The sequence below is a fragment of the Heterodontus francisci genome, chromosome 1 (genome assembly GCF_036365525.1).
Source record: "Heterodontus francisci isolate sHetFra1 chromosome 1, sHetFra1.hap1, whole genome shotgun sequence".
In the NCBI taxonomy this organism is placed as follows: Eukaryota; Metazoa; Chordata; class Chondrichthyes; order Heterodontiformes; family Heterodontidae; genus Heterodontus; species Heterodontus francisci.
The window spans coordinates 130,348,306-130,636,663 of NC_090371.1; the positions used below are offsets into that span (position 1 = coordinate 130,348,306).

At 44.1% G+C, this 288,358-nt stretch overlaps 1 protein-coding gene across 2 annotated transcripts; it reads left to right on the forward strand.

The window, feature by feature from the left end:
- Nucleotides 1-15,372: 15,372 nt before the first annotated feature.
- Nucleotides 15,373-194,602, forward strand: gabrg1 (gamma-aminobutyric acid type A receptor subunit gamma1). 2 transcript variants are annotated; one of them, XM_068058601.1, is made up of 9 exons: nt 15,373-15,479; nt 115,805-115,953; nt 127,797-127,864; nt 146,732-146,952; nt 156,228-156,310; nt 162,510-162,647; nt 174,191-174,343; nt 178,287-178,492; nt 194,327-194,602. In XM_068058601.1, the coding sequence occupies exons 1-9, from the start codon at nt 15,373-15,375 to the stop codon at nt 194,600-194,602; spliced, it is 1,401 nt and encodes a 466-aa protein (XP_067914702.1). The 2 variants fall into 2 exon arrangements, with proteins under 2 accessions (XP_067914702.1, XP_067914772.1); XM_068058671.1 differs by lacking the exons at nt 15,373-15,479; nt 115,805-115,953; nt 127,797-127,864 and having other exon boundaries at nt 146,825-146,952; nt 178,287-178,489.
- The last annotated feature ends 93,756 nt before the right edge of the window (nt 194,603-288,358 follow it).

Below are 288,358 nucleotides of genomic sequence, written 5' to 3' on the forward strand. Positions count from 1 at the left end.
AAAGGGGGAAAAATGCAGTGATTGATTGATCCCAGTTTGATTGTATTAATCTGTCCACTGATCTGTGTTCACTGTGCTTGATTGCTTAAGCCTATGAGTGGAGCTTAAAATTTGAAAATGAAACCTAAAAAGACTGAGATTGTTCTGAGAAGACATCTACTGAGATCTTGTAAGAGCTGAGATACTTTCAAGTGTTGTAAATAAACCTGTTGGTGATGTAATACAAGTGTAATATCTACATTTCTTTGAGATAAATCAGATACCCATAACATGTCCAGCAACCCAGCATAAACATAACATGGTGTTTTGGCACAAATGCACCACAACACCCAAAAATACTGTAATGGCTGCAATGGCCTCTCCTAGCCTTTCTAAGCCTTCCTGAGCCTGCGGTTTGATCAAAATTCCCTGACACTATCTAAAATGACAGACTGCCCTCTTTTGCTACCAATCCTGTGGTCTCTTTATTCACACTTACTACTTGAATATTGCCTGGAGCTGCATCTCATGGAGCCATATTTTCAGCCTCTGTTGAACTTACAAATTGTTACTGCAGTTTTGAAATAAACTGGAAGCTCTCCAATTTTTGAGTGTTCTAATAGAACTCAACATGCTGCTGTGCTGCTGTGCTGCTGCACTCAATTTTCAATAAGACTGTGGACCTGAGATTCAAGTCTGAAGAGTTCAACGTCCCGATGTTGCAGAGTTGTTGCAGATTCTCGACATGAATGCAAAACCTTCAGACTGCACTAGCTGCCACGATATTATAGACGGTGTGCTTAAAATTCAAAAATCTTCAGAAACCACAAGCTGCCACCATATTGTGTTTCCTTTTCTTACTACTGAACACAATCTCATCATCCACTCAAATGAGATTGGTAAACTCAAAGGTGGGTTCTTTATTCATGAAAATTACGCAGCACATCTACAATCTTGCAGAGCTCTTAACAACATGTCCTACTTGTATGATTACACACTGCAGACTGCCTATCATGTGATACCTTACATCATTTCCTATCTAGTGATGTACAAAGATCAGAGCCACAACTACTTAAAGGTGCACCACAACAGTGATCATGAAATTTGTAAAGCTTGACCGTGAATTCATTATTCGTTATCCTGTAAGTTCCTCACCCTCAAGAAACTTTACAACTCCCTTTTAGGTAGACAGATCTTGATTCAGCCAGCCCTTTGAGTGAAAACAAATCTCCTAATTTCCTCTCCAGATCTATTTCCAATGATTTTAAATCTATTACCTCTAGGTATTGACCCACTTGCAAAAGGTAATAATTTTCAACTATCAACTCTATCAAAACCTTTCATTATCTTGAAAACCTCTCTTAGGTCACTTCTTAACCTTTTCTGTTCCAAGAAGAGCAGTCCTAAGCTTTCCAACCTCTCCTCATAACTGAAGTCCTTCATTCCTGGTAACATCGTGTCAAACCTCCTCTGTACCCTTTCTAAGGCCTTTACATCTATCCTGAAGTGTGGTGTCCATAATGTGGAGCACAGTGTGATCAGGGAAAAGAGTTCTTCATTTAACAGAGTGCTAAATTCAGGAATTTAGTGCAAGTGTGAATTCAAAGCAGAGTGGGAAGGAGGTTTTACTTTTTATTCTTTTTGTTTTACCTCTAGTAGCTGCTGTTCTTCTTTTGTCTCCCACATTACATCAGTGACTACATTTCAAAAAGTACTTTATCGGCTGTAAAGCACTTTGAGACATCTGTTAGTTGTGAAAAGTGCCATATAAATACAAGTCTGTCTTTCTTTTCCAAGCTAGGAGACTATAACTTGTTATTACTTTATGAAATTAACAACAGTGAACTAATCATATAAATAAATAAGGTTAGACAGACATGGCAGGGCTGGTGGTGTGCCCTAACTGCAACATGTGGGAGTTTGCAGAAAGTATTGCATTCCAGACAACAATATCTGCCATAATTTGAGCAGTTTGAGCAACTTCGGCTCAGAGTTGTTAAGCTGGACTCTCAGTTGTAGACATTGTGGAGCATCAAGGAGGGGGAGAGTTACCTGGACACTTTGTTCCAGGAGGCAGTCAGACCTCTTAAATTAAATAGAACTTTAGAGTTGGTCAATGGTCAGGGACATGACATGACTGCGATGGATGTAGTGATGGAAGAGCCTCAGCCCTTGGATTTGACCAGCAGATAAGAGGTGCTACCAGTGGTGATGAAAACAAGGACTGCAGGGTGGATGGGCAAACTGACCATAGCACCATGGTGCAGGGTGCCATTAAGGATTTTTTTATTCATTCATGGCTAGGCCAGCATTTATTGCCCATCCCTAATTGCTCTAGAGAGGTGGTGGTGAGCTGCCTTGTGGAATTACTGCAATCCTTGCGAAGTATGTACTGTGAGGGAGTTCCAGGATTTTGACCAAGCTACAGTGAAAGAACGGCACTATAGTTCCAAGTCAGGATGATGTGTGACTTGGAGGGGAACTTGCAGGTGGTGGTGTTCCCATGCATCTACTGCCCTTGTCCTTCTAGGTGGTAGAGGTCACAGATTTGGAAGGTGCTGTCGAAGGAGCCTTGATGAGTTGCTGCAGTGCGTCTTGTAGATGCTGCCACTGTGCAACCATGGTAAAGGGGGTGAATGTTGAAGGTGGTAGATGGGGTGCCAATCAATGGGCTGCTTTGTCCTGGACAGTGTTGAGCTTCTTGAGTGTTGTTAGAGCTCCACCCATCCAGGCAAGTGGAGAGTATTCCATCACACTCCTGACTTGTGCCTTGTAGAAGGTGGACAGGTATTGGGGAGCCAGGAGGTGAGTTACTCCCCACAGAATTCCCAGCCTCTGACCTGCTCTTGTAGCCGCAGAGTTAATAATCTCTGGATTGTTACCTGAGCCATGCACCAATTAGCATAGGGATAAGCAGATTAGGGAATTAAATGCGTGGCTCAAATAGTGGTGTGGGAAGAAAGGTCTTCAATTCACAGGGCACTGGCACCACTACTGGAGAAAAAGGGAGCTGTTCCGTTTGGATGGACTGCTGCTAAACTGGGCTGAAATCAGTGTCTTGGCAAATCCTATAACTAGGGCTGTGGATGGGGGCTTTAAACTGAAAGATAGGGTTGGCGGGTGTTAAACTCCAGAAAGCTTGTTATGGAAGGATAATGCTGGAGCCTATCTTTACTCAGTTTCACATTTATTGTGCAGAGTAAAAGGATTACAAACATGTAGCTCCTCACTCAGACCGTTCACCAGTGTCTGTTTATAAATGCTCAAGTAAGACAGGACAGTGGTGCAGTGGTTAGCACCGCAGCCTCACAGCTCTAGCGACCCAGGTTCAGTTCTGGGTACTGCCTGCGTAGAGTTTGTAAGTTCTCCCTGTGACCGCATGGGTTTCTGCCGGGTGCTCCGGTTTCCTCCCACAGCCAAAGACTTGCAGGTTGATAGGTAAATTGCCCGTACTGTAGGTAGGTGCTGGGAGAATGGTTGGGATGTGGTCGGGAATATGGGATTAATGTAGGATTAGTATAAATGGGTGGTTGTTGGTCAGCACAGACTCAGTGGGCTGAATGGCCTGTTTCAGTGCCATATCTCTAAATAAATAAAAAGACCCCAATTAACACCCTCTACCTGCATAAAATCAAACAATTGATACACAATTAACAGACTAATGTTGAGGGGGATGGGGTGGTAGGGCTCAGGTGAAGAGTGATTTAGAAATCAAAAGTCAAAGCAATAAAGTGGTGTAGTGATGTAGGTAAAAACAAGTAGAATGGCATAGAAAGGCACAGAGACTTAATGGTAATAGTACATCAGCAAATAAGGTCCATGCAAAAGAATAGGAGTAAAAAATAAAATTAAAGCCTCTTTACCTGAATGTACAAAGCATTCACAATAAGATAATTGAACTAACGGGATAAATTGTTTGGATCTAATTGCCATTAAAGAGACATGGTTACAAAGTGACCAAGGTAGGGAAATAATTATTTCAGAGTGCACAGCATTTCAAAAAGACAGACAGAATGGAAAAGGTAGAGGAGAAGCCCTGACAGTGAAGGATAATATAAGAACTGTAGTGAGAATGTATCTTGAGTCAAAGATCAGGAGGGAAAATCAGTCTGGGTGGAGGTTACACTGGTGGGAGTAGTTTATAGGCCCTCTCACAGTAGCTATGCTATTGGACAGAGTATTATGCAAGAAATAATTGGAGCTTGTAAGAAAGGGACTGGAATAATTTGGGGGGACTTTAATCTTCTTGTAGACTGGACAAAACAAATCGGCAAGGGTAGTTTGCAAGATGAATTTGCAGAATACTTTCGTGATAGTTTCCTGGAACAATCTTTTATGGAACCAACTAGAGACAAAGCTGTTTTAGATCTAGTATTGCACAATGCATCAGGTTTCTTCTGGGAAAGAACGATCATAATACAATTGAATTCCATGTTAAGTTTGAAAGTGACATACTCTAGTCCCAAACAAGAATCTTGAACTTAAACAAAGCTAATTACAAAGGTATGAGGGGAGAGCTGGCTGAGGTTGATTGCATCAAAAGACTAAAATGTATGGCAGTAAATAAACAGTGGGAAACATTTTAAGAAACAATTCAAAATGTTCAACAAAAATACATTCCAGTAAGAAACAAAAACTCAGCAAAAAAGATCCATCTGCGGCTTACTGGGGAAGTTAAAGGTAGTATTAGATTAAAAGAAAAGGTTTATAATGTTGCAAAGAATAGTAGTAAGCCTGAAGATTGGGACTGTTTTGGAAACCAGCAAAGGGTTACCAAAAAGTTGACAAAAAGGTAAAAATAGAATGAGAGTAAAGAAGCCATGAATATAAAAACAGATTAGAGCTTTTACAAGTATATAGAAAGGAGCGTACCTAAAATACATTAAAATAAAAGCAAAATACTGCAGATGCTGGAAATCTGAAATAAAAACAGAAAGTGCTGGAAACACTCAGCAGGTCAGGCAGCATCTGTAGGGAAAGAAACAGAGTTAATGTTTCAGTTCTGTGACCTTTCATCAGAACTGGCAAAGGATAGAAAAGAATTAGGTTTTAAGCAAGTGAAGGGGTGGGGGTGGGGGTGGTTGGTGGGAAAGAGAACAAAAGGGAAGGCCTCAAACACTTCCAGGTGAAGCAGTAGTTTACTTGTACTTCCTTCAATTTAGTATACTGTATTCACTGCTCACAATATGGTTGCCTCTATATTGGGGAGACCAAACACAGATTGGGTGACCACGTTGCCGAACACCTCCGCTCAGTCCGAAAGCTTGACCCCAAGCTTCCGGTCGCTTGCCATTTCAATACTCCCCCCTGCTCTCATGCCTACATTTCTGTCCTTGCCTGCTGCAGTGTTCCAGTGAATATCAACACAAGCTCAACGAGCAGCACCTGATCTTCGATTAGGCACCCTATAGCCTTGCGGACTAAACATTGAGTTCAATAATTTCAGAGCATGACTGGCCTTTTTTTAATATTTTATTTTATTTTTTAACCATATGCCTGTTTTTCATGTAGACACTGCTGCTCATTATTCTGCTATTAACACTCTCTCTGACTAATGCTTTGTCTTTCACCAGAAGAATAAAAACGCTCTTTGCCTTTGTCCCAGGACAGCTTTGTTATTTAATCTCTCCCACTCTCTGCCCTAACACACACCATCCCTTTTTTCTCTTCCCCGTCAATCCGCACCCCTGCCCCCCACCCCCTTCACTTGCTTCAAACCTAGTTCTTTTCTAGCCTTTGCTAGTTCTGATGAAATGTCACAGACCTGAAACGTTAACTCTGCTTCTCTCTGCACAGATGCTGCCTGACGTGTCGAGTATTTCCAGCACTTTCTGTTTTTATTTTAGCTAAAATACACATTGGTCCCTTAGAGGCAGAGACAGAAGAAATTATCATGGTAAGTGAAGAAATTGCAAAGATGTTGAACAAACATTTTGTGTCTGGTCTTCGCAGTAGAAGACACAATTTATATATCAGAAACAGAGAGTAACCAAGGGGCTAATAAGAGTGAGGAACTTAAGGTAATTAATTTCGGCAGTGAAAAAGTATTTGAGGATCTTAATGGACTGAAAACCTACTAGTTTCCAGGACATGATGGCCTACATCCTAGGATTCTAAAAGAGGTATCTTCTGAGAGTGGATGCAGTGGTTATAATTTTCCAAAGTTCCTTTGACTCTAGAATGGATAGGAAGTTAGCAAATGTAACACCTCTATTCTAGAAAGGATGGAGAGAGAAAACAGGGAACTACAGGCCAGTTAGTCTGATATCAGTCATCAGGAAAATGTTGGAATCTATTATTGAGGAAGTCTTAACAATGCACTTAGAAAATCAGAGTATGATCAGACAAAGCCAAAATGATTTTACGAAAGGAAAATCATGTTTGACAAATTTATTTCACTTTTTTTCAGGATGGAACTAGTAGGGTATATAAAGGGAAACCAGTAGATGTAATACACTTAAATTTTCAAAAGGCATTTGATAAGGTGCTACACAAAGAACTAATATACAAGATAAGGGTACGTGGAGTTCGGGTAATATATTAGCATGGATAGGGGATTGATCAACAGGCAGGAAGCAGACAGTGGGGTTAAATGGGGCATTTTCAAGTTGGCAGGCTGTGACCAGTGAACTAAGCAAGGATCAGTGCTGGGGCTTCAGCAAACTTCCAAACTATATTAATGACATAGACAATGAGACTGAGAGTAATGCATCTAAGTTTGCTCACAATACAACTCTGGTGAGAATGTAAGCTGTGAAGAGGACACAAAGAGGCTGCAAAGAGATATAGACAACTCAAGTGAATGGATAACAAGGGGACAGATGGAATATAAATGTGGGAAAGTGTGTGGTTATTCACTTTGGTAGTAAGAATAGAGAAGCAGAATATTTTTAAAAGGCACAAAACTTCTAAATCTTGATGTTCAGAGGGATTGGGGTGTACTTGTACAAGGAACAGAGAAAGTTAGCATGCTGGTAGAGCAAATAATTAGGAAGGCAAATGGCACATTGGCCTTTATTGCAAGGGGAATGGAGTACAAGAATGAGGACGTCGTGCTACAAAATTATACAGTGCTTTGGTGAAAGCACACCTGGAGTACTGTATGCAGTTTTGGTCACCATGGCTGGAATTTTACGCCCCCCAAAGAGTGGGCTGGTGGCAGTGGGTGGGGGCGTAAAATGGAGTGGGATATTCACGGGAGCCTTCCCGACCATCTCCTGCCTCCGCCGCCATTTTACGCAGGGCAGTGGCGGCAGGAAACAGCCTGCCCGCCACAGGCCAATCAAGGCCCTTAAGTGGAAAGTTAAGGGTCACTTAAGAGCTTTCGCCCACCGCCACAGAGATTTTACTCTTGGCTGGTTGGGCAGCCCAGGCCTGAGAAAAGCCGCCTGACAAAAGCAGGCGGCTTTCTGATGGCCTAGTGGGGGGTCTGGGCTACCCTCCTGATTGGGCACCCTGTGCCTGACAGAGGGCCACCCCCAATGCCCTAACCACCCCCAACGCCCATCACGCCCCTCACCACCACCCCTCCCCAGTCGACCCCCCCCCCCCCCGCCTTGCCGGGGCCCAACCGATCACCCCCGGCGAGGCCCCAGAAACCCACATTCTATTCAGGGCCATACTTCCTCTTCCTGCTGAAGCTGGGTTGCAATTCCAGCAGTGGCCACTGCTCCAGGTGATGCTGCTGGGTCTAAGAGCTGATTGGCTGGCAGCTCCATTAGGTGGGACTTCCTGCCTCAATGATGTTGAAGTCCTGCCTAAGCCCAATTAAGTGCCTGGGAACCGTAAAATCTGGACTGCATCCCTAGGCCCGGCAGGGGCAGGATTGCCATCGACTTTACGGTCGGTGGACGGCCCTCGTCCACCAAGAGAAAAATTCCGGTCCATATTTTAGACATGGATTGGAATCAGTACAGTGAAGGTTCACTTAATTCGTTTCTAGGATGATAGGGTTGTCCTATGATGACAGGGTGAGCAAATTGGGCCTATACTCTCTGAAGTTTAGAAGAATGAGCAGTGATCTCATTGAAACATACAAGATTCTGAAGGTGCTTGACAGGGTAGACACTGAGAGGTTGTCTTCCCTGGCAGAGGAATCTAGAACTGAGGAATCTAGGGGGGCACAGTCTCGGGTAAGGTGGCGATCATTTAGTACTGAGATGAGGAGAAATTTCTTCACTCAAAGGGTTATAAATCTTAGGAATTCTCTATCACAGAGGGTTGTGGATGCTCCGTTGTTGAATATATTTAAGGCTGAGATAGACAGATTTTTGTTCTCTCAGAGAATCAAGGGATATGGGGACTGGACAGAAAGCGGAATTGAGGCACAAGATCGGCCATGATCGTACTGAATGTGGAGCAGGCTCGATGGCATATGGTCTACTCCTGTTCCTATTTCTTATGGTCTTCTGTGTTTACTTGTTCAGCTGAGACCTAACCAGTGATTTCCAAATTTTAGCTTTACATTGGCTCCTGATCCTAAATGTCACAAATATAGAGATCTCATGTTTACATACCTTCATGTCTTTGACCCTCCTTATCTCTGTCCTACAGCACCTCTCCCACTGTACTGCTGCATCCATGTACTGCTGCTGTTGATGGTCTATTGCCAAAGACTTAAATTCCTTTCTTCAATGACAGGAAACAAGGTATCCCTCCTTTTCTCTACTTTCTGCAGCAATTGTTCCACTGCCTCATCACCAAGATATTTGTGCCCAGCACTCCTGACTGACAAGGTAAATGATTACAAAATCTTTCTCCTTGGCACTTTCACTTTCAAAAGCACATGCCAGCAGAAATACCTTCTCAAATGCACTCCAAGATATTTGGCTTTGATTCGCAGACTTTCAAAACTTTCAAGTTACTGTGTTTCCTCCACAAACTTTCCCAAAGACTCTTTCAGGCTTAAAGCAATGCTGCCGTTTTCAGTAACCTTCTTACCATGCACAACTGGAGGCTTCAGCACCTCCACAGTGAATACTATTATATTATAATTAGCTCCGACAGCAAAATGGTGCGGTGCTATTTCAGTGCATTGTTCACATTTACTGCTCAGCACTATGGGGCGCAGGGAAATTGGCCCCAATATTCTAATGCAGCCTAAACAATCATTTGTATAGATTTAGTGTTGCCTATTTGCTTTTGCATTCTATGCCCCACTAATAAAACATTGGGTCCCATATGTCTTTTCCTATAGTTTTATCAACTTATTCTCCTACTTCTAAAGATGTGTCTCTGAATTGCTAACACTCTATGCTCGGCTATATGTTTAAAGTTTTACCAATGAATGTATATGTCATCTGATTATTGGATCATCTCCAACAATGTTTCACATCACATTTTTTTGCCTTAAAATTCATTTGTAGGTGGCACAGTGGTGCAATGGTTAGCACCGCAGCCTCACAGCTCCAGCAACCCGGGTTCAGTTCTGGGTACTGCCTGTGCGGAGCTTGCAAGTTCTCTCTGTGTCTGCGTGGGTTTCTGCCGGGTGCTCCGGTTTCCTCCTACAGCCAAAGACTTGCAGGTTGATAGGTAAATTGGCCATTGTAGATTGCCCCTAGCGTAAGTAGGAGAATGGTGGGGATGTGGTAGAGAATATGGGATTAATGTAGGATTAGTATAAATGGGTGGTTGTTGGTTGGCACAGACTCAGTGGGTCGAAGGGCCTGTTTCAGTGCTGTTTCTCTAAATAAAATAAAATCTAACATCTATTTACTCAAACTATTTATCCATATCCTCTTGAAGTTGTTTACAATTCTCTTCACAGTCACAATCCTCTATTTTTGCATAGTTTGATATTGTGCCCTTAATAATCAGTTCACTTTATTTATATATATTCAGAAGAGCAAAACACTTGATACTACCATTTATATCCCTCCAAAAAAATCCATTAACCACTATTCTGATCTTTCTCCAACTTCCTATCCATGAATTTACAATCAACTTAATACCATATTCCTCAATTTGATTAACCAGCTCCTAAGCAATACTTGATCAAATATCTTTTCAAAATTCATGCACACACTAATCAAGGAATTTGCTTTATCAATACCTAGGAACATACATAGGAAATAGGAGCAGGACTAAGCCTCCGGCCCCTTGAGCCTGCTCCACTATTCAATCAGATCATGGCTGATCTTCTACCTCAACACCATTTTCCTGCATTATCCCCATGTCCCTTGATCTCTTTAATATCTAGAAATCTATCAATCTCTGTCTTGAACCTACTCAATGACTGAGCCTCCACAGCCCTCTAGGGTAAGAATTCCAAATATTCACCATCCTCTGAGTGAAGAAATTCCTCCTCATCTCAGTCCTAAATGGCCTACCTCTCAGTCTGAGACTGTGTCCCCTGGTTCTAGGCCACCCCACCCACCAGGGCAAATATCCTTCCTGCGTCAACCCTGTCGAACTCTGTAAGAACTTTATATGTTTGAACGAGATCACCTCTCGTTCTTCTAAATTCGAGAGAATACGGGGCCAGTCTCCTCAATCTCTCCTCATAGGACAATGCCACCATTCCAGGAATCAGTCTCGTGAATCTTCATTGCACTCCCTCTATGGAAAACATACCCTTCATTAGGTAAGGAGACCAAAACTGTACCCAATACTCCAAGTGCAGTCTCACCAAGGTTCTATATGATTGCAGCAAGACTTCTTTACTTCTGCGCTCAAATCCTCTTGAAATAAAGGCCAACATACCATTTGCCTTCTTAATTGCTTGCTGCACCTGCATGTTAACTTTCAGTGACTCATGAACAAGGACACCAAGGTCCCTTTAGATATTAACATTTCTGAATCTCTCACCAATTAAGAAATATTCTGAATTTCTGTTTTTCCTACCAAAGTGGATAACCGTGCACTTTTCCGCATTTTGTTCCATCTGTCATATTCTTGTCCACTCACTTAGCCTGTCTAACTTCCATTGAAGCCTCTTTACATCCTCCTTGCAACATACATTCCTACCTAGTATTGTCTCATTAGCAAACTTGGAAATATTACATTTGGTTGCCACATCCAAATCATCAATATAGATTGTGAATAGCTGGGGCCCTATCACTGATCCTTGCAGTATTCTACTAGTCACAACCTGCCGCCCTGAGAATGGCCCATTTATTACTACTCTCCTTTTTCTGTCTGTTAATCAGTTCTCAATCCATGCCATTATATTACCCTGAATCCCATCTGCTCTAATTTTGCTTACTAACCTCTTGTATGAGATCTTATCAAAAGCCTTCTGAAAATCCAAATACATCACATCACCGGTATCCCCTTATCTATTTTGCTAGTTACATCCTCAAAAACTCTAACAGGGAAATCATGTTTGACAAACCTTTCACAAATCCATGTTGACTCTGCCCAATCCTACCATTATTTTCTAAGTGTCCAGCTATCATATCTTTTATAATAAATTCTAGCATTTTCCTACGACTGATGTCAGACTAACAGGTCTGTAGTTCCCCACTTACTCTCTCCCTCTTTTCTTAAATAATGGAGTTTCATTTTTTACCTTCCAATCTTCTAGAACCGTTTCAGAATCTATACAATTTTGGAAGATGAACACCAATGCATCCATTATCTCTACAGCCACCCCTTTCAACACTCTGTGATGTAGATCATCAGGTCCAGAGGATTTATCAACTTTCTGTCCCATTAATTTCTACAGTACTACTTTTTTGTGAATACAAATTTCTTTCAGTTCCTTATTTTCACTCGTCCCTTGGTTCTTTAGTATTTCTGAGAGGTTTTTTGTAACTTCCTCCAAGAAGATATTTGTTTAATTTCACTGCCATTTCCTTATTTCCCATTATAAATTCCCCTATCTCTAACTGTAATGGGCCCACATTTGCCTTTGCTAATCTTTTCCTTTTTACATACCCATAGAAGCTTTTACAATCTGTTTTTATGTTTCTTGCCAGTTTACTTTCATATTCTATTTTCTCTTTCTTTACCAATTTCTTGGTCCTCCTTTGCTGAATCCTAAAATGCTCCCAATCCTCAGGCTTACTCTATTTCTGGCAACTTTAAAAGCCTTTTCCTTTGATCAATCTTTAACTTCTCTTGTTAGCCATGGTTGGATCACATTTCCACTTGGGTTTTTGTAACTCAAAGGAATGTAAATTTGTTGTAAACCATGTATTAATTTTTTAAATGCTAGGCATTGCCCATCTACCATCATATATTTTAATGTAATTTCCCAATCTACCACATCCAATTTGCTGCTCTTTTCTTCGTAGTTTCCTCTGTTTAGATTTAAGACCCTAATTGCCCTTTCTCTTTGCACAATACTAGATCTAAAACTGTCATTCTCTAGTTGGTTCCTCAACATACTGTTCTAGAAAACCATCTTATATACATTCCAGCAACTTCTTCTCCTCCGCATTAGTACTAATTAGGTTTACCTAGTCTATATGTAGATTGAAGTCCCCCATGATTACTGTATTATCCATGTTACATGAAACTCTAATTTCCTGATTTATATTGTGCCCTACATTAGGCTGGATTTTCTTAGCTCACCGCTGATCTCGACAGTGAGCGTCAAAAATGGCGGCTCGCCCGCTTGGGCCATACGCCAAAGAGCCGCCATGATCTCAAGCGGGCAGCTCATTAAGTGGCCGAAGTGGGCTGCTCCCCCTCCCTGATCATGTGGAGGGGGGGCTGTCCGTCCCCGGCTATGGCATCAGCTGCCTGTGCGCAGTCACTGATGCCATTTTTAAAGGGCTGTCAGCCCTACTGGCTGAAATATTTAAAGATAGATAGAATAAAATAAAATGAATACATTTATTTCTCCCCTCTCACATCCCCCAATAACAATTAAATTAATTATTTGCCTTTTCTCCCCCAAAACACTTACCTTCCCCCCACCATACTGTACAAAGTTTAAACTACAACCCTTCCCACCATCCCCTACACCCATCACATTTATTTGACCCTGTCCCCACCTCTCGCACTGAGAAATGTACCTCCTCCCCCCTCCCCACCAGTGTTGCGCCTCATTTCCCCAGACAGAAATCCAAAGGTGCGAGAGTGCTAGCCGCCGGGCTGAAAATTGAGGCGGGCCATCAAGAGGTGATATAAGTATATTTAAATTAATTAATTTAATTGATTTGAATATGAAGGTGTGGTCCCATTGCCCACCGATGGGGAGGCCGCCACAGTGCCTCGCCGCCACCAAGAGGATCAGGCCGGGCCCTGCTGGTGTCAAGGTCCGTGACGGGCCTCATCCAGGGCCATCTTCAGGCAACCCCCCGCCACGGATCATGACGTCAATGGATCCTTATAATCCAGTCCATTACTACTACTGTTTGGTGGCCATTAACCAATTCCTACCAAAGTTTGCTGCCCCTTGCTGTTAGATAGCTTTACCCAAACTGATTTTGCATCTTGATCTTTCGATCTAAGCTCCTCTGTCACGAATGTACTAATTTCATCCTTTATTAACAGCACTACCGCACCTCCTTTTCTTTTTTGCCAATCCGTCCTAACTGTCGAATACCCTTGAACATTCAGTTTCCAGTCTTGGTCACCCTGCAGCAACTTCTCCTTAATGGCAATTACATCATACTGTTTACTTCCATTTACCTTGTTGTGAATGCTGTGTGCATTCAGATAGAGTGCTTTCAATTCTGTCTTTTTATTATTTTCACAACTTCCAGCCTTATCTGCTGGCACACTCTGAGGTTTGTACACTCTCCCTTCCTGTCACACTCTGATTATTATTGCTCTTATTGCTGCCTTGCTTTCTTGCTTTCTGCTCTCTCTTTAAATTATCACATCTTCTCTCACTTGATCCCTCACCCCCACAATTTAGTTTAAAGCCCTCTCTACTGCCTTAGTTATACCACTCGCCAGAACACTGGTCCCAGCATGATTCAGGTGAAGGCCATCCTGACGGTATAGCTCCCACTATTCCCAGTACTGGTGCCAGTGCCGCATGAATCGAGACCCATTTCTCCCATGCCAATCATTACATTATTATACAGCACATTATTTTCTTAAAGAACCCTATTAAGTTTGTCAGACGTGATCCTGCTTTTACAAAACTATGTTGCCTCTTCCTAAATAACTCACGACTTTCAAAGTGATTAGTAATTTGATTCCATAATCTAGAAACTTGCCTGCCACAGGTGTTAGCCCATCCTAGCATCAGAAGAGTGTGTTATGAAGAATAAAAGAAAATACTGCAGATGCTGGAAATATGAAATAAAAACTGAAAGTGTTGGAAATACTCAGCAGGTCAGGCAGCATCTGTGGAGAGCGAAACAGAGTTAACGTTTCAGCTCTGTGACCTTTCATCAGAACTGGCGAAGGTTAGAAAAGAATTAGGTTTTAAGCAAGTGAAGAGAGGGCAGGAGAGATAGACATTCGCTGAGGAAGGAGATATTAGCTGTGAAAACGGGTTTTGGTAGACACCTTATCAAACACCAGGAGGGAAATAGAAAGCAATGAAGGTGAACGGACACAGGCTCAAACTCGTAAACAACAAATTTAAGACTGCATCAGGAAGTTCTTCACATAAAATGTGATCAACGTATGGACTGGACATCCAGGTGTAATGGAGATGAAAACACAGGTATCATTGAAGAAACGTTTGGATGCAGTTCTGGAGTAACAAAGGGTCTTTCCGGAAAGATGAATTAATATGAGTTGTCTGACCTTCCTCATCCCCATCTATCCTGTAAAGTAGCTTGAAGATACAGGGCAGTACTCGATTTCCAGCCAAAATCTAACATATAGCAAGCCAAGGTAATTGCCAGTGGACATGCCATGGTCTATGTGCATTAACAGTATATTGGTCTTCTTTCTTCCTCAAATAACATATGTGGCCAATGTAGTTATGCATGTGTGCTGATCAAATATGGTATTTGTGACCCCTGTTCTAATTCAATGACTTGAAGCTTGTTTCAGTCCAGTTCTGCCACATAAATCTATGCTGGAGACCATTACATTACAGACATTTTAGAATGTTATCACAAAAGTCACTTAAAAAATTTGACTCCTTTAAGGGATACATGCACATATATATATAATATTTTAAAATTTTAACAAAGCAATTTTGAAGCATGCTAAATAAAGGCTAAAAGGTAAGAATTACATCTTTAGATTCTTTAGATAAGAATTTCAGATAGCATTTTGCTAGTATTGTGCCTTTAATAGAAACACAACACATCTTCAGTGCAATTGATTGTGAATCACAACTGATCTTGGAAGTCCCACCCCACTCTGCTCTGATTTGTAGGAAGGCTCATTGCGATAATTTATAGAAGGGCTCTACAACCTCTGTGGTTGCTTTCACTGTCTATTAGCATTTGTCTGTACAGTTCCGGTTGCAGGCTGGTTTGGATTGTTCTACAGCAGCAGAGTCAGGGTTTTTCCACCAATACTGTGTCTGCGATGGGTTCAGAGAAACATTATTTTTCCACCTTTTTCCTTTATGCGTCTTCTTCTTTTTGCTTCAAATTATACCTCTCTGCCTTGGTGGTGTGTGTTTTGAGAGCCTGGTAAGTGCTTAGTCAAAGATGTATTGCAATTGCGCTTGACAAAGGGAGCTTGCCTTTTTTTGCTTAGTACACTGCTTGCACATCAATTGAATCTTGTAAATGCATGCAGCAGTGTCCTTGAAAGCTGTTTCAGGATAATTGCTGTAACATATACAATATTACATTTATATTTAGCCTCAACATGCAAATTTATTTAAAACTGCATTGGTCGTCTATTCTGCAATGTTTATATTCATTTAAATTCTCAAAATATGGTGCTAAAATACTCCGTACATCATGTTGTAATACATAATAATGCAATAACTGTGGATTGTCATCTATCAATTACTGTAACATATGTTTTAACTTTTACCCATCTAATGGATGAATACTACCATTATTTGATAAATTTTGATCATGATAAACAGATGCCATTTAATACTGTTACTTAATACTGCGCTGTGTATTTTAAATTTAAACAGGATTATTGAATTGTTTTTGAAATTAACTATTAATAATTTATCAGAATAGCAATTTTGTGGATTTTTTTTCCATTGCTGTGGTTGATGCAGGTGTTTAAAGTTTGCTCCACTGGATGACATGTACTCTATGGTTACAAATAATATTTGCATGGTACTGTGTTAAGATGTAGCTTCAGGAGTGTCTTACATTTTAAATCACTGGAATTATAGTTTGTCATTTAGTCTGGTCAAGAAAATGTCAAAACAGTAGTGAAACAGTCGTGATCTCAAAATATTATTCACTTTGAATCATTTACCGAGGTATTGTCCATTGTTGGTGTATGTCACTCGATGCCTCACCTCTGTTGAAGTGAGCAACCATCCTGAAAGTTCATTTATTGAAATTAATATACATTTATATATTTAAATGTCTTGTTTATAGCTTGCATTCACCACACAGCATACATTATATTTCAAACTCTCACACTTTATTGTTACAATTACAAAACATTTCCTTAAAAAATATAAAAAGCCAGTAAGTTCATGTCAAGTTTTTCTGACTTGGAGCCAGAAACTTTCGAAGAGCTACAATTATCCTCTAATTGACCACAGGAGTTTACTAGTAGTTGCAATTACTGGCATTTCCCTATTTATACCACCTCTCCGCATGAACTACTTAAAATTGACCTATTTATACCAGACATTTCACAACCTCGACATGCTTTTGATCCCAAGCTGAGCTTCCATGCTCATATCCTTTCCATCACAAAGACTGCCTATTTTCACCTTTGTAACATCACTCGGCTCCCATCCTACCTCCGCCTATCTACTGCTGAGACCCTCATCCATGCCTTTGTCACGTCCAGACTTGACTATTCTGATGCACCCTTGGCCGACCTCCCATTCGTCACACTCTGTAAACTTCAGCTCATCTAAAACTCTACTTGCTGTATCCTATCCTGCACCAAGTCCCAATCGGTGCTCAGCTGCACTGGCTCTGGGCCCCTCAAAATCTAAAATTTAAAATTCTCATCCTTGTGTTTAACTCCCTTCATGACCTCATCCCTCCCTATTTCTACAACCTCTTTCACCCCTAGATCACCCCAAACTTTCCACTATTCCGACTCTAGCCGCTTGTGCATATTAATTCCCTTAACTTTACCTTTGGAAGTCGAGTCTTCAGCTGATTAGGGAATTCCCTCCTTTAACTCCTCTACCTCTGAAGCTTCCTTGCCTCCTTTAAGATACTCTTGAAAACCTGCCTCTTTGACCAAACTTTGGTCACTCCTCCTAATGTCTCCTGCATTGGTCCAGTGTCCATATTCTGATTACAATTCGGTGAAGCACCTTGGGGCATTTTTCAACATTAAAGACACTATATAAATGCAAGCAGTTATAAATGGAGAGGCCTGGTTATACACAGGCTGCTCTATCTTAGCAGCTAAACATAACAAAGTTGCAGACTGAAGGAGACAGAAATTCAACTTGCACAGAAAACAGGAGCAAAATGGGTATAGTGGCCAATACGTGTGTCCGATGATGTCGGCAAGAGACATGAGCCAAATTAGGGCTCATGCCTCTTTGATTGTGATTGGTAGGTTACCAGGACTACTCTCATTGTTTGTTTATTGGCAGCTCATTGATTGGTGGGATGGAAATTGCATGACACTGTTGCTATTTAAAGGAGGTGCACTTTGACTCTTTTGAATCATAGCTCTAGTCATTTCTGGAAAGTGAGGATGAGAGCTCGGAGAAGTTCTCCCAGCAGCTGCAGGTCTTTTCACTCTGACTTGCTACTCTTCCTCCTTGTGATCGTCCAGACACAATACTTTCAATGCAGTTAAATAACTCTCTACAATATTTGAACTCAGCTAGAACAGCCAATACAGCCAGAAATAGGCGTAAAAGTCTATAAGCAGTTTAAAATCATTAGCCAGAAACTTGCCTGAATGCAGCTGAAGATTCCTTTAAATAACACTGGTATAGCCTCTATCCTGACTGTTCCCTTCAAAAACTTTTGTGGGAGGTTTTATGAGTGAACAAATACAATGCTCCTCAAGTACAATTTGGCAGAAGGGTCCTTAATCAGCTTCAGGACCCTAATTTACAAATGCTTTTTAGAGCCTTTCTGCTATCAGGCGGACTGTCTGGATGACCTAAACATCTCCAAAGCCAATATGGCATCCAGTGTGATTCTAGTGTAGTTTGGGTGCAGCAGATCAGAACACAAAGTTCAAATTTACACTGGAAACAGGCAGCCGTGAGTTGAATTTCTACACCACACCGCTGCCCGATTACTTAATGAAGCACCACAGGAAATTCATTAGTATTGACGAAGAAAATTGTTTTACACAATGAAGGTGCAGATATTCCTCAGCGCTTTCATAGCATTAGTACTAGGGTTGACTGGTATAGATGAAGAAGGCTATTTGCCTGAAACGTAATCATTCATCTATTAAAGAATCCATAGTAACCCCTCCTCAACTAGAACAGCGAAATGTTTCTTAAATGATTGCAAAGCTTTTGCCTCTCCTAGTCTATCCAGAAATGCATTTTGCATATTGATCATTCTTTGTGCGAAGAACTTCCAGGTTAAGTAAATGCAGGGTATGAATAGCTTCTGGCATATTGAGACCATGGTGCTGAACAGGGAAATAATTTTCTAAAAACAAGGCACTCAGATATATGTCAAAATAGCAAAAGTTTGTACTCTTGCTACTCAATGTAGGTGAGATCACTTTGTATGGATATGGAAACTGCATCTAATAGAAAATAACATGCAATCTCCTGCAATCCCAATGTGAGACCAGCAGAAGCCTTGGTGAAATGGTGTAAATGGCCACAAAACAGATGTTTTCAATGATTCTCTGATGTTTACACCGAAACTATGGCAAGAGACTTGGAGAACATCATGGAATTGAAGGGCCAATGTGTTCAAGAGCATTCTAAGCTTAAGAGAAATCAGTTCAGCTATACCAAGGAACTTTGATAGTGAGTAAAACTAGTGAAATTGCATATCTTCACATCCGTTGGGCTATCAGCCTTTTTTTATTCGTTCATGGGATGTGGACGTCACTGGCTATTCCCGCATTTATTGCCCATCCATAATTGCCCTTGAGAAGGTGGTGGTGAGCTGCCTTCTTGAACTGCTGCAGTCCATGTGGGGTAGGTACGCCCACAGTGCTGTTAGGAAGGGAGCTCCAGGATTTGGACCCAGCGACAGTTAAGGAACAGCGATATAGTTCCAAGTCAGGACGGTGTGTGGCTTGGAGGGGAACTTGCAGGTGGTGGTGTTCTCATGCATTTGCTGCCCTTGTCCTTCGAGGTGGTAAAGGTTGCGGGTTTGGAAGGTGCTGCAGAAGAAGTTGATTTTTGTTGAGATGACAGACATGTTCCCCACTAGACTATGAAATATTACATAGATGGACACAATGATATGGGGGGAATTTTATCCTCTTCCCCCGTAGTGGGTTTGGAGATGGGGTGAGCATAAAATCAGGTGGGATGCTGGCGGGGAGATGGGAACTCCGCCACCTTCCCGCCTCAACCAAAATTAAGTATGGGGCGGAAGGCCTGTGAACGGCCTTCCCACCCTGCTACCAATTGAGACCCTTAACTGGGCAATTAATGCCCAATTAAGAGCCCCATCCCGCTGCCGCTGCAATTATCCATGCGGCGGACGGCCCTGTCGCCGCACAGGAAGCATAGCACGAAAAACCATGTGGGCTGCTTCCCAGCTCCGAGGGTGGAGGCGACCCTTGTTGAAAGGCACTTGGTGCCTTACCGAAGGACGTGGCATCGGGAAGTGGGGGGAGCCCTCTGAGAGCCACCTCCATGCCCTTGCTACTGAACCCCTGCAACTCCCTTCCCTGCAACCAGCACCCTGCGTGACCTCTCCTGCCCAGACCTACCTGTGACCTGGGTCCAGCGCCACCCTTGGAACTCAATAGGGTGCTCCACTGGCAGCAGCCACCGCCTTCGAGGTGGCGCTGCTCAGTTGAAGAGCTGCTCGCCTCTGATTGAGACATAGAGGGGGCAGGCGTTCTGTCCCTGGCAACGGCATCTGGTGCCATCTCGCAGGCGCCAGTGCCATTTTTAAAGGGCTTCAAGCCATTCAGGTCAATTTAAATGTTTAAACGTACAGAAAAAAAACTTTGTCAGTTTCAATACCCTCTCCCCACCAATGAGTAACCAATCTATAAATAACCCTCTCTCCCTCAAAAAATTAAAATATCGATCCCGACCTCTTCCCCACCCACCCCCCAAACATTCTCCACTTTAACCTTGAACTGCTTCCCACCATCTCATCCACCAATTGCGTTAGCTCTTGCCATTCCCCCCTCCGACCCTGAAAATTTCACTCCTACCCCCTCCCCACCTGTGTTCCATCTCGGATTTCCGAACGGAGATCCGAAGGCAGGGGACTTCTGGCAACTGGCTGGAAGATCGGAGTGGGATGGCCGGCGGGACCAGGTAAGTGATTACTCCTTTCTTAACATAAATTAACATATTTTAATTGGGTACCTGTCGCCGAGTAGAGTGAGGCCGCCCAGAGGCCTTGCTGCCGCTGGTAATATGGCGGGCCTCTCCCAGAGGTATTTTTCAGGCCCCCCTGCATGACCGCCAATGTCGGCGGGCTGGTAAAATCCAGTCCATAGAGTACAAAAGCTGGGAAGTTATGCTGAACCTTTATAAAGCTATGGTTAGGCCCCAACTAGAGGATTAGGAAGAATGTGAGAGTCCTTTAGAGAGTGCAGATGAGATTTACTAGAAAGGTTCTAGATTTTAGTTGCAAGGTTAGGTTGGAAAGGTTGGAGCTTTTCTCCCTGGAGCAATGTAGATTGAGGGGAGCTTTGATAAAGGTGGACAAGATTATGACAGGCTTAGATAAGTTTGACAAGGAAAACCTGTTCCCATTAACTGATGGTACAAGGACTAAGGGACACAGATTGAGGGTTTTGGGCAAGAGATGCAGGGGGAATGTGAGAAAGAACTTTTTTTATCCAGCGAGAGGTAATTACCTGGAACTCGCTGCACACTAGGGTGGTGAAAGTGGAGACAAACAATGATTTCAAAATGAAATTGGATGGGCACTTGAAGGAAATAAAATTGCCAGGCTAGGGGGGTTGAGCAGAGGACTGGGGAAGACTAGATTGCTCCGCAGAGAGCCAGCATGGACTCAATGGGCTGAATGACCTCCTGTGCCATAAATGTCTCTATGACTCTATAATTTGGTATTCAACAAATTGATTTAAAACTGATCTAATTGACTAATTTCAAGTTCAGAATTCAATCTATTGTTAAAGGGTAAATCATATGATTATCAATACAATGTGATGTTTATACAAGTTGTTTGACCAGACAAGATATAACACAGCAACATAATAATGATTGTGTTGAATGTTATGTAATCCACCCGTAGAAATATTAAGGTAAGATTTCCACTATTGGTGCATTGTGGTGCTCCTCACTACAGTGGGAAGGAGAAAGTACTTACATTTCTTCAGCCTTGGGCAATTTACAAGGCCTGAGGGCACCTCAGGTCCAATTCCCAGCTGGGGCTTGTGCGTGAACATTGGGTAGGAAACAGGAGCACAGCTGCAGGCCTCAAGGCCCTCTGACTGCTGCAGAGGAGAGGGAGGGGAAGAAAATTTTTTATACTTGGCCACAGAATCTCCACCCTATCCCGGGGACCTCTTCAAACATTCCTTCCCTACGTTGGTTCACTCAATGATTGTTATTATGAGGCGGAAGGCTGGGAATGATCACTTCTCTTCATTAAACTATGAACACTGGGCCTGTTACCTTTGTTACCTCTAGACGTGACTATTCCAATGCAGCCCTGGCTGGAATCCCACTTTCTACGCCCAGGTCTTAACTTGTGCCAAGTTCCATTCACCCATCACCTTTGTTCTTGCTGACCTACATTGGCTCCTGGTCAAGCAATTTTCAAATTCTTATCCTGGTTTTCAAATCCCTCCATGGCCTTGCCTCTCCCTATCTTTATGATCTCCTCCAGCCCCACAACCCTCCGAGGTACCTGTGCTCATCTAATTCTGGCCTCTTGTGCATCCCCAATTTCTTCAGTTGCCTAGTTCCTAAGCTCTGGAATTCCCTCACTACAACTCTCTGCCTCTCTAGCTTGCTTTCTTCCTCTAAGACACTTCTTAAAACCTACCTCTTTGGCTAAGCTTTCGGTCATCTGACCTAATATTTCCTGATGTGGCTTGGTGTCATATTTTGTTTTATAATGCTCCTGTGAAGTGCCTTGGGATGTTTTATTACGTTAAAGTCACTATATAAATATAAGTTGTTGTTGTACTTACTACAGGTGCAGGTCCATTGGCATGTTCTTAGAAGCCTGGGCAATGCAGTAGGAACAAAGTTCTGAGGTAATGAATTGCTGCTACTAATTCCTATTCACTCCCTCTGGGGAATGATAAGTCCCTATGCACACCTTCCGGGAGCCAAGCGGAGTGGAGCGGACCTGCGGGGAGAATCACCAACCGAGGAGAGGATAAATAGAGGTCGAGGAATGCGGCCTGGTTACTTACAACTCAGGAGCCGTGCGAAGTGGAACGGACCTGCGGGGAGAATCACCGACCAAGAAGAGGATAAATAGAGGCCGAGGATTGCAGCCTGGTTACTTACCTCCCGGGAGCCGAGCAGAGTGGAACGGACCTGCGGGGAGAATCACCGACGAGGAGAGGATAAACACAGACACAGTCCAGGCGCGCCGGAGTGTTTGAAAAAAACATCAACTGTGACATCACAGGAAAGCTGCAAGGGAATGCTGTTAGGGAATAGCTCTAAATAGCTGTCTTAGTAACTAAGGTAAGAAAGGTCGACAGTTTATTTTCATATATAATAAGTAGTGTTTATTAGGGAGTTCTGTAGTAACGAGGACAAGGGAAGAACGGTCCGAGAGTAATTTATATTGTTTGATATTAAGCATCTTCCAAAAGGTTTAATTTAAAGTGTTGAGTCATGGCAGGAGAGCTCAAAGCTGTGGTGTGCTCCTAGTGCTCTATGTAGGAAGCCGGGAACAATTCCAGTGCCTGGGACCAGCATCTGTGCAGCAAGTGTCTCCAGCTGCAGCTCCTGGAAGCCCGGGTTTCAGAGCTGGCGCGGCAGCGGGGGACACTGTGGAGCATCCGCGAGTCGGAGAGTATCGTGGATAGCACGTATAGAGAGGTGGTCACACCGCAGGCTCAGACTCCACAGGCAGGTAGGAAATGGGTGACCAGGCAGAGCAAGAGGACGAGGCAGGCAGTGCAGGAAACTCCTGTGGCTATTCCCCTGCAAAACAGATATACTGCTTTGGATACTGTTGGGGGCAATGGCCTCTCAGGGGAAAGCAGCAACAGCCCAATTCGTTGCACCACAGTTGACTCTGATGCACAGGGGAGGAGTAAAAAGTGTGGGAATGCAATAGTTATAAGGGATTCAATTGTAAGGGGAAGAGATGGCCATTTCAGTGAACGCAAATGAGACTCCAGGATGGTATGTTGCACCCCTGGTGCTAGGATCAAGGATGTCTCAGAGCAGTTACAGGACATTCTGAAGGGGGAGGGTGAACAGCCAGTGGTCGTGGTACACAACGGTACAAACGACATAGGTAAAAAAAGGATGAGGTCCTTAAAGCAGAATATAGGGAGCGAGGAAGTAAGTTGAAAAGTAGGACCTCAAAGGTAGTGATTTCAGGATTACTACCAGTGCTAGTCAGAGTAGAAATAGCAGGATATATCGGATGAATACGTAGCTGAAGAGATGGTGTGAGGGGGAGGGTTTTAGATTCCTGGGACATTGGGACCGGTTCTGGGGGAGGTGGGACCAGTACAAACTGGACGGGCGACACCTGGGCAGGACTGCGACTGTTATGCTAGGTGGAGTATTTGCTAGAGTGGTTGGGGAGGGTTTAAACTAAAATGGCAGGGGGATGGGAACCTTTGCAAGGAGTTAGAGGAGGGGGGAATCAAAGACAAGAACAAAAGATAGTAAGGGGAATAAGAAAAATGATAGGCAGAGAAATCAAGTGCCAGAATCAAACAGGGCCACAGTGAAAAATAATGGGAAGGAGACAAGTAATGTTAAAAAGACAAACCTTAAGGCTTTGTGCCTTAATGCGTGCAGCATTTGCAATAAAGTGGATGAGTTAATCGTGCAAATCGATGCAAACGGGTATGATATAGTTGGGATTACAGAGACATGGCTGCAGGGTGACCAGGGATGGAAAATGAACATCCAGGGGTTTTCAGAATTTAGGAAGGACAGACAAAAAGTAAAAGGCGGTGAAGTTGCATTGCTGGTTAAAGAGGAAATCAAAGCAACAGTGAGGAAGGATACTAGCTCTGACGATGTGGAATCTGTATGGTTGAGCTGAGAAACACGAAGGGACAAAAAACATTAGTGGGGGTTGTATATAGACCCCCAAACTGTAGTGGTGATGTTGGAAATGGCATTAAACAGGAAATTATAGATGCATGCGATAAAGGAACATCTGTAATTATGGGTGACTTTAATCTGCATAGAGATTGAGCGAATCAAATTAGTCACAAAACCGTAGAGGAGGAATTCTTAGAGTGTATACAGGATGGTTTTCTGGACCAATACGTTGAGGATCCAACTAGAGAACAGGCCATCCTAGACTGGGTATTGTGTAATGAGAGAGGAATAATTGACAATCTAGTGGTGCGAGACCCCTTGGGGAGGAGCGATGATAATATGACAGAATTCTTCATCAAGATGGAGAGTGATATAGTTGGTTCTGAGACTAGGGTCCTGAATCTTAGTAAAGGAAACTACGAAGGTATGAGGCGCGAGTTGGCTATGATGGATTGGGAAACGTTACTTAAAGGAATGACAGTGGATAGGCAATGGCAAACATTCAAAGAGCGCATGGATGAACTGCAACAATTGTTTATTCCTGTGGAAAGAGAAGCAGAGTTAACGTTTCGGGTCAGTGACCCGAAACGTTAACTCTGCTTCTCTTTCCACAGATGCTGCCAGACCTGCTGAGTGATTCCAGCATTTCTTGTTTTTGTTTCAGATTTCCAGCATCCGCAGTATTTTGCTTTTATATAATTGTTTATTCCTGTCTGGCCCAAAAGAAAAACGGGAAAGGTAGCCAAACCACGGCTTACAAGGGAAATTAGAGATAGCATTAGATCCAAGGAAGAGGCAGACAAATTTGCCAGAAAAAACAACAGACCTGATGATTGGGAGCAGTTTAGAATTCAGCAAAGGAGGACCAAGGGATTGATTAAGAAGGGGAAAATAGAGTACGAGAGCAAGTTTGCGGGGAACATAAAAACTGACTGTAAAATTTTCCATAGGTATGTGAAGAGAAAAAGATTGGTGAAGACAAATGTAGGTCCCTCACAGTCAGAAACAGGGGAATTTATTATGGGGAACTAAGAAATGGCTGACCAACTAAATGCATACTTTGGTTCTGTCTTCACAAAGGAGGACACAAATATCATACCAGAAATATTGGGGAACACAGGGTTCAGTGAGAGAGATGAACTGAAGGAAATCAGTATGAGTAGAGAAATGGTGTTGGGGAAATTGATGGGATTGAAGGCCAATAAATCCCCAGGGGCTGATAATCTACATCCCAGAGTAGTTAAGGAAGTGGCCCTAGAAATAGTAGATGCATTGGTGGTCATTGTTCAGACTTCTATAGACTCTGGAACAGTTCCAACAGATGGGAGGGTAGCTAATACAACCCCACTATTTAAAAAGGGAGGTAGAGAGAAAACAGGGAATTATAGACCAGTCTGCCTGCATCAGTAGTGGGGAAAATTCTAGAGTCCATTATCAAAGATCTTATAGCAGAGCACTTCGAGAACAGTGGTAGAATTGGACAGAGTCAGCATGGATTTACGAAAGGGAAATAATGCTTGACAAATCTACGAGAATTCTTCGAGGATGTAACTAGTAGAGTTGATGAGGGGGAGCCAGTGGATGTGGTTTATTTGGGCTTTCGACAAAGTCCCAAATAAGAGATTAGCATGTAAAATTAAAGCGCATGGGATTGGGGGTAGTGTATTGCGATGGATAGAAGATTGGTTGGCAGACAGGAAACAAAGAGTAGGAATAAACAGGTCTTTTTCCGAATGGCAGGCAGTGACTAGTGGGGTACCACAGGGATTGGTGCTAGGATCCCAGCTATTCACAATATATATTAATGATTTAGATGAGGGAACTAAATACTATATCTCCAAATTTGCAGATGACACAAAACTGGGTGGGAGGGTGAGTTGTGAGGAGGATGCAGAGAGGCTCCAGGGCGATTTGGACAAGTTGAGTGAGTGGGCTAATGCATGGCAGATTCAGTGTAATGTGGATAAATGTGAGGTTATCCACATTGGTAGCAAAAACAGGAAGGCAGATTGTTATCTGAACGGCTGTAAACTGAGAGGGGAATACGCAACGAAATGTGGGTGTTCTCGTACACCAGTCGCTGAAGGTAAGCATGTAGGTGCAACAGGCGGTAAAAAAGGCAAATGGTATGTTGGCCTTCATAGCGAGAGGATTCGAGTACAGGAGCAGGGATGTCTTGCTGCAATTATACTGAGCCTTGGTGAGGCCACACCTGGAATATTGTGTGCAGTTTTGCTCTCCTTATCTGAGGAAGGATGTTCTTGCTATAGAGGGTGTGCAGCGAAGGTTTACCAGTCTGATTCCTGGGATGGCGGAACTGACGTATGAGAAGAGATTGAGTCGGTTAGGATTATATTCGCTGGAGTTCAGAAGAGTGAGGGGCATCTCATAGAAACCTATAAAATTCTAACAGGACTTGACAGGGTAGGTGCAGGAAGGATGTTCCCAATGGTGGGGGAGTCCAGAACCAGGAGTCATAGTCTAAGGATATGGGGTAAACCTTTCAGGACTGAAATGAGGAGAAATTTCTTCACCCAGAGAGTGGTGAGCCTGTGGAATTCGCTACCACAGAAAGCAGTTGAGGCCAAAACATTGTATGTTTTCAAGAAGGAGTCAGATGTAGCTCTTGGGGCAAAAGGGATCAAAGGATATGGAGGGAAAGCGGGAACAGGTTACTGAGTTGGATCATCAGCCATGATCATAATGAATGGAGGAGCAGGCGCGAAGGGCCAAATGGCCTACTCCTGCTCCTATTTTCTATGTTTCTATGAAGATGGAAATCTACCTTATTTTAATACACTATTAATCGTGAGATATCCTAATACCCTTAAAATTACTAAAGTAAGGTACATACAGAAATCTGAACAGTTTGGCATAGGCCAAGCATGCACTGGTTGATAATTTCACAGATCAGGGGTGGGGAAAAGCAGAAAGCTACTTGGACATGTGTTCTACAGTGTCCCCATCATTTTCTGAAAGACATTTCCATGGGTAAGCTCTGTCACTCCATGTAGACAAATATTAATTATGTGCTAATGAGGGAAACCCAGCCTCTTTCTTGTTTCATAAGAACATCGGAAATAGGAGCAGGTGTCGGCCATTCAGCCCTCGAGCCTGCTCCGCCATTTAATAAGATCATGGTTGATCTGACTGCGGCCTCATCTCCACTTTCCTGCCTGACCCCTATAACCCTTGATTCCCTTGTAAATTGAAAATCTGTCTAACTCAGCCTTGAATATTTTCAATGACCCAGCCTCCACTGCACTCTGGAGGAGAAACTTCCAAAGATTAACAACCCTCTGAGAGAAGAAATTCCTTCTCATCTCTATCTTAAAAGGAAGAACCCTTATTTTGAAACTGAGCCCCTAAGTTCTATATTCCCCCATGAGACATCAGGTAAGACAGGTTTTTATTGGTGTAATAGGTTCATAATTACTGCTGAACAGCCTCACTGGCCCTGAAAAACTAATTTTATATTTGTGAATGCCACATTTCTTCGATGATATCCCACATTTTTTTTAAAGTTTGTTTATGATGTGTTTCTGTTTCTAGTTTAAATTCATGTGAATGCCAAATCGTTTATTTTGCCCTCTATAAAATTTTGTTAAAAGTGAAGGATAACTAGTTCTTTTTACTTCCTGGTTTGTTGTCTGTGTGAATACTTCAATATGATTGGTTGCTTAGCCTGCTTCATCGCATGACTGTTGCTGGATGCCTGGAGATCCCCTTGACTTGGTGCAGAGTCAAAATACTGTTGAGAAAGGGGAAATCTATGTCACAGGGATTGTTCGATCTTTGTGGACAGTTTCCTTCGAGGTCAGCAGCGAGCGCCACCACTTCACTACTGACAGTGAAATTCCTGCCATTGCTTGTATTTTCAACAGCAGACTGAAAGGAGCCTGAGGCATGAAAATTAAGAGCCACATTCACCTTAACAGCAACAGGAAATGCTGTCCTTGCCCTGCTCTGAAGTTGCAGTTATGTCTGCAGCTTTTGGCAGTCTTCAGTCACAGCCACTTTTGTGAAGCAAGGACGTTTCATGCACTGTTCCTTGCTTAAGTTGAGGTCTAAGAAAATTGTTCCTTGTGAAGACCCTCGGTGGATATGACCTCCTGCTGAGAGTGATTGTCCACCATCCTCTCCCCCACCCCCTTCTCTAGCAGTTTGTCCTGCTCTGCATGTCATCTCTACATTCCGCCAGTCATGTTCAATTCCCAGAGCAGGCCCTATCAGGCCACCCATGTCTAGAAGCAACTTGTTTTAGCACAAGCTGTTAAATGAACAAAAAACTACTTTAGCACCAGACAGATATTTGCCCTGTAGGCAAGTATAGGAAAGCTGAAAAAAAATTACAATTGCACCAGCAGCCAGAATCAATAATCCAGCAACGGACCTGCATATAGTTCAATATCCCTTTAAACAGCATGGAAGGTCCTACATGCTATTTAACATTGTGTTCAGTTGTGTGAGGTTAAGGCTGGGTTCAGGTTAGATTGTGCAGTTTAAAAATGGCAGCTCTGCTGTTAAATCAGCATTACACACTGATTGACATCATGTGTCTGCTCTGTATGCGGCTGGTGGTTGTTAGGAGCATTCACAAACCTTTAATACGATGGTGTCTGCCACATTTCATAGCAGAAGTATGCGCATGCATCACAGACCCCATTTTTGACCATTGGCTGGATTTAAAAATGGATGCTGCATAGCCCAATTTAGCATCCAGAGAGTTGTAAGGGGAAAGGTGGGCCTATTAAAGACAGGTGAGATTATAAATGGAAATACAGGAAATTGAAAACTTGTTAAATGAATACTTTATATTCATTTTCATTGTCAAGGGACAGTACAAAATACCAGTGCTAGAAGGAACCCTGAAAATAAGTCAAGGGGTAGGAACTTATTGAATCTGATATCAGTGTAAAAATGCTATGGAGAAATAAATGGGCTTAAGTTGGACAAATCTCCACAGAGAGGTATTAAAAGAAATGTGAAGAAATTGCAGATGTGTTCGCTACAATTTTTCAAAGCTCTCTAGAGTTGGGAATTGCATTGTTGGATTGGAAAATTGCAAATGTCATTATTTAACAAGGGGTGCATGGAGCTTCCAGGGACTCAATTTTACCCCCAAGGCAGGAATGTGACCATCCCCACCAATAACAACCTGCATTTATTTGGTGCCCTTAATGTAGCAAAATGTCCCAAGATCCTTAAAGAGCTTTAACAATAAAAACATTTTTCACACTGAGCCACAGAGGAGATATCAGGACTGATGACTAATAGCTTAGCCAAAGAGGTAGGTTTTCAGGAGCATCTTGAAGGAGGAGAAAGATACAGAGAGGTGTAGCGGTTTGGGGAAGGAATTCCAGAGCTTAGGGCCTAGGCACGGGCTGTCAATGGTGGAGCGATTAAAATTGGGGATGTTCAAGATGCCAGAATTAGAGGAGCGCAGAGATTTCAAAGGGTTGTAGGGCTGGAGGGGATTACAGAGAAATGGAGAGATTTGAAAACAAGATGAGAATTTTAAAATCAAGACATTGTTGGACCAGTAGCCAGTATAGGTCAGCGAGCACAAGGGTGAAAGGTGAATAAGTCTTTCAAGTTAAGATACAGCAGTAGAGTTTTAGATGAGCACAAGTTGATGTAGGGTGGTAGATAGGAAGCTGGCCAGGAGAACATTAGAATAGTCAAGTCTAGAGTTAAGAAAAGCATGGATGATGATCTGAGGCCAGCTCAGAGTCGGGCAATGTTACGGAGGTAGAAATAGGCAGTCTTGGTGATGGAATGAATACATGGTTGGAAGCTTATCAACACCAAGTTTGCTTGTCTGGGAGTGGTAGCAACAAACATACATACAAAAAAGACAGACAGATAAAGACCAACTCATCCATTTCATATAGTTGTGATGCTTCATGCATCATGATACAGACACTCCCAACCCATACCCTCCCAGATATAATCTCCTAGGCAAGACAAAGAACCAAGGTCAATTTGGGAAAACAAACTCTGGAAAACTCCTCTTCAACACCTTTAGGCAATCAAAGCGAATCCAGGAGATCACATTGACCCTGATTTATATTCTAGGGTACCTACCTCTTGTACAAGGTGATCTCTGCACCAGCCTGAAGTGGGTCCAACTGTCTTTACTGAATACAATGAATCAACATTTACAGTAGGATCCAGCAACCTGTCCCACAAGTCTACTATTCTCTGGGAAAAGAAGAACCTCATGACATCCAACCTAGTCCTACCCTTACATAACTTGTAAGCTTGATCCCTAGTCTTCCTTAACCTATTCAGTTAAAATAATTTCTCCACATAAACACAAACTAGTCCTTTCATAATTTTATAAGTTTCCCTCGATCAAAGCTTCCTTGATTCTCCACTTTTCTAAAGTCTACAGACCCAACTCTTTGAGCCTATCTGGGTAACTAAGGTATTTGAAACTAGGTATTAATCTTATGATTCGCCTGTGTCTCCTGTGTTTCAGAGCCTCAACATCCCCCATCATATGAGGAATGCAAAGATGTTAAACCTCTTAATACTTCCTCTCTCACTATGCTAATTTCATCTAATATTTCACACTCCTGCTCCCTGATTGCAATGTCTGTATCGTTCCTCACTTTTGTGAAAACAGATGCAAAGTATTCATTAAGAACCATGCCAACATATTCCGTCCCCACACTGTTGCAACCAAGGCGGGTGGAGTGCACTGTCTTTTTTAGTTCCACTTCTCCACAGGTCACAACATACATTTAAATGTTTACCCGGTTACTAACACAGCCAATCATATACTTTATTTTTTATTCCAGAATAAAATACACCAACCAGATTTTTTAATAAACAACAAAATTATCAGTTTATTATGAAACAAGACTTAACCAGTAATAAAGCAAAGCATTAACACAGGTTGAAATATGAAAGTTCTCTTTTTAAATTCCCCAATTACACTCTCACACACGCACACGCTGGAAAAAATACAGAAATTCTCACTGTAGAGGTCTGTAACAAAAAAAGGCAAAGAAAACCTACTTTGGCCAAATACTTGCTAATTCTTGACGAAAGAAAGAGAAGATATGGAAGAATGTCGGTTGTCCTCTTTTTTTAGTCTGGCGTCCGGGTATATGGAGATGCGTCACTGGGATCGTTTCAGAAGCAGTCCATTATGGAGATGTCAAGAATTATTCTCGTAGGCTTTCTACGAGAAATGTGGTATCAGGATTTTCTGCCAGCGCACACTTGAATCACAAGATTTTTTTTTCAGCTTCTCAGGAGCTATGCAGCACCAGGGATTTTAGCTCTGCCACACAGGATCTTTGCAGGATTTCTTCAAAGAGGTAGAGAAAGAGGTGAGCTGGGTGGTTTATTTTTCCTTGGCAGGAAAGACACCAACTGTCTTCAAACAGTTCACACCCAACTAAACTGAAAACAATGTCCAAATTCCAAACAGAGATTTGACCTCCTGAATCTTGACACATGGCTTTTCTGTAACCATTTTTCTCCAGGTCACCAAGGGTTGTTATTTACTGAGCCCAAAGTAATTGACTTCCAGTGTAGGTGGTTATTCAAACAACATCTCAAGTGTCCTTTCGGTGAACTTAATAAAAAAAACACATTCATGGAATCGTTTCAGTTTTAACACAAATCCTCAAAAAATAAAATATTTTTTAAAATGGAAGCACTTTCGTAACAACTCACAGGTTACCCTTACGGTCCCTAATAGGCCCTATTCTTTCTTTAGTTATCCTCTTGCTCTTTATGTATTTATAAACAATCTTTGGGTGGTCCTTGATTTCACTTGCCAATATTTTTTTCATGCCCTCTCTTAGCTTTCCTAATTTCCTTTTTGGTTTCATCCCTACACTTTTTATACTCCTCTAGGGTGTCTGCAGTACTGAGCACTTGGTATCTGTCATAAGCTTCCTTTTCCCTCTTTATCCTCTCCATTAAGTCCCTTGGCATCTAGGGGGCTCTGAATTTGTTAGTCCCAAACATTTTCATTAAGGGAACATACTTTCTTGGAACTTCACTATCTCTTCCTTGAAGCCTTCCAGTGATCTGACACTGATTTACCTTCAAGTAGTTGTTTCATATGAACATATGAATTAGGAGCTGGAGTAGACCATTCGGCCCCTTTGTGCCTGCTATGCCATTCAATAAGATCATGGCTGATCTGATTGTGGCCTCAACTCAACTTTCCTGCTTACCCCCAATACCCTTGTTAGTCAAGAATTTATCTACCTCTGCCTTAAAAATATTTAATGACCCCGCCTCCACCACTCTCTGGGGAAGAGAGTTCCAAAGACTCATAACCCTCTGAGAGAAATAATTTCTCCTCATCTCGGTCTTAAATAGGAGACCCCTTATTTTTAAACTGTGTCCCCTAGTCCTAGTCTCTCCCACAAGGGGAAACATCCTTTCAGCAACCACCCTGTCAAGTCCCCTCAGGATCTTATATGTTTTAATAAGATCACCTCTCATTCTTCTAAACTCCAATAGATACAGACCCAACCTGTTCAACCTTTCCTCATAAGATAACCACGCCATACCTGGTATCAGTCGCGTGAACCTTCTCTGCACTGCCTCTAAAGCATTTGTATCCTTTCTCAAATAAGGAGACTGAAACTGTACACAGTACTCCAGATGTGGTCTCACCAATACCATATACAACTGTAGCAAAACATCCCTACTTTTATATTCAATTCCCCTTGCAATAAATGACAACATTCCATTTGCCTTCCTAATTACTTGCTGTATCTGCATACCAACCTTTTGTGATTTATGTACCAGGACACCCTGATCCCTCTGTACCTCAGAGTTCTGCAATCTCTCTCCATTTAAATAATATGCTGCTTCACTATTCTTCCTGCCAAAGTGGATAACTTCACTTTTTTCCACATTATACTCCATTTGCTAAATTTTTGCCAACTCACTTAACTTATCTATATCCCTTTGCAGACTCACTATGTCCTCTTCACAACTTACTTTCCTACCTATCTTTGTGTCATCAGCAAATTTAGCAACCATACATTCGGTCCCTTCATCCATGCCATTGATATAGATTGTAAAAAGTTGAGACCCCAGCACAGATCTTGTGGTACTCCACTAGTTACAGCTTGCCAACCCGAAAAATACCCATTTATCCCTACCCTCTGCTTCCTGTTAGCTAACCAGTCCTTTATCCATGCTAATATGTCACCCCCTATACCATGAGCTCTTATTTTGCTTAGTAACCTTTGATATGGTACCTCGCCAAATGCCTTTCAGATATCCAAGTACACCACATCCACAGGTTCCCCCTTTATCCATGTTTCCAGTCCACTTAAGCTGAAACAAATCTCAGCTTAGTAAAATTAGCTTTCGCCCAATTGAGAACTTTTATTCCCGGTCTATCTTTGTCCTTTTCCATAACTACCTTAAATCTAACAGAATTATGATCACTTCCACCAAAGTACACCCCAACTAATATCTTCCACTTTGCAGCTTCATTCCCTAAAACTAAGTCCAGAACCGCCGCCCTCTCTTGTTAGGCTTGCTATATGCTGGCTAAAACAGTTCTCCTGAATGCATTTTAAGAATTCTGCTTCCTCTGTACCTTTCACACTAATTCTATCCTTGTTAATATCAGGGTAGTTGAAATTCCCCACTTTTACAGCACAATTGTTTTTGCACTTCTCAGAAATTTGCCTGCATACTTGCTGTTCTAGCTCCCGGTAACTGTTCAGGGATCTATAGTACACTCCTAGTAATGCGATTGCCCCTTTTTTTGTCCTCAGTTCAATCCATATGGCCTCATTTGATGATCTTTCTCCCATATCATCCCTCCTCACACCTATATTCTTTCATCAATATTGTGACCACCCTCCTTTTTTTTATAAAAGCAAAATACTGCAGATGCTGGAAATCTGAAACAAAAGCAAAAAGTGCTTAAAATACTCAGCAGGTCTGGCAGCATCTGTGGAGAGAGAAGCAAGGTTAACAGTTCAGATCTGTAACCTTACATCAGAACTCCACAGATATAGGAGGGAAGAGACTGGACCAGTGGAGCAAAGATAGAGTCAAGATAGAAAGAAATATGTTCAGTGGGGCAGGAATGGGCTGAAACCCCTCTCTATCTATCTCATCTGAAAAACTTGTAACCAGGAATGTTGAGCTACCATTCCTGCCCTTCTTTCAGCCATGTCTCGATAATAGCTATAATATCATACTCCCACATGTGAATTTGTGCTCTCAGCTCATCTTCCTTATTCCCTGGACTTCCTGCATTGAAGTACATGCCAGTTAGCCTGCAAAACTCCCTTGCTGTCTATTTTCTAGCCTTTGCTTCAGCTACCTTCTAAACACGCTTACTAATTTTCTGCCTTCCATTTTCAATTTTTCTTCTCTTCCTTCTGTATCCATTCTTAGATTCCCATGCCTCTGCCGAGCTGGTTTAAACCCTTCCCAACAGCACTAGCAACGCCCCGTGAGGATATTGGTCCTGATCTTGTTGAGTTGCAACCCATCCAGCTTGTACAGGTTCCACCTCCCCCAGAAATGGTCCCAATGCCTCAGGAATCTAAAGCCATCCCTCCAACCACATATTCATCAGGTCAATCTTTCTAGTTCTGTACTCACGAGCATGTGGCACTGTGAATAATCTGGAAATTAGGACCTTTGCTTTTCAATCTCTCTCCTAGCTCCCTCAAGTCTGCCTTCAGGAACTCATCCCTCTTTCTGCCTGTGTCTTTTGTGCCAATATGGACCATGACCACTGTCTGTTCACCCTCCTTCTTCAGAATGTCCTGCAGCCATTCATTGACATCCGTGTCCCTGGCACTAGGGAGATAACATACCATCCTGGCCAAAGAAGCGCCTGTCTGTTTCCCTCATTATCAAATCCCGACTGCTATTGCTCTTCCAATCTTCCTCCTCCCATCTCCTGCCCTGTTCTGCTGAGCCACCCATGGTGCCATGGACTTGGCTCTGCCTCAACACTCCAGAGGAACCACCACTCTCACCCATATTCAAAACTGAATACCAATTGGAGAGTGAGGTGCACTCATAGGATGCCTGCCATGCCTGCCTGGTCCTCCTTGTTCTTTTGGCAGCCACACATTCCCTCCCTGCCCGCACATTTTTAAGTTGCGCGGTGGCCACTTCCAGAAACATGCTAACCACGAAGCTCTCAGGCTTGTGAATGCCCTGTACTGACTCCACCTGGCACTCAAGCTCCAAAACCCAGAGCTCGAGTTGCTGTAGCTGGTGACACTTCCTGCATATGAGAAGCATTCAGGATTTTCCACATGGCACAGGATGTGCAATCAATAATGCTGAGATTCCCTGCTATGCCTTTCCCTTTTAGACTATTATTTGGAAATGCTTACCAGCTACTCACCAATGGGCTCCTTCCCTGGTTGGGACATCACTATAGCTGTTGCTTTTGTTGTCAGAGATTTCACTGGAGACTCCTTCTCCTGCTTTAAACTCCTTGGTCGCTGTGGTCAGTCTCCATCCAGGTCCGATGCCACCATTGCTGCCAGTGATTCTCTCTGCTGACCTAAATAATGCTTCTGGACTTCAGTTCTCATGTCTCATTGTCTCCTGTTCCCTCACTCAGACTGCTCTTTGTTTTATAAAAGACTAGAACAGCACCTCTTCCCTCACTGTGCTGAATTCCCTGAGTTAAATACTCTGTCAAAGCAGTACTTTGTCAAACTGGACTACTTGCTACTTGGAATCTTTGGAATTCTCTACCCCAGAGGGCTGTGGAGCTCAGTTGTTAGTATATACAAGACCGAGATCGACAAAGTTTTGGATCTCAGCGAATCAAAGGATATGGGAATAGGGCAGGAAAGTGGAATTGAGGTAGAAAATCAGCCATGATCTTGCTGAATGGTGGAGCAGGCTTAAGGGGCTGTATGGCCTACTCCTGCCCCTATTTCACATATTCTTAGAAAGGCTGTACTTGGATCAGTATTGTAGTATTTGACACACATGCAATCTGTTAGGATCATCTTTCCAGTCTAAATATCAGCATATATATCACTTGCTTGTGTAAAACTGATTCCAGAATTAGGGAATTGATGTTAATTCTGGAAAGTTCATATCCAAAATGTTCATAAAAAGATTGGGATAAAATTTGGCTTCCTATAGATATAGGTAAAGGAAATATGGAAGTAGACCAAGAGGAAAGGCACAGGCACAGGAGGCAGAATGAAAATTGGAGCAAAATGGCTCAGTCCTGAGGGGAAAAATTCTACTTGCATCTTAATAATTAATACTCATAACAGGTGATGCAGAAGGATTGGCCCATTTGAAGAAACAGCACAACATGATCCTGATGACAAGGAAACAGGGCATAAAAATTACCAATCTATCAGAGGTTAGACATTTATATGAGAAGGCTTGAGTCACATCCAACTGAAAAGATCTGAATTGATTGATGACAATGAATTAGTTTCCCAAGACCCAAAGTGATGTTCCCTACCAAGGAAGAAACCCAAACAGATATGGTTGTCTTGCCCTAAGTACTGAGAACAATACAATTCAAGCTGTCCAGTTACAAATAGCAGGAGAAGGTGTTGAGGAAAAGGACCAAGAATTTAATCAAGCTGAATGCAAGGCAGGAGAAAAGGAAGGTGTAATCATACTCTGCAGTTGTGGATTAGATTAAAGGAATTGTTTAAGTTTATATTCGAAACTGAGGAGCAATGTGAAGATCTGCAGCAGCTGTTATATGATTTATGTGACTATTTTTGAAGTAAAATGAATGAGTTCACTGTATTATGTAACTGCCCTTTTGAGATACGATGGTCTTAGTTTTCTTTTGATCATGTAATTGATGCTTACAGCAGAATTACCCGACAAAAATAAATGTGTTTATTGTGCTTGATAGTAGGCATTGCTTTCTTAAAAAAAATCTCTTCATGGTTTCCTCATTGTGAAAACATTTCATAATGGAAAGTGGAATTCATAGAATCATAGAATAATTACAGCACAGAAGGAGACCATTTCGCCCATCATGTTTATACTGACTCTGTGCAAGAGCAACTCACCTAAGTCCCATTTCCCCACCTTTTCCCCATAGGCCTGCAATTTTTGTTCTCTTCAGATAATTATCCAATTCCCTTTTGAAAGCTATGGTTGAATCTGCCTCCACCACATTCTCAGGCAGTGCATTCCAGATCCTAACCATTTACTGCGTAAAAAAGATTTTCCTCATGTCGCCGTTGGTTCTTTTGACAATCACCTTAAATTGGTGTCCTCTGGTCCTTGATCCTTCTGCCAATTGGAACAGTTTCTCCCTATCTATTCTATCCAGACCCCTGATGATTTTGAACACCTCTATCAAATCTTCTCTCAACCTTCTCTAAGGAGAACAGCCCCAGCTTCTCCAATCTTTCCTCGTAACTGAAGTCCCTCAACCCTGGAGCCATTCTTGTAAATATTTTCTGCACCCTCTAAAGCCTTCACATCCTTCCTAAAGTGTGGTAACCAGAATTGGGTACAATAATAAAAGCAAAATACTGCGGATGCTGGAAATCTGAAACAAAAACAAGAAATGCTGGATTCACTCAGCAGGTCTGGCAGCATCTGTGGAAAGAGAAGCAGAGTTAACGTTTCGGGTCAGTGACCCTTCTTCGGAACCGGGTTCTTGGGTACAATACTCCAGTTGAGGCCAAACCAGAGTTTTATAAAGGTTCACTATAACTTCCTTGCTTTTGTACTCTATGCCTCTATTTATAAAGCCCAGGATCCCATATGCCTTATTAATCCCCTTCTCAACCTGCCCTGCCACCTTATCCCTCTGCGATATATGCTTCTGTGGGAAACCATTTCCTCCATTAGGTTTCAGGACCAATGTAGTTGAACTGGATCTTTGAAAATGTAACCCCCTTGTCTGATTCCTATAAGTGATTACAGGTGCTGTCATGTGACCACTTTTCATGTTAGACAAAATGGTTTCTGCTTTGCAGCAGCACAAAAAATGACTAGGCACAACATTTCTGTAGCTAGCATTGCAAGCATTACTTGGCTAGCTGCGGCTTTGCGTTGGCCCAATTGTTCCAATACTGACTGCGGATCTTCTGGGGTGGGTCTAATTTGAATGCAGTTGCTGGGCAGCGGACAAGATTTCTACACATATGGAGGGAGCCTGTCAAACAGCTTTCAAAAACCTCTGCTCCTGGAGGACTGTGACACCTGCAGCCACTGAAAAGAACCCAGCTGGCAACTGGGAGTAAAAAAAGCATGTGGTCGCCAGTCAACTGAGTTATAACACCACTACATCAAATTGAATTTAATAAATGGCCAGAGATACTGTTGGACCACTCGAGGCACTTTATTTGTTTGTAGAGTTATTCCAAATGCTTCAAGAAAGTATGTTATCAATGTTTTGGGCTGAGGGTATTGCTTTCATGCATGCCAACACACCTGAGCAAAGCTCTCTCGCAGCTCTGAAAATTCAGTTTGGAGTCGGGGGAATATGGTCAACATAGTTGCTGGTTGAAATCAATTCTGGCTGGAAACCTAAAAGGCAAAAGGGGTATGGTAACATCTTGGTTATATTAATGAACTAATAATCAAGAGATAAGAGTTCAAATCCCACTGGAATATCGGAACATGAGTAGAACATTTAGTCCTTCAAGCCTGTTGGGGAATTTAAATCCTGTTAATTAAATAAATCTACAATGAAAAGCCAGTATCAGTAATGGTGACCATGAAACTTACTGGATTATCATTTAAAAAAATGAATGCCCTTTAGGGAAGGAAATCTGCTGTCTTTACATGATCTGGCCTATATATGACTCCAGACTAACAGCTATGTGACTGATTCCTAACTGCCCTCTGAAATAACTTAGTAAGCCACTCGGTTGTATAAAGCTGCGACACAAAACTATAATAAGAATATGAACTGCAGTTCACGACCACTTTCTCAAGGGCAATTAGGGATGGGCAATATATGTTGGTTTTCCCAGTGATGCCCACATCCCATGAGTGAATAAACAAAAAAGAAAGGCAACTCTGCTAAAAGAGCTTTGTATCAGCTGTGCCTCAGTTGGTAGCACTCTTGCCTCTGAGGCAGAAGGTTATAGGGTCAAGTCCTACTAATGAAATTTGAGCAAAAAATCTTGGCTGACACTCCAGTGCAATGTTGGGGGAATGCTGCATTGTTAGAGGTGCTGTATTTTGCATGAGATGCAAAACCAAGCTCCTGCCTGCCCTCTCAGGTGGACATAAAAGATCTCATGATATTATTTTGAAGACGAGCAGGGGAGTTTTCTCTGGTGTCCTGGCTATGCTTATCCCTCAACTGACATCACTAAAACAGACTGTTTAGTCATTATCACATTGATCTTTGTGGGATTTTGCTATGCGCAAATTGGCTGTCATATTTTCTACAATACAACAGTGACTACACTTCAAGTAGTATTTCATTGGTTGTCAAGCACTTTGAAATATCCTAAGGTCATGAAAAGTAGTATATAAATACAAGTCTTTCTTTCTTAAGAGCAGGAGAATTCTCTTGAGGTCCCCGACAGCATTTATCCCTCAATCAACACCATCAAATTCAAATTGTCTGGTCACTTATCCAGTTGCAGTTTGTGGGATCTTGCTATGCACAAATTGACTGATTTCCCCTACATTACACCAGTGCCAATACTTCAAAGTACTTCATTTGTTGTGAAGCATTTTGAGATGTCTTGAGGACATGAAAGATGTTATATAAATGCTAGTTTGTTTTTTTATTTGCTTGGTACTGCCTTGATTATATAATGCACTCATCCAGTCTGTTAAATTTTCTGTGCCTGCCTGTTTTTCTGGATGCTGATTAATTGCCCAACACTGATTCATTGAGATACTACAGCTTTTTTTTAATGAAAAAGAAATTCCCTTAAGTTTGTATTTTTAAAGAAGTGTTGCTTTCGGATGTCGAGTATTTACTGTTGCCAATACTAATGAATGAATGCTTCATGCATTTGTGTGACATTCTCTTGTTTATTATTTGTAAACAGCATTGTCCCATTTACATTAAATGGATTAACACCCCAACTAAACTGTTGGTAAAGAAATGTCATATAGTCTGTTCACATTTGTCCATTAATCTCATCATACTCCATCATAACTTGTAGCTTAGAGTCAGGCTGCAAAGCTTCCCGACTGCAATGTCCTGTTTATATCTGAATGGGGTCTGATTTTAACTTTTGGGCGACTGTCCAGTTGAACTTGCTGGCAGCTTGTTTGGCCCAGCCATGAAAAGTTGGGACCTCCTTTAGTGGAACCAGCGAGTTGCTTGCTGCAAACAGGCATTTGATGCACCTCACCAGATTCAGGCTGGCGCAATACTGGATAGCTCAGAGGTTGCCCAGCTGATAGCAAAGTAAAGCTGAGGGAGGCAAAGGTATCATAATATTGGTTGAGGTGGGGTGATGGTGGGGGGAGCCTGGAGTGGAAATAGCCTAGATTATTTTTGTGAGGTCCACTTCTGCTGCTCTTAGCCTCACAAAAACAATAATAACACTTGCCTTTTGGGAGCTTCTCCGGCTCTATCAGTGAAATTGGTCAAAGTATGCACTGTGCATGATTCAACCAGTACAATCCTAAAATACCTATCAAGGTCCCATGGATATGTCATAGCATGCCAATTTACATTTAAGATATGAACCACCTGAAACAGGTAGACATTTTGGCTCACCAATGGTAAAGTCCTGGAAAAGAGTGTCGGCATTAACGAGGCTGCAAGTTTATTGATCTGATTTTGAGATTGGTACTATTAAAGTTGAATCCGGCATGTTAAAATCTAACCCAATAGGTCATCGTTACACTAATGAGTAAATCTGTAGTGAGAGTATCCTACTTGCAGGATGGTAAGCATATACAAATAAAAGCTGTACTCCAATTCTGAGAATTTTGATTTAAGCATAAAGGTTAAGTACAGTCTAGGGAATTGTCTATAACCCTAAATGTAATAAAGTCATAAAGTTCCAGCCACTGACACATGGCCAGCAATCTCCTCAGAGCTCTCCATCTCTCTGTCACCATAATGTTGCTAGAAGTGCAGTAAAATTCCATGGTGACTGAGAAAATTCCTGGTCCATGAATACCCAAAATCTAATGTCCTCAGCCATGTCAGTTAGCAGAACATCATAATGCCAGAGAGGTAGACGTTCTATTTAATGGGCAGGATTTTTAGCTCCCGCCGGGGCCGGGAACGGAGGCGGGCGGAAGCTAAAAAGAGTCCCGCCGCCTGGCCTGCTGGATCCCTGCTCCATCCCACCTCTGGGACATTTTTGCAGAGGTGGGATGGTGGAGGGGTGGAGGGTGGGCAGCAGGGCTACCCACCTGCACGCAGCAGATAGTCAACACAGATCATTAAGGAACACTTAAGGCCAATTAAAAGGAGGCCGATTAGGATTCTCCAGTCAGCCTTTAGGTTCCCGCAGGTGGCGAGGGCCAGTGTAGGTGCCTGGAGGCAGCCTCTGGGCAGCAGACTGGGATGGTGGGGGGGGGGGGGGCAGGGGGCAGCCCTCCAAGCAGACCTAGAGGCCCTCCCTGCCAGCCTGGGTGCTACAACAGCCACAGGTCACCGTGTTCAGATATTCCCTCTCCCACTTTGCTCAGAAGTAGTAACATGTGCTGTGGATAAAGGGGAACCAGTGGATGTACTGTACTTAGATTTCCAGAAGGCATTTGATAAGGTGTCACATCAAAAGTTATTGTGGAAAATAAAAGCTCATGGTGTAGGAGGTACCATATTGGCATGGATAGACGATTGGCTAACTAACAGAGTAGGCATAAATGGGTCATTTTATGGTTGGCAAGATGTCAGGAGTGGTGTGCCACAAGGGTCAGTGCTGGGGCCTCGATTTTTTACTATTTATATAAATGACTTGGACAAAGGGACCGAAGGAATGGTTGCTAAATTTGCTGGTGACACAAAGATAGGTAGGAAAGTAAGTTGTGAAGTGAACATAAGGAGGCTACAAAGGGATATAGATAGGTTAAGTGAGTGGACAAAGATTTGACAAATAGAGTATAATGTGGAAAAATGTGAAATTGTCCATTTTGGCAGGAAGAATAAAAAAGCATATTATCTAAATGATGAGAGATTGCAGAGCTCTGAGGTACAGGGGGATCTGGGTGTCCTAGTGCATGAATCGCAAAAGGTTAATATGCAGGTTCAGCAAGTAATTAGGAAAACTAACAGAATGCTATCGTTTATTGCGAGGGGAATTGAATACAGGTGTAGGGAGTTTATGCTTCAGCTATACAGAGCATTGGTGAGACCACATCTGGAGTACTGTTTACAGTATTAGTCTCCTCATTTAAGGAAGGATGTAAATGCATTGGAAACAGTTCAGAGAATGTTTACTAGACTAATACCTAGAATGGCCATGTTGTCTTACGAGGAAAGGTTAGGCAGGCTAGGCTTGTATCTGCTGGAGTTTAGAAGAGTAAAGGGCGACTTGATCGAAGCATATAAGACCCCTTAGGGTCTTGACAGGGTGGATGTGGAAAGGATGTTTCCCCTTGTGGGAGAATCTCGACTAGGGATCACTGTTCACAAATAAGGGGTCGCCCATTTAAGACAGAGATGAGGAGACATTTTTTTCTCACAGAAGTTTGAGAGTCTTTGGAACTCTCTTCTTCAAAAGGCACTGGAAGCAGAGTCTTTAAATATTTTTAAGGCAGAGGCAGATAGATTCTTGATTAGCAAGGAGGTGAAAGGTTATTGGGAGTAGGCAGGAAAGTGAATTTGAGATTACAATCAGATCAACCATGATCTTATTGAATGGCAGAACAGGCTCGAGGGGCTGAGTGGCTTACTCCAGCTCCTAATTCACATGTTCACAGTGGTGGCCTGGCTCCAAAAGCAATTTTAAATTTAAAAAAAGTTGGGGAGATGGCGCCTCCATCTTGAAGCACCCTCTCCCTTACATACCTTCCATTGCAGGCTGCTGTTCATTCTGGAAGGCTTCGGATTGGCCCTCTAGCTTCAAGAGCCTGCCCACCATCCTTATCTGGACAGTGAATCTGCCCTAATATAAAAACAAGAAATGCTGGAACCACTCAGCAGGTCTGGCAGCATCTGTGAAAAGAGAAGCAGAGTTAACGTTTCGTGCGAATCTGCCCAATGTCCATTAATTGTCCACCCTGGGGAAAATCACAAAGCGTCTCTGACCTAGGATTTTTATGGTGGTGCCCCCTTAATTGGAATGGAGACAGGCTCCCTTTCCAATTAAGGGCAGTGGGTGGGCTCTCGAAGCTGGAAGGCCTTTCAGAGGCCTTCCAGCTTGAGAGGAGCAGGAAGCTGCAGTAAAGGGTAAGTAACTGAAAGGGTGCTTCAACATGGAAGAGCCCTCTCACCAACCTCGAAAAGAAAAATCAAATAAAAACCAGAAAAAGCAGCCAGGCCATCACTGTGTGTTTGTGTGTGAGGTGGGGGGGGGGGGGGGGCAGGTGGTGGGAGGGACTCCTCTCTACAGAGCAGCCTTTGGAGGCACCTACACACAGGCAGGCAAGGAGGATCTGTAGGCCTGCCCAGAGTGCTGGCACCCCTGGCCTGCCTCTGGGTACTGTCTTCAAAACAGTTTAACTGCCCCACGACACATCAGGAAACTGGAGGCCAAATGGAAAATCACAGTTGGCCTCCTGTCAGTGCCCTTAACAAGGCTCTCAATGAGCCTAATCAGCTGCCCGCCCCATCCGCCTCATTTCCCAACTTTGGCTGGGCATGAAATTTCTGCTCTTCATGTTGCAACATTCAAAGTGAAAAACAATATTTCCAGGATGTTTTTAATCAATACCAAACAAATTCTCAATGTCACTCAGCTACAGGAGTGTAATCAGTCAGTATTATTTCAGTTCTGATGAAAGGTCACTGATCTGAAACGTTAATTCTGCTTCTCTCCCTACAGATGCTGCCAGACCTACTGAGTATTTCCAGCATTTCATGTTTTTATTTCAGATTTCCAGCATCGGCAGTATTTTGCTTTTATTAGAGCATTATTTCATGCTAGTTTCAGATCTACTGACACTTTAATGGTGCTCATGCATAAGAGGTTCCTATAACACTGTTTTTTCACCTCTGATGGACAATTTCTTATTAATGTTTCAAAATTATTCTCATTCCCAGGAGATAACACTATGGCTAAAGCGTTTTGTACATTCACATAGCATAGTGCACTAAAATCCAATCTAAAGTGTGAAACTACCGTATGGTTTTCTCCAGGATGGAACAGAGAAATTATCTGGTGCACGAGTACAGATGAATGCAGGATGAGGTACAGTGTGAAGAAACAGGGGTCACAAAAATGTGCTCAATCGATGGATGATTTTTTTTTAATCGACTGGCTGGAAACCTGAATATAAAACCAGTGGAGATGAATGACTCAAACCATGCAAGCTTTGAGCTCTGTCTGCTGACTGCCTACTTACTTAAGCCTGAAGAATGAACTAGAGAGAGAACTTTCAGGGAAAAAAAAAGACAGAAACCTCCTTCAGCGACATAGTTTAGAGATCTCCCTGGAAGGAATTCAGACACATTATTGGTTCCCGGAGAACCACTGAATCAGCGTCCACCTCTTCAAACCGGAAGTCTCAGGACTACCGAATTCAACCTGAAGCCAGTTGAGTCACTAACCTCCACAGACTATGTACCCCTTTTATTTATCTGGACACTAATTGGACCAATCTATCCTTTCCCACTCTGTAACCTATTTGTGTTGTTATGGTCAAGTGAGGAGGGGTCGAAGAGCTTCCCTCTTTTCACTCTCCTTGTTTGACCACAACAGGTTGAATTATTGCTTAAAGTGACTGTACTAGCCAATTCAGTCAGTGTTTGATTGGTTCTTGTTATAATCATAGCAGGTAAGTAATCGGACAGGTTTTCTTGAGTTAACAAAGAAAGAGGTCAACTTTATTATACCTAAACTGAACTAATAAAAATAAACAATGCACCAACTTTCATTCATAAACATACTCTGGAGGTTTACACACACACACACACAAATAGGTTACAGTGCAGGGAAAGGTAGATTGGTTGAGTTAGAGTCGATAAAAAAGGTATACAGTCTGTGGCATTTGGTGATTTGGCTTCTAGCTGAATTCGGTGGTCCTGAGGCCTTTAGTTTAAAGAGGTAGATGATCGGTTCAAAAACAAGAAATGCTGGATTCACTCAGCAGGTCTGGCAGCATCTGTGGAAAGAGAAGCAGAGTTAACGTTTCGGGTCAGTGACCTTTCTTCGGAACTGACAAATATTAGAAAAGTCACAGATTATAAACAAGTGAGGTGGGGGTTGGGCAAGAGATAACAAAGGAGAAGGTGCAGATTGGACCAGGCCACATAGCTGACCAAAAGGTCACGGAGCAAAGGCAAACAATATGTTAATGGTGTGTTGAAAGACAAAGCATTAGTACAGATTAGGTGTGAATATACTGAATATTGAACATCAGCAAGTGCAAACCTGAAGAAAAACAACCTGAAAAAAACAGTGGGTAAACAAACTGAACAAACTCAGATGAAATGAAATAAATGCAAAAAAAAGATTGTAAAAAATGTAAAAAGGAATGCAAAAAAAAAAAAAGAAAAAATAACTAAAAATGACTAAAAATGAAAGTGAAGTGGGGGGCTGTCATGCTCTGAAATTATTGAACTCAATGTTCAGTCCGGCAGGCTGTAGTGTGCCTAATCGGTAGATGAGATGCTGTTCCTCGAGCTTGCGTTGATGTTCACTGGAACACTGCAGCAATCCCAGGACAGAGATGTGAGCATGAGAGCAGGGGGGAGTGTTGAAATGGCAAGCAACCGGAAGCTCAGGGTCCTGCTTGCGGACTGAGCGGAGATGTTCCGCAAAGCGGTCACCCAGTCTGCGCTTGGTCTCCCCAATGTAGAGGAGACCACACTGTGAGCAGCGAATACAGTATACTACATTGAAAGAAGTACAAGTAAATCGCTGCTTCACCTGAAAGGAGTGTTTGGGGTCTGGGATAGTGAGGAGAGAGGAGGTAAATGGGCAGGTATTACACCTCCTGCGATTGCAAGGGAAGGTGCCCTGGGACGGGGACGAGGTGGTGGGGGTAATGGAGGAGTGGACCAGGGTGTCGCGGAGGGAACGATCCCTTCGGAATGCTGACAGGGGAAGGGAGGGGAAGATGCGACTGGTAGTGGCATCACGCTGGAGGTGGCGAAAATGGCAGAGGATGATCCTTTGGATATGGAGGCTGGTGGGGTGAAAAGTGATCGGTTCGGTGGGTCTCTTGCAGACAGTGATGGAGATGATTTCCTCCAATGGGGTTTCTGATTGTAGCTGGAGAATGCAAAGGTGGTCAGACAACAGGCAGTATTTGAAAGCTTTTAATCTGGAATGGAAAGACAGAGAGAAAGAGACCCCCACTTGAGTCTGCATGTGTCAGAGTCCAGTTGCTTTTCCTCTGCTGCCGAGAAGTCACAAGCTTAAAACCACAGATGGGGAGGGGCTTGTCACATGACATTCACTCAGTCATTCAAAACATAGCAGTTAGCAGTATTTCTGCTTGCTGAGAGAAGTAGTTGCTTTAAACTTCCTGGGTCTTGGTTCTTGGTTCTTGCTGGGATATGAGCAGACATTTTGTCTCCCTCCTCAAGCCTTTGCAGTGCAGGATACAGTGTTACAAATTAGGTGATCATCCTAAACTGCCAGCAAAGTCATATTTTTTAAATGCGCATTTAAAAAATTAAAAAAAAATACAAATTCAAATCTCCTGTGAGTGGAGTAAAGAAAATTATCATTCAACAAAGAACATTGGCGTAACAGTATGTATGTGTGTGTGAAAGTTGGTGTATTTTAATATTTTAGTTAAATTGATTTAAGTACAATAAAGTTAACCTTGTCCTTTGTTAAACTTCAGAAAACCTGTTCGACTGGCTGTTTTTGTAATCAAGGTGCATAAAGAAATTAAACACATTGAATTGGCAAGTGTATCCACTTAAAAAGGAAAAAACCTGTTGTGGTCAAAAAAGGAGAAGGAAAAGAGGGGAGCCCTTCAAGATCTCCTCACCTGATTGTAACAGAGGGCTAAATTTAGTGAGGCCATTTGAAGCAGAAATGGAAGCATTGGGGGACGAAGAATTGTGTCGGACGCATCCGCCTGGAAATCCAACCTTGTGACATCGGTTCTGGGTTTAGTCAGTGGTGGGAATAAACCAGGGCGGCATTGAACAAAGAACAAAGAACAGTACAACACAGGAACAGGCCATTCGGCCCTCCAAGCCTGCGCCGATCTTGATGCCTGCCTAAACTAACACCTTCTGCACTTCCAGGGACTGTATCCCTCTATTCCCATCCTATTCATGTATTTGTCAAGATGCCTCTTAAATGTCATTATCGTACCTGCTTCCACCATCTCCCCCAGCAGCAAGTTCCAGGCACTCACCACCCTCTGTGTAAAGAACTTGCCTCGCACATCCCCTCTAAACTATGCGCCTCTCACCTTAAACCTATGTCACCTAGTAACTGACTCTTCCACCCTGGGAAAAAGCTTCTGACTATCCACTCTGTCCATGCCACTCATAACGTGGTAAACCTCCATCATGTCACCCCTCCGCCTCCATCGTTCCAGTGAAAACAATCCGAGTTTATCCAACCTCTCCTCATAGCTAATGCCCTCCAGACCAGGCAACATCCTGGTAAACCTCTTCTGTACCCTCTCCAAAGCCTCCACGTCCTTCTGGTATTGTGGCGACCAGAATTGCACGCAATATTCTAAGTGTGGCCTAACTAAGGTTCTGTACAGTTGCAGCATGACTTGCCTATTTTTATACTCTGGGCCCCGACCGATGAACGTAAGCATGCCGTTTGCCTTCTTGACTACCTTACCCACCTGCATTGCCACTTTCAGTGACCTGTGGACCTGTATGCCCAGATCTCTCTGCCTGTCAATACTCCTAAGGGTTCTGCCATTTACTGTATACTTCCCACCTGCATTAGATCTTCCAAAATGCATTACCTCACATTTGTCCGGATTAAACTCCATCTGCCATTTCTCCGCCCAATTCTCCAACCGATGTATATCCTGCTGTATCCTCTGACAATCCTCATCAATATCCGCAACTCTGCCAACCTTTGTGCCGTCCGCAAACTTACTAATCAGACCAGCTAATTTTTCCTCCAAATCATTTATATATACACTACAAAGAGCAAAGGTCCCAGCACTGATCCCTGCGGAACACCACTAGTAACATCCCTCCATTCAGAAAAGCACCCTTCCACTGCTACCCTCTGTCTTCTATAACAGAGCCAGTTCTGTATCCATCTTGCCAGCTCACCGCTGATCCCGTGTGACTTCACCTTTTGTACCAGTCTGCCATGAGGGACCTGGTCAAAGGCTTTATTGAAATCCATATAGATAACATCCACTGCCCTTCCTTCATCAATCATCTTTGTCACTTCCTCAAAAAACAATCAAATTAGAGAGACATGACCTCCCCTTCACAAAACCATGCTGCCTCTCACTAATAGGTTCATTTGTTTCCAAATGGGAGTAAATCCTGTCCCGAAGAATCCTCTCATAATTTCCCTACCACTGATGTAAGGCTCACCGGCCGATAATTTCCTGGATTATCCTTGCTACCCTTCTTAAACAAAGGAACAACATTGGCTCCAGTCCTCTGGGACCTCACCTGTAGCCAATGAGGATGCAAAGATTTCTGTCAAGGCCCCAGCACTTTCTTCCCTTGCCTCCCTTAGTATTCTGGGGTAGATCCAATCAGGCCCTGGGGACTTACCACCCTTAATGCTTTGCAAGACACCCAACACCTCCTCCTTTTTGATAATGAGATGACTGAGACTATCTACACTCCTTTCCCTAGGCTCATCCACCAAGTCCTTCTCTTTGGTGAATACTGATGCAGAGTACTCATTTAGTACCTCGCCCATTCCCTCTGGCTCCACACAGATTCCCTTCTGTCCTTGAGCAGGCCAACCCTTTCCCTATTTACCCTCTTGCTCTTTATATATGTATAAAAAGCTTTGGGATTATCCTTAATCCTGTTTGCCAATGACTTTTCATGACCCCTTTTAGCCCTCCTGACTCCTTGCTTAAGTTCCTTCCTACTGTCTTTATATTCCTCAAGGGATTTGTCTGTTCCTAGCCTTCCAGCCCTTATGAATGCCTCCTTTTTCTTTGACTCGGCTCACAATATCCCACATTATCCAAGGTTCCCGAAACTTGCCAAACTTATCCTTGTTCCTCACAGGAACATGCTGGTCCTGAATTCTAATCAACTGACCTTTGAAAGACTCCCACATGTCAGATGTTGATTTACCCTCAAACAGCTGCCCCCCCCCCCCCAATCTAAATTCTTCAGTTCCTGCCCAATATTGTTATAATTAGCCTTCCCCCAATTTAGCACCTTCACCCGAGGTCCACTCTTATCCTTATCCAAAAGTACCTTAAAACTTATGGAATTATGGTCACTGCTCCCGAAATGCTCCCTTACTGAAACTTCAACTACCTGGCCGGGCTCATTCCCCAATACCAGGTCCAGTACAACCCCATCCCTAGTTGGACTATCTACATATTGTTTCAAGAAGCCATCTTGGATGCTCCTTACAAATTCTGCCCCATCCAAGCCCCTAGCACTAAGTGAGTCCCAGCCAATATAGGGGAAGTTAAAATCACCCACCACTACAACACTGTTACCTTTACATCTTTCCAAAATCTATTTACATATCTGCTCCTCTACCTCCCGCTGGTTGTCGGGAGGCCTGTAGAAAACCCCCAACATCGTGACTGCACCCTTCCTATTCCTGAGCTCCAACCATATTGCCTTGCTGCACGACCCCTCCGAGGTGTCCTCCCGCAGTACAGCTCTGATATTCTCCTTAACAAGTAATGCAACTCCCCCACCCCTTTTACATCCCCCTCTATCCCGCCTGAAGCTTCTAAATCCTGAAACATTTAGCTGCCAATCCTGTCCTTCCCTCAACCAAGTCTCTAATAGCAACAACATCATAGTTCCAAGTACTAATCCAAGCTCCAGGTTCATCTGCCTTACCTGTTATACTTCTCGCATTGAAACAAATGCACTTCTGACCACCAGTCCCGCTGTGCTCGCAACATCTCCCTGCCTGCTCTTCCTCTTAGTCTTACTGGCCTTATTTACTAGTTCCCCCTCATTTATTCCACTTGTTGTCCTACTGCTCTGGTTCCCACCCCCCTGCCACACTAGTTTAAACCCTCCCGTGTGACGCTAGCAAACCTCGCAGCCAGGATATTTATGCCCCTCCAGTTTAGATGCAACCCGTCCTCCTTGTACAGGTCCCATCTGTCCCTGAAGAGATCCCAATGGTCCAGATATCTGAAATCCTCCCTTCTACACCAGCTGGTCAGCCACGTGTTTAGCGGCACTATCTTCCTATTTCTAGCCTCACTGGCACATTGGCACAGGGTGTAATCCAGAGATTACAACCCTAGAGGTTGTGTCTTTTAACTTTTTACCTAACTCCCTAAACTTCCCCTGCAGGACCTCATCACTCTTGCTGCCTATGTCGTTGGTACCGACGTGTACCACAATGTCTGGCTGTTCACCCTCCCCCTTCAGAATGCCCCATCCGTTCAGAGACATCCTTGATCCTGGCACCAGGGAGGCAACATACCATCCTGGAGTCTCTTTCACATCCACAGAATCGCTGATCTGTGCCCCTGACTATAGAGTCCCCTATAACTATTGCTCTTCTGCGCTTTGTCCCTCCCTGCTGAACAGTGCCAGCCATGGTGCCACTGCTCTGGCTGCTGCTGTTTTCCCCCATATAGGCCACCCCCCCCCCCCAACAGTATCCAAAACGGTATACTTGTTAGAGAGGGAGATAGCCACAGGGGATTCCTGCATTGACTGGCTGCCCCTTCTAGCAGTCACCCAACTATCTGCCTGCACCTTGGGTGTAACCACTTCTCTAAAATAAGAGCAAAATACTGCGGATGCTGGAAATCTGAAACAAAAACAAGAAATGCTGGAATCACTCAGCAGGTCTGGCAGCATCTGTGGAAAGAGAAGCAGAGTTAACGTTTCGGGTCAGTGACCCTTCTTCGGAACTGACAAATATTAGAAAAGTCACAGATTATAAACAAGTGAGGTGGGGGTGGGGCAAGAGATAAGAAAGGAGAAGGTGCAGATTGTCTTCTAAAACTCCTGTCTATGACACTCTCTGCCACCTGCATGCTCCTGAGTGCATCCAGTTGCCACTCCAACTGATCCATGCGGTCTGTGAGGAGCTGCAGCTGGGTACACTTCCTGCAGATGTGGTCATCCAGAACGCTGGAAGCGTCAGAACTCCCACATCTCACAGGTGAAGCACTTCACCCCTCTAACTGACATTTCTAGCACTAATTAATAAATTAATTTAAGATAAATAAATACTTATTAAATCCTTACTAAATTGTTATAACTATATGGTCCCTAGTGCTAGATTCCTACTATAAATATTAAATGCTGACTGAATACAGTAATCGCCTGCCTCTGGTTTAGTTACTCTACTTACTAATTAGTTAATTAGCGATTTAATCAATTTTTAATCAATGTTTTATTTTCAAACTCAGTAAAAAAAAAATTCCCTACCAGCCAATCAGGTCACAGCTTTCCTGTGAAGTCACTTTCCGTTTTTTTTTTACCAGAGGCAAGTTTTTTTATACTTGCTGGTCCGGAACTCTGCCCTCCAAGTCTTCTCCAAGTCAGCTGTGCTCTTTGGAAGCTCTGGGCTCCCCTCACTGAGGACAGGTAGGAAATGAAAGGACACAAAAACAAGAAATGCTGGAATCACTCAGCAGGTCTGGCAGCATCTGTGGAAAGAGAAGCAGAGTTAACGTTTCGGGTCAGTGACCCTTCTTCGGAACTGACAAAGATTAGAAAAGTCACAGATTATAAACAAGTGAGGTGGGGGTTGGGCAAGAGATAACAAAGGAGAAGGTGCAGATTGGACCAGGCCACATAGTTGACCCAAAGGTCACGGAGCAAAGGCAAACAGTATGTTAATGGTGTGTTGAAAGACAAAGCATTAGTACAGATTAGGTGTGAATATACTGAATATTGAACAGCAGCAAGTGCAAACCTGAAGAAAAACAACCTGAAAAAAACAGTGGGTAAGCAAACTGAACAAACTAAGATGAAATGAAATAAATGCAAAAAAAAGATTGTAAAAAATGTAAAAAGGAATGCAAAAAAAAAGAAAAAATAACTAAAAATGACTAAAAATGAAAGTAAAGTGGGGGGCTGTCATGCTCTGAAATTATTGAACTCAATGTTCAGTCCAGCAGGCTGTAGTGTGCCTAATCGGTAGATGAGATGCTGTTCCTCGAGCTTGCGTTGATGTTCACTGGAACACTGCAGCAATCCCAGGACAGAGATGTGAGCATGGGAGCAGGGGGGAGTGTTGAAATGGCAAGCAACCGGAAGCTCAGGGTCCTGCTTGCGGACTGAGCGGAGATGTTCCGCAAAGCGGTCACCCAGTCTGCGCTTGGTCTCCCCAATGTAGAGGAGACCACACTGAGCAGCGAATACAGTATACTACATTGAAAGAAGTACAAGTAAATCGCTGCTTCACCTGAAAGGAGTGTTTGGGGCCTGGGATAGTGAGGAGAGAGGAGGTAAATGGGCAGGTATTACACCTCCTGCGATTGCAAGGGAAGGTGCCCTGGGACGGGGACGAGGTGGTGGGGGTAATGGAGGAGTGGACCAGGGTGTCGCGGAGGGAACGATCCCTTCGGAATGCTGACAGGGGAAGGGAGGGGAAGATGCGACTGGTAGTGGCATCACGCTGGAGGTGGCGAAAATGGCGGAGGATGATCCTTTGGATATGGAGGCTGGTGGGATGAAAAGTGAGGACAAGGGGAACCCTGTCACGGTTCTGGGAGGGAGGGGAAGGGGTGAGGGTAGAGGTGCGGGGAATGGGTCGGACACGGTTGAGGGCCCTGTCAACCACAGTGGGGGGAAATCCTTGGTTGAGGAAAAAGGAGGTCATATCAGAAGCACCGTCATGGAAGGTAGCATCATCAGAGCAGATGCGTCGGAGACGGAGAAACTGGGAGAATGGAATAGAGTCCTTACAGGAGGTAGGGTGTGAAGAAGTGTAGTCGAGGTAGCTGTGGGAGTCAGTGGGCTTATAATGGATATTGGTAGACAACCTATCCCCAGAGATGGAGACAGAGAAGTCGAGGAAGGGAAGGGAAGTGTCAGAGATGGACCATGTAAAGGTGAGAGAAGGGTGGAAATTGGAAGCAAAGTTGATAAAGTTTTCTAGTTCGGGGCAGGAGCAGGAAACGGCACCGATACAGTCATCAATGTACCAGAAAAAGGGTTGGGGGAGGGGGCCTGAGTGGGACTGGAACAAAGAATGCTCGACATATCCCACAAAAAGACAGGCATAACTAGGACCCATGCGGGTACCCATAGCAACACCTTTTACTTGAAGGAAATGCATGGAGTTGAAGGAGAAGTTGTTCAATGTGAGAACAAGTTCAGCCAGGCGGAGGAGGGTGTTGGTAGATGGGGACTGGTTGGGCCTCTGTTCCAGGAAGAAGCGGAGAGCCCTCAAACCATCCTGGTGGGGGATGGAGGTGCAGAGCGATTGGACGTCCATAGTGAAGAGGAGGCGGTTGGGACCAGGAAACTGGAAATTGTCAAAATGACATAGGGCGTCAGAAGAGTCACGGATGTAGGTGGGAAGAGACTGGACCAGTGGAGAAAAGATAGAGTCTAGATAGGAAGAAATAAGTTCAGTGGGGCAGGAGCAGGCTGACACAATGGGTCTGCCGGGACAGTCCCGTTTGTGGATTTTGGGAAGGAGGTAGAAGCGGGCTGTCCGGGGTTGTGGGACTATGAGGTTGGAAGCTGTAGAGGGAAGATCTCCAGAGGAGATGAGGTCAGTGACAGTCCTTTGGACGGTGGCTTGATGTTCGGTGGTGGGGTCATGGTCCAGAGGGAGGTAGGAAGAGGTGTCTGTGAGTTGGCATTGAGCTTCTGCAAGGTAGAGGTCGGTACGCCATACAACAACAGCACCACCCTTGTCTGCAGGTTTGATGACCATGTCGGGGTTAGACCTGAGAGAACGGAGTGCCTCAAGTTCAGAGGGGGACAGGTTAGAGTGAGTGAGGGGGGCAGAGAAATTGAGACGACCAATATCTCGCCGACAGTTTTCAATGAAGAGATCAAGAGCGGGTAAGAGGCCAGGGGGAGGGGTCCAGGTAGAGGGAGAATGCTGGAGGCGGGTGAATGGGTCTGCTGGTCGGGGGGAGGACTCCTGGTCGAAGAAGTGAGCCCGAAGGCGGAGGCGACAGAAGAAGAGCTCAACGTCATGCCGAGCGCGAAATTCATTGAGGTGGGGGCGTAAGGGGATAAAACTGAGACCTTTGCTGAGTACAGAACGCTCAGCATCAGAGAGGGGGAGGTCAGAGGGTATAGTGAATACACGGCAAGGGGTCAGATCAGAAGGGGTGGGGTCAGAGGGAAGTGAAGCGGAAGGAGGATCTGGAGGGGCATTAGTCCCCATCAGCTGCTGGAGCTTGCGTTCCTTAACACTTGAAAGGAAGAAAAAAAGTTTTTTGTTAATGCGTCGGATGAGACGTAAGATGAGATGAAACTGCGGAGTAGAACAGATTTGAGATAAGGTGAGACAGTGCTGCTGGAGAGAGAGGTCCAGTGTGTGCATATGGCGGCGCATAGCACTGAGTGTGGGTCTCAGGATGCGGCGAGAGTAGCAGTCCGAGGAACGTTGTATTTCTCGGAGATACCTGTGATCCTGGGTGTTTTCAAAGCACGATGTGTGAAACTGCAGTTGGAATCCACGTGGAATCAGTCGGAGCCGGAGACAGTCACTGAGGAAGGAGATGTGGCTGTGAAAACGTGTTTTGGTAGATACCTCATCAAACACCAGGAGGGAAATAGAAAGCAATGAAGGTGAACAAGGTAAAAGAGACAAACGAAAATCCCGTCGGAGAGAAGAGCAGAACTTCTTCAAGGTAGACATTCCTGGAAGAGAAGTGGCAGTGAATTAAACACTAAAATAAAAGCAAAATACTGCGGATGCTGAAAATCTGACACAAAAACAAGAAATGCTGCCTCCGTCTGGACCATGACCCCACCACCGAACATCAAGAAATGCACCTTCTCCTTTGTTATCTCTTGCCCAACCCCCACCTCACTTGTTTATAATCTGTGACTTTTCTAATATTTGTCAGTTCCGAAGAAGGGTCACTGACCCGAAACGTTAACTCTGCTTCTCTTTCCACAGATGCTGCCAGACCTGCTGAGTGATTCCAGCATTTCTTGTTTTTGTGTCAGATTTCCAGCATCCGCAGTATTTTGCTTTTATTTTAGGAAATGAAAGGAGTTCCTCACTCCCTCCTTTCCAAGCTTCCTCACTTACCAAACTTCCTCACTTACCAAACTTCCACTGTAGCACTCTATTGCAATCCAAGTCAACACTCCAATGCAAATAACGTCAGCACTGTAAGATGGCTCACTTTTATACTGACTCACTCTAGCCCCCTGAAAACTGGTTTAAACCAATTCTCTAATTAACAAGGTGCAGCTGCAAGCAGAGCCTGAGTGAACCCTGTTTAAAGCTGGTCTAAAACTCACCTTCCCCAACCCTAACAGCAACTGTTAAGTTGATCTGCTAAATAAAAGACAAATTAAATTTAAGATAAAATTAACCCTTAATTATCCTCACTTACCAAACCTCCACTGGAGCACTCTATTGCAACCCAAGTCAGCACTCCAGTGCCGCCCAGATGCGATGGGAATGCAATTTAAATTGTAGAATAGTTAGTTTTAAAAATGTGAACAAGATTCAATGGAGGGCTTTGAATGCTGGGCATCCCTCAAGTGCTTTCATATCCCCGGCCGCTAAAAGCTGGCACCACCGAGGCTCACTTGAACCTCCCTGCTGACCAGAGAAGGATGAGGACCTGGAGAAGACTCCAGATGTCTTATCCTTCTCTCGCCATGCCACTGCTGCGTTGAGCTCATGGCCAAGGCAATGGTGTTCAGGTTTGCGCACATTTGTGGGATCTGGCTCTCTATGAGGGTCGCCAACCTCTCGATGGAGGAAGCCATGTGCTCACACATCTGAGACAGAGCAGAACTCATGACATGGATGGACTCCTCCAATGTCCACTCACGGCTGCTCATTGCCTCTGGCATCTCCACCAGATGTTGCCTTACCTCTCTCTACACCTCCAGTGTGCCCTGTGCTGTCGACACCAGAGGCTCATCATGAGCCTGGGGGTCAGAATATGCCTGGCCACCCACAGTCCTCTGACTGTCAGAGGCCTCAGCTGTCTCAGCCTCAGTCAGCTGCTTGGGCACATGTGCGGTGCTCTCACCAGCTTGCAACCCTGGTTCTGCAGCCGAGCAGAAACCCACTGAGGTGAAAGGTGCAGGAGAGTCATGTGACAGTGCATATTCTGCCTCCTGGTCTTCCTCAGAGGTGAAATTAGGTCCCCCTTTTGCTAGAGTCTCCGGCGAATGACGACCTCCATTAGAGATACACAAACATGTGCGGGTTAGGTTGTGCAGATCTCGTCATGCCAACCATGCATGATGTGAGTCTCAAGATGTGTGCTGAATGTTGATTGAAGACAATCCTCATTCTCTTGTGCAGAGACTCCAGTCTCACCATTCGCTTTTGAGCGGCCATCCTGGTCCCCGCTAGTTCAAGTGCCTTCTCAGCTGTGGAGAGAGTTCTGATGTCTGGAATGCCTCTGCAAGTCTGCGATGTCTCCCTCCTGTTGTGAGCCCCCTTGTCCTGCACGTGGAAAGAGGGAGATAGTCTGACCTTGCAGAGAGATTTTTTTTATTTATTCATGGGATGTGAACGTCACTGGCTAGGCCAGCATTTATTGTCCATCCCTAATTGCCCTTGAGAAGGTGGTGGTGAGCTGCCATCTTGAACAGCTGCAGTCCATGAGAGGTAGGTACACCCACAGTGCTGTTAGGAAGGTAGTTCCAGGATTTTGACCCAGCGACAGTGAAGGAACGGCGATATAGTTCCAAGTCAGGATGTTGTGTGACTTGGAGAAGGACATGACAGTTCTGCTGGTTGCAGCCTTTCGTCCCCGACTGGGGTATCCTATGTAGCTCATCCTCCCGTTCGCTCTCAGGGGAGTTAATGGGGGTGAGTTGTGAAAGAAAGTGGCCTGTGGCCGATATGCAGCCGTAGATCAGTCAGAATGAGGTGATGCTTAACCCCCTTTGCCAGCGCCTTTGTGGTGCCTCCCTCCCCATGTCTTGCTTCCTCCTGCATAGCCACATGCAATCTCTAAAAAGGAGAGGTAAGGAGCAGTCATCTTGGCAGAATGAAGGAGCTCGTTGACCCTCTTGTGGCACAGGACCGATGCTCAGGGGATGACCCCATGGCTGACTACCTCCTCTGCGATCTCCATCCAGGCTTGCTTAGTCAAGCAGGGAGGACCTCTTCTTGCCATTGCTGGGGAATAGGACCTGCCGCCTTTTCCTTGCAGCTTGGATGATAATTTCGAGGGAGGCATCGCTAAACCATGCAGCCACCCTGTGTCTTGCCTCTGTCATCCTGTGCATCCTTCTCTGGGCAGTGGTGGGGGGGGGCAGTGGTGGGGGGGTCCAGGATTTACTCCAACAACAGTTTCAGCAGAGAGCACAATAAATGGTTCTAACTCAGCAATGTAAGCAGGGCTGACAGGGTTTTAAATATGGTGCTAGCACCTACTCCGGAGTCATCTGATGCTATATTCAGCGCCTTGAATCCCATCCCAATTGCATAATTGACTGGGCCCCCCATGCCTCCATTATGATAATTGGCCACCCACCACATAATTGTGGTGGGCTGGCCATACACATGACTAGCCGGGATGGTGTCCACTTCAGGGTCCGTCGATGGGACCCACGACAGGCTCACTAAATTCAGCCCAGAGTGTACAGTAAAGAAAACAAACTAGTCCTGTTGGATGGGCAAAAATTATAAATATCCAATCAGCAAAAAAAATGTATGTACAATTGTCGTATTTATTTTAAAAGTTGTACCAGCTTACATTTAAGTCTGTGCAATACAGGTATTTTACTAAGAAAGCTATAATTAAGTGGAGCCTATAAAGTTTGTTTGGGAATTTTTTGTTCGTAGAATTAAGATTTTGTTCATTTTACCTTGAAGGACAGAACCACTTTATAGTGAAAAATCAGACTATGAACCTTGGCTTGCACTGCAAATAGGCCAGAAACAGATCGTCACCACCTCCACATACTATTGCAGCTAGGCAGTGGATGAATTTCCTTTTAGTGTTAGTAATTCCAAAATAATAATTTATCAAGTATTCTACACTATTCACTTTGAGGAGTGTGTTTATATCAAGAACAGCTAATTGTCGAGAGATTCCATTCCAATGCTGCAACCAAAAATTGGTGGTAGGCACAGAAGATTCAGCCTGTTGACTCTGTGCATGCTGAATGCCAAGATGTCCAATATGATGGGTAGGATACAGGCCTGAAGTGTGCCTCCTGCCATATTGGGAAAGGTTCCAGCAACTCCAATAGGTGGCCTATTGCCTGTTTCAGGCCCCCTTTCTGAAATTGGGCTGCCAGGCTGCTACATTTAGCATAATCATGCCTACATGTGGCCTAACTATGTCCTTAAATGTATTTTAAAACTACTTCGCAAAATATGGAGCCCAAGATGATTGCTGGCCCAACTTGGCACCCCCGCCCACCCCGATCATCTCCTTCCCTATTGCCCCCTTTTGAGTGCTGCCTCAATCAATCCACCAACTTCCTAGGAACTACGTGAGGGCCACTTCCGGGGAGGATATTAGTCATAAGAACTTAAGAAATAGGAGCAGGAGTAGTCCATTTGGCTCCTTGAGCCATTCATTAAGATCATGGCTGATCTGATTGTGGCCTTGACTCTACTTTCCTGCCTGCCCCCCATAACCCTTTACTCCCTTGTAGATCAAAAATCTGTCTAGCTCAGCCTTGAATATATTCAATGACCCAGCATCCACTCCTCTTTGGGATAGAGAATTCCAGAGATTAACGACCCTCTGAGAAGAAGAAATTCCTCTTCATCTCTGTCTTACATTTTGAAACTGTTCTCCTTAGTTCTAGATTATATATTTCAATAAGATCACCTCTCATTCTTCTAAACTCCAATGAGCATAGGCCAACCTGCTCAACCTTTCCTCATAAAGGTGGGGCGGCACAGTGGCGCAGTGGTTAGCACCACAGCTCCAGCGACCCGGGTTCAGTTCTGGGTACTGCCTGTACGGAGTTTGCAAGTTCTCCCTGTGACCGCGTGGGTTTTCGCCGGGTGCTCCGTTTTCCTCCCACAGCCAAAGATTTGCAGGTTGATAGGTAAATTGGCCATTATAAATTGCCCTTAGTATAGGTAGGTGGTAGGGGAATATAGGGAAGGTGGGGATGTGGTAGGAATATGGGATTAGTGTAGGATTAGTATAAATGGGTGGTTGATGGTCGGCACAGACTCGGTGGGCCGAAGGGCCTGTTTCAGTGCTGTATCTCTAAATAAATAAAAATAAAAGACAAACCCTTCATCCCAGGGATCAACCTAGTGAACCTTCTTTGAACTTCCGCCAATGCAAGTATATCACTCCTTAAATAAGGAGACCAAAACAGTATGCAGTACTCTAAGTGTGGTTTCACCAATGCCCTGTACAGTTGTAGCAAGACTTCCCTACTTTTAAACTCCATCCCCCTTGCAATAAAGACCAACATTTCATTTGCCTGACGAATTACTTGCTGCACCTGCATGCTAACTTTGTGATTTCTATATGAGGACACACAGATCCCTCTGGACTGTAGCGATCTGTAGTCTCTCTCCATTTAAATAATATTCTGCTTTTCTATTCTTCCTGCCATTTTCCCACATTATATTCCATCTGCCAAATTTTTGTCTACCCACTTAACCTATCTATATCCCTTTGCAGACTCTTGGTGTCCTCCTCACAACTTGCTTTCCTACCTATCCTTGTATCATTAGCAAATTTGGCTGCAATACACTCGGACCCTTCATCCAAGTCATTAATATAGATTGTCAACAGTTGAGGCTTCAGCACTGATCCCTGTGGCACCCCACTATTTATTGTGTGCTAACCTGAAAATGACCCAATTATTCCAAACTCTGTTTCCAGTTAGTTAGCCAAACTTCTATCCATGCTAATATATTACCCACAACACCATGAGCTCTTATCTTGTGCAGTAACCTGATATGTGACACCTTATTGAATGCCTTCTGGAAATCCAAATACACTACATCTACTGCTTCCCCTTTATCCACCCAGCTTATTATACCCTCAAAGAACTCTAATAAATTTGTCAAACACTATTTCCCTTTCATGAAACCATATTGCCTCTGCTTGATTGTATCATGATTTTCTGAATGTCCTGCTACTACTTCCTTAATAATAGATTCCAACATTTTCCCAATGACAGATGTTAGGCTAACTGGCCTACAGTTTCCCGCTTTCTGTCTCCCTCCTTTCTTAAATCGTAATGTTCATTTTACGGTTTTCAATCTTCTAGCCTACCACTAATCTTCACCACATTGTAAGCCTTTTCTTTCAATTTGATACCAACCTTAACTTCCTTAGTTAGCCACGGATGATGCATCCTTCTCATAGAGTCTTTCTTTCTCAATGGTATACATCTTTGTTGAGAGTTATGAAATATCTCCTTAAATGTCAGCCACTGCTTATCTACCATGTTCCCTTTTAACCAATTTTCCCAATACACAGCAGCCATCTCTGTCTTCATATCTATGTAATTGCCTTTATTTAAGTTTAAGACACTAATTTCAGACACAGGTTTCTATTCCTCAAACATGATGAAATTATATCATGTTATGCTCACTCTTGCCTAGAGGATCCTTGACTATGAGATCATTAATTAATCGTGGGCTGAATTTTACAGATCCCCCCCAATGCAGGATTGTGGCTGGGGGGGGGGGGGGCAAAAAATGCCCCTGGGAGAGACCCGCCATGGACCTCGACGCCAGGAAGGCTCTCCCCATATTGCCGGTGGCAGTGAGGCCTCGTGGCAGCCCCCCCGCTGCAAGGCAATGGGAGCCCAATTTCAATGTTAATTAATGTAAGTACGTGAATTAATGACCATTGCACTCCTGCTGTCCAGTCCGGAGTGATATTGGTGCTGGTGTCCGGCACTCCCAGGCCTTCGGATCACCATTCAGGGATCCGAGGCGGAACACTGGTGGGGAGGGGGGAGCAGGTACGATTTCCAGTGCAGGGGGGGTGGGGGAAGTGGGGTCAAACTCATCTGATTGGTGCAGGGGATGGTGGGAAGGATTACAGTGCACAGTTTATAAACTTATGGGTGGGGAGAAGGTCAGGTGGGCAAGGGAAGTGTATTGGGGGGAGAGAGCATGTAATGCATTGCATGGTTATTTGGGGGGTGGGTGGGAGAGAGACAAATTAAACATTTTTAAAATTGTTTGTAACCTCTTTCTTTAAATATTTAAGTTAAATGGAAGGACTCAAAGCCTGTTACAAATGACGTCAGCACCTGCACAAAGGCTGCTGAAGCCATTGCCAGGAGTGGAAAGCCCACCCCCTCCATATCATCGGGGTGAGCTGTCTGCCCTGGCTATTTAAATAAGCCGCCGCGCTGAATATCGTGGCGGCTCTGCGACATGCGGTCTGCATGGGCAGACCGCCACTGTTCACATCTACCGCCGATTACGGTGGTGGCACCCTAAATTTCAGCCGTTGTCTTGTTGCAGATTACCAGGTCTAAAATCCCTTGTTCCCTGGTTGGTTGCCAAATGTATTGTTCTAAGAAACTGTCCCGAATATACTATGGACTCATCCTCCAGGCTACCTTTGCCAATTTGATTTGTACAATCGATATGAAGATTAAAAACTTTGACGATTTTTGCAGTACCTTTCTTACAAGCCCCCATTATTTCTTGATTTATACTCTGTCCTGCAGAATTGTTCCTGTTAAGTGGCCTATAAATTATTCCCACCAGTGACTTCTTTCTCCTGCTATTTATCTCCACCCAAAATGATTTTACATCTTGATCTTCCGAGCCAAGTTCACTTCTCACTACCGTACTGATATCAACCTTTATTAACAAGCTACCTCACCTTTTTCTTTCTTCCTACTCTCCCAAAATGTCAAATACTCTTGAATATTTAGTTCCCAGCCTTGGATACTTTGCAACCACGTCTCTGCAATGACTATCATATCAAACTTATTTATTTCTATTTGTGCTATTAATTCACCCATCTTGTTATGAATGCTGTGTACATTCAGATAAAAAGCCTTTAATTCTGTTTTTTTACCATTTCTCCCTACTCTGACCTTATTTGTTAATGCACTTTTACGCTCTGTCCCTTACTGTCACACTCTGGTTATCATTTTCCGTATCGCTACCCTCCACTATTTCCTTGTCCATTGTTGTTACCTTTCTAAATTTTCTCCTCACGTGAACCCTCCCCCCAACTATTTACTTTCAAGTCCTCTCTCCAACCCTATTTATACGATTCACCTGGACACTGATCTCAGCAAGGTTCAAGTGAAGCCAGTTCCAATGGTACAACCCCCTCTTTCCCCAGTAATATTGTAAGTGCCCCATGAATTGAAACCCATTTCTCCCACACCAATCTTCGAGCCATGCATTCAAGTCTCTGACCTTATTCCAATTTGCTTGGGCTCAGGAAGTAATCCAGATATTATTACCTTTGTGGTTCTGCTTTTTTATTTAGCCCCTTGCTGCTCATACTCCCTTCGTAGAATCTCTTTTTTGGTGTTACCTATGTCGTTGGGACCCTGTGGACCATGACAATTGGATCCTTACCCTCCCACTCCAAGCTCCTCTCCAGCCCTGAGGAGATGCCCTTAACCCTGGCACTGGGCAGACAACACAACCTTTGGGACTCAAGCTCTCGGCTTCAGAGAACAGTATCTATCTCCCTGACTATACTTTCCCTTACAACTCCAACATTCCATTTTACTCCCCCCATTTGAATGGCTCCCTGTATTACAGTGTTGTGGTCAGTTTTCTCATCCTCCCTGCAGCCCCTGCTCTTGTCCACACAGGCTGCAAGAACTTCGTACCTGTTGGACAAGTGCAAGGGCTGAGGGTCCTGCATTGCTACATTCTGGATCCCCATGCCTTCCTCATTCAGAGTCACACCCTCCTGTCCCTGACCACGGATCAAATCTGAAGTACTAATCTATGGGTTGTGACTGCCTCCCAGAACAAAGTGTCCAGGTAACTTTCTCCTTCCCTGATGCATCGCAGCATCTGAAGATCAGACTCCAGCTCATCAACTCTGAGCCGAAGTTCCTCAAGCTGCAGACATTTACTACAGATGTGGTTGCTGTGGATCACGCTGGTGTTCACCTATAGCTACAGCTGCAACACATCACCTGCCCCACCATATTTCTTGTATTTTGTTTAATAAATTCGGGTTTCAAATTTAGAAATATCAATCAGTGATAATTTGTAGTGACATGAAGTGGTTTAACTACTTAAGCTACAAATTTAATACAGTACTTACTTGCTGGATTTTATTCTGGTCACAGGGCTCCCAGTGGAGGGCCGGAAGATGGGGGTGCCGGGGGTGTGGGGTGGTGGATACCCCATCTCAGCCCTCCATCGGATCCCCGTTGCTATCTCGCAGTGGGCAACCAAATAACTGCTTGCTGTCGTGGATGCCGTCCCCTGAAGGGACGAGCTCCCCTTTCCAGAGCTGCCAGCCAAACAGAAGGCTGGCTAGTCGGCAGTACTGGCAGCACCACTGGGAGCAGTGGCCAGTGCCAGTACTGCAGAAGCCTGTCGTATCGAAGAAGGAGGAGACCCCGGAGCGGTTAAGTGGGTTTGGAGTCACCGGGGCCATTCAGGCAGGCCCCAGTGACAGGGTGGGTGGGTAGTTGGTGAGGATAGGGTGGTTCTTTCTGGGTGGGTGGCCATCGCTGCCAGAGAGGTCGTCCAGGGGCCCTAGATTGCCCCTGAAGAGGGACATCCTCTGACCCTGCTCTGTGGTCACCATGCTTTACCTGGCGGATTCTCCATGCAATGGCGGGCCCCTCTACCCCCAATAAAATTGAAGTAGAGGTGGGAAGCAGCCCTTAAGTGGGCATTAATTGGCCACTTAAGAGCCTCAAATGGCCTAGGGCAAGAAGGCTGTCCTCGGCCTTCTCCACACCAGACAAAATAGCAGGGGACCCGGGCAATGCCAGCAACGGTGCCTCCTACCATTTTGTTTGCCCCCCCCCCCCCACCTGCCTGCCCCTCTCCAAGGGCAGAACAAAATCTTGCCCTAAATCTCCCTGGTACAAGTTCAAACTAGTGCTCCTGTTTAGAGAAAATTTTAAAAACCTTAAAACTCACTCATCAATCACCTATCTTCTTATCTAATTAATGCCTCTGGACTTCAGCTCTTAGTTCTTGCTGTCGCTCGCTCCCTCTCTTGGACCACTCATTGTTCTGTAGAAGACTAGAACAGCACCTTTTCCCACATTGCGCTGGATACCCGCACTCACCAAATTCTTGACTTAAGCACTCTATTGAAGCAGGATTCCGTCAAACCGGGCTTCGTGCTACTTACTCCAGCTGTGACCTCTTGGAAAGCAAGCTGGTTTGGATGCCAGATTGCCATCTGCAGCTTGAGATGAGGTGTGAGGTGCAATTTTGAACAGTGTTAGGGCTTCACCTATTTCAGGTCTGAAAATGGACAAATAAATTTTCATCTCAGTCAGGAAGGTTCACTTGACAAAATTCAACTCTTTGTGCTTTTTTCTAAAAAACACATTTTTAGGCACTTTACTGTATTTTTAATGATTGCATTATGTAATAATGTTATTTCCAAGAGAAAACAAACCTATTTGACAGGGTCCAATGAACAATATAGGCTAAAAATGACTGGGTGATAATTACAAGTGAACACTTTAAGGCCAATTTTCCAAATCTATGGCAAACGGGAAAAGCTACCCATCAGTAGGAGCATGGAAGAATAGAAATATGGAAAATTCACAGCACAGAAGGATGTCATTTGCCTTATTGTCTTTGCCAGCCAAAAAAGAACTCTCCAACCAAATCCCACTTTCCAACTCTTGGTCAGTAGTCCTGTCAGTTACTGCACTTCAAATGCATATCCAAATGTTTTTAAATGCTGTGAGGGTTTCTGCCTCTACCACACTTACAGGCAGTGAGTTTCCAGACCCCCACCACATTCTGGGTAAAAAAGTCTTCTCAAATCCCCTCTAATCCTTCTGCCAATTACTTTAAGTCTCTGCCTGTTGATTATTGACATCTCTGCAGTGGGAAATAGGTCCTTCCCATCCACTCTATGGAAACTGCTCATAATTTTGTACAACTCAATTAAATCTTACATGTCAGCCATGGCTCAGTTGATAGCACTCATGTTTTTAACTCAGGAAAGTCTTGGGTTCAAGACCATTCCAAGACTTAAGCATAAAAAACAAGGCGAAATGTAATGTTCAATGGGTTGATTAATCTGTGTTTGATTGTGTTTGTCTGTTCACCATACTTAATTGCTTTGAGTTGATGAAACTGATGCTAGATAGTTCTACCAAATACATGTGTTCTGAGAGACATTGTACTGAAATCTTGTAAGTGCTAAGATATTTTAAAGTACTGTAAATAAACTAGTGTCATCTCTGCATTGCTCTGAGATAAATCTGATATATAAAATATCCAGCAAATCAGCATACATAACACTGAACATTCCAGTGCAGTACTGAGGGAGGACAGCACTGTCATTTGGATGAAATATTAAACTAAGGCCCTGTGTGCCCTCTTAGGTGGATGTAAAAGATCCCATGGCTCTTTTTGAAGAAGAGCAGGGGAGTTATCTCTGGTGCCCTGGCCAATATTCATCCCTAAAATCCCTAAATCAAAATCACAAAAACAGATTATCTGGACATTATCACATTCCAGGGAGTTTGCTGTGCACAAATTGGCTATCGCGTTTCCTACATCACAAGTGTACCTACATTTTAAAAGTACTTAATTGGCTGTAAAATGCTTTGAAATGTCCGATGGTCATGAAAGACACTATTTTAAATGCAAGTCTTTTTTTATTTCTTTTTCCCTTCAGCCTCCTCTGTTGCAAAGAAAACAATCCCAGCCTATTTAAACTAAAACTAGAAAATGCTGGAAATACTCAGTAGTTCTGGTAGCATCTGTGGAAAGAGAAACAGAGTTAATGGATGAAATTTTGAGGGGCTGTTTGAGATGAGAATGGAGGCAGTGGGAGGGGTTTATAAAGTAGGGATGGAAGAGGTCAGACTGGAAGTCCGTCGTTATGACGTCCCTTCTGGATTTTACTGTCGGCGGCCAACGTGGAAGGCGGTCTTTGCACATCCATACAGTGAGAAGGCAAATAAGATATTTAAGAGCCCAATGAACAGCAATTTTATTCACTGGGTCCAATTTAACTAATGACGCACAGGAACCACAGGGCTTTGGGACCTTGCCTGCTTAAAGGAGGTGACAAGGAGGTGGGAACCGATTGTTGTTGCCTTCACTGGAAAGCCATTTGGTGAGGCATCATTGCTTGGCATGGAGGAGGGAAGGCATCAGGAATCACTGTCAGGAGTGGGGGCCAAGGTACCAGCTCTGTGGTGGAGCCACACCAGGGTGCCATCAAGGCAGTGACACTGCATCAGAGGTGGCAAGTGACAGAAAGTGTTCGAGGGGGGGTGCTGTGCCATTTGTAATGAAGGCCTTGCACTAAGGGAAAAGCAACTTGTCATGGGCCTCATTCACTCTGGCTTTGAGGTCCCCATTGAGCACCACAGCAGCCTGGGTGCCCACAGAAGGGCCAGTCTTGGGAATAGGAGGCTGCAAAAGGATGCAGAGAGGCACATCAACCACCTACTGTGCCCAGAAGAAGCTATACTCCAGAGAGCATGTACCGGTCGAGGTTCAACTACCTGCAGATCTCCGAGCAGCAGTGTCTCTGAAGATTTCACCTCTCGAGGGAGGCCATCTCTGAGCTATGCATCATGATGCAGGATGAGCTGAGCCCCGTGGGACTTAGTAGGCATCCGTTGCCAGTGTCGCTGAAGGTCATAGTGGCACTGAACATCTACACCACTGGATCATTCTAGGGATCCACTGGAGATATGTGTGCAGTCTGCAGCCTATTGGTGCATCAAGTAAGTTGTCAATGCCTTGTTCAGGAGGGTCAGTGACTATGTGCGCTTTTGCACGAATCCAAACAGTCAGGATGAGAGAACTATAGAACTTTGGGGCCATTGCTAGAATTCTTCAGGTACAGGGTGCCATCAACTGCATGTATGTGATTTTCAAGGCATAGCAGACCAGCCAGCAGCCTTCATCAACAGGATGAAGCCACGGGTCAACCCAAGCGACTATCGAGCAGCCCATTGGGCTTCTGAAATTGCGATTCAGGTACCTAGATCGATCCAGTGGAGCCCTTCAGTATGCCCTGGCGAGGGCCTCATGAATCGTGGTGGTTTGCTGTTCAAACTGCACAACCTGGTGCTACACAGGGAGGAGGCGTTGACCAGTGAGGATATCGTGGAATGTGATACCTCCTCCGATGATGAGGATGTGGAGGAGAATGCTGCCCAGGCAGTGCCAGGTGAAGGGCCCCAGGTACAGCAGGAAAAGTACCATGACATAAGTGCCACGGAGACACGAGATGCTCTTATACATTCACAATTATTTTGAGCATTACCACCATCTGGAACCACAGCAAGAAAGCCTTACCTTTAAGCAGCCCTGTTGTTGCCTCCTTACTTCTGCATTGCAGCACCCAGGTGCACATCACACAGTGGCAAGGTTGAAGCTTTGAGCACTCGGGGCTGGATCCCTCACTTCTAGCCCCTTGGGTGAAAGGATTTAAGTGAAGTCCCAAAGGGCATCAACAATAGGAAGGAGATGTAGTGAGAGAACTTCATTTCTTTATGCTGTGTAACACCAAATGCAACCCCATCCATCGGAAATGTACATTCACTGTAAACTCCGAAGTGCATCGATGCGCTCTTCTAAAATCTTTTCCAGGTGCTCCCCCTGCACTGCCAGCTGAGGTGGAGGCAGGCTGTTGATCATGCTGCCCCCTGGCTTGGAATGACCTTGGCGGCCGTCCTCTGGCTGCTGAGACCTGGAGGGATCTGGCACACTGAGGGCCTCCTGCACAGGTGCAGGGACCCCTCTGTTGTCAGTGATGGTGGAGTTGCTGGTGTCGCTGGCAGAAGGGCTTTGGAGCCACTGTTCACACCAGGAGCACCCTGAGAGGAGCCCCCAGATGCTGCAGCCAGTTTATAACCCCCGTTATAAGGCACACTTGTACCTCGCTGCTGACCTGAGAGAGACATGGGCCTGGTGGAAACTGCTGATGCCTCATTCCCCTCTTGCCTTGTCACCACTGCATGGAGCTCATGGACAAAGCGATGAAATGCAGGTCTGCATGCATCTCCGGCAGCCACTGATTGGTCAGCTGGATCTGGCTCTCTGAGAGTCGCCAATCTCTCAATAGAGGAAGCCAGACATGCACCCCGTCAGACTGTGCAGCACCCAAGGCCTGGATGGACTCCTCCATCATCCGCGCTTGGATACACAAAGCCTCTGGCATCTCTGCCAGGTGTTGCCTTATATCTCGCTGCAGCTGCAGCATTTCACGTGTTGCCGGTGACACAAGAGGCACATCATCAGCCTGGGGCTCAGCATGGGCCTGGCCTCCCACTCTCCTCCGACTGTCAATGGCCTCAGCTGTCACAGCCTCGTCAGCTGCTCGCGCATGTCTGTGATGTGCTTACCAGGTTGTGTGCCAGAATCTAACTACGACCAGATACCCACCGACGTATCTGTCGGTATCTGTACTGGTGGAGGGTGTGAGGGAATGATGTGGTGGTACCTCCTTTGAGGCTCCCTCCACCTCCTCAGAGGTGGCTGCTGTCCCCCAGTCTCTCCAGCTTTTTGTTCTTGTTGCTCATCTTGACCTGCATGAATAAACAGACATTGAAGGGTTAGAATCTGCCCATTGTGACATTCCATCCACCCCGTATTGTGCAGCTCCATTGATACAGTGGTAAACAGATAAGTAGGTGTCTCATTTGTAGCAGATGTTCACTCACTCTCTTGGGTAGGTGCCCCGTCTCGCCATCAGTTATGGAGCAGCCGTGATTCTGCCCTGCCAGTTCCATGGCCTCCTCCTCCATTGGGCTTAAGACATGGAGATAAGACACTCCACCACCAGTCTAGCATGCTCTTTCCAATTGTGGGCTGTCTTCTTCTGGAGACACAATGCTGAACAAAGTTCCTGTCCCAGCGAGGACAAGCCCAAGACCGCTGATGCTGATAGTCTAGTATCCATGATGGGGGTCACAAATATGCCTCCTGCATGTGGCCCCTCTCAAGGGACTGTGTGTGGTTCAACAATGACTGACGTGCATCTCTCACTTAGATGCAGCCAAGCCTCAGGCAACATGTCCTGCAGCCCTTCCCCAATGCACATGACTGTGTGGTCACTCCCTTTCCACCAAACACTCCTCTGCCACATGCAATATACAGAGCATCCAAAGTGTTTGGAGTTCTCACCTTAGCAGCCTGGATAAAGTCATTGACCCCTTCCCGCACTGGTTCCATGTCCGGGGAGTGACTCCACGGCTGCTGACCTCTTCCACGATCTCTATCAGACTTGCTTGGTAGGGTAGGCAGGTCTCCTCCTCCCATCCCTGGGGAAGAGGACCTCCTGCCCTTCCCTTGCAGCCTGGAGGAGAACCTGAAGGGAGGCATCGCTAAACTGTGGGGCCACCCGGTGTCTTTCAGCCATTGTTGCTGCAGGCTTGAGTTCAGCTCTGTGCCTATCAGGCGGCAGATTCACCAGAATGGGTCCTGCAGCAACAGGCAGGAGTGAATGCAGGGCTTTAAATATGGCGCCAGCACCTGCCCTTGCATCAGAAGACAATGTCATCAGCACCTTGTTCTCTGACTCTGGCATTTGAGTGCACAGGTTTCATGCCTCCCCTTCCTTTATTGGCCAGTTGCTGCATGATCGTGGTTGCCCAGCTGCATTTTGCTCGCGTGGTGATGTCACCTGCTTCCAGTGCTGCTGCTGAGTGCTGCACCGTTAGTTTAAAATTCAGACCAACATTTCAGGCTGCTAACCTTTCATGAAGGGGCAAGTGGCACCTTGTCAGAGGTGACAAGTCATGGGGAGGAGTCAGGGGTGCTGTTGGCAGTGAAGGTCTTGTACTCAGGGAAAGGCCACCTATCGTGGGCCTCATTCATCCAGGTTTAGGGGAACCTGTTGAAGTGGAGGTGCAGCAGAGCAGGAGGGAGGTCCAGGCACCCACCGGCAGCGGCACCGCAATGACCTGTGAGGCCACAACAGGGTCAGCATCAGCCTCCAGACAGTGGAGAAGGGCACAAAGGGGAAAGCCAGCAGTCTCCCCCATGCAGAAGAAGCTATCCTCCAGAGAGGGGTTACTGGACAAGGCTCAACTGCATAAAGATGTCCAAGAGGCAGTGCCAACGAAGACTCCGCCTCTGCAGGGAAGCCATCAGTGACCTCTGCATTATGATGCAGGACGAGCTGTGCCCCAGGGGACTTGGTGGAAATCCAATGCCATTGGCACTGAATGTCACTCTGGCACTGAGCCTCTACACCTCTGGATCATTCTAGGGATCTACTGGAGACATATGTGGGATCTCTCAGTCAGCGGCCCATCAGTGCATCAAGGAGGTCACTAATGCCCTTTTCAGGAGGGCCGTTGACTATGTGCGCTTCTCAAGTTGAGAGGTCCATCGGACTTGGGGCCATCACTGGATTCCCCTAGGTGCAGGATGTCATCGACTGCGCACATGTGGCTATCAAGGCTCCTGAACACCAGCCAGAGCTTTCATCATTAGGAAGGGTTTCCAATCCCTCAATGTACAACTGGTCTGCAATCACTGTAAACAGATCCTGCAGGTTTGTGCACGCTTCTGGGAAGTTGTCTCAAAGCTTACATTTTGAGGCAGTCTCAGGTGCCAGTGCTTTTCTGGCCACCCACGTACCTTAAGGGATGGATCCTTGGCGAAAAGGGTTAGCCATTAAAGACATGGCTACTGGCACCTGTGAGGAACCCAAATACAGATGCCGAGGAGAGATACAACTCCTGCCACGGGTCAACGGATGCAACCGTAGAGCTGAAGATGAGATTCAGGACCCTAGATCAGTCCGGTGGAGCCCTTCAGTATGTCCCGGTGAGGGTTTCACGTAGCATGCTGGTCTGCTGTGCACTGCATAACCTGGTGCGACAGAGAGCTGAGGCAATAAATGAACAATAAGGATAGCGAGGAGCGCAATGCCTCCTCAAATGATGAGGATGTGGAAGAGGAAGCTGCCCAAGCATCACCAGATAAAAGACCCCAGGGACAACAGGAGAGATGCCATGGGATATGTGCAAGGGAGGCTCGCGATGCTCTTATATACTCACGTTTCCTTATTGCCAGTTTTAGGTTGAGCAATAAAGACTCATCTTTAAACAGCCCTGTTGGCACCTTCCTTCCTTTCTTCCTTCAGGAATATTTGCTTAGCGCCCAGGTGTGCAGAGCTCAGCTGGCAAGGCTCTGGACTTGATCCCTCACCTCAAGCTCCTTGACAGAGCTGAAATGAAGTTTCGAAGCCCATAAATAAGAGATAGATCTTGTGCAATAGAAAACATTGTTTATTGTCCGTGACACCAAATACTACCCTTTCTATTTACATTATATATTCACCCGTGAATCCCCCATGCTTCTAGGTGCTCCTCTTTATTCTTTTGGGTGAACTCCTACAAGATGCTCCCTCTGTGCTGTCAGCTAAAGTGGAGGCAGGCTTGCTGCCCCTTGGCTAGGGATGAACTTGGTGGTCGTCCTCTCAATGCATGAGGCCTGGTGGCCCCGGTAAGTTGAGGACCTCCTGCACAGAAGCAGTACCACCCTCTGTCGGCAGGGAAGGAGGAGGATCTGGCGACACTGGCAGAGGGGCAGAGAAACTATTGCCTGCACCAGGAGCATCCTGGGAGAAACTCTCAGCTGTGGGGGACAGCTGCTCCTCCTCCCTTGTAAGGCTGTGTAAGTCTGCCTGCCTACTGACCTGAGAGGGTAGTGGATCTGCTGCTGACTCCAAGTCCCCTGAACAGATGTTCAGTTTGGGTTCTTCCAGGGGCACTCAACTCCAGACCTCATTACAGTCTTGGTCCAAACATGGACAAAAGAGCCGAACTCAAGAGGTGAGGTGAGAATGACTGCCTTTGACTAAAGGCCCGTTACCCGACCTGAACCCGACGGGACCCAACGACATGTGTCGGGTCAGGGTCAGGTCACACTTCCGGGTTCGGCATTCGGCACGGGTCGGATCAGGCTGGGGCGGACACGTTCTATCACAACCTCAGGTAAGTGGCTCCAATGTTAATGTAATTTTGGGACTAGAAAGGTGGTTTTGTTGCAGGTATTTTAAGCTTGTGCAGATCAGCAATAAAGTCAAAAACGAAAGTAGGTTAACTGATGGTCGGGTCAGGCGCAGGAAAAAATGGAAGCACTCGGGCCGGGTCAGGCTCAGGGTCAGATGTGGTTCTGTCGGGCTCAGATCAGCTTTCATTTGCAGACCCGAGCCGGCCTTTCTCCTTGACATCCAGGCAGCGTTTGACTGAGTTTGGCATCAAGGAGCCCTAGCAAAACTGGAGTCAATGGGAATCAGGGGGAAATCTCTCCACTGGTTGGAGTCATACCTCGCGCAAAGGAAGATGGTTGTGGTTGTTGGAGGTCAATCATCTCAGTCCCAGGACATCACTGCAGGAATTCCTCAGGGTAGTGTCCTAGGTCTAACCATCTTCAGCTGCGTCATCAATGACCTTCCCTTCATATAAGGTCAGAATGGGGATGTTCACTGATGATTACACAATGTTTAGCACCATTCGTGATTCCTTGGATACTGAAGCAGTCTGTGTCCAGCTGCAGCAAGACCTGGACACTATTCAGCCTTGGCTGAAGTTACATTTGCACCACACAAGTGCCAGGCAATGACCATTTCCAACAAGAGAGAATCTAACCATCTCCCTTGACATTCAATGGCATTACCTTTGTTGAATCCCCCACTGTCAATATCCTGGGGATCATCATTGACCAGAAACTGAACTGGACCAGTCATATAAGTACTGTGGCTACAAGAGCAGGTCAGAGGCTTGGAATTCTGTGGTGTGTAACTCACCTCCTGTCTCCCCAAAGCCTGTCCACCATCTACAAGGCAGGACTGTGATGGAAAACTCTCCACTTGCCTGTTGAGCGCAGTTCCAACAACACAAGAATCTCTATACCATCCAGGGCAAAGCAGTCAGCTTGTTTTAAACCCCGCCTTCAACATTCACTCCCTCCACCACCGATGCACGTGGCAGCAGTGTGTACCACCTACAAGTTGCACTGCAGCAACTCACCAAGGCTTCTTCAGTAGCACCTTTCAAACCCGTGAACTCTACCACATAGAAGGACAAGGGCAGCAGATGCATGGGAACACCACCACCTGCAAGTTCCCCTCCAAGCCACACACCATCCTGACATGGAACTATATCGTCGATCCTTCACTGCCGCTGGGTCAAAATCCTGGAACTCCCTTCCTAACAGCACTATGGGTGTACCTACACCACATGGACTGCAGCGGTTCATGAAGGCGGCTCACCACTACCTTCTTAAGGGCAATTAGGGATGGGCAATAAATGCTAGTTTAACCAGTGACGCCCACATCCGGTGAAAGAATTTTTTTTTAAATATCCAGAAGAAGGCATTTTAGTTTAATTCTAAGTAGTTCAATTAATGCAGATTGTTAATTTATTGTGTTTGAATGAAGCACAGCACTGAGCAGTACAATTTAGATCACATAAAATGAAAGGGGGTTAATATGATCAGATCATGAAAGTTCAAGCTGTGGAGGATTCAACATTTGCTCCACATCTTCCTGTAGTACAGCCAGATGAGAAGTAACATTTTCATGTACCTCATCCCACTTCTTGTGACTTGCTCAATGGATGAAATTTCTATTTGAGCTCTGGAACAAATGTGATCTGGGGCAAAATAAATCAGTTGGAAACAGAATAATGCAACAACCATGTCTGTAAAGGCCCCAAGTGGTTGGGAAATGGCCTTAATAAAAGTGACATTGGTATGATCCCATTGGCTGAAATGTAAAGTCAATTCGATTTGAAATTATGCTTTGTAAGTTGTCTGATGTAGGAAAAATACTGAAACAAACAAATAAAGGTGACATGAAATGTTGTGAATCAAATGTTGTGAATATTGAGTGACCTTTCATGTAGTTGCAGCTGTATTCTGGTGTTTTCAGAAAGGTTTTTTTAGAAAAGTTCCTTGCAGGGTACCTGGATTTCCTTTTTTCTTTGGCACATATAATGGAGTCCCAGCTTGTCACAGTGCGTCTGCCTGTGGATTTCAGTCAAAATTTGCTGACTACTGACTGTTCAAAGCTAAAGGCTGGATCATACTCTATATCATAGTAAAATATATACTTCCAGATGCTGCTTATTGGTTATTCTGGAATTTTTCCCGAATTATTGACAGATTTGCAATCTGATATTCAAGGCCAATCATTTAAATTTCAGTGAAGCCCAGTTAAATGAAGAATCCATTCACCAACAAAACCTATTCATTTCAGCGGTTTATTCCACTAAGCACTTTTCCAATTTTTCTTTTACTTTTTCCCAATGGTTCTGTTGTTTTGTGGCATCATTCTGATGCAACAGCTTACTCCAGAGTGAAATGCAACATTTGATGAATTGAGGAGCCTGTTGAGATCAGTGAATGAGGGAGTCAGGGAGACTTCATAGAATCATAGAATATTACAGCACAGAAGGAGGCCATTCAGCCCGTTGTATTTGTGCTGACTCTCTGCAAGAGCAACTCATAGTCCCACTCCCCAGCCTTTTCCCCATAGCCCTGCAATTTTCTTTCTCTTTCGCTAATTATCAAGTTCTCTTTTGAAGGCCTCGATTGAATCTACCTCCACCACACTGTCAGCCAGTGCATTCCAGATCCTACCTACTCACTGTGTAAGAAAGTTTTTCCTCATCTCTCTAGTGCTTGTTTTGCCAATCAACTTAAATTGGTGTTCTCTGGTTCTCGACCCTTTTGCCAATGGGAACAGTTTGCCTCATTAAAATCTCTATTAAAATCTCCTCTCAATATTCTCTTCTTTAAGGAGAACAGCCCAAGCTTCTCCAATCTATTCACGTAACTTAAATTCCTCATCCCTGGAATCATTCTCGTGAATCTTTTCTGAACCTTCTGTAATGCTTTAACATCCTTCCTAAAGTGTGATGCCAGAATTGGACACAGTACTCCAGTTGAGGCCAAACCAGTATTTTGTTCATGTTCATCATAACTTCCTTGCTTTTGTACTCTATGTCCCTATTTATAAAGCCCAGGATCCAGTATGCTGCATTAACCACTTTCTGAGCCTGTCCTGCTACCTTCAATGATTTTGTGCATACATATCACCAGTTGCCTCTACTCCTGCATCACCTTTAGAATTGTATCCTTTATTTTACATTGCCTCTCCTCGTTCTTCCTACCAAAATGAATCACTTCACACTACTCTGCATTAAATTTCATCTGCCACTTGGCTGCCCATTCCACCAGCATGTCTACGTACCCTTGAAGTTTATCACTATCCTCATCACAGTTCACGATACTTCCAAGTTTTGTGTCATTCACAAATTTTGAAATTGTGCCCCGAACACCCAAATCTAGATCATTAATATATATCAAGAAAAGTGGTGTTCCTAACACTGACATAAAAACAAAATACTGCGGATGCTGGAAATCTGAAATAAAAACAAGAAATGCTGGAAATACTCAGCAGGTCTGGCAGCATCTGTGGACAGAGAAGCAGAGTTAACGTTATCTCTTGCCCCACCCCTGCTTTACTTGCCTGTAACCTTTCACATTTCTAATATTTGCCAGTTCTGAAGAAGGGTCACTGACCTGAAACGTTAACTCTGCTTCTCTCTTCACAGATGCTGCCAGACCTGCTGAGTATTTCCAGCATTTCTTGTTTTTATTCCTAACACTGACTCCCGGGGGACGCCACTATCAAAACTCAATCAAATCAGTTCAACCAAATTTGCCCTGAATAAATCCATGCTGGTTTTCCTTAACTAGTGCACATTTGTCCAAGTGACTATTAATTTTATCCTGAATTACAGTTTCTAAAAGCTTTACCACTACCGTGGTTAAACTAAAAGCTTTCCCACCACCGAGGATCTAGTCACATGCTGGTGGGAATTCACAGCTGACTGAAGAGCATTGAGTTGAGGAGAAAAGGATGAATGCTGAGTCATCATCAACGGCAGATATATCGTAATTTTAATTCTCCCTGCTGGGTGGCCAGACAGTTAAAACCCATTGGGAGACTCGTTGATGTCCCACCCTTTTCTCACAATCTTCAGTTTTAATCTGATCTGCTGAGCAGGTGGCAAGAATCCCTGTCAGAAACTGGCAGTTTTGCTCTTTAAGTATGCAAGTAAGACTCTAGTGCTATCATTGAGGCCTGACTGTAATTTTAACCACTGGCCTAAGCGGGGAAGCCATTATAGCTTTCTTACCAGGTGAAGATAGAGGAGAGAAGAGTTGGAAGAAGAGAAAAGTAGAAGTCTAAAGATGTTAATTTTCTAGTTTCTGCTCTTTTTAGTCTCACAAGGAAAGTTTGTTCCGTCAGTCCACGGCATTGTCTTCTTGCTGCCCAATACTCTGCTCCCGGCAGTTTCAGGCAGGCAACTGACTGGGTGCATGTAGATGAGACTCAGGTGTTAAATTGGCTCGGCCTCACAATGCCAAGGTCAGAGATTTGTTCCTTGCCTTTGCTCCCGCCCACCTGATTCGCGCCCACCCGAGTTAAAGTCAGGGCTATACAGTGACTATCGATTTTTGGATCACCAACATGAGTTCTGCCATTTTTACGTTGTTGATCCTCTACTTTGATAGTTGTGCACTTTCACTGTGCTAACTGAATGGATGTAGAAATGAGATTTGGAATAGAGACGTACATAAGCTACATAGTACAAGATTGGAATAAACTGCCAGCTTCTACTTGAATACTGGGGATAATTCTAATCTAACTTGCTCAGTGGAAAACCAACAGGACCAGATTGGGCACCTGTTTTGTGCTCTGCCCAATTTTACTTTCCATTCTACCTTAGGAAGCATCCTGCCTGCTTCATGCTGGCTCATGGCCCATTTACTGACTGGTAGCAGGGAGGACATGGAATGGGAATGGGTCACTAAGCCATTTTCCAGTCACTAGCTGCCCCATTCCTGCTGGGTGGAGTGACTTAAAATCAGTCCCAATGTAACGAAAGCTTGTAGAATATGAGCATTAACAAGCCAGATCACACGCTCCATGGAATTTCTGACAAATTGATTAGAAGTCAAGTGAAGCAGTCTGTTGCTTACTTTTTAAATAACTACTTGATGAATACTGATTACATTTTTAGAGTTTGTTCTTATACTAGTGTGTATTTTATTTTGCAAGTCACAATGTACCATGACAAATCCAGAAATATAGGTGTTGGTATCCTTTGTTGGCATTTCTTCCCAATTAAATCTCCTGATTTCTTTTTGGTACACTGTTTAGTGTTATTGCACCTTCTTTTGCACAGTTCCCAGGTTCTCTGAAACATCAGGATTGCAGCTAAAATATGACAGTCATTTCTCTGACCAGATGCACCCTTTCTTTTTCTCTGCAGTGTTTTTAGATGCAGAGGATTCTCAACAGCCAGCAATCCCACTTCCTTACATTTCAGCCACTTCCCACTGCCTGTCTCTTTGATTTTCATATCTTCATTTCTGATGCACATGTCTGCACACCTAGGGGTAGCCTTTGAAGTGTTGGTGCAGTCTGATCAATCATTCTTGGGGGCAAAAAAAGCAAATATTGACTTTGCCAAAATGTGAGCTGATTCACAATTAGCACCAGTTAGAAAAACCGAGGTCCAGTTATGTTATCAAAGTAATTGTAATTTTTTTTCCTTTATTTATCATTTATAAAAGTCTGTTTCTATTTAGGGAGTAGCATTTAAATTGCAACAGTGAGTAAGTAGTATTAATACATAAATGGGGAGATCAATTTTCAGCTACTCTGCCACTGTTCCCCTCCGCAGCCTTACTGTTCCTTGGTGACGGTCGCCTGAAATCTCACTTCTTCATGCTGCTGGTTAACATTTTCTGCTGGGTTTGGGCTGAAGACAATAGCAACAACAACTTGTATTTTTATAGCGCCTTTAACATACGAAAATATCCCAAGCAACTTCACAGGAGCATTATAAAATGAAATTTGACACTGTGCTGCCTAAGGAGATAATAAGGGCAGATGATCAGAAGCTTGTTCAAAGAGGTAGGTTTTAAGGAGCATCTTAAAGGAGAAAAGGGAGGTGGAGAGGTTTAGGGAGGGAATACCACAGTCTAGGACCTGGCAGAGGACAGATGTCAGAGGTAGTTTCTTTACTCAGAGAGTAGTAGGGGCGTGGAACGCCCTGCCTGCAACAGTAGTAGACTCGCCAACTTTAAGGGCATTTAAGTGGTCATTGGATAGACATATGGATGAAAAAGGAATAGTGTAGGTCAGATGGTTTCACAGGTCGGCGCAACATTGAGGGCCGAAGGACCTGTACTGCGCTGTAATGTTCTACGAAGGCACAGCCACCATTAGTGGAGACTGAAGAGGCCTATGCAGATGAGGTCGAAGAGTTAAACCCTCACATGCCTTAAAATAAAAGCAAAATACTGCGGATGCTGGAAATCTGAAATAAAAACGAGAAATGCTGGAAATACTCAGCAGGTCCGGCAGCATCTGTGGAGTGAGAAGCAGAGTCAGTTCTGAAGAAGGGTCACTGACCTGAAATGTTAACTCTGCTTCTCTCTCTCCACAGATGCTGCCAGACCTGCTGAGTATTTCCAGCATTTCTTGCTTTTACCTCGCATGCCTTATGCTGTTTGTCATCTGCTTCAGCCCCCACCCGCATGACTACTGCTCGCAGATAAAGTCAGCCATGAAATGTAGAGTACGAATGGAACATTGGCAGCTAAATACCTCAGTAGTAATCTTCACAATTAGCAAAGCTCTGAATCAGTGAATTATTGGATGACACAAATTAAAGTGCTGAAATGATTGGCAGTGGAAATGATTCATGTTTTCCTTTGGATGTAAAGATAATTGGGGAAGCCCAGCTTTAACTGGAGAATTCAATCAATATGTAATCTAGGCTAGGTGTTCTCAATCATTTTGCTTCTGAAGACCTCCCCCCCTCCCATATTATAAAAATTCCATGGACACAACACAACACAAGTATTTTATCTGTATATAAATGAGATACACAATTAAACAGTTTTTATCCTTTTTGTTTTAATTATTTTTTAAATAATTAATAAAATGATGAACTTTTAGAAAACTCTGGTTTGGCCACAATTTGAGTATTGTGTCCATTTCTGGGTACCACACCTTAGGAAGGATATGAAGGCTTGAGAGAGGGTGCAGAAAAGATTTATGAGAATGGTTCTGGGGATGAGAGACTTCATATGTGGATAGATTGGAGAACTGGGGTTGTTCTCCTTAGAGAAGAGAAGATTGAGAGGAGATTTTATAGATGTGCTTAAAATCATGAGGGGTCTGGACAGAGTAGAGTAAGTAACTGTTTCCATTGGCAGAAGAGTTGAGAACCAGAGGACATCAATTTAAGGTGATTGGCAAGAGACCCCAAGGAGACATGAGGAAAACTTTTTTTATGCAGCGAGTGGTTAGGATCTGGAATGAACTGCCTGAGAGGATGGTGGAGGCAAATTCAATCGTGGCTTTCAAAAGGGAATTGGATAAGTACTTGAAGGGAAAAAATTGCAGAGCTATGGGAACAGGGTGTGGAAGTGGAACAAGCTGGATTGTTCTCGCAGAGAGCCAGCATGGATGCGATCTGCCGAATGGTTACAGTGCAGAAGGTGGCCATTCTATGATTCTATGTGAAACTTGTTGTTCGATCTGAGCAACAATTCTGTCAGGATATGGGGGTATAAAATTTAAAATTTATCGATATCTTGCTATGATTTTTTCTCCTGTTTGTAATTTATCTTGCTCCTGCTGATTTACTTTTATTTTGTTGAGGTAGGTAGTGTGTTTATGAGCTTGGTAGTTTATTACGAGAGTTAGTTAACTGTGGCTGAGGTTGATAGAGTTCTGCTGAAGGTAATAGACTATCATTAAGGTTAGTGAACTATCACTGGGGTTGAACTTAATAGATTACTAATTTAGTAATTGTGCACTGGCTCTTTACTACCAGTATGAAGTTGGAAAATAACTCCTAGTATTTCAGCCACATAAATTGGCTAGAAATTCTTCCATATGTAAGATACTGTCATGCAATCAGCAGCACTCAAGACTGCCTGCTGCCCAGGAAAAGAACAAGAAAGAAACACTTTCTCATCTATCCTCCAAGTAGGAATTGATTTAACCTGATTGGCTTCTGCTTAGTTTTACATCATGACATCGTAGATAGGTGGTGCTGTATCCTCCAACTCCTGTGTCTTATAAAGTCTCAAAACCTGCACCATTGGACCAGTTAGCTTTACTGGAGCCAAAAAGTTGCTTGTCTGCTCAATCCCACATCTCTGAAAGGATTATTTTCAACCTCGCTGCCTGGGTGATAATCTGGTGGAGTAACCATGCAGCGGGCTGCTTTCTGGTTCCGGGGTGGTGGGGGAGGGTGCGAGGGTCGGGGGTGGGGGGGGTGGTGGTGGTGGTGGGTGGTGCAGTAGTCCCTCGTTAAAAGGCACTTAGTGCCTTAATAAGGGACCAGGCATTGGGAAGGAAGGGCACACTGACAGCCACGGCCCTGCCCTTGCTAGTGACCCCACCGTGGCCTGTGTTTTGAACAATAATACAGCAGGTTCTACAATGGGCTTCAATGGGTTACCTCCAAGACGGTAAAGTTCAAAATGACCCCAGTAGTTTGTCAGGCTGTGATTTGATCCTGAAAATGAGGGTCTTGACTTTGGGCAAAAGTGAAACCGAGAACCCCATGTTGTTTCCTCTCCGGAAAGCCCACTGAATCTAGTGCTGATCAGGCATTTAAGTGAACAGCGGCAAGCATTTCACAGTATCAAGGACCCCATCACCAGACAGGCCACCTTTGGAGAGCTGCTGGCCCATCAGAGGGTGTTGACTGCTGGAGCAGCACCTACCAGAGGCCCAGGAGTGGCGCTGGACCCAAGCCACAGGTAGATGAGGGTAGAAGGGGTCTCACGGGTGGGGATCAAGGGGAAGGTAAGTGTAGGGGGGTCGCTAACAAGGGCAGGGGCGTGGCTGTCAGTGTGCCCCTCCTTCCCAATGCCGGGTCCCTTATTAAGGCACTAAGTGCCTTTTAACGAGGGACTACCCACCCACCCAACCCTCACCACCCCCCCCCCCCACCACCCTCCCTGGAGCTGGAAAGCAGCCCGCTGCATGGATAATTGCAGTGGCAGCAGAATGAGGCCCTTAATTGGGTTTAATTGCCCAGCTAAGGGCCTCAATTGGCAATAGGGCCAGAAGGTTGCTCACAGGCCTTCTCACCCCAGACTAAATTTTGACGGAGGCGGGATGGAGGCGGAGCCACAATCCCACCCGATTTTATGCTCGCCCTGCCTCCAAACCTGGAGCGGGGGAGAGCATAAAAGTCCCACCTCAGTCTCAGTTTTTGGATCAAGATGAACCAGCAACAATTGGTAACATTTTTATGTGTGTGCTAAGCACATTGGATCATGTGGCTGGTTGGTTGATGGAGCACTTGGCCGACCACCGGCAGAGTCCAAGACTCTCTTGATCAGTTCACAGTTACTCAACCTCAAAATCTGCTGTGTGATTCGAATGTTATTCATGGAGCAGCCTGACAGAATCAATGATCAGTGTATGCAGTTTACTCTCAGGGTGGATTGATTAAATTCATTGTTAAGTAGAGTAGGCTGAACAGGAAGGAGAGCTTTTATCAGATGATAGACATTCCTAGGGTGCAAGCATTTCACGTGGCACTTCTGTTGGCCTCAGAATATCTTGCATTTGCACATACTTTCTGTAAACCTTTCCATTATGAATTCTTATATCCATATTTAGAATGGAAACTGCTGATGTAAATTTGCCCCACTTTAATTACACCATCCTGTCACTGGAGGTACTGCAGCACCTCCTCTGGGAGCGTGTAACTGTAAACTCAAACACACCTCCCTGACTCCTATTGAGCTGTAACTTAAACGGGTAGCAGATACTTGGCTGATCTGGGTTCCTTTCCAAATTAACAAACCGCTTTATACCTTCTCTGAGCCTTAGAATTTCAGGCTCCTGATTTCATCTCCAATTGATGCACTTTGCATATCATCTTGCTGCATATTCTTAGCTTTAAAAATAGGAAGAGACAAACACTAAATACATAGATAAAAAGAGATATAAAATAAAAGCCCTTCATTTATAGCTTTCACAGAATGACAGACTGGAGGTTGTGTAATTTAATCACCAAAGCATTGATAATAAGAATGGAGTTTGGCTCTTAGTGGCTGTCATGTTATCGCTATATGGCATAAATGCCCGTAGTGTCTAAAAATCATTATAAAATCCTTTGACTCAAATTGTCGTTTGCCCTTATTGACAAAACTGACTTTATTCCCGACCCGGGAAAGGGTTTCTAACCCTTTCCCACCATCCCCACATCCAATTAAAATTGTCTTCCCTGCTCCCCCACCCCTCCCCCTTAAAATTTTATTCCTCCCCCTTCCCCATAAGGCTCTCGCCTCGGAACTCCATATGGAGTTCACGGAAGGAATTAACGGCGGATGTAAAATTGGTGTGGGATGGCTGCTGCCTGCCGGTAAGTTAATTTAAGTATCATTAAGGTTCATTTTAATATGCAGATGAAGGGCCCGCTGCCAGGCAGGTGGGCGGGTGGGCGGGCGGTGGGGGGTGGTGGGTGGCTGCACTGAGGTCTCCCCGCCGCTGGTAATATGCGGCGGGCCCTTCTCGATGTCGTGGGTCGAGGCGGGCCTCTTCCCACAGAATTTTACTGGCCCCCGCGCTGTGACCCATGGCGTCAAGGGGCTGATATAATTCAGTCCATAAACACTGACAAGAAGGCACGGTCTCTAGGTGTCCCATTTTCATACTTATTGTCGCTATCTCTGTCAACTTCAGGGACTGGCTTAAGAAAGCTGGTGATAACCCAAAGTCTGCCAGGAGCCCAGGCCACAGGCAGGAAAACAGGTTGGGATCACATCACTATCACTACTTCAACAAGAGGAGGAGAATTTGGCCCATGATGTCTAATAAAGGGGGGACCTCCCCACCCCTACCACCACTCGGCATGAATGGTACAGGTGCAGGATTGAGTTGGTAGGTGGGGTTTAGCACTGCTTTCTGCCCCCTCATCTTAACGTGCCTGAATTGAAGCACAGATAGGCCACCAGCACCAATGGGGGCCGAATTTTAATGGCAAAGTTGATGCTTCAACTACTGGCCAAATTAAGGCCTGCACAGTTTCGAGCTCACGAGCAAAAGCTGGTGACAGTTAGGATCCTGTCCACAGCAGGCGTCCTCCTCCTGGCCCCACAAGGATAGCTTGGGTCTCCCCTGCTCTGGGCTTCCTTCCTGACAACAAACATTCCTGATTGACCCCCTACCTCTCAATTCCTTGCTAAACTTTCTGGAGCTATTCCAGTAAGTCGCCAGTGGTGGCCTGACATCCCCGCGAATTTGACTGCTGCCCATCGGCAGTGACGTCATTCCCGCCAGCTTCGGACGGGAGTCAGTATTGGAGCATGGGAATGAGGTCGAGGCCACTCCTGGGGCTGAAATTTGGCCACAGAAGCGGGAAACAGGGGCCGGGCTTGTTCTTGAGTGAGAACTGCCTTCGGGGGGGAAAATGATTAAAGTTCAGATTTTCAAGTGGGTAAGCCCTTAATTGGCATGGAGTTGGGTTTCCTGTCCAATTAAGGGCGGCAGACGGTCTTTCAAAGTTGGCGGGCCAATCGGAGGCCTTCTAGCTTCAGCTGCAGTACAAAGTAAGTAACTGGGAGGATGCCTCAACAAGAAGGTGCCCGCTCAGCCACTTTGTAAAATCATTTATAATAAAACAGATACAGCAGCCAGGTCACCACTATGGTCAGGGAGGGGGAACCCCTCTAAAGGGTGGTCTTTGGCTGTGCTCCCAATAAAGCATGCAGGGAGAGCCTGTAGTCCTGCCAGGAGCGCTGGCACCATGGCCTGCTGCTGGGTGCCCACCTGCAGGCAGTTGGTTTGCCACCTATCACATCGAGATTTTCCAGTTGGCCTCTGAAACTTACCTTTTAACAAAATTGTTAACAAGTCTAGTTGCCTGTCCACCTTGTCGGGGCAGGCGGCCTTCCTGGAATCCAAACTTGCCTCCCCCAAAATATCTGGCCCTGGGAATGGTGCCCTGCAACTGACACGCCGCTGACACCCGTATTTTCGGGGTCCTCCCACCTCCGTTCCCATCTTGGGGGGCCCTGAAAATTCAGCCCCTGTGGAGGGTGGACAGATCACTGTGTGATTTGGCCAATACCTACCTTGAGTTAAAATCTGGCCTAGAATTTCTATTAGTAAACAATTGGCAGTACTCAAGATGCACGCTAGCATGTGGATGCTTGCTATTTGCAAGTAAACCATTATACTTTGCCCTGATCCTACATACTGAGCAAGCTCAGTGGCAGGGGTACAGAGCTCCCACAGGTTTTCAGCCCCCTTATATGTTATATCAGAGATTCGTGGAAATCTTTGCAGTTTATTTCATTTTGTAGTTTTTCAGCTTTAAAACCAACATAGCACATAATACTAGCAGTTAAAAAAAAACTTTTGTAAATGGGCGGCACAGTGGCGCAGTGGTTAGCACCGCAGCCTCACAGCTCCAGCGACTCGGGTCCAATTCTGGGTACTGCCTATGTGGAGTTTGCAAGTTCTCCCTGTATCTGCGTGGGTTTCCTCCGGGTGCTCCGGTTTCCTCCCACAGCCAAAAGACTTGCAGGTTGATAGGTGAATTGGCCATTATAAATTGCCACTAGTATAGGTAGGTGATAGGGGAATATAGGGACAGGTGAAGATGTGGTCGGAATATGGGATTAATGTAGGATTTGTATAAATGGGTGGTTAATGGTCAGCACAGACTCGGTGGGCCGAAGGGCCTGTTTCAGTGCTGTATCTCTAAATCTAAAAAAAAATCTATAAAATATTAAACTAATTTACTAAACAAACAATATTACATAAACCTGATTGATAGGTGCAGTTCCTTAGTACTACAAGCAGAAGATCTGCTCTGCAGATATTATGTTTTTATTTAAAATTTCCTCTGATTATTGCATGTATCTCAATTTATTTTCACCATTATTCCAAAAGCAATAACATAATGCCTGGTGTCGTAAATCAACAGACTCTGATACACAGTGACTGCAGTACAGTCAAGACACTCAGTACTGATAGTGTGATATGCCTATGAGGACATTACACCGAAGATCCATCATAAAATTGTAGTGATAATCGTTTGAAACAATCAAACACTGCTGGATTGCTATTACACAATAGGCTTGCAACAAGCTTGTTTTCAATATGTGTAATTACTACACTGAACGAACAAAAATTTATAACCATAATGGTTCTTTATGTTATTGGTTGTTTAGAGCTGCATACAACTAAAAATCTGTTCAATTAGTCTTTGGTGCACTGGATGAGTGCAATAGCCGGGGTCAGACCATTTCTCCTTCCTCCTATTCTTTATCGTCTGAAGCGTTCAGTTTCATCTCCAAACCCTTCTGGCTGCATTGATTTCCCTCTTCCACTGGCTGCATTGTGCAGAACACAGCAGATGCAAATGATCTTTGATACTTCCTCAGGGCTATAGAGTAGGATTCCACATGATCTGTCCAGACATTGGAAGAGTTGCTTCAACATCCTGATGGTATGTTCCACAAGAGATCGGATGGAACTTCACTGTATTTTCTTTCAGCCTCAGTGTTGGGATGCTAGACAGGTGTGGGTAGCCAATTCCATCCTCTAACAGCCCTTTTGTTTGCTCCTTCAAAGAGCTGCATTACTGTCAATTCTTGAAAAGTGGAAGCATTGCAGTCCCATGCATTATTTGGTTAAGGTGATCTTAAACTATCTGCATGTTGATCAAATTAAATCCGTATTGATTCATACATGCTACAGTGTTGTTGTTTGGTACCCTGCACTCTTGGGAGCCCAGTCAGCTAGTAGAAGGGCTGAGCCCTCCTTTCTATGTGGAAAATGACAAATGCGTTGCCTCTGGCAAAGAAAGTGGCAGTGATCAGTTTGGTATATGGACGACTGATTAATGTGATTAAATGTCACCAATGGTGGCTTAGAATGATTTGTTAGTATAAAAGTTAAATGTAGTGGTAGCTTTAATGGCGACAGGGAGAGCTGTCCCTTTGCTAGATTCCAGCTGAAAGCCTTGCTCCAGTAGGTGAAACATCGGGGAAACCCCTACCAACTGAATTATAGATCATGTAGGCAGTTTTTTTTCCAATATGTCCAGTTATTTACATCTGAATTTTGTGATATAATTCCAGGCTGTCTGCTGTAGCAGTGTAGCTTCCCAGAGCTTCCCAGAGCTTCCCAGAGCTTTTGTTTCGGAGGACCGGGGACTGCTGGGTAGGGGAAAACTATTTATTTGGGCAGTTTTAAAATCTTTGTCTTTTGCGAGGAGCAGCCTTGATAGAACGGGGTGCGGAGCGGACTTTCAGCTGAGCGGTCAATTTCAGTAAGTTACAAGTTAATCCCTTTTTTGTTTCGGAGGACCGGGGACTGCTGGGTAGGGGAAAACTATTTATTTGGGCAGTGGCAGTACCCGAGACACTACACGTGTAGTGTCTCCCACCCACCCTCCTCCTCTAACCAAAAAAAAAGGACTCTAGGGTGTTGATAAGGTAAGCTTTTTATTTAAAACTTCAGTCCGTCGGATTGCTAAGCGAACAAGTTTTGACTTTTTTTTTCGTTTGGTTTTTCAGTAGATTTATTGGGAATCTAGAATAGTGGGAATGGAGGTAAAGGCAGTTGTATGTTCCTCCTGCAGAATGTGGGAGGTAGGGGTCGCCAAGAGTGTCCCTGCTGACTGCATCTGCGGGAAGTGCACCCAACTCCAGCTCCTCGCAGACCGCGTTAGGGAACTGGAGCTGGAGCTGGATGAACTTCGGATCATTCGGGAGGCGGAGGGGATTATTGACAGGAGTTATAGGGAGGCAGTCACACCTCAGGTAAAAGAAGTAGGTAGATGGGTTACCGTCAGGGGAAGGAAAGGGAACCAGCAGGCAGTGCAGGGATCCCCTGTGGCCGTTTCCCTCAACAACAGGTATACCGTTTTGGATACTGTTGGGGGGGACGACTTACCAGGGGTAAGCAATGGGGTGCAGGTCTCTGGCACAGAGTCTGTCCCTGTTGCTCAGAAGGGAAAAGGGAAGAGGAGCAGAGCATTAGTCATTGGGGACTCCATAGTTAGGGGAACAGATAGGAGGTTCTGTGGGAACGAGAGAGACTCACGGTTGGTGTGTTGCCTCCCAGGTGCCAGGGTACGTGATGTCTCCGATCGTGTTTTTGGGATCCTTAAGGGGGAGGAGGAGCACCCCCAAGTCGTGGTCCACATAGGCACCAACGACATAGGTAGGAAGAGAGATGGGGATTTAAGGCAGAAATTCAGGGAGCTAGGGTGGAAGCTTAGAGCGAGAACAACCAGAGTTGTTATCTCTGGGTTGTTGCCTGTGCCACGTGCTAGCGAAGAGAGGAATAGGGAGAGAGAGGAGTTGAACACGTGGCTGCAGGGATGGTGTAGGAGGGAGGGTTTTGGTTTCCTGGATAATTGGGGCTCTTTCTGGGGTAGGTGGGACCTCTACAAACAGGATGGTCTTCACCTGAACCAGAGGGGTACCAATATCCTGGGGGGGAGATTTGTTAGTGCTCTTCGGGGGGGTTTAAACTAAATCAGCAGGGGAATGGGAACCTAAATTGTAGTTCCAGTGTACAGGCTGTTGAGAGTAGTGAGGTAGGGGATAAGGTTACAGGGACGCAAGAGGGCACTGGCAAGCAAGAACTTGGTTTAAAGTGTGTCTACTTCAACGCCAGGAGCATCCGGAATAAGGTGGGTGAGCTTGCAGCATGGATTGGTACCTGGGATCCTGATGTTGTGGCCATTTCGGAGACATGGGTAGAGCAGGGGCAGGAATGGATGTTGCAGGTTCCGGGATTTAGATGTTTCAGAAAGAACAGAGAAGAGGGTAAAAGAGGGGGGGGTGTGGCATTGTTAATCAAGGAAAGTATTACAGCGGCAGAAAGGACGTTTGAGGACTCGTCTACTGAGGTAGTATGGGCCGAGGTTAGAAACAGGAGAGGAGAGGTCACCCTGTTGGGAGTTTTCTATAGACCTCCGAATAGTTCCAGAGATGTAGAGGAAAGGATAGCGAAGATGATTCTCGACAGGAGCGAGAGTAACAGGGTAGTGGTTATGGGGGACTTTAACTTTCCAAATATTGACTGGAAATACTATAGTTCGAGTACTTTAGATGGGTCTGTTTTTGTCCAGTGTGTGCAGGAGGGTTTTCTGACACAGTATGTGGACAGGCCAACCAGGGGCGATGCCACATTGGATTTGGTACTGGGTAATGAACCCGGCCAGGTGTTTGATTTAGATGTAGGTGAGCACTTTGGCGATAGTGATCACAATTCGGTTAGGTTTACCTTAGCGATGGGCAGGGACAGGTATATACCGCAGGGCAAGAATTATAGCTGGGGGAAAGGAAATTATGACGCGATTAGGCAAGATTTAGGATGTGTAGGATGGGGAAGGAAACTGAAGGGGATGGGCACAAACGAAATGTGGAGCTTATTCAAGGAGCAGCTAATGCGTGTCCTTGATAAGTATGTACCTGTCAGGCAGGGAGGAAGTTGTCGAGCAAGGGAGCCGTGGTTTACTCAAGAAGTTGAAGCGCTTGTCAAGAGGAAGAGGGCGGCTTATGTTAGGATGAGACGTGAAGGCTCAGTTAGGGCGCTTGAGAGTTACAAGCTAGCCAGGAAGGATCTAAAGGGAGGGCTAAGAAGAGCAAGGAGAGGACACGAGAAGTCATTGGCGGATAGGATCAAAGAAAACCCTAAGGCTTTCTATAGGTATATCAGGAATAAACGAATGATAAGAGTTAGAACAGGGCCAATCAAGGATAGTAGTGGGAAGTTGTGTGCGGAATCAGAGGAGATAGGGGAAGCGTTAAATGAATATTTTTCATCAGTATTTACAGTAGAGAAAGAAAATGTTGCCGAGGAGATTACTGAGATACAGCCTACTAGGCTAGATGGGATTGAGATTCACAAGGAGGAGGTGTTAGCAATTTTGGAAAGAGTGAAAATAGATAAGTCCCCTGGGCCAGATGGGATTTATCCTAGGATTCTCTGGGAAGCCAGGGAGGAGATTGCAGAGCCGTTGTTGTTGATCTTTAAGTCGTCATTGTCGACAGGAGTAGTGCCGGAGGACTGGAGGATAGCAAATGTTGTCCCCTTGTTCAAGAAGGGGAGTAGAGACAGCCCTGGTAATTATAGACCTGTGAGCCTTACTTCGGTTGTGGGTAAAATGTTGGAAAAGGTTATAAGAGACAGGATTTATAATCATCTTGAAAAGAATAAGTTCATTTGCGATAGTCAGCACGGTTTTGTGAAAGGTAGGTCGTGCCTCACAAACCTTATTGAGTTTTTCGAGAAGGTGACCAAACAGGTGGATGAGGGTAAAGCCGTGGATGTGGTGTATATGGATTTCAGTAAGGCGTTTGATAAGGTTCCCCACGGTAGGCTATTGCAGAAAATACGCAAGTATGGGGTTGAAGGTGATTTAGAGCTTTGGATCAGAAATTGGCTAGCTGAAAGAAGACAGAGGGTGGTGGTTGATGGCAAATGTTCATCCTGGAGTTTAGTTACTAGTGGTGTACCGCAAGGTTCTGTTTTGGGGCCACTGCTGTTTGTCATTTTTATAAACGACCTGGATGAGGGTGTAGAAGGGTGGGTTAGTAAATTTGCGGATGACACGAAGGTCGGTGGAGTTGTGGATAGTGTCGAAGGGTGTTGTAGGGTACAGAGGGACATAGATAGGCTGCAGAGCTGGGCTGAGAGATGGCAAATGGAGTTTAATGCGGAGAAGTGTGAGGTGATTCACTTTGGAAGGAGTAACAGCAATGCAGAGTACTGGGCTAATGGGAAGATTCTTGGTAGTGTAGATGAGCAGAGAGATCTTGGTATCCAGGTACATAAATCCCTGAAAGTTGCTACCCAGGTTAATAGGGCTGTTAAGAAGGCATATGGTGTGTTAGCCTTTATTAGTAGGGGGATCGAGTTTCAGAGCCACGGGGTCATGATGCAGCTGTACAAAACTCTGGTGCGGCCGCACCTGGAGTATTGCGTGCAGTTCTGGTCACCGCATTATAGGAAGGATGTCGAAGCTTTGGAAAGGGTGCAGAGGAGATTTACTAGGATGTTGCCTGGTATGGAAGGAAGGTCTTACGAGGAAAGGCTGAGGGACTTGGGGTTGTTTTCGTTAGAGAGAAGGAGGAGGAGAGGTGACTTAATAGAGACATACAAGATAATCAGAGGGTTAGATAGGGTGGATAGTGAGAGTCTTTTTCCTCGGATGAGGATGGCAAACACGAGGGGACATAGCTTTAAGTTGAGGGGTGAAAGATATAGGACAGATGTCAGAGGTAGTTTCTTTACGCAGAGAGTAGTAGGGGCGTGGAACGCCCTGCCTGCAACAGTAGTAGACTCGCCAACTTTAAGGGCATTTAAGTGGTCATTGGATAGACATATGGATGTAAATGGAATAGTGTAGGTCAGATGATCGGCGCAACATCGAGGGCCGAAGGGCCTGTACTGCGCTGTAATATTCTAATTCTAAAAAAATTCTAATTCTAATTCCTCCCTCCACTGTTATTTTTCTTCCTCCAAATCCAGGATAGCTTTTGGCATGCCTACTGAAATACTCATGTTCAATATTGCTTGTAGCTTCAGGGGTGACTACTGTTGACATCTAGGAAATGTGCACCAAAAGAGTGATGAATTGAAAGAAAACAGCAAATATTGGGGGTAGGGGGTGGGGGGAACAAAAGTTCTGAGGAACAAGATTCAGTTTATTATTAACAATGTAACAACATTCAGAATGATAGACTCACTAGAATGGCAGCCTAGCTTTAAGTGCAAGTTCTGATGAAAGGTCATAGACCTGAAATGTTGGGCTGGATTTTGTTCTGGAGGCAGGGCTCCAAGCACCGGACTGAAAAGGCGGGGATTCCTCACCTCTACATTTTTTCAGACACCCCCTCCCCCCACCCCCCCAGAGCGATCCTTCAGTCTTTTTGAATCAAAATTTCAGGAGGCGGGATCCCTGTCCCTTTAAAAACTTTGAAGGGATGGGGATTCTACTTCCAAGAGCTGCTGGCCAATCAGAGGACTGGTAGCTTATCAATAGCGGCAGCGCCACCGGGAATGGTGGCCACTGTCGGTACTGCAGAGGCCTCGGACCCAGGCCCAGTGGAGGAACCCCGGAACAGAGGTAGGTAAGGTGGGATTACCGGGGCCAGTCCAGAAGACCCCTACGATAAGGGTTGGGGGTGTGGTCGTGCAGTCCAGGGCAAGGGGGGGGTCCCAGTGGGGGTCCATTGTGGACCACAAATTGCCCATGAAGGAGGGACCCACCCCCCTCAAGCCTGCAGGGAGGGAGCTTCATTTTACAAGGCATCCTCCACTCTCGGCAAAGCCCCCTCCGCCGCTGGTAAGATCCCAACGAAGGTGGGAAGAGGCCCTTAATTGGTCATTATTAGGCCACTTAATGGCCTCAATTGGCCTCTGAGCAGCAAGCCCATCATCTGCCTATCCCGTCCCTGGGAAGATCGCTGGGCGATGGGGAGGTGACGGGCCCTCTGCCCCATCACAGGCCCCACTACCCGTCGCGATACATCATGCACAGCCCCCCTGCCTCTGATCCTGTCTCAGGAGGCCGCACAAAATCCTGGCCATTAACTCTGTTTCTTGCTCCACAGTTGCTGCCAGACATGCTGAAAATTTCCAGCACTTTCCGTTTTTATTTCAGATTTCCAGCATCCACAGTATTTTGCTTTTCTTGACGTGCAAGGCCATGAAATTCTGTCACTAATTTTCTGCTCTCCTGCTGTACAGTGGTGCAGTGGTTAGCACCGTAGCCTCACAGCTCCAGCGACCTAGGTTCGATTCTGGGTCCTGCCTGTGCGGAGTTTGTAAGTTCTCCCTGTGACTGCATGGGTTTCTGCCGGCTGTTTCGGTTTCCTCCCACAGCCAAAGACTTGCAGGTTGATAGATAAATGGGCTATTGTAAATTGCCCCTAGTGTAGGTAGGTGGTAGGGGAATTGAGGGGATGTGGTACGAATATGGGATTAATGTAGGATTAGTATAAATGGGTGGTTGATGGTTGGCACAAACTCGGTGGGCCGAAGGGCCTGTTTCAGTGCTGTATCTCTAAATAAAAACAAAATAAATAGTGGAACCCATGGTGAAATGGTGTAAGCAGCAGAAAATGACCATTCTGCTGGTTTCCTACCAAAGTTTAGGCAGGGGATGAGGAGTCCAAAATAACAGTGCCTGCTGAACAGAGGTGCTCAATGAATCAAAAGCAGACCCAAATCTGCAGTGAATCTAATTTGTGCCCTATGCACAGTCAATAGAATAAAATTTCTAATGTGTACTGAGACCATCTCATGTACATACTACTGGCTCAAAATTTGAAAGTTATTTTTCTCCACCCAAACAGTCATTCAGTGCCAAATGTGCTGATGCCCAAAATCCCAATTCTGCAGGCTAAGCTCAGTGCTGGCAAAGGCCTATCCTGAAATGCACCAGCACGCAAATTTTTTATAATTTTGCTTTGACAAGATAATTTGGCAATTAATAAAAGGAAGCAACAGATGACTGGAAACAGTAGCCACCATAATTGCATACCTTTGCGAAAAGACAATTGTGGATGTTGTAGGCTGCAGGACATTAGTGGGTATAGTTGATAAAGAGACAAGTGTGAAGCTGCCATCTACTTGTTATTGTTTTCAGAAGCACCTTTATAATATATATGTAACATATATACGTGTACGTGCAGCAACTGTTAACTTCACCATAGCCCACACAGTAACTGTGACATACCTCAGCAAACGGCACATAGTCCCATAGATAACATGGCACTTTCAGGCCAGATTCAGGGTAGCCAGCTCCCTGAATCACCATCAACTTGCACATGTCGGGCGTGAGAAGTGTGTCTCGTGTGTGCTTTCCCTGCTCACAAACCTCAGGAAGTGATTCTGCATTAGTACATTGTACTGTTCTGGTCCTCTTATTAGAAAAACATCCAAGCACTGGACAGGGTGCAGTGAAGAGCAACTAAATTGATTAAAAGGATATGAAAATGGAAACAAACCCTCGACTATTCTTAGTAAATTCACAGGCCGCAAAATGTAGCTGTGTAGTGCTGGTAGTTTTGAGGCTACGCGTGCTGGTTTAGTGGAAAAATGTCATCTTGGTGAGGGTGTTTGTGCAGGTGTTACACGTGTGTGCCGGAGTTACACGTGTGTGCTGGAAGTATGCAAAGTGGACAGATCGTGACGTCAGACTAGGTCTAATGCTGATTTGACACCAGACCTGCCATTTCGGGCCTACCACTCTAATTAATGCCCTCTCTTAAACATTCACAGATGAACGTGCATTCAGCAGCATGAAGGTCCCCCCCCCCACCAACCACCAGCTCTGTTTAAAGACATCATCATCCAACCTGCAGGATAGTTGCTTATTATTTTCTACTCGCTCTGCTTGAATTTGTGTAAGGGTTGGGTGTTGGAGGAGTTCCTTAAAGTTGGTGAAGACTGCAGGGAATGGTGCTGCACACGGGGAAGGTGTTGATTGCCATTGCAAGACCTCTGGGCACACTATTTGCTGCCAGTCATGGGTGCCATAGCAACCGTCCTGGATGGTCTGCAGAATCAGAGGGAGATTGAGCAGAGGCAGCAAGGAAGAAGAGAAGCAACTCACGGAGGGAGAAGAAGAGGAAGAAGGGCTCTCAGAAGGAAGCCTTATCCACTTGGGTCTTCCGGGAGTACTTTTCCCGCCTCCACCAGAGCAAGGAGAAGTGTGTTTGGCGTCTGCAATTCACCAAGGAGATGCTCACAGAACTGTGCCACCGCTTGGAATCAAACCTGAAGCCTCAGAACAGGGAAAGGATGGCGCTGCCGGTAGTGTTGAAGGTGACTGTGGCCCTCAACTTCTATATGTCGGGATCCATTTCAGCCTGAAAGAGGTAACATAGCTAACATCTTAGTTCGCCATCCATTGCTGCATCTGAGGTGGTGTCCCATGAGAGTGGCAGAGCCTCTTTGTGCCAGGAGAGGGAACTTTATTGTCTTGTCTCTTAACAGAGAGAAGCAGGATGAGCGTGCATGTGGTTTTTCCAGGATAGCAGGTTTCCCCTTGGTGCAGGATGCCATCAACTGCATGTGGGAACCACATCTCAATGCTGAGATGTACTGAAACTACAAAGGTTATCACTCACTGTGAAGTTTCTGTGCAACCATGTTCAGCACATCATGCTGGCGAATGCTCGCTATCCTGGAAGCATATAATTGGTCAAAGATGGGTGCTGGATTAGAAGATTGGACAGAATATAAAAAACAGCAAAGAATGATGAAAAGATTGAAATGGAGGGAAAATTTGAGTGAGAGAAAGCTAACTAGAAATATAAAAACAGATAGCAAGAGTGTCTATAAATATTTAAAAAAGAGTTAATAAAGTGAGCGTTGGTCCTATAGAAAGTGAGTCTGGGGAATTAATAAGGGAAAATAAGGAGATAGCAGCTGAACTGAACAGGTATTTTGCATCAGTCTTCACTATAGAGGACACAAGTAACATCCCAGAAATAGCTATAAATCAGGAAATGGAAGGGAGGGAGGAACTCAAGAAAATTACAATCACCAGGAAGTGGTGCGGAGCAAATTGTTGGAGCTGCGGGCTGACAAGTCCCAGGGTCTGGATGGACTTCGTCCAAGGGTCCTAAAAGAAGTGGCTAGTGAGATGGTTGTTGCATTGGTTTGAATTTTCCAAAATTCCCTGGATTAGGGGAAGGTTTCATTAGATTGGAAAATAGCGAATAGGAAACAGAAAGCAGGAAACTGCAGGCCAGTTAGCTTAACATCTGTCTTAGGGAAAATGTTAGAAGCTATTATTAAAGATGTTAAAGCAGGGCACTTAGAATAATTCAAGATAATCAGGCAGAGTCGACGTAGTTTTGTGAAAGGGAAATCATGTTTATCCAATTTATTGGAGTTCTTTGAAAAAGTAACATGTGCAGTGGATGTACTGTACTTAGATTTCCAAATGGTACCACATCAAAGTTATGAGGATCATAGGAACATAGCAGGAGTAGGCCATTCAGCCCATCGAGCCTGCTCCCATTCAATATGATCCTGGCTGATCACCCCTTCAATGTCTTTTTCCCACACTATCCCCTTATGTCATTGGTATTTAGAAATCTGTCAATCTCTGCTTTAAACATTCTCAATGACTGAACTTCCACAGCCCTCTGAGGTAGAGAATTCCAAAGATTCACAACCCCCTGAGTAAAGAAATTTCTCCTCATCTCGGTCCTAAGTGATTATTTTGAAATTGTGTCCCCTGCTTCGAGACTCCCCAAATAGGGACATCATCATACCTGCATCTACCCTGTCTATCCCTTTAGGTATTTTGTAGATTTCAATGAGATCACCTCTCATTCTTCGAAACTCTAGAGAATACAGGCCCAGTTTCCCCAATCTCTCTTCATAGAGCAGTCCTACCATCCTGGGAACAAGTCGTTGCACTCCCTCTATGGCAATAATATCCTTCCTAAGGTAACGTGACCAAAACTGCACACAGTACTCCAGGTGTCGTCTAACCAAGGTTCTATACAATTCACTTCTCCTGTACTCAAATCCTCTTGTGATAAAGGCTAACAAAACATTAGCCTTCCTGATTGCTTGTTGCACTTACTTGTTAGCTTTCAGTGACTTATTGACAAAGACACCCAGGTCCCTTTGTACATCTACACTTTCTAATCTCTTACCATTTCAGAAATATTCTGCACATCTGTTCCTCCTACCAAAATGGATAACCTCACATTTTCCACATTATATTTAATTTGCCATGATCTTGCCCACTCATTAAGTCTGTCCAAATCCCGTGTAACCCGCTTTGCATCTTCCTCACAACACACATTCCCACCTAATTTTGTGTCATCCGCGAACTTGGAAATATTACATTTGGTCCCTACATCCAAATCATTGATATATATTGTGAACAGCTGGGGCCCAAGTACTGATCCTTGTGATACCCCACTAGTCACAGCCTGCCAATGCAAGAATGACCCGTTTATTCCTACTCTCTGTTTTCTGCCTGTTAACCAATCCTTTATCCATGCCAGTCAATTACCTCCTACCCCATGTGCTTTAATTTTGCTAACCAACCTCCTGTGGGGGATTTTATCAAAGGCCTTTTGAAAAACCAAGTATGCTACATCCACCAACTCCCTTTAACAATTTTGTTAGTAACATCCTCAGAAAAACTTCAACAGGTTCGTCAAACATGATTTCCCATTCATAAATCCATGTTGACTATGCCCAATCCGATCATTATTATCCAAGTGTTCATTTATTACATCCTTTAGAATGTTATCACATCTTTTAGAGTGTTATTGCAGAAAGTAAAAGTTCATGGTGTAGGGGGTAACAAAAGCATGGACAGAAGATTGGTTAGCTAACAGGAAAGAGAGAGTAGGCATAATTGGGTCATTTTCTGGTTGGCAAGATGTAACGAGTGGTGTGCTGCAGGGATCAGTGCTGGGGCCTCAATATTTTACAATTTCTATGAATGACTTGGATGAAGGAACCGAAGGTATTGTTGCTAAATTTGCTGAAGATGCAAAGGTAGGTAAAAAAGTAAGTTGTGAAGAGGAAATAGGAGGCTACAAAGGGATATAGATGGGTTAAGTCAGTGGACAAAGATCTGGCAAATGGACTATAATTTGGGAAAATGTGAAATTGTCCATTTTGGCAGGAAGAATAAAAAAGCATATTATCTAATTGGTAAGAGATTGCAGAGCTCTGAAATGCAAAGGGATCTGGGTGTCATTGTGCATGAATCGCAAAACATTCGTATGCAGGTTCAGCAAGTAATTAGGAAAGCTAATAGAACGTTATCATTTATTGCGAGGGGAATTGAATACAAAAGTAGGGACATTATGCTTCAGTTGTAGAGGGCATTGGTAAGACCGCATCTGGAGTTTGTATTTAAGGAAGGATGTAAATGCGTTGGAAGCAGTTCAGAGAAGGTTTACTAGACTAATACCTGGAATGAATGGGTTGTCTTATAAGGAAAGGTTGGACAGGTTAGACTTGTATTTGCTGGAATTTAGAAGAGTAAGAGGTGACTTGATTGAAACAAATAAGATCCTGAGGGGTCTTGACAGGGTGGATGTGGAAAGGATGTTTCCCCTTGTGGGAGAATCTAGAACTAGAGATCACTGTATAAAAATAAGGGGTCGCTCATTTAAGACAGAGATGAGGAGAAATTTTTCCTCTCAGAGGATTATGAGTCTTTGGAACTCTCTTCCTCAAAAGGCAGTGAAAGCAGAGTCTTTAAATATTTTTAAGGCAGAGGTAGATAGATTCTTGATAAGCAAGGGGGGTAAAGGTTATCCGGGGTTGTGGGAAAGTGGTGTCGAGCTTACAATCAGGTCAGCTGAGATCTTATTGAATGGCAGAGCAGGCTCGAGGGGCTGAGTGGCCTACTCCTGCTCCTATTTCGTATGTTCGTATGATGCATTCATCCTGTGCCAGTCCACAGTTCCAGCAACCTTTCAGCCATCATGTTAAACCAGAGGTTGGCTGCTGGGTGACAAGGGCTATCTGCTCTATACATGGCTGATGTCTCCCCTCCGCAGCTCAGCCACATGTGGCCAGCATTCATATAATGAGAGCCATGCTGCCATGAGAAACATCATCAGCAGACAATTGGAGTGCTGAAGCAAATGTTCCGCTGCCTTGACTGCTCCGGAGCGGGCGTCCCAATTTGTGATGGTCTGCTGCATTCTCCACAACCTGGCAATCATGAGGGCACAGCCCTTGGCACCACGAATTCGGCAATGACCTCAGAAGGAGGAAGAAGAGGAGGCAGGCGACACATCCACATTCTGGATGGGCTGTCCATGAGCACTAATTCGACTCTGGTTTCACTGAATGCAACTTGAGATCTGCAATGTTCAACAGTCTCCCACCTTACCATCCCTCAGTTATGAACCATCACAGCATTGCCTTGGCCAAATTCCTGAAATAAATGAGACTGTAAAATGACTATTCTATAACGACTTTATGCAACAAAACATCCAACAATCCATATAAAACTGAACTATTCACCCTTGTGCATTTTCTAGGTGCTTATCTTGTTGGTGCCTTTTCCTGGTCTAGTGCTGCCATGCAGTGCTACCCCAGTGGCTGCAGCATTGCTGGTGGATGGCTGATGACTTTCATTGTGGCAGACTGGAGATGGCTTTGCAGGATGCCCTCGAGCAGCTCTGGATCTACAAGACCCAGTTTCAGACTGCATCACCTCAATGTGGGCAGCAGCAGTTTGAGCTCGCAAGCTTACAGGCAACAGAAGAGCAATGGTGCAGTGGCAGAGGTGGGAGGATGAGTGTTGTCATCCTGATAGAAGACAGCAGGTTGAGGCTCAACAGTATCACTGCTACTCCCATGGGACACTACCTCAGCAATCCTAGTAATCTGTTGGGGAAAGATAGGTGGACAGCTTTGAGACCCTGAAAACCCCTTTGAGCATGGGGTTTTCTGATGGCAGCAATCTGAGCTGGCATGACAACAAGCTGAGATTTCATGGCTTCAGTCTGAGCTTCCACTGCAGCACTCAGATGTTGGGTGGCTTCTGCCTGTGCTGCAATGAAAGCTGAAACATCGACCATCAGATACTCCATCATGGAGTTAGCCACCACTCCCACACTGGAAAGGATGGGCTCCAACCTCTGCACAAAGCTCTTTGCCAAGTTGGAGCCAGACGCCTCCATCCTTCTTGGCAGTGACAACAGGCTTTCTGGCAGGCCAACCAATGCGCCAAACATTATTTTGTAAATGCCCATCAGCCATTTCTGTATGCCACCCCACTGAAGTCCTCATCTGAGTCCTCTGCAGCAGAACTCATTTGCGACCTTGCCCTCCAGGCAACTGCCCCTGTGGGATCCTTTTCCCAGCTTTGCTGCAGCCCACCCATGACTGATGTCTCACCACGTACAGGTCCTGCCTCTATACTCCCTCTAACGTTTGTGCAGTGCCAATATCCGAACTGGTGACTGTGAGTGTAAGATTGAGTGATGCCGTTTCTTCCTCAGAAATCTGTTCTACATCTAGGCCTTCAGCTTCCCGTATTACTGGCTGGCCAGGCAGTAGTTCTTGGGTGTTTGAAAGCATAAAGGCTCAGGGGTAGGATTGGGAAGAGGGAGAAAGCAAGAGGTGCATGGTTACACCATCTGGAGCATGTACATCATAACAGATTGCAGGATGTGAGAAGGTGGATGAGGCAGGAACATGCTGCTGGCTACTGCCTCTGTAATGGCCATTCCATTAATTTCCATCACCATCTCCTCCTTGGGAGTCAAGAGGTACAACTATGCCTGTTCCCTGTTGATTCGCTACTGCCTCCAATTCCATGAGTCCTAATTTTGTGTAATGACCTCTTGTGTGGCACCTTATTGAATGCTTTTAGAAATTCCAAATACACTACATCCCCTGGTTCCCCTTTCTCCATTCTAATAGTTCCATGCTCAAAACACTCTAAACAGATTTGCCAAACACAATTTCCCTTTCATAAATTTGTGTTGACTCTGCTTAATCATATTATGATTTTCTAAATGTCCTGTTTCCACATCCCTAATAATAGATTTTAGCATTTTGTCTCTTACTTTAGGCTAACTGGCCTATAGTTCCCCTTTTTTCTGTTATGTTTGCTACCATCCAATCCTTGGGAACTGTTCTAGGATGTAAGGATTTCTGGAAGATCAAAACCCATGCATCCACTATCTCCGCAGGTAGTTCTTTTAAAGCTTTCAGATGCAGGTTGTCAGGTCCAGGGAATTTGTTGCCACTTAGTCCCATTAATTTCTCCAGTACTGTTTCTTTACTGAGACTCAATTCTTTAAGTTCCTCATTCTCGCTATACCCTTTGTTCCCCATTATTTCCGGAATGTTTTTGTACCTTCTTCCATGAAGACGGAAACAAAGCGCTGAATTTTCACCTCAGAGGCAGGAAACAGGATCCGGGTCTGTTTTTGTGTCAGAAACCCACCTCCGATGATGGGGGTGAGCCTTAATTAATATGGAGACGGGTTCCTTATCCACTTGGAGTCAATAGTGGTGGGGACGGAGGTGGGTCAGGTGAAGTGTGGAACTGATTTAGAATACCAGGGTAGCCATGGTCATCCTGAGGGAGAAATATGCTGATTGTGCCAAAGCCTTCCACTTCACCAGAGGGAGGCGAGATGTCACAGGAGAGTCGGAAGCCTGGCACCTGGGGCAGAGCAGCCCCTTGCTTCATCGATGCCGACCTGGATCTAATACTGGAAACTGTGAGGGAGAGGAGGGAGGTTCACTTCCCAGAGTGTGGCAGGAGGAGGCCACCTCGTCATGCAGCAGGGTCATTGACCTAAAATGTTAACTCTGTTTCTCTCTTCACAGACACTGTCATACCTGCTGAGTATTTCCAGCATTTTGTGTTTTTATTTCAGATTTCCAGCATCTACAATATTTTGCGTTTTTGTTAGAGGAAGCTCTTGGTGTGGTCACAGACTAGTTGGATATTGCGGGAGTGGAAGCCCTTCCTGTTGATGGATCTCAATGGCTGCCTTGATAGCCACATGGATGCAATCAAGGATGCTCTACACCTGGAAGCATCCAGAGATGGAGGTGAAACCCAACACCTCCTTCCCTGCAAGTCTGTGTCCATTGACAAATCAATGTGCTGTCCAGCTCTGGCAAAGAGAATATCATTGACCAGTGAGATGCAGTGGTATGCAGCTGTTTGTGAGATGCCACCAAGATATGCAGTGGATCCTTGGAAGGAGACAAAAACAACGAAGTTCAAGACCACAGTGACTTTGATGGCTACTGGCAAGGCATGGCGACCAGTGCTGTGAGGTGCGAGGTGCAAGATCTTGGCGGCGAGGGCACAGATGTCTGTGTACATCTGCCTGGAGAGTTGGAGTGTCCTGCAACACTAGGTCTCACTCATCTCAAGGTAGCTCTGTCTTTGGTGGTAGATCTTGTGTTGAGGGTATGGCCTCCATTGCCTTCCTGTGCATCTTTCCTCTCCTGTACCCTGCTCATGCCTGGGGTGCTGCCCCTCATTGCCGCTGAGCCCAAACTTTGATAGTCATGCCCCCATTACCAACTAGAGCCTTCTGGGCAGGTGGCTGTCCAATTGTCCTTGGCAGCCTTGCCCCATGTTCCTTTGCCCCGGCAAAGCCAGGGGGTGCCAACTAAGTGCCAACTCTCCCTGCCATCAGTGCTGCAGTAAACACAACCCCTGACTAAAAGCTGAGTCCCCCTTTGCCCCATTGATCCTTTTATGGGGCCAGGGTGATGCTCTGGGGAGTCATGACTGGCTCCCTACTCTGCACCCACCTCCCCACAATTGATCTGTTTTAGAAGGTATGAGTTACTTGTGAGCCGCTTTCAAAATCAGGATCACAATCCGTTAAAAGCTCATAACGAGCTTTTAAACTTTCTTAATTGGCCTGAATTGGAGGAAGAGCAGGTTCCTGTCCTGCCCTCTCCCCCCGCAGCTAATTATTACCTGGATTATTACCTTGAAATTGACACACTGCCTGGCACTGGTATTTTTGAGGCGACCAGTCCCCGCCTCCATTTCCATCTTTGCGGGGGTTGGGGGGGTGGTGGCGGTGCCGAAAAATCATCCCAAAGTCTCTGCCATTTCTTTATTCCCCATTATAATTTCACTGGTCTCTGCCTCAAATAGGCCTACATTAATTTTGACTAAGCTTTTCTTTTACACATGCCTATAGAAATATTAACAACCTGTTTTTGTGCCTCTTGCTGGTAAACTTTCATATTCTCTTTTTTTCTTTCCTTATCATTTTCTTGGTCCTGCTTTACTGAACTCTAAAATCCTCCCAATCCCCAGGCTTACTACTCTTTTTGATAACATTGTAAGCCTCTTCCTTTGATTTAATACTATCTTTGACTCATCTTGTTAGCTACGGTTGAGCCACTTTTTCTGTAAGGTTTTTGTGCCCGAAAGGAATATATATTTGTTGCAAATGATGTATTAATTCTTTAAATAAGAACATAAGAATTAGGAGCAGGAGTAGGCCAGTCAGCCCCTTAAGCCTGCCCTGCCATTCAGTAAGATCATGGCTGATCTGTCCTAGGCCTCAACCCCTCTTTTGGGTCTGCTCCACCTAACTCTCGACTCCCCGAGATTTCAAAAACCTATCTACCTCCTCCTTAAATACATTTAGTGAACTAGCCTCCACAACTCTCTGAGGCAGAGAATTCCAGAGATTCACCGCCCTCTGAGAGAAGAAATTCCTTCGCATCTCAGATTTAAATGTGTGCCCCCCTATTCTGTAACTATGTCCCTTAGTTTGAGATTCCCCCACATCTTCTCAACATCTACCCTGTCAAGCCCCCTTAGAATCTTTTATGTTTCTATAAGATCACCTCTTATTCTTCTAAACTCCAATGAATAAAGGCCTAACCTGTTTAGCCATTCTTGATAAGACAATCCCTTCATCCCAGGATCAGCCGAGTGAACCTTTTCTGAACAGCCTCCAGTGCTAGTATGTCCTTTTTTAAATACGGGGACCAAAATTGTATGCCGTACTCCAGGTGTGGCCTCACCAACACCCTGTAACAAGACTTCCCTATTTTTAAACTCTAACCCCCTAGCAATAAAGGCCAAAATTCAATTTGCCTTCCTAATTAATTGCTGCACCTGCATGCTAACCTTTTGTGTTTCTTGCACAAGAACACCCAGATCCCTCTCTACTGCAGTATTTTGTAGTCTTTCTCCATCTAAATAATAATTTGCCTTTTTATTCTTCCTACCAAAGTGGATTATCTCACACTTTCCCACATTGAACATCGTCTGCCAAGTTTTTGCCCACTCACTTAACCTATCTATATCCCTTTGCAGATTCTTTGTGACCTCATCACAACATGCCTTCCCACCTATTTTGTATCGTCAGCAAATTTGGATACACTACACTCTGTCCCTTCCTCTGAGTCATTAATATAGATAGTAAATAGTTGAAGCCCTAGGACCGATCCTTGTGGCACCCCACTGGTTACGGCTTTCCAACCTGAAAAAGACCCATTGATCCCGACTCTCTGCCTTCTGTGTGTTAGCCAATCTTCAATCCATGCCAACACATTACCCCCCAATACACTGAGCTCTTATTTTGTGCAATAACCTTTTATGTGACACCTTATCAAACGCCTTCTGAAAATCCAAATACACTACATCTACTGATTCCCCTTAATCCACTCTGCTTGTTATCTCCTCAAAGAACTCTAACAAGTTTGTCAAACATGATTTTCCTTTCATAAAACCATGTTGACTCTGTTTGATTGCATTATGTTTTTGGATGTCCTGCTATTTGTTCCTTAATAATGGACTCCAGCATTTTCCCAATGACTGATGTTAAGCTAATTGGTCTGTAGTTTCCTGCTTTCTGTCTCCCTCCTTTCTTGAATAGGTTGTCACATTAGGGGTTTTCCAATCCGCTGGTACCCTACCGGAATCCAGTGAGTTTTGGTATATTGTGACCAATGCCTCCACTATCTCTGCAGCCACTTCTTTTAAAACCCTTGGATGCAGGCCATCAGGCCTGTCTGCCTTTAGTCCCATCAGTTTGTCCAGCACCTTTAGCCATTGCTTGTCTACTGTCATATCTTTAAATGTAGTTTCCCAATCTACATTAACAAATTCACCCCTCATGCCTACATGCTTTATTTAGATTCAAGACCCTAATTTCAGACTTAACTAAATCAATTTCAAACTGAACATAAAATTCTGTTTTATTATGGTCACTCTTCCCAAGATGCCTTTTTACAACAAGGTTATTAATTGAACCCTTTTCTCATTCCATAATTCTAGATGCAAAATAGCCTGTTCTCTAGTTGATTACTTAACATGGTTTTGATCTAGAAAACCATGCTGCATCCATTCCATGAGCTCGTCCTCCCCACTACTATTGCAAATTTGGTTTGCCCAGACTATGTGAAGATTGAAGTCCCACACGATTACAGTATTATCCTTATTACATGTTCCTCTAATTTCCTGATTTATCCAATGCCCTACACTACAACTACCGATAGGGGGCCTGTAAACAACTCCCACCAATGTTTTTTGCCCCTTGGTGTTTCTTATATCCTCCCATCATTGCCACCCCACAAAAGCCCTTACTATTGCCTATCAACCAGCTAGCTTGACTTCTGCAGCCCATGCCAAAATGGTGCATTCCACAAATGGGGCTTCCAGAGTCGCTGGAGATCATCCTCCAAGGTCATCTGCGGTCTCCTCCAGTGACAATCAGCAGCCATCCACCAGCCATGCTACAGTCACTGGAATAACACTGTATAGGAGCATCAGGAAAGGCAAAGGCACCAAGAAGACTGGCACTAAGGGAATGCACAAGGATGATTAGTTGATTTTTTTTATGCAACATGAAATGATTTGATTTATAAATTTGGTATCGAATGTTTATTTTGTGCTAGCTTTTATTTTTGCATTGTGGCCAAGTGGACACTGTGATAAGCAGTGAGAGAGGGAAAATATAGGTTCAGATTTTATTTCAGTGACGGGGGTCCCAGAAGGCAGGGGGGAATTTTCCTCGATCCTCTATCAGACCCCTGCTGCATTCTAAAGGTGGGCAGCCAATTAACTGCCCACCATCGGGAATGCCATCCCTTTAAGGGACAAACTCCCACCTCCAGAGCTGCCAGCCAATCGGAGGGCCAACAGCTCTGCAGTACTGGCTGTGCCACCAGGAGTTGTGGTCACTGCTGGTATTGCAGGGGGTCTGCAGAGGAGAAGATGTCAGAGACCCCAGGACACAGGTGAGTGGGGTTAGGGTAGCCAGTCAAGAAAGCCCCGGAGATGGGGTGGGGGATGTTGTTGTGGGAAGGGTTCTTGCTGGGGGCAGGGGCGGGGTGGGGGGGGGTGCATGGCTTGACCCCAAAGGAGGTATCCCCAATGACACCACTAGGAGCCCACTAGGTCTCACCTGGCAGAATTTCCATGAGGTGGCAGGCCCCTCCATTCACCATAAAATTGGAGTCGAGGTGGGAAGAGGCCATTAAGGGGCCATTGATTGGCCTCTTAATGGCCTCAATTGACCTGGGTAGGGAGGCCATCCTTGGCGTTCCACGCCACGCACAAAATGGTAGGCATCCAGGACAACATCGGACATGGTACCCCTTGCCATTTTGTTTTCCCCATCCGTCTCCATTCCCATCGCCAAGGGCCGGATAAAATCCTGCCCATGGTGTGGGACTGTTGGTGAATGAGAAATTGGGTTTCTGGTCACTCGTAATGAACTCAGATGAGTGCTTTCCTACAGCTCAGATAGAATGGAGCTATCTAAGTTGTCTCCTCTCTCCCTCTTCCTCCTACTGCTCCTTATGCTACTGCTCCTGAGCTATTCATTGTCTAGCTGGTGGCAAGGGTTGTCGCTTCATGATGACTGCAGCACACAGCAGACCACATTGAATCTTGGTGCCTGCTCTCCTGACTCCTACAGGGTGGTTCAGACAGTGGAAGCATTGTTTTGGCATGCCAGTGGTCTACTATATCACATTTCATGTGGCAGCATGGCTTTCATTGTATGCATGCTGTGCATATGCACGTGGATTGCATGCTGAAGTTATCAACATGTCGTCAGCAGACCTGATGGCTTAAATGCAGCTAGAACAGCAGACTGGCACAAAATGAAGGCATCATGACTGCTGCCAGGCATTGATCTAAAGATTCTCTGTGTATGATCACACACCAACTGGACGTCGAGGGAGTGAAATCCCTTTCATTTGTGGCATAAGGCAGCGTTGCCATGTGGTGCAAAGTGATCTGTGTGCAGTCAATTGTACCTTGCATCATGGGAAGTCTGAAAACCTCTCAAAACCGTGTGCTTGCTCTCCCTTCCTGTTTCTGGCAAGGGAGAATGAAATATAGTTAGCTGTCAGTGAAGTGAGAGTACCAGTGAGCTCCCTTATGGAGCAATGGATGGCAAACTGCAAGATGCTGCAAATATCTCCAGTCCCAGCCTGGAAGGAGCCAAACACATAAAGGTTTATCAGCACGGTACCTTTACAGTCACCGATTTGTGGTCCTTGCCCTGTTCTGAGTTTGCTGTTGTGGCTGCAGAAGCTGGCAGATTTCAGTGAGAACTGAAGAAATCAACCAGCAACTAACCTGTAAGCAGCTGATGATCCCTTCAAATAGTGCTGGGGTGGAGGTGGGGGGAGGCGGGAGCGTGTTGGAGGGTGGTCCTTCCACTGCTGAATGTGTGTGTGATTTAGAGGCGGTGTTTACTGGAGCATTGAGCTCCAAAATGGCATCATTAGCATCAACTCAATGTTGCATGCTGATTGATGCCATGATCTGCCTACTCTGTACACTTCTGGCAGACACTCACTACCCGTGTGCTAATGTCCTCATCAATACGGGGTCTGGCATACTCACCCCAGAAGTGTGCATGCATGCCATACATATAATTTTGGACCCCAAGAGGCACCCACAGCGCCCAAACAACGGGCACTACTGATCTCAATTTTGCGGCATAGGTTTCTTTGGGACCACTTGGATAACATTGAATAAAATGTGGTGGGATGCCAGAAGCTTTTCCTATTCCAGCTACAGGCCCAGTTATAATCCACGGGGGAGCCCCGTAAATTCCAGAGCAGTGCAGTAGGGAAAGACACCATACGTACCCATCTCTGCCACTTCTTCCTCTTTGCTGACTGGTCCCAATATCCAGCAAAAAATAGACCTTTGCTATTTCCTGGATATGAAAGTAACCAAATGAATGAAAATGGTCTTTGCGGTCCTCTACTTTCTTATGTTCCTATGTTGTTTCTTCAGTGTGGGTGAGAATTCAAAATATTATAGCTAACATCTTTATTTTATTTGCTGCAAGAATGGAGAGTCATTAATGGGGAAATTCAGAGAATGTGTAATAAATAGTTCATCACTCTGTGCTCACACAGCTAGGTCTCACCCTTCAGCAAAAGCCTGCGAGCCATACTAAACAAGTGCCTGCCTCTCACATCATGGCTGGCAGCACATTTCTTTGCACAAGTGCTCTGACAGAACGTATTAAATCTCCTGACAGCAACACAGGATATTTCTGCAGCAATTGAAAACTAGCAGGAGAATATAGGAGTAGAGCACCAACAGAGCATCAAGGAGTTACTCTGCAGAAATTGCAGCCAGTCCCAGAGTCAGTGCACAGGGTACAGGAAGTTAGACTAGCACATCATTGTCCATCCAATCATTTTAATGTGACATATTGACCTGCAGAGGTAAAAAGCTTGATGCCGCTGCTACATATTTGTAAAATTTAACCAATATTTTCCATGCATATTATATAAATGGAAACATTTGCCTGTTCTAATGATCGACAATCAGTATTATTAAGTTTGCAATTAATATATGAACAGCTAAAGGCAGTAATCATGTTAAGGATAGATATGGGAATGACATGCAGCAACACCACAGATTGAAGGAAAAGCAACACGTATGATGGAAATGCCTTGTTGAAATAACAATGTCAATGCAACATTATCGATCAGACACTGATGAACAAATCTGTTCCCATGTCCTGAAGATGGTTGGTGCATATCTTGGCCTTCCTTCTCTTTCACGTTCTGCTGCTCTTCCTCTTCAAGATTCACGAAAAGCCTTCGCCAGTTTCAAGATTGTGCAGGATGCATCAATGCACCATTTTGCCAATGGTGATGAATGGATGTTTTTCTGATTGGAGAGAAATATGCAGTAGGATCCCCCAGGGATTGTATTAGGACCATTACTTTTCTAGCTGTACATATATAAATGACCTGGGCAGGTATAAGAGTACAATTTTAAAGTTTGTGGATGATCCAAAATTGGACAACGTAGAAAATAATAAGAAAAATAGTAGCAGACTTCAGGAGGACATATTCAGACTGGTGAAATGGGCATTCACATTGCAGATAGAATTTAATGTTGTAAGTGTGAAGTGATGCACTTTGGGAGAAGCAACAGAGAGGCAGTATAATCTATATGGTACTATTATAGTAAAGGGGGCAGAATTCTTAAAGTACACAGAGGATTGCTTTTTGAGCCAGCACGTAGAAAGTCCGACAAAGAAGGGGCAATACTGGATCTAATCCTAGAGAATGATGCCAGACAAGTGGTAGAAGTGTTAGTGGGGAAGCAATTCGGGGATGGTGACCATAACTCTGTAAGATTTAAGGTAGATATGGAAAAGGACAAAGATAGACTGGAAATAAACATACTGAATTGGGGGAAACAGGAATAAAATATATGATAGAATTCTTCATCAAGATGGAGAGTGACGTAGTTGATTCTGAGACTAGGGATGTGAATGTTAGGAAAGGAAACTACGAAGGTATGAGGCGCGAGTTGGCTATGACGGATTGGGAAACGTTACTTAAAGGGATGATGGTGGATAAGCAATGGGAAACATTTAAAGAGTGCATGGATGAACTGCAACGATTGTTTATCCCTGTCTGGCACACAAGTAAAACGGGGAAGGTAGCCAAACCATGGCTTATAAGGAAATTAGAGATAGCATTAGATCCAAGGAAGAGGTATATAAATCTGCCAGAAAAAACAACAGACTTGAGGATTGGGAGCAGTTTAGAATTCAGCAAAGGAGGACCAAGGGATTGATTAAGAAGGGGAAAATAGAGTACGATAGTTTGCGGGGAACATAAAAAGTGACTGTAAAAGTTTTTATAGGTATGTGAAGAGAAAAAGATTGGCGAAGACAAATGTAGGTCCCTTACAGTCAGAAACAGGGGAATTTATTAAGGGGAATAAAGAAATGGCTGACCAACTAAATGCATACTTTGGTTCTGTCTTCACAAAGGAGGACACAAATATCAAACCAAAAATGTTGGGGAACACAGGGCTTAGTGAGAGAGAGGAACTGAAGGAAATCAGTATTAGTAGAGAAATGGTGTTGGGGAAATTGATGGGATTGAAGGCTAATAAATCCACAGGGCCTGATGGTATGCATCCCAAAGTACTTAAGGAAGTGGCCCTAGAAATAGTGAATGCATTGGTGGTCATCTTCCAAGATTCTATAGACCTTGGAACAGTTCCTACAGATTGGAGGGTAGCTAATGTAACCCCACTATTTAAAAAGGGAGGTAGAGAGAAAGCAGGGAATTATAGACCAGTCAGCCTGACGTCAGTAGTGGGGAAAATTCTAGAGTCCATTATCAAAGATTTTATAGCAGAGCACTTAGAGAACAGTGGTAGAATCGGGCAGAGTCAGCATGGATTTGCGAAAGGGAAATCATGCTTGACAAATCTACGAGAATTCTTTGAGGATGTAACTAGTAGAGTTGATGAGGGGGAGCCAGTGGATGTGGTTTATTTGGACTTTCAGAAGGCTTTCGACAAAGTCCCACATAAGAGATTAGCGTGTAAAATTAAAGCGCATGGGATTGGGGGTAGTGTACTGCGATGGATAGATTGGTTAGCAGACAGGAAACAAAGAGTAGGGATAAATGGGTCTTTTTCCAAGTGGCGGGCAGTGACTAGTGGGGTACCGTCGGGATTGCTGCTGGGACCCCAGCTACTCACAATATACATTAATGATTTAATTGAGGGAACTAGACGTAATATCTCCAAATTTGCAGATGACACAAAACTGGGTGGGAGGGTGAGTTGTGAGGAGGGTGCAGAGAGGCTTCAGGGTGATTTGGACAAGTTGAGTGAGTGGGCTAATGCATGGCAGATGCAGTATAATGTGGATAAATGTGAAGTTATCCACTTTGGTAGCAAAAACAGAAAGGCAGATTATTATCTGAATGGCTATAAACTGAGAGAGGGGAATATGCAGCGAGACCTGGGTGTTCTCGTACACCAATCACTAAAGGTAAGCATGCAGGTGCAACAGGCAGTAAAAAAGGAAAATGGTATGTTGGCCTTCATAGCGAGAGGATTCGAGTACAGGAGCAGGGATGTCTTGCTGCAATTATACCGGGCCCTGTTAAGGCCACACCTGGAATATTGTGTGCAGTTTTGGTCTCCTTATCTGAGGAAGGATGTTCTTGCTATAGAGAGAGTGCAGCAAAGGTTTACCAGACTGATTCCTGGGATGGCGGAACTGACATATGAGGAGAGATTGAGCCGGTTAGGATTATATTCGGTGGAGTTCAGAGGAGTGAGGGGGGAGATCTCATAGAAACCTATAAAATTCTAACAGGACTTGACAGGGTAGGTGCAGGAAGGATGTTCCCGATGGTGGGGGAGTCCAGAACCAGGGGTCATAGTCTAAGGATACGGGGTAAACCTTTCAGGACTGAGATGAGAAGAAATTTCTTCACCCAGAGAGTGGTGAGCCTGTGGAATTCACTACCACAGAAAGCAGTTAGATATAGCTCTTGTGTCTAAAGGGACCAAAGGGTATGGGGAGAATGCGGGAACAGGTTACTGAGTTGGATGATCAGCCATGATCATAATGAATGGCAGAGCAGGCTCGAAGGGCCAAATGACCTACTCCTGCTCCTATTTTCCATGTTTCCATGTTTCGAAACAAGAAATGCTGGAAATACTCACCAGATCTGGCAGCATCTGTGGACAGAGAAGCAGACTTTGTGTTCAGTGACCTGAAATCTGCTTCTCTCTCCACAGATGCTGCCAGACCTGCTGAGTATTTCCAGAATTTCTTGTTTTTATTTCAGATTTCCAGCATCTGCAGTATTTTGCTTTCATGATAAAACAGAATCTGGCCAAAGTGGACTGGGAGCAGCTCCTTGTAGGAAAGTCTACATCAGACCAGTGGGAGTCATTCAAAAAGGAAATAGTGAGAGTTCAGGGTCAACATGTTCCCACAAAGGTGAAGGGTAGGAGCAACAAGTCCAGGGAACCCTGGATGTCAAGGAATATAGAGGATTGGATAAGGGAAAAAAGGAGGCTTATGGCAGATTCAGAGGGCTGAAAACAATGAAGGCTCTAGAGGAGTATAGAAGGTATAGGGGGTACTTAAAAAAGTCATTAGGAGAGTGAAGAGTGGGCATGAAAAAATACTGGCAGGCAAAATAAAATAAAATCCCAAGGCATTTTATATGTATATTAAGGACAAGAGGATAACCAGGGAAAGCGTAGGGTCCATTTGGGACCAAAGTGGCAACGTGTGTGTGAAGCTGGAGGACATAGGTGAGGTTTTAAATGATTACTTTTCATCGGTGTTCACGATGGAGAAGGACGATGTAGGTGCAGAGATCAGGGAGGGGGATTGTGATATACTTGAGCAAATTAGCATTGAAAGGGAGGAGGTATTAGTAGCTTTAGCAGGCTTAAAAGTGGATAAATGCATCCCAGGCTGTTATATGAGGCAATGGAGGAGATAGCAGGGGCTCTGACACAAATTTTCAAATCCTCTCTGGCCACAGGAGAGGTGCCAGAGGACTGGAAGACAGCAAATGTGGCACCATTATTCAAGAAGGCTAGTAGGGATAAACCAGGTAATTTCAGGCCAGTGAGTCTAACATCAAGGAAACTATTGGAAAAAGTTCTGAGGGACAGGATTAATCTCCACTTGAAGAGGCAGGGATTAATCAGGGATAGTCAGCATGACTTTGTCAGGGGAAGATCGTCTAACAAACTTGATTGAATTTTTCAAGGATGTGACTAGATGTGTAGATGAGGGTAAAGCAGTTGATGTAGTCTACATGGACTTCAGTAAGGCTTTTGATAAGGTCCCGCATGGGAGACTCGTTAAGAAGGTAAGAGTCCATGGGATCCAGGGCAATTTGGCAAATTGCATCCAAAATTGGCTTCATGGCAGGAGGCAGAGGATGATGGTCGAGGGTTGTTTTTGTGATTGGAAGCCTGTGAATAGTGGTGTACCACAAAAATCGGTGCTGGGACCCTTGCTGTTTGTAGTGTGCATTAATGATTTAGACGTGAATATAGGAGGTATGATCAGTAAGTTCGCAGATGACACGAAAATTAGTGGTGTAAATAGTGAGGAGGAAAGCCTTAGATTACAGGACGATATAGATGGGCTGGTAAGATGGGCGGAGCAGTGGCAAATGGACTTTAATCCTGAGAAGTGTGAGGTGATGCATTTTGGGAGGACTAACAAGGTAAGGGAATATACAATGGATGGTAGGATCCTAGGAAGTACAGAGGGTCAGAGTGACCTTGATGTACTTGTCCTTGGATCACTGAATGCAGCAGCACAGGTAGATAAGGTGGTTAGGAAGGCATATGGGATACTTGCCTTTATTAGCCAAGGCGTAGAATATAAGAGCAGGGAGGTTATGATGGAGCTGTATAAAATGCTAGTTAGGCCACAGCTGGAGTACTGTGTACAGTTCTGGTGGCCACACTATAGGAAGGATGTGATTGCACTAGACAGGGTGCAGAGGAGATTCACCAGGATGTTACCTGGGCTGGAGCATTTCAGCTATGAAGAGAGACTGGATAGGCTGGGGTTGTTTGCTTTAGAGCAGAGAAGGCTGAGGGGAGACCTGATTGAGATATACAAAATTATGAGGGGCATAGATAGGGTAGATAGGAAGAAACTTTTTCCCTAAGCGGAGGTGTCAATAACCGGGGGGCATAGATTTACAGTAAGGGACAGGAGGTTTAGAGGGGATTGGAGGCAAAGAATTTTCACCCAATGGGTGGTTGGAATCTGGAACACACTGCCTGAGGGGGTGGTAGAGGCAGGAACCCTCACAACATCTAAGAAGTATTTAGATGAGCACTTGAAATGCCATAGCAAACAAGGCTACGGACCAAGAGCTGGAAAATGGGATTCGAATAGATAGGTGCTTGATGGCTGGCATGGACATGATGGGCCGAAGGGCCTGTTTCTGTGCTGTACATCTCTATGACTCTATGACTTTAAATAGCAGCATTAAATACAAATCACTGCGAAGGCCTCAGCTGGAGTGTTGTATACAATTCTGGGCACTACACTTTGGGAAGGATGTCAAGGCCTTGGAAAGGATACAGGGAACGATTTCCAGGGTGATATCAAGGACGAGGGACCTCAGTTATGTGGAGAGTTTGGAGATGCTGGGATTGTTCTTCCACGAGCAGAGAAGGTTAAGGGGAGATCCAGTAATGTATTCCTATATTATGAGCATACCTCGTCAGTAGACGTGGTCTTTTCAGACTACTAGAAAAGATTGGATGCCCACCAAAGCTACTAAGTATCATCACCTCATTCCATGACAATATGAAAGGCACAATTCAACATGGTGGCTCCTCATCAGAGCCCTTTCCTATCCTGAGTGGTGTGATACAGGGCTGTGTTCTCGCACCCACACTTTTTGGGATTTTCTTCTCCCTGCTGCTTTCACATGCGTTCAAGTCCTCTGAAGAAGGAATTTTCCTCCACACAAGATCAGGGGGCAGGTTGTTCAACCTTGCCCGTCTAAGAGCGAAGTCCAAAGTACGGAAAGTCCTCATCAGGGAACTCCTCTTTGCTGACGATGCTGCTTTAACATCTCACACTGAAGAGTGCCTGCAGAGTCTCATCGACAGGTTTGCGGCTGCCTGCAGTGAATTTGGTCTCACCATCAGCCTCAAGAAAACGAACATCATGGGGCAGGATGTCAGAAATGCTCCATCCATCAATATTGGCGACCTCGCTCTGGAAGTGGTTCAAGAGTTCACCTACCTCGGCTCAACTATCACCAGTAACCTGTCTCTAGATGCAGAAATCAACAAGCGCATGGGAAAGGCTTCCACTGCTATGTCCAGACTGGCCAAGAGAGTGTGGGAAAATGGCGCACTGACACGGAACACAAAAGTCCGAGTGTATCAGGCCTGTGTCCTCAATACCTTGCTCTATGGCAGCGAGGCCTGGACAACGTATGCCAGCCAAGAGCGACGTCTCAATTCATTCCATCTTTGCTGCCTGCGGAGAATACTTGGCATCAGGTGGCAGGACCGTATCTCCAACACAGAAGTCCTCGAAGCGGCCAACATCCCCAGCTTGTACACACTACTGAGTCAGCGGCGCTTGAGATGGCTTGGCCATGTGAGCCGCATGGAAGATGGCAGGATCCCCAAAGACACATTGTACAGCGAGCTCGCCACTGTATCAGACCCATCGGCCGTCCATGTCTCCGCTACAAAGACGTCTGCAAACGCGACATGAAATCCTGTGACATTGATCACAAGTCATGGGAGTCAGTTGTCAGCGTTCGCCAGAGCTGGCGGGCAGCCATAAAGACAGGGCTAAAATGTGGCGAGTCGAAGAGACTTAGTAGTTGGCAGGAAATAAGACAGAGGCGCAAGGGGAGAGCCAACTGTGCAACAGCCCCGACAAACAAATTTCTCTGCAGCACCTGTGGAAGAGCCTGTCACTCTAGAATTGGCCTTTATAGCCACTCCAGGCGCTGCTTCACAAACCACTGACCACCTCCAGGCGCATATCCATTGTCTCTCGAGATAAGGAGGCCCAAAAGAAAGTGCATGATGACATCATTAAACATGTGATCTCGCCATCTTTGTGTCTGTCTTTCTTTTCAAATTCCTCCAAATATATAACACAGTAGAAGTATTCAAAATTATGAGGGTTTTGATAGAGGAAGTAGGAAGAATCTGTTTCCTCTGACAAGTGAGTCGGTAACCAAAGGTTATAGATATAAAATAATTAGCAAAAAAAACCAGAGGGGACATGAGAATTATTTTTTAATGGTGTGTGTTGTTATAATCTGGAATGCACTGTTTGAAAGGATTGTAGAAGCAGATTCAGTAATAACTTTCAAAAGAGAATTGGATAAATACTTGAAAAGAAAAAATTTGCTGGGTAATGGGGAAGAGGAAGAGTGATACTAATTGGACAGCTCTTTTACTGTGTCGGCACAGGCACAATGCACTGAATGGCTTCCTCCTGTGTTGTATCATTCTATTATTCTGAGTAGAAAGGATTAATATAAATTCAAGGTCTTTCTTGAACAAATTGTACAGTTACAATGAGCCAAGATAGGTATTGAAATTTAGAGACTTTGAACATCACATAAGTGAACAATGGCAAAAAGGTCAGTGCATCACATTACCTAATTTTGCTCTAAAAACTTTTCTTCTATCCCTTCTTAACCTTAGTTCTAATGTGCACTCTTTTATGTATCTAGTGCAAACAAAATAGATGATGAAGATTATGAAGACACAGTGTTAAATAGAACATGGGTACTGGCACCTAGAGTCCATGAAAGTGATGTAACCAATATTCTGAATGACTTACTGAAAGGATATGACAACAAACTTAGACCAGATATAGGAGGTAAGTGGTTTTCTTAATTGATTGTACTTCCTATAGTGCTATAAAAGGAAGATGTCAGAATTCATATCCTATTTCGGAGTTCATTGAATTAACAATGATTTTTTTTTAAATATTTGATTGTAATTTTATTCACTCAGGTAACAGTATAGTTTAATTTTAAAAAGCTGGGAGATGTAGTCAGATGGAAGCAGTACAGTTTACACAAAAACAAAAACAAAATACTGCTGATGCTAGAAATCTGAAGTAACTAAATGCAGGAAATAGAGTCAACATGTTAATATTTTAGGTTAATGAGCTTTCGTCAACCTGAATGAAAAGTGTTGATCTGAACCGTTAGGGGGAATTTTACTCCCCTCTCCCATGGTGACGGGAGGGAAAACATCAGAGAGGAGCATTAAATCGGGAAAAACTCAAAATCTGTCCTCAACTCGCCATGAACCCGCCTACTATCCTGGTTGGGGGCATCCAAGTAGCCCGCACTGCAGAGGCTGGTCCATGATTATACATTTAAATGAGGCTCCGTTCCTCAGGTTTGGGAGCCATTGAATTTAATGGCTGCAGGCCTAGTTTCATGAGCCTTGGGGTAGAGGCTAAAGGGAGGCAGGAGCTACCAGATTGAGCAGGTAAGTGCTTTTCAGCACTGTTATTGGACTAGAAAGAGCAGAGTGCTTCCTTCTAGCTCCCCAAGCTAATCATCTGCCACAATCCCTCCCAATGATCTTTCCACCCCTCACTCTTTGCTGCCATCCTTCGAGCCCCCACACCCCACCATGCCCGATCTTCTCCAATTGATGGGGATTGTGCCCAGTGCTCCCAGGCTGTGGCTTTCTACCACGAGCTTTCTTGCCAGGCAGCTGCCTAGCCTGTCAATCTGACGGGCTGCTGGGTGGGAAACCAAGTCAAAAAACAAGTTAATTTGGCAAAATCTCTTCATTCCTGGGTTTCTTCCCCACAAACTTGCTCTCCCGCTGCCTCCTCTCCTCCCTGGATGTATCAAGCTGTTAACTCTGTTTTTCTCTCCACAAATATTGCTTCACCTGTTGAATGTTTCCAGCATCTTATGTTTTTATTTCTGCTTTATTGGGATCGAAATTCTTATTAGTGCCAAATGGGCAGTATTGGTTCGGCCGCTCATTAGATGCAGCGCTGATATTCAGTTCCACTGCAGTAAATGGAATTAACTAGCAGACACAGGGTATAATAAACAGCAGATCCAATACCACCCGTTTGGCACCTCCATCCGAGACACTTTCTACCCATTGGCTTTACTGGTGTTGTTTGTTTGACAGGTTAGCAAGAGGGTGAGCTGAATGACCATTTGTTACTATGTAGATTGGCACAAACGGGTTATGTACGAATAGGAGCAGGAGTAGGCTATTCGGCCACTTGAGCCTACTCCGCCATTCTATTAGATCATGGCTGATCTGTTTGTGGACGCAACTCCACTTTCCTGCCTACCCCTGATACTTTGACTTTCTTGTTTGTTAAGAATCTATCTACCTTTGCCTTAAAAACATTCAATGACCCTGCCTGTACCCCTCTCCGGGGAAGAGAGTTCCACAGACTCACGACTCTCTTTTAAAATTATTTATGGAATCAGCTTTAACCACCTTTTCAGGTACAGCCTTTCACATCCCAACATCTCTGAGTGAAAACAATTCTCCTCATCTCCCCTCTAGATTTTTTGCCAATGATTTTGAATCTATGACCCCGAGTTATTGACTGACTTGCCAGGGGGAATATATGGGAAGAATTTTACGTTTTGGGTCAGGATCCCAATATTGGGGTGAAGTACAGGTCTTGACTCTGCGCTGTATCATGAGCAGTCACCCAATGACAATTTTGCCTGAATTGGACAATTAGTCACCAGAGGGCATGCTCACCATCCAATTAAGGACAGTAGGCAGGCTCTCGAAGCTGGAGGGTCAATATTGAAGCCCTCCGGCACGGAAGGAGCTGCAGCCTGCCATTGCAGGTAAGGGAAAGAAAGGATGCCTCCATTTTGAGATGCTCTCTCAGCACTTTTCAAACTTTTGATGTAAAAAATGCAGCCAGACCACCATTGTGGAATGGGGAGCCACAAAGTCTTCCTGGAGCACTGGACCCTGGTCTGCTGCTAGGAGGCCGCCTCCAGCGCAGTGGGACCTGCAAGGCAACTGGAAAATTCTAGTTGGCCTCTAATTAATGGCCTTAATTGGTCTCTTAATAAGATTAACAAGCTACCTGCCACTTGCTCAGGGACAGGATGGCGCCAGCAAACCTGTATGCCAGTCAACGGCGTGCAATTACACACCCGACCGCTTCCATTCCCGTCCATGTATTGAGGTGAAAATCCTGCCCTACGTTTCAATAACCTTTCAACTATGCCTTAAACAATAAAGTTAGGATGCTGTCACTTCTGACACTGAGAGGCTATGACATAGGCTTGAGGGAACCTGGGTGAAGGGCTTCACACTCCTCACATGTGTTCCCACAAAGCTTATTGGTCATCCACCAGGGACATTCAGTAGCTGAGGCATAGTAGAAGGAGACACAATTGAAGACATTACTCCTCAGGGTGCTGCCAAATTCATCCAATCCAGCTGGTCCCTTCAGAGGATGGAAGAAATGTTCGGTAGTGGAATGATATTCAACTAGTACAAAGGCTGAGATGTTGGCAGAAGTTGCAAGGTTATTTTGAGACCCAGCATACAGCCATGCCAAGAAGTTTCCATTTAGGTTAACAGGCTGTCACACATTTACTTGTCTCACAAAGGTAGCACTTAGAAGAAGCACAAGATTGGGCAGCAAAAACTACATACCATACATTCTCCTTAAAGGAAGCAAGCAATAAAAGTTCATACACAAAACAGTACTGGAAAAAAGTAATGATTGCATTGTCCTTGTTATGCATATATTAATCCCTGAAACTCCTGGCTGGCCACTGGACCACTGGAATTATGGCAGGATAGGAATCCGTTCCTTGATGGAGTGCTCGATACACACATAGGGAAAGCACTGCCACCTTTGGCCGACTCACAAAAAGCACATGGAATAACACCAAGCTGACCCTTAGGACCAAGCTCATGGTTTATAAGGTCTATGTTCTCAGCACCTTGCTGAATGGCTGTGAATGATGGGTGGCTTACAGCTACCAGGAAAAGCAGCTCAATAATTTCCATCTTCACTGTCTGCGGTACATATGGGTACATATCGGCAGGACAAAATCACAAATATAGCAGTGCTTTCAAAGGCAGAGATCCCGAGTTTGTTGGCACTTATCAAACAGCGGCGGCTTCAGTGGATTAGACATGTCCGCAGGATGCATACCCGACAACCTTCTATATGGTGAGGTAGCTGGGGCCAGACGACCAGTGGAGCTCGCAAAGCTCCAGTTGAAGGATGCTTGTAAGCATGACATGACAGCCCTAAATGTCAACTGTTGCACTTGGGTGTAACTAGCTGGTGAAATAGGGAAATGGTGACACATCCTGTGGACTGGTGTGCACTACTATGACGACCAGTAGCTTGAGCAGCTTGGCAACAGGCACCAACGTCAAAAACAACAACTCACAGCATCACTTGGCAGCTTCATGTTTGGCACTTGTGGCAGAACCTACCTCTCAAGGTTTGACCTTCACAGCCCCATCAGCAAAAGTGCACCAAGAGAAGACACCCCACCTCAATGGATTGTTTACTGTGTGTCCATCAAGCTTTTGTAGATGGAAGGATACCAACCAAGGAATTCTGTCATCAACAGGTCAGTTTTGAACCCATCTCAAACCTCGGGTGGGGTCAACTACATACGAGGGACAGATGCCTGTGCCATTTAGAATTGTTGGTGGGTTCATGAAATGTGTGGATGTGCTCACCATCGTGTAATTGTTTCTATTGAGACTTTGCGCATAGATTCCCCATGGACAACTGATGTTGGAATCCCAAACTTTCAGCATTCTAGGATGGCTCAACTGATTAAAGTACTGAGCAACTGATCCATACCAAATGAAACTGAAGGTTTTGATCGTGTGCTGATGTAATGACAGATCTGTGAACTATAAATATTTCCCAAAACTTCATGTTGCTTCCTTTATTTATATAGTCTTGATATCATATTACAGCAGTGAATTCCATTTAGTAGATAAATCAGTTACTGGATTATTTTAGCAGCTACTGCAATAAGTTAACGCTGTTGCTCAATCCATATGCACAATTTGAAGGTTTGAATGCAGATGGATGGAAAACACTCTTGTTTCTCAGGAATCACTAAGTGATATGCTCAGAAGGAGCTGTGATGAAATAAACAATGAATTGAAGGAATTATGAAAATAAAAAGTCAACTGTTAAACTGAACCACAAGAACATGGACACTTGTACCACAGGCAATATGGAGTAGTGGTCATGTGAACCCTTCTGTACCGAAAATATGCACCTCCGTCTGTTGAGGATTAAACTCGTTGGCCTTGTCTGAAATAGCTCTGGGAAGTATTGATTGAAATTGAAAGGAGAATTATTACATATTGATGACTCCTATCTACATGAAGGAACTAACAAAAGGTTTTGGAGACAGACTGACTCACAGCCCAAACCAAAATGAATAGGTGTTAAGAAGAACCATTATAACAGAATGTTCCCCATTCAGACATCAACAGATAGCCATGCTTTCCATATTGTGGTCCATTGTGTGATTACATCAGGGAAGAGGGTCGTGTGTCGCTTAACAAAAACCTAAACATGATGGATTTTGACCTTAAAAGGTAACCCTCAGTGGAGAGAGAGAGAGAGAGAGAGAGATCAAGCCAAGACCACAGAAAGCCAGTTTCTAGCCAGAGGCTGTGAGAGAGATCCAGCTAAGCAGAAGAACCCTGCTGAACAAGAAATGAACACTCACTGCAGCAGAGAAATTACAAAGTGACTTTGAGATTCTCCATCTGTGAAGGTAAACCAAATTCACACCACCAACATTGGACTGAGTTTTAACCACTAGAGCTCTACAACACGTCAGCAAATTCAAGACTGCGAACATCCAGGCCTGCACCTTAAAAAAGACTTTACTCCCGAGAAGACTCAACAATATTCTATAAACACGAATTCTTATATCACCTTGGACTTTAAATTGCATAGCACCCTTTTATCTCTATTTATCTGTTTTTGTGTATGCATGTGTGTGAATGTGTGAGTGGGTGAAGGTTGTGACCATTTCGGGAATTGTTTTAAAAATAAATCGTGATTCTTTTTAACGTGTGAGAAAACCTGTTATTTGTCTGTTTATTTGACCCTAAAACACTCAGGGACTAACGCACCATTTTTAACAAAACACGACTGTGGTTAGTTGGGAGGCGAAAAGTAGAAGGCACCCACAACACTTACCACCTGTATGTAACACTAATGCATATAATCAGTGTGAGATATGTTCCATAATTCTTCTTAAAAATTTCATTTCACATCTTATCAAATTAATTAGCTTAAAGTACTGAAATTCCATGTCAGCAGATTGGCAAAATACAAGAAGTTTACAACAAATCTGTTGTATAATCGATTACTAGATTGGATTTTGGTACAATAAAATGGGCAATGCCATTTTTCCTGTGGTTTAAAATGGAATATTTAACTTTTCAGTATTCAAACAAATCCTTCTGAGATAGCAAAAACAGAATTAATCTACCATCTATACAACCAGTAAAATTATTTACCTTTATATGCATAGAATAGTCCCATCATTGACAGATGCAGTTAAGGTTAAATTTCAGGCAGCAAGAGATAATTTGGTAGAGCTGAATTTTCAGGTCAAAAATATTAAAAGAAAATGCTGAAATATCAAGAATCTTCACTGGTGCATGTCTGAAGAAAAAACAAGACATGCAATTTGTCTTGATGGGAGGGGAACAGAGAACTATTAGGGGATTTTTTCTAGATCCAGCACTAAGACCTCATTATGCATTCATGCTGAGCTCTCAACTAACTGGGCTTGCTCATGGAAGCTTCGAGTGAGCAGAGTCAGGAAATATCCTTCAGTTCCGGCTGCTCTTTAAAGGAGGTGCATTCATTGTTGCTAGGCAGCCAATGAGAATCGGTTACAGGAGGGAGCAAGTCAGCTCCATTCTCAGATACACGTTTGGAAGTTCACTTAGAATAAGTGAGGCAAAGGCAGGTTTGGCATCTCACATACCCTCCTCAGAAGAAATGTGCTGGTTCCTTGACAGGAGGTGGCTTTCAGGATAAATGCCAGGACCTGGAAACAGATGAGAAAAATTAATAGCCTCTGGAAGTCTATCAAAGTAGGTGTAGCCAGCATTGCAGTCCAACAAGTCAATTGGCAAAGTATGCAGGTCACGAATAGATTCCTCTCAGCATGTAACACCCTGGTGCACGCTGAACCTTCACAAAACAGTTCTTTCCCAGCTGCACATGCATGCCAATACTGTCGATCACTGCCACATCAAACTGCACCTGTTGTTGCTCAGCCATTTTGAGAAACGCCCCCACAAAGCGAGCTTACTACTTTCCTGATTGCATAACACTTGTTCATTTATTCACATAAGTTGCAATGCAGAGTAGCCACTTACCTGTCACTTGCCTGGATGCTCTTCAAATTTTCAACATATCAGTACAAGTTCTGTGCTTGCAGGCCGAAACAGGATAGAGCAAGTCAGAGCTAGACAAGAGATCATCTTCACTTTAGATTAATCAGTCAAGGGAACAGGCCTTCCTGGACAAAGTGGCACCTGATAGCATAAAGGAAGTGGGACATACACTGCCCTGTACACAAAAAGCAGGACAAGTCCAACCCGGCCAATTGCCGCCCCATCAGCCTACTCTCAATCATCAGCAAAGTGATAGAAGGTGTCATCAAAAGTGCCATCAAGTTGCACTTGCTTCGCAATAACCTATTAGTGACGCTCAGTTTAGGTTCCGCCAGGGCCACTCATCTCCTGACCTCATTACAGCCTTGGTTCAAACATGAACAAAAGAGCTGAACTCAAGAGGTGAGGTGAGAGTGACTGCCCTTGACATCAAGGCAGCATTTGACCAAGTATGGCATCAAGGGGCTCTAGCAAAACTGAGGTCAATGGGAATCAGGGGGAAAACCCTCTGCTGGTTGGAGTCATACACAGTGCAAAGGACGATGGTTGTGGTTGTTGGAGGTCAATCATCTGAGCTCCAGGACATCACTGCAGGAGTTCCTCAGGGTAGTGTCCTAGGCCCAACCATCTTCAGCTGCTTCATCAGTGACCTTCCTTCAATCATAAGGTCAGAAGTGGGGATGTTCGCTGATGATTGCACAATGTTCAGCACCATTCGTGACGCCTCAGATACTGAAGCAGTCCATGTAGAAATGCTACAAGATTTGGACAATTTCCAGGCTTGGGCTGATAAATGGCAAGTAACATTCGTGCCACACAAGTGCCAGGCAATGACCATCTCCAACAAGAGAGAATCGAACCATCTCCCCTTGACATTCAATAGCATTACCATCACTGAATCCCCCACTATCAACATCCTAGGGGCTACCATTGACCAGAAAGTGAACTGGAGTAGCCATATAACTACCGTGACTACAAGACCAGGTCAGAGGCTAGGAATCCTGCGGCGAGTAACTCACCTCCTGACTCCCCAAAGCCTATCCACCATCTACAAGGCACAAGTCAGGAGTGTGATGGAATCCTCTCCAGTTGCCTGGATGGGTGCAGCTCCAACAACACTCAAGAAGCTCGACATCATCCAGGACAAAGCAGCCCGCTTGATCAGCACCCCATCTACAAACATTCACTCCCTCCACCGCCGACGCACAGTGGCAGCAGTGTGTACCATCTACAAGATGCACTGCAGCAATGCACCAAGCCTCCTTAGACAGCACCTTCCAAACCCACGACCTCTACTAACTAGAAGGACAAGGGCAGCAAATGCATGGGAACATCACCACCTGCAAGTTCCCCTCCAAGTCACACACCATCCTGAATTGGAAATATATCGCCGTTCCTTCACTGTCGCTGGATCAAAATCCTGGAGCTCCGTTCCTAACAGCACTGTGGGTGTACATACCCCACATGGATTGCAGCGGTTCAAGAAGGCAGCTCACCACTACCTTCTCAAGGGCAATTAGGGATTGGCAATAAATGCTGGCCAGGCCAGCGATGCCCACATCCCATGAATGAATAAAAAAAAACATAGTACAAAGAACAAAGAACAGTACAGCACAGGAACAGGCCATTCGGCCCTCCAAGCCTGTGCCGATCTTGATGCCTGCCTAAACTAACACTTTCTGCACTTCCGGGGCCCATATCCCTCTATTCCCTTCTTATTCATGTATTTGTCAAGATGTCTCTTAAACGTCGCTATCGTATCTGCTTCCATCACCTCCCCTGGCAGCAAGTTCCAGGCACTCACCACCCTCTGTGTAAAACACTTGCCTCACACATCCCCTCTAAACTTTGCCCCTCGCACCTTAAACCTATGTCCCCTAGTAACTGACTCTTCCACCCTGGGAAAAAGCTTCTGACTATCCACTCTGTCCATGCCGCTTATAACTTTGTAAACCTCTATCATGTCGCCTCTCCACCTCCGTCGTTCCAGTGAAAACAATCTGAGTTTTTCCAACCTCTCGTCACAGCTAATGCCCTCCAGACCAGGCAACATCCTGGTAAACCTCCTCTGTACCCTCTCCAAAGCCTCCACGTCCTTCTGGTAGTGTGGCGACCAGAATTGCACACAATATTCTAAGTGTGGCCTAACTAAGGTTCTGTACAGCTGCAACATGACTTGCCAATTTTTATACTCTATGCCCCGACCGATGAAGGCAAGCATGCCGTATGCCTTCTTGACTACCTTATCCACCTGCGTTGCCACTTTCAGTGACCTGTGGACCTATACGCCCAGAACTCTCTGCCTGTCAATACTCTTAAGGGTTCTGCCATTTACTGTATACCTCCCACCTGCGTTAGACCTTCCAAAATGCATCACCTCACATTTGTCTGGATTAAACTCCATCTGCCATTTCTCCACCCAAGTCTCCAACCGATCTATTTCCTGCTGTATCCTCTGACAATCCTCATCATTATCCGCAACTCCACCAACCTTTGTGTCATCCACAAACTTACTAATCAGACCAGCTACATTTTCCTCCAAATCATTTTGGACAAACAGCAAAGGTCCCAGTACTGATCCCTGCGGAACACCACTGGTCACATCCCTCCATTCAGAAAAACACCCATCCATTCAGCTGAAGCATTCCTCAAAGACTAGGGCTAGTGTCATTATTATCATGCTTTTCTTACTTCAATCATTGTTTGACTGGCTCACTCACTCATATTTAAAAAAAAATAATGGACAATGTTATTAGCTTTGTCAGCTCTGTTTTGGGGATGCTTTTCAGTCACCAATCCAGCATGTGTACTTCTATTTCTACTGCGTCCTGAAGTACAAGCCACAGGCCTGAGTGGCATCTACAAAGTCAGTACCTTACTGCACTGAGGATCATGTTAACTTTCATTGCTGGACAAAGTCTGGGTCTTAATGCATTAACAGCCAGTTTTAAACTTTACTCAATTTTCTTTCCCATCAATCAAATGTGATATAAAATGACCTGCTGATTCACTACCACACGCTTTTTGCCGAGTGAATTTAAGTTAAAATGAAACTTACTCCACCTGCAACAAGCGCCAGCGCAGGTACCTGCATCCTAGGGGATTAGACAGTAGATAGCATGAGTACACACTGGGTGAAGCACAGAGCACAAGTGAATACAAGCACCTGGTGGAGGCAGAAGATGAGTTTGAATCTGCTAAATGGGAACCAGCTTGCATTTTTCCTCAGGTGCATGGCCCTGTGATCTGGAGCTCAAGGGTTGTCCATTGCATTATCCACTAGCCACGCATGGCTCACTTGGATGTGGATGATTGTATTTCTGATTAGAAAATAGGTAATAGAGATAGTCCTTTGGGATGCGATCTTAAGGTTTGTATTTGCACAGCAGATGCATTTTAAACTTTTTGTGTGTTTATTGCTAAAATAGCAAGATGAAAAGCAGAATGTGTGAATGTTTTTGATCATTAGGAGCACTTCCTTGGTTACTGAATGGTAGTAGATGTTAGTTAAGTAACTATAAACGTGAAGTGCATTTTCCTGTATTGGGTGAGTCCATTGAAACATTTTCTAGCCAATGGCTAGTCAGCAACTTCTATTGAACTCCATGTATTTTTCTCAATCTGGATTTCCTTACACTCTTATCCACCTATAAAACTGCAAAACAGCATGTTTTCATTGTTAAAGGGAATATTTTAACATCTTAAGCATGATTGTAATGTTAAAAGTGCCAATTATAAATACTAATTTAGGGATAAATATCTGAAGATGATCAAAGGAATCCTATTGTAACCTTGTATTTTTAGCTGTTCTTAACTGCAGTTTAAAACAAAGCTCGGTACTTTTTTGTGCCCAAACTGTAATTCTAAACAAGAATAAATGAAATGTTTGCTTGTGAAACTATTTAATAAAGTGGACACGAGTACTTATAGCAGGGTTGTCCAACATACAGTCTGTGGGCCAGGATCCGGCCCGCCAAAGGTTTCCATCCGGCCCATGGATGTAAACTATACCCGAACTGTTCCTTATCCTCGATGGGGCTGCGTGAATGGAGATGGGAAATTTCCCTTTGTCTTCTTACAGACTGGCTTTTTAAAAAACATCACGCTGTCAGTTTCACAGCTGACAGTTGCTGAAGCAGGAACGTGCTTCCCAACTTTGACAGATTTAGGGTTTGCCGACTTTTTTTTAAAGCCCGCCGGAAAACCCCGAATCTGTCCAAAGTTGGGAAGCACGTTTCTGCTTCACAGCTGTCAGGGGAAAGAAAGAGAGAGGGGGAAACAAAGAGAAAGGGGGGAACAGAGAGAGAGAGGGGGGACAGAGAGAGAGAGGGAGAAACAAAGAGAAAGAGGGGAACAGAGAGAGAGAGGGGGAAGCAAAGAGAGAGGGGGGAAAACAGAGAGGGGGAACAGAGAAAGAGAGGGGGATCAGAGAGAGAGTCGGGGGAACAAGAAGAGAGAGGGGGAAAACAGAGAGAGAGGGGGGAACAGAGAGAGAGGGGCACAGAGAGGGCACAGAGAGTGAGAGGGGGGAATGGGGGGAGAGGGGACCAGAGAGAGAGAGGGGGGAAACAAAGAGAGGGGGGAAAAATGAGGGGAGAACAGAGAGAGAGAAAGGGGAAAACAGAGAGAGAGAGAGACAAAGAAAAACAGCGAGGGAGGGAACAGGGAGAGGGAAGGGAGAAAACAGAAAGAAGAGCAGAGAGGGGGACAGAGAGTGGGGGGACGGGGAGGGGGGAAACCACAGAGAGCAACAACAACACAGAGAGGGGGGAACACAGGGAGAGAGAGAGACAGAGACAGAGTCAGAGATCAAAATTACTCCTGATAGATGGATATCTATCCTGAATACTCTGCTTCACTGCATCAAGTGTGCAGGGCAGAGACTGGCTATTTATGCCAGCAAAAACAATGCCAGGTATGTCACTAAATCAGTTTTCAATATAGTGACGAGAAAGTAAGTCAATAAATTACTCATTTAAAGCTTTTTCACAAAAATGAACATTTGTGTTGTTTTTATTGGTAAGATAAATTTTTAATGCCTATATCTTTCGAAATTTTCTCACCGCCCCCCTGAGCCAAGCAAAAATAATAATGCGGCCCTCCAAGGTTGGACAACCTTGATTTATTGCATAGTACTACATCAAAAGGAGTTTTCGATAAATGCTAATTTTTTGCCTTGCTAAAATTAGCAAATAAACTTTTATACTAAATACAAAGCTTTATAAATAAATTATGTGTTATCTTTCTGCTTTGGTTACAACCTGAAATGTGGTAAATTTGCAGTGAGGCCAACAAAGATTGAAAGTGAGGTCTATGTGAACAGCATTGGACCAGTTGATGCGATTAATATGGTGAGTCAATCATTCTGTATGAGATATGTGTTTCTCATTGTGTATCAGTTTAATTTTGTACTTTAATAAAAGCAAAATGCTGCAGATGCTGGAAATCTGAAATAAAAACAAGAAATGTTGCAAATACTCAGCAGGTCTGGCAGCATTTGTGGAGAGAGAAGCAGAGTTAATGTTTCAGGGAAGTGACCCTTCTTCAGAACTGACAAATATTAGAAATGTAAAAGGTTTTAAGCAAGTAAAGTGGGAGGTTGTGCAAGAGATAACAAAAGAGGTGTTGATAGGACAAGGTCACAGAGAATAACTGGTCAGAAGGTCATGGAACAAAGGCAAACGGTATGTTAATGGTGTGGTAAAAGACAAAGCATTAGTACAGAGAGGGTGTGAATTGACTGTAAAGCACAAAGCACTCCAAGCATAAACATAACATTTTTTTAAAAAACAGGAACAGTGGGTAGGCACAGTAGAAACAAACTAACCAAACTAAAAAAACTAAAATAAAATAGCCAAATAAAAAAGAAAAAAGAAAAAAAGATAAAATAACCAAACATAAAAAGGGGGAGCCCGTCATGCTCGGAAATTATTGAACTCAGTGTTCAGTCTGGCAGGCTGTAGTGTGCCTAATCGATAAATGAGATGCTGTTCCTTGAGCTCGCGTTGATGTTCGCTGGAACACTGCAGCTGTTGAGATAGCCAGCAACCGGAAGCTCAGGGTCATGCTTACGGACTGAGCAGAGGTGTTCCGCAAAACGGTCACCCAATCTGCGTTTGGTCTCCACAGTGTAGAGGAGACCACATTTCTAATATTTGTCAGTTCTGAAGAAGGGTCACTGACCTCAAACGTTAACTCTGCTTCTCTCTCCATAGATGCTGCCAGACCCGCTGAGTATTTCCTGCATTTCCTGTTTTTATTTTATAATTTTGTACTTTGTTGTTTGTCAGTGCTTTATAAGGTGCTCTTAGTCACAGTTTTTCTCACTGTTGAGTTCATTCTGCAATGACTTCTGTTATATCAGTGAATAAGTAGATGTTTCTTGAAACTTGCCTTTTTCCACTTCATGATAGGCAAATTGGCCATTAGAAATTGCCCTTAGTATAGGTAGGTGGTAGGGAGGATATAGGGACAGATGGGGATGTGGTAGGAATATGGAATTAGTGTAGGAGTAGTATAAATGGGAGGTTGATGGTCGGCACAGACTCGGTGGGCCGAAGGGCCTGTTTCAGTGCTGTATCTCTAAAACTAAAAAAACTAAAAAACATGATAAGTGTTTTTCAGAAATGCCAAGTACTTGTTACAAGGCAAGTATAAAGAACTTCTACTTATTCAACAAAAAAAATTGTGTGAACGGTATCGAAGTCCTATTTTTACATATATTCAGCAGTGCAGGTCAACACATTTTGCACTATTTATTTACCATTTTGAAGTGCAGATCCAGATTAGTCAGTGCTCAATTTATATGTGCCCCAAAATTCCACAAATGCTCTCTTGGACTCCTCTCATAACCTTAGCAGAATACAGGCAGAACTCCCAGAAAAACATTCTTTCATTTTCCCAATCTTCCACCCTGTGGTGAAATTACCATGACTAAATAAGTAACTATTAAGCTAGGGATTTTTAATAAATCAAGTTCTGGCCCTTTGTTTATCTGGTTTGGGTCCGTTCCAAATAATTCATTCAATTTATGAACACGGTTGTATTTTTAACACTTTGGAGATAGTTTGGCTAGGTTCTTTAAAAGTGCCACCCACAGAGACCCAAGGCTTGCGGCAACTGCACACTTCTTTGTTGTGCAATATGTTTACTCCCCATCATAGTAAATATGGAGCTGCAATCTCTAGGTGAAATTCCAGTTCAAGGTATTTGCTTAAATTATTATTTTTAAATATGTTTAAAGTTGAGTACTTGTTAGCTGTTGATTTAATTGGAGCAGGTGATGTCTGATTCTTGGTTGCACTGCGAGTGTCTTCATAGAAATCTGTCTGTCCAGTCATTGATACTTCAGTGGGGAAAGAGCAGATAGTCTCATTGTGATGATGCATTGTTTGAAATACGGACATTTTGACTTGAATTTTGAAAACTGTGATTATCATATGTGCCCCTTATCATTAATATAGCCTTGTAGAGTAATTTCATTCGTGATAATGAACATTGATAAAAATTGAAACCATTTTGACTTGTACAGAATGGTTTTAGCATTTAAGCAACTTCATTTCATTTTTAATAAGTTTGTAGATCAGATGCTTTAAACCATAATCTAAAATCCACATTACCAAGATTGTTCTTTTCCATTGCTAATGGCAAGACCATGGTCATAGTAATCAATGGGAGCCATATTAGTCTTTATTCCTAGAACACAGTAGAGACAATGGACAAGTATATATTTCCCCCTTCATCTCCTAATCTGATGGACAAAATGCCTCAGAATCCCATATTGTTTATTGTTGATCTTGTAACCGAAATGTAATTACTAATTCTAGAGATGGTAAGGTCACAATTTGATCTGGTCTTGTCTCCTCTTCCATTATGCAGATGAAATTTGATTTGTGGATTAATAATGATCTCACCTATCCTAAATTTAAATCAGTGGAATTTTCCCCATGCCCTAAGGAATAGCTTCCTATTACAGATACTAGAGAGAAGGGGGAAATTGTAAGCTCATTGTGCTATCACCAGTTGAAAGTGATTTACCACTGGCAATATCTCCAGCCATTTGGGACTGTTAAAAAAAAAAATCCCATGTTATTATAGACAGAAGACACACATACACACTGTTTATTGTGGAAAGGCCACTTTAACCATGAGTTTGCCTTATGCTGACTAAGTAGGGGACGAATTTAAATTCAGTTAACTTGCAGAATTCTTTTGGGCTTTAAAATGTTGTTAGGCAATGCCCAAACCAGCAGTGGAAACCTTTTTTATGGTTCACATCCTAGAACTCAAATCTCCACTATCCAGTATCTTGATAATCAAGCAGAATGCAAGAGATCAGTGAAAAGAAGCAGCCTCCACACATAGGTACATGGATACGAGATTGAATTTTATGGCCTGTGCTGACTTCTCACCCATTCTCACTCCCCTTGCCTTGGGGTTTCTTCATGTAGATGGGCTAATAAAGTTTGTGTGGAAAATAGAAATGAAATACCATTCAAATGCTGGTGAAAATTATTTAAATGTCAAAGTCTGATCTAGATTTTGCTTCTCGCCAAAGGTCAAACACTACCACAAAATACAACTTTCCTATTTGATTGAGCTGGAGATTATCAGAACTTTGGTTACTTTGATTTGGCCAACTAAATGACATCTGAAGTTGAAATGTAGCCCTAGGTCTTGCAAGCATTCCCTACAATTCTAATTATATTTTGTGGACAAGCTGCTGTAAAGTTAGTGACCATTTTATATGTATGGGTGATTAAAATTATGCACATTTTTGCAAAGTGAAACTCATTTAAATAGAACTCTGTTTTCTATATATTGCTCCATAATTAGAGTAAGAGCATGGGCAATATACTCCCAAATCTCATTTGGCTTTGGTTGGACAACAGCAGAGAATGACAGGAACATAAATTTTGTTATAATCATATAGCTGCTATTGTAACTGCTAATAATTGCTCTAACATTCTTCTGGGGAATAAACAAGATCATTTCCAGATAATGGGACTGAACATGCAATCAGTTGGTTGGAAGATGTTTGACACGTACAGTATTCAGTGACAGGCTCACCCACATCAGTGGAGAATAGAACAGTTCACAGTAGAATGTCATTATTTTTCCATCGTGTATGTGAGGCCATTCTAAAAATTGCCCAAGTACATCATACAGTAGCTGGAACGACCCCCTGGCAGTAACTAATTCTGTTGCTGTTCATGAGTGTCACTCTTAGAATTCCATTGAAGGTAAAGGTAAGTCTACTATTGCTATACTTGTAGAGTTGCTTTCAGCTTCATAATACCATTTATTAATACTAACTCAATTTTGAAACTGGCATGTTAAGACTTTCTTGTGCACAGTAGAATTGGAATGTGCAAGAGGGACATGTACTCTATTTGGTTGGTTTTAAAACTGTGGCTGGAGTTTTATCCCCCACAAATGAGCAGCTGGCCAATTTACGTGGGGCGGCGGTGGCAAGTAACGGCCCATCCGCCCCAGGCTAATCACGGCCCTTAAGTGGCTAATTAACTGGGACTTAAGGACCTCCGTCCACCACCACAGGTATTTTAGCCTTGGCTGGTGGGCGGCTGAGGCCTCAAAAAGTCCACCTGTTGAAAGTAGGTGGCCTTCTTGCGGGCTGGTGGGGAGCCCTTTTGATCGGGCACCCTGTACCTTACAGAGGGCCGCCACGAAACCCCAACTGCCCCCAACGTACAGCACTCACCCCGACACCCCCCCCGCAATCAAACCTCCGCTTTGCCTCGCCGGTGCCTGACCGAATGTTCCCAACAAGGCCCCGAAAACTTACCTTTCTTTCGGGCCGTCTTCAACTTGCTTGCGATGGCTGGGTGTATTCCCAGCAGTGGCCACTGCTCCTGGTGGCACTGTTGGGAGTAAGAGCAGCTGGACCACTGATTGGCCGGCAGCTCCATTAGGTGGGATTTCCTGTCAAGGAGGTGGAAGTCCCGCCCAAGACCAATTAAAGGCCTGGGGAGCGTAAAATCCCTGCCTGGCTCCCCAGGATCGGTGGAGGCAGGCTCACCACCAACTTTTCAGCTGGTGGACGGGGCCTCCCGCCCAACAAAAAATTCCGGCCTGTAACTCTGAAACTGGATCAATTTGTAATGCTTTTACCGAAAAGACCGAAAGAAAATGAATGAAAATTAATTTGAATATATTGTAAAATTTCAAAAGAGAACAACACTTTATTTGAACCTTTCACCGCCAGCAAAATCATCTAAACAGTTGTGCATTCCACTAAGAGTTACTTGGACAACAAAGGATGAAGAAAAAACAGCAGATTATTTGCTTCTTAAGCCTTGTCCAATTCTGTGTCGTTTTTTCTTGTTTCATTTTAACAAGTTGGGACAAAATGAAACAGTGGCCGTGATTTTGTTGAGCTGCCAACGTCGGGCTCTGTGGTGGGGTAACAGGAAGCAGATTGCCACTGAGCCCAATGCCGGGAATGCTGGGCCTGACCTTCCTGGTGGTGGGGAAGCTCTATGGCGGGTGGGGTGGGTGGTGGTGGTGTGGTGGGAAGGGGTCTGCATTTTCAGTGTAGTGGGGGTGGGAAGGGTTGAATTCTGCATGTAGGTCAGTTGTGGCAGTGAAAGTGGTCAACTGTGCACTTAGTGCAGTTGGGATGGAAAAGGGGTAATCAGGGCTTATCAGGTGTAGTTGCGTGGGGGGATGTGTGAAACTTGATTTGCTGTTGTAGTTGGCGGGGGGGCAGGGGTGGGGAAAACTTTGATCTGTATTGTGAAAGGGGTTGGAACTCTGAACCATGAAGTGGGGTTGGGGGGGTGGTGACACCGCAACCTTTTCCGTAAAGGGAGCCATTCTGCACCTGACAGTTGCTGGGTGGCGGGGGGGGGGTGGTTTAGGGGGCTCACCCTCATTCACACACTGGTATATGGGAGGTGGAACAATAGAATTCCATCAGTGGGGGTGGTGGAGGGAACAAATGCAAAAGGCTATAAGCACCTGGCGCTGGTGGTCCAATGCAGGCAACTGGAATGATATTACGGTGCTCAGGCTGGCTGGCTCTTAGTTAAAGCTAAGATTGGCTACGTCAGGCCATACCATACAGCTCATGCCGAAACATGCTGAAACCCAAATCAACATAATTCTCTGCCCCGATAGGTGCCATTGACCTCGTGAAGGAATCGAATTTGCCTCGAGCATAGAAATGGGGATGGTGCACCCTGTCCCCCTGAATCCTCGTGCTGTGATAAGGCATATCTGCCAGAGACGGGACCAAGAGGTAGGTGCCGCCTGTGTGGAATCTGCCAGACGCAAGCAGCAGCAACCACCAAGGCGCAGATTTGCCCAGAGTTGCCAGCGGGTCTACAGGAGCACCAGTGTCAGAGACAGCTGTGGTAGAGGTCTGCTTTAGGTCGGGAAAAAGAACCCAACCTGAACCTGACCGAACCACAGAGGACCCAGGCCCGACCAGGCCCGAGTCCCTCCAATTTTGCCCCGAGCCCAACCTGACTCGAACCTGCCACTACTCGACCCGACCCGACCATCCGTTTACTTACCTTCCTGACACCGAACCTGCAAGAAGCTGCAGTGCATGCATGATGATGTCATAGTGACGTCACAAGCTCACTGTGCAGACTCAGTTTTGTCCCGGACTCCCAGCTCGGGTAAGTTTTTAAAAAAACTTTTCATACTTACCAGCAGAGCACTTACCGTGTGTGTCCGCCCCGCCCCGACCAGACCTGGACTCGGCCCGACCCGACACGAGCCCAAAAGCTGGCCCTGGAAGCTGGGCCCGACCCGACCCGACCCCGACACCTGTCATTGGGCCCCGTCGGGTTTGGGTTGGGTAGCAGGCCTCTAAGCTGCGGATGTCCAGAGAGGCGGTGACACATCTCTGCGCATTGCTAAACAATGAATTGCAGCCACTGGGTGCTGGTGGTCACCCTATGCCTGTGGCCCTCAAAGTGACGGTGGTTCTAGACATCTATGCCTCCGAATCATTCCCAGGATCCACTGGCGACTGGTGTGGAGTCTCGCCATCAGCAGTACACTGCGATATCAGGGAGGTCACCGATGCCTTGTACAGGAGGACCGGCGACTAAGTGCGCTTCAGGACGGACGCTGAGAGTCAGCCCGACAGGGTCATTGGATTTGGGGCAATTGCTGGATTCACACAGGTGCAAGGAGTCATCGACTTCATACATGTGGCCACCAAAGCTCCAACAGAGCAACCAGTCGCATACCTCAACAGAAAGGGCTTCCACTTGCTCAACGTGCAGCTAGTATGCAACCACAGGAAGCACTTCCTGCAAATGTGTGCCCCGCTTCCCAGGCAGCTGCCATGACTCCTTCATCCTGCACCAATCCCAGGTGCTGCTGTTCACTCCTCCGGCTCAAATTCAGGGGTGCATTCTCGGGGACAAGGGCTACTCCTGTCTCTGTTGCTATTGGGGGGTCTATAGAAAACTCCCAACAAAGTGACTGCTCCTTTCCTGTTTCTGACTTCCACCCATAATGACTCAGTAGACAAACCCTCCTTGACGACCTCCCTTTCTGCAGCTGTGATACTATCCCTGATTAACAATGCCACTCCCCCACCTCTTTTACCTCCCTCCCTATTCCTTTTGAAACATCTAAACCCCGGAACATCCAACATCCATTCCTGCCCCTGTGATATCCACGTCTCCGTAAAGGCCACAACATCGTAGCTCCAAGTACTGATCCATGCTCTAAGTTCATCACCCTTATTCCTGACACTTCTTGCGTTAAAATAGACACACTTCAACCCATCATACTGGCTGCAACTTTGCCCTGTCAACAGTCTAACCTTCCTCACAGACTCTCTGCACTCGGTATCTGCCTGTTCAACAGCTACCCCATCCACTGATCCGTGGCTCCAGTTCCCATCCCCCTGCCAAACTAGTTTAAACCCTCCCGAAGAGCTCTAGCAAACCTCCCGCCCAGGATATTGGTGCCCCTCCAGTTCAGATGCAACCCGTCCTTCTTGTACAGGTCCCACCTTCCCCAGAAGGTATCCCAATGATCCACATATCTGAATCCCTCCCTCCTACACCAGTTCTGTAGCCACGTGTTCAGCTGCACTCGCTCCCAGTTTCTAGCCTCACTAGCACATGGCACCGGTAACAATCCTGAGATTACTGCTCTGCTCGTCCTGCCTTTCAGCTTCCAACCTAACTCCCTATATTCGCTTTTCAGGTCCTCATCCCTTTTCCTAGCTATGTCATTGGTATCGATATGTACCACGACCTCTGGCTGCTCCCCCTCCCCCTTAAGAATCCTGTGGACTCGATCCGAGACATCCCTGACCCTGGCACCCGGGAGGCAACATACCATTCGGGAGTCTCGTTTGCGACCACAGAATCTCCTGTCTGTTCCTCTAACCATTGAATCTCCTATCACTATCGCTCTCCTATTCTCCCCCCTTCCCTTCTGAGCCACTGAGCCCGGCTCAGTGCCAGAGACCTGGCCACTGTGGCTTTCCTCTGGTAGGTCGTTCCCCCCAACCATATCCAAAACGGTATACGTATTATTGAGGGGAACGGCCACAGGGGATCCCTACACTGTGCGCCTATTCCCTTTCCCTCCCCTGACTGTCACCCAGCTACCTTTATTCTGTAACTTAGGTGTCACTACTTCCCTATAACTGCTCTCTATCACCCCCTCAGCATCCTGAATGATCCGAAGTTCATCCAGCTCCAGCTCCAGTTTCCTAACGCGGTCTGTGAGGAGCTGGAGTTGGGTGCATTTCTCACAGGTGAAGTCAGCAGGGACACCAGTGGTGACCCTCACCTCCCACATCCTGCAAGAGGAGCATGCAACTGCCCTAGCTTCCATCCCCTTTGCACTAAATTGACAACAGAAATTAAAAAAAAAGGAAAACCTTACCTTACCAAACCCTCCACACAAGAGGCCTTTTTTTTTTGGTTAGAGCAGGAGGATGGGTGGGAGACACTACACGTGTAGTGTTTCGGGTTTAGCAACTGCCCGAATATATAGGTTTACTTACCCAGCAGTCCCCTTGTCCGCCGAAACAAAAGGTAAGTTATTTTAAATCCCTCAGATTTAATTCTGGATAACTGCACTTTATTTTCTGCACAGTGAAAGAATGACAGATTGTAAGAAATATTAAAGTTGATTTTAAAAAATGTTGTGGCGCATGAAATTTTTGTGTTTCATGTGTTTTGCTGCTTTGTTTTCTTTTGTGTGCTGTGAACTTCTGTACGCTGGTTCTTGAAGTACCCTATTGTACTTGTGCCCCGGAGTTTAAGGATAAAGAGCAACAATGGTTAACTGAATAACTACTGGCCAGCTACAGCTGATACAGATAGCTCACTGTCTTTATCTGTGGCTAACCTTGATCTGCTTGCATTAGTTCAAGGGATCTCCTTTTCTAGAATTACAGTTGACTTTTGGCTTTCAGAGGCTGTCTCTGTTGTAATTTCTGCAGATAGCACAGAATGTCCTTTGATATAAGTGCCAACTGGCTGCATCTGTACTACCATACACATGCCAGATGTCTCTCGACCACTGATCTATGTGAGCACAGATCATTGGCAATGGAAGAGATCCCTCGATCCATCCTCCTTGTTACCTGTAACCGTTCTACAAAGGAGTTGAAGCATGCTATGATTGGTTCTTGAAGGTTGGACCCCAAAGCTTCCATAGTAGCTGTTGGAAAACTCACAAGGGATTCTCAAATGAGGATACAATTCAGCGATCCATGCACTCTTGGTAGGGAAGCTTGTTTGACAGGAACATGAGTCATTGACAGGGCATCAATACTATAACACCTATTCTCTGACCTGTGCTGTGTGGTGCCTTTTGTATGTTCAATGTAAATCATGGGCTTCCCCTTCCTGTATCTTCTGTGATTTTGGATGATGTCACCAAGAGACAGCAGGTCAACGAGAAATAGGAAGGAGCCAAGGAGAGATTCTTGGGACACCAGAGGTGATGGTGCAGAAGCAGAAAGAGAAGCCATTGCAACTGATACTCTAGCTATGATTAAATAGAAACGAATAGAATCAGGTGAGAGCAATCCCACCCAGCTGAACAACAGTGGAGAGGTGTTGGAGAAGGATGGTGTGGTCACCCGTGGCAAAGGCTGCAGACTGGTCAAGAAGGATGAGGAGGGGTGGTTTACCTTTGTCACAGTCACATAAGATGTCGTTTGTGACTTTAATAAGAGGAGTTTCAGTACTGTGGTGGGTGGAAACCTGATAGGAAGGATTCAAACATGGAGTTCAGGAAAAGATGGGCATGGATTTGGGAGGCAACAACACAAGAGGAAAGGGAGGTTAGAGACTGGGTCGTTGTTTGCAAAGACGGTGGAGTCGGTGATTGTTTTTTTGAGGAGAGGAGTGATGACGGCAGATTTAAAGGAGAGTGGGGCAACACTTGAAGAGAAAGAATTGTTAGCAATATCAGCTAACATGGGGACCAGGAGGGGAAGTTGGGTGGTTAGCAGTTCTGTGGGAATAGGATCAAGAGAGTTGGGTCTAATGGACAAGATGAGGTCGGAGAGGGCATGAGCAGGGCTCGGTGGGAGAACGTCAGAGGAAGTTTGGCCAGGTGGGCTAGTAGAAGGGAGGGGCGTGGCAGAGGCAGCTGATTGGATGGTCTCGATCTTATTGACAAAGAAGTTCATGAGATCCTCACACTTATAGTTGGAGGTGAGGGTGGAGGGGACAGGGGAGAAGGGTTTAAGTAGACAGTTTGCTGTAGAGAAAAGAAGCCGGGGTTATCTTTGCATTTCATTCCAAGATGATCCTGCAATAGTGAGAGGTTTTGGCAGACAAGAGCAGGACAAAATGGTGCTTTTTGTGGTCCAGCCAGATGTGGCGGTAAATAGCTAAATCTTATGTCCACCATATCCTTTCAAGTCTGCATCTTATGGACTTAAGGGAGCAGAGATGAGCGTCATACCGGGGGAATGGCCAGGATGAGAGGAGATGATGGTTTTATTGGGGACTAGGGCATCAAAGGTGAAGATGAGGGTGCAGTTGAGCAAATCAGCAGCTGCAGAAATGTGGCAAATGGAGAGTCAGGGGCTAGAGAGTTGGTATTTTGAAAGTACAGTTGGAAGTGGTTGGGGGATAAGTTTATCCAGGAGTGGATACAGAAGGAGGTAGAGTAGGTACGTGGAAGGGTGATGTGCGTGGAGAGTGATACAAGGAAGTAGTCAGAGTTTTCTTATCTATGGGACTAGCAAGAGCATGTGAAATGGCAAGAGGGTGGCTATGAATATGGGTTTGGGAGTTTACATGGACAGAGTGATTTAGGCAGGCTAAGAGGGCAGTGAATTCAGAGGTGAGAGAAGATGATGGGTTGAGATGGAGGTGGAAATCATTGAGGATAATCAGAAATCTGTGTCTGAGGTGTGAAGAGGTACCTGTTTAGAAAGGAATGTGTGGAGCTACAAGATGTGTTGTTCTGAGCACTGTTGTGCAGGAGAATGCTGGCACCTGAAAGTGTTATACCACTCACCTTTCCCACCTTCCTGAAGTCTTGGATCCTCTTGGTGCACTGTCTCCAGGTTGGAGGGATCATAGTCCTGCTGCTGACTTCCTTGGCCACTTCCATCCATGCCTCCTTGAAGAGTTTGTCCTCTGCATCCTGTTCTTGGGAAAGATCACCTCATTATAATCCCTCAGATCCCACAGCAGTGTCACCAAGTAAGAACAGTAGTGGTAAGAATGGTAATGTTACTGGACTAGTAATCCACAGGCCCAGATTAAGGCTCCAGAGACACAAGTTCAAATACCAACGTGGCAGCTGGTGGAATTTAAATTCAATTAATTAATAAAAAGCTAGTCTCAGTAATGGTGACCATGAAACTACCGAATTGTTGTAAAAACCCATCTGGTTCACTAATGTCGTTTAGGGGAAGGAAATCTGCCGTCCTTTTCTAGTCTGGCCTACGTGTTACTCCAGACCCACAGCAATGTGGTTGACTCTTAACTGCCCTTTGAAATGGCCTACCAAGCCACTCAGTTATATCAAACCACTACAGAGAAGTTCAAAAGGAATAAAACGTGATGGATCATCCGGCGTCAATCTAGGCACCAGAAATGGCAAATGACAAACCCTGCCCTGTCGACCCTGCAAAATCCTTCTCTCTAACATCTGGGTACTTGTGCAAAAATTGGGAGAGCTGTCCCACAGACTGGTCAAGCAACAGCGTGACATAGCCATACTCATCGAATCATACCTTATAGCTAATGTCCAGACTCCTCCATCACCATCCCTGGGTATATCCTCTCCCACCAGCAGGACAAACCCACCAGAGGTGGTGGCACAGTGGTATACAGTCAGGTGGAAGTGGCCCTGGGAATCCTCTGCATTGACTCCGGACCCCATGAAGTCTCAGGGCATCAGGTCAAACATGGGCAAGGAAACCTCCTGCTGGTTACCACCTACTGCCCTCCCTCAGCTGATGAATCTTTAATCCTCCATGTTGATCACCACTTGGAAGAAGCACTGAGGGTAACAAGGGCACAAAGTGCACCCTGGGTGAGGGACTTCAATGTCCAACACCAGGAGTGGCTCAATAGCACCACTACTGACTGAGCTGGACATGTCCTAAAGGACATATCTGCCATACAGGGTCTGCGGCAGACAGAAAGACAAGAGAAAAAAACTTGTTTGACCTCACCCTCATCAATCTACTTGTCGCAGATGCATCTGTCCACGACAGTATTGGTAGGAGTGACCACCTCACAGTCCTTGTGGAGATGAATTCCCATCTTCGCATTGAGGATACTCCACATGTTGTGTGGCATGATCACTCTGATAAATGGGATAGATTTTGAACAGATCTAGCAATGCAAAACTGGGCAACCATGAGGCGCTGTGGGACCACCAGCAGCAGCAGCAGCAGCAGAATTGTAACTTCATGGCCAGCATGTCCCTCACTCTACCATTACCATCAAGCCAGGCGATCAACTGTGGTTCAATGAAGAGTACAGGAGAGCATACGAAGATCAGCACCAGGTATATCTAAAACTGAGGTGCCAACCTGGTGAAGTTATAACACAGGCTAAGCAGTGGAAGCAGCATGCAATAGACAGAGCAAAGTGATACTGCAACCAACGTATCAGATTTAAGCTCTGCTGTCCTGCCACATCCAGTCATGAATGGTGGTGGAAAATTTAACAACTAACAGGAGGAGGAGACTCCACAAATATCCCCATCGTAAATGATGGGGAGCCCAGCACATCAGTGCAAAAGATAAGGCTGAAGCATTTGCAACAATCTTCAGGCAGACATGGCGAGTGGATGATCCATCTCAGTCTCCTTCTGAGGTCCCCAGCATCACAGATGTCAGTCTTCAGCCAATTCTATTCACTCCACATGATGTCAAGAAATGGCTGAAGGTGCTGAATACTGCACAGGCTATGGGCCCTGACAACGTTCCAGCAATAGTACTGAAGACTTGTGCTCCAGAACTAGCCATGCTCCTAGCCAAGCTGTTCCAGTACAGCTACAGCACTGGCACCTATCCGACAATGTGGAAGATTGCCCAGATATGTCCTGTTCACAAAAAGCATGGCAAATCCAATCTGGCCAATTACCATCTCTTCAGTCTACTCTTAATCATCAGAAAAGTGATGGAAGGTGTCATTTTCAGTGCTATCCAGCAATAACCTGGTCACCGATGCTCAGTTTGGGTTCCAGCAGTACCAATCAACAACAGACCTCATTACAGCCTTGGTCCAAACGTGGACAAAAGAGCTGAATTCCAGAGGTGAGGTGAGAGTGGCTGCCCTTGACAGCAAGGCATCATTTGACCGAATATGGCATCATGGAGACTGAGCAAAATTGAAGTCATGTGAATCATGGGGAAAAGTCTCCACAGGTTGGAGTCAAACCAAGTGCAAAGGTAGATGGTTGTGGTTGTTGGACGCCAATCATCTCAGCTCCAGGACATCACTGCCAGAGTTCCTCATGGTAGTGTCCTAGGACCAACCATCCTTAGCTGCTTCATCAATGACCTTTCCTCCATCATAAAGTCAGAAGTTGGAATGTTCGCTGATAATTGCACAGTGTTCAGTAGCATTCGTGACTCCTCAGATACTGAAGCAGTCCATTCCCGCATGCAGCGAGACATAGACAGCATTCAGATTTGGACTGATAAGTGGCAAGTAACATTAGCACCACACAAGTGCCAGGCAATAACCATATCAAACAAGAGAGAATCTAACCATTGCCCCTTGACGTTCAATGGCATTACCATTGTTGAATCTCCCACCATCAACATCCTGGGGTTTACCATTGACCAGAAACCTAACAGGACCAGACATAAATACTGTGACTGCAAGAGCAGGTCAGAGGCTGGGATTTCTGTGGCAAGTAACTCACCTCCTGACTCCCCAATGCCTGTCTACCATCGACAAAGCACATTTCAGGAATGTGATGTAATACTCTCCACTTTCCTGAATGAGGGCGACACCATCCAGGACAAAGCAGTCCACTTGATCGGCACCCCATCCACCACCTTAAACATCTGCACCCTCCACCACCAGTGAAGTATAGCAGCAGTGTGAACCATCCATAAGATGCACTGTAGGAACAGGTCAAGGCTCCTTTGACAGTACCTTCCAAACCCATGACCTCTAACACCTAGAAGGACAAGGGCAACTGATGCATGGGAACACCACCACCTGCAAGATTCCCTCCAAGTCACACACCATCCTGACTTGGAAGTATATCGCTGTTCCTTCATTGTCGCTGGGTCAAAATCCTGGAACTCCCTTCCTAACAGCACTGTGGGTGTACCTACACCACATGGACTGCAATGATTCAAGAAGAGAGCTCACCACCACTTTTGCAAGTGCAACTAGGGATGGGTAACAAGTTCTGGCCTTGCCAGCAATGCCCACATCCTGTGAATGAATATTAAAAAGAAATGAGAGACCCAGAGAGCAGCCTTCCCAGATCTCCTCTCCATTCCTGTGGTTGCTGGAGCCATATCCAGTTTACCCTTTGTGTCCGCTGCCGAGATCCCTTTAATTAGAAATCCTTCCTTGACAGATTCAACATGTCAGTCCACCTGCCCTCTCTGGTCGGAAAACCTGGAAGCAGGATACTTTTTTTTTAATTCATTCATGGGATGTGGGCGACGCTGGCCAGGCCAGCATATATTGCCCATCCCTATATGCCCTTGAGAAGGTGGTGGTGAGCTGCCTTCTTGAACCGCTGCAGTCCACTTGGGGTAGGCACACCCACAGTGCTGTTAGGAAGGGAGTTCCAGGATTTTGACCCAGCGACTGTGAAGGAACGGCGATATAGTTCCAAGTCAGGATGGTGTGTGACTTGGAGGGGAACTTGCAGGTGGTGATGTTCCCATGTATTTGCTGCCCTTGTCCTTCGAGTTGGTAGAGGTCACGGGTTTGGAAGGTGCTGTCTAAGGAGACTTGGTGCGTTGCTGCAGTGCATCTTGTAGATGGTACACACTGCTGCCACTGTGCGTCGGTGGTGGAGGGAGTGAATTTTTGTAGATGGGGTGCCAATCAAGCGGGCTGCTTTGTCCTGGATGGTGTCGAGCTTCTTGAGTGTTGTTGGAGCTGCACCCATCCAGGCAAGTGGAGAGTATTCCATCACACTCCTGACTTGTGCCTTGTAGATGGTGGACAGGCTTTGGGGAGTCAGGAGGTGAGTTACTCGCCTCAGGATTCCCAGCCTCTGACCAGCTCTTGTAGCCATGGTATTTATATGGCTACTCCAGTTCAGTTTCTGGTCAATGGTAGCCCCTAGGATGTTGATTGTGGGGTATTCAGCGATGGTAATGCCATTGAATGTCAAGGGGAGATGGTTAGATTCTCTCTTGTTGGAGATGGTCATTGCCTGGCACTTGTGTGGTGCAAATGTTACTTGCCAATTATCAGCCCAAGCCTGGATATTGTCCAGGTCTTGCTGTATTTCTACACGGACTGCTTCAGTATCTGAGGAGTCACGAATGTGCTGAACATTGTGCAATCATCAGCGAACTTCCCACTTCTGACCTGATGATTGAAGGAAGGTCATTGATGAAGCAGCTGAAGGTGGTTGGGCCTAGGACACTACCCTGAGGAACTCCTGCAGTGATGTCCTGGAGCTCAGATGATTGACCTTCAACAACCACAACCATCTTCCTTTGCGCTAGGTATGACTCCAGCCAGCGGAGGGTTTTCCCCCTGATTCCCATTGACCTCATTTTTGCTCGGGCTCCTTGATGCCATACTTGGTCAAATGCTGCCTTGATGTCAAGGGCAGTCACTCTCACCTCACCTCTTGAGTTCAGCTCTTTTGTCCATGTTTGAACTAATGTCGTGGCTCAGTTGAAGAGCAATGACACAGCCCACTGCAGATTCCAACGGGTTCCCGGCCCACTACATTTCCTGCCATTTGGTAAGGGACTATCATTTTAAATTTCCACCCATAGCATTACCAACCCTCCAGAATTGACCTTGGGTCTTCAGGAAGTGAAGATTAATCTCCAAGACACTTCTGTGCGCAATCCGGGAGAAAAATCTCCAGGGCATTAAAAACTAAGTGTTTTAAAAAAAAATTCTTTAAACAATTTTGCTTATTATTTATAAAAAATTTGGAGATCGGGAGAAAAGGCTGCTTGACTAAGGATCAAGAATCATCAAATTTAGTTTAGAGATACAGCACTGAAACAGGCCCTTCGGCCCACCAAGTCTGTGCTGACCACCCATTTATACTAATCCTACACTAATTCCATATTCCTACCACATCCCCACCTGTCCCTATATTTCCCTACAACCTACCTATACCAGGGGCAATTGCTAATGGCCAATTTACCTATCAACTTGCAAGTCTTTGGCTTGTGGGAAGAAACCGGAGCACCCGGAGAAAACCCACGCAGACACAGGGAGAACTTGCAAATTCCACACAGGCAGTACCCAGAATTGAACCCGGGTCGTTGGAGCTGTGAGGCTGCGGTGCTAACCACTGCACCACTGTGCCGCCCAAATTTGGTAACCAACAGTCTGCTCGATTCCCAGTTGGCATGGGAATGGCAATGCACTGTGAGGATGGACAATCAGTGGTAGGAGTGTGAGGATGAGATGAGTGGAGAAGGGAGGTCATGTGATGAAGCCATCAAAAATATGTCCATCTAGATTTGGCCAACTAGGTTTGGCAAATCTAGTGAGGTTGGTTGCTGTCAGCTGCTTGTTTGAGGCTGGACACTGGGCTCTGCTCCCTCCAGCCCCTGACACCTATTTTACAATGCTGCCAGAAAGGCACCCTATAAAACGGCTTACCTGGCAAAATAATGTATTGTGTTATGCTGCAGCATTTGCCAATGTTTGAGGGAGCGAATTAATCAGTGATTAAAGTGATGAAAGTGAATATGATGATGAAGAATGAACTGATGAAAGGTCATGACCTGAAATGTTAACTCCGTTTCTCTCTCCACAGATGCTGCATGACCTGCTGAATATTTCCAGCATTTTCTGTTTTAGTTTCAGATTTCCAGCATCCGCAGTATTTAGCTTTTATAAAATATGTCATTTCAGTTGTATATTTGTTGTGGAAACCTACAATATGCCGTTTTATATACCTTTTTATATACCAAAATCGGATGATTTTGCAAATTGTAATCTTCAGAAATATTTGATTTGATTTGGAAAGAAAGAGCATTCATTTTCACAAATGCATGTCATTTGCCAACTTAAGAAAGTAAGATCTAAATAGTTCTAAGGCCTTATAAATGTTTAAAGGACAAAATGAATGGTATGGTTTCATAATTCCCATCAACATGCTTCTTTGTTGTGGCTGCGGGGGGTGGAGGGGGGGGGGTTCATGGTTGGGGGGGTGGGATCTTGGGGCAGAATCCATGATCTTCCTGCAGGCTGCATTATAAAAGCAGGGTGAAATCCCAACAGAATTGTGCCTTTCCTCCGGTCAACCGACCGACTTGTCTACTCGCCAACATTGATCAGTGCAGAATTTCAGCCATGTGCTCATTATCTGCCATCTCTATTATGTAATGCTATGGAAATCCAGCATTGGTAGATTGAAATGTAGTGCAATCTTTGCATCCAACAAATAGCACTGTTGCTGGTTAATGGCATGCATGGCTGTTTCAGTTATTATTTAAATATTGAATTTTGACTAACTGCAAAGTCCTGGAGACATTAGAAATAACTGGAGGGGACATTGTTACAGCTCAGCTGCAGCGACTCCAACCCCTGAAAACTGGTGGGCATCTCTGGGGCTCGGCTTCCTTTCTGGCTGCAGTAGAGACAACTGTTTAAGCAGACTACTCCAGCCATCCATGTACGCTTTCATTGTTTAAATGTTTAAGCATTTATAGATCAGAGATTTTAAACATCCGCCTATCGAGAACTGGATGTTCAATCCTGAAAATGGTCTGAAAAGCACATCAATTTGCATAAAAAGCATTAATAATTTACACAAAACATATTGCTTTGACCTTCAGAAGTCTCTTGTGCTTGTTGCAGGGTCAAATTTAGAAACTAGTTAACAAACAGGAAGAGAAATGGAATAGATAGCCAGAATCTTTCTGAGATATTTGCATGTTGTTACCACAAGTGTAATTACAGAGAGCTGATATACAGGAAATGTGTTGAGAATTCCTGCTTTACATGTTCCCAGTCTCACAGTGATCCACAATCAAACAGGACACATTTACAAATCCATAGTTCTGCTTGGGGTACCAGATTTATGCAACATTGTCATACTGTACTACAAGTTATCTTGTACATGAACTTTAATTCACAAATATTATATTGGAAGTAGATTCTGTCCAGTTATTGAGGTTTGGTGATGTTTTTGAAGAGAACATTAAAATTTGTCATTACACTTTTTATTTGCATTCACAAAACTCAATGTAAGCTTTTTAAAATCCTTTTGGAATGATCTTTAACACTGATTTCCATTTGTTGGTTGAGAAAGATTTTTTTTTGAATGAAATGTCAAGTTTATTACTCAAGTTTACTACTTTGGTCTTTATAACTCTGAAGTTAGGTTCAATGCTGAAAATAATTCGATGTAGAAGACTTGTCCATGGTGTTTTATTAATGTGCTGGAGTTATTAATCTACCTTCAATATCTGGGAAATTGTGGAGCACAGGAAAATGGTGTAACTTATTTTAGATTACTCCAAGCAAATGCAGTTCAGCATTTGATAATGAAAATGTTAAAATAGCTGGTATATGCAATGTAAATCTCTGGGTTTTTTTCAGGAATATACCATTGACATATTTTTTGCACAGTCTTGGTATGATAGCCGACTGAAATTTAATGGCACAATGAAAGTTCTCCTGTTAAATAGTAATATGGTTGGCAAAATTTGGATCCCAGACACATTTTTCCGAAACTCAAGGAAATCAGATGCCCATTGGATAACAACTCCTAATCGATTGCTACGAATCGGGAATGATGGAAAAATACTGTATACACTAAGGTAAGACAGTTGGATGAAATACTCAATTGCTGTGGATCAACCAGTTCCATTTCTTTCCAGATAAAATGAAGAACTCAGAATTGACAGAAAAGCTCAAGGTTTTTAAAAGTTCTGTGTCATTTTATAGAAAACTGGTGTCTATTGGGAGCTGTGCTGAACCTGTTAGCAGTCAATTAACTTATGGTTCACAAGCATACTGATAAATAATCTAATTAGGCACCAATACACTTGCCAGCAACATTACTTTAAGTATTCATTTTTTAAGTAGAGTGTTCCTTTTATTAAGTGTCATTGACTGGGGAATTAATGTAAAGGGTATCATGAAATCACAAAACCATTGTCAATTGTTGTAAAAACCCCACTGGTTCACTAATGTCCTTCAGGAAGGAAATCTGCCTTCCTTACCTGGTCTGGCCTACGTGTGATTTCAGACCCACAGCACTGTGATTGACTCTTAAATGCCATCTGAAAGGGCGTAGCAAGCGACTGAGTTGTATCAAACCTCTGCAAAGTGTAAGAAATGGAATGAAACTGAAGGGACCATCTGGCATCAACCTAGGCACTGGAAACGACAGTGGTATACAGTAGGGAGGGAGTTGCCTTGGGAGTCCACAAGATCGACTCCAGACCCCATGAAGTCTCATGGCATCAGTCAAACATGGGCAAGGAAACCTACTGCTGATTACCACATACCGCCCCCCCACCTCAGCTGAGGAATCAGTACTCCTCCATGTTGAACACCACTTGGAGGAAGCACTGAGGGTGGCAAGGGTGCAGAATGTACTCTGGGTGGGGCACTTCAATGTCCATCACCAAGAGTGGCTTGGAAGCACCACGACTGACTGAGCTGGCCGAGTCCTAAAGGACATAGCTGCAAGACTGGGTCTGCGGCAGGTGGTGAGGGAATCAACAAAAGGAAAAAATATACTTGACCTTGTCCTCACCAATCTGCCTGCCGCAGATGCATCTGTTCATGACAGTATTAGTAGGAGTGACCACTGCACAGTCCTTGTGGAGACAAAGTCCTATCTACACCGTGAGGATACCCTCCATTGTCTTGTGCGGCACTACCACCGTGATAAATGGGATAGATTTCGAACAGATCTAGCAATGTAAAACTGTGCATCCATGAGGTGCTGTGGGCCAACAGCAGCAGCAGAATTGTACTCAACCACAATCTGTAACCTTATGGCCCGGCATATCCCCCACTCCACCATTACCATCAAGCCGGAGGACCAACCCTGGTTCAATGAAGAATGCAGGAGAGCATTCCAGGAGCAGCACCAGGCATACCTCAAAATGAGGTGTCAGCCTGGTGAAGCTGCAACCCAGGACTACGTGCGTGCTAAACAACGTAAGCAGCATGCGATAAACAGAGCTAAGAAATCCCATAACTAACAGATCAGATCTAATCTCTGCAGTCCTGCCACATCCAGTCGTGAATGGTGGTGGACAATTAAACAAGTAACTGGAGGAGGAGGCTCCACAAATATCCCCATCCTCAATGATGGGGGAGCCCAGCACATCGGTGCAAAACATAAGGCTGAAGCATTTGCAACAATCTTCAACCAGAAGTGCCGAGTTGATGATCCATTTCGGCCTTCTCCTGAAGTCCCCAGCATCACAGATGCCAGTTTTCAGCCAATCCGATTCACTTCGTGTGATATCAAGAAATGACTGAAGGCACTGGATACTGCAAAGGCTATGGGCCCTGACAACATTCCGGACATAGTACTGAAAATCTGTGCTCCAGACCTTGCCGCGTCCCTAGTCAAGCTGTTCCAGTACAGCTACAACACTGGCATTTACCCGGCAATGTGGAAAATTGCCCAGATTTGTCCTGTACATAAAAAGCAGGAAAGATCCAACCCGGCCAATTGGCACCCATTAGTCTACTCTCAATCATCAGTAAAGTGATGGATGCTGTCATCGACAGTGCTATCAAGCGGCACTTGCTTAGCAATAACATGCTCACTGACCCTCAGTTTGGGTTCTGCCAGGGTCACTCAGCTCCAGACTTCATTACAGCCTTGGTTCAAGCATGGACAAAAGAGCTGAACTCAAGAGGTGAGGTGAGAGTGACTGCCCTTGACATCAAGGCAGCATTTGACTGGGTATGGCATCAAGGAGCCCTAGCAAAAATGAGGTCGATGGGAATCAGGGGGAAAACTCTCCAATGGTTGGAGTCATACCAAGTGCAAAGGAAGATGGTTGTGGTTGTTGGAGGTCAATCTTCTCAGCTCCAGGACATCACTGCACGGGTTTCTCAGGGTAGTGTCCAAGGCCCAACCATCTTCATCAATGGCCTTCCTTCAATCATCAGGTCAGAAGTGGAGATGTTCGCTGATGATTGCACAATGTTCAGCAAGATTTGCGACTCCTCAGATACTGAAGCAGTCCGTGTCCAGATGCAGCAAGACCTGGACAATATCCAGGCTTGGGCTGATAAGTGGCAAGTAACATCCGCACCACATAAGTGCCAGGCAATGACCATCGCCAACAAGAGGGAATCTAACCAGCTCCCCTTGAAATTCAATGGCATTACAATCGCTGATGGGTTACCATTGACCAGAAACTCAACTGGAGTAGCCATATAAATACCATGACTACAAGACCAGGTCAGAGGCTAGGAATCCTGCAGCGATGGAATACTCTCCACTTGCCTGGATAGGTGCAGCTCCAACAGCACTCAAGAAGCGGGCGGTGCAGTGGTTAGCACCGCAGCCTCACAGCTCCAGCGACACGGGTTCAGTTCTGGGTATTGCCTGTGCGGAGTTTGCAAGTTCTCCCTGTGACCGCGTGGGTTTCTGCTGGGTGCTCTGGTTTCCTCCCACAGCCAAAGACTTGCAGGTTGATAGGTAAATTGGCCATTGTAAATTGCCCCTCGTGTAGGTAGGTGGTAGGAGAATGGTGGGGATGTGGTAGGGAATATGCAGATTAATGTAGGATTAGTATAAATGGGTGGTTGTTGGTCAGCACAGACTCGGTGGGCCAAAGGGCCTGTTTCAGTGCTGTATCTGTCTCTAAGCTTGATACCAACCAGGATGAAGCAGCCTGCTTGATTAGTACCACATTCACTCCTTCCACCACCGATGCATAGTTGCAGCAGTTGTGCACTGTCTACAGGATGAATGGCAGCAACTCACCAAGGCTCCTTTGACAGCACCTTCCAAACCTGTGACCTCTACCACCTAGAAGGACAAGGGCAGCAGATGCCTGGAAACACCATCACCTACAAGTTACTCTCCTGACTTGGAACTATATCGCCGTTCCTTCACTGTCACTAGGTCGAAATCCTGGAACTCCCTGTACCAACACCCCAAGGACTGCAGCAGTTCAAGAAGGCCAGCTCACCACCACCTTCTCAAGGGCAATTAAGGATAGGCAATAAATGCTGGCCTAGCCAGCAACACCCACATCCCATAAACGAATAAAAAAATCCCAATTTTGTTTCTGCAATTCTTCTCGAATAAACAAAAGTCTAAAAATCCTTTTGTATAAAATATAAAACTTGATGTTAGGTGTTCAGTAACCTTTAAGAGAAAAATGCAACTGGTTACAAATCCCTGTGGGGCTTTTTTTGCAAATGCCTTCAGTTCTTGACGATGATCGAACATTGACTTCGTTTTAAAGTTAGTCTGTTCTCAGCATGTCTGTAAAACCACAAGCCAAATGACTTCTAACAGAAAGTGCTCATTATTTTCTTCAATGTAGCAATTATTTTATGTATTGCATAAGACATTTTACATGATTTGTTTTTCATAAGTAGCAGCTAGCCACTCAAACTGTCAGGTATACCTGTATGGGATTGTGCGTCACAAATTCATAATCTCTTTCAATAGAACCTGGCCAATTTGTATGTACCAGCACTGATGATTCATTTGTCACTTTCACATTTCTCAAGGATTTTAGTGAAGTGCTTGATCACAAGTATTTTCAGATAGGCTGTAAATACATTTGTGAAGTGAGGAAATTAGAATGCTGAAGCAATGATCGATTGCACTACTTTACAACCTGATTTAAATGGCCCTATCAGCCCATCAAGACGAGTTCCATAAAAGGCAGGATGCACTTTTGTGGACCAGAGTCTGGCCCATAAATTAAGTTCAGCGTAATGCTGCTTGTACATGAATTCATGAGTGCATCAACACACTCCTAGAGGCCAGGAAAGACATTAGGAAGACTATTACCCACTATTACCTACTCAAGGATAGCCACTAAGGTAATGTGAGAATAGAACCGGGTCTACATTAGCACCAGAGAAGACTACAACAACAAAGTAAATAATGCCAGGGTCCCGAGTCAAACTGAAGCCAATGGGGAGCGGGGAAAAACCCGCTAATGGCTGAATCATACTTGCCGCAAAGGAAGATTATTGTGGTTGTCAAGAGCCAATCATCTCAATCCCAGGACTTCACTGCAAATGTTTCTCAGGGAAGTGTCCTTGACCCAACTAGCTTCAGCTGCTTCATCAATAACCTTCCCTCCAATATTTGATCAGAAGTAAGGCTGTTTGGAATTCTTTATATAATGACCATCTCCAACCTGAGAGAGCTTAACATCACGCCCCTCCCCCCTTGGCATCCAATGGCATTACCATATCACTATTAACAGCATGTGGTCACCACTGACTAAAAACTCAACTGGACCAGCCAGATAAATGCTGTGGCTACTCGAGCAGGTCAGAGGATGAGTATTCCGTGACAAATGTCTTATTTCCTGACTTCCCAAAGCCTTTCCATGACCTACAAAGCACAAGTAAGACATGATAAAATACTCTTGAATAGCCTGCATGGATGCAGCTGCAACATCACTGATGAAGCATAACACTATCCAGGACAAAATCGACACCCTATTCACCACCATAAACATTCACTTCTTCCACCAGTGTACATGTGCAGGATGCACTACAGCAAGTTTCCAAGGCTTTTTTTGCCAGGACATTCCAAACCTATGACCTCCACCATATTGGAGAACAAGGCTGCAGGTGCATGGGAACACCATCACCTCCATGTTTACCTCCAAGTCATGCACTATCGTTTATCATCGCTGAGGCAAGATCCTGGAACTCCATTACCAACAGTACTGTGAGAGTACCTTCACTTTATTGATAACAGCGGTTCAAAAAGAAAGGACATTGCCACCTTTTCAAGGGCAATAAATCTCTGCTTTGCTGGCGTTGCCCACATGAATTAAAGAAAAATAGCATAAGTTCCCAAGGTATTTCATAAGTGGAGGAGAAGACAATAGAACACCAAATGGGGCAAGATTTATAGGAGGTAACCAAAGGAATAGTGGGAGGGGTCAGTTCATATAACAAAAAGATTTGCATATGGTGATACCTTTCATGGATATGAAGACAATTAAAGGCATTCCTTTTGAGAATCTTGGAGGATGCAAAAGCACACAAGCTGGTACATACAAAATTCATCCTATCTTCTGCTTGACAGGGGATGGAACCTCGATGTTTCTGCGCTGTCAAAGTGAAAGCAAAGCTTTGCAGATCATTACTCACAAAGGTAATAGTGAATTGGAGAAGTGTGCTAATCCATTCATAATGTCCCCTCTGTTGTCTTCATAGATGATGGTACAGGAGCCACAGGTCCATAGCAGGAACCAGAGTAGTACAGTGCACCAGAGCACCCAATATTGCTAAGTGCAAGCTCAGAAGCTAATGTTTTGTAATTTACAAGGAGTGAAGTACATGAAGATTTAGATGTTTGTTAACATGAGGAAAAACTTCCTTACACAGTTAGTTATGAAATGAAATGCACTTCCTGATAGGGTGGTGGATACAGATTCAATAGCAGCCTTCAAAAAAGAATTGGATAAATATTTGAGGAAGAAAAAACTGCAGAGATATGGGAAAAGAGCGAGGGAGTGGGAGTAACTCGACTGCTCTTTGAAAGAGCTGGCACAGGCTCAATGGGCTGAATGGCCTCCTTCTGTGCTGTACTATTCCATTATTCGATGAAGTGCTTAAAGTTGCACAGCTGAGTGATGAGCAAGGTCAGAAGTGATAGAAGTTGATGGAGAGACCAGCAAGTACAGGTGGAGGGCACTGACACAGGCTGCCCTGTTTATGTTCTTGGACTGAAATGTTCAGTTTTTCTGCATTTGAACAAAGATTTTTTGAACATGAAGACCATGAGGATAAATCCTTTGACGGCTTACCTGTAGTGATAGAACAGGTGGATGCCTGGCTATCTTGAATAGCACCTGCTCATGTGGAGTACCAATGCCATTGATACCTCCAGCAGCCAATGCATGAACCCAAGACATGGAGTCCATCAAGGAAAGTTAGCGGCTGTCTAGCAAAAGTGGATTCAGAAGCCTTATAAATAAGCACTCTTCTGTCTTCTTGCAGATGAGTCTGAATCCTGACGAGATGCCCTCAGAACACAGGAGCAGCTGAGGGATAAAGATATAGCATTAACTCTGTGCCAGTACCAACAAAAATGGTTTCTAGGTTTGCATCCAAAAGCAGAGACACTCTAGCAATTTAAACACAGGATCTCTGTGGCACTGATGAAGTGACATCACTGGTTGTTGCCATTTAGAGGGAACAACAAAGTCACCAGCATCCTACTGATATTCCAGCTGAGATCAGCTAACTCACCACAAATCAGAGGAAAACATCGAACCTTTTTGGCCTATATGACTCAGGACCAAAATGGATGGTGTGTTTATCCACTCAACCACTAGGGAAGCTGCATGTAAATATTTCTCCAGCTTTATTATCATTCATGCTCTTAAACAACCATTGAAATTCATATCTTGATCTTTAACAACAAATGGTAGTAATATTCTATAGCAGTTGGGTTTGATGCATTACACTCAAGATTTTGCTGTGGGATACTAACAGGTTAACATTTGCTTTAAAATAGTTAAGTAAGAAATGCCTTACAAATGCATTAAGAATTTATAATCTAGTATCCATGAAATCATTTCAAGTTGTCTGTGTTCAGATGCATTCAGTGCAGTTCTAGAAAATATTAGCTACTTTCGAAAAAAATATATAGTAACTGTGCTAATCTGTAGGTTAGAAGGAACATGAAATGACCAAGTGATCCACAGGAATGTTTGTGAAAATGCTCTTGGTTTGCGAACATCCTGTCAGGAAGAGAAGCTTATCTGATCAGGCCTAATGCAACTCTAGTCTACATGGCATAGTTAACTTGAAGTGGCCAATAATTGCTATCAGGGCAATAAATGGGGTGTTGTTAGCATTGCCCACATCCTGAGCACAAGTTATTTTAAAAAAATTTCTAGGTTAAGTTAGAATTAGAATTCGAACATTACAGCGCAGTACAGGCCCTTCGGCCCTTGATGTTGCGCCGACCTGTGAAACCATCTGACCTACACTATTCCATTTGCTTTGTTCTATTTTCTCTGCCCTATTTATGATCAATTCCACATCAATGTAATTCTTTATGTGAGGAGATTGAAATAAAAGGGGTAATTTTATAAAATCATATTCCTGGTGAGAAACCTTGCCTGTCTAGTGTGCAAATTCCTAATTCAGGTGCATGTTCCTCGTGATTTCCCATCCATGATGCCCATTTGAACTTGGTTTTGTTAAATCATCCTTGAGTGGTGCATTGGTGTAGAATTTCTGCAGGGTTCTCCAAAATCCTGCCATAACTTTGGCAGCAGATTGGTTGAAACCCCAAGAGATATGGCATCAGATGTGGTTTATGCCTTTTCCCTGACTTTTTTTCTGATATTTAGCTGAAGTTATGGTGGGAGATCAGGGTATCCCCATGGAAGTTCTACCCCATTGTCTTTTCATTTCTGGAATCTGTGTTTTAGGTCTCAGCTGTGGATCAGTTGGTAGCACTCAGAAGATCAAGAGTGCAAGCCCCACTTCAGAGACTTGATCACAAAATCTAGCCCGACACTTCAGTGCAGAACTGACAGAGTGCTGCATTGTCAGAGGTACCTGTTTTCCAGATGAGACATTAAACCAAGACTTCGTCTTCCCTCTCAGGTGGACATGAAAGATCCCATGGCACTATTTGAAGGAGAGCAAGGAAAATCTCCCTAGTGTCCTAATCAATATTTATCCTTCAACCACCACCATGAAAATGGCTTATCTGGCCATTATCTCATTGCTTGTTGTGGGAGATTGATGTGTACAAATTGGCTGCCATGCTTCCTACATTACAATAGTGACTACACTGCAAAAAAAGTATTTCATTGGCTGTAAAGTGGTTTGGAACATCTTAGAGTTGTGAATGACACTGTACATACAAGTACTTTTAAATTCAGTTGAGAGAATGGACTGAATTGTCTCTTTTTCCAGTTGCCTTTAAATATCATTCTGAAATAAATTTGCTCAGTTCCTAATGAGCCTCAGTTCACTTCAGAAAGCCGATCCATAGAGTTTCCTTTCTATCATTCCAAGAAGCAGTTGTTTATACAAAGGTAATTGCAAAACATGAACTGCAAGATTTATTTAAGGCCCAGGAAGAACCCTGTGTTTCTGGTAATCTGGTTCTTGAGCCCTGTGCAAATGCTTGCACAGTTCAGGCTTCGTGCACCTGATAACATGTGGTCACCTGATTTGAATAATATTTTGGTGCTCCAGTGTCGATCGTGATGTGCAGGCAGTACCAGAGCCAAAATTCTGGGTTCCAGAAACCAGTCAAAGTGAGAAAAGAGCATGAATCAAAATTAGTCAGGAAGGAGTGGTAAAGAGGTCACCATATGGAGGTGTCAGCTGTTATTTTTCCGAACTGTTGTGGTCTCCCCTGCAATTATGGAGCATTGGTCAGGTGCTTCAGTTGCATCTCGGGCATCCCCTAATCTCAATCCTTTTCGGGGCTTAATGAGTTTTCTACAGCACCCTAACTGATTGCTACAGAGCATGCTGGGTGCTTCAGGCACTTTACACACTGCAGGCCTCTTCATCCAATTTTACACAGTATAAAATATTAATTAACAGCTCTTATGAGTAAGTCCATTGGTATTTATCTATAATACCTTCTCATTCTACATAAGCTCTATAAACCTAATATATTCATGAGGCTACAGTCACTGTTCTTTTAAAATGGCTGTTCTATAACATTAGTAACTGCTTTAAAAGATCTGCAATACGCACTGCATTCTTCTTTGGAAAGCTTCTGAAATATACATCAACACTACATTACTTACCCAGTCAATTTAACAAAATAACATTTTCATTAATGTGCATTTAAAATTATTAAAATTAACATTAACTTTGATTGGAAAAAGTTATCATTTTGTTTTTCCCTTTTTATTTGCCACATCAGGTTAACCATCAATGCTGAATGTTATCTTCAACTCCATGACTTTCCTATGGATCATCATTCCTGCCCTCTGGAATTCTCGAGCTGTAAGTGTTGCATAATGTACACCTTTGCTTCTAATACAAAATAATTTTGGATATAAATAATACTATAATAGCAGCAAATTACTAGGTAGGTGCATCAAGTAATCAATAGGCCATTATCTTCAGTACATAATGGACTAAATGAATTTGCTGGTGCATTGCAGCCTTAAAGCAGCTGAATGTAGCTTTGTTGTCTTTACTTGTTAGCTTCCTTCACGCTGGTCACTGCTTATGACAAAGTAACCTATCTAATCTAATGATTCTCAAAGTGCATTGCAGTGATAAAAAACTGATGAGTTATTTTAGAATAATGTGAGTGAAGCTCTGTCTCCTCTTATTTAATACAAATATTTTAACAAATCCTTTCAATTTTTATAAAACAATTTTTTGTCTTTGACATATAATGTAAACAAGATGTTTTCTTCATTTAGTATTTAGAAGACTTTTATCAACTTGTTTTGATTCCTGGTGACTAAATATATAATTTGCATTTGTTTTAGGACAAACAGATGTTACTCTATTCTGAAAAAAAATTGTTGTACAGCAAAATCCCTCCAGTGAATAAACTCTGTGATCTGCAATTGCATAACATTGATAGAATTAACTGAACATTTGAATCAAATCACTGCAGTTCACTTCCAACTACTACCTATTTTAAACATTCTACATGTGGGCAACAACTGATAGATAATCTGAAAACAATCTGACCTTGAACTAATAGGAAACCCCTGACTGTGTCTCTTGCTTGTAACTGAATTTTCTGTCTGAGCGGCTGTGTTCACAGTTAAATACTTGTGTTATGTATAATTATTGTCCAGTGTCACAGGTCATCACCAGAGAGGAGAGGAGAACAGGGTAAAGGGATTGGTAAAGGGAAAGGTAACAGGGAGAGAAGAAGAGCAGCAACGGGGAAGGGTTAGCTAAAGCTTTTTGCCCTCAGACAGAAAATACCTGGTAGTTGGTCTGGGGGTTTGGGGGGAGGGGGTTACTGTGTGTTATACCTTCACTCTCTTCTGGCCACAAAATTTCTCTCTGTGGGGACCAAATTGTGGTGAGCTGAATCTTGACATTCAAGGGACCAGAAATGCATTTCCCTATCATTCTCGACCTAGGAAAATACTTCTTGTTGAGTTTGGTTGAGGTGGGTTTGGGGAGGAAGGGGGGAAGTGGTGTACGGTTAGGGGGTCATGCATTTATTAGTAAATCCTACCATCCCTTGAAATCGTACTCAGTGGGGGAGGGCAGGGTCAAATTGCTCAATGGGTTCAATGAAATAGGAAGACCATGGCTGCGTGCACAGAAAACATGTAGCTTTTCAGTTGTTAGAAAGGAGGAAGATACCAACAATGGGGAAGATGGACTTCAGGGCTAGGTAAGCAAGTGTTTGTTCAGGAACAGGGTGGCTGCAAAAAAGGCATATGCACTAGTCTGTGTTTCTAGGGAAGACTGTTGAAGTTGGAAAAGGGAAGGCTTTGGATTGTTAAACTTGAAGCTTACTTTAGGAGGGTCTTGTTGAGTCATCAGGTGACTAGTGTATGCAGATATGGAAAATTAACAATTATCAAGGTTCTTGATATTGTTATGAATGTTGGACTTTGTAATACGGTTATGCTTTTAAAACTGTGATCTTTAATGCACTGTAAAATGGATTCAGAGGAGATATCTGACCTCACACCAAATCTGCCCAGAAACAAACCAGGGGGCTCGGTTCCCATGAACACAAGGAACCCAGGTCAAATACCCTTTTGAAAGCAGAGTGCAAGGTAGTAACACCTAGTGACAAGAGGTTTTATTCCCCCATACTTTCAAATTGTAAACAGGGAGCCAGGGGCACTAAAAATGCAAATTCGAGTTGCAATCTTTAACACATGGAAACAAAGGAAGGCCCAGGTGGATTTGCGATGATCAGACTTATGGACTGAGAAATTATAAAAGGCAAATGACAATTGACTTTTGATCTGAATAAATTCAATAGGCTTTCCTAGGGCTGTAAGGCTAAAAGGAAGACACGAAGACCAACCTCTGAAGAGAGGCGGCACAGTGGCGCAGTGGTTAGCACTGCAGCCTCACAGCTCCAGGGACCCGGGTTCGATTCTGGGTACTGCCTGTGTGGAGTTTGCAAGTTCTCCCTGTGTCTGCGTGGGTTTTCTCCGGGTGCTCCGGTTTCCTCCCACAAGCCAAAAGACTTGCAGGTTGGTAGGTAAATTGGCCATTATAAATTGTCACTAGTATAGGTAGGTGGTAGGGAAATATAGGGACAGGTGGGGATGTTTGGTAGGAATATGGGATTAGTGTAGGATTAGTATAAATGGGTGGTTGATGGTCGGCACAGACTCAGTGGGCCGAAGGGCCTGTTTCAGTGCTGTATCTCTAATCTAAAAAAAAAATTACTCTAAGATCACAGACACAGCAAAAGGCTGCTAAGACTTGAACCCAATTCAAAAGTTGAGGTTTGCGGAGGAGAAAAGAACAACAGGCTCACCAGAGATTGACTTATTAATGGAAGACCAGTCAAATATGCTCGGAATAAGTGAATAAAGAGGACGCTGTTTTTTTAAGAAGGACACTGGGAAATCCAACCCACTACAACTGGGAGGAGTTTGGGGCTTTTAACTGCAAAGATACAGTTTCGATGAGAGTATTGTGTAACATATAAATGTGGTGTGGAGTTTTCAAGTGTGTTTATAAGTTAATAGGAAATACCTTTCTCTGTATTGAGTGTATTAGCTACCTACAAAGTACTGTTGAGTTAATATAAACAAAATACTGCAGATGCTGGAAATCTGAAACAAAACAAAAAGTGCTGGAAATACTCAGCAGGTCTGGCAGCATCTGTGGAGAGAGAAGCAAAGTTAATGTTTCAGGTCAGTGACCTTACATCAGATGAAAGGACACAGACCTGAAACATTAACTTTGCTTCTCTCTCCACAGGTGCTACTGTACCAAACTGTTTAGTTAATGTTGATTTTTAGTTTATTTTTATAGCAAAAGTCTTAAAACTTGAAATCTTGTTGTGTAATCCTTTAATTGGTCTGGGGAGTTCCAATTTCTTGTTTTAAAGTTAATGGTCGCTACTGAGGTTGTAGCAATATCAAATTGGAAATTCGGCTAACCTTTCATCATAACTCTTGTCGAACAGTGGTAGGAATTACTGGCTCAGGGAGCCCTTGTTCCCAGGAACCTCCCCCAGTAGTTCATCACTTACCTTGTAAAGGGTCCCTTACAAGTGTAATCATAAACTCCTGGAAACAGTGGCCATCTGTTGCAAACTGGACTCCACCATTTCCCCAGGAGTTCTGTTAGTCTCCCACCATATTTACAGCAGGAGACCAGTAAAACCCATCCAGAATTTCAGTCCCTGTGTGTTTGTATAACGCATTTGATGTGTCTTCCTTTTTCCTCAACTGAGGATTCTCCCTCCCCCCACTGTTGTTGATAGGGCCCTAAACCATGTCCGGTCCATTTCCCGCACCTCTACCCTCACCCGTTCCCCTCCCTCCCAGAATCACGACAGGGTTCCCCTTGTCCTCACTTTCCACCAGCCTCCATATCCAAAGGATTACCCTCCGCCATTTCCACCACCTCCAGCGTGTGCCACTACCAATGGCATCTTCTCCTCCCTTCCCCTGTCAGCGTTCCCTCCGTGACACCCTGGTCCACTCCTTCATTACCCCCACCACCTCGTCCCCTTCCCACGGCACCTTCCCCTGCAATCGCGGGAGGTGTAATACCTGCCCATTTACCTCCTTTCTCCCCGCTATCCAGGCCCCAAACACTTCTTTCAGGTAAAGCAGCGATTTACTTGTACTTCTTTCAATGTAGTATACTGTATTCGCTGCTCACAATGCAGTCTCCTCTATACTGGGGAGACCAAACGCAGACTGGGTGAACGCTTTGCGGAACACCGCCACGCAGTCCGAAAGCAGGACCCCGGGCTACCGGTTGCTGGCCATTTCAACACCCCCCAACCCCTCCCCCCCCCACCCACCCACGCTCTTATGCTCACACATCTGTCCTGGGATTGCTGCAGTGTTCCAGTGAACATCAACGCAAGCTCAAGGAACAGCATCTCATTTACCGATTAGGTATGCTACAGCCTGCCGGACTGAACATTGAGTTCAATAATTTCAGAGCATGACGGGCCCCCCATTTAACTTTTATTTTTAGTTAATTTTTCTTTTTTGTATTTATTTTATTTTAGTTTGTTCAGTTTGTTTCTACTGTGCCTACCCACTGTGTTTTTTTACATTTTTTTTCATGTTTGTGTTTGTGGCTGTTCAATTTTCAGTCCGTTAACACCCTATCTGTACCAATGCTTTGTCTTTCAGCACACTATTAACATATTGTTTGCCTTTACTCCATGACCTTCTGGTCAGCTATTCTGTGACCTTGTCCGATCAACACCTCTTTTGTTATCTCTTGCACCATCCCTGCTTTACTTGCTTAAAATCATTTACATTTCTTACATCTGCCAGTTCTGAAGAAGGGTCACTGACCTGAAACGTAAACTCTGCTTCTCTCTCCACAGATGCTGCCAGACCTGTTGAGTATTTCCAGCATTTCTTGTTTTTATTACAGACAGTAAACTCTTAGCTTTCTTCAAATTTGAAGTACTACCCTAGCCACAAAAATATACCTTTTCCATTGCTCTTGTTTAACATCTAAATTTCACACTTGGTTCTTAATATCTATCAACAAAAGAAAATATTGAAGCAATGCCATATTTGAGGGTGCTTACTGTTTTGCTCTAACCAGGCATGGCCAATGGGAGTTGGATTGAAAATACCTAGTCACTCAGGACTAATGTTCCCTCGAAGCTGTGCAGGAGAATAGCTGCGGAGCGAACAAATACACTACGCACAAGTAACATTTTTGATATGCGGGCAGGTGCAGCTGCGTGCCAATCTTAAAGGGAACACACAGCACAACAAATGGACTGGACACAGCAAACAGAAGTTAGAGGGAACACTGTACAGGACCCTTAACATCTTCTCTGAGTGAGACTTAAATCCAAGTTAAACTCATGGAGGCATGGCGTTCCAGTTTAACCTTTCTCAAATACATATTTTGTTTTGATCATTAGAACGAAAATTAAGTCTTTAAGAGGCTCTGAGAAATTGATTATAAACTCAGTTCCATCTTACTGTAGCCAGTCAATAATTACAATGTTCCCACTTTTCAAAGTGCCTTCTGATTTTGACTGCGTGGGTGTTAATCCAGCAAAGGGGATTGCCTGTCCATTATCGAAAGTGTCTGATATTCATTCTGTTCAACTCAATTTCACAATGGATGTACAATCCACTTCACCGGGTTATCAGTTTGTTGGTGAAGATCAAAATGTACTCCATTGACTTCATGAGAAGATGTCAGACAAGCTTTTCTTTTTACTCTTTACTTATGGACAAAAGAGAGACTTTCATTTTTGTCATGATGACCTTACTTCCAAGTGGCACCACTCCATATTTTGATATAATTCACACCATTGTTTTTACATATAATTTATACTTGTGCACTACATCACTATAACAGGAATGCACTACAATTGTTCAGGCTCATCTCTATCTATTGGCATTGGCTCTGAAAGTTTGACAAATAAAAGGATTAGCTCTAACTTTCCATTGGGATCTGTAACTTCAGCAGAAGATCAGGCTGAGCCCTACAGAAATTCAGGGTCAGTGTTTCATTAAAGAAAGCCATTAATTCTTATTTACTTACAATAGCTGTTCGCTCAGCCATAAAGCTGGCTGAAGTGTGGTGTGGCAGGTCATATCGAATTGCCCCTGATCCCGACTGAATGGCAAGAGACTAGGATCAATTAAATAACTTTGTTGTTTACTTGGGAGCAACTGGTGAATGCCTTCATCAGGCCACAAACCACCTCAGCCAGCAGCCCCGGCACAGCCAAAGAGGAACAAATCTTCTTTTCTCAAACTGTTTGAGATCAGATGTATTATAAGACTGAAATCATTCTCAGTGAAAGTGCTAGAAGTGGTTGCAGTGATCATTTTACTAGTGGAACAGGTCACAAAGTATCTCCCACTGCACTTCATTCGACTTATGCCTGGGAGCCAACAAAACCCAAGCAGAAAATCTAGGCTAATTTGACCAGTGGCTTCATACATTTGCTTTTGAAGTTGACTTTTGAAGTCAGCGTGAGTTAACATCTTGTTTTTTCTCTCTTTCTCATAAATTTCCTTTTCAGATGGGTATCCGAAAAATGAAATTGTATATCTCTGGAAGCGCTATTCAGTTAATTTTGCTCATCAAAAACATTGGAGACTTTACCAGTTTGCATTTGATGGATTCAGAAACACCACTGAAGTAATGCATACGCAGTCCGGTAAGAAAAACACAGTGATGTTTCTGCAAAAATCTTATCTCCGAGCTTTTCTGTAACAAATTAAAAATTTTTTTGTTTCCAATGTTAAGTGTGATTGTTTTCTCACCCGACAATAAAGTCTTTCAAGAAAGGTAATTTTATTGGTATCTCAGTTGATAAGTAGGCTGTCAAGAGTGGCATTATGTAACAAAGACTAGAAAGGGGCCAGTTTGATATTCAGTCTGGACTGAAATAGATGCTGTCAGTCAGGCTAACAGTAGGATTTCTACAACGGTCTCAGCAGATCTGGGCTGTGGGATAGAAAACTGATCTAGGGTCTGAAATCCTAATTGTTCTGTGGAGATTTCTGCTGAACATGTGTATATGTATGGACATCAGGTGATGGCATTAACAAGTTCAGCTTGATGATTTCACTTCCCAGTATGTAAATAGCTCTGTTAACACCATTTAAATTCATTCTCGATAAACTGCCACTTGAACAAACTACTAGAAAAAACCAGCACTTGTGAAACTGTACACAGCATGAGGCAGTTCTTTCAGGGGTGGACTGGAGAAAATTAATTTGAGGCACTGAACTCAGTAACAGCAGGAATCAGGCGGGGTGTAAAATCAGCATTGCTCTTGATTCCGATAGTTTCCAGATGGGTGGGTTAGGTTAAGATTGCCCACATGTACGATGTTATACAGAGGGCTTTTCTCTTGAATCTCAAGAGGAGAATGTTGTAAAACAAGGTAGGAAAAGACCAACGCTGCAAGTCATAAGGAAAGGCAGTAAGTCATTAGCTGGAATGGCAGGGGTGAAGAACAGGCATTAGTAGATTAGCTGCCAGTTATGCTTCTTGCCTGACTTCAATGGAAAGCCAAATCGGGCCGGGTATGCAATGGGCAGTCAATCCGCTAACAACTACTTTAACAGACCCCTTCCCCCACTGCTGAAGTTGAATGTTTCTCTATATGTTTCTCCTTCAGAATAAACATAGGACAATCAGGGACTGGAAATGGAATTTTGAAACATTAATTTATGTGGTCATGTTTTGCACGTGCCTCACCTATCTAAAACAGATGGCAGCCACCACTGCAGACTACAGCTATTTATGCTAATCAGATGACTAAAATTTATTTGCAGAGTGATACTGACCTTGCAAATTGGAATTGATCCATTCGTCTACTTATATTTATATCTGTGTGTTATGACCGGGTGAGGAAGGGGTCTCAGGCTCCCCTCTGGCCCCTTTCCTGGTTTGGCTGCAACAGGGTTTAACTTTTAAAAACAGTGTTTTTAGCTTCACCTCAAAGAACAAAGAACAAAGAACAGTACAGCACAGGAACAGGCCATTCGGCCCTCCAATCTTGATGCCTGCCTAAACTAAAAACTTCTGCACTTCCGGGGACCGTATCCCTCTATTCCCATCCTATTCATGTGTTTGTCAAGATGCCTCTTAAACGTCATTATCGTACCTGCTTCCACCACCTCCCCCGGCAGCAAGTTCCAGGCACTCACCACCCTCTGTGTAAAGAACTTACCTCGCACATCCCCTCTAAACTTTGCCCCTCTCACCATAAACCTATGTCCCCTAGTAACTGACACTTCCACCCTGGGAAAAAGCTTCTGACTATCCACTCTGTCCATGCCGCTCATAACTTTGTAAACCTTTATCATGTCACCCCTCCGCCTCCGTCATTCCAGTGAAAACAATCCAAGTTTATCCAACCTCTCCTCATAGCTAATGCCCTCCAGACCAGGCAACATCCTGGTAAACCTCCTCTGTACCCTCTCCAAAGCCTCCACGTCCTTCTGGTAGTGTGGTGACCAGAATTGCACGCAATATTCTGAGTGTGGCCTAACTAAAGTTCTGTACAGCTGCAGCATGACTTGCCAATTTTTATACTCTATACCCTGACCGATGAAGGCAAGCATGCCGTATGCCTTCTTGACTACCTTATCCACCTGCGTTGCCACTTTCAGTGACCTATGGAACTGTACGCCCAGATCTCTGCCTGTCAATACTCCTAAGGGTTCTGCCATTTACTGTATACTTCCCACCTGGATTAGATCTTCCAAAATGCATTACCTCACATTTGTCCGGATTAAACTCCATCTGCCGTTTCTCTGCCCAAGTCTCCAACCGATCTATATCCTGCTGTATCCTCTGACAATCCTCATCATTATCCGCAACTCCACCAACCTTTGTGTCGTCCGCAAACTTACTAATCAGACCAGCTACATTTTCCTCCAAATCATTTATATGTACTACAAACAGCAAAGGTCCCAGCACTGATCCCTGCGGAACACCACTAGTCACATCCCTCCATTCAGAAAAGCACCCTTCCACTGCTACCCTCTGTCTTCGATGACAGAGCCAGTTCTGTATCCATCTTGCCAGCTCCCCTCTGATCCCGTGTGACTTCACCTTTTGTACCAGTCTGCCATGAGGGACCTTGTCAAAGGCTTTACTGAAGTCCATATAGATAACATCCACTGCTCTTCCTTCATCAATCATCTTTGTCACAAACTCCCCTTCACAAAATCATGCAGCCTCTCGCTAATAAGTTTGTTTGTTTCCAAATGGAAGTAAATCCTGTCCCGAAGAATCCTCTCTAATAATTTCCCTACCACTGACGTAAGGCTCACCGGCCTATAATTTCCTGGATTATCCTTGCTACCCTTCTAAAACAAAGGAACAACATTGGCTATTCTCCAGTCCTCTGGGACCTCACCTGTAGCCAATGAGAATGCAAAGATTTCTGTCAAGGCCCCAGCAATTTCTTCCCTTGCCTCCCTCAGTATTCTGGGGTAGATCCCATCAGGCCCTGGGGACTTATCTACCTTAATGCTTTGCAAGACACCCAACACCTCCTCCTTTTTGACAATGAGATGACTGAGACTATCCACACTCCCTTCCCTATGCTCATCATCCACCAAGTCCTTCTCCTTGGTGCATAAGATCATAAGAACTAGGAGCAGGAGTAGGCCGTCCGGCCCCTCGAGCCTGCTCCGCCATTCAATAAGATCATGGCTGATCTTTTCGTGGACTCAGATCCACTTACCCGCGCTCTCATCGTATCCCTTAATTCCTTTATTGTTCAAAAAGATATCTACCTTAGCTTTAAAAACATTTACTGAAGAAGCGTCAACTACTTCACTGGGCAAGGAATTCCATAGATTAACAACCCTCTGGGTGAAGAAGTTCCTTCTTAATACAGTCCTAAATCTGCTTCCTCTAATCTTGAGGCTATGCCCTCTTGTCCTAGCTTCACCTGCCAGTGGAAACATCCTCTCTACTTGTATCTTATCTATTCCCTTCATAATTTTATATGTTTCTATAAGATCCCCCCTCATTCTTCTGAATTCCAATGAATATAATCCCAATCTACTCAGTCTCTCCTCATAAGCCAACCCCCTCAACTCCGGAATCAACCTAGTGAACCTCCTCTGCACCCTCTCCAGTGCCAGTACATCCTTTCTCAAGTAAGGAGAACAAAACTGCACACAGTACTCCAGGTGCGGCCTCACCAGTACCTTATACAGCTGCAACATAACCTCTCTGCTTTTAAACTCAATCCCTTTAGCAATGAAGGACAAAATTCCATTTGCCTTCCTAATTACTTGCTGTACCTGCAGACCAACCTTCTGCGATTCATGCACAAGGACACCCAGGTCCCTCTGCATAGCAGCATGCTGCAACTTTTTACCATTCAAGTAATAATCCTTTTTACTGTTACTCCTACTGAAATGAATGACTTCACATTTATTAACATTGTATTCCATCTGCCAGACCTTTGCCCACTCACTCAATGTATCTATGATCCTCTGCAAAGTTTCACAGTCATCTGCACACTTTGCTCTGCCACTCATCTTAGTGTCATCTGCAAACTTTGACACCCTACACGTGGTCCCCAACTCCAAATCATCTATATAAGTTGTAAATAATTGCGGTCCCAACACCGATCCCTGAGGCACACCACTAGTGACTGATTGCCACCCAGAATAGCACTCATTTATCCCCACTCTCTGCTTCCTGTTAGTCAACCAATCCTCTATCCATGCTAATACTTTACCCCTAACGCCATGCATCCTTATCTTATGCAGCAGCCTTTTGTGTGGCACCTTGTCGAAGGCCTTTTGGAAATCTAGGTACACCACATCCACTGGGTCCCTATTGTCCACCTTGCTCGTAATGTCATCATAGAATTCCAAAAGATTTGTCAAGCATGACCTGCCCTTCATGAACCCATGCTGCGTCTGTCCAACGGGACAATTTCTATCGAGATGCCCTGCTATTTCTTCCTTGATAATAGACTCAAGCATCTTCCCCACTACAGAGGTTAAGATAACCGGTCTATAATTCCCCATCTTTTGTCTACCTCCCTTTTTAAACAGTGGCGTCACATCTGCTGTTTTCCAATCTGCTGGGACTACCCCAGAGTCCAGCGAATTTTGGAAAATTACCGCCAGTGCACCTGCTATTTCTCCCGCCATCTCTTTTAGTACCCTGGGATGCATTCCATCAGGGCCGGGAGACTTATCAATCCTTAGCTCCATTAGCTTGCCCAACACTACCTCTTCCGTAATAGTGATTGTTTCCAGGTCCTCACCTACGTTCGTCTCTTTGTCAATTACTGGCATGTTATTAATGTCCTCCATTGTGAAGACTGATACAAAATACCTGTTCAATCCCTCGGCCATTTCATCATATCCCATAACTAAATTCCCCTTCTCATCCTCTAAAGGACCAACGTTTACTTTAGCCACTCTTTTTCGTTTTATATATTTATAGAAACTTTTGCTATCTGTCTTGATATTCTGTGCTAGTTTCTTCTCATGTTCTATCTTACTTTTCTTTATAGCTCTTTTTGTGGCTTTCTGTTGACCTTTAAAGTTTTCCCAATCTTCTAGTTTCATGCTGTTTTTGGCCACTTTGTATGCCTTCTCTTTCAATTTGATAGCCTCCCTTATTTCCTTAGACACCCATGGCAGATTACCCCTTTTCTTCCAGTCCTTCCTTTTCACTGGAATATACTTTTGCTGAGCACTTTGAAAAATTGCTTTGAAAGTCCTCCACTGCTCGTCAACTGTCCCACCATAAAATCTTTGTTTCCAGTCTACTTTAGCTAAGTCCTCCCTCATTCTATTGTCGTCCCCCTTGTTCAAGCGCAGGACCCTGGTATTGGATTTTATCTTCACACTCTCCATCTGTATTGTAAATTCAACCATACTGTGATCACTCCTTCCAAGAGGATCCCTAACTGTGAGGTCATTAATTATTCCTGTCTCATTACACAGGTCTAGATCTAGGATCTAGGATCTAGGATCTAGGATCTAGGCTTGCTCCCTCATTGGTTCCATTACATACTGTTCAAGAAAACTATCACGGATACACTCAACGAACTCCTCCTCAAGGCTACCCTGACTGAGCTGGTTCGACCAATCTACATGTAGATTAAAATCCCCCATGATAATTGCCGTACCATTTTTACAGGCATTAGTTATTTCTTTGCTTATTGCCCGCCCCAATGTGATGTTATTATTTGGTAGCCTATAGACTACGCCTATCAATGACTTTTTCTTCTTAGAGTTTCTAATTTCCACCCAAATGGATTCAACCTCATTCTCCATAGAACCTATATCATCTCTCAGCACCGCCCTGATGTCGTCCTTGAATATCAGAGCTACACCACCTCCCTTACCTTCCTGTCTGTCCTTCCGAATAGTCCGGTACCCCTGGATATTTAACTCCCAGTCGTGACCAACCTGTAACCATGTCTCCGTAATGGCTACCAAATCATATTCATTCGCGATCATTTGTGCTGTTAACTCATCAACCTTGTTACGAATGCTACGAGCATTCAGGTAAAGTGCCTTGATGCTAGCTTTCTTACCCTCATGATTTCCAACATCTCTAATAATAACTCCTGAGTTATCCTTCCTTTCTGCTTCTTTCATAGTCTGCCTTGAACTTAAACCCTCCTGCACACATGTTAACCTGCTTCTTACCTTTTTATTTACCATCATACTCCGTCGTTTTCCCTTTCCCTTCCCCCCGAGTCACTAGTTTAAAGTCCTAGAGACCACCCTATTTATCCGTTTCGCTAGAACACTGGTTCCAGATCGGTTCAAGTGGAAACCGTCCCATCGGTACAGATCCTCCCGGTTCCAAAACTGATGCCAATGCCCCATGAAATGGAACCCCTCTTTCCTACACCACTCCCTTAGCCACGTGTTTACTTCCCTAATATTCTTATTCCTAAGCCAATTTGTACGTGGCTCGGGCAGTAATCCAGAGATTATGACACTCGAGGACCTGATCCTTAATTTCGTTCCTAGTGCTTTATAATCCCCAAACAGGTCCTCCATCCTAGCCTTGCCTATGTTGTTAGTCCCAACGTGGACCACAACAACTGGATCCTCCCCCTCCCGCTCCAATATCCTTTCAAGCCGGTCAGAGATGTCCTGCACCCTGGCACCGGCAGGCAACACACCATGTGGGACTCCCGATCCGGCTTGCAAAGGATACTATCTATCCCCCTAATTATAGAATCCCCTATAACTACCACTTGTCTTTTTGCTCCCCCCTCTTGAATGGCCTTCTGCACCATGGTGCCATGGTCAGTTGGCTCATCCTCCCCGCAGCCCTTTTCCTCATCCACACAGGGAGCAAGTATCTCGTACCTGTTGGATAAGGTCAAAGGCTGAGGCTCCTCCACTCCTGAACTCAGGATCCCCCTACCTGCCTCACTTGCAATCACATCCTGTTGTCCCTGATCACTAACTGAATTTGAATTACTTAATCTACCAGGTGTGACTGCCTCCTGAAACAAAACGTCCAGGTAACTCTCCCCCTCCCGGATGTGCCGCAGTGTTTGAAGCTCAGATTCCAGATCATCAACTCTGAGCCGGAGTTCTTCCAGCAACCAACACTTGCTGCAGATGTGGTCCCTGCCGTTCACAATGGGGTCAGCCAGCTCCCACATCATACAGCTACAGCACATCACCTGCCCAGCCATCTCTACTTAGTTAATTACTTTATTACTTTATATAAATTTATGTTAAATACTTTCTGATACTTCTCTGCTATGGTCTTTTTCAAATAACCAATTAATAGATAAATCAATTGGTGCAGACTGATGCAAAGTACTCATTTAGTACCTCGCCCATTTCCTCTGGCTCCACACATAGATTCCCTTCTCTGTCCTTGAGTAGGCCAACCCTTTCCCTAGTACCCTCTTGCTCTTTATATATGTATAAAAAGCCTTGGGATTATCCTTAATCCTGTTTGCCAATGACTTTTCATGACCCCTTTTAGCCCTCCTGCCTCCTTGCTTAAGTTCCTTTCTACTGTCTTTATATTCCTCAAGGGATTCGTCTATTCCTAGCCTTCCAGCCCTTACGAATGCTTCCTTTTTCTTTTTGACTAGGCTCACAATATCCCGCGTTATCCAAGGTTCCTGAAACTTGCCAAACTTATCCTTCTTCCTCACAGGAACAAGCTGGACCTGGATTCTAATCAACTGACATTTGAAAGACTCCCACATGTCAGATGTTGATTTACCCTCAAACAGCCGCCCCCAATCTAAATTCTTCAGTTCCTGCCTAATATTGTTATAATTAGCTTTCCCCCAATTTAGCACCTTCACCCGAGGACTACTCTTATCCTTATCCACAAGTACCTTAAAACTTATGGAATTATGGTCACTGTTCCCGAACTGCTCCCCTACTGAAACTTCGACCACCTGGCTGGGCTCATTCTCCAATACCAGGTCCAGTATGGCCCCATCCCTAGTTGGACTATCTACATATTATTTCAAGAAGCCCTCCTGGATGCTCCTTACAAATTCTGCCCCATCTAAGCCCCTAGCACTAAGTGAGTCCCAATCAATATAGGGGAAGTTAAAATCACCCACCACTACAACCCTGTTACCATTACATCTTTCCAAAATCTGTCTACATATCTGCTCCTCTCCCTCCCGCTGGCTGTTGGGAGGCCTGTAGAAAACCCCCAACATCGTGACTGCACCCTTCCTATTCCTGAGCTCCACCTATATTGCCTCGCTGCACGACCCCTCCGAGGTGTCCTCCCGCAGTACAGCTGTGATATTCTCCTTAACAAGTAATGCAACTCCCCCACCCCTTTTACATCCCCCTCTATCCCACCTGAAGCTTCTAAATCCTGGAACATTTAGCTGCCAATCCTGTCCTTCCCTCAACCAAGTCTCTGTAATAGCAATAACATCATAGTTCCAAGTACTAATACAAGCTCTAAGTTGATCTGCCTTACCTGTTATACTTCTTGCATTGAAACAAATGCACCTCAGACCACCAGTCCCACTGTGCTCCGCAACATCTCCCTGCCTGCTCTTCCTCTTAGTCTTACTGGCCTTATTTACTAGTTCCCCCTCATTTATTTCACTTGCTGTCCTACTGCTCTGGTTCCCACCCCCCTGCCACACTAGTTTAAACCCTCCCGAGTGACATTAGCAAACCTCGCAGCCAGGATATTTATGCCTCGCAGCCAGGATATTTTGCTTGACTGAGAGAGAGACAGGGAGATAGCTTCTTTCTGTTTTGTCTTCAAATTGCAGTCTGCCCTTTCTGTGTGGCACAATTCAAAAAGTCCCCAGGTTGGCCAGCAGGTTAGTTATGTGACCAGCTCTTTGTTTGAAACAGCATTGTCTGCGAGGATTATTGATTTCAGAAGTTCTCCAGTCACACTTAGTGGGGGTGGGGTGGAGGTTTGTTTCTTACAAAGTCAATGGCTGTCAATCTCCTTTGATCATCACTATTGACATAACACATCTCGCTAATTGAATCAGTGAGCACTCCCATTGTCTCTCTATGCAACTGTCTCTCAGAATACAAATGTGCAATCATGTTTTAGCTGTTCAGCTCTGTGGTCCTTTTAAACAAGTTATGTTTAAATCCAGTAAAAAAGGTTCAAGCAGCATTCCATATGACAAAACCAATATGTTTCCATTTCTCACACTGAGAAATAAACAATGATATTCAACATCCTCATTGGCCACCTTCCTTTGTTTCTTAAATAAAAACAGAAAATGCTGGAAATACTCAGCAGTTCTGTTAGCATCTGTGGAGAGTGAAACAGAGTTAAAGTTTCAGGTCTGTGACCTTTCTCTCCACAGTCCAGGACACGACTGCAGGGGTTCCTCAGGGTAGTGTTCCAGGCCCAGCCATCTTCAGCTGCTTCACCAGTAACCTTTCCTCAATCATAAGGTCAGAAGTGGGGATGTTCACTGATGATTGCACAATGTTCAGCACCATTTGTGACTTTTCAGATACTGAAGCAGCCCGTGTCCAGATGTAGCAAGACCTGGACAGCATTCAGGCTTGGCCTGATAAGTGGCAAGTAACATTTGCAATGCACAAGTGCCAGGCAATGGCCATCTCCCCTTGATGTTCAATGGCATTATGATCGCTAAATTCCACACTATCAACATCCTGTGGGTTACCATTGACCAGAAACTGAACTGGACCAGCCACATAAATGCTGTGGCTACAAGAGCAGGTCAGAGACTGGGAATTCTGCAGTGGGTTACTCACCTCCTGTCTCCCCAGTGCCTGTCCACCATCTACAAGGCACAAGTCAGGAGTGTGATGGAATGCTCTCCACTTGCCTGGATGGGTGCAGCTCCAACAACACTCAAGGAGCTCAACACCATCCACATAAAAGCAGTCTGCTTGATTGGTATTCCACCCACCACCTTCAGCATTTATTCGCTTCACCACCGATGCACAGTGACAACTGTCTACAAAATGCACTGCAGCAACTCACCAAGGCTCCTTCTACAGCACCTTCCAAACCCACGACCTCTACCACCTAGAGGGACAAGAGAGGAGGTGGTGGCATAGTGATCATGTCACTGGACTAGTAACCCAGAGACTGCTTTGGGGACATGGGTTTGAATTCCACCATGGCATATGGTGAAATTTGATTTCAATTAATCTGGGAATTAAAAAGCTAATCTAATGGTGACCATGAAACCATTGTTGTAAAAACCCATTTGGTTCACTATTGTCCTTTAGGGAAGGAAATCTGCTGTCCTTACCTGGTCTGGCTTACCTATGACTCCAGACCCACAGCAATGTGGTTGACTTTTAAATACCCTCTGAAATGGCCTAGCACGCCACTCAGTTCAAGGACAATTAAGGATGGGCAATAAATGCTGGTCTCGCCAGTGACGTCCACATCCCATAAACGAATAAAAAAAAGGCACACACCATCCTGACTTGGAACTATATTGCCGTTTCTTCACTGTTGCTGGATCAAAATCCTGGAACTCACTTTTAACAACACTGTGGGTGTACCTATACTCTAAGGACTGCAGCAGTTCAAAATGGCAGCTCATCACCACCTTCTCAAGGGCAATTAGGGATGAGCAATAAATGCTGGCCCGACCAGCAACGTCCACATCCCATGAATGAGTTTTTAAAAAAAACAGAGGTCATAGATTTAAAATAATTGGCAAAATTAGAAAGGAAGTGAGGAGAATTTTTTTGGTGTTGCAAGTTATTGTGGTCTGAAATGCACTACCTGAAGGTATGCTGGAAGCAGATGCCATAGGAACTTTCAGAAGGCAATTGGCCACATACTTGAAGAGGACTCGTTTGCAAGATAGGGGAATAAACTGGGGTATGGGATTAAATTGTCCAGCTCTTTCAAAGTACTGTCACAGGGTCAAATGGTCTCCTTTTGTGCTGCAAAATTCTATGATTCTATTCAGTTCTATTCTTGCTGCTTAATGATTGTCTAAGGTGCATGTCAATGAAAAATGATTACTTGTCAAGTATAGCAGTGGTAACCATGTCACCATTCATCTCACCATAAGTCTTGTTTTCTCTGTCAATATAGCTGCAGTCCTTCAATGGCCAGTGGCTATTTAAGAGTCTGTGAGAATTTCCAGGGATCTGGTGGGGTAGCAGCTGAGGCCCTGGGTGGGTGCGCAGTACTGATCTTTAGAGGTTCGATTAACTCAATGAAGTGCTGCTGATCCTATGCCAGATTCCTCTGAGAACTCGGGATATGGAAACTCCTTGCATTGAGAGTCCCCAGCTTCATCCCTCTTATGCGGCTGCACTTGTAAGGACAGAGGCCCTACCCTTTGAAGGTCTGAGGCCTCGTGTAAATGGCCTTCGGTCTCATGTCTGGCCTTTGAACATTACGGTGCCAATGTGCCACATGGGCCACAGATTTTCAGTCCCATTCACTCCATGAGATCCCAATGTATTTTGTTTATTTAGTGTGATAGTTTCATTTTAGTAATTTGATTGAACATCAGTGCACTAGTTAACTACCACAGGTTTAAAAAATGTTCCCTCTCCTGCCTGTTCACATAGAAGGTCTCCTGAAAACACCATTACATTCTGAATAACTGCAAATACACCTTATAATATAATTGAGGAATCAATCAATTCTATTGAAAAGGTGATCAAGAAAGTATTCGGAAAACCAATTCGTATTTATTGACTCACCTTAAAAAAACAGTTATTCTAATCAACTAAAATTGATTTTTTTTTTTTCTCTTTACAGGAGATTATGTCATAATGACAATATTCTTTGACCTAAGTAGAAGAATGGGGTACTTCACTATTCAGACCTACATACCTTGCTCGCTTACAGTTGTCCTGTCATGGGTGTCATTCTGGATCAATAAAGATGCTGTGCCAGCGAGAACATCATTGGGTATGACTTGATTTGAAGCAGATATCTGCTTTTTAGAGTGAAAATTTTGAATTATTTATGAAGCAGCTGATGTGCACAAACTGCTTTGTTAAAATGGCCGTTTGCAAGAAATTAGTACAGATTAGAAGATAAAGGGCAAGAAATTAAGCTCATGAATGCCTGTTTTTTGGGTGCTACAAGTGTCTTTAGAGCTCCAAAGTGGTATTTGCGGCACGGATGCACATTATGGGGAAAGTTGTGCTGGACGCCACATTTGTGTAGGTGTTAGCGCGTCTACAGGTAACAGCTGCTGGAAGTGTGCAGTGTTTGCAGATCATGACTTCAGTCAGCACTCAATGGCTCCAGGGCTATCTGATCCCACTGTCTTTTGACTGTGTATCTGGAGAGCCTGCTTCCTCCCTGCAGATACAGAAGATCTATCCTCCTTTCCACCTTTTTTACCAAAATCTCTAGTGCAGCATCCAACAACCTTGGAGTCTGCTCTCTCCCCTGTTGTGCTATTTCTCACTCTTTCCTGTGTAAGATTCTCCTCTACCATGACTCCCAGGACCTGCTTCAGCCACAATGCACCTGCCCTTTAAGAGGTGCAGACTAGCTTTAAGCATTGCAGACAGGCTAGCTTTAAGTGGTGCTAGCTACTCTGATGCATCCAGCCAATGAACAGTGTGGTTAGTTTGACTGCACATAGAAATCATTCAAATGAGTAGTCAATGCAAGCAATGGACGCAGGTCAATCGCTCATCGAGATCCCTGCTTCTATTTTTGGGGCTATTCAATTTAGCCTCCAAAGGCCTTTTAGTCCATTTGTATAAAGCTGATAGAACTATAAATATATGGTTTTGAAGAAGCCCATAGGTTATTTGGGAAGACATCTAACACATGACTAGATACTGAGATTGAGAAAACTGTTATGTTGCTCACTCTTGTTCACCTCATGTGTAGCTGTAATTTTTAAAAGCTGCTGAATATCCAGTGTGAGAAGGATGATATAGCTCAGAAGTGCTTTGGGAATGTGCAAGATATGCCAATCCCTATCATCTATGGGGTCCATTTAATATTCAACAATTTACTATTGAGAATTTGTTTGTGCCACAGGATATAATAACATAAGATTTTTTTTCTTAATCCGGACTGTAAAGGGAAGCCACTTTTAAAAGACATTTATATTGCTTATCATGGTCATTATGAGCTGGTTTCAGCTGTCTAATGATTCAAGAATCAGAGCATGACTGTAGCTGCCCCATCACCAATTTGGAATTTAAGGCTGGGTGAAAAACAATTTAAGGAGGTAATCTCTAGGCTTTACACAAATTAGTGCATGACACAAACCTGAACAAAAACAACTTTTTAAACTTAAATATTGGAGGTTACAAGTTTCACCAAAATGTCAAATGCATGCATGTGTGCTGTCTGCTGGATAACTGGGGCACTTTCCTCTCACCATGGCCTTTGGAGGTATTTGGCTGCCATCTTGAAAATTACCTTTAGCCTGGGTCAAACTTAGAAGTCAAAGCAAGCACAACCCCAATTGGACATTGCAATCATCTAAATTTATTTTCAGGCAGGCCCGAAGAGGTCCCAAAATCACAAGTCAGTTGCTCAGGGAAGATTTCCTTTGGACCTCCGGGCAACAGATTCCAATACATTCACTTCCACTTCTGCTCCTCACTTGTGCTCAATCTCATTTATTTTGATAAAAGCTGCTTCTCCAATGTTGATGAACCATAATTTCGTCCTGTTAAGTTTGCAAAGACAACCCATTGTCTTCAGTCCCCACCATGAACATTATTCACCTTCCCAGGATGAACCTGACTATTTGTCACCTTGGCCTCCTGATAAACCTAAGCTAAACTTCTGATTCCATATTCGCCCCCTCACAAAGCCTGCCTACTTTCACTCACTTCTGTCCTAACTTCAGTCCATCTGCTGCTGAAACCTTCGTAGAGACCTTTGCCATCTCCACACTCAACTACTCCAATGCTTTTCTAGCCCATGTCCATTCTCCTCACTTCAGAAACCTCACCTCATCCAAAATCCTACTTCCCATATCCCTATTCTGCACTAAGTCCCACTTGCCCATCACCCATTCTTCATTCGCTTGCATTAGCTTGTGGCTCCCCCAAAAAATGAAATTCAAAATCCTTATCTTTATGTTTAATTCTCTCAACGGTCTCACCCTTCTCTTTCTGTAATACCAACTAAACACTTTTTTTCTCTTAGTCTGGCATCTTGCACATTCTCTCTTTTATTACCTCACCATTGGCTGCTGTGTCTTGAATGTCTAGGCCCCATGCTCAGGAATCCTTCTGTATCCCTCACTTTCTTTCAGGCCCTCCTTATAACCTACCTCTTTGACCAAGATTTTGCTCCTACCTCTCTCTATACTCTTCTTTGGTGCTCTGTCTACTTTTCAGTTATTCCTCTGTGAAGCACCTTGGGATTTTGTTCTATGTTAAAGGTGCTATATAAATACAAGTTGTTGTTATTGTTTTCGTTACTGTACTAGATTGTTTTAAAACTACCTAATCTTACCAGAATAATACTGGGATGTATGCCTGGCAGAGCAAGACTTCTGCCTGACATAAAGCTGTGCCCTGTCCTCGGTGCCTATCTTTTTGGTAAGCTCCCAGCCTCAATTAGGAAGTGCGGCTGGATTGGTGGTGGAGTATTGTTGGAGCAGACTTGGAAATCTAGCACAATATAGGGCTGCCAGTAGCCTCCAAACTGCTGGCAAAACAGAACATTTTTTTCTTAAAACATTTCCCCTTGTGTACTGCATCCTTGAGTGGGCGAATGAAAAGGTTTTGCCACTGCAAAAAAAAACTCTTGCGTCTGAGTTTCATAAACAGAAATGGGTGAAATCGGTCCCAAATTTTCTTCTTACAATATATCCATCCATATATGGAGTTCTGTATACAAATAGGCAAATATGTCAAGAGATTTGTAAAATAGGATGGTGACATGACAAAGGACATGCTTGACTGATTTTTTTGTCTCAGGTCAACCAAAAAAAAAAGTGCAAGTATATAGGGTGGCACAGTGGTGCTGTGGTTAGCACTGCAGCCTCACAGCTCCAGCGACCTGGGTTCGGTTCTGGGTACTGCCTGTGTGGAGTTTGTAAGTTCTCCTTGTGACTGTGTGGGTTTCTGCCAGGTGCTCCAGTTTTCTCCCACAGCCAAAGACTTGCAGGTTGATAGGTAAATTGGCCATTGTAAATTGCCCCTAGTGTAGGTAGGTGGTAGAAGGATTGTGGGGATGTGGTAGGGAATTTGGGATTAATATAGGATTAGTATAAATGGGTGGTTGATGGTCAGCACAGACTCAGTGGGCCAAAGGGCCTGTTTCAGTGCTGTAACTCTCTATGAATCTATGAATAGGAAATCCCAGCAGTTAGCTTCATTTTAAACCCCACATCAGCCTGATGCCTAAACTATAATCAGGAACAATTTTAACTTTGGCTAAACACTTCTACAAATTTAAGCACAAGCTAAGAAACTCAAGTAGCAGAATTCCTGACAATCTGACCACGTGATCTCAAATTTGAACCTTGGCAATGCCTGATGCTTCAATTTATTGCCTTGGTGAGCTGAGTTTTGTCGTTCTTTGGCAGTCTTTTTTAATGGAATGTATTGCAGGAGTGTGGCAGGGAAAACCCACTCTATCTAGTTCATCTTCCCTCAATTATTTCTCCAGCTGCTGCCCATTGCAATGTAGATGATAGCAGCCATGCAGAGGTTCATATTCTTGGCTTTCCCATCATTAACTGGAGGAAGGTATGCATTAGCAAATAGCTTGCAGCAATGTTGTTTAAGACAACCAACAAAAGGACATTGAAAGCTATTGAATGGACTTTGTTTTCTGATTCACTGTCAATACATTTTGCAAAGTGAAGGCAATGTCTCATATACTCCATGGAATTTATAATAATTTCCATGTTTACCAGGTATTACTACAGTTCTAACCATGACGACGCTAAGTACAATTTCCAGGAAATCGCTGCCAAAGGTGTCCTATGTGACTGCCATGGATCTCTTTGTGTCTGTTTGTTTCCTTTTTGTCTTCGCTGCCCTCATGGAATATGGAACCCTGCATTATTTTGTCAGCAACAGAAATAGCAGCAAAAAAAAGAAGCAGAAATCCAAACCAGCTGTAAGTTTTCTTTTAGAAAAATTTGATTGATTTTCAGTAATATATCAGATTTTAATTTTAAAAAAGCAAGTTGAATTTTAGATAATGATACATGGACCTTGAAATTACACAATGAATATACTAGTGTGCAAACACTTGACATGTTTGTACAAAATCCCTTTGCCTACAATCTTATTGAAGGCTTCAACCAAGAGGCAACTTGATTGAAACATATAAGATCCTGAGGGGTCTTGACAGGATGGATGTGGAAAGGATGTTTCCCCTTGTGGGAGAATCTAGAACTAGGGGTCACTATTTAAAAATAAGAGGTCGCCCATTTAAGACAGAGATGAGGAGAAATATTTTCTCTCAGAGTGTCGTGAGTCTTTGGAACTCTCTTCCTCAAAAGGCGGTGGAAGCAGAGTCTTTGAATATGTTTAAGGCAGAGGTAGATAGATTCTTGATAAGCAAGGGGGTGAAAGGTTATTGTGGGTAGGTGGTAATGTGGAGTAATCAATTCAGCCATGAACTATTGAATGGTGGAGCAGGCTCAAGGGGCCAAGTGGCCTACTCCTGCTCCTAATTCATATGTTCGTATGTTCGCAAGCCATTAAACCAAGGACCCGGCTGCTCTTTCTGGTGAATGCAAAAGATCCCATGGCATTATCCAAAGAAAAGTGGGAGATCTGGTGTCCTGGATAACAGTGATCCTTCAAGTAGCACCATTAAAACTGATTATCTGGTTATTAATTTTATTGCTGTTTGTCAGACCTTGCTGTGAGTAAATGTGGCTGCTGTCTTTCTCTACATTGCAATAGTGATTATATTTCAAAAGTATTTCACTAGCTGTGATGCCCTAATGCAAGTTCTTTCTTTCTAAAGAAATTGTTTGTAGTGAGTTAATGTCTGTTAAAGTCGCAGACAAAGATATTTCATCTGCAAACTTTAAGCATTCAGAGGGTAATCATCACAGAGTAATTTCAAGACTTTGATGTATAACCATAAGAAAGCATTGTCAGCAGAAATTCATTTTGTGTTGTAATATAATAAGAAAGTATATTTTCAGTATTGAAAGAGAATTTTGATATAAGGTGGTTGAATTGTCCACTAAACATACAACATGGACAATCTATTGCACCATACCTGTTATCTTTACAACTGAGGCTTTGTGTACATCATTGCGGTCAGATGTGGACTGATGTGTCAATTGATGAGGTTTTTTGCATGCTATTGTTAAAATAAAAAGGAAATTAGAAAAGCAGAGAAAGGACATGAAAGAATATTGGCAAGGAAAACCCAAAGATTTTTTACAAATACATAAAGAGCAAGAGGTTACACTCAGGAAGGAATTGGGTCAATAGGGACCAAAAAGGGAACCTTTGTGTGGAAGTAGAAGGCTTAAGCTTTGTTCTCAATGAATACTTTTCATCTGTCTTCACAAAAGAGGGGTATGATGCAGATCTTGTAGTTAAGGAGAAATGTGAAATATTTGATGGGATAAACATAGTGAGGGAGGAAATATTAAGGGAATTAACATCTTTGAAGGTAGATAAATTGCTAGCCCTGGGTTAAGTGTCTCCTAGGCTGCTAAGAGAAACAAGGGAGGAAATAATGGAGGTTCTGACCATAATTTTCCAATCATCTCTGGGACAGGAATGGTGCCAGAGGACTACTAATGTGCTACAGTTGTTTAACAAGGGTGGAAGGGATAGATCGACTAATTACAGGCAGGTCAGCTGAACATCTGTGGTGGGTGGGTAAAATATTGGAAAAAATCTGACAGTATAAATTGTCATTTAGAAAGGCACAGATTAATCAAGGACAGTCAGCATAGATTTGTTAAGGGAAGTTCATATCAGATTAACTTGATTGAATTTTTTGAGGACAGTCAATAATTTGGCTCATTTGATGTAATCTACCTGGATTTTAGCAAAGCTTTAGACAAGGTCCCGCATAGCAAACTGGTCAGAAAAGTAAAATCCCATGGGATCCAAGGGGAAGTGGCAAGTTAGATCCAAAATTGACTCAATGGTAGAAAGCAAAGGGTATTGGTCAATAGATGTTTTTGTCACTGGAAGGCTGTTTTCAATGGGGCTCTGCAGGGTTAAGTACTAGGTCCCTTACTTTTCATAGCATATATCAATGATTTAGACTTAAATGTAGGGGCCATGATTAAGAAGTTTGCTGGTGATACAAAATGGTTGTGTAGTTGATGGTGAGGAAGAAATCTGTAGAATGCAGGAAGATATCAATGCACTAGTCAGGTGGGAAAAAAGTGGACAATGAAATTTAAATGAAAAATGGAGATATGTGAGATAATGCATTTGGGGAGGGAAAAAAAGGCAAGGGAATACAAGATAAATGGTAGGATTCTGAGAAGAGTAGAAGGACAGAGGGGCCTTGAAGTGCCTGTGCCCATATTACTGAAGGTAGCAGGACAGGTAGATAAGGTGGTCAAGAAGGCATATGGGACATTTGCCTTTATTATCCAATGGGTTTTGTTGTGTTATTGCTTTCTTCAGTAGTAAGGTACCAAACAATCTTGAGCTGAATGGTAGTTAAATAGTGGGTTCTTTATTGTGAAGTAACAAGTTTACAAGGGAGCGCGCTATCATACACACGCGACTAAGTGACTAACACGACTTCAACTGCCCTATCACAAATTGGTTGACATCATTTTCTGTGATGATGTGTGAAGTACTCAGACTGTTAAAGTGATATCACAACAGGTTTTGACTGGATGGACTGAATTTTGTCAGCATGTTGCGAGTCACAGCGGTGGGTGGCCAATTAACATAACTGAACCGCGGGGCCTGTCCTATTGCAGGATGGAGCGGGCTGCGAGACATTGATGTCGACTTCAGCTGACAAAAATGCAGGTGCTGGCTTCATCTTTAAAGCATTGCCATCCCTGTTTGAACTGCTGCCTTTCACTGATGCAGTGAATCTGGAGTGCTGCTGGACTCGCTCCCCCCACCCCCCCACAACTGTTGCTGTTACTGCTGGACAACCCTCTCACCTTCACTGTTGCTGTGACTCCTGGACCCCACCTATGCTGTTGCTGCTGTTGCTGCTGTTGCTGGACCCCCCCTGCCCCCCACCACTGCTGTTGCTGTTACTGGACCCCCCTTTGCTGCTGCTGTTGCTGGACCTCCCTGCGCCCCTGCACCAGCACTGCAGACTGAACGGATAGAGCAGCAGCTAACTGGGACCATGTCCGAGGAAAGACACTGATTAGCCCCACGGATTGGCAATGTCTCTCTGGAGATTTTCCTCCAGGCTGCAAGGGAAAGGTGGGAGGTCCTATTCCCAAGGCTTGGCAAGAAGAAACCCTCCCGCCTGAACAAGCGAGCCTGGATGGAGATTGCAGAGGAGGTCAGCAGCCATGGGGTCACCCCTCCCAGAACTGGGTCCAATGCTGCAAGAAGGCAATGACCTCCTTTGTTCTGCCAAGTTGAGTCCCCCATGCCCATCTCCTCTTTGGGGCTATGCAAGAGTGAGCACAATATGGGGAGTGAGTGACCACAAAGTTGTGGGCAAGGGATTGAGGAATCACCAAATCCTGCTAGATGCATGGTCGCCCTCTTTCAGAGCTCACCCCAAATATGTCCCCTGAGAGCAAATGTGGAGAGGAGTCATTTGGGGACCCCCATTGGGGAACGAGGGGCTGCCACTAGTATAAGTGTCCTGTTGTTCTACGTGTGAGTTCTAACTATATCAAGAGAAATGGGCCCATAACACCAGGGAGACATTGAGGACTGATGGTTGGATCCCTGATGTGCATCCTTTGATACTGGTAGTGGAGGAGACTCTGGAACCAGTGAGGAGCCAGGGTTGCCATTCAATTACAGATGGTGAGACTGGAGTGTCTGCACAAGATAGTGAGGAGACCTTATGTTCATTGGTCCTCTACCACACTTCTGGAGATCCACATCATGTATGGTTGGCACGAGGAGATCTGAACAATCTAATCCACTAATGTTTGTGTTCTCCTCGTGCAGGTTATGCCACTTCAGAGGCAAACTCAGCTGCTGGGACATGGGGTCAGCAGTGGCAAGGTGAGAGAGGGATGAGGTGCCTCGAGTCTCTACCAGCTCCTTGTTTGTCACAGGTTAGCAGGGAGGTGTAAGTGATTATTGAAAGGGAGGAGGAGAATCTGCCTTCTGCATCTGGGTGGCTCCCCTCGGGGCACTCCAAATGTGGCCAGCTGCTCCTCAGCCCCTCTGCCAGTGACCCCAGCTCCTCTAGCCTGTGCAGGAACCCCTCAGCCAGCTGGGACCCTCCAGACCTCAGGCAGCCAGAGGGTGCAAAGTCATCCCAGGCCAAGGGACAGCCCGATCAGCAGCCTGCTCCACCTCAGCTGCCAGTGCAGGGTCACACAGTGTAGAATCACACAAAAGCGTATAAAGAAGAGCACCTAGATGCACTTGGGACTTCACAGGTGTATTAATTGTGGCCTTTGCATTGGTTGCCACAACTGTACTAGCAAATGGAGGTCAGAATCATTGCTGTAAATGGCTTATGCTTTCATTGCTGACTTGTCAGATACAACCTTCACCCTTGCTCCCTTAATGGCTGCCGGCATAGGTTAGCATTTGACTAGCATATCAGTTGTGTCAGAGCACATGGTAAACCTGGGCGCTAGGCACTAGAGTGCGATAGGAAGGAGATGACGGTGAGGTGAGTCTTTATTGAGTTAATTGTGAAAAGCCATCACGGTGGCAGGAGGCAGGTAATGTATGAGATTGTCTTGTGCCTCCCTTGCGCATCTCTCAATAGCTCTGGCCTCCAGTGCAAGGGAATCAAGATCCAGAACTGCCTGCTCAGTAGCCTCCTCCACATCCTCCTCATTGGATGAGGAGTGGCAATCAATCAGTCATCTTCATTCAGGACCTCTCCCCTCTGCTGTGCTTGATTATGAAGACCACCACAATATGCCAGACCATCGCTGAGGCATACTGCAGGGCTCCACCAGATTGATCAAGGCACTGGAATCTCACCTTCAGCCCAATGGCCTGCTCAATGGTCGCTCGGGTGGACCCGTGACAGGTGTTGTATCTCTCCTCTGCTGCAGTGTGAGGGTTCCTCACATGGGTGAGTAGCCATGTCTTCAATGGGTAACCCTAGTCTCTGAGAATCAATCCTTGAAGGCCAGCAGGCAGCCTGAGAAGCTGTGGCACCTGAGACTATCGAACTATAGAGGCATCGTTGCTGTAAACTTTCTATATTTCTATTCTTGTATGTGCTCCATTGCATGTCAAATCTTGAAGTAGTAACTAAACCAATAATATTGAGCTGTCCAAAATGTGGAGGCTTTAGCCCAGGCAATGCCTATAACAGAAACAGAAAATGCTGGAAATACTCAGCAGGTCTGGCAGCACCTGTAGAGAGAAAAACAGAGTTAATGAGCTTTCATCAGAACTGGAAAAAGTCAGAAGTGTAATAGATTTTAAGCAAGTGAATGGGGAGGACGGGGGAATGTTTATAACCTGCCCCAGTAATATGCACAGACATAGCCATCTGTTTTCGCTTTGATGTGGCAAATTAGTGTCCTCTTGGACTTGAATTTAAGTGTTTGAATAATGATGTTGTGAATGCCTTCAGTTTAAAAATAAATAGGAAACCATTTAATCCTTCTACTTATCTTCTGTCTGCCATTTCAATTCTTTTAGTCTTTTAATTCTGAGGACACAAAATATAAAGCATCAGATACAAAGAACTCAAAAACTGGTTTTACGAAAATATTTCAAATGGTATTTGGGTATCAGCCTTGGCTCTATGGTAGCATTCTTACCTCTAAGTCAGAAGCTCATGCGTTCACTGCAAAGACTTGGGTGTTGAAAGCTGTCTAACCTAACTTGGTGCTGCACGAGACCTATCCAAGTCTAAAAAATGGGCTGTACAAATTTAGAAGTGGATACAATGCCTGCCCAGACTGTCTCACTGCTAAATTGATGTACTTTGTGACTGTTTTGTGACTGAAAATCTACACCTTGAGCACATACTCTAGGCTGACAATTTAATGTAGTACTGAGGGAGCAATGCAATATTGCAGGTGCTGTCCTTTGGATGAGATGTTAAACTGAGATCCTGTTCAGTCTCTCAGTGGGTGTAAAAGAAATACCATGGTACTATTTGAAAAAGAAGCAGGGGTGCTCTCCTGGTGTCCTGGCCAATATTTATCCTTCAATGAACATTGACAGACAATTTGGTCATGTTTTTCATTGCTGTTTATGAGACCTTGCATTTCTTACATTACAATAGTGACTACACTTCAAATGTACTTCATTGATTGTGAGGACATGAAAGACACTATGTAAATGTTGTTCTTTTCATTAAGCAATCAACTTCCAATCAGCTATTTAGTTGTTTGTTGCTCAGACTTACTTACGTGAAGTCCTTATACTCTGGTTGAGGAATTCTTCTTTTTTGGCCTCCTTGTCTCGAGAGACAATGGGTAAGCACCTGGAGGTGGTCAGTGGTTTGTGAAGCAGCGCCTGGAGTGGCTATAAAGGCCAATTCTAGAGTGACAGACTTTTCCACAGGTGCTGCTGATAAAATTGGTCGTCAGGGCTGTTACACAGTTGGCTCTCCCCTTGCGCTTCTGTCTTTTTTCCTGCCAACTGCTAAGTCTCTTTGACTCGCCACACTTTAGCCCCGTCTTTATGGCTGCCCGCCAGCTCTGGCGATTGCTGGCAACTGACTCCCACGACTTGTGATCAATGTCACAGGACTTCATGTCACGTTTGCAGATGCCTTTAAAGCGGAGACATGGACAGTCGGTGGGTCTGATACCAGTGACGAGCTCGCTGTACAATGTGTCCTTGGGGATCCTGCCAAGAGTAGCTGAAGCACTAACTAGTTAGAGGAGTAGTGAATAAAAGATGGACATTGCTAGCTTCGTTGACTTGAATCATGCCATTTATTCCGCATGATCCTAATGTTCTCAATCCCCTCTGGACATGGACAAATTGTGACATATGAGGACAACCATAAATGAAAATGAAGACAAAGGAAAGGCAAGAGAAACCAAGGGTACTTATCCACTGAGCTGCCAGTTAGCTCACAATATGCAAGCAGATATATTTCATAGAAATAATGTAAACACCATAAATTTTAGTATTTGCAAACTCAAGTATCCCAGACACTTTCTTATCCATTTCTCAACATGCCCTGCCACATTCACAGATTTGTGAATATGTACACCCAGATCCATCCCCTCCTACCCCTCTCAGAATATTTTCATTTAGACTATTGGCACATATCAAAATTACTTGTGTAAGGAAACTGTAAGTAAGCATTTATGGTTATACTGTGTCACATGACACATCATAAAGCATCTAATGTATTTGGATATCTCCTAACCCTATACCAATTGCAACTAAATGCTATTGGAAGAAATCTTTGGATAAAAGTTAAAAATCTTAAAACCGGGATAACATTTTCTAATTAATTTCTATTTCTAATTAATTAATCTAAATCAAATTAAGCAATACTGAGGGAGGCAAGGGAAGAAATTGCTGGGGCCTTGACAGAAATCTTTGCATCCTCATTGGCTACAGGTGAGGTCCCAGAGGACTGGAGAATAGCCAATGTTGTTCCTTTGTTTAAGAAGGGTAGCAAGGATAATCCAGGAAATTATAGGCCGATGAGCCTTACATCAGTGGTGAAGAAATTATTAGAGAGGATTCTTCGGGACAGGATTTACTCCCATTTGGAAACAAACAAACTTATTAGCGAGAGGCAGCATGGTTTTGTAAAGCGGAGGTGGTGTCTCATTAATTTGATTGAATTTTTTGAGGAACTAACAAAGATGATTGATGAAGGAAGAGCAGTGGATGTTATCTATATGGACTTCAGTAAAGCCTTTGACAAGGTCCCTCATGGCAGTCTGGTACAAAAGGTGAAGTCACATGGGGTCAGAGGTGAGCTGGCAAGATGGATACAGAACTGGCTCTGTCATAGAAGACAGAGGGTAGCAGTGGAAGGGTGCTTTTCTGAATGGAGGGATGTGACTAGTGGTGTTCCGCAGGGATCAGTGCTGGGACCTTTGCTGTTTGTAGTATATATAAATGATTTGGAGGAAAATGTAGCTGGTCTGATTAGTAAGTTTGCGGACAACACAAAGGTTGGTGGAGTTGCGGATAGTGATGAGGATTGTCAGAGGATACAGCAGGATATAGATCGGTCGGAGACTTGGGCGGAGAAATGGCAGATGGAGTTTAATCCGGACAAATGTGAGGTAATGCATTTTGGAAGGGCTAATGCAGGTGGGAAGTATACAGTAAATGGCAGAACCCTTCGGAGTATTGACAGGCAGAGAGATCTGGGCGTACAGGTCCACAGGTCACTGAAAGTGGCAACGCAGGTGGATAAGGTAGTCAAGAAGGCATACGGCATGCTTGCCTTCATTGGTCGGGGCATAGAGTATAAAAATTGGCAAGTCATGCTGCAGCTGTACAGAACTTTAGTTCGGCCACACTCAGAATATTGTGTGCAATTCTGGTCGCCACACTACCAGAAGGATGTGGAGGCTTTGGAGAGGGTACAGAAGAGGCTTACCAGGATGTTGCCTGGTCTGGAGGGCATTAGCTAAGAGGAGAGGTTGGATAAACTCGGATTGTTTTCACTGTAACGACGGAGGTGGAGGAGTGACACGATAGAGGTTTACAAAGTTATGAGCGGCATGGACAGAGTGGATAGTCAGAAGCTTTTTCCCAGGGTGGAAGAGTCAGTTACTAGGGGACATAGGTTTAAGGTGAGAGGGGCAAAGTTTAGAGGGGATGTGCGAGTCAAGTTCTTTACACAGAGGGTGGCGAGTGCCTGGAACTTGCTGCCGGGGGAGGTGGTGGAAGCAGGTACGTTAGCGACGTTTAAGAGGCATCTTGACAAATACATGAATAGGATGGGAATAGAGGGATACGGTCCCCAGAAGTGCAGAAGTTTTTAGTTTAGGCAGGCATCAAGATCGGCACAGGCTTGGAGGGCCGAATTACCTGTTCCTGTGCTGTACTGTTCTTTGTTCTTTGTATATTCTCAGTCCAGGAGCAAACAGGCACTCTGTGTTCAAACTGCTTGTACAATTCAGAAAAACCCAGGTTGCCAATCAGGTTAGTCATGTGACTAACTGATCTGACCACGTCTTGGATTGTAGCACCTTAGCAGTCTCTGGAATGCTCCTGTTACACACAATACCTGGTGATCAAGGTGTTTTGTGGGTTGAATGTTTCAGGGAATGATCCCTTGTCCTTCCAAGCACTATCTGTTCATATGTAAATGTCTTTTCCAGCCATGGCTGATCTGTTTAACAAGTTCTTTCTTCACTCCAGTAACAATTTAAAATAAATGTTCATGAAAAAAATTTATGTGCCTCATTCTTGGCAGGTGGGGACCTAGCCTGACAGACCTCATAGTAAAGGATCCTATAGGCAAGAGTGATCATAACATGAAGAATTTCAGATTCAGTTTGAGGGTGAGAAACCTGGGTCCATAACTAGTGTCTTAAATTTAAATAAACGCAATTACAAGGGTATGAAGACAGGGTTGGCTAAAGTCGACTGAGAAAATAGGTTAAAAGGTAAGACAGTAGAGAAGCAGTGGCAGAAATTTAAGGAAATATTTCATAACTCTCAAGAAAGATATATTTAATTGAGGAAGAAAGACTCTATGAGAAAGATGCACCATCTTTTTTTTATTTGTTCATGGGATGTGGGCGTCACTGGTTAGGCCAGCATTTATTCCCCATCCCTAATTACCCTTGAGAAGGTGATAGTGAGCTGCCTTCTTGAATTGCAGCAGTTCTGGGGGTGTAGGTATACCAACAGTGCTGTTAGGAACGGAGTTCCAGAATTTTGATTCAGTGACAGTGAAGGAAGGGTGATATATTTTCAAGTCAGGATGGTGTGTGACTTGGAGAGGAACTTGCAAGTGGTGGTGTTCCATGCATCTGCTGCCTTTGTCCTTCTAGGTGGTAGAGGTCATGGGTTTGGAAGATTGTTGCTTCAGTGCATCTTGTAGATGGTACACACTGCTGTCACTGTGCACTGGTGGTATTGAGGGAGTGAATGTTTAAAGTGCTGGATAGGGTGCCAATCAAGTGGGCTGCTTTGTCCTGGATAGTGTAGAGCTTCTTGAGTGCTGTTGGAGCTGTATTCATCCAGGCAAGTGGAGAATATTCCATCACGCTCCCGACTTGTGCCTTGTAAATGGTGAACAGGCATTGAGGAGATAAGAGGTGAGTTATTCACTGCAGAATTCCCAGCCTCTGACCTGCTCTTGTAGCCACAGTATTTATGTGGCTGTTGCAGTTCAGTTTTTGGTCAACCCCCAGGATGTTGATAATTGGGGCTTCAGTGATGGTAATGTCATTGAACATCAAGGGAAGATGATTAGATTCTCTCTTGTTTGAGATGATCATTGCCTGATACTTATGTGGCACGAATGTTACTTGCCACTTATCAGCCCAAGCCTGGATGTTGTCCAGGTCTTGCTGCATCTGGATATGGACTGCTCCAATATCTGAGGAGTCACAAATAGTGCTGAACATTGTGAAATCATCAGTGAACATCACCACTTCTGACCTTATGATGGAAGGAAGGTCATTGATGAAGCAGCTGAAGATGGTTGGGCCTAGGACTCTACCTTGAGGAACTCCTGCAGTGATGTCCTAGGACTGAGATGATAGACCTCCAATAACCACAACCATCTTCCTTTGTGCTAGGTATGACTCCAACCAGCAGAGAGTTTTCCCCCTGATTCCCACTGACTCCAGTTTTGCTAGCTGAGCTTGATGCCAGACTCGGTCAAAAGCTGCCTTGCTGTCAAGAGCAGTCACTCTCACCTCACCTCCCAGGTTCAGTTCTTTTGTCCACATTTGGACCAAGACTGTTATGAGGTCAGGAGCTGAGTGATCCTGGCAGAACCCAAACTGAATGTCAGTTAACAGGTTTTTGCTATGCAAGTGCTGCTTGATAGCACTATCGATGATCCCTTCCACCACTTTGCTGATGATCGACAGTAGACTTATAGGACTGTAATTGGCCAGGTTGTACTTGTCCTGATTTTTGTGTACAGAATATACCCAGGCAAATTTCCACATTGCCGGGTTGATGCCAGTGTTGCAGCTGTGACTAACTACATAAGTTATGTGTGGTATCAAACTGAAAGAAAAGGCGTACAATGCTGCAAAGAGTAGTGGTAGGCCAGAAGGTTGGGAACATTTTAGAAATCAGCAAAGCATGACTAAAAAATCGAGGGAGAAATTGGAGTATGAGAGTAACCTAGCAAGAAATATTAAAAACAGACGGTAAAAGCTTCTACAAATATATAAAAAGGAAAAGAGTAGGTAAAGTGAGCATTGGTCCCTTAGATAGTGAGACTGGGGAATTAATAATGGGGAACACGGAAATGGCAGAGGCTTTGAACAAATATTTTGCATCTGTCTTCGCAACAGAAGAAACAAGAGCATCCCAAGATTAATGGAAAATCAGGAGGCAAAAGGGAAGGAGGAACTTAAAACAATCACTATCACTAGAGGAAAAGTAATGGGAATACTAATGGGACTAAAGGCTGACAAGTCCCCTGGACCTGATAGCCTGCATCCTAGAGCCTTAAAAAGGTAGCTGCAGAGATAGTGGATACATCGGTTGTAATCTTCCAAAACTCCCTAGATTCTGGAAAGGTCCCAGCGGATTGGAAAACTGCAAATGTAACACCTTTGTTCAAGAAAGAAGGGAGACAGAAAGCAGGAAACAAAAGGCCAGTTAGCCTAATTGGGAAAATGCTAGAATTCGTTATTAAAGAGGTAGCAGCAGGACATCTAGAGAATCACAATAAAATATGGTAGAGTCAACATGGTTTTGTGAAAGGGAAATCATGTCTAACAAATTTATGAGAATTCTTTAAGGATGTTACAAGCAGGGTGGATAAAGGGGAACCAGTAGATATAGTGTATTTGGACTTCCAAAAGGCATTTAATAAGGTGCCACATAAAAGGTTAAGAGCTCAGTGTTGTTGGAGGTAATACATTAGCATGGATGGAGGATTGGCTAACTAGCAGGACTCAGAGTCGGGATAAAAGCTTCATTTCAGGTTGGCAAACTGTAACTAGTGGAGTGCCACAGGAATCAGTCCTGAGGCCTCAACTATTTGCAATCTATATTAATGACTTGGATGAAGGGACCGATAGTATTTCAGCCAAATTTGCTGACAATATGAAAATAGGAAGGAAAGCAAGTTGTGAGGAGGACACAAAGGCTGGGATTTTACTGAGCTCCTGATGTCAGGCTCCATGGCGCAAGGGGTGAGCCGGAAGATCGTACTGGCACAGCCCGCCACGGAGCCGGACGCTGTGAGTGCCGGGCCCGATCTTCCCAGCGGCAGCAATATTCCATGGCAGCCCCCATCGCTCTGTGATGGGACCCGGATTAACATATTTAAATTAATGAAATGAATATATTTAAATAAAATCAACAGTGATGTTACCTTCGGGCCGTGATCTTCTGACCGGCACCCGACATTCACTTTTTTGTCCAGAGAAAGGAGGCGCAACTGTGGTGGGCAAGCAGGGAACTTGTGATTTTTAGTGCAGTGGAGGGGGAAACGGGCTCTAATGCAAATTACTAGTAAAGGGGAGGGTGGGAAAGGGAGACCTCTGCACTTTGATCAGTTTGTGGGGGGGATAGTCAAGTGTTGAAGATAAGTGGTTTGGGGTGGGGGGGGGGAATAGGGCAAATGTTGAATTTAATTGTTATTGGGGGGGGGCTATGGGACGATAGATTTATTGCGGTACATTGCGGGGACTAGCCCTTTAAAAATTTAAATGACCTGGCAGGACTGGCTGCCCTTTAAAAATGGCACCAGCGGCTGCACACAGGCAGCTGATGCCATTGCTGGTGTCGGAGAGCTCGCTCCCTCCATGTGATTGGGTGGAGGGGGTGGGGGTCTGACAGGCTCTTTATCCTGGGCCGCCGTGAGAAAGATTGCGGCGGCATTGCGGCACGCAGCCCGCACATGCGAGCTGCCATTTTATTCGCCCACCATTGTTCTCGGCGATGGGAGAAGAAATCCAGCCCAAAGAGTCTACAAAGAGATTGAGATAGGTTAAGTGAGGAGGCAGAGATTTGGCAGATGGAGTATAATGTGGGAAAATGGAAGGAAGAATAGAAAAGCAGAATATTACTTCAATAAAGAGAGAGGCTACAGAATGCTGTGGTACAGAGGGATCTGGGTGTCCTTGTACATGAATCACAAAAAGCTAGCATGCAGGTACAGCAAGTAATTAGGAAGGCTAATAGAATGTTGGCCTTTATTGCAAGGGGGATGGAGTATAAAGGTAGCAAATTCTTGCTAAAACTGTTTAGGGCATTGGTGAGGCTGCACCTAGGATACTGTGGAGATTTTATGCTCTCCCTGTGGTGAGCTTGGAGGCAGTGCATTCATTTAATCAGGCGGGATGATGGTGGGGGGACCTTGCCACCTTCCCACCTCCACCCCAATTAAGTCCATGACGGGAAGATCCGTGGATCGCCTTCCCACTCCGTCACCAATTGAGTTGTCAATTAATACCCAATTAAGGACCTCATTCTGCCGCAGCTGGTATTAACTAAGTGGCGGGGTCTGTTGCCACGCGGACATCCTGATTGAGGGACCTGGCATCGGGAAGGGGGACCCACTGACAGCCACACCCCTGTCCTTGATGCTAACCCACCTACAAACCCTCCCCCACCATCCTTACCCTGCGAAACCCCTCCTGCCATGCCTCACCTGTGGCCTGGGTCCCTTGATGATCCAAGGCCTCTAGTGGTTGCATTACCAGCAGAAGCCACCACCTCTGTGGTGGCACTGCGCGTAAGAACATACGAAATAGGAGCAGGAGTAGACCATTCAGCCCCTCAAACCTGCCCCGCCATTCAATAAGATCATGGCTGATCTGTCCCAGTCCTCAACTTCTCTTTCAGGCCTGCTCTGCCTAATCCTCGACTCCCTGAGATTTCAAAAATCTATCTACCCCCTCCTTAAATACATTTAGTGACCTAGCCTCCACAACTATCTGAGGCAGAGAATTCCAGAGATTTTCCACCCTCTGAGAGAAGAAATTCCGTCTCATCTCAGTTTGAAATGTGTGCCCCCTTATTCTGTAATTATGTGCCCTAGTTTGAGATTCCCCCACTAGTGGAAACATCTTCTCAACATCTACCCTGTCGAGCCCCCTTAAAATCTTATATATTTCAATAACATCACCTTTCATTCTTCTAAACTCCAATGAATAAAGACCTAACCTGTTTAGCCGTTCTTGATAAGACAGCCCCTTCATCCCAGGAATCAGCCTGGTGAACCTTTTCTGAACTGCCTCCAATGCTAGTATATCCTTCTTTAAAAACTGGGACCAAAACTGTGTGCAGTTCTCCAGGTGTGGCCTCCCCAACACTCTGTACAGTTTTAACAAGACTTCCCTATTTTTAAACTCTAATCCCCTAGCCATAAAGGCCAAAATTCCATTTGCCTTCCTAATTACTTGCTGCACCTGCTTGCTAACCTTTTGTTTTGCATGTACATGAACACCCAGATCCCTCTGTACTGCTCAGTAAAAGAACTGCTGACCTCTGATTGACCGGCAGCTCTCAGCAGGCAGGCCTTCCATCGCTGGGTTCCTTAATCCTGGGGAAGGCCCACCGCTGTCCACATAAGTGCCTAATTGGCATGTAATACGACGGGTAATATGGCGGACCATCCACAAAGGAGGCAACGCAGGCTTCTTGCTGGCTCATCAGCCAATGTCCGAGACCTCAGTCAGCTACATAAATCTCTCCATTGTGTACAGTTTTAGTCACCTTATTTAAGGAGGGACATATTTGCATTGGAAGCAATTCAGAGAAGGTTCACTAGGCTGATTCCTGGGATGAAGGGGTTGTGTTATGAGGATAGGTTGAGCAGGTTTGGCCGATACTCATTGGAGTTTAGAAGATTGAGAGGTGATCTTATTGAAACATATTAGATTTTGGAGGGTCTGACAGGGTAGATGCTGAGAGGTTTCAAATTAAGGGTTAAGATATTTAAGACAGAGATGAGGAGGAAGTTCTTCCCTCAGAGGATTGTTAGTTTTTGGAACTCTGTTCCCCAGCAAGTAGCAGAGGCTGGATCATTAAATATATTCAGGAGTTAGACAGGTTTTTGATTGACAAGGAAGTCAAGGGTTATGGGGAGCAGTCAGGAAAGTGGAGTTAAGGCCACAATCAGATCAGCCATGATCTTATTGAAGGGTGGAGCAAGCTAGAGGGGCTGAATAGCCTACTCCTGCTCCAATTTCTTATGTTCTTATGTAACATACATAGATTAAATCTTTTCCTCAAGCTATAAGCTGAAGCAGTACCACTGAGATGTTTTATAGACTTGCTCATAGATTTATTGGACTGATATTTCCATGTCATTGGTAGAAGAGTCAGTAACCAGAGGACACTAATTTCAGGTAATTGGCAATCGAACTAGAGGGAAGCTGATGAGAATGTTTTTATGCTGCGAATTGTTACGATCTGGAATGCACTGTGTGAAGGGGTGGTGGAAGCAGATTCAGTAGTAACTTTAAAAAAAGAATTGGATAAATACTTGAAAAGAGCTGCCAGTCACTATGTGCCAAAAGACCTCCTTCTGTGCTGTATGATTCTATGATTCATTGAAGTGTCAAAACTGATGCTTGATGAGCTGCAAATTATGTCAGCATCTGCAATTCAGAGATGCACATGGTTTTCTTCCCTTTATGTTTCTGAGACAATTACTAATCTTTGTTATATTGACGTTTATAGAATTCAATAGCTGAAAATTAAGATTCAGTAATATGATTTTTTGATGTAATTGCAGAAATCACCTGTTATTAAAGTCCGTCCAGGATCAACATTAATTCAGGTGAACAACATTGCACACCTACAAGATCGTGATGATTATGGCTATGAGTGTTTGGATGGCAAAGACTGTAACAGCTTCTTCTGCTGCTTCGAGGAATGTCGTTCAGGCGCATGGAGGCAGGGTCGAATACATATCCGTATCACCAAAATTGATTCCTATTCTAGAATATTCTTCCCTACAGCATTCGGTCTGTTCAATCTGGTTTATTGGATCGCATACCTTTACCTATAAAAAAAATACATTCAGTGAAATAAGAAGAGGATGAATAAATCTGCAGTGGTAGAATTTTAGCCTGTACAATGTTTGATTGTGTTGAAATCATAAAAATGCAATGGTTCAATATTATTTAACACCTTAAGCAGAATAATGTAAAAAAATCATTTTTCTATCATTATTATCTTTGAATCAGTTGACTTATTGCCAAATGTGCAGCTTACCTTGAATTCTTGTGCCATATACATGAGTCATGCACATTTTCAAATAATGATATTTTTTAAGATGTACATTTGATAAAATACATACATTTATATTAATTTTAACACTTGCATTTTTGTCATATGGCAGACAGCTGATAGATACAGATCCGCATTGCATCTTGGGCCGTTTCAACACATAGCAGTTATCTAAGATAAACTTGGAGAATACCAATCATTCATTTTAGGAAGAACAATTTAGTTTTAAATTTTAAACTGAATTAAATCTAATCTAAATTGGAACAATGAATGCTTAACTATGAGCTACAAACAAGCCCATTTTCTGCTCAATACTTTTACTCCAGTTTACAAGACTTGGTGGTATTTTAACCAAAAATATAAAAACAACTAATCTTTAGCATATTTTCAAACTGAAGTTTTTACAGAGGTATACAGTAACATTTACTGCATCACTAAATGATGTGATTTCTAATTAGGTATTCATACAAGATCTGTAAAATTCACCATAAAACCTAATTTAAATCATCAAAAAATACATTTTTGTCATTATCATGATTTGCTGATCATGTTTGCATTTCATAAAGACTAAGTGCACTTAACATCAATGTGATCTTGGTCAGCAAGTTGTGATATGACATAAAAGCATTATCCATCTTGGGGTGTTGTTATACTTAGAGGGATGCAGATCCTCCAGGCCCGAAACTATTCCTTAGGGAATCAATTGCCTGAATTTTATTTGGGTGACTTCACACTTGAATTGCATTACACAGCTTGTATCAATATAAAGCAGTTTCAGCTTTGCATCAGTGCAAACTGTGTATTATAATTAATTAATATATCTGATTTTATAATATAACTTAAGTGTCTGCAGTCTAACACTCTAGAAAGTCCTGTGTATATAAACTGCCCAGGAGATACTGCTCTACATGTTGTGTAGCTATACTAGGGTCTAAACCCTTAAGTATGCTTTATGGTTGGTAATATAAAGCCTTATCTGCAATTGAAAATGAGGATTTAATTTTGAAAACAACAATAAAATATATCTATAGAAAAATTGTACAGCTTCTCCAAATCTTACCATTAATCTCAAGGGAAGAATAATATCCAAAAATACAATGTAAACTGGATATTGCATTTTTATATTGAATAGGAACCCCAGTATTATGGTCATTCTTGATATATATTATATATGAGAAGTGAGCAATAATAAATGCAGATATGTTTTTTCAGTGTATAAAGCACACACATTAATGTGGATGTAAGCAAATGTTTTTCACTATTCATCAAAATGCCCACATTAAATAATACTACTTTTGTATAATCCCATTAAGTATCCAAGCTCAGTACCTAAATCCAACAAACTAAATGATTATTGACATTTCATAATAATTCAGTAATATAGACATATAGAATGAATATGGAGTATCTGCTGAGTTTTAACATGTGGACACAATATAGCGAATGTCATTAGAATTTTATACGACAAATATATTTTACTATTCAATTTTTGTCACCAATTCTTCAGTTCCTTTCAGCTTTCATCTTTCTTGCCTGAGCATTTATAACATCAGAAGATAGAAATAGTTATTCCAGAGAGCATTTAATGAAAATGTCATCAGGTTAAAATGAAGAATGGTGCCAGCACTTTTATTCACAGTGTTCCTTACTATCCACTGCTAAACTTACTGTAAACAGAAGACTTCAGGAACATATGTACCATATTTCAACTTATCCTTATATTATCGTATTATATTTATATTAAAAAAAACAAATAGAAAGAAGCTTAAAACACAATCATAGAAGTGGAAAGACAGATTTCTCTCTCCCCTAGTTTTGCCGTTATCAGCTTCTTACTTCGACCATACCAAATTTGGCCTTATGCTATTCTATCAGCAAAATTACTAACTAAGAGATTCCCTCCACCCCAACTGAAACATAGAAGTTTACCTGTTGATTAAGCTGGTGGCAGAGAGCATTTGCTCTCTAAGTGCTATTTTGAGCAGGCTCCCTGATCTAAGATGTGTTATTTCATCCATAACATAACGATTGCTTTGGGCTTGTTGCCAACTGCCCAATTCATTTGTAGTCTAGATATCTAGTACATATAGCACCATTTGCAAAGAGGAAGCTTCAGGAGGAAGGTTAATTGAATTTATGTTTTGTTCAAGATGTCACGTGTGCCTCTTTGGGTACAGGGCTGTACAGCCTATTCAGTTACTGTGTGATCGTTGTGGTGCCTTTGCTGGATTGTCCAGCAGGCCACTTGAATACAGAGGAGATAGGACAATTAAATACTGGGATTATTTTGTTTTGAATTGTGGAACTCTGAATAATTTTCTTTTATCTTGCGGGACTCAATCATTTCATTGACCTGTTCGTGTCAAGTAATTGGTATTATCTGAACTGCAGGTCTGCTGTAGTATGCAGGAGAATGACAGAATGCCTGCCTAAGTCACAGAAAAAATTTAATGTTCATTACTAAGGGTCCAAGTGACTTAAAAAATCAAGACATTGATGCTCAGGAATAAAGCGGGGGGTGGGGGGGTGGAATTTTCCCAGGCAAGGGGAGCCGGGTTTGAGTGTGTGCAGGGAGTTAAATTCCCTAAAATTCTGCCCACTTCACTGGGGTGGGATTGAAGGTGAGCAGGCAATCCCCCCCTGGATCTGTCAGGTAAGAAATTAAGGTACTTAAGAAGCCAATTCAGTACTGTTTTAACTCTTAATCCTGGAATTGACAGCCAGGGAAGTTGTTTCTTGACCTATTAGCAACTTGCCAGGGTCACCAGGGTGAATGCACAGCAGAAAGGGTTTCTTCGGTGAAACTGATAAGCTAGGAAGGCTTTGATCAGTGAAACTGAAGAGCTCCAGCCATGGCCAAGTGAGAGGCTGCTGCTCACAGATTTTCTTCCCAGAGAGTACTATCACTGCTTGACAGGTGATTGCCAAGTTCTTGGAAGGCGCTTCACCTGTCGAGCACTTCACACTAGTTCAGTTGTACTTCTCTGCTGCCAGCTTTCACCTCTGCATGGCATCTTATGCAGCTGTAACTTGCATCTCTGATGAGGGGCAAGAGCAGAAGTAACATCAACACCAATAGCAACAGTGGCTGCAGGAGCAACACTAGCACCTGCTGCCTTCCCCTCAGCCACATGCCGCTCCACAGGGCAGAGGGAGATGGACACAGAGATCCAGTTGGCTGGAGGCAAGAGCTCCAAAACAGGGTCTAAAGGCAGAGGATCAACTCTCCCAACATTTTTGAACACCAGTGCTTCAGGAGGCTCAGGCGATCATGACAGGTCGCTGCTGACATCTGCAGCCTCCTGCAACAAGACCTCTTTCCCAGTGGGCCAGGTGAGCATGCACTGCCAGTGGTTGATAGGGTACCTGTCATTGCGGGAGGCCACCCCCAACCCCTCCACCTCTCCACACCCCTTCCCCCAACACCCAGTCTCTGCCTCTCACCAAGTTGTGTGTTCTCTTCTACTGCAAGGAGAGAAAGCAGAGAAGTGTGAGTGTTCGTAATGGCTTCTGTGAAGAGGAGGGAAGTACACCATTTGTGTAGGGTGACTTTGAGGCATAGGTGCGAGAGGCCTTTAGGATGAAGGTGAGCGTAAGTGTTGGCTGTTCAGATGGGATGTGAGGTGCCTGGAGAAAGAAAATTGAGTGTAGCTGCAAGGTGTGTTATCCTTAGGCATGCTGTACAGGTGAATGCTAGGAATGTCAGACTAAGGGGCTTGGCACCCAAAAGTGTTAAGTCACTCACTTGTCATGCCCTGCTGTGGTCCTGGATCCTTTTGGTGCATTGTCTCCAGGTTGGGGGACCACATTCCTGCTGTTGGCTTCCTCAGTCACTTTCATGCACCGCTGCTTGGTTGGAGAGGTTATTCTCTTCCTCCTGTCCTTGGGAGAGGTCACTTCACTGGAGTCCCTCAGATCCTGCAGCAGGACCTCCAGGTAAGAGTGAAAGACCCAGGGAGCAACCTTCCCAGGTCTCCTGTCTATGCCAATGGTTACTGCAGCCTCAAAAATCCATGTTGCTGAGCCCTTGTAACCAATTTCATGGCCCTTTAATTAGAAATCCTTCCTTTGAGTGAATGGACACGTCATCCTTCCCACCCTCCCTGATTGGTCAGGGAACCAAAGACAGGATGCTAATGCCATGACTCAAGGAAAAAGCCATAGCCAAGCCTGCCAATTAGCAAATTGGGTTCTCAACCCTCAAATGGTTTCACCACTCTGGCAGGGACTAAGGCCACAAAATTTCATCCAAAGTGTGCACACCTGAAAGTATGAGTCAGCTTACAGAGGATCACATGGCAGGGGTGAGGAACTTGGATGTGGCTGTAGCTGAGCGTGGATTCCTGAGGTGAGAATCAATATTATTTTCTTATCTGATTATCTAACATGTTGGGTCTGTCTGATTCTCAGTTCTGCTGCACAAGTTGTTGCCTATCAACTGATCATTATTAGCTAGAGTTATCTGGGTTTATATGGCAGGCACGATTACATATAAAATTTCAATTATTTTATAGCATCCAATGTTCTGATTATATCTGCATGTTGATGGGATAATTGTATAATTCTAGCGATTCTTTTAACTGCTCCTATTCAGATAACAATCTCCTTTTACAAGCAGGCCCTGTGAGATCAGAATCCTTAGGCTCTACAATTAAGGAAGGAACTAAATTGGATCTCCAAGCAACAGGTACCCACATTTCCCTCATTTCATACTTGAGGCCAGCAAATCTAGCAGTTCGTGCTCTGGTAGCCTCCATTTTACATTGAAATTTTAACATTAGCCCCAGCCTGACCTCCACTATGGAAATAAAGGGGTTTAAATACCTGCGCAAGGGGAGAGCCAACTGTGTAACAGCCCCGACAACCAATTTTATCTGCAGCACCTTTGGAAGAGTCTGTCACTCTAGAATTGGCCTTTATCGCCACTCCAGGTGCAGCTTCACAAACCACTGACCACCTCCAGGCGCTTACCCATTGTCTCTCGAGACAAGGAGGCCAAAGAAAAAAAATACCTGCTTAATTCATTTAATTCTGTTGCACTACAGAGAACCCACTTTGCAGCCAGAAGATTTCTACATACAGCTAAATATTGGGATTAAGGAAAAATGAGAATTCTCGCAAAAAATGTTAATATCCCACAGTTAACATTCAAACAGCATGACAATGTAAATTCTAAGCTGTGATGAATTATTATTTAGAATTGTAGGGAATTTATAGCAACTAACATGGAATGTGCTTTAAGACAGCTGAATTGCTTAGCTTGTGAATTTTACTTCCTTTTCTTGCATTGGTCCTGGCACTTATAAAGAGACAGAAGTGTGAAAATTTCACTAATGTCTTTATAAGACCCAGTATATCAGTACTTCAAATCTTGCAAAGACACAACAAAAGCATGAAATTGTATTTAAATTCTAACTAAATTAAAACTTGGAGGCAGTGCATTTGAATCCCAAAAATCAAAGAAGTACTAGATTACTAGTATTTTATTTCATTCACTGAATACTATAAAACTGGGGATTCAGTGTAGTTCATAATACTCAAAATTTGTTGCTTTACAGAAAATAACTTTATGAACTTTATTAGTGTTCTCAAAAGCAGAAAACTGGCTTAACTCTCAGTATGTTAGATACATCTGATTTGTTTCTCAACTCTTTGCATCTAATTAACTACAGACAGTACATCTTCATATTATTACATTTCTGTACTGCTCAGCCAAGTGGAGACCAGTGCAGCAAAGTTTGGCTCTGTAACACCAGTAGATTCAGCACTATGGTGCCATTTTAGTACCAAAATGGCATTCGCAGCACTTCCGTTCACATCCAGCATGGCCCTCGCCGAACGCCATCTTGGTGAAATATGCAGAGTAGGTAGATCGTGGTGTCAGTCAGCAACTAACTCTGCTAGCACTGTCATTTTTGCTTTGGCGTTTCAGCTAACACCCTCGTTTAAACACGCACAGCTGAAAATGTGTTCAGCCACAGGAAGGACATGCCACAAGTACTACTTAAAGGGATGATCAACAATTTGCAGATTAATTGCTGATTAATTTCTACTGGCTCTGTTTGAGTTTGTGGAAAGACTGGGTGTTTTGAGAGATTTGTTACAATTGGTGAAGTCTGCACGGGTCGTGGTGCATGTGGGAAAGCTGAGCATGAGAATGAGATGGTGCATAGGCAACACATAAGAAGACAAGATACTTGCAGAGAAAGAAGGAGGAGGAAAGGGCTCTCAACAGGAGGCCTTATCCGCCTAGGTCTTCTGGGACTACTTTTCTTTTCTTCTTCGTTCATGGGATGTGAGCATCACTGGCAAGACCAGCATTTATTGCCTATCCCTAATTGCTCTTGAGAAGGTGGTGGGGAGCTGCCTTCTTGAACCCTGTAGTCCACCTGGTGTAGATACACCCACAGTGCTGTTAGGGAGGGAGTTCCAGGTTATTGACCCAGCAAAAGTAAAGGAATGGCAATATATTTCCAAATCAGGATGCTGTGTGGCTTGGAGAGGAACTTGCCTGTAATGGTGATCCCTCTTGCCTGCTGTCCTTGTCGTTCTGGGTGCTGAGGTTACAGGTTTGGATGGTGCTATTGAAGGAGCCTTGGTGAATTGCTGTCCTGCTTTTGTATATGGTGCACACTGCTGCCACTATACATCAGTGGTGGAGGGAGTGAATGTTAAAGGTGGTCAATCAAGTGGGCTGCTTTGTCCTGGATGATGTTGAGCTTCTTGAGTGTTGTTGGAACTGCACTCATCCAGGCATGGAGGGTTTTCTGTCGGACTCCTGACTAGTGTCTTGTCAATGGTGGACAGGCTTTGGGGAATCAGGATGTGAGTTATTCACTGCAGAATTCCCAGCCTCTGATGAGCTCTTGCAGCCACAGTATTTATATGTCTGGTCCACTTAGAAGTTTTTGGTCAATGGTAACCCCTAGAATATTGATGCTGGGGGATTCTCTCTTGTTGGAGATGGTCATTACCTGGCATTTGTGTAGCACAAATGTTACTTGCCACTTATCAGCCCAAGCCTGAATGTTGTTCAGGTCTCACTGCATGAGGTCAAGGACTGCTTCAGTATCTGAGGAATTGTGAATGGTACTGAACACTGTGCTATCATCAGCAAACATTCCCACTTTTTGACATTATGTTGGAGGGAAGGTCATTGATGAGGACAATGCTTCCAGTGACTGTGAATGTGACTATGGCCATCAATTTCTTCACGTCGGGATCCTCCCAGGCTGGAACAGGCAACATACCTACACCTCCCAGTTTTCTATTCAGTGCTACATCAGAGAGATGACAAAGGCTCTGTATGCTAGGAGAGGGGACATCATTGTACTCTTGCTGAACAGAGAGAAGCAGGCAGAGTATGCAACTGGCTTTGCCAGGATAACGGCCTTCCCCATGGTGCAGGCACCATCGACTGCACACGCATGGCTTGGCAGGAGCCGCATCTCAATGTTAAGATATACTACAACCGCAAATGTTGCCACTCCGTCAATCTGCAGTTAGTGTGCGACCATGCCCAGCACACCAAGCTGGAGAATGCTCGCTATCTTGGCATTCTATCCTGGGATGGTGTGTTCTTTCTGTTCCAGTCTGTTGTTCCATCAATCTTCCAGCCACCAAGTCAAACCAGATCGTGGCTACTGGGCAACAAGAGGTATCCGCTCTACACCTGGCTCATGACTCCCCTCCACAACCTAACCACATATGGCGAACATGCATACAACAAGAGCCATGTTGCCATGAGAAACATCATCAAGCAGACCATAGGGGTCCTGAAGAAATGGTTCCGCTGCCTCAACTGCTTTGGAAGAGCCCTCCAGTACACGCCAGAGTGGGTTTCCCGATTCGTGGTGGTTTGCTACATAGTCCACAACCTAGCTATCATAAGGGCACAGCTCTTGGCACCGGGGGATCGGCGATCACCTCAGGAGGAGGAGCAGGAGGAAGAGGAAGAGAGGAGGCAACCAGCACATCCACATTCCACCCGGACTGTCTGTGAGCATCTAATTCAACACTAATTCAAGTGGATACAACCCCAGATTCCCAATGTTCAACAATCCCACATCTTACCATCCCTCGGTTGTGGACCATCACAGCATTCTGTTGATCATAATCCTGAAATAAAAACCACTGAAAAACAACCATTCCATACTCAATTTGGCCAACAGGACATCCAATATTCCGTACAAAACTCTACGTCATTGAGGGTGACTGCAATGTGCGGCGCACTCATAAAATTCAGCCCGTTATGTCAAAGTGGGGGAAAAGTACTGCTGCAGTGTCTCAGGATTTATACTGGCACCACTGTGGTTTCTGGGTAAATGAATTATGATGGGCTGACTAATCGTCCGCACTCATAATTACCTTGTGATCCCTGCTCCGTCCCACACTTGCTACTGTTTGAACTGAAAAAATAACAAGCTGGCAAAAAATGACAGCAAGTTGTGGCATTTTTCAATTTCAAGCAATTATTGAAATTGTCTTACTGTCCTCCATCCTCCAGATAGGTGACTTGGATCCAGTGCTTTCATTGGTGAATGACATGCACTGGAAATACACCTCAAGGAATAGCAGGTGTGCAGTCTGTAATTTCCTATCCATTAAAATTAGCTCACAGAATGTCAAAGGCTCTGTGCCTGCAATTTCCTTTGATGTCTATTCCCTGTATGTACTGCTCCCCACTGCAGGTAGAGGGGGGGCACCATATCACAGAATCATCCCTTTGGTTCCAAACTTCCAAACTGTCATATCAGACAGTAAATAATGAAGGTCACTTAGGGTAATGATTCTATGTAACTGCAGGTAAGAAGATACCTACCTATAATTGTAATTAAAGCTGGACTATTGAAAGGCATATCAAACATTCTGGAACAAATATCAAAGTCAGTAAAGCTTTCCAGTTAATTTTTGTCTTCATATTATTTAATTATGAATAAAAAGAAAAGTTTTACAACCACAATCATTACATTGTCACCTTCAGAAAATGTTGCCTGAACTGTTTTAAAAAGTACAGGTCAGCATGATAATATGTTTCCTTTATCCACTTTTCTATTTAAACCAGTGAAAACTATTCTCATGCACTTATTGTCCATATATTCCAATATCTACTGTTGACTATAATTCTACTGCCTTAATTATCTATAGCTGCTGTAGATCATTAACATATTCATGAGATATTCAATAATGTTGCATTGTAATTGATGTTTTATGTTTTTACTCCTTTTGATGTTTGCCTTGAACTGTATTTGGTGCAGGTCCTTTCTGTGAAATGGAGCTACAAGTTTACTGATTCTGTCAAATGGGAATAGTGTTGTTTAGTGATTTTGGAATGTTTGACCCAGTCTAATGCTGCAAATTGTTTACCTTTTTTTACAAAAGTTTTGCCGACTGTGATTAGAAAATATGTGGAACACTTACATTAATTGAAAGACCATAAAATAACTCTATATATTAATGCCTCCCAAGAGCAATATTCTAAAACAAGGTTACAAACATTTGCTGAAATGCTGAACTGATCAGTGAACCAAATAGCAATTGTAAATGCTGACATTATACAACGCAATAGTATCAATTTGTATCTGCTTGGCTCATTTGGTAGAATTCATTCCTCTGAATCAAAAGGATGCAGTTTGATGCCCTAATTCCCAACTTTAGCACATAAAGGCAGATTTTCCTAGGTCTGTAGATTGAATTCTCTAGGTGAAGTGAGTATTGGAAGATTGTATGGTTCAGAGCACATGCCTGTGAAGGAACCTTCCAAATTCCCTTCCAAAGAGGAAATTTTCCTGGATGATCCAGGAAAAGTTCTCCTGTAATTTAACTTGACACTGCTGCACGGTACTGAAGGAAGTGCTGCCTTAGCACTGTGCTTTGGATGAGAATGAAGCCTGGTTTAGGTAGAAGCAAAGAATTCCATGGCAATATTTGAAGAGCAAAAGGTTCTTCTAATGTCTCGAGCAGCATTCTTCCCTCAACTAACATCACCAAAAACAGATTGGTTGGTCATTCATCTCATTGTGAGATCTTACCATGTGCATCCCACATAAAAACAACATATTTTCAAACAATTTGGTTATATGTGACAAGGTTAACAATGTTTCTGAGAGATGTGATGAAGTACAATACACAAATGCAGGTTCATTCTAATGTGAATTAATGTACACACTTGTTTAGTCATAGCAATAAACCAATAGCACCTGCAGTCCGATTTTGGTCATATCTCGCAAATTGACAATTAGCAAGACGAAACCTTAATCCAAAAAATAACCTAATCATGATAATGTTTCCTCAAATTAAAAATTGATTCAGAATGCTACACTTGTAGACATAGTGCTGATTGCTGCATTCTAGGATTTATTTTCACCCAGGAAATACTAGTGCAAATAAAAGGCCTATTTCCTTTGAATTCAAAATTGTGTGTTACAATATAAATCATGAGGTACAGTAGCACTCAAAATTCCTCTCAGAAAATGAATACCACAATTGGGTCTGACACTAGCTATTGTGCATGACATTAAAAAAGTCACATACATACATATCCACTCACAAAACTTTTGCCTCCATGCTCCCAGACTACTACTTCCTCACAAAAAGACAACATTTATTCAGCAAAATGTTAAGGAAACCTGCTCCCTTTTTTGCTCCATGCTATATTAGGAGCTCTACTCCCATTGGACAGTTCTGCCACTGCTCCTTGATTCTTCTCTACTTAAAGTCTCTCACCCATGCAAAGTCTCTGCAATATGTGACAAATGTGCCACACATCTCACAGTGACATCACTGAAGCTCAAACTGTGCTCTACTCTCTCAATGCATTCTGCATTTGGAGACATATAAACAGTACAAAGTAAATTGTGTTTCCAAATGTATCATAGGAAGTTTTCAGGTGGTACATATGGAAAGATTATGAAACTGCATAGTCATACGATCTTTGCAATTTTTTTCATATGACTATAGGTTACTCATTCTGTGATTCTGTCACTTATGTGTTCCCCAGATAGTCTGCTTAAGGATAAAAAAGCATTTGCCAGGCCTTTCTGTCCTCCATTACTAAAGACATCTGCACCAAACCTGGCCTTTTTTTTTGTTATGCATTGCAATTCATAAATTTGTTTGCTATGCTGCATTGGAGTCAAGTCTCAGCATCAGCCTGAACCTCCCACTGCAATGATTTCCAGATCAGACTTGCCATTAGTTCCACAGGGAAAGAGGGGAAATTACATTTCTCTCAGTGATTGATGAAAGATTATCTTTAGGCTGAGGAAAGTGTTTCCTGTCCACCCTCAAGGCTGAAAGGTGTGTTTGAAATAGGGAGAACAAAATGGGAGAAATTGAGGAAAATTGGGCGTGCCAAGTGCTCCTAAGAAATTATGTGGATTTAACATTAATTATGGTACTAATTTAATTAAATTACATTGGATGGTGGATCAAGAATATCACACTTTGCTTTACACTAATCTTTAGTGAATATCATAAATTTCAAAAAGTAATATCTACAAAGCTCTATTATAGCTGCAATAAATCAGGGCAGTAATAGCTAAATAAAATCTTGCAGTCAGAAATACAGAAAAATCATACAACAAAGTGAGAGCTATGAATTGACATACACCTTAATTATGATTATAATAAGTAGTTGGACAATGTTAATGATTTATATAATGTTCAGCAATTCTGAAAACTACTGTGAAAAAGTCCATTTGTTGTAATGTTACTTTTAGTGAATGCCTTTGACTGTGTGAATTCACTAAAGAAACTGCAATGGTAATTCTTCTTCAAGGAAAAATGACTGCAAATGTTTCCTATGATTTCATCACTTCATTGTCCATAACATTTTTGTGAGTGTTCACCTGGTGAACTTCGTAGAAACTGACACTATGAACACTCATTTAATACTCAAGAAAATCCTCCAATGGTTTTTTTCTTAGAGGTTTATTCTTTATAAATATATTCTTGTATGTAACATTTTAAATAAAATAAAAATGATTTAGAAGCACTTTTTGCAAACTCACCAAAAAATGGTCACCTTCCAACTTGCTGAAGCTGAAGTGTAGAAAGATAACAATCTGTTGTTGGGCCTCGACTCCAATCACTTCCCAGTGCTTGGTGTTTGAGCATTGAGGGACACCTGGAGCTGAAGTTCAGTTACAGGACTTTATGTTTCAGCATCCAGGCCTTGAAATTATGATGAAGATGTAAGGCTTGATCAGGAGGCTAGTTGCCATACATGGCAAGTTTGTAAAAAAAAAACTGTTGCAAATCAGATATCATTTTATTTTACAGATAAAATATGTGAAAATAAATTTGTCATTTGCGCATCTGCAATATCCCTTTAAATGAGAGCAATCTTCTTTCAACTCAAAGAACATTTTTGTAAAAGAATTTGTACTCTAGTAATGCCATACCATAACATTTTCTATGATAATTGTTTATGGTTCCCTAGCTAATGATAAAAACCAGATGAAACACCTGGGGCAAGGTTTCCTCTCTTTACTGTTGGTAGCTAAATCCTAAACTCAGTTATTAAGATTGTGTTTACAGTTTTGCTGCTAATTACAAATGAAGGAGCCTGCCTCGTTCTCTGTAACATGTCTGTGGCTGTAACATGCTACTTTTTTAGGGTTCTCAAAGACCCTGGAGTGGCTGCTGTATCATGACTTATCCAAGTTTATGATACATTGACATTAATATATGTAGTGTACTTTTATCTTCTTTGTGTCTATTGTTCATGTTACATTTCACTTTTGATAATATACAATCACTGAATCTGGTCATTTACAATTGGTTTCTCATGGCATTGGAGACAGCAGGTACATCCTGTGAGAGATGTCATGATATGATGATGTACCGTGTCCTGTGATATATGACTTTGTTGCTCATCACATTGTTTGATTTGCCACAACCATTATTGGTGATATGGATCCTCTAATTTGGGATTTCTATTTGTTATTTTTGGTCTTTAGCATTCAAAACTTCAATACATTTTTCTCATTTACAAAAATGATACAGAATCTAACATAAACCCCCAAATAGATGGCTTAATTACTGTTAGTTGCCCCATACACAGAAAATTATGTCATGTGTCATCCTATATATAGCACTTTTAGCATAGTAAAACATCCCAAGATGCTTCATATCAGACAAAATTTGGTATCGAGCCACATAAAAAGATATTAGGAAAGGTGGTTAAAGAGGTTTTAAGGAGTGTCTTATGGATGAGAGCGAGAGGTGAAGAGGTTTAGGGAGGGAATTCTAGAGCTTGGGGCCTTAAGCAGCTGAAGGCACAGCTGTCAATGGTTGGGTGATGGAAATTGGGGATTCAACAGGGGCCTGAAATTGGATGGAGTACAGAGATCTTGTAGAGTTGTAGGGCTACAGAAGGTTACAGGGATAAGGAGGGCATGCCCATGGAGGGATTTGAACACTAGGGTGAGAATCTTAAATTCAAGGCATTGCTGGACTGGGAACTAATGTAGGTCATCACAACAGGTTAATGGATGAAGGTAGTAACATAAATAAGCCCAATAACCAGATTTTAATGAAACCAGGCCCTCTCATTAAATGTAATACCATTGCCAACAGAAATAAAATATTTTGTCGAGCTACAGTCTGTAATGTGTGCATTATCCTCAGTCAATCCCTTCTGAAAAGAATAAAGCTAACTGCATAATATTGGGCCAGATTTTGCTCTGAGCAGTGAACGATTGGTGTCTGCTATTCGTTAGACTTGCACTTCCCCAGAGATGTTCTATGGGGTTTTGCACAGCAGGACAGTGAGACATATAAATAGTGCAGTGCCCTCTACAGAACATCTGGGACCTATGTAAACAGAGCAAGCAACTGTGTATCTCCTTAACCAATCAGATTGAAGAATTGTTAATGAGCAGCGCAGAATCAGAACCAGGAAATTTAAGTTAGAATAGTGAATTCAATGTGAAATCAGGTATAGAAAGTGAAATAAAGAGAAGAAAAGAAATATATATATGAGAGAGATCAAAGAGACAGAAATAAAAGTTTAAAAAAATTAAATCTCCAACAATACATTAAAAGCTGAAGGAATGAGACTCCACATTTGCAAAAGTTAGGTTTATTGGTAGTAATTAAGACCTATCACAACATTAAAAGGGTACGTAGACTGGAATGGACAAGACCTAATTTTTTGTGGTGAGTTTAGTCTGTATCTACGATGTCAGTAGAGGAACTACACACCATTCAGCACAGTTGAATGGTAAGTCAGATGACAAGATGCCATTTTCGCACAGTTTATGGAGGAGCAGTGCATCTTGGGCAGCAACTTCCAGATTTTTGCATTCAACTGCATATGTTCACTCGCTAGAAATTGCTGTCTGATTTGTGCATAAGTAACAGTTACACTGTTCGCCTCACAGTTATTTTCACAACAAAATATGGCCCCTTGTCTCTTTCAAGGCCATTGTGACTTTCTGTATAACACAGGTTTTTATTTTACATCCACAGATACGTGACAATATGTTCCTGACCAAGGTAGTTGTATGCACCCAACATCTTTATCCCAAGAACAGTTCGAATGTGGAACTCACTACCATGAGGGGTATTTGTGGTCAATAGCATAGATAAATTTATGTGGTCGCTAGATAATTATATGATGAAGAATGATATAAGGATTTGCTAGTAGGGTGCAATGAAGTGGGGTGGAATGAGGCCTGTGTGAAACAGAAATACCAGCATAGATTAGTTGGGATGAATGGCCCGTTTCTGTGCTGTAGGTTCTATGTAATTCTCTGTACCATGTTGGGCATAACCCTTAACATTTGCTTTACGACAATGCCCACACCAAATGCACTCAGTATAAAATAGAACACCGATGTCATGATGTCACAATATTTAATATTCATCACATTGGAGCTCCTGAAACAAACCATAAGGCTAAAATTCTGACAAAGCAATTTCGGTAGATTAAAATTGCATGCTGTAATTTAGTCATTTAGTTAACATTTTAGTTTAAATTGTGGTAAAATACAATCTGAAATTAGAGGGCCTTATTTATGATCAGTATGACAAAGCAACAGAAGATAGATACAGTTAAGTTTCTTTTAACTTAAACTAATTTGCAGTAATCCTTGTGTTTCCTTACAACATGGTAATCAACTCACCCAAATACTTCTTAAAATAGTTATTGCATCCTGACAATATTGAACCTTGGCATCCCTAATCCTAATCATAACTTTGAATGTTTTCCTGCTGTAATCGTGGCTGTAGAAAACATTAAATTCAGTGTCTCCAGTAAATCTAGTATTTCCAGAAAATCTAGATTTGAATATAACAAAAACGGAAATGCTGTGACTTCATTCTTGTGGCAATTGCATGGGCAATTTATTGTTATGTGTCCTCTTCTTTTGCGTGTCTGCATATTGTGATTTGTTGAAATCTAACTGGTTACACTGTGAATAATAACAAACTGGTGCCTGCAAACCTTGCTTCTGTGTATAATCACAGCTGCTGAATCCAATATTGTTTAGTTAAGTATCTTACAGGTAAACAATATTGCATGAATGGGCAACAATGTCACAGGCTGAAGTTATGTTTGATCAGGGCTGAACAGTACTATAAGAGACCTTGTAAAGTACAGATCCATGCACAAAGTGCTGGAAGATGTTAAATGCATGTACATTTTATTTAAAATCCTGGTATTAAAACTAACTGATTTACTATTTACAATTGATCTCTGATTTCTTATATGAGCAAACTTGTTCATTTTGATCCATGAAATTGAATAAAGAACACCCAGACTCATAGTTGCTGAGCAATTTGAAAAGGGGTGGACAATCATTTTTAATGAAAATTTGGATTAATGCTACAATATTTCAAACAAACAACTAACTTTATAGAGGAACAATCCTTAGGGACCCTTTAGCAAGTAAACAGGACAATGCTTTGTAGTAGTGGTGGGAGAGGGTCAGACCTAATCTACCTTGTGCTATTTTTTGCTCCTTAAAAGCCAGATATTATATTTGATTTACGCCTATCTGTTTGAAACTAAAAATGGGAAATTTTGCAACAATTGCACTTGCACCTTTTAGAGAAGGAGCAGGAGGACAGGGGAATGGAACAATGGAAGACGAAAACTATCAGAACCAGTCCTTATTCCCAGGTAAAGATATCCCAACCACAGTTCATTTTCTTAGATGTGGGTACACCATTGCCTTCAAATTCCGTCCCATGACACACATCTGTTTGTCATGGGCCTATTGTCATTGTGTTAATATCCTTAACTAATACCATTCTGAGAATACCATCACCACACAAGGACCATAACAGTTCAAGGAGAAGGCCTGCCACAACCTTTTCATAACAATTGGAGATAAGAAGAGAGCATAGCAAGGTGAGCTGGTAAAAGAGGAAGTGGGAATAGTCTGCAGACTTTGTTATGATAATATTTCCATTTTTTAAATATTTTGTGAGGACTCGTGTTTTATAATTGTGGAAATGGATTCCTCTGGAGGACTGGTGAAGATGCTGGACTTTTTTTTTTAAAGGTCATTGAAAGGACTTTGGGAGCTTTCTGTTTAAAAACAACCCTTACTGGATATCAGATTTCTTAAACTAAATAAATAACAGGAGCCTTGGTGACTAGGGGAGTTGTTTCCAGAGATGTCAAGATTTATGGTGGTCAAGAGTTGGTTTCATTTCAAATATTGTTTTGTGTCAGTTGGGGTTTTCAGCCTGCTGATAGAAGCACCCAGCTCATCCTTTCTCCACCTGTCTGAGAAACCCTGAGAATCCAATGTGTCATAGCTGAAACCTCTGATGTCGCACTTCTCCTGGAAAACCTGCCAGACTATATTCGATGCACCTGAAGAGAACTACTTCAAAAAGATCCCAGTTGCAACCATCTACGTGTATTTGGGACACCAGGAAAGAGACAACTGATATAATTCTGTATCCTATTCCTTCAAGAATTAACAAGTATTTGGCCAAAGTATTTTTTTTTGTCTTTTTTTGTAAAGCGATCTCTGCAGAGAAAACCTCTTTTTTTTCTTTAACATGTCACTCTGTGTGTGTGTATGTGTGTGCAGCTAAGTTAGAAGGGAACTTTTATATTTCAATCTGTGTGTTAGTGCTTTGCATCTTTACTGAATGTTTTGTTTTATAATAAATTGATAATATCGCTGTTTTTTAAAGGAACCTGGTTAGTGGATTTTATTCTGAAATAAAAATAGAGTATATAATTGGCCGTATTGGTAACTGGGCAAGCATTTAAATATATGTTGTGACCTGTCGAGAAGTGGAACTAGAGAAAGACAATGCACTCCTCCTGCCTTAGTTGTAACAACTTCTTAAATGAGCATTTAGTGAGAGTCGGAATTTAGTGATAAGAAGTGGGTAAGTAGTGCAGAAATTCTATTTTTAATCAAACCAAAATTTAAGCTTAGCTTTTAGCTTACAAAATTGAAAGTTTGTTGGCTGTTACCTGTCAGTCAACTGCAGGTGGAACACCGTGTGTCTGGGGACTAACTGACCATTGAAACTGGATCATGTCTGAAAGGTTATAAATTCAGGAGCATGGAGCTCCAGCAAAGAGTGAGGACTTCTTCCATGGGAATTTGGTGTGAGCCAGTTTTGGTGCAAAGGGGGACAAGGAGGTGCTAAGTAAATTAGCTGAGGAATAAAAGTAAAACTAAAGAGGGAGAAGGAGGATTCATGAAATTTTATTTAAGAGGTTTGTCTTCATCTCTTTTCTTCTTAAGGCTACTTTCTTTTAAATCAAACAAGCTTAAAACATTAAAGTTGCACCAGGGTGGAATACTTTGGATGTTGTCGAAGTTGTGACATGTTTGCCTTCCAGGGTCCAGATTCTAGAAAGTTTCATCTACAATAACAGCAGGCATGGAAATCCATTCAAGGCTGAAGTGATCAGCCTTAGTGAGCAACTGACTACACATTTCAGATCTTTCTTAATTCATTCACAGGATGTGGGCATTGCTGGCAAGGCCAAAATTTATTGCCCATCCACAATTGTTCTTGAGAAGATGATAGTGAACCACCTTCTTGAATATAACTGAATAGTTTGCTAGGCCATTTCAGAGGGCAGTTAAGAGCCAACCTCATTGCTGTGGGTCTGGAGTCGCATACAGGCCAGTCTGGGTAAGGACAGCAGATTTTGTTCCTAAAGAACATTAGTGAACCAGATGGGTTTCACACAAGAACATAAGAAACAGGAGCAGCCACAGGCTATTTAGCCCTTTGAGCCTGCTCTGCCATTCAATGAGATCATGGCTGATCTTCCACTTCAATACCATTTTCCTGCACTATCCCCATAACCCTTGATGTTTTTAATATGTAGAAATCTATGGATCTCAGTCTTGAACATACTCAATGACTGAGCCTCCACTGCCCTCTGGGGAAGAGAATTCCATTGTTTTTACAACAATCCAGTTGTTTCATGGTCACCATTAGTGATACTAGCTTTTTATTCCAGATATATTGAATTAATTGAACTCCCCAGCTATTGTAGTGAGGATTGAACTCATGTCTCCAGATCACTAATCCAGGTTCTGATGAAGGGTCGCAGACCTGAAATGTTAACTCTGTTATTCTCTCCACAAATGCTACCAGTTGGTACAAATCCAGGCCTGTGGATTACTAGTCCAGTAACATGACCACTATGGCACCACACCGCTAAACTTACTATGTAAAAAAAAACTTATCTCACTTCTGGTTCTTTTGCTACTTAGCTTACATCTATGTCTATACATATAAAATGTATTTTTTTGGCTCTTTGGACTCTATTGTCATGAGAGTGAAAATTCTGATCAGCTCTGCAGCCATAGTTCCCACCCATTGATTTACCTCACTTCCTACATATCCAGGTACTAAACTGTGGGTGTTTTACTTTATCAGTAACATCAAATGAGGATGCATAAATCATAGTGTAGATAGTTGTGTCATTGGATCACCTTATGTACAGCACATAAAGGGGAACTGGGAACTTGTCCAATTTTCCTTCTATTTATATTCATGGAAAAAATTGGAGGGGCTTCCTAATGGGTGTGCAATACATCCTGCCTAATTTCCTCAATGCTCTGCCCCAAGGTGATCCAATGCATGCAGGCTTGGAACTATATTGCTGAATCAAAATCCTGTAATTCCCTCCCTAGCAGCACTGTGGGAGCACCTACACCACATGGACTGCAACAGTTCAAGGAGGCAGCTTATCAGCAACTTCTCAAGGTCAATTAGGGATGGGCAATAAATGCTGGCCTAGCCAGGGATGCTCACATCCCATCAACAAATAATTTTTAAAAAGGCTCAGGAAAGGATACATCTACTCCAGTATCTCTTTGAATTACATGCACCAGGTTCTTCTAGAGATGAGAGATGGGGTGGGTTCACGCACACTTCCCTTTCAAACCAATACGTATTACAATACAATTACCAAATGTCGCAAAAACCCATCTGGTTCACTAATGTCCTTTAGGGAAGGAAATCTGCTGTCCTTACCTGGTCTGGCCGACATGTGACTCTAGACCCACAGCAATGTGGTTGACTCTTAAATGCCCTCTGAAATGGCCTAGCAAGCCACTGGGTTTTACCTAACCACTAAAAGGTCGATAAGGAATGAAACCGGATGGACAACCTGGCATCGACCTAGGCACCAGAAACAACACTGGCAAACCCAGCCCTGTTGACCCTGCAAAGTCCTCCTTACTAACATCTGGGGGCTTGTGCCCAAGTAGGGAGAGCTATCCTACAGACTAGTCAAGCAACAGCTCACACAGTCATACTCACTGAATTATACCTTACAGACAATGTCCCAGAAATGACCATCACCATCCCTGGTTATGTCCTGTCCTACCAGCAGGACAGACCCAGCACAGGTGGTGACACAGTGGTATACAGTCGGGAGGGAGTTGCCCTGGGAGTCCTCAACATCGACCCCAGACCCCATGAAGTCTCGTGGCATCAGGTCAAACATGGGCAAGGAAACGTCTTGCTGATTACCACGTACCGCGCCCCCCTCAGCTGATCAATCAGTACTCCGCCGTGTTGAACACCACTTAGAGGAAGCACTGAGGCTGGCAAGGGAGCAGAATGTACTCTGGGTAGAGGATTTCAATGTCCATCACCAATAGTGGCTCAGTAACATCACTACTGACCGAGCTGGACGAGTCCTAAATGACATAGCTGCTAGACTGGGTCTGCGGCAGGTGGTGAGGGAACGACAAAGAGGGAAAAGTATATTTGACCTCATCCTCACCAATCTCCCTGCCGTAGATGCATCTGTCCATGACTTTGTTGGTAGGAGTGACCACCGCACAGTCCTTGTGGAGACAAAGTCCCGTCTTCACATTGAGGATACCCTCCATCGTGTTGTGTGGCACCACTACCGTGCTAAATGGGACAGATCTCAAACAGATCTGGAAATACAAAACTGGGCATCCATGCTGCTGTGGGCCATCAGCAGCAGCAAAATCGCACTCAACCACAATCTGTAACCTCATGGCCTGGCATATCCCCCACTCTACCATTACCATCAAACCAGGGTACCAACCCCTGGTTCAATGAAGAGTGCAGAAGGGCATGCCAGGAGCAGCATCAGGCATATCTCAAAATGAGGTATCAACCTGGTGAAGCTACAACACAAGACTACTTGCATGCCAAATAGTGTAAGCAGCATGCGATAAACAGAGCTAAGCAATCCCATGACCAATGGATCAGATCTAAGCTCTGCATTCCTGCCACATCCAGTCATGAATGGTGGTGGATAATTAAGCAACTAACAGGAGGAAGTGGCTCCACAAATATCCCCATCCTCAATGATGGGGGAGCCCAGCACATCAGTGAAAAAGATAAGGCTGAATCATTTGCAACAATCTTCAGCCAGAAGTGCTGAATGGATGATCCATCTCGGCCTCCTCCTGAAGTCCCCAGCATCACAGATGCCAGCATTCTGCCAATTCGATTCACTCCACGTGATATCAAGAAACGACTAAAGGCATTAGATACTGCAAAGGCTACGGGCCCTGGCAACATTCCAGCAATAGTACTGAAGACCTGTGCTCCTGAACTTGCTGCGCCCCAGTACAGCTACAACACTGGTATCTACCCGGTAATGTGGAAAATTGCCCAGGTATGTCCTGTACACAAAAAGCATGACAAATCCATCCTGGCCAATTACCGCTCCATCAGTTTACTCTCGGTCATCAGTAAAGTGATGGAAGATGTCATTGACAGTGCTATCAAATTGCACTTGCTTAGCAATAAGCTGCTCGCTGATGCTCAGTATGGGTTCCGCCAGGGCCACTCAGCTCCAGACCTCATTACAGCCTTGGTTCAAACATGGACAAAAGAGCTGAACTCAAGAGGTGAGGTGAGAGTGACTCCCCTTGACATCAAGGCAGCATTTGACCGAGTATGGCATCAAGGAGCCCTAGCAAAACTGGAGTCAATGGGAACTAGGGGGAATAACTTCTGCTGGTTGGAGTCATACCTAGCGCAAAGGAAAATGGTTGTGGTTGTTGGAGGTCAATCATCTCAGTTCCAGGACATAACTGCCGGAGTTCCTCAGTGTAGTTTCCTAGACCCAACCATCTTCAGCTGCTTCATCAATGAGCTTCCTTCAATCATAAGGTCAGAAGTGGGGATGTTTGCTGATGATTGCAAAATGATCAGCACCATTCGCAACTCCTCAGATACTGAAGCCGTGTCCAGATGCAGCACGACCTGGACAATATCCAGTCTTGGGCTGATAGGTGGCAAGTAACATTTGCGCCACACAAGTGCCAGGCAATGACCATCTCCAACAGGAGAGAATCTAACATTGAAACATAGAAAATAGGAGCAGGAGTAGGCCATTCAACCCTTCGAGCCTGCTCCGCCATTCATTATGATCATGGCTGATCATCCAACTCAGTAGCCTGCTCTCGTTTTCACCTCATACCCTTTGATCCCTTTAGACCCAAGAGCTATATCTAACTCCTTCTTGAAAACATACAATGTTTCGGTCTCAACTGCTTTCTGTGGTAGCGAATTCCACAGGCTCGCCACTCTCTGGGTGAAGCAATTTCTCCTTATCTCAGTCCTGAAAGGTTTACCCCGTATCCTTAGACTATGACCCCTGGTTCTGGACTCCCCCACCATCGGGAACATCCTTCCTGCATCTACCTGACCCCTGGTTCTGGACTCCCCCACCATCGGGAACATCCTTCCTGCATCTACCCTGTCAAGCCCTGTTCGAATTTTATATGAGCTCCCCCTCACTCTTCTGAACTCCACCGAATATAATCCTAACCGACTCACTCTCTCCTCATACGTCAGTCCCACCATCCCAGGAATCAGTCTGGTAAACCTTCACTGCACTCCCTCTATAGCAAGAACATCCTTCCTTAGATAAGGAGACCAAAACCGCACACAATATTCCAGGAGTGGCCTCACAAAGGCCCTGTATAATTGCAGCAAGACATCCCTGCTCCTGTACTCGAATCCTCTCACTATGAAGGCCAACATACCATTTGCCTTTTTTACCGCCTGTTGCACCTGCATGCTTACCTTCAGCGACTGGTGTACGAGAACACCCAGGTCTTGCTGCATATTCCCTTCTCTCAGTTTATAGACATTCAGATAATAACCTGCTTTCCTGTTTTTGCTACCAAAGTGGATAACCTCACATTTATCCACATTATACTGCATTTACCCTGCATTAGCCCACTCACTCAACTTGTCCAAATCACCCTGAAGACTCTCTGCATCCTCCTTACAACTCACCCTCCCACCCAGTTTTGTGTCATCTGCAACCATCTCCTCTTGACATTCAGTAGCATTACGATCGCTGATTTGCCCACTATCAACATCCTGGGGGTTACCATTGATCAGAAACTGAACTGGATTAGCCATATAAATACCATGGCTACAAGAGCAGGTCAGAGACTAGGAATCCTATGGCGAGTAACTCACCTCCTGACTCCCCAAAGCCTGTCCACCATCTACAAGGCACAAGTCAGGAGTGTGATGGAATACTCTCCACTTGCCTGGATGGGTGCTACTCCAACGACACTCAAGAAGCTCGACACCATCCAGGACAAAGCAGCGCGTTTGATTTGCATCCCATTCACAAACATTCACTCCCTCCACCACCGATGCACAAACGCAGCAGTGCGTACCGTCGAAAAGATGCACTGCAGCAACGCCCCAAGTCTACTCGGGCAGCACCTTCCAAACCCGCGACCTCTCCCACCTGGAAGGACAAGGACAGCAGATGCATGGGAAGACCACCACCTGCAAGTTCCCCTCCAAACCACACACCATCCTGTCTTGGAACTATATCGCAGTTCCTTCACTGTCACTGGGCCAAAATCCTGGAACTCCCTTCCTAATAGCACTGTGGGCGTTCCTACCCCACATGGACTGCAGCAGTTTAGGAAGGCAGCTCATCACCACCTTCTCAAGGGCAATTAGGGATGGGCAATAAATGCTGGCCTGGCCAGCGATGCCCACATCCCATGAAACAAATAAAAAAACAATGAACCGCCGCCACTCATTGTGATCAGATACCTACACACCCTGAGTAGGTTGCACATGTGGGTTCAATAGCTAACCATGTATATTTCAAGACGCCATATTCTCAATGATTATGGCTAACATACCTTAAGTAATATCAAAAGGTACAACGCTGATGTCCTCTTGACAATGAGAAACTCAATCAGTTTCTGAATTACAAGACTGAGCCTATCACAAATTCACTGATTTTCTCTAAGAATTGGTGATCAGTAGTAAGATACTGTATTTGAGATTTTACAGCAGTTGTTTATAACTCTGATTTCCATCAGCATTGACATGAATAGCAGTAGGAATACTGGTTGTAGTTATCAGTGTCTGACCTTCATCCCATCTTGTACATAGGGACGTTGTTCATTACTTTCCACTTGAATAGGAAAATACTAGTTGACAGGGAGGCTAAAATAGATGAAGCAGTGGAGCAGCTAATTTGTCAGACAAGGTTTTGTGAATATGAGTAGCCATGCTCTCAGAACTAGCAGCTCTGTGACCATGAGAAAAAGATATTTAACTTTATTTTGCCTGATCTTGATTCAGTTGATTGAGTTGTTGCACTTTTATGCAAATGCTGTCTTTTGACCTTAAATTTCAAGTGATTTTGTGGCAGAATGTTATTCAGAAACATTACAGTAGTATAGACAGTGATCCTGTCCTTCTCAATAGGAGCAATATCATTTGAGTTGGAACTGCTCTTTGGACTCCTTCTATGGCTCAGCAGATTACGCCAGTGAGGTGATAATTTGATGGCAGTGAATCAGGTGCTGGCTCCCTATATTACTGGATCTATAGACCTTCGGTCTGGTCTGTTTCTGATGTGCATGCTGCTGAATAATGCAACCATTACACACAGCAAATCTTTGGAACTTGCACACCACTGGTTGGATCTTTACTTTATGTGACAGTGTAAAACAGGCAAAAGTGAGTCGGGAGCCTATTTACATCTCACCCGATTTCTATTTCCCTTGACTTGACTTCATAGTCCCAATTTTACTAGAATCTCAAAATTAGAGCCATAAAGCACACAAGATAAGCACAGAATTGCTGGCTCAGTAATTCTATGCAGCATTCCATTCAACATATAAAGTGTCAGTATGGTTTCGTTGTTAACGCTCTTGCCTTGAGTCAAGGATAATGGCTCAAGTCCTGCTACAAAACTGTAAGTGTGCTGAAACATTGTCTTCTGTTAAGGTAAATATAATTATAGAATCATTGAATGGTTAGAGCACAGAATACAACCATTCGGCCTACCATGTCTGTGCCAGCTCCCTGCAAGAGCAATTTAACCTTTCCCAATACCCTGCCTTTTCCCTGTAGTCCTGCAATTCTTTTCTCTTCAGGTGCTTAACCAATTCCCATTTGAAAGACACAATTGAATCTGCCTCCACTACCCTCCCAGGCAGTTGTCAGGCAAACTCCCCCACCTACCAAGACTGGGGCACACAATATTTCACTACATGAACATTAAAACTTAAAATTGCAAGCACCTGCCTGGAAATACATTTGCATGGTAACAGACAGTGTTGGAACAAGGGACAAAGGACCATGCCCTGACCCATTCAACCAACAATGGACTTTTGATTACCAGACATTGAAGGTGGGGGGAGCTAACATTCCAGCTTGACTGCTAAGACAGCAGAATCCACTACACAGAAGAAGTGTTCAGACCAGTTTTAGTCACATGGATTTCCAACAGAGTGCTTTAAATCAGAAGCTCCTGGTTTGAGAAGACCTCTCTCCTGTCTGCTCTCGTCTTGTTTCTCACCAGCTTTGGAATCCACTGAAAACATGTGAACCTCAAAGAGAGAAAAGTCGCCTACATGAACAAGGTTTAAGAAGAACACTGGACCCCAACGAACAGCAAGGCTATCTACAATCAAGTGAGATCGAAGCACAGTAAACAAGAAACTCTTCTGATATTGCCTCAAACCCCTCTCTACTATATTTTCCTCTTCCCTTTTATGTCCCTATTTGCATGTGTACATCGCGTTTGCATGCTTGTGAGGGCGCATTGTTTAACCGTAGACATTAACCATATTAGAGTTTAAGTTTTAATAAAATGTCATTTTCTTTAAACCTAAGGAAGCCTGTTTATGCTCATTACTTTACCTTATAATTGGAAATCTGTGAACAAATATTCACAAAGGGGGAGCTCAAAACACAATGTGTTTAAAATTAAACCCTGTTAGAATAAGACCAGGTGAAGATAGTAACAGACCCCTAGATATCTTTCGCACCTGGTCGTAACACAGTGCATTCCAGATCGTAACCACTTGCTGCTTTAAAGATTCCATGGCATTATTTGAAGCAGAACAGTGAGTTCTCTCAATGCCCTTGCCAACTTTCAGTATTTGTAAGGTTTACTAATAGTAGTAAGGTTTAATAGAATTGGCAAGACCTATTAGCATTGGAAAGGTCAATCACCAGTAGGAAGGTCTACATATCTCTGTAATCAAGAAAAGTATAACTTTGGTTGAAGGTGTTACTAGCATTGAATAAGCACTGTAAACTGGATGATACATAGGAATTATTGTAAGTTAATTAAGAAAGTCTTCTTCTTTGGCCTCCTTGTCTCGAGAGACAATGGGTAAGCACCTGGAGGTGGTCAGTGGTTTGTGAAGCAGCGCCTGGAGTGGCTATAAAGGCCAATTCTAGAGTGACAGACTCTTCCATAGGTGCTGCAGATAAAATTGGTTGTCGGGGCTGTTACACAGTTGGCTCTCTCCTTGCGCTTCTGTCTTTTTTCCTGCCAACTGCTAAGTCTCTTTGACTCGCCACACTTTAGCCCCGCCTTTATGGTTGCCCGCCAGCTCTGGCGATCGCTGGCAACTAACTCCCACGACTTGTGATCAATGTCACATGACTTCATGTCGCATTTGCAGACGTCTTTAAAGCGGAGACATGGACGACCGGTGGGTCTGGTACCAGTGACGAGCTCGCTGTACAATGTGTCCTTGGGGATGCTGCCATCTTCCATGCGGCTCACATGGCCAAGCCATCTCAGGCGCCGCTGGCTTAGTAGGGTGTATATGCTGGGGATGTTGGCCGCCTCGAGGACTTGTGTGTTGGAGATACGGTCCTGCCACCTGATGCCAAGGATTCTCCGGAGGCAGCGAAGATGGAATGAATTGAGACGTCGCTCTTGGCTGACGTACGTTGTCCAGGCCTCACTGCCGTAGAGCAAGGTACTGAGGACACAGGCTTGATACATTTGGACTTTTGTGTTCTGTGTCAGTGCGCCATTTTCCCACACTCTAATAGCATAAGTAACAATGGCAGGGCAGGTATTATGTTGCAGCTGTGGTATGTGGGAGCTCCTGGATGCCAAGGCAATCCAGGAAAAAACACATGTGCAGAAAGTGTAAGCAGCTAGAGAAATTCTGGATCAGGATTATTGATCTGGAAGCCGAACTGCAAACACTGCGCAATAAGGAGGGAGAGAAATACCTGGACACATTGTTCCGGAAGACAGTCACACATCTTAGAACAGGGTCATCTGTTTTGGTCAGCAGTGAGGGACAGGAGGAGGTGACCATGAGTGAGGCAGGTAAAGGGACCGAGCAGACAGTAGTGGAGGAGCCTCAGACTTTGCAAATGTCAAACAGGTTTGAGGTGCTTTCAACCTGTGTGAATGAAAGCGAGGTCTGCAAGGTATATGAGCAAACTGGCCATGGCGCTGTGGTACAGGAAGCCATTCAAGTGGGGGGAGCAAAAAGGAATGTAGTGGTAGTAGAGGATAGCATAGTGAGGGGGATTGACACTGTTCTGTACAGCCGAGAGCGTGAGTTCAGAAGGCTGTGTTGCCTGCCTGGTTCAGGGCATCTGCTCAGGGCTGGACAGGAACTTGGAGTGGTCCATGTAGGTACCAATGACATAGGTAAGACTAGGAAAGCGGTTTTGCTTAGACAGTATGAGGAGCTAGGCATCAAATTGAAGAGCAGAACCTCAAGGGTAATAATCTCTGGATTTTTACCTGAGCCACGTGCCGACTGGCAGAGGGCGCATAAGATTAGTGAAATGAATACATGGCTCAAAGACTGGTGTGGGAGAAGTGGGTTCTGGTTCATGGAGCACTGGCACCAGTACTGGGAAAAGTGGGGGCTGTACTGTTGGGATAGTCTGCACCTGAAACATGCTGGAACCAGTGTTCTAGCAAACTGTATAACTAGGGAAGTAGAGAGGGCTTTAAACTAAACAAAGGGGGAGAGGGATCAAGCTTGGGTAGATGTAGAAAATCAATGGGTAGAGTCAAGGCAGGAGAGCAGAATAGTAATATGGGAAATGAAGGTCAGAGAATGGCAGGAAGGGACAGAGAGAAAAAAACCTAAGAACACACCAACAGTCAAAACTAGATGTTACAGATAACAAAATGACAAAACTAAAGGCTCTGTATCTAAATGCACATAGCATTCATAACAAAGTAGATGAACTGATAGTGCATATTGAAGTAAATAAATATGACCTGATAGCTATTATGGAGAAGTGGCTGCAGGATGACAAGGTTTGGGTCCTCAAAGGGGTATATAACATTCAAGAAGAATAGGAAGCTAGGTAAAGGTGGAAGGGTAGCACTGTTAATCAAGATGGCATTGGTGCAATAGTTAGAGATTACCTTGGTTCAGGCGATCAGGATATCGAATCGGTTTGGGTGGAGATGATGAATAGTAGGGGAAAAAAGTCACGATTGGGAGTGGTCTACAGGCCCCCTAACAGTAATCGCAATGTACAACAAAGTATACAAGAAGAAATATTGGGTGCTTGTGATAAAGGGACAGTAATAATCATGGGTGATTTTAATCTACATGTAAACTGGAAAAATCAGATTGGCAATAGTCGACTGGATGAGGAGTTCATAGAATGGTTTTGAGATAGTTTCTTAGAGCAGCACATTCTGGGACCAACCAGAGAGCAGGTTATATTAGATTTGGTATGGTGTAATGTGACAGGATTAATTAATGACCTCAGAGTAAAGGCACCTCTAGGTAGCAGCGACCACAATATGATTGCATTTTACATCCAGTTTGAAAGAGAGAAGAGTGAGTCTAAGGCTAGTATTTTAAACTTAAATAAGGTCAACTATGTGGGCATGAATACTGAGCTAGCTGAAGTTAACTGGGTTACTAGGCTAGGAGATAGCTCGATAGAGAAGCAGTGGCAGATATTTAAGGGGATATTTCAGAATACACAGAATAAATATATTCCTACTGAAAAGAAAAATTCTAAGAGGAGGACTTACCATCGGTGGTTAACTAAAGAAGTTAAGGAAAGCATCAAACTTAACGAAAAAGCATATAATTGCACAAAATTAAGTGGCAGGTCACATGATTGATCAGAATATAAAGAACGGCAGAGAGTGACTGAAAGGTTAATGAGGAGAAAGAAATTAGAGTTTGAGAAGTAGTTAGCTAAAAATATAAAAGCGGATAGCAAAAGTATCGACAGGTATTTAAAAATGAAAAGAGTAAGTAAAGTGAGTGTTGGTCCTCTAGAGAGTGAGAATGTGGAGTTAACAGTAGGTAATAAGGAAATGGTGGATGAAATGAACAAATATTTTGCTTCTGTCTTCACTATAGAGGATACAGAAAATATTCCAGTAAAGCTGTAAGTCAGGAGTTGGAAGGAAGAGAGGAACTTGGTGAAATTACAATCACCAGGGGACTGGTATTAAGCAAACTGATGGCGCTGCGGGCTGACAAGTTCTTGGGTCCTGATGGGCTTCATCCGAGGGTCTTAAAAGAGGTGGCTAATGAGGTAGTAGATGCGTTGGTGTTAATTTTTCAAAATTCGCTGGATTCTGGAAAGGTTTCATCAGACTGGAAAGTAGCAAATATAACCCCGCTATTCAAGAAGTGGGGGGAGACAGAAAACAGGTAACTATAGGCCAGTTAGCTTGACGTCTGTCGTTGGGAAGGTGTTAGAATTGATCATTAAGGAGGCTATAGTTGGGCACTTAGAAAAACTCAAGGTAATCAGGAATAGTCAGCATGGTTTTCTGAAAGGGAAAACATGTTTAATCAATTTATTGGAGTTCGTTGAAGGAGTAACATGCACTGTAGATAAAGGGGAGCCCATTGACATACTGTACTTGGATTTCCAGAAGGCATTTGACAAGGTGCCACATAAAAGGTTATTGCGCAAAGTAGGAGCCCATGGTGTAGGGGGTAACATATTAGCATGGATAGAAGATTGACTCGCTGGCAGAAAACAGAGTATGCATAAATGGGTCCTTTTCTGATTGGCAGGATGTGACAATTGGAGTCCCGCAGAGTCTGTGCTAGGGCCTCAACTTTTTACAATTTATATCAATGACTTAGATGAGGGGAGCAATGACACGGTAGCTAAATTTGCAGATGACACAAAGATAGGTAGGAAAGTATGTTGTGAAGAAGGCATAAGGAGGTTGCAAATTGATATAGATAGGTTGAGTGAGTGGGCAAAAATGTGGCAGATGGAGTATAATGTGGGAAAATGTGAAGTTGTTCACTTTGGCAGGAAGAATAAAAAAGCAGAGTATTACTTAAACGGGGAATGACTGCAGAGCTCCGAGGTGCAGAGGGATCTAGGTGTTCTAGTGCATGAGTCACAAAAAGTTGGTATGCAGGCACAGCAAGTAATAAAGAAGGCTAATGAAATGCTATCCTTTATTATGAGAGGAATTGAAAATAAAAGTAAGGATGTTATGCTTCAGTTATACAGGGCATTGGTGAGACCATATCTCGAATACTGTGTCCTTATTTAAGGAAGGATGTGAATGTGTTGGAGGTGGTTCAGAGGAGATTTACTAGATTGATACCTGAATGAGCGGGTTGTCTTATGTGGAAAGGTTGGACAGACTGGGCTTGTTTTCACTGGAGTTTAGAAGAGTGAGGGGAGACTTGATTGAAGTTTATAAGATCCTGAACAGTCTTGACAAGGTTGATGTGGAAAGGATGTTTCCTCTTGTGGGTGTGTCCAGAACTAGGGGGCACTGTTTTAAAATTAGGGGTCACCTTTTTAGGACAGAGATGAAGAGAAATTTTTTCCCTCAGAGAGTTGTGCGACTTTGGAGCTCTCTGCCTCAGAAGGTGGTGGAGGCGGGGTCATTGAATATTTTTAAGGTGGAGGTAAATAGATTCTTGTTAGGCAAGGGAATCAAAGATTATCGGGGGTAAATGTGAGTGTGGAATTCGAGACAGAAACAGATCAGCCATGATCTTATTGAATGGCAGAGCAGGCTTGAGGGGTTGAATGGCCTACTTCTGCTCCTAATTCGTATGGTCATATTAAAGAAAACAAAGAACAAAGAACAATACAGCACAGGAACAGGCCATTCGACCCTCCAAGCCTGCGCTGATCTTGATGCCTGTCTAAACTAAAACCTTCTGCACTTCCGGGGACCATATCCCTCTATTCCCATCCTATTCATAGATTTGTCAAGATGCCTCTTAAACATTGCTATCGTACCTGCTTACACCACCTCCCCCGGCAGCAAGTTCCAGGCACTCACCACCCTCTGTGTAAAGAACTTGCCTCGCACATCCCCTCTAAACTTTGCCCCTCTCGCTTTAAACCTATGTCCCCTAGTAACTGACTCTTCCAACCTGGGAAAAAGCTTCTGACTATCCATTCTGTCCATGCCGCTCATACTTTGTAAACCTCTATCATGTCGCCCCTCCACCTCCGTCGTTCCAGTGAAAACAATCCGAGTTTATCCAACCTCTCCTCATAGCTAATGCCTTCCAGACCAGTCAACATCCTGGTAAACCATACAAACAAAACATACAAGCTATGTCCCTATCCCTGCAGTGTCCTTCAAGAGCTGGTCAAATGAACTGACTTGGGGACTGGGGCTCAGAAAATCACACACAAGCTATAAAAGCTTTTAGCATAATCAAGATATAAGGCTTTTAATTTCTGTTTGTAGGAGAAGGCCGGAGGTGGGAGGGGCTTTAAAAGTAGAGCCAGCCTTTGTCTACATCCATGCTTCATTGGCTCAAAGACTTTCCAGGTCACATACTGACTTGTTGGGAATGATTGGCAAAAGAGGGGGTGGGACCCTTCTGGCGCATGTTCTGCTGTCAGTCTATCCTTGTCTCTGTCATTAGCATTCTCCTTTTGCAATGCAGTAGTCAGTAATAGTAATCTTTGCCTAGCAGATGTACTTTTACCGGTACAACATGTCTTTAAAGACAAAGAGTCAAAGGCTAGAAGTTAAATCATGGCTGCAAGAACCAGTTAGAGGCAGATATATGTATTGATCAACTGTACAAATATCTGAGATCAGGAAAGGTGAGAGGCAAGCCAGCAAACACAGATTTCATCACACATATGAAATCAGGGTTCAGCCAGAACTGAAAATCCAAGTAAAACAGCTAATTCCACCATGGAAGGGACTCATTGATTTGATGCTCCAGAAACTAACATCTGCATCCCAGGGAAGGAAGGACACTAATTCAACCAAATCACTTTTAAAGGCCAAGGCTATATAAGCTCTGGAACATTGCTAATTATGCACATAGACTTTGAACTATTCAGTAGACTGCCTATCTAGTGCTGTTAACTTGTCATCTTTCTAGGTATTTAAACTTATCATAGATAGTCGCACAGCACAGGAGGAGGAAATTCGTCCCATTGAGTCTGTGCTGGCTCTTTCAAAGAGCAATCCACTTAGTCCCACTCCCTGTCTCTACCCCATCTCCCACAATTTTTTCTTCAAGTATTTATCCATTTCCTTTTGAAGGTTACTATTAAATCAAATAGGAATAATATGTTAATAAGTCAAAAAATATTTAAAAATCCAGGAATGCGATTGATTCAGGAGGCCCCAGAAATCTCTTGCAGACCGAATCCTGGTTTCAAAACTTTCCTACTAACTCACCCTCCCAATTCTTTTCTCCCATCACCCACTTGCTCTTCCAGCAGTGCACTTTCCTTGTTTGAGGTATCATCTTTAACATAATGACATTGCAACTGTGCAGAAAGCAGCAGACAGAAACAACCTCACCAGTTATAATGCCAGACTTAGATTGCTGCTTTACTTATCATTCATTAATGTTTAATTACTGAATTACACATGTAACCTGTTACTCATTTGTTGAGTTTTTTGTTCCATTTATGATTTGCTATTCAAATTCTGGATGGCATTGACAACATCTATTCATTATCCTACTAAATACTACAATTTTAAAGAGCTGCAGGAGCAAAGATATTTTGAAGGTAGCAGGATAAGTTGAGAAGACTGTTAACAAATCGTACAGGGTCCTTAGTTCTATAAATAGAGGTGTAGAGAACAAAAGCAAACAAGTTATTCTAAATAAAAACAGAAAATGCTGGAAATACTCAGCAGGTCTGACAGCATCTGTTGAGAGAGAAACAGAGTTAACATTTCAGGTCTGTGACTTTTCTTCAGTTTTGCTAAACTTTTATGAAACATTGGTTAGGCCTCAGTTGAAGTATTAGTCAGATTCTCGTCACCTTAGCTTTTACGCAGGTGGTGGGATCATTTCTGGCTTGGAATCCTGGACACGCAATTGGCAGGACTTCTGTCCAATCTTCCAGGAGTTCTCCAATTAACAACCCGCCTCTGGGACCGCCATCCAATTAGGCGAGCGGGATGACAAGTCAGCAGTGCAAATGAGCATGGAAGATTTAAAGGCCTGTCAGCAGCTTTCGCAGTGGCTGTAGTGAGAGTACTGAGGTGCTGGTTTTCAGCACAGATTTCTGCAGAAGATGGTTGCCAAACAGGGAGGTTATGTAGCAGGCAGTGAGGGCATGGTGGCAGGTGTGGTTTCCGGAGGACAGGAGAAGAAGACCAGCCAACATGGCCAAATAGGAGCAGCTGAAGGTAGCTGAGGAGGTCAGCAGCCAATGTGTCGTAACCAGGACAGGGATACACTGCAGGAAGTGCATCAGTGACCTCTTGAGGGCTGACAAGGTGAGTGCCTTGCAATTATCAGCTGGCAGCCAGATCTGTAGCATGTGATGGTATTGTGATTGCGGCCACTACTGCCACAGGGGCTTGGGTGCCTGAGTGCAGTGTAGGAAGCCCCGCACTCAGGTGAATCTTGCCTGGATGAGGGTGTCACAGGCTTCCCTGGCATGCAGGCCAATGGGCAAAGGCAACAGTGGGACCTTTATATGGGCATGCTCAAGTGGGTAATAGTAATCACCCTCGTCTCTGTAACACCAAGTTGTGCAGTGTGCAGCACACCACTTCTATGCATGATACCTTTGGAGGGCACCCCCAGACTGGTCAAGGCACCGAAACTAGATTTGCAGCAGACCTGCTAAATGGTTGCCCTGCTTGACAAATGGCTATGGTTGTATCTATCATGTGCTTCTGTGGTGGGGTTCTGCACTGGTGTCATCAGCCATGTCTTCAGCAGATACCTTTTGTCACCCAGGAGGCATCCACAAAGTCTGTGCAGTGGCCTGAAGAGTTGAGGCATCTGAGACTGCCTCAGTATGAATGCGTCATGGCAACTGCCTGGAAAGTTTGCAGGATTCTTTTGAGGTGGTTACATACTAGTTGTACGTTGAAGAAGTGGCACTCCTTCCTATTTACAAATACACCTGACTGGTACAGCCATGTGGGTGAGGTCCATCACTCACTGCACCTGAGGGAATCCTGCCATGGATGTGAAGCCAACAGCCCTCTGGGCCTGACTGGTACCATCCTTTTTGAAGCTGATGTAGTCCACTACCTTCATATACAAGACATCCATCACCTGAGTGTTGCAATTATAGGCAGCAGATTGAGAGAGCCTGCAGATTTCAGCAGCCGACCCCTAGAATGATCTGGACGCAAAGGAATTCATTGCCACAGTCACCATGACCGCTGCGGGCAATGAGTGTCCACTCGTTCCTTTCACCTTCAGGTCCCAATCCTAAAGGCCGCAGAGGTCTGCAACCACATGCTGCTAGAGCCACAAGCTTCGGAGGCATGGCTGTCCCAAGAGGTCCAGGAAGCTGACCTTGTGCCTGTATACCCGTGATGATGGTGGCGCTTTCTTCTATCTCTTGGCACTCGGCCAACGCCTCGACATTGTCCAGCTGCAAAAGGGTGCATTGCTTGCTGCAACTGGTGCTTCTCTTCCCATTGATGGTCCTCCCCCTGTTGCTGCTGATTTCTGATTTGGGTGACACTACAGCCCCTCCTCAGTGGGCCACTGGCCTCGGAATAGGTGGACGCCATGTCCCTGTGTTGGCTGAAAGACACAAGAGTCTGTAGCCCCTTTGAGTTGGCAGATTATGCTGCAAGAGGCTTCAACAATTGTTTCTCCCCAATGCGATCAGTAGAAGCAATCAGTGAGCTACACCTGTAATGACAAACCTCTGCCTGTGACTGACTTCCACCTTACCACTTTTCTTCTTTGTAGTACTGAGTCCATGTCAGTTTCGGGCCACAATGACCTCCTGCTGTGTACTCGTCTCCTTTAAATTGCCGAGTTCCAGACACTACATGGGTCCCGTGTGCTTCTGGTGCAGAACCATTGCCTTTGGAAAATGGCTGTTAATTGGCTCCTTAACAAGTTCAGTTGGCTTCCCACCACTGCCATGTGGTTTGCCAACAGTGCATACAACCCGCTCCTGCAAAAGGTGGGAGAAGGTGGGGACGCATTGGGAAACTGGTGCAATGCCTTTTCTCCCCAATTTTCCCAGCCCCTGCCTCCACACCCACCTCCAATAGGCTGGGAACATTCCCCCGAGACCTGGATTCTGCAGTCAGCAGTAAAGCAAAGACACTCGCTGCTGACCTCGAAGAAAGCTCCCCACAACGATCTAGTGATCTCTGTGACAGGAATTTCCTTGTATCTCTTGGCAGTTTAAGTTTGCTGCCAAATCAAGGCGATGTCTTGACATGCAGCAGGAGTGATGTAAGCAAGCAGAGAGTTAACCAATCAAATTGAAGCATTCATAAACAGCAAAGCAGGAAAGTAAAAGCACTTAAAATCTTTCACTTATAATTTAAATTTTCAGATAGTGAAATAAATATATGTCTGTATTCAGATAGAAGCTAAAATAAAGATAAACAGACTTTTAAACAGAAAATAAGTCTTTAAAAATATGCAGAATTTTTAATCATTGTGGAGAAATTTGACATTCCACAAATATAAAATTAGCATTTCAGGGGCCAGTAACGGTGCTTAGCAGTAATTATATGATCATACAACCATACGAATTAGGAGCAGAAGTTGGCCATTTGGCCCCTTGAGCCTGCTCTGCCATTCAATAAGATCATGGCTGATCTGTGTTTCTCGAATTCCACACTTCCATTTACCCCCGATAATCTTTGATTCCTTTGCCTAACAAGAATCTATCTACCTCCGCCTTAAAAATATTCAATGACCCCGCCTCCACCACTATCTGAGGCAGAGAATTTCAAAGTTTCACAACCCTCTGAGAGAAAAACCTCTCCTCATCTCTGTCCTAAAAGGGCGACCCCTAATTTTAAAACAGTGCCCCCTAGTTCTGGACTCACCCACAAGAGGAAACATTCTTTCCACATCCACCTTGTCAAGACCGGTCAGGATCTCATAAACTTCAATCAAGTCTCCCCTCACTCTTTTAAACTCCTGTGAAAACAAGCCCAGTCTGTCCAACCTTTCCTCATAAGACAACCTGCTCATTCAGGTATCAATCTAGTAAACCTCCTCTGAACCGCCTCCAATGCATTTACATCATTCCTTATGAAGTTAGTATGCCGTTAAAAGCCCAGTTACACCTCATTCAACAAGGTGTAACCATTTTCATGGTTTTGACTCTGAGACTAACAGTGTAGAAGTGGAAGTTCTCATCAATCCATGACTGCAAGGGAGATAGCAGTCTGTGGGAATTTCGACAGTGCACCCTATGTAGACTCACTGACAGCAACTTCTGGAATTTGGAGCTATTCTTCATATGTCCAAACTCTGAGGTTGCTGTCACATTCAGTTGAGTAATGATGGTGAACGCTGACAGTTTCATCTTTATGACCACAGCAAAATCCAAGCCATTATAATCTGGAATGTCCTGCCTGAAAGGGTGGTCGAAGCAGATTCACTCATAGCTTTCAAAAGGGAACTGGATAAATACTTGAATATAAGAACATTTCAGGGCAATGTGGAAAGAGCAGGGGAATGGGATGAATTGGATATCACTTTCAAAGAGCCGGCACAGGTGCAGTGGGTTAAATGGCCTTATCCTGTGTTGTAAGAATTTATGGTACCTATTAAGTGCTCATGTATCCAACATTTAAGTTTAGGTTGTGGTTTTGTAACAAATAAAAATATATTAGTGCACAATATGACTGCTTCTTGAGGGTTTGGCAGACAAGGGTATTCAATCAAGGATTGGGAAAATAACTTAAAATTTAATCCGAATAGGTTACAGTAAGGCAGTTCAGCAAGTCACACTTAGTCATTGCTTACTCCTAGACTGAAATTGGACATTAAAACCTCAGCCACACCCTAATTAGGAGCTAAGTGAGGGTGTTAAAGATTCATCTGGTTCCTTGACATATATTTGTGATGGTCATGTTGCTTCTGACAAATGTTCAGGCAGTAGGAGTTACACCACCTGTGACATGAGACTAATGCTAGGATTTTTTTTTTTGTACATAGACAAAGGTTGCAGTCCTGTGTATGTATTAATAATGAGTTCAAATACATAGTCAAAAATGCGTATAGGTTTATTACAGATTAAATGTTGCGTATACTCACAGCCAAATGTTAAGGTTATATAGGATACTGCTGTAGAAGAAAAGCCCATTACAGCCAGCTGAGATCAATTTACTCCTTCCAGATGCCTCCTTCCTTTCTCTCCTAAAGCATGTTTAGAATTTCACTCCATTTACAGTTTTTAGCTGCTTTACTTCATAGGCATCTGCATTCCATTACTCTTTAGCCACTTTTGATATTAGTCCCTGCCAAAATGTCCCTAGGCCCGCTAAATATTATAGTTCCAAATTTTCACAGAAAGCATGTTTGGTTTAGGAAGGCATAAAATGTGAACTGAGGCCCCCGCTGATGTCACAAAGTGAATCTAAATGTACACAATGTGTCCCAGCACATAAACAGGCTGTAAATGGCCCAGTACAGACACGTTTTACCCTATTTGCAGTCTTTCAATTTTAGTTTTGTTTTAAATTACAGAAATAATCTAAATTGAGATGTAGAACGAGAATATAAGTAATCATTTAGTATTAAATGATTTCCCGAACTAATTCTTAATCTTAGGGCGCAAAATTCAAATATGTAGTGCCAAGACCAACATGGCTTTCCCTGAAGCAAGATGCAATGCTGGCCATTACCTCCACGGCCCGCTCAGTGTACTCCAGGGATATGGGTGCATGCAGATGTGAACCCTCCGTGTACCCTAACACTTTGAATTGGCACTATCCTGACATCACGCTGCCCAACTATCTGATTTGATGCCAGGATTTCAAATTTAGACACACAACTGCATTGTCCACTTTTGAAAAAAGCATGAAGCAGCAAGATGGGCCCTGCAGTAGCTTAATTTAAAGGGTCAGGGCACCCTGATTGCAGGTACGTTAACTTTTGGAACCTTTTCGATTGTAAAGTATCTGGAAGCACTCTGGAGTGTTTTTGGAGGTGTTGTGGTGAGTTATTGCGTTTACCAGAGAGTGTTACTGCATCCTCACAGGGATGGAAGAGGAGTAGGTGGCCTGTCCATACAAAGGCTGCAACAGGTATGGGGGCAGCATGTCAGTGCCTTTGGGTTTGCAGCATGGAGATGGAAGAGAGGCTGCAGAGAGGGCGAGCTCTGCACCATGCCCTCTGCCAAGTTGGAGCTGGACGACTCCATGCTCATTGACAATGACAGGATGCTGTCTGACAGGCCAGCCAATGGACCCAGCATCTCATGGCTATTCAGTGCTGTCCTGTATGCTGCCCATTGAGGTTCTCATCTGAGTCCTCTGCAGCATTACTTGTCTGGCACCTTGTCCTCAGGTGAGTTTGCAAATGAACCATCCTTTACCTCAGGCCTGCTTGTTAGCCCACTCATGCCCAATGAATCACCATGTGCTGATACCAACTCTGTATCTGCCTCCAAGTTGTGCATTTCCAGTGTCTGAGCTGGTGGCTGCGAGTGTCACATCAAGTGACGGGGCCTCTTCGTCAGTGCTATGCTGGTGCTCTCTTTCCTCCTCCTGGGTCTCCTATGGCTGGGTAGGTGACTGTTGTTGAGTGTCTCAAAGCAGGAACTCAGAAGGGGAAGGTTGGTGTGAGGGAAGGGAGTTATGGTAGGAAGCAAGAGGCCCATGCTCATCATAGCAGATAGCAGGATGAGGATGAGCTGGGAGTTGAGAAGAGGCATAAGGCAGAAAGATACTATCATGTTCTCAGTGATGCCGGATGCCATGGCCCCGGGCTCAGCTGGCACTTCACATACCTTAAAGGCTAGTATAGAGTTGGGATCAGCATGTGATGAGTCATCTGGACATGAGTGGCCTGCAGTCAAGCCAGAGGTAAAAGGTGGTTTATTTTCCAGCTCACCGGAGCACGACTTGGTTGATGAGTCTTACTACAGAGGAATTGGATGAGGATCTCAATCGGGTGGCATACAAAAAAGCACTGTATGAGCATGTATGCCTAGATGCTGGGTGCATTGGGTGGTCTGCCAGACAGCCTCCTGTTACGATCAGGTGAGAAAGGTGTCTAGGGTTCCCTCTCAGCCTTCACCTGGTCTTACCGTAACAGGGTTTTATTTTTAAACACACTGTTTTTAGCTTCCCCTTGCTGAATCCTTGTTCACCACTTTTCAATTATAAGGCTAAGAAACCAGCACAAACTGGTTTCTTAGGTTTAAAGAAGAAAAGTTGAAATTTATTAAACTTGAACTTAAACTCTAATTCGGTTGATGCCTACGGATATGGATACACGACACGCCCACGCTAGCATGCATACGCGATACACACATGCAAGTAGAAACAGAAAAGAGCAGAAGAAAAATAAACTGGAAAGGTTTGAGGCAATAACTGAAGAGCTTTGTTGCGGTTCTTCAAGCTCACTGTAGAGTCCTTCATTGTAGGTAGATCTTGCTTTTCGTTGGGGCCCGGTATTCTTCTTAAACCTTGTTAGCTGTAGGAGTCTTTTCTCTCTTGCGGTTCATGTGTCTTCAGTGGATTCAGAGGCTTGTGAGAAGGAAATGGGAGCAGACAGGAGAGGGATCTTCTCAGTCCACGAGCAAACAGTCTCTCTGTGGCTATTTCAAAAAACCGCGGAACAGCCAGTTAGTCATGTGACTGGTCTAACCAGTCCTGGATTGTATCACCTTAGCAGTCTCTGGAATGGTCCTCTTACACACATTACCAGGCGATCAAGGTCCATTGTGGGTTGAATGTGTCAGGGAATGGTCCTTTGTCCTTCCAAGCACTGGCTATTAATATGCAAATATTAATGGAACACTGCCTGAAGAGGTGGTAGGGGCAGGAACCCTCACAACATTTAAGAAGTATTTCAATGAGCACTTGAAATGCCATAGCATACAAGGCTACGGACCAAGTGCTGGAAAATGGGATTAGAATAGATAGGTGCTTGATGGCTGGCACAGACACGATGGGTCCAAGGGGCTGTTTCTGTGCTGCATAACTCTATGACTCTATGGCTCGAAATGTATTTTCCAGCCACGGCTGATCTGTTTAACAAGTCATTTCCTCACTCCAGCAACAGTTTAAAATCAATGTTCATGACAAAATTAATGTGCCTCATTCTTGGCAGATGGGGGCCTAGCATGACGCTCCTGTTACTGTCAAGGAACATGGAGGATTCTGGCCCTCTCTGCAGCCTCTGCTCCATCTCCCTGACATGCTGCAGACCCAGAGACAATGCCACTACTGCCATCATACCTGTTGCAACCTTGTGTGGGCAGGCCACCTACCATGGTGATGCAGTAACACTCTCTGGGAAATCCAGGAACTCACCACAACACCTCCAAAAACACTCCAGAGTACTTCCAGACACTTTGCAATAGAAAAAGTTCCAAAGTTTACCTTACCTGCAATCAGGGTGCCTGGCCCTTTAAATAACAGTACTGGAGGCCACATCTTGCAGCTTCATGTTGGCTTTTTTCCAGAGAAAATAACGCAGATGCTGCCTGGACAAATTTGGGATCCTGGCGTCACATCAGTTGGTTGGGCTGTGTGACATCAGGATGCTGGTGAATTGGAGCCATCTGGTAAACGCAGGGGATGCACCTGCATGCACTCTTATCCTGGTCGAATGCTGCACAGGCCACAGAGGTAACAGCCGCCGGCGCGGGACACACCAATAAAGCAGCACAAGAAGTGGCACAACATAAGGGAATTTCTTGCTCCCTCTGTTCCACTGAATGCTCCCTTCTAATTGTTCGCCAGTACCACAGGTCCCACAGGGCGGCACAGTGGCGCAGTGGTTAGCACCGCAGCCTCACAGCTCCAGGGACCCAGGTTCGATTCCGGGTACTGCCTGTGTGGAGTTTGCAAGTTCTCCCTGTGTCTGCGTGGGCTTTCTCCGGGTGCTCCGGTTTCCTCCCACAAGCCAAAAGACTTGCAGGTTGATAGGTAAATTGGCCATTATAAATTGTCACTAGTATAGGTAGGTGGTAGGGAAATATAGGGACAGGTGGGGATGTTTGGTAGGAATATGGGATTAGTGTAGGATTAGTATAAATGGGTGGTTGATGTTCGGCACAGACTCGGTGGGCTGAAGGGCCTGTTTCAGTGCTGTATCTCTAATCTAATCTAATAAGTCATGGTTGCAGAGCTGAAGACTCCAAAAAGAGTCATGAATTAAACCGTTTTGTTATATGTATGTTGGCTACATTAGAGCAGCACAGTCTGAGGCAGGAAATAGTCAGCAACCAGTCAAAATTGTATTGTTGGTAAGAGTCAAGGAGATTATTAGATCTAAATTGAATATCCCCTGAAATGAGGCGTGGGGAAAACAATGCTTGATTAACCCCCAGCCCAAGGTTGAAAAGCAGGCAGCATGCCAATTCATGTTGCCTACTCATGATAATAATTTTTATGTGCAGCCAGCACTAACCATTCTGTTCATTAGCTGCACGCATCAGCACGGGGCCCAGTATCGTAACTTCCTATCACCACTTAAAGCTAGGCTGCGCCTCTTAAAGGGGAGGTGTATTGCAGTTCGGGCAGGTGCTGGGAGTCGTGCAGGAAGTGCATCTGTCCTGGGAAACAGTGAAGAATGGCACAACATGAGAAAGAGCGGGCTCCACGTTTTTTAGGCACGGAACTGGAGGCCTTGGTAGAGGAGATGGAAAGCAGGAGAAATATCTGTATATATTTCCTACATATCCTACCAAATGCACCACTAGCCTCAACCACTGCTTAATTCACCACATCCCCATCACTCACCCATAAGCAATCTCTAGCAATCATAGCTTCACCTCACAGTCTCACTCTTAACACTGCTGCAAACCTTACACCCATATTTCACAGCTTGCACACACTGCCATCTATTCAACCGTAATAGCCACATCACTCAGACAGCACCACACTCACTGCCACACTTCCCTCTCTCTTGCAGGACAAGTGGCGCATTACCAGAGGCAGCAGACGCTAACTAGAGAGGAGACAGGTCCTAACTTCCGCAGAGGAGATAGTGCTGGCTTTTATTGGGATGGCCATTTCTGAGGCCGTGGCCAGTGGCAGGGCTGAACCTGTGAAGGTGACGCTATCCTCATACCTAATCCTCTTTCTCAGACCCCACTTCCTCCTCATCCCACACTCACTTCTGATTTACAAGCTGCAGATGGTGTAAGCATGCATCTCTTCCTTCCTGCCAACCCTCCTACAACCTTAATCTTGTGTTTTTTTCCCTTTATATACCCTAGAGATGCCAACCTGACCAGGCAGTAGAGGAACACCAAGAAGAGAGTGATGCTGAAGACACAGCACAGTCACTCAATTTCAAACTCATAACCACCAGCTCAGATACTGACACTGTATTTAACTTAGAGGATGGATTAAACATGGTGAGATATCGGGCAAAGGGGGCTGTAGCCAGGACAAGGAAAGCGCAAGTACCAGCTCACTGGAGAGTGAGGTTGCACACAAATTCTGCTGCAGAGGACTCAGATGAGGATATCAATGGGGTAGCCTACAGAAGAAAGCTGAAGAGTTTGCACTACAAAATGTTTGGTGCATTGGGAAGCTTGCATTCAATGTCAAGAAGTATAGAGGAGTCTGGCTTCAAGCAGGCACAGGGCTTTGAGTAGAGTTTGGAGTCCTTCCTTTCCAGCACAGAAGTGGTGGACAGCACCATTCGCACATTTGTGGACCCAACGATGATGCAGCATCTGATGATTGATGTTGCAACTTCCTTTACAGCCCAAACAGCAGCCATCCAACATCTCAGTGCTGCAGTGGATGGTCAGAATGCTGCCAACATGGCTGTGTATTTCAGTGTTCAAAGGGGTAAGCAGGATATTATAGCAGTCCAACAATCTGTCCTCCAGCAGATTACTAGGATTGCTGAGACGCTGAAGCCAGACCGGGTAAGGACAGCAGATTTCCTTCTGTTACAAGATTGCTTCTTTGTTTATATAAAATATGTCTAAGGACTTATAGTTGAATTATGGACATCGATTCATCTGGAATCTTGAAGAGCTGCTGAACTTTGTTTTTTTTTAAAGAAGTCACTGGAAGATTCCTGGATTTGGCTTGTAAACAAGTCTTATTGGAAGGCATCTGACTGTGGATAATCACCCAGCAGGGTTTGTTTTTGACTGGGGTGATGTTTACAAAGAAGTGACAGGTCAAAATTTATAGAAGTCAGGAGGCTTGACTTCTGGACTGTTTTTAAATTCATTTTGAACTGTTGCAAAAGACAGTTGGCTTTTGCCTGCCAAAAGAAGAAGACCCAGCTCTCTCTCTCTCTCTCTTGAAAATAAATCCTACCCACAGTGTGTCAGTTTCCTATTTCCAACTATTTTTGGGGCGGCACAGTGGCACAGTGGTTAGCACTGCAGCCTCACAGCTCCAGCGACCCGGGTTCAATTCTGGGTACTGCCTGTGTGGAGTTTGCAAGTTCTCCCTGTGTCTGCGTGGGTTTTCTCCGGGTGCTCCGGTTTCCTCCCACAAGCCAAAAGACTTGCAGGTTGGTAGGTAAATTGGCCATTATAAATTGCCCCTAGTATAGGTAGCTGGTAGGGAAATATAGGGACAGGTGGGGATGTGGTAGGGAACATGGGATTAGTGTAGGATTAGTATAAATGGGTGGTTGATGGTCGGCACAGACTCGGTGGGCCGAAGGGCCTGTTTCAGTGCTGTATTTCTAAACTAAACTAAAAACTAAACCCTGCCTATCAAATGTGTGGGAACTGAAACCTTGTGGCCGCATTTCTGCAGTAAGACCTATTTGAAGCCTCTGTAGCTGCATTTCTTGGAAAGCATGCCCAAACTGATCTTCAACATTGCCTGGAAAGAACTGTTCTAGGACGATCCCAGTGACAGCCATCTATACGCATTTGGGACACCAATCCAAAACCAAGGATATGTATTCCACCCAAGCATATTTTTTGTTTTCTTTGTAACAGCACTATAAACAAAAATCATTTTATTTTTTTCCTGGTTAACCAGTGTGTGTATGTGTGTGTATCTAAGATAAGTAAAGGGCTTTAATATTTCAATTTGTGTGTGTATGTTTTACTTCATTATTGGTTACGACTTGTTTCATAATACACTGATAATTTTGTGATTATTAAAGAAACCTGGTTGATGTGTTTTATTCTGGGAAAAATAATATATGATCGACTGTATCAGTAAGTGGGAACATTTAAATATATGTTGTGACCTGTGAAGAAGTGGGACTAGAATAAACAGTGCACTCCTCCCACCTTGGTTGCAACACTTCCCTAAAGGCCATTCGTCAACCAGATATGTTTTTACAACAATCAATGATAGTTTCAATGCACCATTACTGAGACCAACTTTCAATTCCAGATCTTTTTTTATTAATTAATTATATTTATTAATTAATTTAATTTAAATTTCACCAGCTGCCATGGTAAAATTTGAACTCATGTCCCTTGGGCCTCCGGATTACTAGTTCAGTGACGTTACCACTTTTCCACCATCTCGCCTTAGTGGCCTTGTAGCCCACTGTATTTTCACTGCCTGTATTGAGAGCCATGGTACATAATGACTAAATTAGCACTTGTACCCATTTTGCTTAGGCACAACATGGACACACTGGCCTTCTGTCACTCTGCAAATAAGGAAGCCTGTAAAATCTGACTGGGAAGCCTGCAAACATTGAGTTCGGCAAAGGCCGAAGTTTCCTCTTGTGGTGAGTCCAGAACTAGGGGGCACTGTTTGAAAATTAGTGGTTGCCCTTTTAGGACAGATACAAGGAGAATTTTTTTCTCTCAGAGGGTTGTGAAACTTTGGAATTCTCAGCCTCAGAAGGTGGTGGAGGCGGGGTCATTGAATATTTTTAAGGCGGAGGTAGATAGATTCTTATTAGGTAAGGGAATTAAAGATTATCAGGGGCGCATTCTGATGAAGGGTCAGTGACCTGAAACATTAACTCTGCTTCTCTCTCCACAGATGCTGCCAGACCTGCTGAGTATTTTCAGCATTTCTTGTTTTTATTTCAGATTTCCAGCATCTGCAGTATTTTGCTTTTATTATCGGGGGTAGATGGGGGTGTGGAATTTGGGACAGAAATAGATCAGCCATGATCTTATTAAATGGAAGAGCAGGCTCGATGGGCTGAATGGCCTACGTCTGCTCCTAATTCATATGGTCGTATGGTCATATCCCCAAATATCCATGATTGGAGTCATCTTGGCAGAAATGCTGAGATGCTCACGGGAAGCTTCTGTAAATGGAATTTATGGGGGTCGGGGAAGATTCCATTATTTCTTTACCAATGGGGATATCACCACATCTAAGGATGTATCTGGGTCATCCACCCACTGAAGAGGCCAAGAATTGTGGCCTAAAATTGCCTGACCATGAGGGAAGCAGGTATTCCTCCAAAACAAGTTGATCCCTTGTAAGTCCCCATCTTCAATATCCAAAAAAAAAATCCTGTCAAATGTTTAAGGATCCAGCTTACAATATTGGTCTGGACTTCCATGTGGAACCTCACAAACATCAATGATCAGGGAGAAAGAAAGAACGAATTGCATTTATATGGCCTTTCATATGCTCAGGACATCCCAGAACAGCCAGGGAAGCAATTTTTGATGTGCAGTCACTGTGAAAGGAAGGTATTATTGGTCTGAATAGGCATATCTTGACAATCATATGCCAGGTCCCAATAACGGGTGGGGTATGGGAATACTCAGTGATGACAGTCCCCACCCCTGTCCCCTCTCCTCCTATGGCAATGCTTATGTTTGGGGCACAGGAGATTCTACTGCAGACAGTAGAGGAAACCTTGAGGGAAGGCCAGAACAAAACAAAACTGGGTGTCAACCTAGTTTCTAGCTCTTCCAGCAGTTCCCCATTGAGGTTATGGTGGGAGTATGCTAGATAAGCTGTAAATCTTTAGGACCTTGGACATATTTCATGAAATCTTTGATGCAATGTTCAATGAAGCATCTATTCAGGGGCAACTGAAGCACTGACAAAGAAGAATAAAGCATCTGTTCAGGAAGACTGGACCATCTGTTGGAAAATCATGAAGCATGGTCTGTAGAAAGCTATACCAGCATTGCAAGCGGCCTACAGCAAGAAATCATCAACAGAGGAAGGCTGCAAGAGGAAGCAATTTTCACTCTAGACTTTAGGAGCAAACATGCCTAATAATTACTTGGATGACTTATATCAGTGTAGGAAGTTAGCATTAGTGCATTTTGAAAATTATGAACTATTATGATAATTGTTATGACATACGCCATAAAAATCAGAAACCTTTACATAGCAGTAGTGGTTTTCTTTGAGGTTCTTCAATGCTAAGCTCAAGTTGCTTCTAATTAAACCATACCAAGGTAATTGGTTGGATTTCAGCCAATTCATTTACTGTTTGATATGCAGCATCTCTGCTCAGAATTCAATATGGAAGTTCTAAAAAGAAAGTAAGACATTCCATGGAAGTATTCTTTTGAAGCATCGGAACATCAGGAACAAGCCGGACAAATGTGAGGTAATGCATTTTGTAAGATCTAATGCAGGTGGGAAGTATACAGTAAATGGCAGAACCCTTCGGAGTATTGACAGGCAGAGAGATCTGGGCGTACAGGTCCACAGGTCACTGAAAGTGGCAACGCAGGTGGATAAGGTAGTCAAGAAGGCATACGGCATGCTTGCCTTCATCGGTTGGGGCATAGAGTATAAAAATTGGCAAGTCATGCTGCAGCTGTACAGAACTTTAGTTAGGCCACACTTAGAATATTGCGTGCAATTCTGGTCGCCACACTACCAGAAGGACGTAGATGCTTTGGAGAGGGTACAGAAGCGGTTTACCAGGATGTTGCCTAGTCTGGAGGGCATTAGCTATGAGGAGAGGTTGGATAAACGGATTGTTTTCACTGGAACGACGGAGGTGGAGGGGCGACATGATAGAGGTTTACAAAGTTATGAGTGGCATGGACAGAGTGGATAGTCAGAAGCTTTTTCCCAGGGTGGAAGATTCAGTTACTAGGGGACATAGGTTTAAGGTGAGAGGGGCGTAGTTTAGAGGGGATGTGCGAGGCAAGTTCTTTCCACAGAGGGTGGTGAGTGCCTGGAACTTGCTGCCGGGGGAGGTGTGGAAGCAGGTACGATAATGACGTTTAAGAGGCATCTTGACAAATACATGAATAGGATGGGAATAGAGGGATACGGTCCCCGGAAATGCAGAAGGTTTTAGTTTAGGCAGGCATCAAGATCGGCACAGGCTTGGAGGGCCGAATGACCTGTTCCTGTGCTGTACAGTTATTTGTTCTTTGTTCTTTTAAGCCATTCAGAACCTTGGACTTTTTCCATTATTCAGTTGAATCATGGCTGATCAGCAACTCAACTCCATTTACCTGAGTTTGCTCCATACCCATTGATATTGTCCCCTGACAAAATTCTATTTTAATCATAAAAGCTCTAATTAGCCTAGCAACCATAGCCTTTTGTGGAAGAGAGTTCAAAATTTCTACTATGCTTTGTGTGAAAAAGCGTTTTCTGATTTTGTTACTCAATGGCCTAGCTCTAATATTAAGATCATATCCTTTGGTCTCGATTCCCTCACTGGCATACATTTAATTTGGATTCTGAGAGACGTCTGGTGTAGCATCACTTCCACTTCTACTTCTCTTCAGAGCACTATCCAGATATTGCTGCTTGGCTACAAAGACAAATCCCAATCCAATCTGAGTGGAGCTAAGAAATAGTAAAAGGCAGAAAACACTGGTGGTAGTATTTTATAGCCCCCCTAACCGTAATCATAGTGTTGGACAGAGTGTAAATCAGGATATTAGATGAGTGTGTAACAAGGGTAAAGCAATAATTCTGGGGGGATTGTCATCTTCATATAGACTGGACAAACCAAATTGGCAAAAGTAGCTTGGAGGACAAGTTCCTGGAATGTATGCAAGAAAGTTTTCTAGAACAAAATATTGAAGAACCAACCAGGGAACAGGCTATTTTCAATCTAGCATTGGGTAATGATAGAAGGTAAATTAGTTATCCTACAGTAAAGAATCCTCTGGGGAAGAGTGATCACAATATGACAAAATTACATATTAAGTTTGAGAGTGATGTAGTTAATTCCAAAACTAGAATCTTAAGTTTTAACAAAACTGATTACAGAGATATGAGGGGTGAGTTGACAGAGGTAGATTGGGAAGTTAGATTAAAAGATATGACGGTAGATAAGTAATGGCAAATCTTAAACAAAGAATTCATAATTCTCAATTAAAATACATTCCCTTCAGGAATAAAATGCTCCACTGTATTGTCATAGCTAACTAGAGAAATTAAGGATGGTATTAGATTATAAGAAGCTGACAATGTTGTGAAAAAGAGGAGTAAGCCTAACGTTTGGGAGGGCTTCAAAAATCAACAACGATGACAAAGAAATTGATAAAAGAGGGAGAAAATAGAGTATAAGAGTAATCTAGCGAGAAATACAAAAACAGATCATAAGAGCTTTACCAGCATCTAAAAACAAAGAGACTAGAAAAACTAAATGTGGATCCCGTAGAGACAGAGGCAGGAGAATTTATAATGGAAAATAAAGAAACTAAAATGATGTTTAACAAATCTTTTGTGTCTGTCTTCATGGTTGAAGACATAAGGAAAATACTTGAAATTGTGCAGAACCAATGGTTTAATGATAGTTAAGAACGTAAAGTAGTTAATATTAGTAAAGCAAAACTACTGGCGAAATTAATCAGACTAAAAGCTGATACATCCGCTGAACATGATAGCTTGCACCCAAGGATTTTAAAAGAATTGGCTACAGAGCACTTTGGTTTTGATCTTTTAAAATTTTTTTTATAGAGATACAGCACTGAAACAGGCCCTTTGGCCCACCGAGTCTGTGCCAACCATCAACCACCCATTTATACTAATCCTACATTAATCCCATTACCCTCTCACATCCCCACCTTCCCTCAATTCCCCTACCACCTACCTATACTAGGGGCAATTTATAATGGCTAATTTACCTATCAACTGCAAGTCTTTGGCTGTGGGAGGAAACTGGAGCACCCGATGAAAATCCACGCGGTCACAGGGAGAACTTGCAAACTCCGCACAGGCAGTACCCAGAATCGAACCCTGGTTGCTGGAGCTGTGAGGCTGCGGTGCTAACCACTGCGCCACTCCTTTCAGAAGTCCCCAGATTCTAGAATAGTACTCTTGGATTGGACTACAGCAAATGTAACCCCACCATTCAAGAAAGCAGGGAAGGGAAAATAGGGAACTATAGGTCAGGTAGACTGACATCAGTCATTGGAAAAAAATGCTTATATTATGTTAAGTTAAAGATTGGTTAATGGACAGAAATCAGAGCGTGGGAGTACATGGATCATTTAAGTGATGTAGTGATGTATGAGAAGGGTGTAACTAGTAGAGTGCCGTAAGGATCCGCAGTTGGGGTTCAGCTATTTATAATCTATGATTTAGATGAGGGGACTCAGTGTAGTATATCAAGCTTGCTGATGATACTGCTGTTGCTGCAAATCTGATATAAAAACAGAAAATCCTGGAAATAATCAGCAGGTCTGGCAACATCTGTGGAGAGAGAAACAGAGTTAACATTTCAGGTCAATGATCTTTCATCAGAATTGTTAGGATTGGACCAGAGAGAAGGGAGTACTGCAAATTGACCAGTTTAAGTGATTGGCCAAAAAGGTGCAGATGGAGTGGAAGTGTGGAATTATCCACTTTGGAAGGAAGAATTGTAAAGCAGTATACTTTTTAAAAGGTGAGGTACTAATAAATGTTGGTATTCAGAGAGATTTGGGCATCCTTGTAGATGTATCACAGAAAGTTAACATGGAGATGCAGCAAGGACTTAGGCAAGCAAATTGTATATTAGTCTTTACACTATGGATTTGAAGTATAAGAGTAAAGATGTCTTGCTGCAATTATATTGGGTTTGAGTGAGACCACACTTGGAGTACAGTGTGCAGTTTTGATCTCCTTACCAAAGGAAGGACATACTTTCCTTAGAGTGCTGCTGTGTGGAGGCAGCCCTGGTGAATGGTGGATAGGGGAAGGGGTGGGGGGAGCGGAGACCATTAGCCTGTGGTGCTGGGCTGTCTGCAAGGTTGGGTGCATTCTTGGGTGCTGAGCTCTCTGCAGGCAGGTGCAGTCTTGGGTGCTGGGCTTTCTGCAGGGGGTTGCAGTCTTGGGTGCTGGGCTTTCTGCAGGGGGTTGCAGTCTTGGGTGCTGGGCTTTCTGCAAGGCTGGGTGCTGAGGGGCATTCTTGCATCTTCAGAGGGGAGTAGCAAGGGGAAGGTACCAAAGCAAGATCATCTCTCCAAGGACAGTGCATGGGAGGGATTCAGACCACCTAGCATGGGTCTCATGCACCTAGTCTTTGAGGACCCCTGTGCTGTGCAGGAGCAGCTCAGAGGGAGGGAGGGAAGGCCAGGTCCAGCTGGGCACGCTGGTGAAGCTCAAATAGCGGAGTGGCAGCAGCCATCCATGCCAAGAAGGGCCTGTCTACACCACAGTGTACCAGATTCACTTCAACTGTTTATCCGCAGATGTCTGAGTGCAAGTGTTAATGAAGATTTTGACTCTCCTGGGAGGCAATCACCGACTTATGCACCATGCTGCAGGACGAGCTGAATCACTTGGGCTTCAGTGGACACCAAATGCCTGTGGGCTTGAAGATCACTGTGGCATTAAACTTCTATATGTTTGTCTCTTTCCAGGCATCCGCCAGGGACATGTTTGGGGTGTCCCAGGCTACAGCGCACCACTGCATTAAAGGGGTGACCAATGCCATGTTCAAGAGGGCTGGCAACTATGTGTGATACCAAACCAACACTGATAGGCAGGCCGAGAGGGCCATCAGCTTTGGTGCCATCGCTGGATTCCCTGAGGTACAAGGTGTGAGAGTTTGCACGCATGTAGCAATCAAGGCTCCCACGGAGCAGCCAGTGGCCTTCATCAACAGGAAGGGCTTCCATTTCATCAATGTACAACTGGTCTGTGACCACTGGAAGTGCATCCTGAAGGTGTGTGTCCACTTTCCTGGAAGCAGCCACAATGTCTTAATAAATTGAAAGTCCCAGGTGTCACAGCTTTTCAGGCTGCCCACTCGCCTTCAGGGATGGATTCTTGGGGCCAAGAGCTATCCATTGAAGACATGGCTACACACCATGCACTGCAGTAGAGGAGAGATAAAACACTTGCAACTTTTCCACCCGAGTGACCATTGAGCAGCCCATTGGGCTGCTGAGGATGAGCTTTCAGTGCCTTGATTGATCAGGTGGAGCCCTGCAGTATGCCCCAGCAAGGGTCTTGTGTATTGTTGTGGTCTGCTGTGCTCCACACATTCTAGCACAGCAGAGCGGGAGGCCTTACATGAAAAGGGCATGATTGATTGCCAGTCCTCATCCAATGAGGAGGATGTGGAAGAGGCTACTGAGCAGACAACACTGAATCTTGATTCCCTTGCACCAGAGGCCAAGGCCATTGAGAGAGGTACACCAGGGAGTCACAAGACAATCTCATACATACCCACTTCCTGTCAGCATGATGGCCTCTCAAAACAAACTCAATAAAGACTCATCACACTGTATTCCACCTGTAGCCTCTTACTTGTCTCACTCCAGTGCCTTGCACCCAGGTTCACCACACGCTCTGACATATCTGAGAAGCTGGCCAAACGCGGCCTGTGCCTACACTGGCAGCCCATTGAGTAAGCAGAATGAAGGTTCCATCTGACAAGGCAGCAATGAAAGCATAAGCGAGTTACAGCAATGATTTTGACCTCCATTTAGTCACACAATTGGAGCAACATATGATAAGGACACAGTTAATACACCCATGAAATCCCAAGTGCGTCTAAGTGCTTTTCTTTAGATGCTTTCGTTTGCTTCTTTGCGGTGTGACCTCCGTGCTGGCAGCTGACATGGAGACAGGCTGCCGATCAGGCTGCCCTTTGGCCTGGAATGACTTTTGCGAGCGTCCTCTGGTTGCCTGAAGTTGGGAGGGCCCCTGCTGGCTGAAGTGTTCCTGTGGAGGTGCAAGACTCGCCTCAGTTGTCACAGCTATTGGAGCTGGACTCATTGGCAGAAGGGCTGAAGAGCCCCTGTCCACACTTGGAGTGGCCTGAGGGGAGCACCCAGATACAGGCCGGTGAGCCTTACATCAGTGGTGGGAAAGATATTGGAAGGGATTCTGAGAGACAGGATTTATATGCATCTGGAAAGGCATGGTCTGATTAGGAATAGTCAGCATGGCTTTGTGCATGGGAAATCATGTCTCACGAATTTGATTGAGTTTTTCGAGGAGGTGACCAAGAGGATTGACGAGGGCAGGGTGATGGATGTTGTCTACATGGACTTTAGCAAGGCTTTTGACAAGGTCCCGCATAGTAGGCTGGTCCAGAAGGTTCGAACACATGGGATCCAGGGTGAGCTAGCAAATTGGATACAAAATTGGCTTGGTGATAGGAGGCAGAGGGTGGTAGTGGAGGGTTGTTTTTCAGATTGGAGGCCGGTGACCAGTGGTGTTCCGCAGGGATCGGTGTTGGGCCCTCTGTTGTTTGTCATATATATTAATGACTTGGATGTGAATGTAAGGGGCATGATTAGTAAGTTTGCAGATGACACCAAAATTGGTGGTATAGTGGACAGTGAAGAAGGTTGTCTCAGGTTACAGCAGGATATAGATAAACTGGGAAAGTGGGCAAGGGAGTGGAAAATGGAATTTAACGCAGACAATTGTGAAGTGATGCATTTTTGGAAGTTAAACCAGGGCAGACATATACAGTGAATGGCAGGGCCCTGGGGAGTGTTCTTGAGCAGACACACCTTGGGGTGCAAGTACATAGTTCCCTGAAAGTGGCAACACAGGTAGACAGGGTGGTGAAGAAGGCATATGGCATGCTTGCCTTCATTGGCCGAGGCATTGAGTACAAGAGTTGGGACGTCATGTTACAGTTGTACATAACGTTGGTTAGGCTGCATTTGGAGTACTGTGTGCAGTTCTGGTCGCCGCACTACAGGAAAGATATGATTAAGCTAGAGAGGGTGCAGAAAAGATTCACAAGAATGTTGCCTGGTTTTGAGGGCTTGAGTTATAAAGAGAGATTGGATAGGCTGGGTCTGTTTTCCCTGGAGCGAAGGAGGCTGAGAGGGGACATGATAGAGGGATATAAAATTATGAGAGGCATAGATAGGATAGATAGCCAGAGTCTGTTTCCCATGGTAGGGGTGACTAAAACTAGAGGGCATAGATTTAAGGTGAGAGGGAGGAGGTTTAAAGGGGATCAAAGGGGTAAATTTTTCACACAAAGAATAGTGGGTATCTGGAATGAGCTGCCTGAGGAGGTGGTGGAGGCAGGAACAGTAGCAACATTTAAGAGGCATCTGGACAGGTACTTGAATGAGCAAGGCATAGAGGGATATGGAATTAATGCAGGCAGGTGGGATTAGTATAGATAGGCATTATGGTCGACATGGACGCGGTGGGCTGAAGGGCCTGTTTCTATGCCGTACGACTCTATGACTCTATATAGAGTGCAGCCTCTCCTCCTCCCTTTCAAGGCTCACTTGCCCCTCCCTGCTAGCCTGAAACACACGAGGACCTGGCAGAAACTTCAGGCGTCTTGTCCCTCTTTCACCTTGCATTTGCTCATTGCGAAGGTGATCATGTGCAAGTCTGCATGCATCTGTTTGATCTGGTTCTCCAACAGGGTTGCCAACCACTTGATAGAGGAAGCCATGCACTCAAAAACCTGAGACATGGCAACAATAATGGCATGGATGGGCTCCTCCATTGCCTGCTCATGAGTGTGCATTGTCTCAGGCATCTCTGCCAGATGTTCCTTTACCTCTCTCTGCAATTTCAGCATGATCTGTGCTGCCAACACTAGAGGCTTATCATCAGCCTGGGGCTCAGCATGGGCCTGGCAGCCCACAGTCCTCCGACTGTCAGTGGCCATGCCTGTCACAGCCTCCGTCAGCTGCTCTTGTGCATATGTGGTGCTTTCACCAGCTTGTAAACCTGAATCTAAGCCTGAGCACATACCTAGTGATATGAGATTATCTGTGCTGCTGGAGGGCACAGGCAAATGATGTGACAGTACATCCTCTGAGTGTTCCTCCCCCTCCTCAGAGGTCGATGGCAGGGCGTCTGTCCCAGCGGCTGAGCTTGCCTCTGATGTGCCATGACCTGCATGATGAACACAAAATTTTTGAGTTAGTTCTTCTCATGCCAACTATGCATGGTATTTTGGTAGGAAGAGCTAGGAGAGACAAACTAAATTAAAGGGTACAATTCTAAAGGGGGTGCAGGAGCAGAGGGATCATTGAAGGTTGCAGGGCAGGTTAAGAATGCAGTTAATAAAGCATATGGGATCCTGGGGCTTTATAAATAGAGGCATAGAGTACAAGAACAAGGAAGTTATGATAAACCTGTATAAAACACTTGTTTGGCCTCAACTGAAGTATTGTGTCCAGTTCTGGGCACCACAGATTCAGAAGAACATTAAAGCATTAGAGAAGATGCAGAAAAGATTCACAAGAATGATTGCAGGGATGAGGAACTCCAGAGTCACTGCATCAGTGAAAAACAGCAGTACACGCAAGGCTGGCAGAGATTTAAAGATGGCACCAGCACCTGTGTTTTCTTCAACTGGCACCCCCATCAATGCCTTGTAGCCCGTCCCCATCCTGCAACAGGACGGGCCCCACCCCTCTGTTATGGTAATTGACCGGCCGGCACATGATCGCAATCAGCCGAACACACACTTGACTTCTGGTGCTGCCGCTGGGATCCGCGCTGGGCTGACAAAATTCAGCCGGAGGAGGAAATTATTCACTCATGGAGTTGCAAATTTTTGGCATTCTCTACCCCAGAGGGCTGCGGATGAGTATATTCAAGATTGAGATGGATAGGTTTTTGGGCAATAAGAGAATCAAGGGATATGGGGATAGGGTGGGAAAGTAAAGTTGATGTACAAGTTCAGCCATGTTTTTACTGAATGGTGGAGCAGGCTCGATGGGCTGTATTGGCTACTCCTGCTCCTATTTCTTATGTTCTGAAAAGTATTTTATTGGCTGGAAATAGTTTTGGGCTGTCCCGAGGTCATGAAAGATGCAAGTCTTTTTTTTTTCTTTCGGGTCAGGTCCCAGGAGCTGACAATAATAAGAGATCTCAGTTGTGGCAAATATCAGCCCTTGGATCCATGTTTACCCACTGAGATCTGAGTAGATGGCTTGTATGCATTGCTCACATTATCCTGTCTAGCAACGAGTCCTGAAATTCCTCCTATTAAATCCTAGAATTTTCCACACCACTACCTCTAGTTATTTACGCTCCAACTTCTCTAAAGTGCTCATAAAAGAGAATTTTGATGTTTCACTTATGTTACTCTATTCACAGAGAGATTCCCTTTTGTTTATTTCCATGTTATCCTGGTTCTGTTCACCTCAACTGCTAGCCTCAATTGTACATAGTGAATGAAATGTGCTAATGAATAAATTGAGTAAGTTTATACATCCCCTGTTAATTGCTGCTTAACAGGCACTTAACAAAGAAAATAAAAATGTTGGAAATGGTGTATTAGCATGCATTATTCTAATTATTCCCAAGTGCAATTTGGGAGTGTGAGCAATAGTTAGCTCTCACTCTTTTAATGCAATTATATTAAAGACTACACATCAATGCACAAATAGCATATATGCAAGTTCCGATGCACAGATCAAACATAGCACCCCAGAAATTCACTGTATCTGTGTTCCAAGGAAAAGTTCAAACATCACAGTTTCCATTTTCCAATGCAGGGAGCTTATCTTGATTTAAGCTGCTGATTAGGCCCTGTTTCAGTCCAGGCCTTCTTAATTTCAAATAATTTTTCATTATATTACATAATGTAATAAGAAACAGCCCTTAGGATCATAAGCTGCACAATTAATTTATTAAGTAGGAACAATAAAAGATAATCTTTCTGAAAGCAATGTTTCACTGAGATTGATGAGTGCAATTTGACTTGTTAGGATCAGGCAATGTGCAAAAATGCCTTCCAGGTTATGTAATATTTGACCAAAATAAAGTAATCTGCCCGTTTTGAAGTGTCTCTCAGTAATGAGGAAATGGATTGGAATCTGAACAGCTGATATTCAGGATATATGACTGAATGAAGATAGTCGTTAATTCTAATGAATTAACAAAATGATGGAAGGTGTCGGCAAGAGTGCTATCAAGCGGTGCTTACTGAGCAATAACCTGCTCACCTATGCTCAGTTTAGGTTGTACCAGGGGCAGTAACCTTTAGTCCTCATTAGCATAGCCTTGGTCCAAAATGGACGAAAGAGCTAAATTCTAGAGGTGAGGTGGGAGTGACATCAAGGCAGCACTTGACTAAGTGTGGCATCAAGGTGCCCAAGCAAAATTTAAGTCAATGGAAATCAGGGGAAAACTCTCTACTGTCTGGAATCATACCTAGCACAAAAGAAGATGGTTGTGGTTGTTGGAGGTCAATCATCCCAGCCCCAGAACATTGCAGTAGGAGTTCCTCAGGGTAATGTCCTAGACTCAGTCATCTTCAGTTGCTTCATCAATGAACTTCCCTCCTTCATAAGGTCAGAGTGGAGATGTTTGCTGATGATTCCATAGTGTTCAGAACAATGTGCAACTCCTCAGATATTGAAATAAAAACAAGAAATGCTAGAAATACTCAACAGGTCTGGCAGCATCCGTGGAGAGAGAAGCAGAGTTAACGTTTCAGGTCAGTGACCCTTCTTCTGAACTGGCAAATATTAGAAATGTAAATGATTTTAAGCAAGTAAAGCGGGGGTGGGGCAAGAGATAACAAAGGAGAAGGTGTAGATTGGACAAAGTCACAGAATAGCTGACCAGAAGGTCAAGGAGCAAAGGCAAACAATATGTTAATGGTGTGTTGAAAGACAAAGCATTAGTACAGATAGGGGCAAAATACTGCGGATGCTGGAAATCTGAAATAAAAACAAAAAGTGCTGGAACCACTCAGCAGGTCTGGCAGCATCTGTGGAGAGAGAAGCAGAGTTAACGTTTCAGGTCAGTGACCCTTCTTCTGAACTGGCAAATATTAGAAATGTAAATGATTTTAAGCAAGTAAAGCGGGGGTGGGGCAAGAGATAACAAAGGAGAAGGTGTAGATAGGACAAAGTCACAGAATAGCTGACCAGAAGGTCAAGGAGCAAAGGCAAACAATATGTTAATGGTGTGTTGAAAGACAAAGCATTAGTACAGATAGGGGCAAAATACTGCGGATGCTGGAAATCTGAAATAAAAACAAAAAGTGTTGGAACCTCTCAGCAGGTCTGGCAGCATCTGTGGAAAGAAAAGCAGAGTTAACGTTTTGGGTCAGTGAACCTTCTTCGGAACTGAGCTTTCCACAGGTGCTGCCAGACCTGCTGAATGGTTCCAGCATTTTTTGTTTTTAGTACAGATAGGGTGTTAATGGACGGAAAATTGAACAGCTGCAGGTACAAACATGAAAAAAATAGTGGGTAAGCAAACTGAACAAACTAAGATGAAATAAAATAAAATAAACACAAAATAAAATATTAAAAAAAGGAAAAAGAAAAAAAATAACTAAAAATAAAAGTAAAATTGGGGCCCGTCACGCTCTGAAATTATTGAACTCAATGTTCAGTCCGGCAGGCTGTAGTGTGCCTAATCGGTAAATGAGATGCTGTTCCTCGAGCTTGCGTTGATGTTCACTGGAACACTGCAGCAATCCCAGGATAGAGATATGAGCATGAGAGCAGGGGGGAGTGTTGAAATGGCAAGCAACCGGAAGCTCAGGGTCCTGCTTGCGGACTGAGCGGCGGTGTTCCGCAAAGTGGTCACCCAGTCTGCGTTTGGTCTCCCCAATGCAGAGGAGACCACATTGTGAGCAACGAATACAGTATACTACATTGAAAGAAGTACAAGTAAATCGCTGCTTCACCTGAAAGGAGTGTTTGGGGCCTGGGATAGTGAGGAGAGAGGAGGTAAATAGGCAGGTATTACACCTCCTGCAATTGCAGGGGAAGGTGCCATGGGAAGGGGACGAGGTGGTGGGGGTAATGGAGGAGTGGACCAGGGTGTCACGGAGGGAATGATTCCTTCAGAATGCTGACAGGGGAAGGGAGGAGAAGATGCCTTTGGTAGTGGCATCATGCTGGAGTTGGCAGAAATGGCGGAGGATGATCCTTTGGCTATGGAGGCTGATGGGGTGGAAACTGAGGACAAGGGGAACCCTGTTGCGGTTCTGGGAGGGAGGGAAAGGGGTGAGGGTAGAAGTGCGGGAAATGGGCTGGACACTTTTGAGGGCCCTGTCAACCACAGTGGTGGGGGGGAGTCCTCGGTTGAGGAAAAAGGAAGACATATCAGAAGCGCTGACATGGAAGGTAGCATCATCAGAGCAGATGCGTCGGAGACGCATCCTCAGATGCGTCCTCAATATCCTCAGATATTGAAGCAGTTAGTTCTCGCATATCGTAAGACCTGGACAACATTCAGGCTTGGGCTGATAAGTGGCAGTAATATTCACACCATGAAAGTAACAGACAATGACCATCTCCAACAAGGGAGAATTTAACCATCTTCTCTGAACGTGCAAAGGCATTCTCATCATTGAATACCCCACTATCAACATCCTAAGGGTCACCATTGACCAAAAACTTAACTGGACCAGACACATAAATACTGTGGGTACAAAAGCAGGTGAGAGGCTGGGAATTCTGCAGTGAGTAACACACCTCCTGACTCCCCAAAGCCTGCCCACCATATACAAGGCACAAGTCAGGAATGTGATGGAATACTCTCCATTTGCCTGGATAAGTGCAGCTCCAACAACACTCAAGAAACTCAACACCATCTAGGACAAAGCAGCCCACTTGATTGGCACCCCATCCACAACCTTCAACATTCACTCTCTTCACCAGTGACGCACAGTGGCAGCAGTGTGTACCATCTACAAGATGCACTGCAGCAAGTCATCAAGGCTCCTTCAACAGCACATTCCAAACCCACGATCTCTACCACCTTGAAGAACAAGAGTGCAGCAGGCGCATGGGAACACCACCTGCAAGTTGCTCTCCAAGTCACATACCATCTTGACTTGGAACTACATCGCCATTCTTTCACTGTCACAGGGTCGAGAACCTAAAACTCCCTCCCTAACAGCACTGTGGGTGTACCTATACCACATGGACTGCAGCGGTTCAAGAAGGCGACTCACCACCGCCACTCAAGGGCAATTCGAGATGGCAACAAATGCTGACCTTGCCAGCGATGTTCACATCCCATAAATGAATTTTGAAAATTCTAATTAAGGTATTCATTCTGTAGCACAACTAACTACCTTTAGTACCGGGCAGCTCCTGTTTCTTTTTGATTTAAATTTAAATGGAGGTTGCACACAAAAAAAGCAACAGATTATCAGTAATTATCAGCAGCCCAAAGTACGAGACAGTACAACACAGTACTGGAATAAATCTCAGTAGCACATGCACATCAAGCTTGTTTGATCAAGTTCCATAAGAACATAAGAAATAGGAACAAGAGTAGGCCAATCAGCCCCTCGAATCTGCTCCACCATTCAATAAGATTATGGCTGAGCTGATTGTGGCCTCAAGTCCACTTTCCTGCCAACTCTCCCATAACCCTTGATTCCCTTGTAGATCAAAAATCTGTTTAACCCAGCCTTGGATATATTCAATGATCCAACCTGCACTGCTCTCTGGGATAAAGAATGCCAAAGATTAACAACCCTCAGAGAGAAAAAAATTCCTCCTCATCTCCATCTTAAAAGGGAGACCCCTTATTCTGAAACTGTTTCCCCTAGCTCTAGATTGCCCCACGAGGGGAAACATCCTCAGCATTTACCTTGTCAAGCCCCCTCAAATCTTACTTGTTTCAATAAGATCATCTCTCATTCTTCTAAACTTCAATGAGTATATTCCCAACCTGCTCAACCTTTTCTCATAAGAGAACATCTTCAATTTTTTTTATTCATCTGTGGGATGTGGGCGTCGCAGGCTGGGCCAGCATTTATTGCCCAGGAACTGAGTGGCTTGCTCGGCCATCTCAGAGGGCATTTTTAAGAGTCAGCCACATTACTGCGGGTCTGGAGTCACATGTAGGCCAGAACACGCTATGCTGAATGAGGACCTTTAACTTATCAGTTGGAAACTTAGATTAATCTTTTCAAAACAAGAGCCAGAAAGAAACTGATAAAGACTAAAAGTAGTCTCTACCATTTGCATCTGAATACTTTACACATCAAGGTATCAAAGGAGAGATGGATGTCTGAGCTTGGCACCACAAGAACAATGCCTCATGAATTTGCAATCAGCTAACAGCTTCACTTCGAATGGCAAAACATTCAAAGCCATCTTGGAACATTAACAGTGGGAGATAAACCCCTCTGGGTAAACATTGAAACAATCAGACCCCAGACAGATTGGGAATTCCTAGACTTGAATCTAGTTAGATTGCCAATAAGGACACTGGACAATCATGTGATCACCTCCCCATTTGTTAAAAACTAGCAGTCTGGGACTTTGACGTGTGCAGAACACATAGGGTGGGGGGGGGGGGGGGGGTCTCTCTCTCTCTCTCTCCCTCTCCAGATAACATCCGAATCCGATCTAAGTAAAATAATAAAATTACACTCCCACTTCTACACACAGACACACATAGACACAATAAACTAACCTCTTACTTGTTTAAACTCAAGAAAACTTGCCCAATTGGTTCTTTTATGATCACAACAAAGGTGAAGAATTAAACATTCACTGAATTGGTATGCACATCCACTGTTTAAAAAAGATTAAACCCTGTTGCAGTCAAACAAGGTGAAGGACAAAAGGGGAGCCTTTCGATCCCTCCTCACCTGATCTTAACAATGGATTATACTCCCATCCATGAGAATTTAATTTGAGTTGAGTGTTCTATTGAAGTTCATCACATCTCAAGGTCATTGTCAGATAAGGATACGTGTTAATATCAGAGGTTGTTGGAACAATGGAGGGGCAGAAATGTGATGAGTAGACCTGCCAGTAATCAATTAACTATCGGGATGATCCAGGCATTTCTTGTCCCTTGGTAATGTCAGGCAGGAAACATCAAGTTAATAAAAGCAAAATACTGCGGATGCTGGAAATCTGAAATAAAAACAAGAAATGCTGGAACCACTCAGCAGGTCTGGCAGCATCTGTGGAAAGAGAAGCAGAGTTAACGTTTCGGGTCAGTGACCTTCTTCGGAACTGACAAATATTAAAAATGCCACAGGTTATAAGCAAGTGAGGTGGGGGTGGGACAAGAGATAACAAAGAAGGTGTAGATTGGACAAGGCCACATAGCTGACCAAAAGGTCATGGAGCAAAGGCAAACAATATGTTAATGGTGTGTTGAAAGACAAAGCATTAGTACAGAAAAGGTGTTAATGGACTGAATATTGAACAGCAGCAAGTGCAAACATGAAAAAAACAGTGGGTAAGCAAACTGAACAAACTAAGATGAAATGAAATAAATGCAAAAGAAAGGTTGTAAAAAAATGTAAAAGAGAAAAAAAGAAAAAAGAAAAAACAACTAAAAATGAATGTAAAGTGAGGGGCTGTCATGCTCTGAAATTATTGAACTCAATGTTCAGTCCGGCAGGCTGTAGTGTGCCTAATCGGTAGATGAGATGCTGTTCCTCGAGCTTGCATTGATGTTCATTGGAACACTGCAGCAATCCCAGGACAGAGATGTGAGCATGAGAGCAGGGGGGAGTGTTGAAATGGCAAGCAACCGGAAGCTCAGGGTCCTGCTTGCGGACTGAGCGGAGGTGTTCCGCAAAGTGGTCACCCAGTCTGCGTTTGGTCTCCCCAATGTAGAGGAGACCACATTGTGAGCAACGAATACAGTATACTACATTGAAAGAAGTACAAGTAAATCGCTGCTTCATCTGAAAGGAGTGTTTGGGGCCTGGGATAGTGAGGAGAGAGGAGGTAAATGGGCAGGTATTACACCTCCTGCGATTGCAGGGGAAGGTGCCATGGGAGGGGGACGAGGTGGTGGGGGTAATGGAGGAGTGGACCAGGGTGTCGCGGAGGGAACGATCCCTTCGGAATGCTGACAGGGGAAGGGAGGGGAAGTTGCGTTTGCTAGTGGCATCACGCTGGAGTTGGCGGAAATGGCGGAGGATGATCCTTTGGATATGGAGGCTGATGGGGTGGAAAGTGAGGACAAGGGGAACCCTGTTGCGGTTCTGGGAGGGAGGAGAAGGGTTGAGGGCAGAGGTACGGGAAATGGGCCGGACACGGTTGAGGGCCCTGTCAACAACAGTGGGGGGGAATCCTCAGTTGAGGAAAAAGGAGGTCATACCAGAAGCACCGTCATGGAAGGTAGTATCATCAGAGTAGATGCGTCGAAGACAGAGAAACTGGGAGAATGGAATGGAGTCCTTACAGGAGGTAGGGTGTGAAGAAGTGTAGTGGAGGTAGCTGTGGGAGTCGGTGGGCTTATAATGGATATTAGTAGACAACCTATCCTCAGAGATGGAGACAGAGAAGTCGAGGAAGGGAAGAGACATCAAGTTAAATTGATGTTCAATGAAACCATCAGGATGGCCATTATGTCCAGGTCTGGAAGTTTGGTGAGAAGCAACTTCACTTCAGTATACATTCTGGGCATTATGTGACATGACTTATATTAAAGAGGAAGGTTCTTTAAGGAAGCACAAAAGGTTTTTGGACATGTGACAGATGAGTAAAGAGGGATACGTAAGAACGGATAGCAGCTATCTTGTTGTCCATGCTCATGGGACAGTTGGACATTCAATACCTATGGAAGCTAAGCTTGATTACCTTGGATCTGCTGGAAACCAGGTTGTATTGTATAATATATTATATTATGTTATAAAATTCTATTGTATAACTGTTATAGTTATTGTAATATTGGTGTCTGAGTAATAAACTTTCATTTGGGCAAAACATTCAAGCCTGATTCATGAGCAATAATTTAATTGAGTTTAAAGAAATTTCCTTACACGATCCTATTGGTTATGATGGGGATCCTTTATCAGAGCACCAAAGCAAGTAAAAATAAGAATTTAGGAGCAAGAGTAGGCCATTCAGTCCTTTCAGTCCTTCCACCATTCAATTTAATCATGGCTGATCTGCACCTCAACACTATTTTTCCCCCCTTTCTGCATATCCTTTGATACCTGGACCTAACAGAATCCACTAATCATGGTCTTGAAAGCTTCAGTTGACCAACATCCATGGAAAAATTTGGGACAGAGTGTTTCAAATCTATATTACCTTTTGTGTGAAGAAGTGATTTCTGACTTCACTCCAGAATAGCCTGACTCTAATTTTAAGATTATACCCTTATGTTCTAGATTCCCCCACCAGAGGAAATAGATTCTCTTTATCTAACCAATCAAATTGTTTTATCATTTTAAACAACTTGATTAGACCACCAGTCAATCTTCTATACTCGAAATAATACAGGCCAAGCTTATGGAACTTGGCCTCATATTTAACCCTTATAGGTTTTCCACCATTCTGGTAAATCTACGCTGCACCTACTCGTGTCCAATATAACCTTCCTGAAGTGCTGAATGCAGTACTCCAGATAAGGACTGACCAAGGCCCTATACAACTGAAGCAAAACTACCACCCCTTTGTATTCTAAACTCCTTGAGATAAAAGCCAACATTCTATTAAGCTTTTTGATTGCTCTTTCTACTTGTGGACTAGCTTTTACATGATATCTTGAGAACAATTATTCTGCAGTTGATTTCTTAGTTCCCACTGATAGCTGCAAAACTTTTCCTTTATCCTGATCAATTACTAGATGGACAATCTTTTAGCGAAAATGATGAGACATGGTAACCTTAAAAAGGTCACCATTTGATTTCCCCCAAACTTAAAATATATCTCTTTTTTTTATTCGTTCATGGGTTGTGGGCATTGCCTGCTAGGCCAGCATTTATTGCCCATCCCTAATTTCCCTTGAGGAGGTAGTGGTGAGTTACCTTCTTGAACCACTGCAATCCATGTGGGATTTTCTATCCCATCATATAATAAACCTAATTTAACATCAAAAACAAACTTTCAAGCACTACATTTTGTTGTTAGTGGGGTAGCAAATATAAGCTGGAAAACCCTAAGGCTTTCTATAGGCATATCAGGAATAAAAGAATGACTAGAGTTAGATTAGGGCCAATCAAGGATAGTAGTGGGAAGTTGTGTGTGGAATCAGAGGAGATAGGGGAAGCGTTAAGTGAATATTTTTCGTCAGTATTTACAGTAAAGAAAATGTTGTCGAGGAGAATACTGAGATTCAGACTACTAGGCTAGATGGGATTGAGGTTCACAAGGAGGAGGTGTTAGCAATTTTGGAAAGTGTGAAAATAGATAAGTCCCCTAGGCCAGATGGGATTTATCCTAGGATTCTCTGGGAAGCCAGGGAGGAGATTGCAGAGCCTTTGTCCTTGATCTTTATGTCGTCATTGTCAACAGGAATAGTGCCGGAAGACTGGAGGATAGCAAATGTTGTCCCCTTGTTCAAGAAGGGGAGTAGAGACAGCCCTGTTAATTATAGACCTGTGAGCCTTACTTCGGTTGTGGGTAAAATGTTGGAAAAGGTTATAAGAGATAGGATTTATAATCATCTTGAAAAGAATAAGTTCATTAGCGATAGTCAGCACGGTTTTGTGAAGGGTAGGTCGTGCCTCACAAACCTTATTGAGTTTTTCGAGAAGGTGACCAAACAGGTGGATGAGGGTAAAGCAGTGGATGTGGTGTATATGGATTTCAGTAAGGCATTTGATAAGGTTCCCCACGGTAGGCTATTGCAGAAAATACGGTAGTATGGGGTTGAAGGTGATTTAGAGCTTTGGATCAGAAATTGGCTAGCTGAAAGAAGACAGAGGGTGGTGGTTGATGGCAAATGTTCATCCTGGAGTTTAGTTACTAGTGGTGTACCGCAAGGGGCCACTGCTGTTTGTCATTTTTATAAATGACCTGGATGAGGGTGTAGAAGGGTGGGTTAGTAAATTTGTGGATGACACGAAGGTCGGTGGAGTTGTGGATAGTGCCGAAGGATGTTGTAGGGTACAGAGGGACATAGATAGGCTGCAGAGGTGGGCTGAGAGATGGCAAATGGAGTTTAATGCGGAAAAGTGTGAGGTGATTCACTTTGGAAGGAGTAACAGGAATGCAGAGTACTGGGCTAATGGGAAGATTCTTGGTAGTGTAGATGAACAGAGAGATCTTGGTGTCCAGGTACATAAATCCCTGAAAGTTGCTACCCAGGTTAATAGGGCTGTTAAGAAGGCATATGGTGTGTTAGCTTTTATTAGTAGGGGAATTGAGTTTCGGAGCCACGAGGTCATGCTGCAGCTGTACAAAACTCTGGTGAGGCCGCACCTGGAGTATTGCGTGCAGTTCTGGTCACCGCATTATAGGAAGGATGTGGAAGCTTTGGAAAGGGTGCAGAGGAGATTTACTAGGATGTTGCCTGGTATGGACGGAAGGTCTTACGAGGAAAGGCTGAGGGACTTGAGATTGTTTTCGTTGGAGAGAAGGAGGAGGAGAGGCGACTTAATAGAGACATATAAGATAATCAGAGGGTTAGATAGAGTGGATAGTGAGAGTCTTTTTCCTTGGATGGTGATGGCAAACACGAGGGGACATAGCTTTAAGTTGAGGGGTGATAGATATAGGACAGATGTTAGAGGTATTTTCTTTACTCAGAGAGTAGTAGGGGCGTGGAACGCCCTGCCTGCAACAGTAGTAGACTCGCCAACTTTAAGGGCATTTAAGTGGTCATTGGATAGACATATGGATGAAAATGGAATAGTGTAGGTCAGATGGTTTCACAGGTCGGCGCAACATCGAGGGCCGAAGGGCCTGTACTGTGCTGTAATGTTCTAATCTAGACAAGGCTACTGAAGCAGCAATGACATATCTGATGGCCCAGCACTAACTGAGGTTATTTTCTCCAAACCAGGATATGGACACTGCAGGTGGGGACTTACAGGCATCCAAAGGGGACCATGAAGCCATCAGAGTTCTGTATGTGCTGATTTTCTAGCAAATTAAGGATGATATGGAAGATCCCAGTGGGGATCATGCTTGCAATAACTCTGCAGGGCATTGGTCAGACCACACCTAGAGCACTGCATACAATATGGGTCTCCTTATTTAGGAGGGATATGCTTACATTGCAGACAGTTTGGAGAAGGTTCACGAGGTTGATTCCTGGGATGAAGAGGTTGTCTTATGAGGAAAGGATGGGCAGGTTGGGCCTATACTCATTGAGATTTAGAAGAATGAGAGGTGATCTTCTTGAAACATATGAGATTCTGAGGGGGCTTGATGGGGTAGATGCTGAGAGGATGTTTCCCCACATGGGGGAATCTAGAACGAGGGAGCATAGGTTTAAAATAAGGGGTCTCCCATTTAAGATGGAGCTGAGGAGAAATTTCTTCTCTCAGAGGGTCATTAGTCTTTGGAATTCTCCACCTCAGAGAGCAGTGGAGGCTGTCATTGAATATAATCAAAGCTGAGTGAGACAGATTTTTGATCCACAAGGGAGTCAAGGGTTATGGGAAGCAGACGGGAAAGTGGATTTGCGGCTACGATCAGGTCAGTCCTGATCTTATTGAATGGCGAAGCAGGCTCAAGGGGCCAAATGAACCACTCCTGCTCCCGGTTCTTATGTTTGCAGGAAGCTTAGAAGGGAAACAGGGGAACAACTCTTTTACGCAAATTCTCTCACTCATGCTCCCTGTGAGTATGGAATCAATGTTATTATTTCTGTTGTAGTATACCAAAAATAAAACTGCTTTCCTTTGATAACTGATACTGTCTAGAACACAGGGCAGAGTGCCTGGCAATATGTCTGTATCTTGAAGGAATTCTCTGCAGGTGTGCCAACATTTGTAGGGGTTCTCAGGATTATCTAAATATTCAAAGGGTTCCCAATGATTTTACCAATATTTTCAGGTGGCTTCTAGAACTTTATTACTATTTGTAGTGAGTGTCCTGCACAGGATTAGGGCTTCACAACACTGTATTACTCTGATGGGTGGTCCAACATATTGGTCTCTTTGTGAGTGAGCTGTCTTGGCCAATTATGTTCTGTATTGTTGAAAGCAGTTTCTGGTTTGTTCATGCGTTCATAGTCGAGGTCATTTCGCTATGGTTCAGTAACTGGGAAAATAGCTTAAATCATCCATTTTAGAGCAGTGAACATTCACAGAAAAATAGAGAGGGCGACTTTAGTAATCAGTATGAACATAAATTCCAGGGTGGATTCAGTCAGGTTCAGCTGAGAGCACAAATTTTAGCTTTCTGTGTCTGATTCTTCAAACCACTTTTCCATGCACTGCATGTGTAATGATTTAATTTCCCTGCAGAACAGTAAGCAGCTGAATTTCCACAACTGCATGTACACTCGGATTGCAACTGCAAGTGCTTTCCTAGTATACAGGATTGGGAGAGGGCATCTAATTTGCTTAGGGCCCTCGGGTGCACATGTCAGGCTCCAGCTTGTTCCAAGCTGTTGGGAAATTGGCCTTTGGTTGCTGGATCTAAGGAAATATTGAAATTTGCTTTCAAATGGCCTCATTTGTAAGAAGGCTACCATTACAAAAAAAAACAATAATTTACAAGATTACAAAATATTTATGGATGAGGAAGGCCATTTAGCCTGATGTAATTGTGAGTCACTTGGAGGTGTCATCATCAGTGAGGGAAAATACATATATAAGAGAGTGCAGGCAGTCACATTATGGTTTACCTGCTGATGAGTTACAGAGGAAAGGTAAACTTGTCCATTCGCTTCACACTTGTATATTCTGAATGAACCAATAAGGGTGGCCCAGTGTCACCAAGCAAAAGACAGCTCCATAAGTACCCCCTCTGAATGGGGTGGAGCCAATACAATCGGGACATAGGGTGGAATTTTATGGGTTCTGCAAGAATAATTTAGTGGTGTGTGGGTTGATTTAATTAGGCGGGAGGTGTTTTTTTTGGTTTCCCAACAGCGGGATATTTTAGAGAAATTAAGTCGGCGACATGTTTGCGGCTTTCCGGCGTTCCCACCGCACGGTGGCAGATTTCTGCTTTGCATTCATTTACGTACCATGAATACTCATTACTCTACACTTTGTTACAATTCAGTCCTACCTGCTATTCCCGTGCCACCAGGTTCACGTTTGCTTTGCACCATGGCGTGCAGCAGTCGGATTTGTGCAGTTGAGTCTTAGGACTGTGCTCTTCTCTCTTTAACTCTTCTGCTAAACTAATGCCAGCATTGGAATAGATGTTTGCCTCCACGCCAGTATTGGAATAGATCTTTGGCTCCAGGCTCAGCATGAGCAAGGGTGAATCTTCTCAGGAAACGGTGGCAAAGGTGGTCTACATGGAGGACCGGGGGAGGGAGGAGCAGAGGACAAAGGGTGGGATAATCAGGTCCATAGAAGAGCAGTGGAGGTTACTCAGGGAGGACAGGGTGGGGTGATCAGGTGCATGGAGAAGCAGGGGAGGGTGGGGCGAAGCATCCAAGGTGTGTAATGCTTGTTATTGTTGTTGAAGTTGGATGTGGGCAGCTGAGGGGTTGGTGGGTTGATTAGAGCATTACAGTCAGAAGATAGTCGGCAATGGCCTAAAGGGAGGGATGAGTGCTGTCAATGTCGGGGATCTGTGGGGCAAATTGAGGGTACTGGCTAGCTGAGGCAACGGTCACAGTCAGTGTGGGCAAATGGATTCTGTAGGGAGGAAAGTCAAGACTTGTGGTTGGGTATTCTACATAATCATAGGGAGAGGAACAGGACTCGGCAACAATGGTCAAGTCGATTTGAGAAAGATCAAGAGTCAGAGTCGGCATGTAATAGAAACATAGAAAATAGGAACAGGATTAGGCCATTCGGCCCTTCGAGCCTGCTCCACTATTCATTATGATCATGGCTGATCATTCAACTCATTAACCTGTTCCAGCTTTCCCCCCATATCCTTTGATCCCTTTCACCCCAAGAGCTATATCTAACTCTTGAAAACATACAATGTGCTTTCTGTGGTAGCGAATTCCACAGGCTCACCACTCGCTGGGTGAAGTAATTTCTCCTCATCTCAGTCCTGAAAGATTTACCCCATATCCTTCGACTATGGCCCCTGGTTCTGGACTCCCCCACCATCAGGAGCATCCTTCCTGCATCTACCCTGTCAAGTCCTGTTAGAATGTTATAGGTTTCTATGAGATGTCCCCTCACTCTTCTGAACTCCAGCGAATATAATCCGAACCGACTCAATCTCTCCTCATACATCAGTTCCACCATCCCAGGAATCAGTCTGGTAAACCTTTGCTGCATTCCCTCTATAGCAAGAATATCCTTCCTCTGATAAGAAGACCAGAACTGCACACAACATTCCAGATGTGGCCTCACCAAGGCCCCGTATAATTGCAGCAAGACATCCCTGCTCCTGTACTCGAATGCTCTTGCTATGAAGGCCAACATACCATTTGCATTTTTTACTGCCTGTTGCACCTGCATGCTTACCTTCAGCGACTTGTGTACGAGAACACCAAGGTCTCGTTGCATATTCCCCTCTCTCAGTTTATAACCATTCAGATAATAATCTGCCTTCCTGTTTTTGCTACCGAAGTTATATTATACTGCATCTGTCATGCATTAGCCCATTCACCCAACTTGTCCAAATCACCCTGAAACCTCCCTGCATCCTCCTCACAACTCACCCTCCCACCCAGTTTTGTGTCATCTGCAAATTTGGAGATATTACATTTAGTTCCCTCATCTAAATCATTAATATATATTGTGACCATCCTCGCACCGATCCCTGCGGTACCCCACGAGTCACTGCCTGCCATTCGGAAAAAGACTCATTTATTCCTGCTCTTTGTTTCCTGTCTGCCAACCAATTTCTATCCATCGCAATTCACTACCCCCAATCCCATGTGCTTTAATTTTACATGCTAATCTGTTATGTGGGACTTTGTCAAAAGCCTTCTGAAAGTCCAAATAAACCACATCCACTAGCTCCCCCTCGTCAACTCTACCAGTTACATCCTCGAAGAATTCCAGTGGACTTGTCAAGCATGATTTCTCTTTTGTAAATCCATGCTGACTGTCCGATTCTACCACTGTTCTCGAAGTGCTCTGCTATAGAATCTTTGATAATGGACTCTAGAATTTTCCCCACTACCGACGTTAGGCTGACTGGTCAATAATTCCCTGTTTTCATCTCTACCTCCCTTTTTAAATAGTGGGGTTCCATTAGCTACCCACCAATCTGTAGGAACTGTTCCAGAGTCTATAGAATCTTGGAAGATGACCACCAATGCATCCACTATTTCTAGGGCCACTTCCTTAAGTACCCTGGGATGTAGATTATCAGGCCCTGGAGATTTATCGGCCTTCAATCCCATCAATTTCCCCAACACCATTTCTCTACTAATACTGATTTCCTTCAGTTCCTCCCTCTCACTAAACCCTGTGTTCCCCAACATTTCTGGTATGATATTTGTGATAGTCGATAGTAACAAGTAAGAATGCGGGGAGGGATGGCATAAATAAATTGATGATAACACTGTGCACAGTAATGGGGGGAGGTTCAATGCTAACAGAGGGAAGGGTAACAATAACATTGGGTGTGTCAAGGGTGATGGGTTCAGGCTGGAAGGTTGCAGGAGGTGGTTGGAGGTTTGGGAGACTTGCCCTGAATTCTACGCGCACCATTTTCTCCAATGATAAAAGCAAACCACATGGCTTCTCAAGGATTGCAAGGAGAGTGGGAGGAGACAAATGATAGTCGATGTGTCTTCTACCTGGCTGCAATTTGAAGGCAGATATAAGGGAACTGCTCATTGCCTCGATGTTTTAGCTCACTAGCAACAGAGGGCTCAACTGTCATGTTCTACTTGTTTACTGTTCAGAAAAACTGCGGCGACATGGATCTCATACACCCAATTTGTCTAGTACCGCGAGAAGAAGAGCAATGGGAGAGGCTAAGGAGGGATCTTTTCCCTTAACGCATGATGCCTGAATTCCAGCAACAGGCAGAATAGGAAGGTGAAGATGTTTCGAATGAGAACATCCAGGAACAGCCTTATCGAAGACTGGCACTGGCACGTCATTGCATCCTCAGGACAAGGACAAATTATGTACAAATGTCAGAGAGGCAATGGCAGAAATGCCTAAGGATGTCAAATGAAATGGTCACAGAAATTTGTAGGATCCTGTGGCATAACCTGCAGCTGCTTGGCTTCAGTGGGAATCCTGTGCCAGTTGCCCTCAAGGTGACTGCTGCACTCAATTTTTTTGCTAGCAGGTCCTTCCAGGGATCCACATGTGATAAATGCGCAGTCTGCGACCCATAGGTGCATCAAAGAGGTGACCAATGTTGTTTTTCCACATGCCAATGATTTCATCTACTTACCTGTTGTCGAGAACTGCCATTCGGCAAGGTCTGCGGCCTTTGGCGCCATCGCTGGGTTCCTAAAGTGCACGGGGTGATCAACTGTACTCATGTGGCCATCAGAGCTCCGTGGGACCAGCCTGCTGTCTTGTCAATCGCAAAGGCTTCCACTTTTTAAACGTACAACTGGTTTGCGACCATAGGAGAATAATGCAGGTTTGCACACGTTTCCCAGGGAGCTGTCACAATACATACATTTTGAGGAACTTCCAGTTGCCAGCAGTTTTTGTGGAACAAGTCAAGGTAGACAGCTGGATCCTGGGTGAGAAGGGTTATCCCCCTTTGCGTATGGTTGATGACACCAGTGCGTCATCCCCAAAGTGCTGCTGAAGAGAGGTACAATATCGCTCACACATCCACCAGAGCCACCATTGAACACACCATTGGCATGGTGAAAATGTGATTCTGCTGCCTTGACCAGTCGGGAGGGGCTCTTCAGTACACGCCACAGAGGGAGTCATGAATAATCATTGTCTGCTGTGCCTTGCACAACCTTGCAATTAGATGCAGCAACATTCTGCAGGCAGAGGAGCAGGAGGAACACCAGTCCTCCTCAGATGAGGATGACTATGAAGAGGGTGAGCAGGAGGACAACAATGACAATTATACCATCTTCAATATGAGGGCCATGGAGAGACATACAAGGAACGTCAGGGAGAACCACATATTTGCACATTTCAGCCAACAATAAGCCAGATCATCAAGGAACACTGGGAGGAGAAACATAAAAAATCTCCACAGAAATTCACATATGCCTGAGGTCTTATTCATTGCTATAATCTAAAAGAAGCTTTGTTGCACTTTGATGTAACTGGCAGATGAAATCTTCTGAGAGCTACAATGCATCTGAATACGCACCACTGCAAACAAAGTTAAGTTGTAACTGCAGAACCACAAATGTAAGGATGTCAGTAGTGAAAAAAGTGAATAATCATCAAATGACAAACAGCCATCATTGAAGACAGATGTCTCAAATAGCAATGATAAATAGAGACTGGACATTTCCTGAGATGCTTTGCAAGCATCAATGTGTTCCTGCCATAGGCCTCCAATGAACAATTTCATTTCCATCTGAAACCAAGCAATTGATTTACGAGAGTGTATCAAATGTTAAAGAAAATAAAGATGTATTTAAACTTAATTGAAGAGTTGCACAATATTTACAACACCTGTTCCAACTTCGTACTCAAAACTATTTCCTTTTCTTTTTTCTGCCACTACGTCTAGGTGCTACCCTAACATTAGCAACTGAGGTGGAGACAGTCTGCTCAGTGCACTGCCCCATTGCTGTGGATGACTATGGCAGGCGTCCTCTGGAGGAATGGGGCCTTGATGGCTCCATCCGAGGGTGAGTCTGCAGCAATGGTGTTTGAGTACCTTCCACGTGTGCGCCTGCTGGAGGTAAGGGAGTCAATGTCAGGGTGGGGGGGAGGGGGTGGGAGGACGGGACCCTGCTTACCCTCGAGGGGGTGGGAGGAAGATCCCAGGGCAGCTGGCATGCGTTCCTCCTCCATCTGGGTGCACGATGGCACCTGCCTGTCTCCCTGAGGGGAAGGAACACCTGTTGGGAGGTCCAAGTTCCTCAATCTTCTCTCGTTTAGACTCTGCTGCATGAAGCCCATGGCAACAGTGATGGAGTGCAGGTCAGATCACATATGGCTCAAGTGCTCAACCAGACTCGCCACAGAGCTCGCCAAACTCTTGACTGAGGGAGTCATGCACTCAAATGCCTGGGATATGGATGATGTCATGGCTTGCATGGACTCCTCCATGGCATGTGCAAAGCCACACATGACATCAGGCATCTCCAACATATTTTCCACATGGCTTTGCTGCACATCCAGCAGACTTCTTGTAGTAACAAACAGTGGATTATCATGAGCATAGGCTGAGCAAGGGCCTGGTGCCCAGCAGTCCTCCAATTGTCAGGGGACACAGCTGGCACATGCTCCCTCAGCTGCTGGGGTGTGTTTATGTCAAGCACACCAGCTTATGACCCAGATTCTAATCTTAAATTCCACCCCCCCACCCCACCGTGGACCGTGAGGATGTATCTGCACTGGCAGAGGTGGAAGAAGAGGCAGATGACAGTGTAGCTCTCAGGCATTGGATTCTTCTTCCTCCCCAGAGGAGGAGTCTTGGGCCTCACGCTTTCAGATGCTCGAGTGCGGGCTCCTGCAGTGGAGACACAAACAGAGGCACTTTAAGCATCAGCTGTGCATGAGTTCAGACACTTTCATTGTGTGTGCACACATGTCTGCAAGACTGAAGATGACACTTCATCCTATGCCTTGAGGATCCTGCCTCACCATCTGATATTGTCCTACCTCCCTCCTCTCTCATGATTTGTGTAGTCTCCTCTTCAGCTGGTGTCAGGACTCTGATATCTGGAACACCTCCACCTGTCTTGGCGTGATCGTGCTGGTTGTGGCTACATTTGTCCTGCAGGAGACAGTGCAGATTGAATAAGATTTCAAAAAGATGGATCACAACCATTGTAAACATGCATCGACATCACTCATTCAGGACTAGCTTTCACACAACACATCCAAGCACATCAACAATGTCAATCGTCAACTTTGCGCACAGTCATTTAGTGAATAGAACCAAGGCTGCCTACTCAATCCAAGCAAGCCTTGTCTGTTCTCTGTCTTAAAGAGACAGAACTATGGAGAAAGAAATGGAACAGCTTCACCAAGACCACTTAACCTCGCCGATCTGAGTAAGTCATTGATGCGCTTGCGACACTGTACCCAGGTTCTATGAGTGACTCCACGGTTCAAGACCTCCTCTGCTACCTCTATCCAGGCCACCTTGGTCAGGCAGGAGCTTCTTATGACTCCATCTGCAGGGAAGACGACCTCCTGCTTTTCCCTGACAGCAAGGAGGAGAACCTGTATGGAGGCATCAGTGAACCGTGACGCGGGATACTGCCTTTTGGCTGACACTTTCTTTTTTGTTGCTGCAGAAAAAAAGTAAATGATGTGAAGTTGGTACTGGATTACAAAAATTAAGGGAAGCAAAAACATTTTGAAGTAATTTGAAGTTTCAATTCAGGCTCCTCTGCAGATGACAGGAAGACTTCTGATCCTTGAGGCTGCAGATACAGGATGCTTTATAACCGTGGCGATCATGGTGCTTGGCCCAGTGACGGCGGGTTCCACCAATGAAAGGCCATCCCTGTTGCATAATCCCATGTGTCCCCCATGCCTGTCACTGCACGTTTAATTTCCAAATGAAACGGGAAAAATGGCATAAGCGTAAATTATGCCAATATCTGGTTATGCCATCGGGAAAGCTGTGCGACTCATAAAATCCTGACCATAAAGTCTAAATAAAGTCGAATTTACTAAAGAAACTATGGGCTTGATATTCCAGGGGTAGGCTATGTAGGTGAGATGGGAGGAGCAGAGATTTAGTCGGAAAACCGGGAAGCCCAAGTTTCCTCCACTGCTGGAATCTTGTCCTTGATAGGTTCCCCACCCGGAAGTCAACCTGATTGGGAAATCCTGGAGCAGGCTGCAGGAGCAGTTAGTTACAATCCACAATCCCAGGGACATCCGACCCTGGGTGGGGCGGGGGTGGGGGGAAAGGACCCTGATCCCATGCAGGGCCCGATCCTGGGTGGTCTGATCCCTGGCACTGGAAGCCTTTTTATGGAGGGGGATTCTAGTACGGGGTAGCTTGGGGGATGAATGCAACACTCCTGCTCTTCCTGGCCCAGAAACAGTGCTGTAAGGGCACTTACCTTCTCCCCAAGGGTGCCCTTGCTTCGCTTCAGCTTTTGGGTTTTCCGATGCCTGGGAAACACAGTCGTCCATTGTGAAATCTGCAAATCAGTTTAAATCAGTTCCACCTCCATAAAACCAGGATATGAGCTAGTTGGTGATGAATGAAGAATGAGGTTCAGAATTTTAAAATATTCACCCCTCCATTAGCCCAACTGTTTTTAAGATTCTAAGATTCTTTCCTAAATTCCTAAATCATAATCTTGCTGGGAGTGTCAACTAGTCTCTTTATGCCCTGCAATGCCTACTGGTCATGGAAGGTGACTGACCTGCTGGTGTTTCCACCATTTTCCATTGTTGTTTCAGATGTCCAGCATTTGCAGTTTTTTGCTCTTTATTTTACCTAATACTATTCAAGACCCAATTTCATTATTATGCAACACCTACTGCATTTGTGATCTGAATGGAATGTGGTTATCAGACCACTATATACTTTGGTGTTATTAAGTCTAGCTTCAACTTGAATTAAATGCCACCAAACATTAATGCTGGAATTAGTAATTGAAAAACACATTGCCATTTTTTTGCGTTCCAACACTAATTATTTCTTAAAATGTCTGTCATAAAATATTACTGTTGATGCTTTGTGCAGCAGAAAACACAGATTGGCTATTGAACAAAACAGAGCAAAAATGTGGATGGATACTGAAGCTAACAGCAAAATCCAAAATGTTCTCAAACTGAGGTTGTATTAGTGAGAAACTAGCACGATTTTTCAAGTTATGCATTTGGATTATTTTTCAGTCAAACTCTTCAGCAAAGCATTAGATAGACAAGGTAAAGAAAATGCAGACGTTTTCTGTGTCATAAATGGAATATACTTGTCTTCACATGACACTTGTGGACACTAAAGGTAACTTTTACAAATTTGTGCTCTTGGTGCTGGACATTGCCTGTCTGAATTTTGTTTTTTAAAAATTGGGCATGGCAAATCAATGTTGCAATCAGGAAAATCCTTCTGGGAGCTGCTGAATTTCAAATATAAATTTCCAATGGACAAAGATTTGCCCCGGGAGCACAAATTCTGAACATTTACTCCATAATCTTATTTGATATTTAATTATAGGCACTGTAGCTTTAACTTATTTTATAATGGTGCTAAAGTGTTGTTGTAAATAATGATTCATCTACCTGATAAATGAACAGCATCATCACAGCAAAATGCTAGACAATTACTTGTGATTGCCATAAGCTTAATTATCCTGCCTCTAATTTCACAGAGATATCAACTTAATTCTTGGTTTATCTTTTTGCTTTGTTACAATGTTATTTTTAGCCATCTTTGAATGAAATCCACAAAGGACATGTAACTAAACCAAATTTGCACTGTTGACAAAGATCCTGTCCCTTGATGCTAAATTACCATATCAGCACAAGTCTGCATACAAGATTATATCTCCCAAGATGAGTCATTGGCTCTTCAAGACCATTTCAATCTTTTACTTCAAAATTACTGCTATCAATTAGCATTGTTTCAAGCCTGCTCCTAGTTAATGCTGACCACCAGTTGTACCTCTTTGAAGTAAAAGATGATAATATTTCTCGGCATATAGAAAAGGTGGTGGTGGGGAAATTATGGCATCAAGAGGAACCTGTGAATGTACATCTAATCATCAATCCCAACGCCATTCAATTTTGTCAGGGTGGGGAAGAAAACACCTTTGACCACCAATCCATCAGGCAGTGGTCTGCACGGAATGTCCTCAAGGCCATATGGGAAAAGGAGATGGTGGATCCTGTCGGATGGTTCCCCGAGCAGACTGCCAAAGTCATTTGGCGGAATGCCTCATCACCAGAACTTTCAAACAAGCACCAAGACGTAGCTTGGCTGGTGGTGAGAAGGGCCCTGCCTGTCAGCTTCTTCCTGCACACCCGGAATCTCACCGCCTCCGCACGCTGTTCTCGAGGTGGCTGTGGTAGGGAAGAGACTGTTGCCCACCTCCTTCTGGAATATGCCTGTGCAAAGCTGGTGTGAAAAGAGATGCAGTGGTTTTTGTCGAGGTTCATCTCGAGCAGCTCTGTAACACAGGAGTCTGTGTTCTACAGTCTGTTCCCAGGGACGTATACTGAGATAAACACCAACTGCTACTGGAGGACCATCAATTCGGTGAAAGATGCTCTTTGGTCTGCCCGAAACATGCTGGTGGTCCAGTGCAATGAGTTGTCCCAGTGTTGCAGACTGGCACATTCCAAGGTCCACGACTATGTGCTGAGGGACACACTAAAGCTTGGGGCAGCTGCCACAAAGGCTCAATGGGGAAAGGCCACTGTGTAAGGTCCTCCTGCCATAGTATACAGAGTGGCTGGAACCCATATAAAACCCCTCGGGCTGTATACACTAAAATATGGTTTTGCTGTGTAATGCAAATATATATTGTATGTAAACTGGAATGGAAGGGTTGTAAGGCAACTCTGTATTGAAGAAAACTGATTTCTTTTGCACTTTCTGGAATGTCAACTTGGAACTGTTTTGAACTGTTTTGTAATGTATTTTATTACAGATTTTTATGAATAAAGTATATTTTTAGAAAAAAAGAAGGCTGAGGACGGCCTTCTCACCCAGAGACAACTGAAGCCATTAAGTGGCGAATTAATGGCCATTTAAGGGCTTCCTCACACTGTCACTGGTATTTTACCAGTGGCTGGTAGGAATCCTTCCATGCGGGATGGCCGCCCAGTAACACCAGGCAGCTTCCCTGTGGGCTGGCATGGGCACCCTCCTGGCAATCTGTGGCCAACAGAGGGCCCCGGCGCAAAGGCCACCCCTGGGCCAACACCTCTCCCTCTTCCCTCAACAACTAGCCTCCCCCACCTCGCCAGAGCCCGCTGCCGAGACCCAGCGAGCCCTTACCTGCAATCTGAGGCACCAGCGCTGCTCCTGGTCCAGGCCCTACTGCAGTCCCAGCAGTGGCCACCGTTCCTTGTGGTGCTACTGGGACTGCAGAGCTGCCAGCTCTCTGATTGGTCAGCAGCTCCTGGAGGCGGGTTTCCTGTTCTCAAAGGGACGGGGACCCCAGCGTGGGCAGTTAACTGTCTGAGTGCTATAAAATGCACCAGGGTCCCCCAAATGGCTGAGGCAGGGTTCCTCATTGCCTTTCTGGCCCAATGTCGGGACGTTTGCTGCCTGCATAAAATTCAGCCCAGTGTGTGAGACTTCAGGGATTCATGGTGGGCCAGTGCATGCTGCACAACTTCACGTCATGAGGGGGCATCCCTTGCCACCAGCTATACGGCAAGTAGCTGAGGAGGAGGAGGAGCAGGAAGAAGAGGCAACCTGGACAGCCCCTTTCTGCCCCGTGGTCTGTGAAGAGCATATCCGAGTGTGGTACCAGTCGCAGTAAGCCCAAATCCAAATTTCCCAACAGTCCCACACCTTACCTTCACTCTGCTACTGACTCACATTGTCTGCTCGGCCACAATGCAAAAATAAATGCCACCACAAAATAAAGATCCCAGACCAAATTTATAAATTAAATCATGCTGTTTTGCATACAAAAGTAAACTAATCACCCTTGTGCATTCCCTTACTGCCAGTCTTAATGGTGCCTTTTTTTATTTGTTTCATGGCATGTGGGTGTCACTGGCCAGGCCAGCATTTATTGCCCATCACTAATTGTCCTCGGGAAGGTGGTGGTGAGCTGCCTTCTTGAACCACTGCAGTCCATGTCAGGTAGGTACACCCACAGTGCTGTTAGGAAGGGAGCTCCAGGACTTGGACCTAGCGACAGTGAGGGAACGGTGATATAGTTCCAAGTCAGGATGGTGTGTGGCTTGGAGGGGAACTTGCAGGTGATGGTGTTCCCATGCATCTGCTATGCTTGTCCTTCTAGGTGGTAGTGGTCATGGGTTGGGAAGGTGCTGCCTGAGTAGCCTCGGTGCGTTGCTGCAGTGCATCTTATATATGGTACACACTGCTGCCACTGTGCGTCAGTGGCGGAGGGAATGAATGTTTGTGAGTGGGGTGCCAATCAAGTGAGCTGCTTTGTCCTGGATGGTGTCGAGCTTCTTGAGTGTTGTTGGAGCTGCACCCATCCAGGCAAGTGGAGAGTATTCCAGCACACTCCTGACTTGTGCCTTGTCGATGGTGGACAGGCTTTGGGGAGTCAGGAGGTCAGTTACTCACTGCAGGATTCCTAACCTCTGACTTGCTTTTGTCGTCACTGTCATTATATGGCTACTCCAGTTCAGCTTCTGGTCAATGGTAACCCCCTAGAATGTTGATAGTGGGGCATTCAGTGATGGTAATGCCATTGAATGTCAAGGGGAGATGGTTAGATTCTCTCTTGTTGGAGATAGTCATTGCCTGGCACTTGTATGGTACGAATGTTACTTGCCACTTATTAACCCAGGCCTGGATGTTGTCCAGGTCTTGCTGCATTTCTACACTGACTGCTTCAGTACCTGAGGAGTCATGAATGGTGCTGAATGTTGTGCAATCATCAGCAAAAATCCCTACTTCTGGCCTTATGATTGAAGGAAGGTCATTGATGAAGCAGCTGAAGATGGTTGGGCCTAGGACACTACCCTGAGGAACTCCTGCAGTGATGTCCTGGAGCTGAGATGATTGACCTCCAACAACCACAACCATCTTCCTTTGCGCTAGGTATGACTCTAACCAGTGGAGAGTTTTCCCCCTGATTCCCTTGACTTCAGTTTTGCTAGGGCTCCTGATGTCATTGTTATGACCAGATGAGAAAGTGGTCTAGGGGTCTCTTTCTGCCTTCACCTGGTCTTACTGTAGCAGGGTTTCATCTTAAACACACCGTCTTTCAAGCTCCCCCTCGGTGAATCCTTTTTCACCGCTTTCCAATTATAAGGCAAAGAAACCAGCACAAACAGGTTTTCTTAGTTTTAAAGAAGAAAAATTGAAATTTATTAAACTTGAACTTAAACTCTGATTCAGTTAATGCCTATGGATACACGATGCGCCCATGCTAGGATGCACACGCGATACACACATGCAGGTAGAGATAGAAAGAAAACAGAAGAAATAAAGTGAAAAAGTTTGAGACAATATCTGAGGAGGTTTTTTGTGTTACGGTTCTTTGAGCTCACTGTAGTGTGCTTTATTGTAGCTAGATCTTGCTTTTCGTTGGGGCCCAGTATTCTTCTTAAACCTTGTTCGCTGTAGGAGACCTTTCTCCCTTGGGTTCATGTGTCTTCAGTGGATTTGGAGTTCCGTGAGAAAGAGATGGGAGCAGGCAGACAGGAGAGGCTGTGGCAAGCCAACCAGGAGAGATCTTCTCAGACCAGGAGCATTCTGCTTTCTGCCCAAACTGTTGGTACAAATTCATAAAACCTCAGGTTGCCCAGTAGGTTAATGATGTGACTAGCTGGTTTGACCATGTCCGTTTGTATATTTGGCCATCTTTGCAGTCAACCTGGAATGTGAGCTCCCCCACCTTCAATGCCTGGTGATCAAAAGTCCATTGTGAGTTGAATGTGTCAGGAAATGGCTGCTTTGTCCTTCCAAACACTGTCTGTTAATATGCAAATGTCTTTCCAGCCAAGACCTGGCAATTTTTTTAAAGCAAGTCCTTTCTCGACTTCAACAACAGTTTGAACTTTAATGTCCATGTGGCGAAATTAATATGCCTCATGCTTGGCAAATGGGGGCCTGCATAATATCATACTCGGTCAAATGCTGCCTTGATGTCAAGGGCAGTCACTCTCACCTCGCCTCTTGAGTTCAGCTCTTTAGTCCATGTTTGAATCAAGGAGTTAATGAGGTCAGGAGCTGAGTGGCCCTGGTGGAACCCAAACTGAGCGTCACTGAGCAGGTTATTGCTTAGCAAGTGCCGCTTGAAAGCACTGTCAATGACACCTTCCATCACTTTGCTGATGCTCGAGAGTAATCTGATGGGTGATAGTTAGCTGGGTTGGATTAGTCCTGCTTTTTGTGTACAGGACATACCTGGGCAATTTTCCACATTGCCGGGTAGATGCCAGTGCTGTAGCTGTACTGAAACAGCTTGGTTAGGGGCCCGGCAAGTTCTGGAGCACCGGTCTTTAGTACTATTGCCGGAATGTTGTCAGGGCCCATAGCATTTGCAGTATCCAGTGCCTTCAGTCGTTTCTTGATATCACGCCTTTGCCTGTCCTAATGCTCCTGTACAGTGCTACTCCAATGGCTGCAGTATGGTTGGCGGCAGGCAGCTGACTTTCAGTGGAAGAGACTGCAGATGGCCTTGGAGGTCAACCTTGAGGAGTTCTAAGCATAAAACGCCCGGTTGCAGACTGCACCATCTTGGTATGGGTGGCAGCAGTCTGGACTGATTTGCTGACAGGCAACAGCAAGGGCATGGGTCGAGTGGTCGGGGTTGGAGAATGAATGCTGTCATCCTGAGAGAGGACAGCAGATCTGTGCTCCATGGAGCCACTGCCACTCTCACGGGATGGCGTCTCAGCAATTTCAGCAATCTGTTGCAGGACAGATTGCTGGACTGCTGTGAGACCCTGCAAGTACCTTTGAACACTGCAGGTTGAGCTTGTGTCATAGCAAGCTGACCTTGACATGACGTCAGTCTGAGCTTCCACTGCAGTAATAAAAGCTCTTAAGAGGAATCTGAGACATCAATCATCAAAAGCTGAATCCTGGTCCAGGTCCTCAAATGTGCTGACGGAGTTGGCCACCACTTCCATGCTTCAAAGAGTGGGTTCCAGACTCTGGGCAAAGCCCTGTGCAAAGTTGGTGCCAGAATCCTCCATACTCCTCGAAGATGATCACAGGCTTTCTGGCAGGCTTCTCAATACACCAAGCAACTTTTTGTGCATACTCACAGCCTTCTTCTGTGCCATCGAAGTGCTCATCTGAGATCTCTGCAGTCGTACTCATGTGCGACCTTCCCTTGCAGCAATATGGCACCTGTGGTATCGTTGCCCTCTGCCCTGGCTGCAGACCATTCATTCCCGTGTCTCACCACTTGCAGATCCCACCTCATTGCTATCCTCTAAATTGCTGTCAGTGTCAGTATCTGAGCTGATAGCTGTGAGTGTTGAGTCAAGTGATGGTGCTATGTCTGCATTATCACTCTCTTCTAGCTATTCCACACTGCCTGGCCAGGTTGCACTCCTTAGGTATGTTACAGTCAATTGAAGTGAGGTCGAAGGGCTTCCCTCTTTTCCCTCTCCTTGTTTGACCACAACCGGTTTAACTCTTTCTTAAAGTGGATGTACTGGCCAATTCAGTAAGTGTTTGATTACTTACTTGCTATGATCATAACAAGAATTAATTTCACAGGTTTTCTTGAGTTAACAAAGAAAGAGGTTAACTTTATTGTACCTAAACTGAAGTAATAAAAATAATTAACAACGTGCAACTTTCACTCACACACACACTCTGGAGGTTTACTCCCACGCAAGTAAGTTACAGAGTGGAGAAAGCTAGATTATTTGAGTGAGAGTCCATAAAAAAGGTGTACAGTCTGTGCAGTTTGGTGATTTGGCTGGCTTCTAGATGAATTCAGTGGTCCTGAGGCTTTTAGTTTGAAGAGATAGATGACTGGCTCAGTGAGTCTCTTGGAGACAGCGATGTGGATGATTTCCTCCAATGGGGTTTCTGATTGTAGCTGGAGTATGCAAAGATACTCAGTCAACAAGCAGGATTTGAAAGTTTCAAGCTGGAATGGAGCGAGAGAGAGAGAGAGAGGGACCCTCCCTAGGGTCTGCTCATGTCAGAGTCCAGTTGCTTCTTCTCTGCTGCAAAGAAAAATACCAGCTTAAAACCACAGAAGGGGAGGGGCTTGCCACATGACAGTCACTCAATCATTCAAACATAGCAGTTAGCAGTATTTCTCTTCTTGCTGAGAGAACAGGAAATTCCTTTAAACTTCCTGGTCTTGGTTCTTGCTGGGGTCTGAACAGATATTTTGTCTCTCTCCTCACAGTCCTTTGCAATGTAGGATACAGTGCTGAAAACTAGGTGATCATATTAAGCTGAAAGGATGACTTTGCTGGCAGCTTGTCTTTTAAAAATGTCTTTTAAAAAATATAAATTCAGATCTCCAGTCAGTGGATTAAAGAAAATTATCATTCAACAAAACACATTGTCGTAACAGGTATTTGAAAGGAAAAAGGCACAGGGTAGAGTTTTGGTGTGGTGTGGTTGGGAGAAATAAGAGGTGCATGCTTACACCATCTGCAAATCAAAAGAAATTGCGGGATAAGGTGGAGGTAGGATGTGAGGAGGATTGGGTATGATGATCCCATCACTTTTGATGCTTTCTGTGCCTCTGCTGACCACAGCCTCAGCAATGGCCATCCCAATAATGGCCAGAACCATCACCTCCACAGGGGTCAGTATATGCAATCATGGCCACCACCATCACCTTAACAGGGGTCAGGATATGCAGGCATGCCTGACCCTATCCTGTCAGCTCCCGTTATCTCTGGCTGTGCACTGCCTTGTCCTGCAAGAGAGAGGGAAATGTGTCAATGAGCATCATGCAATTTTTTTGGCTGACATGGCTGTCATGGTTGAGTAGCTGGCAGTGTGTGCAAACTGTGAGATGTGGGTGTGAGACTTGCAGCAGTATTAAGATGAGGGTTTGGTGAGTGTATGAATGTCAGGTATGAGTACTGATTGATGAGAGATTATTGGTACCTGAGTGACAGGGTTGTTGTGAAATGAGCAGTGGTGAGTTGTTCAGTTGGTAGGATATGGCATTTGAAGATACATTCATTGAACTTGACCACTCGTGTCGACATTGACCTTCTTGCAGCACCGCATCCAGGTCTTCGGGGCTTGACTCCTGACATTGACCTTTATGGCTATATGACCCCACTGCCTTTTGAGCATATGTCTGGAGGGCCCCTTGTGGATGCAGGACATCTCTCCTACTTTCCACCTCCTCCACCAAGGCCTCCAGTTCATTGTCTGAAAACCTTGGAACATGCTCTTTCCCTGATGTGCCATTCCTCATTCTTTCCTAGGTCAGAATCAGTTGTAGAACAACTTCCAGCATCTGCTCCAGCCACAATGCACCTTCCCTTTAATGGGTGCAGGCTAGCTTTAAATAGTGCAGGCTAGCTTTAATGTTAACCTGCCATGATTTTGGGTCCCCTGTTAAAGAGTGCAACCACTCAACATTATGGTTAGCAATCATGTTAATCAGCAGGCCGCACGAAGTTGGCCTGCTACCTGCATCTCATTGAATGGGCACAAGTTAGTTATTGATCCCAGCACCTGTGTTTGGGAGCTATCGAATTTAGCCCTTTCAAACTAAGAAAATCTTAGTTTCAATTGCCCATGGTTATTGTAGATTTAAATACTGCTGGCACATACCAGTTCTTTTAGCCATGCTGCGAAGTAGTGCCAATGTCACAATGGGTCAATGTCATACGCAATTTAGTTGCTTTGCTTTTCAACAACAGCAATAGAACAGAAAAAGTGAAAGACTCCGAAGGATGATCATCAGAGAATTTACAGGCCTTTAAGAACAAAGTGGAGAGCAGGCATGCTCGTGGCTAGTTGCTAATTCCACTTGAACCTGTGAGCCACAGATTACCTTGATATCCAAATCACAGAGGTGTCTTCAGCATCTTAGGGCTTCTCAATCTCTGGGGCTGCCGTGCTCCCTAGCTAGTCCTCCTTGGTAGCTACATGGACACTCCAATTCCCCCTTGCCGGCACTATTTCTGTATGGGGTGCCCATGCAGCTACGCACTAAATGCCTTTGAACAAGGGACCCCTCTCCCACCACCCTCCCAGAGCCGGGAAGCAGCCCACACGGTTTTTATGCTGTGCTTCCTGGGCGGCGACAAGGCTGTCTGCCACATGGGTAATTGTGGCTGCAGCGGGAAGAATTGGGGGTTAATTACTCAGTTAAGGGCCTCAATTGGCGACAGAGCGGGAAGGCCATTCACAGGCCTTCCTGCCCTGGACTAGATTTCGGCGGAGGTAGGATGGTGGTGGGATTCACCTCACTGCTTTCCCACCCAATTTTATGTTCTCCCCTCCTCCAAACGCATCGTGGGGGACAGCATAAAATTCCACCCACAGAGTTGGAACCTTCATGCGTTCCGTTTGCTTATTCCTGTATTTACATTAATATTACTAAAGGAATGGAAAGGCAGTTGGTATGGGTGGGGGTGGGGCATGTTAAATCAGAATTAAATATATTCAATAGTATTGTTCAAATCATGTGCCATTAATTTATGGATTAAATAAATGCTAAATGTATTGTAATAAGGATCAAAATTTGAATGACTGTCAATGAGCATCCTCCCCATAACTTTGTCAGGAGAGATTTCTATGTAAACCTAGCACTAAAGTTTGACCACTTGCATTGCTTTGACTACCAAGAATAGCAGGGAACATGGTTGCATCTCATCTCCACCACCTCTTCAAAGGAGGTGAATGATGCATGCCAATAGATGGTTAAGAATGCACGCAAACAATGAACTCAAAAGGATATTGGATATTCGATCACATTAAGCACAAGCACTAACAAGGAACTGAACAGGCTAATTGAGTCTAGCTAATTTCACAGCTTCTTATGGTTCAGATGTTAATGCCTCCTCATTTAGTGGGAGGTGTGCATGCTGTGGTCAAGATGGTACAGTTTTCCTTTGGCAACTAGAAAAATCTGTCAGAGGTGCAGATCAAGAAGTGGAATACAAGGCAAACCTGCAGTCTGAGCAGCGTGTTCAGCAGTAGGTAGGGCAGATTTCCAGCTTTACTGCTTTGGCATCAAAAATTTCCTGGGTGGAGAGCAGAGAAGGAAATCAGATGGGGAAGATTACACACCTGTAACAGAACATGCCTGATTTTCCTTTCATTTAAGTTAACACAAAATAAAATAAGCAGGGTTGTTTAACAAATGTGATCCTCCCTGACTGATTTTACTCTGTGTTCTGACCAGGTAATGCATAATACTCAGGCAATAAGACACACATTCGTTCTAGTGTCTTAAAGCAATACCACCTTCATGAAAAAGTGGTCAGCAAGCATTTTTTACTTTGGAGACAGTGAAGGATTCGAAGTAGTACGTGTCATTTTTGGCATCATGTATAAATATGCCTTGTTTTTAAAAATTTGTTCTTGGGAAGTGGGCATTGCTGGTAAGGCCGTCATTTATTTATTTGTATTCGTTTTTGGGATGCAAGCATCGCTGGCAAGGCCAGCATTTATTGCCTATCCCTAATTGCCCTTGAGAAGATGATTGTGCGCCATCTTCTTGAACTGCTACAGTCCATGTGGTGTGGATATACCCACAGTGCTGTTGGGGAGGGAGTTCCAGTAACAACTGAACATAGGAGCAGGGGGAGGCCATTCAGTCCTTCGCGCCTGCTCCGCCATTCGATATGATCATGGCTGATCTGATTGTGGTCTCAACTCCACTTTCCTGTCTGCCCCCCATAACCCTTGACTCCCTTATCAATCAAAAATCTAACTCAACCTTGAATATATTCAATGACCCAGCTGACACTGTTTTCTGGGGAAGAGAATTCCACAGACTAACAAGCCTCAGAGAAAAACTTTCTGCTCATGTCTATTCTAAAAGGGAGATCTTTTATTTTTAAACTGTGTCACCTCGTTCTAGTCTCCCCTGTTGTGTGATTGCCTTTAAGAGTGATGTACCTTTAAGATCTTAGTATGCTAATTAGCTAAGTACCAGGATGTGGTCGTGTGACTACATGACAGTCTTACTCTGTACTGTAACACCAAGAGGCAAGACCTGCAAATAGATAGCTCTGTACTGTATATAGTTGTTAGCTGTTTAATAAACCTGTTTTGAGATCTTCAATCAACCTGAATGCCACACATCTCATTTATGCTGCATGAGACAACAGAAAAAGAAGCTTCTCATTTCATGGTGGCAGTGGTGGTGAGAAGACAGAATCTAAGTTTGAAGACCACGGGAAAACAGCTTTAAAAACTACCTATGGCTGGAAGAGGGAAAGTTAAAGAAAAATACAGGCCCAAACAGGGAAAGAAGAAAACATTTAACTCCAGCTGCAGAGACAGAGCTCTGAACGACAGGCTGCAGATCAATCACTGTGATCAGGAGTGTCAGTCTGCTGTCGGTAGAGGAACCCCCATTTAAAAAAAAGAGAAGCCTTGAAGTCCTTAAAAGATTGATTTCTTATTCTCTCAAAGGCTCCCAGGGAGAGTAAAAAATACAAGGAAGACATAATCCCTTTCATAGGTTGATCATGGTAGACGCCATTACTGGAGGCACCTGACAATAAAAAGCGCAGGAATCCTCCATTCACGCAGCTTGCAGCTACAGCTATAAATAGAAATCATTGAATCAATTGAATGCTGCAGAGCCTTCATTCACTCAACCAAAGTTTAAAAAAACTCATAAAATTACTCAACTGTGCAGAATTGCCGATTGAATGGCTATAGAAACAAACTAGCAGAAAAAAACACTTGATAACCTGTTGCACAGTTGTATAAACAGAGAAGGCTTAGTGCTGGAAGCCTGACAAACAGACAAGCTGCTGCTGTCAATCATATCAGCCAAGAGAATTTCTTAAAAGGGAAATCAGCACAGAGCCACAGAACCAGGTCTTAAAGCAAGTTCTTGAAGGAAGATTTAAAGCAAAAAGAACAGCAGAAAAATGGATACCAAATTATTTCCCAGCATGGACTGGAAAGCCTTTGATATCCTATCCTAATTCAAACTGTTCCAACAGTGAAGGCAATTATGCTTTACAGAATAAGTAATTACAAAACCAGAAAAACAGGCTGTAAAACTAATGATAGCAATTGGAAATGAGGGATTGCACAGAATTAATACCTCTAGATTATCTGAACAGGACCAGAACGATCCCACTAAGATATTGAAATTGTTGGACGATCAGCTTTGATTGCGAGTGACTTTCAGAATTCACTGCCGAGAATTGATGTCTGACAGGCAACAGCCACAGGAATCAATACACCAGTTCATCAGCAGATGCTGAAGTGAGGGCAATGAATGTGATTTTTCAGAAGCTGAGCAGTCAGACCGAATAATGGACTTAATGTTTGTATCAACAGCCATTGAAGCATTTCAGAAAGACCGCTTGGGGAAAAAGAAAGGTCACAGCATTGATGCACTGCTGAAAGATGGCAGGAAGTATGAAGCCGTTGTAGCTGGACAACAGCACTAGGTGCAGCCAACAGAATCGGCACTATAATCAGGTCAAAAAAGGCAAGCAAGCTATGTGGTCAATGTGGTTGGTCCCACTCACAGCAATGTTGTCCTGCATTTTGAGACCTGTGCAAGGCATGCGGTGTAAAAGAACACTGTGTCTGCCTGTGCAGTAATTCTGGCACGAAAGATGTAGCCAGAAGCCACGGTAGGACACGAGCCAACATAAGACAGGTGCAGCAACACTACAACAGCAGCAATGAGAGTGCCAGAGATCTGCATACTGGCAAGCCGATACATGAGGTCCAGAGCAAACAGACGTGGGACAAGACCCAGACAGAAGAAAGTCTCAGTCAGAAGACGAGCAAGCATTCCACATTGTGAACCCAACACTTCACGTTGATGAAGTCCGACAAATGGAAGCTTTCACCATCATCAACATCGTACGCCCAAAGAAAGCTGGCAAACACACACTCAAGGTCAAGATTGACACCGGCACTAGTGCAGATATCCTGCCAGTCCAAATCCTCAATGATATGTATCAGAGTCGTTGGAGCTTCATGGTATGACCGACATATAATGGATCACCCAACCCTTGCAGTGAGACGTTAACAATGCAATGCAGATACGGCAAGTCAGCGTGGAAACCACAAACGTTCTACTGAGTAGGCATGAGTGGACCTGCAGTGGCAGGACTACCAGTGTGTAAGGATCTCAGCATCATAACCATCCATGACAACATTGCCAAGGAGAAATCTCCAAGGACCGGAACCTGCTCACAGACTCTGGCCAGCATCAAACAGTGCAGTCTGGAAACCCATAACAGCACAAATTTGCCACGCCTTCACATCTGCTCTCTAGAGAACTTTCATCACCACAATGAGCCAGAATGGACAGGTATCTCCATGAGATCAAGTACTCTTTCCCCCAACAAGTCTTCCAACTTGAGCAGAGGATGAGGAGAAGCAAAGGATATGCAATGTCCCGAAGAAGCAGAGGAGGAAGGAGTTGAAGCATTGTCTGTTGGATCTTCAAGATGAGGTGCCGGAACTCTCCACGAATAACAAGGCCCCAAAAGCGGTCCTCTTGAGAAAAGCAACAGAGTATTTTAGCAGGCTGAAGGGAAAGCAACAGGAACTGAATACAGAGAGGGAGAAACTTCAGAAAACAGCAACAGGTGAGACGCAAAGTCCCTGAGCAAGAGTTGTCAAACACCATGATGGTCTATGGACTTTTGAGCATCGATTCTTGTAAAGTTCATAATCTCTGGCCATGTGTAAATAATTTTGATGTGATCTAATTTTATGTACTTTCACTTTTGGCATACATGACGTATCTTTGGAAAGAAGGGAGATGTTGTGTGATTGCCTTTAAGAGTAATGTACCTTCAAGATCTTAGTATGCTAAATAGCTAAGTACCAGGATGTGGTCAGGTGACTAAATGCCAGTCTCACTCTATACCGTAGCACCAAGAGGCAAGACAGGCAAATAGCTAGCTCTGTACTGTATATAGTTGTTAGCTGTTTAATAAACCTGTTTTGAGATCTTCAATCAACCTGAATGCCACACATCTCATTTGTGTTGCACCAGACAACATAAAAGAAGCTTCTCATTTCATCCCCCATCTTCCCGATATCCACCCTGTCAAGTCTCCTCAGGATCTTGCATGTTTCAATAAGATCATCTCTCATTCTTCTAAACACCAATGTGTAAAGGCACAACCTGTTCAATCTTTCTTCATAAGATAGGTCCTTCATTCCAGAAATGAGTCGAGGGAACCTTCTCTGAACTGCCTCTAATGCAATTATGTCCTTTTTCAAATAATGAGAACAAAACTCCAGTACTCCAGATGTGGTCTCACCAAGGTCCAGTGCAGCTGCAGTAAAACTTCCCCACTTTTATATTCCATTCCCCTTGCAATAAACGACAGCATTCCATTTACCTTCCTAATCACTTGCTGTACCTGCATACTAACCTTTTATGATTTGCGTCTGTGCCGCAGAGTTCTGCACTCTCTCTCCATTTAAATAATATACGGCTTTTCTATTCTTCCTGCCAAAGTGGACAAGTTCACATTTTCCTACATTATGCTCCATCTGCCAAATTTTTGCCCACTCACTTAACCTATCTATATCTCTTTGTATACGTTTTACCTCCTCTTGACAACTTACTTTCCTATATATCTTGGTGTCATTGGCAAATTCAGCTACCGTACATTCGGTCTCTTCATCCAAGTCATTGATACAAGCTATGAGTAGTTGAGGCCACAGCATGATCCCTGTGGCAGTCCATTAGTTACAGCTTGCCAACCCAAAAAAGGCCCATTTATCCCGACTCTTAGCTTCCTGTTAACTAACCAATCCTTTATCCATGTCGGGCCGCGGCCTTCAGGATCAGCGTCACCAGCATCCAGAGCCGCTATGGGGTCGTGTCGGAGCTGGAACTGGAGCCGCACTGCCCGGACTGGGGCAACGATGAGCGCGTGGCCTTCCTGTTCTCGGACCGGGGATGGCCCACATGTGGATGGCTCCACGTGCAAGCAATTACAACCCCTCTTCCCATTTAGAAAGTACCCTGCTCTATCCTTTTTTGGTCCAAAATGGATATTCTCACATTTGCCCGCATTGAAATCCATCTGCCACAGTTTTGCCCATTCACCTAGTCTGTCAATATCGCTTTGTAATTTTATGCTATCATCTAAACTGTCTACAATGCGGCCTAACTTTGAATCATCAGCAAATTTGGATATATGACTTACTATGCCATCGTCCAAGTCGTCAATGAATAATGTGAATAATTGAAGCCCCAACACAGATCCCTGCGGAACACCACTATTCACATCCTGCCAATCGGAGTACTTACCCATTATTCCACTCACCGTCGCCTACCACTCAACCAACTTCCTAACCATGTCAATAATTTGCCCTCAACTCCATGGGCTTCTACCATAGTTAGCAGTCTCTTATGTGGGACTTTATCAAATGCCTTCTGGAAGTCCATATAAATAACATCCATCGACATTCCCCTGTCCACCACCTTAGTCACCTCTTCAAAAAATTCAATGTGATTTGTCAGGCATGACCTTCCCGTCATGAATCCATGCTGGCTGCCCCTGATTAACTGAAATTTTTCTAGGTGTTCAGCCACCCCATCCTTGATTATAGACTCCAGCAACTTGCCCATCACAGATGTCAGGCTAACTGGTCTGTAATTTCCTTGGTTCCCCCTTTCACCCTTCTTAAAAAGCGGAGTGACATGTGCAACTTTCCAATCCAGAGGAACCACTCCTGAATCTAGGGAACTCTGAAAGACTATAGTTAGGGCATCGACAATGTGCTCCCCTACTTCCTTTAACACCCTCGGATGGAAACCGTCAGGTCCTGGGGATTTCTCACTCTTTAGTTCCATTAATTTCTTTGTTAGTGATGTTTTACTTACGTTAATTGTATTAAGTCCCTGTTCCAAATCGGCCATTAATTTTTTCAGGACTTCCGGCAAGTTATCCTCCTTTTCAACTGTAAATATTGAGGCAAAATAATTGTTCAACATGTCTGCCATTTCCCCATTATCAATGACAATATCTCCATTTTCAGCTTTTAGTGGGCCTACATTGCTCTTGACCACCCGCCTTCCCTTTATGTAATTATAAAATTTCTTCTTATTGATTTTGATGTCCCTTGCAATTTTTTTCATAATCTCTTTTCGTAGCTCTTATAAGCTGCTTTGTGACCCTTTGCTGGTCTTTGTATCGATCCCATTCGCCCGGATCTGTGCTGAGTTTTGCATTTTTGGAAGGCCTTTCTTTTTGTTTTATGCTATCCCTAATCGCTTTAGTTGTTCGTGGCTGTTTTTTCTGTGAAGTGGAGCTTTTTCCTCTCAGGGGTATATACGCGCTCTGTATTTCGTTAAATGTTTCATTAAATATTCTCCACAATTCTTCAGTCGTTTGACCCATTAACAGATCTACCCAGTTTACCATGGACAGTCTCTGTCTCATCCCGGTAAAGTCAGCCTTACCCAAGTCTAAAATTCTAGTAGCTGATTCGTGCTTTTCACTTTCAAACGCTACCTTGAATTCAATCATGTTGTGATCACTATTTGATAAATGTTCACGCACAGTTAGGCTACTAATTAAATTTGGCTCATTGCTCATAACTAAATCTAATATTGCCTGTCCCCTTGTTACATCCAGGACATATTGCTGTAGGAAACTATCCCAGACACATTCCAGAAATTCACTACCTTTCTGACAGGTGCTAGTCTGCCTCTCCCAATCTATGTGTAAGTTAAAATCCCTCAATAAAACTACTCTGCCTTTGTTACACACTTGCCTAATTTGTGCATTTATACAATCTAACACCTCAGAACTGCTACCAGGGGTCTATACACAACACCTATTACAGTTTTAGATCCTTTTCTGTTCCTCAATTCCACCCATAAGGTCTCCACTGGATACTTTCCCCTCATTATATCCCCGCTCACCAATGAGGTGATATTATTTCTAATCAGTAAGGCTACTCCACCCCCTCTGCCATTTTCCCAGTCCCTCCTGTAAACTTTATAACCAGGTATATTTAGTTCCTAGTCCTGACCATCCTGCAGCCACGTCTCCGCAATGGTCACCACATCATAATCTTCCATTTGAATTTGCGCCTGCAGCTCATCTAGTTTATTCCTTACACTCCGCGCATTTGTATATAGAACTCTTATTTGGGCTATACCCCTGAACCTGTCCCTCAGCACTTATGCTTTATTTGCCTGTTTATTATTTCTCTCTTCTGGTTGAACCAGTATACGTGTTGCAGTCTTGCCATTACCTGCAGTTCCTGAAGTAGGGTTCCTGACTGTTTCTTTACTCTCTGCCCTGTTACTTGTTTTTGAAACTGTATTTACTTCCCCTGAGGCCTCCACCCCCCACCCCCCCACCACCCCTCAATTTACTAGTTTAAAATCCTTGTGACCACCCTATTTATCCTTTCCGCTAGGACACTGGTCCTAGATCGGTTCAGGTGGAGCCCATCCCAATGGTACAGTTCCCTCCTGTCCCAATACTAATGCCAGTGCCCCATGAAATGGAAC

Excerpts from the sequence above, each read along its gene's own strand:
- gabrg1 (XM_068058601.1), top strand. The coding sequence starts at position 15,373 with ATGGGTTCAGAGAAACATTATTTTTCCACCTTTTTCCTTTATGCGTCT. Across the intron at positions 15,480-115,804 it reads GTGTGTGTTTTGAGAGCCTG|TGCAAACAAAATAGATGATG; the intron begins GTAAGTGCTTAG and ends TTATGTATCTAG. Across the intron at positions 174,344-178,286 it reads GCCAGCGAGAACATCATTGG|GTATTACTACAGTTCTAACC; the intron begins GTATGACTTGAT and ends CATGTTTACCAG.